General features: G+C 39.4%; 1 protein-coding gene across 1 annotated transcript; it reads left to right on the top strand.

The window, feature by feature from the left end:
• The first annotated feature begins 60,445 nt into the window (after positions 1-60,445).
• Positions 60,446-230,827, top strand: STAC (SH3 and cysteine rich domain). Its single transcript, XM_050776672.1, has 11 exons — positions 60,446-60,857; positions 125,656-125,932; positions 165,446-165,546; positions 167,746-167,827; positions 168,887-169,002; positions 175,713-175,791; positions 187,085-187,149; positions 188,410-188,498; positions 211,570-211,621; positions 211,728-211,865; positions 229,017-230,827. The coding sequence occupies exons 1-11, from the start codon at positions 60,747-60,749 to the stop codon at positions 229,113-229,115; spliced, it is 1,209 nt and encodes a 402-aa protein (XP_050632629.1). The 5' UTR covers positions 60,446-60,746; the 3' UTR covers positions 229,116-230,827.
• Positions 230,828-288,358: the final 57,531 nt, after the last annotated feature.

The raw sequence follows: 288,358 nt of genomic DNA, 5'->3' as shown, positions 1-288,358 counted from the left end.
TCAGCCACATTAGCCTCCTCACTGTTTTGCCAACAGTCTGGCAAGTTCCTACCCTAGCCAGGGCCTATGCCCTGATTGCTTCATCTACTAGGAATATTTGCCCCAGACCTCCATAAAGCTTACTCCCTTGTCCCCTTTAAGTCTTTGCTCAAGGTTTACCCTGGCCCCCAACTGTAATTACAAATCTTCCCCCTTAACCTTCTCCTTGCCCCACAGTTTTGACACCAAAAACTGTCTCTAAATATTGCCAAATGCTCCCTTTGGAGCAACATTACCTTTGTACTGCTATAGTTGGTACCAGCAACCTCAGTCTAATTCAATGACAATAATGTATCCACATTAATATCCACATTGTTCTGCCTGCAATACTATCAGCATTGCTGGCAGAGAAGGATCTTTATGAGAAAAACAAAATATTGTACTTAAGTTTAAGTGAGACAAGATCAGAGTAATAAGAACAGTCTGCTATTAGGTTATTTGTTTTCTCTTCCTCTTATAAATGATAGTGTTGGTCTGGTCCAGAAAAGGCAAGAAAAATAAAACAGAAAGTCAAATAAGTGTACGTTTATGTAAGCTAGTCTTATCTCATCCTTATTTATTTGAGGCAAGTTACAGAAATATAAACAATACGATAAAAATAAAGAATGTGGGGCAAAAGAAAAAACAGGAGAATAAAATATGGCCATGGAAAGTTTGTATTCGAATAGATGCCATAAGGTCCTGTGCTCTTGCTAGAAGTAGATGGGATGCAGATTTGGTATAGAACTTCTTAGTGCTAGAGGAAAAAAAAAATGATCAATTACAAGATCCACAGTGCTCATAAGTTCAAAGAAAGAGAAATAAAGTACCCAAGAGAGGATGATACCGAAAACAGGAAAATCTCCTTCAGGGTTCTTCCAAACAAAAACAAACCATGATCTATTAGACACTTCTTTAAACAATGCAATATTTTTATCTTTGACTTTTCTATAGCTGTATTAGGCATAATCACTTTATGTATTTATACCAAATTGGATGCACTAAATGTAAGGTAAAAATTTCCCCAGCTCATGAATAAATTGAATAATTCAATGAGTAATAAAAGCATTAATGATAAATCTTTACATTTCCATTTCATTTACATTACCATATTTAATCCTTAGAAAATCACGTGAGCATTTGATAACACTTTTATAGATAAAACTAAGACTTAGAGAGGTCAAGTAACTTGCCCAAGATCAAAAACCTAATTTGTGAAAAAAAGCAGGATTTGAATCAATGACTTTTGTCTATATGTTCATTTTTTTTTCATTATACTACCTTTCTCTTCTTTACTAATATTTTGCTTATAAATTTTACTTTAGTAAATATTTAATAGCATGTAGCTATTGATAAGGAAGGCTTCAGAAGCACATGAAAGGAATCTGCATTTGAAGTGGTTTAAACAACAGCAAATGTATCACTAAGGGGAGCCAGGTCCCTGGTATAATAAGAACATGGGCATACAATATCTTAAAGAAATGCTGATCTTTCTGCCTTTTTATTCCATTATCCAGTGTCAACTTCATTCACATCTCCATTTTCACAAGATGACTGCAGTAGTTCGAAGCAACAAGTGTAAACATGGCACCTAGTGAGAAAAGAGATCATTTCTTATTTTTAGAAACAGTTCTATTAAACTTACCTTATTGTTTTTCTTTCATGTTGTTTTATTTGTTGTTGAAAGTAGAGTATTGAAATCTCCACCACTGCTGAGTTACCGATTTGTCCCTTCGTTTCTGTCAGTTTTTGCTTCGTGTATATTGGAGCTCTGTTATTAGGTGAATATATGTTTATAACTGTTCTATCTTGCCAACGGATTGACCTTTTTGTCATTATAAAATATCCCTTTTTTGTTCTAAGGTCTACTTTGTCTGATAGTATATCAAGCTTTCTTGTAGTTATTGTTTGCATAATGTATCTTTTCCCTTTAACTTTTAATTAAATCTTTTAATATAAAGTTTTCTGTCCATTAATCACATATAGTTGGATCTTAGTGTTTTATCCAGTCTGATGATTTCTGTCTTTTTATTGGATTGTTTAATTCATTCATATTAATGTCGTTTCTGATATAGTTGGATCTATGTCTGCCATTTTACTTTTTGTCTTCTGTGTCTCATTTTTTTGTTCCTCTGCTTCTCCTTTACTGCTTTGTTTTTCATTTTATTAAATAGTACTTTAATTTCTTTAATAATTTGCAGCACTTTTTAGTTATATACTTAATGATTACTCTAGGACATACCATATACACCTTACCTTATCTCAGATTTATACTCATTTAATTCTGGTTAGATATAGAAACATTATTCCCATAAAGCTCTATTATCTTTTTCCCCTTTTTGTAGTACTATTGTTATACAAATTACATCTATAAATATTACTAACTCAATAATACATTGTTACAATTACTGCATTATATAATTTTATGATTTTTTAAAGAAGCTGAAAAAAGAGAAAGTATATGTGTGTAGCTATTGTCACGTTAATGTTCTTATTTATCCTTTCTGATTCTCTTCATTTGTGCCTGTTGATTTGTGTTACCATCTGAAGTCATTACCTTTGCCAAATACAGCTTGTTCTCACCTATTTCATTTATTCGCAAATACATTGTAATATAATATATATATATTTCTATATAATAACTTTTCAAATCAGTTTAGATAAAACAGAAAAAAGTATGCATTTATACTGACCTTTATAATTACATAACTATGTAATTATAAGCATATTTGCCAATGCTTTTTTGTTTGTTTGTTTGTTTATTCATGTGTATTTAGATTTATCATCTGGGGTCACTTGCTTTCAGCCAGAGCTTCCATCAGTCTTCCTTGTAAGGTGGGTCTACTAGAAACAAATTGGCTCAGTTTGTGTTTATCTGAATATGTCCTCATTTCACCTTCATTTATGAAAGATAACTTTGCTGGATATAAGATTCTTAGCTGACTTTTTAGTCCAGCACTTTGAGTATCTTATTCCAGTGCCTCTGGCCTCCATTTTTCTCTGCTGAGAAGACATATGCTAATATTTGGGGCTTTTCTTGTAAATGACAAGTTATTTTTCTCTTGCTGCTTTCTAGATTTTCTCCTTGTCTTTTGCTTTCAGCACTTTTGCCATCATGTATATACTTGTGGATCTTTTTGCATATTTAACCTATTTCAAGTTTATTGAGCTTCCTGGATACATAGGTTAGTGTTATTCAACAAATTTGAAAACTTTTCATCCATTATTTCTTTAATGTTTTTTCTGCTTCTTTGTACTTCCCTTCTCTTCCTGGTACTCCTGTCACATATATGTTGGTTCACTTGTGCCCCACATTTCTCTGAAGCTCTCTTCACTTTCCTTCATTTATTTTTCTTCTTCCTCTTCAGGTTGCATCATTTCTATTGTCCTATCTTAAAGTTTGTTAATTTTTTCTTTTGCTAGTTTAAATCTACTTAAGCACCTCTAGTAAATATTTTATTTTACTTATTCTACTTTTCAAATCAAAAATTTACATTTTAATTTCTAATAGGATTTCTATCTCTTTATTGGTATTTTCCATTTGATGTGACATTGTCATCACATCTTACTTTAATTCTTTGGGTGTTTTTGTTTTTGTTTTTGTTTTGAGACTGAGTCTCACTCTGTCACCCAGGCTGGAGTGCAGTGGGACGATCTCAGCTCACTGCAGCCTCCGCCTCCTGGGTTCAAGCAATTCTCCTGCCTCAGCCTCCTGAGTAGCTGAGATTACAGGTGCGTGCCACCAAGCCCAGCTAATTTTTGCATTTTCAGTAGAGACAGGGCTTCACCATGTTAGCCAGGATAGTCTCAAACTCCTGACCCAGTGATCCACTCATCTCAGCTTCCCAAAGTGTTGGGATTACAGCCATGAGCCACCGTGTCCGGCTTTACTTTAATTCTTTAATCATAGTTTTATTTCATTCATTAACACATATTTAACAGCTACTTTGAAGTCTTTTCTGGTGTATCTGACATTTTGCTTCTCTCACAGTCTGTTTCTGTTGCCTGCTTTTCTTTATGGCATATAGGTCATACATTCCCATTTATTTTCATTTCTTACAAATTTTGTTGGTAACTGGACACTTTAGGTAATATGTTATCACAACTGTATGTACTAATATGCCCCTTAAGCAAAAAAGATTGTTATTCTTGTTTATTTGTTTAGTGACTGGTTGCATTATTTTAGTGAAGTCTATCTCCCATCCTTTTTAAGCCTCTGATTTTTGTCCTCAATTGGCACAACATTGAATATGCCCACAGTCATTCCAGAATAAGAGTGGTTTTGGCTAGGCTGCCTTTGCCTGTCTCTTTCTCTCAACCATACCCATGTACCTTAAGTATGCAAAACACATTCTCATATTATGGCATTTCCCTTTGCTTCTCCCTCATCTGAAAGACTTCTCCAAGATATTATCATGACTTACTTTCTTATTTCATTGTGGTCTTTGGTCAATTACTACTTCTACAGAAAGCTCTTCTCTGCCAAATCTATCTAAAATAGCAGTCCCTCTTGGGTTTCTTTCCTGGTTTTATATTTTCCCACAACACTTATACTAATGACATAATAACATGTAATTTATTATTATTATCACCACCATTATCATTATCCATCTCATACACTAGACTGTGATTCGCAAAGCATGGGCTTTGCCTGCCACATTCACTGTTATATCATTCCTAGAGCCTAAAACAGGTCTTGGCACATACTAGGCGCTCACCAAATGTTGCTATGTAAATGAATGAAAAATGAATGAATGAATGCTGTCTTCTTATGTTAGGTATTAAAAGTGGGGGAGAGTATGCTCCGGGAAGAAGACTAAGGATAAGAAGAATATGGTATGGTGAGACACCAAAGGCAAGCTCCCCACCTTTGCCTTCTTGGGCTTATGCCTCTGTGTATCTGAGGAAGTGACTTCTACTGAAAAGGTTTATCTGCCTTATTACTTTGTTCTAAAATCTCTCAAATCCCAAGCTGCAAGGCAAGAGAGAGAAGGCACTGACTGGTATAGCAAGAGAAAGGATTTTGAGTATGTTTAAGTTTTGTAAGCATACTTATTTTCAGGGTTAGGGAAATGTGTACAAAGACAAGTGTAAAGGACCACAGCCACTCAGGAGAAAAGGTTACATGTAACTCTCAAAATATTTACCTATGACTCTCTGCAATCTCTATTCAATCTGATCACTCCTCTGCTAAAATTTCTTCAAAGTTATTTCAGGAAAAACACTCAGATACTTTACATGATTAAAAGATCCTATAGGATCTGGCTTCAGCCTTTCCCTCTAAGTGTGGATTAAGCAAACTGCTCCCCAACTTTGCTGGACTCCATTGAGTTCTTCAAATGGTTCCTCAGCACATCTATCCAAATGGCCATGTACCCTGCAAACTTTCCTCTTCAGGCATTGCTTAGACAACCTTAACTCCTGTTTTAGGTCTCAACTCAACTCTTACTTCTGTTTAGGCCTCTTCTCACTTCCCAAAACTATGTGGTCCCCTGAATTAGGATAAAGTTGCCTTCTCTAACAAATAGGCTTCAACACAAAAATGACTCAAACTATTGTGTCTCAATCATATAGCGTCCAAGGCAGGATAATTTGAGGACACCGACGATATTATCTAAGCTTTTTTAACATATGATTTCTGAGATTATCTCCATGCCAGTCAGCTGGACCAGAATAAGAGAATAGAGGAGCACATATAGGAGGTTTTATGAGCAAACCTGAAATTGGCAGATATTACATTTTCTCACATCATAATGGCTAGATGTCAGTCATATGGCCATGCCTAACTGCACAGGAGACTAGGAAATGTAGTCTAACTGCAGTCCCAGGAAAAAGCAGAGAATTTGGATTTTGGCAAAAAGGCAGTAGAATCTGCCAGAAGGCCCCCTTCCTCCTCCTCCTCCATTATATATTTTTATACCACCTGACATTTCTCTGTCACAAAGCTCAATGCACATGTTTTAGGTTAGACTTGTAAAGTCTCTGAAGGCAGGGACTGGGTGTGACTATTCCCCACTACATCCCTTGGCAAGTAGGATCTCAGTAAATACTACATTGAGCATTGTGAAACTGCTGTTTTGTTGGTCATAAAATGTCTAATATTAGCAATTTCAAAGAACAACCTTTAAGACAAATCTTTGGCAAACGAGTTGCTTAGCAGACCATCTCAGACAGGTTAGTGGAAAGCTACTACACAGAACTCAGCTGTTTTTCAACTTACTTATTTCAACTGCTCTTAAGCTTTGTTAGGTAATTTAAATCCTTGCCAGGGAAACACTTGTAGAGCAAAATGTTTTATGGACTAACTGTGAGGTCATGCAGTCGGAGGAAATTTGGAGGAGAAGAGGGCTCACACGCAGACCTCCACTTAGGCTTATGAGGAAGTTTTGTCATGCATGTTAATAAATGACAGGCCTCCAGTGCTACCCTAATTAAGCAAACATTTGTTCAGCATCTACTATGTGCCAGGCATGTGTCCAGAGCCAAGGACTCAAAGATGATTGCTTTGATTGCTTCCTTGGAGGACATCATAGACTTCTAAGGGATTCACGGTCAGTTTGTTTTGGAAATACCCCTTCGGCAGTTTTTGGAAAAATGGGCAAGACAAGAGCAAGAAAAACCATCTGGGAGTTGATTTTAGTAGTCTAGGCAAGAGATGGTGCCCTATATTTTTTCCTTCACAACTTTTTATTTCTTTCTTTCCTTGAAGGATAATAGAGGGTAGAGAGAGGAGTGGTAATGGGAAAGGTGAAGAAGCACAACTATTTAATAAAGAAACCCATGGTCCCTCACCTGCTGATAAAAAAAGTAGTTAAGGCTCAGAAAATGCCATGCTGATAAATATCAAGTGGATGAGTGTGCTGTGCCTAGAAGGCATTCACCTAAGAAGTTCCCCCACTCCTTTCTAATCCCTTTAAATAGAGAAATATGCCACTAAAATTAAGAAAAATTAGGATCTCAAGCATGTCAGGATTGAGGTTATGCAGTCTTTTCCTGGAATCTACCTTGACACTTAAGACTCTATCTTAATCCTATGAGTGTAATGTTGGCACATTGAGAAGGAAACCCCTCTCTAGGGTGTGTGCACTTCATCATTTGTCAAGCACAAGCAGTCTTTTTGCTGGGTCTTTGTTGCTCTCCGGCTCTGAGCTAAAAATAGACTTTCCAAAGAAAGTTCCCTTTAGGTGGTCTTACCAAGGCAATTTACATTATCAGCGCCAAGCTGCAATGCAAGACTAATTTGAAACACTCCTGCATTTGATATGCTCCCTGCCTTCCCCCGCCCAAAATCACTACTTTTTTCACAATAGAGCCTAAGGAATTGCTCACTACAGAGATCTCAGATCTTGAACCAGGAATTAGGATGTGACCAAGGGGGTGGGGCTAGCATGGTTTAAGTACTTGTAAGTTCCAATCAGATTATCTGCACAGCGCTATCAAACTCTTCTGCCCATTTTTTTCTCCTATGTTGAGGTTAAAAATATCTGCCTACAAATTTATACTCCTGTAAGCTTTCCACTAAACCTAGTCAACTGTGTGAGGTCACAATTCAATTCACTTTTATAATACTTGGAGGGATGAGTCAGCTGCAGAGTGCTCTTCTATTGTCACTGTTGAGGCTGAAAGGACTCCCACATCAGAGCACTAGGATCCCTGAAGCAGTGCTCAAATTGAGTAACATGTCACAGTCAGATTGTTCTGTGCAGTGTCAGATATCTTGAGCCTGAAATCTAGCTTTACCACTGCCTGCCCAGTTGTGGAAACCGGAAGCCCTGTACGTGATGTGCCTAAGCCTCATTAGTAAACAATACGTTGTCAGAGTTGTCCTTGACCAAATGCCCCCTTCAGAGGCATGACTGTATCGACAAGTCCAACTTTATTCCCAAAGGGCATGTGTAAAACCTGTCATGTTATAAAAAGAGCTTTTAAAGACAATTTTATTATTTAGTCATTTTGACAACCTCGTGGGATGACAAATTTAACAGATGAAGAAATGAAAACTCAGCAAAGTAAACTGGCTTGTTTGAGTCAAAATTTGCCCAAAATTCAAGCATCACAGTACTCGAAATAAAACTGATCATTATTTTAGTGAAACTCAACATTTATTTGGTACTATGTCTTCCCATCCATAAACAAGATACCTCTGACCATTAAAATCTCAAGGTTGTTCACCATTTACTGATGCAACAGTTACAGACTAAATGCCTAGTGTATGCATCAGGTAACTCATAACTTTTGCTGGTGTTTGGTTTTGCTTTATTTATTGTATATAAATTCCTGCACAATCTTATAAAGCCTATTTCTTAATTTTAAAAAATTATACTTATTGTGTGAATGGGGCCTTTTTGCATTGTATTTCTCATTTATTACAGGTGGAGAGGAAAGCTATTGCCATTTCTATTTTAATTTTCTAACCAACCACTCAAATGAACTCTCAAATGAGTTTGAATGGTCTTTTATGTAATCAGGTCGGTGCAAAAGTAATTACTGCTTTTGCCATTGAAAGTAAATTTCCCTATATCTCTCCCCACTACATCTTTCTCTTTTTGTCTCTCCTAACTGTCTTTCTTAAATGAACTGTCCAATGTTGCTAGGAATGGGAGTCGTTGGGATTCAGAGGAAAATTCAAGGTTTTTCATTGCCCAGGTCTATGGAGCAAGGGAGTTCTGAGAGGTACCCCAGTGAATTATTTGGGTTGCGAACATAGAGTTCACTGCTTCCCCATCCCTTGTTCAACAGCACACTTCATTTCTCCTTGTGATGAGAATTAATCACCCAGCCCTCAGGTATACTTTATGCAAATTGGTTCAATAGCATAAGGAGATCTAAAGAGTCAGATAGACCTCAGCTTCCATTTTCTCAAAACAATGACACATTCCCTAATGGAAGCATTTCTTGTTGGGTACTAGGCACTCCAAACTCACTGAACTTAAATCTACAAAAATAGTAAACAAATTTCCACAATTGGGTTATTAGGTTTGGTGATGAGAAAAGCCACTTCCACCCCTAGTTCCTGGACACGTACATTCTGCTTGTGAAAGAGATGACTCCATATTTTGGCAGTTGTTTTCCAGCATAGTTAACGTTCACCAGACAGCACCCAAACTCATGCATCGTTTTTTCCTTTGCTGATTCCTTTATTTAACTAAGCCCCTGGATGACGAAGCACATAGTAAGACCATAAACTCATTGCCTTACTTGTTTTTCCATAAAATTCATCCCTTGGTCAGGAGCAATATCATGGGGGAATACTATGGTATTGGATAAGGCATTCTGTAAGTTCACAAATGGTGGTGTTGGGAGATGAGCTTTGAGCAGAGAAGCTAAATGTATACCTAGAATTTGTGTCTATCCCTGTAGCAACCAAAAACTATCCCTAGCATGACAGGAGGGGTTCAGTGTTATCTACCTACCACCAGATAGCCAACTTCCCTCCACCAAATGTCTCAGATTTGGCCCCAACTGTTGGCTAATTGTTCACTCCCCAGTGACAGAAACCAAGTCAGCCATGGTGACAGGAAGAACATGTTGAGCTAATGAATGGCCTCCATCCCTGCTGCCATGACTGCTCTGTCCATAAGCTCTTTGAGCATGCACTAGGCAGCTAAGTAAGAGAGACTGATCAACATTCACAAGATGGGTCATCTTGTCACCTGACCCTGGTTTGAGTTGACCAGGGACACAATGTCTTTACAGTCTGTGCCCATTCTAAGAGGTCCATCCATACACCCCAACAGAACTTGTCACCGTGTATTCCAGCTTCATTCTTTGCAATTCCTACCCACCAGCCACTGTCCAGAAAACCCTTCTCACCTACAGAGAGAGAAAAGCCAGATATACTATCCAGAGTTTTCCCCCAGGAGGATTTTCCTTCACCACTATCTTTCGAGGAAGGAGGGTTGGTAACAGATTCTTATTAGATGGGAACTGGCATACTTTGCAGATTCTACATTCTTCTTCTCCATTGAGAATAAGTTTCTGGCCTTCAGAAACTCCCCATGTAGCCAGAGGTGTGGACTGAGGAAAAGTAAATGAAGGTGTTGATAGTGCTCTATTTTTAAAGCAAGTTGTTTTTACATGAGTGTTCATTATTAATATTTTCTTTTATAATTTCCATTTTATATATCTTCTTTGTATTTATTCAAAAGAAAGAAGAAGGGAAGGAAGGAAAGGAGAAAGAAAGGGAGGGAGGAAGGGAGAGAGGGAAGGAAGAAGAAAAGGAGGGAACAAAGGAGGGAGGAAAGGAAAGAAGGGAGGGAAGGAAGGAAGGAAGGAAGGAAGGAAGGAAGGAAGGAAGGAAGGAAGGAAGGAAGGAGGCAAGGAAGGAAGGAAATTATGCAAAAGATGTCCAAGAAAAAATAAAATATGACCAGTTAATTAAGCTAGTGGTGATTTTCTGTATACTTGTTAGTAATGGAAAACTGACTTACTGTTCAATATCAATTTGGAGAGCAATATTTTCATCACTCACTAAATCTCTATTTCCTAAACTTTAAAATGGAATTTGTAGTACTGGATTGCAGAATGTTAGAGAGTCTAGAAAAAAGGAATATAAAGAAACTAACATATGTTTAAGCACAGAATTATTGCTTATTAGCAATATTAAGAGAGTTTTTGGCCTGGCATGGTGGCTCATGCCTGTAATCCCAGCATTTTGGGAGGCCAAGCCAGGCAGATTAGGAGGTCAAGAGTTCAAGGCCATCCTGGCCAACATGGTGAAACCCCATCTCTACTGAAAATACAAAAGTTAGCTGGGCATGGTAGCACATGCCTGTAGTCCCAGCTACTTGGGAGGCTGAGGCAGGAGAATTGCTTTAACCCAGGAGGTGGAGGTTGCAGTGAGCCGAGATCACACCACTGCACTCAAGCATGGCTACAGAGCGAGACTCCATCTCAAAAAAAAAAAAAAAAAAAAAAAAGAGAGAGAGAGTTTTTACCTAACAATGTGTTATTATAATATGTCATGTTCTATTGTTATAACACAGTTACATCACATGTATTTTTTTTCAAATTAATAAGCTTTAAAAGTCTGATGAGTTTACTAGTAAAGTCTCTCTTGATTCCGTGGTTCTTGCAAACAAAACATAAATTCTAAAACTGTCAGTTTTCAAGGATCATAAAGTAGGACTTACAAGACCAAATGCTTGTCATCATTTTGATTTGTTTTAGAACTTCTGTCTCATTTTTAAATTTATGCTGTTTTACATATCTTCCTCTGGGCATTAGGCATTGTGTCTATAGTTTTAACAATGCTAATATTTAATTTATGTGTTCAGCAAATGAATAGCATAATTCAGGCACCCACATGGAAAAAAAGTCCAAAGAACTTCAATAGCACTTTAATACAGTTATATTAATAAGAAAATGGGCAAATAGAATATTCACATGGGATTTTTTTTGTGATGATATTATGTAATTTTTAAAACTACCAGCTAGACAATAAAGTAGCTAGTTGTGGGTGGGTGAATATATCAGTAAACAGGAATAGACTCACAGTGCAGGAAGGATGCTCTAAGAATGGTTAAAAAAAAAAAACTCTCTGAAGGCCTGATATGGCCAAAAAGGAACTAGAGACCTAGGGCAGTGAATAGATTTATTATGTTATTTTTGCCATGCCAAATTATCTTTAGTTTTATATCAGTAGCTATCACAGCTCTAAGTCTATATCTAGAACCTCTTAAATGAGGACGATGAATGCTCTGATTTGTAAAGCTTTAATAATGTTAGAGGAAAAGACTGCATGAGAAAGAAGGGTGACCTCATGATGCCTGGTCTTTCCTGGTTCACCAGGAAAAAGAAAAAGTCTTTATGGAAATGACACGAATGGAATGAACATTCATCTTACAAATGAAGGGTAGAGAACTCCTCTGACTTTCTGCTGACATGCTCTTTCTCCAGCCCTTGGTTTAGTCACTAGAGTTGGGCCTATATCGAAGACTGCTGTAAATACCTACAACAGGTGACTCCAACTGATCCTGCCAAGAAAAGACACTGTACCCAAGACATGTTGCCAAAGGAAGCGTTTAAAACATCCAAGTGAAGGAAAATGAATCAGAAAATTACACAGCAGCTCATGTGTGGCCACCTCAATGGAAATGTACGCCATGAAGGAACTGAAATCTATCGATTGTGAATCTCTGGAAGGTCAGAGTAAAGTGGAAAGAAGACTGAGCAAATATCCAGAAGATCCTGATTTTTGACTCATTTCAATATTTCATCGGATTTGTGAGACTGAGTAAGACACTTGGCTTCCCTGAGACTCAAATAGGGATAATAACGGTCAGAATAGGTTGACACACAGTAAGCTTGAAAGTATTATTTGCCATAATGAGTATTTTATTACTATAATCTTCCAAGATTATTGTGCTGAATAAAAATGCATATCTGAAAGCCCTTATAAGTTGTAAAGCATTATGTAAACATAAGGAGCCCTGTAGCTTATTGTAGATGACAATATCAGTATTCTACCTGGCTATAGTTCTCCAAGCCTTTAACATTCAGATGATTTAAATATTTTCCAGGGTACAACACTAAGTAGAAATTTTAAAGCACACGTCAAAATCCTTTCCTTCATAATGACTGCAACTAAGAAAATAACTACTTATGTATATGGACAAGGATAGGATGGAAACATGAAAAGATGAAAATAATCGGATTTGCTAATGGTAGGAGAAATGAGGGTTATTCATTTTTATGTCTATGTGTTTTAATCTGTTCCTTAAATAAAAAACAGCTTCAATGTAAAAATAATAAAACACAGAAACTTAAGCTAAGAATTGAGATTTACATTGGGTGTACACAGATGACCTACATATAGTAATAATGATAATAACAGTAGTTCAGTTTATTGAGCACTTTCTATGGATTAGGCATGGTGTTGAGTGTTTTACATACATAGATCTGTTTAATCATCACACCAACACTATGAGCACACAGGAACACACGAAGAAAATAAAACTCACCAACAAAGTCAGAGTTTCCAGTTGGCAACTGTAGAGTACAAAAGTGCTTTGTGTGTAACGGCCTATGAAAATACTGGCTCATTTAATCTGGGGAAAACAAGTGGATTAGCATTCTTCCAGCTCTTTAGTGGTTTTGGAAAAATTAAAGAAAAATATTAAGTCACTGATCTGAGTATTTTCACTTCTGTCTCATCTGCTCCTGCCCCTAGTAGGAGCTGCACCAACTTCCCATTTTCTCGTGCCTACCTGCATGCTCGCTCTGTTGCCTGTAAATTCAACGACAGAACTTGAACTTAAAAGAGCACTGAAACACAATTCAACCCTCAGCCTACAGATGAGGAGTAAGGCCTAGAGAGATATGGAGGAGTTCACCAAGTTTGGGTGGAGAAAAGAACTGAAATGGCCATGGAGGCACCTGTCATCAGTTACTGAAAAAGGAAATACAAGTAAAGCAATGGCTCTAAACACAGCCATGGGCCCCTCAGGTACCATTCCACAAAGCACAGCTAACTTTCCAGGAAAGAAGGAGGGTCCAGAAAGTACCCTTCTTAAAAAGCGCAGATAGGCAGACTGGGGAGCCTCAACCACATCCCATCTCCAACATTACTAAACTGAAAGTAAAGTCAGCTCTAAGATCCTTTCTTATTCTGTGCATCTAATTTTCTTTGTCTTCTTTCTTGTTTTTCAAACTGATGTTGCTGATATTATTGGACATATCTAAAATAACAAAGAAATGGAAAACTTTACAATTTGGAGGTCAAAAACAAAATGCCTATTATTGCTTTGTTCAAAGGATATGAGGATGTTTCACTGAAGTTGATGGTAATAAGCATTGCTAACTCTGCAGAAACCCAGCAGATTTTCAGTTGGAAAATCATCATGACCTTCTTCAACAACAATTTTTGAGCACAAACCCTATACCCCAAGCTGGGCCAAGCATCAGCACTGTAGAGAGTAATTAGACATAATCCCTGCCCTAGTATAGAGAGTAAACACTCAGTGATGATAGATGCTTCCTTATAATGTGATAAATGCCCTAGTGGATGAATGTATAGAACATGGGCACACAGAGACAGCTAATGTTTGATGGGAGTAAAAAAAAAAAAAAAAAAAAAGTGTAGCGGCTTGTGAAATAAAAAGAAAGCAAACATTCCTCCAAAAAGTGGGACAGAATTCTTGAAAACTATGAAGGGATCAGTTTTTGAGAGACACTGTAAGATCAGTTTAGGGACATAGGCTTTGGAATCAGTGTTCAGGCCTGGCTCTGGCTCTGTCTCCTGCCGATTATGGTGAATTTGAAAACAGAGCCAAAATTCTTCTACTCTTCTCTACAAGAAGACTGGAGGAAAAGAGATAAAGAAACAGACTCAAATTTTTCGTTAGAGGACTTTTCAGCCCCTCTAATCAAAAGGTCGATTTTGTTTCTTTACCTCTTGCATATAGTTTTTGCCATGTCTCTTACTTTGTGACAGAAGCAGAGGCTTGGCAAGCACTTGAGCACTAGGATTTGTCCTCTCCTTGGGTTCTTGGATCCTTGAGACCACCATGTAAACAAGCCCGAGCTAGCCTGCTGAAGGGAAAGAGGCTGTCAGGCCTGGCAGACGACTTCCAACCTGTGAGTGAGCCCACTGAGAGTAGAAATAGAACAGTCCAGCTAAGCCTGTCCTAATGGCTTACTCACAGACTACTGAGTTGAGTAAATGATTGCCATTCTAGTGTAAATTTTGAGGTGTTTTGTTATAGAACAAGAGTTAATTGGTATCCTCAGTGACTTTGCATAATTTGCTTCACCTCTTTAAACTTGGGTGTCCTCATCTATAACATGAAAATAATAGTAATTGTCTCCTAGGTTGCTGAGAATATTAACTAAAAGAATGCATATGAATTATTTAGTACAGTGCTTAGTACACAGAAAACACCAGATAAATAATGGCTAGTAGTATGATTATGTTCTTATACTCAGAATTTAATTCAGCCAGAGGTCAGTGGTGACTCTGAAGGATGCTGTATGCTGGGTAACTACTAGAGCCACACAATTGCCTGGGACTGATTTTAAAAGGAAACATTGGGGATTTTTGTTGTTTGTTTGATTTTTAAGTTTATCTCAGTGTTTCATACATTAGTTAATAGGTTTTAAAAAATTGAAAAATGTTATGTGGTGATGTGCTCTGTTTTTGTGGGGATTTTTTTCCCTAAATTCAACATTTTTTCTTTAACCATTGCTTTGACACAGCAAAGTGTGTGCAGCTGAATTTTCTACTTTCTGTTACTTCAGTGGCACGTACATGTTCCCAATTCATCTCCCATGGAGGAAGCATGGGGAAAATATTTAATTAGTTCACAGGAAGAATATGTGGGTTTGCTAATGGCCTCTGTAAAAAAAAAATTAAATGCTAAGTGGTTCGATTCTTTCTACTTGTATATCTTGAACATCAAGTCTAACAGAATTAATTTTCTAAAAATTAAACTTCTGTCCTAATGGAATACAATTAGAAAAACATTCGAACTTTCTCTTCAGTAGTGTAGCTTTAATTTATTTTAAGTAACTTCAACTAGTATCTAATAGCTATGAGTGTTTATAACCAGTTACAGTCAGAAATGGACATAAATTTAAGCTAGCAGCAAATACAGTGTAATAAAGAAATTTTTCCTTTTTAATATTAGTTATATGCTAATATTTTACAACTATCTTTGAACTGAGCGCCATCTGACCCTCAATGCTCCCCTCGGTGGTAGAAATCTTGAGATGCAAACCCTTGCTCTAGGTAACATGTTTATCCTTCATGAAAGAACTATCAAAAGAACATCCAGGAATGCATTACCAACTGTTATTTCCTGGTAGGCAAGAGCATTATTACAGCTTCAGTGTGCACTTCATCTGAACCTGAAATATAAATGCAAGAACATGTGTAAGGGCTACCAAACAGCCAACCATAAAAACAATTAATGAGGGAGATTTTAACGAGAACCTTGTTTATGTTTGTAACATCAGTTTCTCCAATTTGTTTGAATTAATTTACACCACAGAGTCTAATCATGCATGCCTCTAAATGAAAGATAAGGTGCTTAAATCACAAGAATATGTCTGCATCTCCCACTCGTATTTTGAATCCTAGCACGGTGCTCAATTTGGAGGCCATATAATGTACAATAGCATGACTCTATAATCAGAATGCCTTTGCTTCATAGCTTTGTGATTTCAGGCAGGTTGTATCACCTCTCCGAGCCACAGGATTCTCATCTGCAAAGTGAAAATAATAATATAATAATATTACCTCTTAGACTTAAGCAAGATAATGCACATAAAAGCACATAAAGCAGAGACTGTTGTCACAGGTGTGACTAGCTGGGGTTGGTGTCACAGATGGTAAGGGAATTTGCCAAGAGAGTTGTAGGTAAAGTAAGGCAGATTTATTAGAGAAAGTATGAAAAAACTGCAAGGTTACAACAGACAGTACAATAGAGAAGGGGCTGTCTGCCAAGAGATGAGGGACTGGAGGGAAGTTTTATAGGGTCATGCTGGAGGGGGCTGTGCATGGAACAAGGTCGCTGTGACCATGAGTTGTTTGTGATTAGCCATCTTTCAGAACAATTGCGTTTCTCCCCACAGGGGACCCTCCCCCACCTGGGAACCCTTCCTCAGACTCCCCTTTTCCCCCCGATAGAACAACAATGACAAGTCTTTGGCACTAGGGCAGTCGTCTTATACTCCAACTATTTCCTGCTGGCCTCGGGTGTAGAGTTGACCCTAACTATGGTTGTTGGTCTGTCAGGAGACCCTGTGGGTCATTGTCCTGGACTGTGGGACTTAGGGTATTGGATCTTGCTGGAGGAAGGGACTCATCAGAGAAGGGGAGCATGTCAAGGTGAAACTGGTGTCCAGCTGAATCCAAGGGAGATTTGTTCAGTTAGCGAGCATCACTGGGGAGAGACTGATATTCCATTTGCAGCATTATTTGAAGGTGAAACTACTGAATTCTAGAAGACACAAATTTAACAAGTAAGTTGAAGATACAAGGGCCAAAAAGAAGGAATAATAAAATACCAGTTAGTGAGCAACCACAAGGGGCAACCAGAAGAACCATCCCCAGGTGGATGTCCATGAAGACCATCCTTGTAATGACTTTTCCTCAATTTCAGTGTTTTTTGATATGGTCCCATGCTATTGCTGCTTGATTAGCATAAACACAACAATCTTCTTTAAGGGCTAAACAAATTCCCCTCTTGGGCTGTGATAAGCAGATTTAGGCCATGGTGGTTTTAAACAACGGCTACTAGGGAGTCTACCTGATTTTGGAGGACTTCCAGAGTGTCACAGATGTGTTTGAGCTCAGGGGTGAGTTTGATTGAGTGGGCATGATAAGTAGGTTCTGCAAGGCTTATACATGTTATTCTTGTACCTAATCCAGTGGCAATTCCTAGGCCAATGAGTAAGGGAATCAGATGGATTGCCCATTTTTCCATGCTAGAACTGTAAAGTGGGATTGGGAGGGATTGGTCAGAAGGAGCAATTTGGATGTCTGGAGCTAAGTAAACTAGTGTACAAGTCCCAGTCCAGTTGGCTGGAAGACAAATATATGCATTTGATCCTCAGAGGAAGAAAGCTCCCTTAGATTTGAGGGAAGATGTTAGACTTAAAGTGAGGAAACAGTGTTATTTTGGCCTTCTGACCTGAAGAAGTACTGAATAGCTAGTGCAGTAGTTGTAAGAGGCTGTGAGGCTTGAATATTAAAGTTTGTGTTTGGTGGGTTTTGTTTTCCCAGAATAAATGAAAGCATTGAGTGTCTAGAAACATCTGAGATTTGGGGCTGCTGAGCATGGGAATGTGTAGGCAATTATTTGGGGAATTTGCAACTTTGCAATTTTGCCATGGGACTGCGTCAGGACAAGTGTATGGAGAGGGGCACCTTGTACAGAAGTGAGAGTCTATGTTTTGCAGATTTGGGGAATTGAGGGCACCTGGGCCTGATATTCTAACTGGTACTGAATTGTTTTTCCTCTGATATGTTTTTCTATTGGTGATACTTATAGTTACAGTGTAGTTTTAAAGGGGGTTAGGAATATCACCCACAGGATTGGAGCAATGTTCATTATCTGTTGTTTTAAGACAAATAGGAGCTTGATGTTTGGGTTGGACTTGTTTAGAAAGGAGGCCTACTGCAGAGTTTGGAGTCTACCATTGTCTCTCGGCTTGGTGACCAGTCCTTCCAGAGGGTTGCTGTTTTTAGCTTGGTTATGTATTGGCTTAAATAGGCAGAGAATGCAGATACCATGCCTCATGTATGCTTTTTAAGGTCCCATGGGAGTTGGGGGAACAGGAATTTAGGGTACAAGGTGGTGTTAAAAATAGATCCAATCCTGAATAGAAATAGGGAATGCAGAAGCATACCTTTCAGGGGTTAGTGGTAAGCAAAGCCAAAAATCCTTTGCATACAGAGAATGTTTTTCCCTTAATAGCTTATGGGCCCCTTCAAGTAGGGTATAATCCATGAAGCTAGGCAGAGTAAGGTTCATTGTAAGTGTTAACACTAAGTGGAGAGACATCCAAATAACTGGGATGAAGCCTGCCATGTTAAAAGTAACAATATATAATGAATTCAGGGAGACAAGAGAGAAGAGCCACAAATATAAGAAAACAACTGGACAGAGTCCTAGAACTTTCACAAACCTGTGTTGTGGGGTGGAGGTGAATGACATAGCTAAGATACATACAAGGAAATTTAGTCCAGGTGGAAGTCTTGGCAATTCCCCTGAAGATAGCAATTTTGGGTGAGTTGTTCATAAAAGCATTTATAGCAGAAGACAAAGCTGACCAAGGAAAACTTGTGAGTACTGGCTTAAGGACTGTAAGAGGTTGAAGTAAGCCCTCTACGTATTAGGGTGGATATCACTGGAGTTCAGGTCCCAAATGAACAATAGACGAAAGTCTCAAACTGGTTCACAGGTTTAAGTGTTCTTTGTTGGGTGCTGGTGCCACCTTGACCCTGAAGAGGTAAATCCACAGGGAGAGGCCTTGGAGTTTTACAGTTGTTAGGGTTATAAGGAGAACTTGGTATGATCTAGTCCAAAGAGGCTCCAGTGGCTTTTTGTCCTGTGGGAGACATACCCAGTCTCCAGGCATAAGGTTAGGGTAAGTGTCTCCTGAAAAACAGGGTTTAGGTTTTGGGCTATGAAGATTCTGATAATGATTAATGGCCTTGATGGTTTGTCCCACGGACATAACATATTGCATGAGATAATGACTCTTCAGTTCTACCAAAAGATCTATTTGGAGGAAAGATCTTCCATAGAGAATCTCTTAGGGGCTAAGATGAGTTTTATATTTTGGGGTGATATGGGCTTTTCAGAGTGCAATGGGGAATAAAGTTGGCCATGACTGTTGGATTTCATGCATTAACTTCATGAGGTACCTTTTTATGGTTTGGGTGGCTCTCTCCATGTTCCCAGAAGAATTGTGATGCCAAGCCACATGCATGGTCTGGAAAGCACTGATTCCCTGCATTATCTGAGAAATAAAAGTGGGGCCATTGTCTGACTATAGGGTGGAAGGGAGTCCAAAATGAAGAGGAATGTGATCTAAAAGGGCCGAAGTGACTTCTAAGGTCCACTTGGTGTTAGTGGCAAAGGCCTCTATCCATCTAGTGAAGATGTCTACAAAAACTAACAAGTACCTGAGTCCCTTGCCTAGTGGCATGTATGTAAACTCTATTTGTCAGCCTTCTCCAGGTAAGGTCCCTCATCTCTGAATTGGTTGAAGGAGTAGGGGAGGTTTGTGGACTCCCTCTGGGTTTATTTGGCAGCAAGTGAGACAGGCCTGTGAGATGGTCCATAGTTTGGGCTACCCCCTTGCTGGTAAACAGTGGCTTTGTTACTCTCTGGAGGGCCTTAGCCCCTAAATGAATGGACTGGTGTAAGCTGTTTAGAAGCTGCCCTTGTGAGGCTCCTGGAAACAAGAGTTTCCCATCAGGACCTTTTTAGTCAGCCCTCTGAGGTGTGGGAGAAACCCCTTTCTAGAGACTTTTGGGTTTCCTCCAGTGTATAGTGTGGAGACAAGGAGGTTAGGGTGGGAACTAGGACAGCCTAAAGGGGCAGCCTGGCAGCCAGTTTTGCTTGTTTGTCAGCCTGGTTGTTCCCAATAGAGATTTCATCATTGTTCTTCTAATGGGCTTTGCAGTGAATGACAGCTAATGTGAGGGAAGCATAATTGCCTCCAACAGGGCCATTATTTCCAGAGCAAGCTTAATTCAAATATTTGGGGCCATTAAAAGTCCCTTTCCCGCCAAATGGCTGCATGAGCATGCACTACATGAAAGACACAGGACAAGTCTGTTTAAATGTTAAGCCTCATGCCTGCCCCTAATTGTAAGGCTCAGATAAGAGCAATGAGCTCAGCCTTTTGGGCTGAGGTAGTGTCTCCTGAAAGGGGTCCAGATTCTATGACTTCAGCTAAGCTAACAATAGCAGCTGTAAGCCTATTTGAGTTTGGGCTTTAAAGGTTACTGGGGCATTCTAGAGAAGGATTTGGGACTTTTACGGTGGATTTTTATAGGATCTATGAAAAATGAACAAATCCTATAAAAATCCTTCCTGAAGTAGAAATATCCCATACCTCTGAAGGAACTTATTGTAGCATAGAAGGCTTTATTATCTTTGGGCTTTTGGTGTCAGGGACTAGTAAGGATAATAATAGGCAGGGAAGCTCAGACAATTGAAGTTTCATTTGGATCTTTGTCATTATGTCCCTCCCAAGTAGCAGGATTGGGCAACTGGCAAAGCAAGGAAAGAATGAGTGAAAATATTTTTTGCAAAGGTACATACTAAAGGAAAAGTAAATTATCCCTGTTTTAGCTCGCCATCTCTGCTGATGAGGAGGATCGAGGACTGAAAAGTAGGTCCAGGAAAATTAATTAGGGCAGAGTAATCTTCTCCTGTATCAATCAATAACTCAGTTCTTCTTCCTGCCACGTCTAGGGTTACCAAAGGCTCAGCCATAGTGATGGAAAACACAGGAGCCTGAATGGCTTTTGGGACCTGTCAATCTGGGAAAGAGAGGGAATGACCCTTCCTGGGACTCATCCCTTCTTCGCTTTTGTTCCTATTGGTTTCTTCATAGTTGAGGAACAGAGTCAAGGACCCTTTGCCTTCTCTCAAGTTGGCCTGCAATTGGGCTTGCTAGTAAAGAAGTGACCCTCCTGCATGAGAGAGAGAAAGGAAGTCCCATTTCCAGTGCCCCACTTGTTTGCAGTGTGGGTAGCACTTGTTTGCAGTGTGGGTAGGGGCCAGGTGGCAGTGGGTAGGGGCCAGGTGGCAGTGGGTAGGGGCCAGGTGGCAGTGGGTAGGGGCCAGGTGGCAGTGGGTAGGGGCCAGGTGGCAGTTGCTAGGGACCAGAAAATGGCTGGAGAGAATTTTGTCAGTGTTGGCTAATATTCCCTGACTGGTTACAATGACAGCAAATGGGAGCTCCCTTATAGGCTGCTGGGCTGTATCCTGATGGCTGGTCCGGGCCTTTGAGGTAGGCAGGGAGTTAGCAACAGTAGCACCCATATAATGGGCCTGCTGCTTATCCCTTTCTCATTCCTTCCTATCCTGTTCAGTTCTTGAGGCCTTCTGTCAATTATTGAAGACCTTGAAGGTCATGTCCAGCAATGTGAAGAAAGGAGTTTGTGTTTTCTTATCTAGCTTTTGGAGTTTATGTCTAATGGCTGGGGACACCTGCCTGATGAAATGAACAGCCCAGATGGTAGGCCTTCTGGGCTCTCAGGGTTCATATAGTATATTTTTTCATAGCCTCAGCCAGCCTGAAATGGAATAGGGCTGGATTTTTATTTGATGCCTGTGTTATTTCCCTTAGTGTGACATAATTTATAGGTTTTATGGTGGCCTTCCTCATCCCCTCCATCAGGCAAGTGATCATGTGATTATGATGTTCCTTGCTGTGGTCTCCCTTCTGACATCACCACCTAGATCAGTGTCATGCACTGCGGTTCTCCCAGGGCCAGACTCCTGGGGATTTGGGGAATGCACCTCATCTGCCCATCTTTGGGCCAGAGATCAAATGCAGGATTTTTCCTTGTGGGTGTAACAAGTGGTGAAAACAATACAGACATCCTACCAAGTGAGGTTGAAGGAAACAGTAAGTTCCTTAAATTCCTTCAGGAAATGAGAAGGGTCTTGACTGAAAGAGCTGAGTTTAGTTTCTATTTGGAAAAGATCAGACGTTGGGAAAGGAACATGGACTCTGATGGTTCCTAGATCCCCATTTGCCACCTTCTGGAGTGACAGAACTTTTTCTGGGCCTGAAATGGGATCCTAGGTGGCCCCTGACTTGTATGTGAAGGGGAGAAATGTCCCTGATAAGGAAGAGGCAACAGAAAATAACATCCAAGGTTTGGGTGTCAAGGGGAAGGTTGAGGGAGAAGGAGCAGATGGAGTCAGTGTAATTGACATGAAGATGGCTTGTTAGGGGAAGAAGGTGTGACTTCAACTGATCCAGCTGAGTATGGAGAACGAGAGAGAGTAAAAGAAGGATTATCAAAATGTGAGAAGAGTCAGTGGGACCAGAGAATCCAGTTATGCACATTCGACAGGTTGGGTGGATATTAGGATCCTGAGTCATGAAAACGTGAACATTAAGAATTTCAGACTATTTAGAACAGCTGTGACAGAAAAGGTCATGCTGTAAAATGGTATTGGGAGCTATGGTCCTGCCTGGAAACCAGGAGGATTCCTGATCTGGAAGTTTATAAAGTGGCCATACTGTATTACACAAGAAAATTAGACGTTTCTTTTTAAGAGTCTGAGTGTCAAATTTATCCCAATGCTTTAAAATGCAGCACAGGGTTAAGTCTGAGGGAATGGATGGGGCTTTGTCCCATGACAGGACTGGGGGGGAAAAAAATCCCCTGGGAACATGAACTGCAATTTCTTTTGAAGCATCCTGCAAAGGAAAAGGGATCCACTCATATTTACTGAGGGACTTCAAAATGCACTTTCCAAAGAGATATTCCACCTATTGGAAAGGATCTCTCAGTGATAGGGCCTTACACTGGATGAACACTGGGTGAGAGACCCAAGGTCAGCCCAGGTACAAATTACACTGGGTGCTCAATCCAGGTATGCTAGAAAAACGTTGAGGGAAGACTCATCATCCCGGTGCTGTTTGGGATCACCTGGCTTAAGATGTCTGGAGCAGGATGGCTGGCTGTCTTCACAGGAGAGTTTAGAGTGAGAAAGAGGGAGTCTGAGTTCCCCAAAATGGGTGTAGGCTCACCCTGGTTGAACTTCTGCTGCCAATTGCACTACACGTAAGGATTGGAGTCTCTTGACCAGAAAAGATAGCAGAGAGCCTTCCTACCCTCCTGGCAAGGCAGCCAACCCTATTCACCCCTGGCCTTCCGGCTGTACCAGGGAGGCGCCGTCAATTGCCAGAGGGGTAATAGAGTTTGTCCACTGATGACTGAAAATGAAAGAACACTCTGAACTCTCACCTGATCAGGTGATGCCAGTCAGACATCTTTCCACCAGGACCTCTGGTCTGCCTGGGAGGGGCCCTGGCCAGGGTCCTTCAGTTGTCTCTGGACTTGAACACTGACCACCAAGAGTCTGGAATTGGAGGAGAGGAAAGGGATAGAGTCGTGGAGAGGTCCCCAAGAAGTCCCCATACAGGCCACCAAAATGTTACAGGTACGACTAGTTGGGGCCGGTGTCACAGATGGTAAAGGAATTTGCCAAGACAATTGTAAGTAAAGAAAGGCATATTTATTAGAGAAAGTAGGAAAATACATTGTTAGGTTGCAACAGGCAGCACAGCAGAGAAGGGGCTGTCTGCCACACGGTGGACAGGGGGCAGCTGCAGGGAAGTTTAATAGGGTTGTGCAAAGGTTGGGGGGTGCTGGAGGGAAGTTTAATAGGGTTGTGCAGAGGTTGGGGGGTGCTGGAGGGAAGTTTAATAGGGTTGTGCAAAGTTTGGGGGGTGCTGGAGGGAAGTTTAATAGGGTTGTACTGGAGGGGACTATGTGCTAAACAAGGTCATTGTGATTTCTCATTTCTCAAAACGATTGTTCATTGTTCTTCCCCTCCTGGGTCCCTCCCCAACCTGGGGTCCCTTCCTCTTCCTTGCTTACTTATCAAGACTCCACAACTGGTACATAATCACCACTCATTACATACTCACTGCTGTTGTGTAGCAAGCTTGACCCTTGCTGAATGCTTCCGATGACTAAAATGCAATGGTCCAGATCATATTTGTGGACAGCTATGACAGTCACTGCAGTGGGACCCTCATTTGTTACAAGTTGACAGTACTGAGGTATCTCATGTCTAGTTGTCGGTGACAAATGCTGTTGATGTGGTTGAAATGTTTCTCCCCTCCAAAACACATGTTGAAACTTTATCCCCAATGTGGCAGTACTGAAAGGTAGAACCTTTAAGAGGTGATTGTGTCATGAGGTATTAGCTCTCATGTACAGATTAACGGATTAAAAGTTAATGTGTTAATGGGTTATCACAGGAGTGACAGTGGCTTTGCAAAAGGAGAAAGCGAGACCTGAGCAAGTATGCTCAACCCCATCACTATATGATACTCTGCACTGCCCGGAAACTCTGCAGAGTCCCCACCAGCAAGAAGGTCTTCACTAAATGCAGCCCCTCACCTTGGACTTCTCAGCCTCCATAACTATAAAAAATAAGTTCCTTTTCTTTATAAATTGCCCAGGACCAGTTACTCAGTTATAACAAAAGAAAACAGACTGAAACAACTATTATGTGACACTATATATAGTCTTGAGCTGTGTGATGTGGAATCACGGATATGTAAGTCCCAAGAAGAAGGAATTGCTGAGGTAAAATGCAGCCTGGATTTGAGCACAATTCCCAGGGACATGTGGCTAATTCAGATGTCTGAACATGCCTGCAAAACGCAACATGCAAAGTGTCTTCTATCTAGGGGTACAAGACACTACGTATAGAAGTGGTTCCTTCGCATAGGTCAACCCCACACCTGATTACTAACAAAATGGAAGTAAAGGTGACTGATGATGAAAGGAACATTGAAGACATGGAAATTCGAGTGTGGTGGTGTCTATCGCAGAAGCAGTGTCAGGTTATTATTAGAGAAACCAAGGAAACACAGACCGTTCAAATTACTGACTACTTCTGTTTCTGCCCAATAGTCCACATTGCTTTTAGGGAGGAGAATATTGACTGGAAAATATTGATCACCAAGATGATTTATTATAAAAGATGAATGGCATTTAGAAATTATATTAGAGCATTCTGGAAAAACTCTGTAATGTGTTGTTGTGGTTGTTGTTACATGGATTTTTAAACAATGGAGTCGTGTCTTAGTTAATGCATGCTAGCTTCACAGTACTGTCATATTATAATTTCTAATGAGTGAAGTTTATAAATTATCCCACTTTTCTGAAATGCTTTGTTTTTTCTTTTACTAAATACATTTGTGGCATTAGTCAAATATTCCCTGTATGACGAGATATTCTCTCCTTTTCTTGTGCTTCATTTTCACAATTGTAATTTTTTGTGTGAGATAATGCTATTCCCTCATTGATACTTTTATTGATCCTACTTTCAAGGGTTCATTTTCCAGAAAAAAAGAGTAGTTACGTGACCATCTCATATCAGCTCCAGACAACTTTACTGGCATTTGGCCTGCTGAGGAACTACAGGCAGTTTTAATTTCCTTCTCTTAGATATTGTAATGAAAATAACTTTGAATTTCAAGGTTTGTCATTGTCCATTGTCAGTAATTCTTCTATAAATGGTCTGATTTCCCAAGTTTGTGAATTGTAATTGGTCCACAGTGAAGAGATGCTCAACAAAAAAAAACTTTAATTTTAAAACAATACAAATTTTCTTTAAAAGATTTTGTTTTTATATTATTAAAGTCCTTGAGCCTTAAAATTCTCCAGTATATATTCCTAATTATACTATAATTCCTCTTTTAGGTTCACAATTATTTTGTTACATGTCATAACAGTTGAGAATAATCCACCAAGTCATTTACATTTCCCCATAAATATACTGTGACTAGCTGAGCACTCCTAATAGCATGTCCCATGTGCATACAAAACACATGGAGAAATAGCAATGTTGCCTCTGAGTTGGTATTTTATGAAGCAAAATGCTTATGCAGTTTTTTTTTGATAAAAAGTTTTCTCCAAATAGTTACACAAAACAGAGTCTTTCTTAATTTTTCCCCCCTCTCAACAGGTGTTGTTTCATTCTTTTGTCTTTTATTTCTTCTATTTTTTACAATAGAGGCCAGGAAGGCAGAAGAATTAAAGGTTGAGTTTTGATAAGAAAATTTTTAAAAAACTAATAAAAGACAGGAGATGTCACTTGGTGGAATGACTGGGGTAACAAGGTTGGATGACCTTGAGTTGGTTACCCACCTGCTCAGCTTTCTTATTGGTGAAATAAGGAGAGTGCACTGCTTTAACTTTCCAAGATCTCTTCTCAACCCAATAGTCTGGGACTCTGTAATGTACAATCAGGGAGAAGGAAGCCCCAGGAGGAGAAAAGAAACAAAAGAAGAAAACAAAGAAAGATTATAGAAGTAGAGGAATGGCTTCTTCAGCCTCCTAAGAATTATTGGAGTAGATACAAAAGTTGAGGGTTTATTTTCAGTATTACAAGAAGGTAAAAGTATTAAAAACTGTGCATTTACTTAGGGATAAGCTACCAGTTGGATTATCTAAAAAACTAGGTTTCTTCTTTTAGTAGCTGTGAAATAACCTGAAGTAGGAAGACAAGTTGACCTAGAAGCTCTAACTGAAAGATAGCTAGGTAGTTGGAGATATAGAAGAAGAAAAAAAAAGATGCTTAAAGTAGAGATAGATGACAGAGATAGATACATGGATACATAGAGAGATAGATAGATAGATGGATGGATGGATGGATGGATGGATAGATAGATAGATAGATAGATAGATAGATAGATAGATAGATAGATAGATAGATAGATAGACAGTCAACAGTTTCTCAAGCAAGGGAATGTGACTTTTTTCATTGTCCTTATAATGATGCAGGAAAACAAACTTGAGGTGTCTCACTCATGCATCTTAGGAGTATTTAGTAAAACAGTGGAAATAAAAAGACTTTCTTGAGATTCATGATCTCTATTGATTTAAGTTTGCTGATTCTTTTTCCAGATGAGAACTACTGTTAAGACCTTTTGGTAACTTTTCATTTTGGCTATTATGCTTTTCAGTTATAGATTTCCAAGTGTTTCTTTCTTATAATTTCCTTTTATTGATATTCTCTATTTGATGTGACATGGCCATCATACCTTATTTTAATTCTTTAAACATGGTTTATTTTAGTCCTTTGAGCACATTTATAATGGCTACTTTGAAGTCTGATTCCAACATCTGGCCTCCCACAAAGACAATTTCTATTGTTTGCTTTCTTTTTCCTGTGTATGGGTCACATTTTCATGTCTCTTTGCATGTATCATAACTTTTTGCTGAACACCAAAATTTGCCTGTGGCCATATCATCCCAAACATGTGCAATCTCATCTGAAAGCCAAAAATTATAGTTAACATACTATAGTAACTCCTGATACTAATCCTCTCCTTCAAGGCTGTGGTTATTGTTTGTTTATTTGCTTGTTTATTTGTTAGTGACTTGTCTATACTAGTTCAGTGAAGTCTATTTCCCACTTACTTGAGCCTCTGACAACACTGTTCCATTTTTCCCCCTTACTTTTACCTTTAAACTTGGCTTCTTAGTGGTCAACACCATTTAGTGGTTAACCGCTGATTATTAGGGATTGTGCTTAACTCTTCTGAACCCGGAAGATTTTCACCTTTTACCTTTGGATCTATGTGTGGCTTGGGGATTACTTTCACAATTCAGGGAGTTTGAGTTTGCACAGTTTTCAGTCAAGGACTTGAAACTCAGATGCTCCCTCACCAGTCACTCTTATGGCATGAGCACAAGTGGGTGTGAGTCACTCTAGATTCTCTTTGACCATCTCTTTCTCTGATTTCTGCAGAAGCCTTCAGACTTCTTCCTCTACGGGTATTACACCCATCTGATAATCTCTATTAATTGCTACTAGACTGCTCTATCATACTCTAGAAAATCCTGGGACATAAATTGCCCAATAGTCTAATACAGATAAAGTCAGCCTCTGTGGCAAAAAAACAGTATTTTGTCAGTTTTGAGACACCCTGACCATCCCCCAGGCAGATGCTCTATGATGTGGAACAGAAGCTTGACGTGGAGGAGGAGGGCTGGATATTTTCCCAACTGAGCAGAAACTGTGGGAAAGGGTACAAGGGGAGCCATGAATTGCTGTCACTGCCCAGGTGCCACTGCCCACCCACCACCACTGCCTGGTATAACTCTTCTGCAATCCAGGCCAGGAAGGATGGGATCTGCCAATGTTCACCTGTTCACCAGCTGCTAAAAATACACAGAATAGCTCTTCCACTCCAGGAATTTAAGAGAGACGCAAGGATTCAAAAGACATCAGGATAAACAATTGAACACATTTTGCTATACCAAATATCAGGATAAAGAATATCATCAATAAAGATATTACTTTCTACCTATCAGATTAGCATAAATTAGGAAATCAAAAAGTAACAAATGTTCATAAAGAGTAGGGTAACAGGAGAGAATCCGTAGACCCTTTGAAGGAAGCAGCTTGCCTCTGTAGGCTCCATCAGACAGCTGAAAAACTCCAAAGATAAGGGACATAATCTCTTGGGAGCTCCGTGGCCCAGTCACCTGAGAAACTTGAATGCTTATCCAGGTGACCCTAAGGCAAGTGTGTATCCTCCATATACTACTGCAGCTGATGTTCTCTTGAAAGTGCTACCTCCTGGCTGGAGGGCAACCAACAAAAACCAGCACAAAATGACAACCAAAGAGCTTCACAGAGTCCACTTCACTCTCCTGCTAACGCCACTGGAGCAGGTGCTGGTATCTGTGGCTGAGAGACCTGAACACAGATCACATCACAGGACTCTTTTCAGACACTCCCCAGTACCAGTACAGAGGCCAGTAGCTCTGCTGGGTGACTAGACCCCAAAGAGAAATAACAATCACTGCAGTTTGGCTCTCAAGAAGCCCCATTCCTAGGGGAAGGTGGAGAACACTACATCAAGGGAGTACCCTGTGGGACAAAATAATCTAAACAGCAGCCCTTGAGCCCCAGATATTCCCTCTCACATTGTCTACCCAAATGAGAAGGAACCAGAAAAACAATCCCGATAATATGACAAAACAAGGTTCTCTAACACCCCCAAAAGGTACACTAGCTCACCAGCAATGGATCCAAACCAAGAAGTAATCTCTGAATTGCCAGAAAAATAATTCAGAAGGTCAATTCTTAAGCTACTCAAAGAGGCACCTGAGAATGGTGAATACCAACTTAAAGAATATAAACATTGATACAGGATATGAATGGAAAAATCTCCAGAGAAACAGATAGCATAAATATAAAACAGTCACAACTTCTGGAAATGAAGGACACATTTAAACAAATGCAAACTGGACTGGAAAGTCTCAACAACAGAATTGAACAGATAGAAGAAAGAACTTGAGGGCCCCTTCGAGAGCTTCAAGCCTTCCTTTCAAGGCTTTTGAATTAACCCAATCTGACAAAGACTCAGAAAAAAGAATCCCAAAAATGAACAAAGCCTTCAAGAAGTTTGGGATTATGTTAAACAATCAAACCTAAGAATAATTGGTGTTCCCAAAGAAGAAGGGAAATATAAAAGTTTGGAAAGCATATTTAAGGGAATAATCAAGGAAAACTTCCCTGGCCTTGCTAGATCTAGACATCAAAATATAAGCAGTTCAAAGAATACTCAGGAAATTTATCACAAAAAGATCATCACCAAGGTACATAGTCATCAGGTCATCTAAAGTCAAGACAAAGGAAAGAATCTTAAGAGCTGTAAGGTAAAAGCATCAGGCAACCTATAAATAAAAACTTATTAGATTAACCACAGATTTCTCGGCAGAAACCCTACAAACTAGAAGGGATTGGGGTCCTATTTTTAGCATCATTAGACAAAACAATTCTCAGTCAAGAATTTTGTATCCGGCTGGGTGTGGTGGCTCACGCCTGTAATCCCAGCACTATTGGAGGCCAAGGCAGGTGGATCACGAGGTCAGAAGATCGAGACCATCCTGGCTAATATGGTGAAACCCCATCTCTACTAAAAATACAAAAAAAAAATAGCCGGGCATGGTGGTGGGTGCCTGTAGTCCCAGCTACTTGGGAGGCTGAGGCAGAAGAATGGCATGAACCCAGGAGGCAGAGCTTGCAGTGAGCCAAGATTGCGCCACTCTACTCCAGCCTAGGCGACTGAGCAAGACTCTGTCTCAGGAAAAAAAAAAAAAAAGAATTTTGTATCCAGTGAAACTAAGCTTCATAAATGAAGGAAAGATACAGTCCTCTTCAGACAAACAAATGCTGAAAGAATTTGCCAATACCCAGACAGCACTCAAGAACTACTAAAAGGAGCTCTAAATCTTGAAACAAATCCTCAAAACACACCAAAATAGAAACATCCTTAAAGTATAAATCTCACAGGACCTATAAAACAATTAATGAAAAAAAAAAAAGGTATTTGGGCAACAACTAGCATGATGACTAGAACAGTACTGCACATCTCAATACTAACATGGAATGTAACCAGCCTAAATGCTCCACTTAAAAGACACAGAATGGCAGGAGGGATAAGAATCCACCAACCAGGTGGGTATGATGGCTCACACTTGTAATCCAAGTATTTGGGAGGCTGAGGTGGGCGGATCACTTGAGGTTAGGGGTTCAAGACCAGCCTGGCCAACATGGTGAGCCCCCACTCTACTAAAAATACAAAAATTAACTGGATGTGGTGGCACATGCCTGTAATCCCAGCTACTCGGGAGGCTGAGGCATGAGAATGGCTTGAATCCAAAAGGTCGTGGTTGCAGTGAGCTGAGATTGTGCCACTGCACTCCACCATCCTGGGTGATGGAATGAGACTCTGTCTCAAAAAAAAAAAAAAAAAAAAAGAATTCATTAACCAAGAATCTACTGTCCTCAAGAGGCTCACCTAACACATAAGAACTCACATAAACTTAAACTAAAGGGGTGGAAAAAGATACCCCATGCAAATGGACATCATAAGCAAGTAGGAGTAGCTATTCTTATAGCAGACAAAACAGACTTTAAAGCAACAGCATTTTAAAAAAGACAAAGAGGGACATAATAAAATGATAAAATGACTAGCCCAACAGGAAAATGTCACAGTCCTAAATGTATATGCACTTAACACTGGAACTCTCAAATCTATAAAACAATTACTACTAGACCGAAGAAATGAGATAGACGGCAGCACAATACTAGTGGGGGAATTCAATACTCCATTGGCAGCACTAGATAAGTCAACAAGACACAAAGTCAACAAAGAAACAAGGGACTTAAACTATACCCTAGAACAAATGAACTTAACAGGCAGTTATAGAACATTCCACCCAACAACTGCAGAATATTCTCTCTATTAATCACACATGGAACATTCTTCAAGATAGAATGATAGGCCACAAGACCAGTCTCAATAAATTTTGGAAAGTTGAAATTATATCAAGACCTCAGACCACAGTGGAATAAAATTGAAAATCAACTCCAAAAGGGACTCTCAAACCATGCCAATATATGGAAATTAAATAACCTCTTCCTGATTGATTGTTGGGTCAATAATGAAATTAAGATGGAAATGTAAAAATTCTTTGAACTGAACAATAACAATAACACAACATATCAAAACCTCTGGGATACAGCAAAAGTGGTGCTAAGAGGAAAGTTCATAGCATTAAATACCTACATCAAAAAGTCTGAAAGAGCAAAAATAAACAATCTAAGGTCACTCCTCAAGGAACCAGAGAAACAAGAACAAACCAAATCCACACCCAGCAGAAGAAAAGAAATAACAAAGATCCGAGCAGAACTAAATAAAATTGTAACCAAAAAATACAAAAGATAAATGAAACAAAAAGGTGCTTCTTTGAAAGGATAAATAAAATTGATAGACCTTAGTGACATTAACTAAGAAAAGAAGAGAGAAGATCCAAATAAGCTCAATTATAAACAAAACTGGAGATATTACAACTGATACCACAGAAATAAAAAAGATTGTTCAAGGGTATTATGAACACCTTTACACAAACAAACTAGAAAGCCTAGAGGAGATGGATAAGTTTCTGGAAATATACAACCCTCTAGATTAAACCGGGAAGAAACTGAAATTCTGAACAGACCAATAAAAAGCAGCAAGATTGAAATGGTAATTTTAAAAATTGCCAACAAAAAAAATCCAGGACCAGATAAATTCACAGCTGAATTCTATCAGACGTTCAAAAAAGAATTGGTACCAATCCTATTGACACTATTTCACAAGGTAGAGAAAGAAGGGATCTTCTCTAAATCATTCTATGAAGCCAGTATCACCCTAATACCAAAACCAGGGAAGGACATAACAAGAAAAGAAAACTACAGACCAATATCCCTGATGAACATAGATGCAAAAATCCTCACCAAAATACTAGCTAGCTGAATCTGACAGCATATCAAAAATATAATCCACCATGATCAAGTGGGTTTCATACCAGGGATGCAGGGACGGTTTAATTTACACAAGTGAATAAATGTAATACACCACATGTATGCGTTTTGTTTTAAACAGGATTATAAACAAAAATCACATGATCATATCAATAGATGCAGAAAAGGGATTTGACAAAATCCAGCATTCTTTATGATTAAAACCCTCAGCAAAATTGGCATAGATGGGACATAGCTTAAGGTAATAAAAGCCATCTATAACATGTATGCCATCTATGACAAACCCACAGCCAACGTCACACTGAAAAGGGAAAAGTTGAAAGTATTCCCCTTGAGAATTGCAACAAGACAAGGATGCCCAATTTCACCACTTCTATTCAATGTAGTACTGGAAGTCCTAGCCAGAGCAATCAGACAACAGAAACAAATCAAGGGCATCCAAATTGGTAAAGAGGAACTCAAACTGTCACTGTTTGCTAATAATATGACCATCTACTTAGAAAACACTAAAGATTCATCCAAAAAGCTCCTAGAACTAGTAAATGAATTCAGAAAAGTCTCAGGAAACAAAATCAATGTAGACAAATCAGTAGCACTGCTATACACCAACAACGACCAAGCTGAGAATCAAATCAAGAATTCAAACCCCTACAACAATAGCTGCATAAAATAAAATAAAATAAAATAAAATACTTAAGTATATACCCAACTAAGGAGGTTAAAGACCTCTACAAGGAAAACTACAAACATTGCTGAAAGAAATCATAAATGACACAAACAAATGGAAACACATCCCATGCTCATCGATGGGTAGAATCAATATTGTGAAAATGACCATTCTCAGCTGTAAAAAGGAATAAAATAATGGCATTTGCAGCAGCCTGGATGGAAATGGAAAACCAAGCATCACATGTTCTTACTCATTAGTGGGAGCTAAGCTATGAGGACGGAAAGACATAAGAATGATACCATATACTTTGGGGGCTGGGTCGGGGGAAGAGTGGGAGGGGATGAGGAATAAAAGGCTACAGGTTGCAGATAGTGTACACTGCTTGGGTGATGGGTGCACCAAAATCTCAGAAATCACCACTAAAGGACTTATCCATGTAACCAAACACCACCTGTTCCCCAAAAACCTATTGAAGCAAAATAAATAATAAAATAAAATAAAATGAGATGGAGACCCCCCCAAAAAGTGCTTACTCATTGTAAATAATTCTAAATATCAATGAGAAAAAGGGTTTTTTACAATAGGAAAATAGGACAACATTTATAAACAATTTGTAAACAGTCATATTTATGATATAAAATATGGAAAAATTAAAATATAAAAGCAGTTGAATGTAATAAATTATTTTAAAAGGTGACAAAATGTTCTTGTATATAAGACGCTTACAATAGTACTTTTCCAAATAGAAATCTGAAACATAAAATAAACAGATATCAGTGTTTTAATGACAAAATGCAAATATTATCATGTGTAATAAGGTTGGAATTCCAATATGGACAAGAAATTTTTCATTAAAATTAAAAAAAAAAAAGCAGAAAAGCAGGCTAACAGAAAATCTCTTGAACTGCTAATGGGAAAACAAATGGTGTAATCACTTTGGAGAGAAATCTGATTGTACTTAATCAAATTAAATATTCATGTAACAATGATTTGATCATCAATTCCTGCTAAACGCAAGAGAATATTTAAGGCCAGAAACGTTTGTGTCTCAGGAAGCCAAAATTAATTCTCAGGGCAAAGACCCTTAATGTACACCAGATCATCTATGTGACCTTCCCCCATATTTCCCAATTTCTGTCTACAAGTTCCGGCCAATACACTAGGAATGGAAATTATTTTTATCACTTCTGGATTGAGGCAACTAAGAGTCACTTTCCCTTCAGCAGTCACTGTGAGAACCACATATTTAAATTGCAGAGCTACAAAACGTAGTGCTCCTGGATTTCCAAATCAATGCCTGGTGAAAGCCTTTATCAGTCTACTTTGGATTTAAATGAAAAAGAAGTATAAGACTTTTGGGGCTAATCCACTAATGTGGAGGTTTACTAAATTGGGAGTTTATTTACTACAGTAGCAGAACCCAGCCTAACCTAAGATAGTGTCAAACCACTATGGGAAGAGGGAATATGATAAATATAAGTGGGTTCATACAATAGAATACTGTACATCAGATAGAAGTAGGTTAACTAGATGACAACCTGGACAGATATTAAAAATATAGGCTAGCCTTTGCAACCTCAGTCATGCAACACACAGTAACATCAGCTGGAAGAAATAAAGCTATCTAAGAACACTTCAAAAGAATATGGGGATAATGTTTTTCCCTGAGAATGACTAAGAAAGCTCCTTTGGGCTGAGTTCTACCTGTTTCTTTTGTAGACGGAACACACAGTGCCTTGAATATGATAATGGTGCCAACACTAAAGTGACTATATGCTGTATTATCCACACTGGAATTATTTTGAAAGTGAGTCAATTCCCAAAATAAAATATTTCATATATATCTATATATAAAATCTTATCTATGTACATCCATATATGAAATCTTTCTCATATATACCTACATATGTATATATACATATATCATATCACACATATATATATAATATCCTACTGGCTCTGTTTTTCTGAAGAACCCTGACTAATGCATGTCCTTTTCTGTCCTAGAATCTCATCTAGGACACCACATTACATTTACTTGTCACATCTCCTTAGGCTCCTCTTGGCTGTGACAGTTTCTCAGTCTTTCTTTGTTTTTGATGTCCTTGACAGTTTTGAGGAATACTGATCAGGTATATTTTGATTTTCCTTAATTTTAATCTGTCTGATATTCTTCCCATTAGACTTTGTTTATACGTTTTAGGCAGGAAGATCACAGAGGTCAAGTGCCATTTACAGAGCATTATATCAAGGACACAGGCCCTCAATGTGATTTATGACTATTAATGTTGACTTTGATCATCTGAGTAAGATAGTATTTGTCAGGTTTCTTCACTGTAAATTTATACTTTCTTCCCCCTTTCCATGCTGAACTATTTGAAAGGAAGCCACTCTGTGCAACTCACAGTGTGACTAGAGACTTATGTTCCACTTTCTTAAGGTCAGCCTATCTACAGATATTCTTTGGAGTTCTACAAGGAAAAATTGTCTCTTCTCCCAATTTAGTTATTTGTTCAATTGTTTATTTATATCATGAGTTTGAATGTATTATTTGTTTATACATTCAGTTATAATTCAATACTTCTTTATTTACTTTGTTGCTCAAATTATTTCAGCTTTGGTAAGTGAAAGCTCGTTCAGTTGGCTCCTGTGTCTCTTCGACACACACCTACCAATATATTTTCGTGTTTGTTTTTGTCTGCTGATTTGTTTTTTTGTGCACTTCCTTAACTTCTGACATTACACAATACTCCATGCTCATCTTATGTGTTTCCTGTCCCAGTCCTAGAAACAGCCATTTTTCCAAGAAACACTGGTTCCTTTTAATGAGAATGGTATTAAAAACCAAGATCTGGGTACTTGTGTCTCTTATCACAGTCTGCATCCTTTCCTGAGGTCCTCAAACTCCTAAATAATTTAAAATTTTTGCATACCTTCAGGTTCACTTTCTGTGCTGTAAAGTTCAATAGGTTTTAACAAATGCATAACCTCACATACCTATTATTACAGAATCATACAGAATAGTTTCATCACCCTAAAAATTCCCTGTGTTTTACTTACTCATTCCTCTCCCCAACTTCAAAGCCCTTGGTGAATACTAAACTTTTTACTATTCTATATTGTCTTGCATTTTCCAGAATGTTACATAATTGGAGTCATACAGTATGTGGGCTTTTAGTGTCTTCTTTCACTTAATAATATGCATTTAATGTTTCTCTACATCTTTTCATGGCCAGATAGCTCATTTTATTTTATAAATGAATAATGGGCTTTTGCATGAGTGTACCACAGTTTGTTTGTCCATTCACGCATTGAAGAGTATTTTGATTACAGATTTTAGTGATTACGAACAAAGTTGTTTTAAATATTCACATGCAGGGTTTCTCTGTGTGTGACCATATATTTTCAAATCAGTTGAGTGTGACTTCTGAATCATCTGTAAAACTATGGTTAGCTTTGTAAGAAACTGCCATGTTGTCTTCCACAGTGGCTGTACCTTTTTGCATTCACAAAACAATGAGCAAGAGTTCATGGTGCTCCACATCCTCCTCATCAACATTTGTAATTGTCAAAATTTTAGATTTCAGTTATTCTAATGAAAGTATAGCTGTATTTCTTTTTTGTTTTAATTTGCAATCCGATAATGAGAAAGGACATTGAGCATCTTTTCATATGCTTACTTTCCATGTGTATATGATTTTTGTGAGATGTCTTTTCACATTTGTCTTTTGATTTTTAATTGGTCTGTTTTCTTATTATTCAGTTTTAACAGTTTCTTAAATATTTTACATATGTCTTTTACCAACTGTCTGCAAATATCTTCTAGTCTGTGACTTGTCTTTTCATCCTTTTAACAGTGTCTTTTGCAGAGCAGAAGTTTTTAATTTTAATAAAGACAAAGTTTTCCACATTTTCTTCTATGAATCATGCTTTTGGTGTTATATCTTAAAAACTCAACACCAAATTCAAGGTCACCTAGGTTTTCTCTTACAATTTCTTCTGGAAGTCTTCTATTTTTGTGTTTTACATTTAGGTCTATGGCCCATTTTGAGTTGATTTTCATAAAAAGTGTAAGGACTTGACTAGATTTATGTTTTGCATATGAATGTCCAACTGTTTCAGTACTATTTGTTGAAAAGACAAATGTGTTTTCCATTGAACTGCCTTTGCTCCATTGTCAAAGCTAGGTTGAATATATTTGTGTGGATCTGTTTCTGGGCTCTTTATTCTTTTCCATTGTGTATGCACCTATCATTTTGCCAGTATCATGCTATTTTGATCATTTTGTCAGTATCATGCTATTTTGATCACTGTAGCTTTATTGTATATTGTAAAGTCAGGTAATGTCAGTCCTCCAACTTTGTTGTCCTTCAGTATTGAGTTGGCTATTTGGGATCTTTTGCTTTTTCCATATAAATTTTAGAATCAATTTGTCAATGTCCACAAAATAATTGGCTGAGATTTTGAAAGACATTTTATTGAATTTATAGATCAAGTTGGGAAGAACTGACATCATGACAATATTAAGTATTCCAATCCAACTAGGGGTGATGACTTCCTAGCTGTTTACATGTCAGAGTTGAAACCAGAAATCAGTTTTTTAAACCTCTGTCATGATATTTATTTTTCATAGTTCAGCATCAAGACAAGTCAATTACAGGTTGTGTAACTATAAACATGATAAAGAAAAAAATAAATGTCTCTCTTATCATTGCCCTTCTCACTTCCTTATACACTAGAGCTTTGATTTTTATGTGATTAATCTCTAGAAATAAGACTGCAGATACAACTGAATTACTCATTTGAGTAGCTATTGTAACATGTAATTTTCTAAGAGGTTGGGGTGATTAGCAAGAGAGTGTGGATTTCCTCACATTCTCCCTCTGGAGAAATGTTATTATTCTTTTATTTATATATATATATTTTTGAGACAGCATTTTGCTCTGTTCTCCAGGCTGGACTGAGGTGGCAGAATCATAGCTCACTGCAGCCTTGAACTTTGAGTTCAAGTGATCCTTCTGCCTCAGCCTTCCTAGTAGCTAGGACTACAGGGACACATGACCACACCCGGATAATTTTTTTTATTTTTTGTAGAGACAGGATCTTGCTATTTTGCCCAGGCTGGTCTTGAACTCCTGGCCACAAATGATCCTCCTTCCTCAGCCTCCCAAAATGTTGGGAGTACAGGCAAGAGCCACTGCACCTGGCCTATGATTCTTTTCTTTTACTTTTATAGAGCTAATGGGCGATAGTAGAAACATAATTTGCTTCACTTTTCATTTTTGTAACCTAAATGAACTTTGAACATAATTAAATGTTTTCTTTAACTTTTTAGGTATCCTGATTTATAAATTGGATACTCTTATTCATGTATTTTACTCACTTTTTGTGTTTTTTACTATAATTCTGATTTGGAGATATTTGCAGATTCACATACAGTTATAAGAAATAATATAGAGATCCCATGTAGTTCTCCAAAGGTAACATCTTGCAAAACCACAGTACAATATGGCAAATGGGAAATTGTCCTTGATACAGTCAAGATATAGAATGTTTTCAACACCGCAAGGATCCTGCATGTTTTCCATTTATAGCCACACCCACTTATTCCCTCCTCCTACCCCCTTCTTATCCCTAGGAGCCACTAATCAGTCTTTCATTTCTATAATTTTATGATTTTAAGAATGCTATATAAGTGGAATTATATAGTATGTAAACTTTTGAAATTGCCTTTTTTCAGTCAACGAAATTATCATCAACACTTCATTCCTTTTTATTCCTGAATCATATGCTATGGTATGGATGTTCTAGTTTATTTAAACACTCAACTGTTGAAGGATGACATGTAGATTTTGCTGAATACAGATTCTGTGTTGATAGTTCTATTCTTTTATCACTTAAAAAATATGCAACTTTACACAAGACGAGGATGCCCTCTCTCACCACTCCTATTCAACATAGATTGGAAGTCCTGGTCAAAGCAATCAGGCAAGAGAAAGCAATAAAAGGCATCCCAACAGAAAGAGAGGAAGTCAGGCTCTCCCTGTTTGCAGACAATGTGATTCTATATATACAAAACTCCACAGTCTTTGCCCAAAAGTTCCTTAAGCTGATAAACAAATTCAGCAAAGTCTCAGGATACAAAATAATGTATAAAAATCAGTAGCATTCCTGTATATCAACAACATGCATGCCAAGAGAAAAATCAGGAACACAATTCCATTTACAATTGCCACAAAAAGAATAAAATACCTAGGAATACAGCTAACCAGGGATGTTAAAGATCGCTACAATGAGAGTTACAAAACACTGCTCAAAGAAATCAGAGATGACACAAATGGAAGAATATTCCATGCTCATGGATAGGAAGAATCAATATCATTAAAATGGTCATACTACCCAAAGCAATTTACAGGTTCAATGCTATTTGTCACACTACCAAAAACATTCCCACAGAACTAGAAAAAACTATTTAAAGTTCATATGGAACCAAAAAAGAGCCCAAATAGCCAAGGCAATACTAATCAAAGAGCTGAAGGCATCATGTTACCCAACTTCAAACTATACTACAGGGCTATAGTAACCAAAACAGCATGGTACTGATACAAAAACAGACACATAGTCAAATGGAACAAATAGGGACTCCAGAAATAATGTCATACACCTATCACTAGTTGATCTTTGGCAAAACTGACAAAAATAAGCAGTAAGAAAGGACTCCTTATTCAATAAATGGTGCTTGGTTAACTGGCTAGCCATATGCAGAACATCAAAACTAGACACCTTTCTTACACTGTATACAAAAATCAACTCAAGATGGATTAAAGACTTAAATGTAAAACCCACTGGAAGAAAATCTAGGCAATATCATTCAGGATATATGCACAGGCAAAGATTTCATGACGAAGATGCCAAAAGCAGTTGCAATAAAAGCAAAAATTAACAAATGGATCTAATTAAACTAAAGAGCTTCTGCACAGCAAAGGAAACTATCAAAAGAGTAAACAGACAACCTATGGAATGGAAGAAAATTTCTGCAAACTATGCTTCTGACAAAGGTCTAACATCCAGAATCTACAAGAAACTTAAACAAATTTAGAGGCAAAAACAAAACAACCCCATTAAAAAGTGGGCAAATAATATGAACAGACTCTTTTACAAAGAAGACGTACATTAGCCAACAAGCACATTAAAAAATGTTCAGCACCACTAACCATTAGGCAAAACCACAATGAGATACCATCTTACACCCATAAGTATGGCTATTTAAAAAAAAAAAAAAAAATCAAAGAGTGACAGATGCTGGAGGTTGTAGAGAAAAGGGAATGTTTATACACTGCTGGTGGGAGTGTAACTTAGTTCAGTCATTGTGGAAAGCAGTGTGGCAATTCTGCAAAGAATGTAAAACAGAATCCCAGCAATCTCATTACTGGATATATACCCAAAGGAATATAAACCATTCTACCATAAAGACAAATACATATGTATGTTCATTGAAGCACTCTTCACAGCAGCAAAGAAATGGAATCAACATAAATGCCCATCAATGGTATACTGGATAAAGAAAATGTGGTACACATACACCATGGAATACTCTGAAGCCATAGAAAAGAATGAGATCGCAACCGGGTGCAGTGGCTCATGGCTGTAATCCCAGCACTTTGGGAGGCCGAGGCGGGCAGATTGCCTGAGGTCAGGAGTTCAAGACCAGCCTGGCCAACATGGTGAAACTCTGTCTCTACTGAAAATACAAAACTTATCTCGATGTGGTAGCAGGCACCTGTAATCCCAGCTACTCAGGAGGCTGAGGCAGGAGAATCGTTTGAACCTGGGAGACAGAGGTTGCAGTGAGCCAAGATCACTCTACAGTACTCCAGCCCGGGTGACAGAGCAAGACTCTGTCTCAAAAAAAGGGAAAGGACAGGGGAGGGGAGGGGAGGAAAAGGGAAAGGAAAGGAAAGGAAAGGAAAGGAGAGGAGAGGAGAGGAGAGGAGAGGAGAGGAGAGGAGAGGAGAGGAGAGGAGAGGAGAGGAGAGGAGAGGAGAGAAGAGGAGAGGAGAGGAGAGGAGAAATCATTGTCCTTTGCAGCAACATGGTTGGAGCTGGAGACCATTATCTTTAGCAAACTAACGCAAAAACAGAAAACCAAATAACATGTGTTCTCCCTTGTAAGTGGGAGCTAAATAACGAAAACACATGGACACAAAGAGGGGAAAAACAGACACTGGGCCCTACTTGACGGTAGAAGGTGGGAGGAGAAAGAGGACCAGGAAAAATACCTCTCTGGTACTATGCTTAGTACCTGGGTGACGAAATAATCTGTACACCAAGCCCCTGTGACACGAATGTACCTATATAACAAAACTGCATATGCACCCCTAAACCTAAAACAAAAGTTAAAGGAAAAATGAATAAACAAATAATAAAAAAGAAAAATATGTCACTTTCTTCTGGCCTCCATGGTTTCTGATGAGAAATCCTGTCATTTGAATTGTTTCTCCTTTTTTTTCCTATAGGTAAAGGTTTCCTTTGTGTCTGGCTTCTTTCAATACTTTATTTGTCTTTAGTTTTCATAAGTTTAATTATGATATATCTTGAAATGGATTTTGTTGAATTTCTTCTCGGGGTTCTCTCAGCTTCTCAAATCTGAAGGTTTACGTCTATTGATGAATTTGGTAAGTTGTCAGCCATAGTTTTCTTGAGTACTTTGCTGGCCCTATCCTATTTATCCACTCCTTGCAGGATTCTGATGATGTGAATGTTAATCTTTTGTTATAAACCCACAGGTCCCCGAGGCTCTGTCCATTTTGTTCCATCTACTTTCTCTTTTACTGTTCAGGTTGGGTAATTTCTATTATTATAACTTTCAGTTCACTGATTCTTCCCTGGCATTTTCTTTCTGCTATTTAAACCATCCATGGAGCTTTTTATTTCAGGTTTTGTATTTTTTCAGATTGTGGAAGATAAAGCAACTCTATCTTAAATGCAATCTGCCATGTTGACTTCCAATCAATCCCTATTCTGGAAATGCCCCTGAGATCTACTTTATCTAGTTGCCATAAATCCTGCCCTCACGTCAAAACAATCTTAGCAATAAATCCTGCCCTTGGGCGGATCCACATAGCACTGTTGCCTTTCCCTGGAGGTCAGCTTTAACTGTCCTACATATTCCTTCCATACAAAATACAAGCCCTAGTTCTGTGAGACAAAGGCATGTGGACCCACCACCTTTTCTCACCATTGCCCAAGGCTATGACTTCTGTTCATAAGTCCCTATCAAATGTTTCTTTCTGAAAAACTGAATTTCTCAGTCTCTCTCTTGGGCCCCTCAGCTTCCTTGGCATTTAGGGGTAGGTTTCCATAAACCTGCCCACTGCATAACATGTGGCGAGCTCGCTAGGAGCTGAGAGACCAAGAAATGGGGAAAGGAAATGAAGCATCTGTGTGGGAAATCCCAGGGTGGCCAGCCACTTCTATGTGGAGTGGTGTGACTCACCTTTTAGACACTTGTGCACGAGTACAGGATGCCCAGAAAATGCTGGCAGATTTAGAGTGATTATTAACTGATAATCATCTATCAGACATCTTATCACACTGTGGTGACCCAGGGCAGAGAGCGGCTGCTACAGCGAGTTGGCTGCTTCTGAAGGCTGCCCATTTGTTGACAAAAAACCAGAGCTAGCAGCAGAAGCAAAAGTGAAACAGCTTGAGCAGAAATTACGATTAGGAAAAATATGTTTTAAGAGCTCTGTAGTCCAAAGTTGATTTAATTAAAACTAATATTTAGGCCATATATGTATACGTATGTGTGTGTATATATATGAGAGAGTGAGGACAGAGGCCTTAAAACAAAACATATATGTCAAGTAAAACAATTCACTTGACCAAATTATGTTTCTCTATTTACTTTCGTCTGTCTCTCCTTCCTCTTGACACCCTCCATCCACATAAAAGAACCTACAAAAATTTCTAATAGCCTGGGATCCTTTAAGGAAAAGATACCACAGAATCCTCTTTTGGAAGGATTCTCTGCTTTCCCTCATGGGATCCCAAGAGTTATAAGCAAAGAGATTCCTCTCAGGTCTAAAACTCTGCTTTCTTTTGTATTGCATTACTAATCTCTTTGGCTTTTGGAGGTATTAGAGATTACTTTGTGCCGTGAGAGGACTTGACCTTGGTGTGTGCATAATGACTCATGAGTCACTGGAGAGAACTGCAGTGTTAGAGGCGGCTGATGGCAGTTGTTAATAGTAAATAGTTATTACTACGGGGGGGCTGCTCATTTATTTGCACATTTAGATGAGAAAAGTATGGTTTGAGCATCTAGAGGCTATGGAAACATGTCCCACTGAGGGATAGGAGTCCCTGGGGCTGATCACAGAGTGAGCTCACTGGTGTCAGGCTGCTCACCAGTCTCAGGTGAATGCCATTGCAGTGAGGATGCCATGGAAGCACTGCATTGCCAAGGAAGCATTTTCCTTTTGGGGAACCAAGATTCAGTGTAAAAATGGGTTCCTTGATTGAGGGGCATCTAAGTGTTCTGACATGTTTATATATGTTATATGTATGTGATATATCATTATCAAAATATGTGAAAGAGCTCTAATTAATTAGCTTATAGGAAAAGTAAATGCTTAAATCACATATTTTATCAGAAAAATAGAACCTAACTCAAATGTCTTTTAGTTCACATGCCTTTAGTAATCTTTGGTAATTAAAGATAGTTTTTAAATTATTGGTAAAATAAAATTGCAATTAATATAGGTGATTAAAACTACTAGATCTAAGAGACACCATTCTACATACAGACTCTATAAAGAAAGTAAGTTTTTTTTGGGGGTGGTGAAGAAGGTTATGAAAAAAATGAGGATGTGGTTTTGCTAAAGGAAAAGTAATTTTGTCTAGTTTACAAAAAGGTGGGGAATGAGGACCTTTGATTCTTGGGTGGCTACATAGTCACCCAAGGTATGGAGCTGCAACTGTGCTTTGCTCAGTTGCTAAAGGTAAAAGTTACCAGTGGAATTTAGAGATGGATCCAACTCTGAGGGAGTTGTTTCCCTGGATCCATAAGGAATGCAAACTAATAAGAAAAACTGAAATATTCAATCTGCTTTTTATTGTTATCTATAATAGCTAAAATGAAATTAAATGAGAGTGCTGAGTTCGACCTTGATACTAAACCAAGCTCGGATTTCAGTGAGTTTGAACTTCCTTTACTAGCCTCGAAGCTGATCCCTCAGAGCAAAATTATGTAGGAACAACAGAAAGTACCTCTGGGACCTGTGGTTACCAAGAAGGCAGCCAATGTAGGGGAAGAACAAAACCAAGTAACTATTGAAACCAGAGGGTATAATGCTAGAGCAAATGAATTGTTCCACTTTGTAGATTGGTATCATCAGCTTCCTGAATAACCTTTACTAAAATCAATTATGAGAGTAACTAATTTAGGGGTAGTATCTTTGTTTTTAAATCCTTCAGAGTGGAAGAGCATCTTTGGGTTGATGCAGGACCAGCAGCTTACTGTTGAACAATCAAAGATGGCTTAATGTGGTCCAGACACAGGAGACTATTCCCAAGGGAACAGCCAGCCTGCAGGACTGGATAAATGCCACTGTAAGGTTTACCCTGAGAAGGCGGTCTGCCTGACTCCACCTATAAACGCTAAGTGGAAGACCCCAGATAAAGTAGCTAAAACACTTCCTATGCAATTCATGTGAGACTAGCTTCATGATGACTGGGATATTTGCCTACTGGATATGCCCGTTACCCAGGTGATGGTAAATGTTATGGTTAAGGGGGCCCTACTTTCACGGGCACTTCATATAATCTTGTTGCTACAAAACCAAAAGACTATCAGAAAAGCCTTATCAATTTTTTTGTCTCGGCTTCCCCTTGTGGATGTTACAGATCCTAATAAATACATTAGGTTAATTAACAAGAGAATGAGGAAAGGCAAAAGGGAAGGTCAAATAACTCATCACAGCAAGGTGAAAATCTTTAGATGGATATTACAAAATGGAACAAATAAAATAGACATTGATGAGGTTAAAACAAAGGTCTTAATAGAGCATTATGGAAAGTTAGGTGGACCACAGGAAGCCCCTGCCCATCCCCTAACATTATGGGGTCCCAAACTAGTTTTCTGTATTTACCCCAGACTGGAGAATTAAAAAAAAAAAAAAAAAAAGAAAGAAAGAAATCAGAAGGCAAAGAACACAATGAGAAAGCTGACCAACAATTCCTTGGGGACAATGTTGAGGTGGGCTAATCAAGGCAAAAATTGACAAAAGGGCCCAGGTTCCCTGGCTGAACCACATCTGGGAACCCAAAGACTTACAAGAGCCAGTAAATGGTCTGGTAGTGAAGAAGTGAAGTTCCTAAGACTAGAACATAAAAATGTAAGAACCGATAGGTTTATGGAAGTTGGACTATTTAAGCAGGCTTTTTGTCTCTTTTATCTAAATATTTTATGAGAATGAACATTGTGTCTAACTTGGAAATATTTCTCCTACCTAGTACTGCAGAACAGAGGGCATGTAAACCCTTCCTTTGAGCAATATTAATTGGACATGCTAAATGGGAATCCATAAGATTTCCCAAGCCCACAAAGCATCGAGTAGAAGCTGAAGTGCTGGTAGGAACAAATTCTCCACCTGATAGCCTTTTGTTCTGTAATTATTGGGGTTATGAGAAAAACTTGTAAGCCCTTTTCAACCATGGCTACTGGCACTTTGGACTGGAGAATTTCCACTTGAGGGGAATTAACTGCCTTGTTATGGGATGTTAATTAAAGCTACCCCTGTGCCTGAAGATATAAAAGATCCTGACACCTGAAATACCGATGTTATCTCAGATGATGTCATAGAAACCTCTAATGGGGATAGCAGTGCCCAGAAGAGTTTCATAATAAAATGGAAATTATTTATATAGGATCATGCTGAAGAGGCTATGTTGTCTCGGGTATAAACTTGGGGTTCGTTGTTGTGCACCAGGAAAATTTAGGACACAGACACACATGAGGAGTTTAGGAGTGGAGGTTTAATAGGCAGAAGAGAAGAGAACGAGAAACAGCTCTCTCCACAGAGAGAGGGGTCTTCTAGTGGAAAAGACCGGCAGGTGGCAAATGCCTCGAATTTTATAGCCCAGTTTGAGGAGGCGGTGTCTAATTTACATAGGGCTTGTAGATTGGTTCAATCAGGTATGACGTTTACATAGCACAGTGAAGGTGGGTCGCCCTACCCTAATCTTATTACGCAAATGGACTTTCCGGTTGATTGCTGCCATGTTGTCTCTTCTTTATAGTACACATGGCTGGCAAAGAGAAGGGAAGATGGAGCCACCATCTTGAACGTGTCTAGTCTCTAGTTCCTGCTGGCATTGACCTGTGCAAGCTCTTAGCTTGCTTGTCTATGTCTGCAGCTTGACTTTACAGGCTTCTCTTTGTTAGAAAATGATTTGGGGCTGCTTTTCATTAAAAAGAAAAGCCTTACCGAGTGCTCCCACACCCTTACTATCTGCCTAAGTGATTTCTTCTTAACTCCTATATCAATGCTACCTGGCAAGTGCAAAGAAGAGATACTCACAAACAGGGAGCCTCTTTTTCTCCCTGCTTGTGTCTAGTACTTAGCAGTAGTACCACGATGAACAGACAACATCCTCTTTGGAAGGCTACTATCTGATTAAATAAGAGTCAAGAAAACCTTGTTTTCTTTTGAGCTATTTAGAGTTTACAATGACTGAGTAAAGTATACTCTTGTCAGCAAAATTTACCTTTCTCTCAACCTCAGTTCTGCAAAATTTGGAAACTATTCATGAGTATTCTTCTGTCATGGTAATATAATTTATTTACATAATTTCAGTAAGAAGCTGTTTTCTTTCATAAAAGGACACAATTAGAGACACTGGTTATTTTACAAAGGCCTTGACTGGAGTGCCATATTTTTTGATATGACTAGACTGCTTTGAGGAACTGAAGTTGACTTTATAGAGCCAATAAAAAGCCCCTTGGAAAGACTGGTCTTGCACCTTGTGACCTGTGGTAAGAAAAGAATGTGACTTTCTGATAGTCTCAGGAACCTCACGTTATTTTGGGACCTTTAGAGGAAAGGAATTCAACCATTCATACAGGTATTACAGGCACAGTCTGATGGACAATCATTGACTTGGTTAGAATCAAGGCTTGTAAAATCTAATCTGAGATTCCTTATAAAAAATTTCTAGCAAAGGCATCTTTAAAAGTGTCAATATGGCCAGCTACTATTTTTGCTGCACTTTATACAAATGATCAGGCCAAATATAATGAGACTAATATTTATTTTTCAAATAAATTGGTCCTACTATGTGAGAAATAAAAACAAAATTGTTAAGTCCCCCCAACCAACTGAACAAACCCCTTCTTGGCCAAGGGAACAACAAAGAAATCATAAAAAACTAAGTGTCTGGCCGGGCACGGTGGCTCACACCTGTAATGCCAGCACTTTGGGAGGCCAAGGTGGGTGGATTACTTGAGGTCAGGAGTTTGAGACCAGCCTGGCCAACATGGTGAAATCCATCTCTACTAAAAATACAAAAAAACTAGCCAGGCATGGTTATGTGTGTCTGTAATCCCAGCTACTCAGGAAGCTGAGACAGGAGAATCACTTGAACCTGGGAGGTGGAGGTTGCAGTGAGCCGAGATTGCACTACTGCACTCCAGCCCAGGCAACAGAGCAAAACCCTCCGTCTCAAAAAAAAAAGAAAAAAGAAAAGAAAAAAAAACTAAGTTCCCGGCCATGATGGGAAGGGAGGTCACACACACCTTATCATACACCCCTTTCCTCACTAATCTCCCTTAATATTTTTCCCCCTAAGGGGTAAACAGAAAGCAGCCCTAAAAGGTTGGGTCCACTGCTGATATCAACTAATTGCCTTATGCTGCCCCTCCCTTTTTGTGGTTTCAGTGCAACAAATGACCAGCATTCCTTCCCAATAAGAGACGGAGGACCACCAAGTGGCCCTGGCTAGTCTACAGAGGCTGTCACAAAGGGGCTTCACGTTCTCTGCTTCACATTTTGATGTAAAGGGCCTAACTGTAATACACTTAAATGTAGAGTCTCCACCCCAAGGTGAACATGGGATGCATGTTGCATACATGTTAGCCTATTATGCATGCCCATGTCACTCCTTCATGAATATTCATACCTCCTATAACCTGTTGAATATGTTATACTTGGCCACCCTGCTCAACATAAATTCTTATTCCCTCTGCCCCCACTTGAAGCATTTGCTTTTCAATTTCAGCTGCAGGCTTCACTTCCCACCTGCACATTGTGGTGGCCTCTTTTAAAAAGAAAGTCTTCCTTTCTAAATCAATAAATTTGTGACTTTTTTGGTCAACATATGATTTATCCTTGCTAGAAATGGAGCAATTGGGGAAAGAAATTATTCAGAAGAAAACTATAGTAAATCCTTCATTTGTTTCTAGCCCTAATCATTGTTTTTGACTTGTTATTATTTGCCCACAATTTGAACTGAATCCTGAATTATTTCCTGGCTCCAACAATTATCTAAATTAAGAACCAAGTTTTATTTTTCTTCACGCTCTTTTTTTTTTTTTCTGGTAATCCTTGTGTGCATGTTAATGTTATTTATCTTGTTTTTCTTCTTCTGAGAAAACCAAAATCATGGTATTCCAAAGATTAGAAGATGATTCAACAAAGCCTATGAATCTTCCTCATTTAGAATCCCACAGGGCCCAATCTGTCTTCCATTGCCAATGCACCACATTAAATGCTGTACAATATCAAGCATTCTCCCTAAAGGCTCTGGGACCATTGTGGAAGAGGAGGGTGCATGAGATTGTAAGAGCCGGATGAGGGAAATGGAGTGTGGAACATAAACTCCATTTTGGATGCCAATCTGCCACGTTGACTTCTGATTAACCCCTGTTGCAGGAGTGCCTCTAAGATTTCTCCTTTATCTACTGTTATTGTAAATGTTGTCCTTAGGCAGGTTGATATAGCACTCTTGCCTTCCTCTGGGGGTGTCAACTTTAATTGTCCTACATATGCCTTTCCTATGGTATATAAGACCTTGGTCTGGGGGTTAGTGGTGCAGGGGTCCACCATGTCATCTGGCCGCAGCCTGAGACAATGGCTTCTGTTCAGAAGTTCCTGATGAAAGTTTCTTTCTGAGAAACTGGATTTGTCAGACTTCTTGGACCTCTCAGCTTCCTTGGCCTTTGAAGGTAGTTTCGCACAGACTTGCCCACTACAGAACGCAGCTCTAAAATTTCTATTTGGTTCTTCTTTATGTCTTCTATCTGTTTTCTGAGACTTACTATTTCTATACTGAGGTTTTCTGTTTATTCATTTGTTTTAAGAATGTTTGTAATTGGTGACTGAAGCATTTTTATCATGCTGCTTTAAAAGCTTTGTCAGGTAATTCGTTTTCTGTTTGTTGGTTTGTTGGTTTGTTTTTTTGAGATGGAGTTTTGCTCTTGTTGCCCAGGCTGGAGTGCAATGGCTCGATCTTAGTTCACTGCAACCTCCACCTCCCAGGTACAAGCAATTCTCCTGTCTCAGCCTCCCAAGTAGCTCGGATTATAGGCATGAGCCACCACATCTGGCTAAAAAGCTTTGTCGGGTAATTCTAACAACTCTGTCATTTCTGTTGGTATCCATTGAGTGCTTTTTTTTTTTCATTCCATTTGCTATCTTCCAGTTTCTTTAAATAATGAGTACTTTTACTGAAACATGGACTATTTTGTATTATGTCACAAGACTCTGAGTCTTTACTTTTAGCTGGCTTTCTCTGACACTGCTCTTGCAGAGAAGTGGGGCAGGCACCACCTTGTTACAGCCAGGTGGAGGCTGAAGTCCAGATCCACTAGGGGAGGATGGTCTCTCTTACTGTTGGGTAAAGATGAAAGTCTCACTCCTCATTGGTCTCCACTGACAGTATGGGTGGGCCTTATGATAAGCTGGTGGGGATTAAAGTCCTGATTCTCTACTTTTTTTGAGGCACCTCTTTATACCCTAATGAGTGTGAAAATCTGGGTTCCCCATGTAGCCTGTACTGGGATGGGTCGGTGTAGAACCATGGTGTTTTCTGCGTGTTTGGCTGGAACAGAGCAATTGTTGTCTGTAAGTTTCAGTCTTGCTTGCTGCTCCCTTTTTTGGTCCATTGGCTAAAGAGAGCAGGCTTTTGCTAGTGCTTTTTTTGTCTGTTCCCACTGGCATTTCTGGGTTGCAAGCTTCTTCATCTCCAAGTCCGGGATATATAAGGCAAAAAGAAAATCCAGGGAACTCACCGATGTGTCATCCCTTGGGTCCTGAAAGCACATGTGAGTGCATTCTTCTCTCCGCTTTCTTCAGTCTGCCTTTTAGAGTCTTGTTAGGTCAGTTTTATACATAACATCCAGGGATTTTAATTGTCCTTAGACAACTAAAGAGCTAGGGAAAAATATGTCTACCCCTTCTACTAACAAGCAGGGGTCTACTCACTTTTATTTGGGTTATCTACATCTTATCAAATTTTTAGGTAAATGTTTAGGTTTTATTGAGATATATCTGCAGAAAAGCTCACAAATGAATTACCAGCACCAAAAGTGAAGTGATAGTAGTTTACTAGCACCCCAGAAAGCTATAGTGTTTCTTTCCAGTTATAAATTATCTCTCTCTCTTCCCCAAAGATAATCATTGTCATCACATCTAATGCTAGGGATTAGTGGGGATATTTTTGAACATTATATATATTATATAATACAATATGCGCTCTTCTCTGTTGACTTTTTTAACTTTATGTTTATGAGAGTAACTGAATGACTGATAACCACATGACAAAGCGTTAAACTTCATTAATCATCAGCAAAATGCAAATAAAGTCACAGTGATAAATTAAAAATAATGACTGTATAAGTGTCGAAGAAAACAACTGGAATCCTTAATTCACACTTACATGTTAGCATCAAAAGTCATATACAAGAATGTTCATAGCAGCACTATTCATGATAAGCTGAAAATAGAAACAATTCAGCCATTCATCAACACACAGTGGATGTAAGAAATCATGGCAGATCCAAACAATAGAATTCTATACAACAATGAAAGAGAAAACATTCAACCTCATGGGTACTCAATGATTTTTAGATACTCTTGCACAGTTTACTTTTAATGTAGTTTTAAAAATCAAACTATGTTTTCTGAAAGAGGAAATATGGGCTAGGCTCAGTGGCTTACACCTGTAATCCCAGTACTTTGGGAGGCCAAGGCGGGCAGATCACCTAAGGTCAGGAGTTCAAGATCAGACTGATCAACATGGTGAAACCTCGTCTCTACTAAAAATACAAAAATTAGCCAGGCATGATGGCGGGTGCTTATAATCTCAGTTACTCAGGAGACTGAGGCAGGAGAATCACTTGAATCTGGGAAGCAGAGGTTGCAGTGAGCCAAAATCACACCATTGCACTCCAGCCTGGGTAACAGAGCAGGCTCAAAAAAAATAAAAAATAGAAAGTGGAACTATGCCACAGTGCAATATGTTGAATGCAATTTAAAACACTTTTAACTCCACATATTTTTAAAATATGCATGCATGTCTACGATATACGTTTTTAAAACATTATAGTGAGTATCATTTGAAGGAAGGGGATTTTGAGTAAGGATTAGAGTAAATTTGGAACAGCTAATTAAATAAGTTACAAGGAGAAATGGGATTGCAAGGACTGATTTTGATAGTGCAATGAATAACTCAATTCTGTGTCCTTTCAATATCTCCAACATAATAATAATAAATATAAATAAATAGCCAACACAGCATACCACAAGAAAACATAAGCTGGATATATACCAGTCTGAAGATGCCAGGATGACCTACCTCTTCTCCTTATGAAAAACTGCCATTAACTTTCACTATTAACTTTTTTCTTTGGTAAATCCTCCCTGGACCCCTCAGTTCAATTAGCCCTTTCTTTTCCGGATTCCCACAGCTGTCTCTTCATACCTGTGATGATGATGATGATGATGATGATGATGATGATGATGATGATGATGATTTTGAGATGGAGTCTCCCTCTATCACCCACGCTGAATTGCAGTGGTATGGTCTCAGCTCACTGCAGCCTGTACCTCCCAGATTCCAGCGATTCTCCTGCCTCAGCCTCCTGGGTAGCTGGGATTACAAGCACATACCATCATGCCCAGCTAATTTTTTTTTTTTATTTTTAGTAGAGACAGGGTTTCATCATGTTGGCCAGGCTGGTCTCAAACTCCTGACCTCAGATGATCCACCCGCCTTGGCCTCCCAAAGTGCTAGGGTTACAGGCATGAACCACTGCGCCCAGCCTACCTGTGGTTATTATTTGTCCTAAATTCTGCCTTTCTAGTGAAGCTGAATTTTCCTTTGGGTCAGGGAATCTGCATGTATTTGTCTATATTCCTAGAACTAATAAAGCACCTAGTATGCAGCAGCCCTTGGCAACTTTTGATGAATAAATTGGTGAAAAAAACAAGGACTTCATTCATTAGACATCTACACCTTATTTAATAACAATCTCGAATATCTTAAGCTGAATACTAACTACTTGACCCTATGACTACACAAGAGGTAGAAACAACAGGACATGGTGACTCACTACATAAGTGGGTTGAGGAAAAGTGAATGGAAAAAATAGGGCATATTTTTTGTTTAAAATATGGGTATTTATCTCATTTCATCCATTAGCACTGTAATTGCATTCTAGGGAACTCAGTGATTCTGTGCAATACGGAGTTCATATCCAGGTTGGGCTTCCTTAGAATACTGAGCCATTTGCTTGGTAGACTTTGGCATTTTGGCAGCTTACATTTTAGGAATAAACAGGACCAAGATGCAGTAAAACCTCCTCGGAAGGTCTGCCTGGATAACATCTGCATTCATACTATCTCCCACTGTACCTTCTAACTGGTAAGCGATCATTATACACTATTGTTAACTCTTATTATTGTTTGAAGAAATAAAAATCTCCATTTTTTTGGCCAGTTCTGCAAGAACAAAGGTAGATTAAACATAGGTATGTTTCTTAAGTCCAGGCTTTATGGGTAAGTCTGCCTCAGCTATGGAGGAAAGAAACTTGGCATTTAAGGCTTAAGGCTTGAGTCATCTTTTCCAGGCCAATTGTCAAGTGCCTGATGGATGGTTCATGGCTGCCAAGGGAGCAATTGGAGAAACATAGAGGGTTATAGGAGGCAGAAAGACAAAGTAGTCATATAACCCCTATCCTGAAAAATATAGTAGAAAGAATTTTTGAGATTCATTTGCTGCCAGCATCGCTCTACAAACTTTTGGAACGTATTTCAAAGTAAATGCAAAGCATTATGGATAAACAGCATCAGCTATTATCCATTTTTGCTGGAATTCTGTTCTTTGTTTTGAAAGTCAATTCTACTGCTCACTTTTAGGAACTTCATTTAAGATACATAATGATTAAATGGGATATTCATAATCCTTTAGAGGTTGTAAATGTGCAAGCTATATGTGTGTTTAAATTTTAGGGCCCCATATACAGAACGGGCTTCTGTATCAAAAAGAACCAGAGTTCTCTGTGTCTGGTTTCCCGGAATGGAGATTCTATGTGTGTCTCTCAGAGCTCTGAATTTTGGCTCCTTTTTACTCTGTGACCCATTTAACCCCCCAGCAATCCCTATGATGCTTTTTTTCCCCTCCCTCTATTACTAGTTAAAACAGTAGCATTCTTCCCCGGCTGACTGAGATCCAAGTTTCCTCAAGGGCCATTTGTAAAAGTACTTAAAACTATTATTCAAAGCATTTTTCTGGCTCTAATCGTTCCCTTTTTTCAGGCATTGCCCATATGATCAGTAAATGTTACTCCCAAAGGAAAAAAAAAAAAAAAAAAAAAACTGTGGAACCAAAACTGAACAAAGCCTGCACATGCACACCTCCATGTTTGTACTGACACAGTGCATTTTGCTCAAGATTCTTTGCTTCTCCTTATCCTTCCAGAAAAATCACAGTCACCCTTCAACACACTGGAACCTTCTCCAGCATCCTTTCCATTTGGTGAACCTTATCCTTCCACTGCACATGCTCTCAAATCATGTTGTGCAGACTTCTTACACAACAGTGATCACACTGAGTTTTACTGTTTGCTTAGGTACTGTGAGAAGCCTGAGGTTTACAGTCTGAAGACGTGGGCCAGACTCACCACTCTGCACTTACCATATCCCATTAGGGAAGTCATAAACCCTCTCTGGCTTCTGATGACCTCATCTACAGAATGGGTCTAATAGTATTTACCTTGCCAAGTTGCTATTTAGAAAGGGACAATGAGTTTCTAATTGCTCTCTAACAGTTCCTAGAAAAAAGCATAAATGATCCCTCATAAATAAATTACTGTGCATCTATTCAGAGGAAAACACAGAGTCATTAGAAAAGGATGATGTATACTTATATTTATTGACACAGAACTATCTCTATGATATATTACTAAAGGGAAAGGATGTTACAAAAATGCTTAATGTCCTGAGATCATTTTATGTAAATACAAATAAATATAAATGTAAAATGTACCCATATACGCATGCACGTCTAGGAGGAGGTTTACCAAAATGCTAATAGTTATTACCGATCGGTGGTGGAATTTTAGAAGATTTTAAATTTCTTCAGTATTCTTGAATACTGCTTGACTAATGATAAAGCTATTTGCAAAAGAATATTTAGAGATATTATGCAAAATATCAAAATTAATTTGAAAACTTGGAAAAGAAAGTTGTGCAACTAGTAGTTTGGTCAAATATTTCAAAGCTGAATAAAACAATGACCAATGGGATTGGTGAGCAGTAAACTGACATGAGTTCATTGTGTCACATATTAATTGACTTTGGGCAAGTACTTAATCTATTTATGTTTTGATTTTACCCTCTACAAAATGGTTTTTTATTAGACCTACAAGCTCCTCTACAACACTGACATTTTGTCATTTGTCAATTCATTAATTTAACAAATATTCACTTATTATATGAGCAACTAGGCAGCAGGGATATATGGTGAAGAGTAAAGATGAGGCCTTTGACCTCATTAAGCTTACATTCTAGATGACACCAAATAAGAAAAGAAAGAAACGATGCTTTCAGATGGTGGGCACTGAGGTCCACAACATGAGGAGAGCTGGTCATAGGGAATGGTAGGGATCCCTCAGATACAGGGAACTCAAGCAATAAAACTTGGTGAGAGACCAGGCATTTTTGAGGAGCAGTAAGACCAGAGTAGGCTGGGTCATACACCTCCTAAGCTATTACCCTAAACTCATAGAATAAGAAAACATAAAGCTAAATGTTAATTACTGGTCAAAGAACCAAAATGTACAGGATGAATTTACTTTATATGCATTTCCAAGAAATTTTAGATATTTGCTGCTTCTAAATTCTAAACAAAAGCTATTACCAGTTTTAGCAATGTAGAATACATCTAATTTTGATATTGTATATGTATTTGACTATAATAAACAGTAAATCCAACTCAAATCAAATACATTTGCCCAAAATCATATGGATAATATTGATAATGATGATGATAATAATATCAGATCCTATTTTGATTAGGCATTCATTCTTACAGAAACTCTACAAAGTAGGGATCATTATCCCATTTGAGACTTAAGGAAATCGAAGCTGAGAGAGATTAAATCAATTGTCTAAGATCTCACTGCTTTTAAGTGGAAGAGCTGGGATGTTTGGATTCTAGGTTCCTGGCCTTTCCACTAAATACAGAATAAAGATTCAAGCCATCCTCTTTCTCATAGAGACTATAACCAGTTAGAAGCAGCCATACATTTTAAAGAAGAGAGATAGTCTTAAGCCAGAAGGTAAGCAGCTATATGAGGATTGGGCCTTGTTACCTTACCTTTTTCTGGGAACCTCCAGTGGACATAACTCTAATGCAGACAAACAGTGCTTTACAATGCAATCAACTATTATTGTTGTTATTATTACCAATTGGTGCTTAGAAACAAGTTAAGGATGCTTAAGCTGTATCTAATTTGCCCTCACAAAAATGAGTCTCCAAATTAAATTATTAGCTTCGACTCTGAGAAGAAACCAATCATGAGTTGCTATGAGACCATAATGAAGCCTAGCATTAGCAGCTGTTCAAAGTAAGAGGTGGTGGTGGTGGTGGTAGTGTCAGTGGTAAGACTTTGGGCAAAGCATTTGTTTCTCTAAGCTTGAAGGCAGATCATCAAGCTGGATCTAGAGGGTGACAAGTGATGCTAATAGTGGATGCCGGCCAGGCCTGGTGGCTCATGCATGTAATCTCAGCACTTTGGGAGACCAAGGCAGGCGGATCATGAGGTCAAGAGATGGAGACCATCCTGGCCAACATGGTGAAGTTCTGTCTCTACTAAAAATACCAAAATTAGCTAGTCATGGTGGCACACACCTGTAGTCCCAGCTACTCAGGAGGCTGAGGTAGGAGAATCGCTTGAACCTGGGAAGTGGAGGTTGCAGTGAGCCGAGATCATGCCGCTGCACCCCAGCCTGGGCGACAGAGTGAGACTCCATCTCAAAACAAAAACAAAAACAAAAAAACAGTGGATGCCTCATGCTTACATTTGTCTAGACTTCTTGGCTGTCATCTCCAAAGTGTAGATCTGCTCGTTATTTACTTTTAACACAGAAGAATGGAATGGGCAACTCTTCATTATTTGGGAACTTGCCCTGTGCCTTCTATTATGCCTGTGGCTCTCAATTTGCATTGCTCCTAAACTTTAAGGCCTGTTGCCTTTTCAGGACATCCGGGTTCTGCTGTTATCTAAGTGACAGCAAACCAGAGTGGCCAAAACTTGGCCCAGGAGCAGGATATAACTGAGTCCTTCCTAAACTGTAGAACCTAGGCTGATTTTCTTTATCTTGCTAAGGTTTCATAGGGATTAAATTAAAGAACAAATAAACAATGTCTATGATGTATTAGAAACCCAATACATGTTAGCTATTATTGTTATCAGCAACCTATGCCTTTCTCATATACTGTGTTATATTGTGTATCCATCATGACTCTGATGCATCAGGCATGGAGAGCCATCCCTTCCTTGAGATTCTCTTATCTTCCCTCTTCTTTTTTCTTATCGTTCTTTTCTGTACCCTTCATAAATATGCCTGTTCTATTTAAGAAGTCTTACTAGGATCTTTTTACCAAATGGCTCTAGAAGAAGCCAAGGTCCATAGGATGAAATCCAGTGTCTTTATACAAACTCAGAACAAAGAAATGACAGAAGGTTGGCAGGATTACACAGTCTTCTGCTTAACGGTGTTTACTGTAAAAGGCCCTTGGATGCAATCAGGAGGAGGCGTTTGCCCTCTTTACAAATTAATGAACAAGTAAATGAACCAGGAATGGGAGCTTCCAGTTCAAGTTTGTGCAGATGAATTTCTGTACACCTCACACTTCTGCTGGCTTGATATTTACCCAGAAACCAAAGTGAAATAGACCATAAAGGGAATCTAAAAAAATCACAAAGTCCTGCTACAGACTCGAGACTTAGAATAATTATTCACAACCTTTTCTCCTCAGGCTTTACCAGACTGCAGTTGAAATGAGAAATCTTGACAACCATAGCTAAAATGTCATAAAGCTTCTAATGCAGAATTTCCAGTCTTCTGTGAGGTCTCACCTAAGCATTCCTGGGTGACAGAGGGAGTATCTCACACATAGCCAGGAAAATGTACACTTCTGCTCAGGGATATCAATACTTCATGAGGGGCCCTCTGAGGATCACTTTGCCGGTCTACCATCTACCAACTGAAATCACTGACAAATCCCATTGTTTTACAGAAGAAATCAGTCTTTCTCCATTCAGTGTGTGGAGGACATGTGTAGTAACTAATGCCTAGACCATTTCTAGAGCTCGGGGGCTACCAGGGTAGCCTCTTTTGACCACCTTGTTAACAAGCATTATACCAGGAGCTGGAGAAACAAGATGAACGTGGCATTGTCCCTGCCCTAGCGGAGATCATAGCCCAACAGAAGAGCAGGCAACCTTGTCATTGGTTACTTAGGAAAGGAAGTCATGGGAACATGGCATTGATTTGGGAATCTAAATCAGATAAATGGGTCAAGAAAGGAGATGTCGAGACTAGTAAATACTTAGATATGTGACTTGAAGAATAAGATAAGTTAGCTAGATAACAAAAGATGGGATGGAAAATAATTTGAAACAAACACATAAACAAAGGCTTGATTTAGTTTGGGACAGCTTGGCTAATTCCTATGGTAGGTATTATTTATCAGACTAAGGATTTCTGTTGCAGGAATCAGGGTGGTGTGGAAAGGAGGGACGTACTAGCTTCTCTAAATTTCCTTCAGGGGACAACATTTAAACGTATACTATTGGCTAATACTGTTGCTAACTTGATCTAAGTACTTACTAAAAGGAAGGGTGACATCTTCGATTCTTAAAAAAAGAAAACCCGAAGATGAAAAATTTATTGTTATAAGCCATGATATGCTTGCTCACCAAGACTGGAATTACCAGTAGACCCTGGGAGTTTTGTTTCCTAAGAAAACCCTCGTCTGTCCCCATGCTAGCTCAGGCTTCATTTGTACACCCTCATCAAAGTCTTGTACTTTCCCTTATCATAGTTTTCTATTTGTTTGTTTTGTTTTGTTTTGTTTTGTTTTGTTTTACTGTGTGTGTGATTTAATTAATCACTGTCTCTCCTGCTAGACTTAAATTCCAGGAAAACAGAGTTAATCTATGTTTTCTCTCTGCTGTATCATTAGTTTTATGGCACAATTCTGATACAGAATAGATGCTTGATAAAAATGTGTTGATATGGCTGCTCCTGTCATTGCGTTTGTGACTTTGGCTACTAGAATTTTGTCTCTATCGAACAATCAGGAATTGCGTTGTGAGACGGAAAAAACTGAAGCCATTTTAGCTGGCCAATCTGGCCCAGTACTGAGGTTCACCAGAAAATTTAGAGCATTTTGAAAGCTCAATGCTGAATAAGAGGTTGACACTTAGAACAGTAGCTTTCAATTGGCATCTGGGATGGAAAGAGTAAGAGTCAGTTCATTCTAAAAGACATGAACTAGGGAATGCATGCAGGACCAGACACATAATTTGTAGGGTCAAGTACAAAATGAAAATGTGGTCTCATTAAATATTTTTAACGAATTTCAAGATGGCAGCATCCGTGCGGGGCCCTGTGTGACTGCACAGGTTGCACATCCATGAAGCTGCTCTTGCAAACGTCTACAGCTAATTTTAAAAATCTGAACAGAAGTTTGCAATTTTCTTTTAAAAAGTTGAGGGTATTTTGTATTAATGGGGAAAAAGAGGCTTTTAAATATCTAGATGTATTTCCTTTCCCCGCACACTGAGGTTGTCTTCAAAAGAAACTGGACCCTCTGTATCTTTTTTCAATGGGGCTATCCATATGTTTCCAAAAGATTAAGCAAGGCAGGTTGGTTTGCCCCTGTGTGAACAGTCCTCAACTCTTGCTAAACTGCAACATCCAATTGCTCTTCAGCCAAGACCTAGCCTAGATTTGAGGCTCCACAGTCGGAAATGCATGGATTTTGAAGCCAAAATGTGTTCAAATTCCAGTTTCGCCAATTATAGTTTAGTGACTTAAAGCAAATTACTCAGCCTTCCTACAGCCTCGATTTCCTCATCTATAAAATGGAAGTGATCATCCCTAGACGCATAGAGTAGCTGGGAGGATTAAATAAGGTAAAAAGAAAGGGTTTAGCACAGTAAGTGCATAACAAACGAGGAACAGGTGTCCATAGACACACCGCATTATCTCTCTGCTTTAGATCAAAGCTGAATGGAGGAAGCGCTGTGCCCGTGAGTCAGGGGACCCCCACTCCGATCCCTGCTCTCTGTCACTGAACCCTATAAATAGCTTAGCTAAGTCACTGTCTCTCTCAGTCACTATTCGTTCGGGTGAGGAATGAGGGAGTTGTTGCAAGCGGTCCTTTCTGGCTATATCATTCCAGAAATCAAAATAGAAAATCAAAGATTTTCTATTCTTTGGGGTTTGGGTCTGAATTTTCAGCATCCCCTCTACAGAATCACCCGCACTCTGTGCCGGCGCGCGCCCAGCCTTCCCCCAGCCCTCTCCAGGGCGCTGCCCCCTGCCTGCCCTCACTACTCCAGGCGTTGACCGCGCAGCCCCGCCCCGGAGCTGCCTCCCCGCCTCCTTCCTCCTCCTGTGGGCGAGCTGAAGCCCGCTCGCCCGCTGCCGAGTGGCAGTCACGACTGCGAGGTCGCCGGCGAGGTGGCCGCGGGCGCGGCGGGGCGGGGTGGGGCAGGGCGCACTCTCCTCCACGCCGGCGGAAGTGCCGGGGAGGTGGGCAGGGCCGGGCGGGAGAGGGGGCGAGGCTGGAGGAGGGCACGTCGGCGCCTCGGCGAGGATGGGAGTCCCCGGGACCCGGAGCTGAGCAGCCTGGCGCGCGGCGGGCAGGGCGCGCAGGAGGACAGCAGCCTCGCTGTTCCTCCGGGAGCCCAACACCGTTCCCGCGCGGCCACGATGATCCCTCCGAGCTGCCCCCGCGAGGACGACGTGGACGGGCTGCCCAAGGAGGCGGCGGGCGCCGAGCAACCGCCCTCTCCTGCATCCACCAGCAGCCAGGAATCCAAGGTACCGAGCACACTTGCCCCAAGAGAACACAAACTCACTCTCCTCTCCTCGCGGTCCAGCTTTGTCTCTCCTCCGATCTAGCACGGGCGTGGGGGTCTGAAACTTGCTAGTTCGCCCAGGGCTGGAGGACTTGAACGTCCAGCAGGACCCGCTGAGATTTGAACGTCCGGTAGGACCCGCTGCTCACGATGCTGGACCACATCCCTGTGGACCCAGCCTTCTCGCCCACACATCCACACGCGCAATTCATGGTGACTCCGGGTTCGGAGATCGATTTCTTGAGGGGTGGTGGCTTGGTTGCTTTGTGCTTTGAACCTGCTTGTGTCCAAAGCACGTGTAGGTGGGTAGTAGGTGGCTTTTGAAGCCTGAGGGATGGAGACAGCCGAGGGATACTCTTCCAGAAAAGCTTGAGTACTGGGCCAGAAAGGCATGTATGTATCCCAAGGGTCTCAGAGACCTTTTGCATAACAGGGATCACCCCTACCTTCAGATACCACTCACTAGAAAAGAAAAAGAAAGAAAAAGAAAAAGGGTTTGCCTGCGTTTGTCTGAAAGTTGATGTTCCTCTTGTGAAAGTTAATACTCTAAGAACTTACACTTGCTTTTATGAAAGTTACACTAACACGTATACACAAAACCAAACCCGCAGCACTTCTCCTGTCACTGTTACACTTCCTCTGAAACTCTCGTGGGTGCCAGGCACATGTTTGAAAATCTTGGAGGAGGATAGAGTAAAATGTGGCTGCTGGCAGTGCAATGCCAAATGGCAACTCAGCTGGTGGTGGAAATCCTAAGATGGAGTTTGTAGTTACGTGGATTCTTTTAAATGTAGAGTTCCTGGCTCTTTATTCTGATTTCATTGTGCGATCCCCAGGCATTTGGGGAATGTGAGGCAGTCCGTGTATACCAGCAAAGGAAAGGGGTTGCCAGTTTGTAGGATAGGGACAGGCCAGATGGGGCAAGGAAAAGTGCGATCCTGTCTCCCTTCACACGCATCCCTGGAAGCCATTGATACAATCAGGAGGATGAAAATCACAGCCTGAGTGGCTGTCTGGATTTGGTGTGATCCTAGGCACTGTACATTTCCCAGCCCCCTGAAGTTAACCAGCAATGATAGTAATCTAAGCCCGAAAGCTTTGCCTCTTATTTATTTTTATTTTTTTTCTGTTAATTACTGGCTGCCAGACCTGGGGTATATGTGTCAACTTTTTTAAAACTCAGTTGGAAACTAGGGAAAAAGCCCCCAGCTTCCAGAGTCATTGTGAGGAGTACATGAGATGCTCTAATGTCCACCTGGTATACTGTAAGGACTCAATCATGTTTATCCTTTTCCTTCCTGAAATAAAGAAATGGACTCCATCTCATCTCAAATGATCCATTCCAAAGCAATCTGATAACCCATACACATGCACTACCTCTCCTTAGTCAAAAAGTTTCTGGGTATCATTGCCTCCCATTGAACATCAGTCCCCAAAGTGATATAGGTTAGTGGCCATTTTAGAGGAAAGCTAGAATTCTGTAAATGAATGTAGCTAAACTCAAGAGTAAAACTAGTATTGAACTTTTTGAATTGGCCTGTTGCTCTGCAGTAGGTGTGTTCTGGAAAGGGCTTAGCATTTGGGCAAACAGTGGTATGGTTCAAATGCATTATATGGATTTGCTATTTATAGATGTCCTAATGGAAATTATTTGGCAGAGCAAAAACCACATATGTAATGCCCATAATTATCCACCAATTTATCTGGCTTACAGTTTTGTACAAATTAGTTTTTCTCAAAGTGTTCTATACACCGGATATGTGTTTCTACATTCCTAAATTTGATGTCATGGCCTCAGAAAACTTAATTAGTGGAGATGAACTATGGGGGTCCATGAACCCTAGGAAATAGAATGCAATATCGTATGCCTAAATGTGAATTTTTCTTGGCATAGCATTCATAATATTCTCAAAGAGATGCATGTCCCTTAAAAAAAAAAAAGGCTAAACTGCTAGTATGGTTGTGGTAAGGTAAGGCAGTAAGATGGCATGCAACTGGAGAAGAGGAAGGCTCAATTCATTCTATTCTAGGAAGACTTAGCTTAAAGCTTACTGGCGTTTACGAGCATCTTTGACCCAGAGCATGAGAGCTTGGTGAGGAAAATGTGAACAAGATGGTAATAAGAATTCCATCTTACTCTTCCATGAAGTCGTCTTGTTTGTAAAATATCTTGTGGGACAAACATGGTTCAGGCCCCTTTGGGCATTAAACTCTCTCAAGGAAGACTTTGAAAATTACTTTTTTAAAAGATTTAGGTTTTTTTGTCTTATTATAAGAGTAACAAATACTCTTTGTAGATATTTGAACAGTCCAGACATACATGATGAAAAGAAAAATAAATCAGCTCTTGGTTTACCATACAGAAGCATCTACTAATAATATTTTGATCTATATCTTATGTCTTTTTAAATCTGTTTATATATTTACATAGTTGAGAGAACAATAGTGAGCATCTACTGAATGTTTACTGTAAGTCAGGTACAACCTTAATCTTCACAATAGAAGATTCTGTTAATATTTCTATTTTATGGATAGGGAAGTGGAAGCCAAGAAAGGTTAGATCATTTTCATTGTGAAAATTGATTTTATTATGGAAAATTTTAATATACACAAAAGTAGAGAAAACAGTATAAAGAACTGTCATGGACCTAATCATGTGGCTTCACAATCAATTCATGGACAGTATTGTTTTATGTATTACCACCACTACCACCCCCACCACCACACACACACTGGATCATTTTAAAGCAAATTCCAGACATGAAATAATGTCACCCGTAAATATGCTATCAGGTTGCATCTCTCAAAGGTGAGGGTTATTTTTATAAATATGACTATAATCCCAATTAGCACATATTTCAGGTGTTTTAAACTAAGAGCCACTATGTTCTTTGGAAGCTCACAAATAGTCTTTGGAAAATCTGTGAATAATCTGAACCAGCGTTCAAAGTTGTTCGTGTACATGCTTATGTGCATCATCTAGGGAAAGAATTCATAGCTTCACGAAGGGTCTATAGCTTCAAAGGTTATTTTAATGTCCTTTCTCTTTTTCTTGAGGAAATTGAGGCCCAAAGAGGGGCAATGACTTGCTTGAGATCACACAGATAGTTACTGGCAATACCCTTATCTATGAACCCCATCTTGGGGTTCTGATTTCATTGTACGATCCCCAGTCCATCCCCATTGGTATCCCAGTACAGTTTCCTAGGAGCAAATTCCTGTAAGCATAAGTCATAATATAGTTTAATGTAATTGTGGGTTTTCTTCTTTATGAAATTAGTTGAGTTGAGTAAGTTTGAAAGCCACTGATATATCATACCCCTCTATCTTCCCACTAATTATTTCAGAAAGATCACAGCCTAATTATTTTCTAAGGGCTTGACAAAGACCATTGAATATAAACAAAAATTTCAAGTCCCATTATCGCTTATTTCAATGAACATCTTTTCTGCTACTGACTTATTGACAACATAGAAAGCTTGCTAGTGTCTAATGTGAAGGTTTGGTATAAATCTCTTTGTCATCACTTATATGACACAAGGTAACATTTTGATGATATTGAGGAATTATAGGCTTTGAGCTTGACACCTCTGTGAACCTGCCTATCACCTCAAAGCCTCAGCTTCCTCATCCCCCTCATTAGATGCTGATGGGGCTACTAATACCTAATTGGTGTGGTTTTTGTAAGGCCTAAGAATACGTAATACACCTAATATGTTTATTGTAAGCATACACAAACCTAAACCATTATTTATTTTCTCTATTTATTTCAAATCAGATGACTGCTACCACCAGCCACCCCAAATGTCATCATTGGAATAATTTCAATAACCACAGCTGACATTACTGTAATGTAACTGAGTTGACCTCTTTGGGCTTTTAGTTATGCTAACTGACTACAGTGAGACTTCACTTCAGCTATTTTACATCCCTAAGAAGATAAGCCATAGACTCACCAGCACGTGACTTAGATTTTGAAATGGTGATATAAGCCACCCAGTGCCCTAGTGGAGCCATGGACCAAAGTGACCCTCATTCCTGGAGGGTTCTTTCTGAACCTGTACCACAATCCAACCTGTGAAAAAGAAATCTCTAACCATGAAGACATGGCCTGAATCTCCCAGAAAGGTTTCTATGTCCATCTATCAGCAATTATTTATTGAGTGCCTGCTTTGTGGCCAGCATATCTCATACATATTTGTGAAGCTATTATTAATAAGGAATTTAACTTCTACTCAGGGAAGAAGATGAAAGAAAACAAGACCTTGGCTTTGCATTGAATCACCAAAGGAACCCAGTCCATAGGCTAGAACCACTAAGTTGAAATCTCTGAGAGAGATCTCAAGCATCAGTATTTTCTATGCAGATCCCACTGAAAACAGAATTAGAATAGTGTATGCATACATGCAAATTTTGCTTTTTCTTCCACCTAGTGTTATACGTCTTCCCATACTCTTAAATAATTACCATATAACATTCCATTGTATGAATGGAACACAATTTATTTACCTACTGTACTGATGATGGACATTTGGATTGTTTCTTGTTTCGGGCTGCCGTAAGCCATACTGCTATGAACATTCCTTATATATTCCTTGTGGCACATATGAAGCTCTTCTATTGGGTGTATACCTAGAAGTGGCATTTCTGGGTTAGAGGGTATCCACATGTTCAGCTTTAACATATTTTTCAAAATGGCTGTACCAATTCATATTCCTGCCAGCAATGTATAAGACTTCAATCCACTCTTTGTGCTACCATCGTTTCATATTGTCTTTCTTATTTTGGCCATCTAATACACAATTAATGATATTGCAGTGTGGTTTTCACTTGTATTTCCCCAATGACTGATGAGCTTAGTAGTTTTTATATGTTTATTGGCATTTGATATTTTCTTGTGTAGTTGTTCAAGTCTTTTGCCCATTTTTCTATTAGGTTATTTGTTTCTTACTAATTTGTAGGCGTTCTTCTCATATTCTGGATATGAGAAAGTTGAGAGAAAAATGTATTGCAGATATTCTCTTCTACACTGAAAAAAAAAGGCTTACCTTTTTTCTTCTTCACAGAAATTCCTAATTTAATGTAGTCTAATTTTTACATTTTCTCTCATATGGTTGTGCTTTTTTGTGTAGTGCTTATAAAATCTTGGCCTATTCCAAAGTCATATAGATATTCTCCTATTATTATTTTCTAGAATTGTTATTATTATATACCTTTCACAGGTGGATTTACAATTCATTTGGAATTGCTTTTTTTGGTATGGTGTGAGGTAGGGGTCAAGATTCATTTTGACTGTACCACTTTTGGTATCCATAAATAATTTGACTGTATATGTGGAAGTTTCTATTCTGCCCATTGGCCTCTTTGTCTATCTTTCTACCAGTACAGCACTGTCTTAAATGTAATGATTTTATTTAAAAGGTCTTGATATCTCGTAGCATAAGCCCTGGAACTTTGCTCTTCTTTTGCAAAACAGATTTGGGTTATTTTTGACTCCTTGCATTTCCACGTGTGCTTTGGAATCACCTGATCAATTTGCACAAAAACGCCTGCTGGGATTCTGAATGGAACTGCATTGAATCTATAAATCCATGTGGAGAGAATGGGCATGTTCTTACTCCAAAGTACTTGCTTTTGTCAAGTCCCCTAGGACATCATTGGCAGGAACCAAATTTTGTTACTTTTTCAGTTTGGGGTTTACCAAACCAACTTTTGTTGTCTAAATTCAAGCCTCACATCTATGCGAGGGCAGATCCATGACTAGGAATTCCAAGATGAATATTTTGTGTACTTATTCATTTTTGTCCACCTGAAGTCTAAACTAAGATTTCTTTTTCATCAACCTGAGTTGGTAAGAATTTTGTTTCTAGTTCATTTTTTCCTTCTTTCTTAGATCCCACTCCATGCAGACATCAACACCAACCTAGGTTTTTCTTGACTGTGGTAAAATATGCATAACATACAGTTTACCATTTTAACCATATTTAAGTGTACAATTCTACAGCATTAAGTACCTTCACATTGTTGTGCAGCCATAACCACTATTCATCTCCAGAGCATCTTTATCATCTCCAACTGTAACTCTGTACCCATTCAACACTAATTACTAATTCTCCATCCCCCTTTTTCACCAGTCTCTGGCAACCACCATTTTGCTTTTTGTCTATATGAATTTGACTATTCTGGGTTTACCATATAAGAGAAATCATATATTTGTCCTTTTGTGATTATTTCACTTAACATAATGTCTTCACAGCTCATCTACGTTGTGGCATGTATCAGAATTCCCTTCTTTTTTAAGGCAGAATAATATTCCATTGTATGTATATACTACATTGTGTTTAGCCACTGATACATCAGTGAATACTTGGGCTGCTTCTACCTTTTGGCTACTCTGAATAATGCTGCTGTGAAGTGGGTGTGCAAATACTTGTTGGAGTCCCCGCTTTCATTTCTTATGGGTATATAACCAGAAGTGCAGTTGCTGGATCATCTGGTGATTCTATGTTTAATTTTTTGAGAAATTGCCATCCTATTTTCCAGAGTGGTCACACAGTTTTGGATTCTGACGAGTAATGCACAAGGATTCCAGTTTCTCCACATCCTCACCAACACTTGTTATTCTCTGGGTTTTGTTGATCCTGATGGGTACAAGATGGTATCTCATGTTTAGTGATGTAGAGCATGTTTTTATGTGCTTATAGGTCATTTGCATATCTTCTTTGGAAAAATATCTAGTCAAGGCCTTCGTCCATTTTAAAATTAGATTGTTTGGTTTTTGTTGTCGGATTGTAGTATTAAAGATTTTTAACCAGCAAATTTGAATGACGCAGAATTATTGAATTTTATTATTGTTTTACTTACATTTATTCATTGAAAGGGTTATTTTTCATGCTTTTTTTTTTACTTGTCTTTTTGGTATGTGAATTATCTGTTCATGTCCTTGTCCATTTTAATACTGTTTATTCATTTCTTATTGGTTTTTAAAAAATTTTTTATAAATATTAAAATCAACCTTTCATATACATTGCTAACATTTTCCCGGATTGAAATCTGTTTTTCAATTTTATTACATTTTCAATGTAGAAGTTTCTTTTTTTATGGTTTTAAATGTCTCAAATTTACTTAGCTGTGTTTTATTCTTTTCAATTATATTTAGAAAGTACTTCCAACCTTGAGAACAGAAAAATAAAATAACCTGTATCTTTCTCTAGATCCTCAATATGTACTTTTTGCTTTTATCATTTTCATCCATCTGGAATTTATATCATTATGTAGTATGAATAAATCTATTTTTTCCAAATGATGAATCGATATTTCTAAAACCATTTGTTGAATAATGTATTCTTTTTTCACTGATTTGAAATTTTATGTTTATTATGTAATAAGTGGTAATATGTAGTAGATTCTCTTTTAGAGTTATCTGTCATATTCTAGTGTTTTGTAACTTTATTTTTGCACTTATTACTATACTGTTCTCTTGCATGACTATTACGTGTTTTAATTATTGTAGCTTAGTAATAGAGTTTGATAATTAATAATACAAGTACCCTCTTGGAAGTTTTATATTTATCTGCACTCAACTTTTCATTTTCTACCAAATTATGAAAACAATATTTTGAAAGTAATTTCAAATTACTCCTGATATTATTTCATGAAACTCCTGATATTATTTCAGTGAAATCTTTACAATAATGAGATTTCTTATCCAAAATCATAGTATATCTCTAGTTATTGAAACACCTGTCTTTTATGCCTCTCATAAATGCTTGGAATTGCCTTCAAATATTTCTTGCCCAAATTCTTTGTTAGCTATTTTCCAAGTATCTCGGTCCATTCAGGCTGCTAAAACAAAATGTCATAAACTGGGTTTATAAACAACAAAAATGTATTTGTCACAGTTCTAGAAGCTGGAAAATCCAAGACCAAGGCATCGGCAGAGGGCCTGTTTCCTGGTTTATAGATGGAATCCTGTAGCTGTGTTGTCCCATGGTGGAAGGTGCAAGGTAGTTCTCTGAGATGAGACCTCTTTATAAGGGCACTAACCCGACTCATGTAGGCTCTGCCCTCATGTCCTAATCACCTCCTAAAGGCCTCACCTTTAACACCGTCACACTGGTGGATTAAGTTTCAACAAATGAATTTCAGGGGGACACAAACATTAAGAACATAGTACACAGTATTTTATACTCTTGACTTACTATTATGAATTACCATTTTTATATTTTTTGACTGGTGATAGCTGGCACATAAGAAATTCATTCTTATATTAATTTTATAATCTAAAATCATTTATATTCCATTTCTTATCCATTAATAAAGAAATACAGTGTTGCTTACTGGTTCAGAGCATGGGCACAGACACAGTCATGTTCAAATCCCATTGTGCCACTTTGAGATGCCACTTAACAAGCTTTCCTGTCCCTCGCTTTCCAGAGATTCACTGTACTTTCCATAAAGTGAACATAATAATGTCCTCTGCAGCATTGCCATTCAAGTCAATTAGTGTATGTAAAGTGCTTAACACAGAGCCCGGCATATAGCAAGTAAATGATAGCTATTATTTTCATATTATCATAATATATGAAATAACAATTTTGCCTCTGTAACTATAATTCTCTTTCATTTAGGGGGGGAAAGGGAGTGCAGTGTGTAGGGACAGGGGTTTATTGCTGGAGAACTTCCAAAAATATGGTAAATATTAGAGAGATACTAGGCTGGCACATGACTTAACTTTAAATGCCACTAATGTTTTACTATACATGTAATATTGTACAGTATTGGGCTGACAGGTGGCCTTAGTTGTCCTATAAACACTAGCCACTCTAGAAGCCACCAAAAGTACTTATACAGCCTGAGAAAAATCATGTGGTGCCCTGCAAATTCAACTTAGAGACAAATCCATTTCCAACTAAGTCATTCCTTAAGATCCCCTTCTACACAAATTCCAGACATCCCACTCATATTCACAATTAAACTAAGGCAGTCTTTCTCATTTTAAAGATAGGTAATGTTCCTAGCTTACTAAGAATTTCCATCAGGAGTAGATGTGGAATTGTTTCAGATGACTTTTTGGCAAGTATGGAGGTAATCATGTGATTTTTCTTTTTCTTTTTCTTTTCCTTTTTTTTTTTTTTTTTTTTTTTTTTTTTTTTTTTTTGTCCTTTGGCCTCTTTATCTGATGGATTATATTAATAGATATCCTAATATTAAACTCTTATTACAATCCTGGAACAAGTCCTACTTGGCCATGGGGATTTTATTTTAACAAACTTCTGAGTTTTGATTGCCAATGCTTTATTATTTTTACCTCCACATACATAAGAGAGATTGTTCGATAACTGTCACTTTTGTGTTCTTGGTCAGATTTTATGTTTAATGCTATGCCAAGTTTCAGAAGATGAATTGGGAACATGTCCATGAATGTTTTTGTTTTGTTTTTGTATTTTTATGTGTGTAACATTTTATAGAACCCAGAAATAATATTCTCTTTGAATGTTTTTTAAAAATGCCAATAATATCTAAACCTACTACCTGTCTTAAAACAAAATTTGGAAATATTATTTTCCATTATTAAATTCCATTCTTTTTTTCCTAAATTGGCTTGAGTCAGATTTGTTAACTTGTATTTTACGAGAAAATTATCCATTTTACTTAAATCTTCATAACATCTCCAGATGGGTTATAGAGGACAGCACTGGTACCTTCCTTCAGTCTTGTCCCATCTTCCCTCTCTCTGGCAGGATTCCCATGGATTCCATCTTGTTCGTACCATCTTTTATACTTCTCTATTTCTGTCTAACACTGATTCCTTAGATCTGGATTTGAAATCAGAAGCGTTAAGCACGAGTGTTCACATCTCCACTTTACCAAAAGAAAGGATCCCTTGCTCCCTCTTTCAATCTTTCACTCATTCTTGGTTTTCCTCTTACTGCTATAGAAGTTGCTCTTTGATCCCATTGGCAATCTGTCCTCTGCCCATCTTTCAAATGCTGTTCTTCCCCAGCATTCTGTTTTTCACCCCCAGCCCTTCTCATCCTTCATAATCTCTCTGGGCTAAATCTTACTTCTTCTTATTTCATCCACCAGCTGAAAACTCCTAAATCTGCATCCAACCCAGACATCACTCTAGTGAGTGCCAGACCAATACATCCTACTGTCCTTTGGACAGTCTCTGTTGATGCCCACATCTTAAATTCAACCTGCCCTCAATGGAATTTATCATTCTTGACTCAGCTGTCACCCCTTTTCTTCTTATGTGCTCTTTTTGTTGTTAATTTGTTTTTTCTTATGTGCTCTTCTTCTGATGAGCTCCTCCATAGAGAAGCATCATCCACGGAGTCCACCAAGCCAGAAAACCAGAAGCCCTTGATGAGCCTGACGGGAGTGGCCTGAGCAGGGAGGAGGCTGTTTGGCAGCAGGTAGAGAGAAGACAAGATGTCTTGCAGCTCCCAGAGCATGCTTCATTTATCTGAAAATGAAACATGCACCTGTTGCCTGTTTCTAAGGCCCTCATAACTGAAGTTTCAGTCAGCATGTTTTCCTCAGGTCTGGAAGCAACTGTGACCACAGAATGAAGGATTGAGGTCAGACTTGAAGAAAGGAATAAAGAAGGAAGACTCAGAACACCCTGGGGCTCCCAGGAATGCCACTGCTCCCTTGCCCTCCAAACTGATACCAGGGGAGTGAAAAGCAGCACCAGAGTTCTTTATGCCTTGATAAGATCCCACATTCCCTCCCCTCCCCTCCAACACTCTGTTTTATCAGAACAAGGTGACTTGGAGACCTTGGAAAAGATTCCCATCACACTACTTTCCCAGTGATATCAATCACTAGAAGCACAAGGCTGCAAGGCGCCTTCCTCTCACAGTTTCCTCTCTGAACAGATCTGCACATCTGCTAATCCAGCCCATCGTCCAACCTCCCTAGAGGTCAATACCCTCCACTCTACTCTAGAATTCACTTTTAGCAAAATCCTCTTTATCCTCAACTTCCTCTCGGATGTGTCCTTCACTTCTTATGCTAATATCTAGTCCTTTCCTTTCTCTTTTTGAGACAGGGTCTTGTTGTGCTACCTAGGCTGGAGTGCAGTGGTACAGTTATGGCTCACTGCAGCCTCAGCCTCCCAGGCTTAAGCAATCCTCCCACTTCAGCCTCCCAAGTAGTTGGGACTATAGGCACATACAATCATGCCCAGCTAATTTTCATTTATTTATTTACTTATTTATTTACTTATGTATTTATTTATTTATTTATTTATTTGGTAGAGATGAGGTCTCCCTATGTTGCCCAGCCTAGTCTTGAACTCCTAGGCTCAAGCAATGCTCTCAGCTCAGCCTCCCAAAGTGCTGGAATTACAGTCATGAGCCCCATGCCTGGCCCCTGCAGAACTTTCAGGTGATGGTTGTTTTTTCCTTCATCACGCCTGGTGACCAGGGAGGCAGCCTTACTGCTGCTTCCTGTTTATTGTCTCTTTTCCCTTAAAACTCACAGCTTTAAAATCTATGCTGGCAGATTCTCCCATTTTCTGCTGTCATCAGCAGTCACCTCCCAACCCCAGGGAGGTCTCGTCTGCTAGAGCCAGGCCTACTCTAATTCACTCCAGCACTACTGTTGTACATAATCCTTTATGATTTTCACACACTGAAGATGACTCTTCCAAATACCCTGACCTCCTGAGTCCTTAAGCTCTTCTCCTCCTACGATCTTGTCTTCTACCCTCTTCCATATTGGCCACCCACTTCCATGAGCATTCCCAAGACTTCATTCAAACAAGCGTTACACCCTCTCTAGAATCTCCCTTTCCAGCTTGCCACTGTATGGCCACCATCTAATTCTCTTTAGCCTTTCTGTTCCAATAGTATTTCAGCCACACCAGAGCATCACATCCATTAAATCAGTGAATTTACCCTCCTTTCAGTATTCCTCACCCATTTTAGGTTCTTAGATTCTACTTTTCCTTCATTGTAATTACTTCTTTGCAAACACCCTCAACTCCCTTGCTCCTGTATCCCCAGCATCACCTAGAAAATTCAATCTACCTAAAGCTCATTTTCCACCTACTCTGAACCTGTACTTCTGGAGAAAGTAGAGAAGACAGATGATAAACAAGGTAAAAAAAAATTATTTCAGGCAGTGATAAAGCTAAATAGAATAGTACTTGTGGAATAGGGTAGCATAGGGAGCTATTTTACATAGACTGACTGCTATGGGCTGAATATGTGTGCCGTCCAACTTTATATTGAAACCCTAATCTCCAATATGATAGTATTTGGACGTCGGCCTTTGGGAGATAATTAGGTTATGATGGTGAAAGCTTCATGATGTAATTAGTGGCCTTATAAAAACAGGCAAGAGAGAGCTTCCTTCTTCTCTCTGCTCTCCCTCATGTGAGCATGTAGCAAGAAAGCAGCCATCTGTGAACCAGGAGGAAGGCCCTCAGCAGGAAATTGATCATACTGGCACCCTGATCTCAGACTTCCAGCTTCCAGAGCTGGGAGAAATAAATGTTTATTGCTTAAACCACCCAGTCTGTGGTATCCTTATTACAATAGCTCAAACTCTCTAAGACAGTGACCAGAAAAGGATTCTGTGAAAAAGTAACTTTTGTTTCGGAAATGAGAATGGAGTAAGGGCATGAGTTGTGTGAAGATCTAAAGGAAGAGAAGCCAGGGGGTGGGGAGATCTGAGCAAAGCCCCAGAGGTGGAACAAGCTTGCATTTGTGAAGAGCAGCGAGAAATCTTGGGTGCTTATTGTTGAGTAAACAACAGGAAAAATAACAGGAGGTGAGTACAGACACCTAAACTCACCTACAGAGAGGTGAGTCCAGTGGCTGGATCTTCATTGTCCAGTATGGTAGCCATTAACCACATGTGGTTAGTTAAGTTTATATTTAAATTAATTGAAATTTAAAAATCAGTTTCTCAGTAACACTAGCCATATTTCAAGCACTTGGTAAGCACATGTGGCTAGTGGCTACTGTATTAAACACCAAAGATTAGAGAACATTTTCATGATTGCACAGGCTCTAGTGGACAGTGCTGGCTTGGTCTTATGGACTTCATTGTCCATGCTAAGGAATTTAGATTTTTATCCAAGTTTGAAAGAAAACCACTGGAGAAATCCAGGGAGGAGGAGGATCTGGACAGTACATTACTCACATTTTACAAAGATTATTGTGGCTGCTGTATGCAGTGGGACTGCAGCATAGCAAGTGTAAAAGTAAGGAGGCCAGTTAGAATGCTATGGTAGTCCAGATTAGGGAGAATCTGGTAGCACATAGTGGACAATTTAAGAAGTGATATAGGCCCAGCACGGTGGCTCACACCTGTAATCCCAGCACTTTGGGAGGCTGAGGTGTGTGGATCACCTGAGGTCAGGAGTTAGAGACCAGCCTGGCCAACACGGCAAAACTCTGTATCTACTAAAAATACAAAAATTAGCCAGGTGCGGTGGTGCACCCCTGTAGTCCAAGCTACTCAGAAGGCTGAGGCAGGAGAATTGCTTGAACCCGAGAGGTGGAGGTTGCAGTGAGCTGAGATCGTGCCACTACACTCTGGCCTGGGCAACAGAGTGAAACTCTGTCAAAAAAAAAAAAAAGGAATATATTTGCATTATATTTTAGAAATAAAATCAACAAGAGTTCCTATGAATGTATACTGTGAGGTGTGAAGGAGAGAGATAACTCAGTAATGACTTTTAAAAGGTTAATAGGAGAATCCAAAGAGAGATATATATATATCAAAATATTTTATGGTCCAAGAAGCCCTGTGCAAAGGTAAGTTGGTAGCAGTCACAGTAACCTTCAAAAAGATGGGATGTGAACTTAATCTTATGGATAACCTTCCAAAGATAGAAACAATGTAATTGGCTTGACTGAAATTGCATACTGGGAAATTGCAGACAAGAAAGTTGAAGAGGTCAGATGAAGGTCTTGGAAGCTGGGCACAGGGATTTAGATTTGAAAGGTGAGGATGAGAGAAGTCACTAATGTTGTAGTGGTGAAGTGAAAGATGAACTGGCATGGAAAGCACCTAAAGCCAGGGAGGTGAGTAGTCCAGTCTTTAAAAGATGACAGAGAGCAAATAAGAAGAAAGAGAAAAGAGCAGACATGAGAGGAATTTCGATGACAGGTAGAAGTGTCTGTTTCCCCCTCAGGGAGCCATCTTCACAGAGCTTGCACAAGAGGTGGAAGTTGGGATCAGGAGAGCCCTTATCTGGCTGGAGACTACTTGGTCAGAGTGAATGACCGGAATACATGAACAGAGATTCTAAGATCAGAGCCAGAAATGTGGAGACAAGGAAAATTCCAATGGTGGGGTGAGAACCAACAGAGCAAAAGGGGCTAATGTTAGCAGTTAGAAGATAAGAAGCAGGATGGAATGAGGTGCAAACAAAGTCATCAAGAATTAAAAGTATTCGTCTCACTGCTTATGGCAGCTCTTCTCTTCTATGTTGCTTGGTCCATGTAGATTATCAGTCAACGCTCAGTCATAAGGATTGGCTGTTAGTCCCAGTAATCTACATTCAAATCTCCTCATGTAGCAAGAAGATAGCAGCAAGGGCCAGAATCATCCAACAAGAAAATACGTTGATTTTTGGCTTCTATAAGCATCTTGCCACAAAGTTTAAAAAAAAAAAAAAAAAAAGACGAGAGTCAAGTAGAAAGACACTGGATTAGAATAATTTACTTTAGTCCTAGAGTCTTTCTGGTAAATAATATTTACCTCTATGAAAGAGAGAACTCTCTGGTCATAGTTTTCATTGTATAAATTTATTTCCTCCTCCCCCAGTTAATCTTATTCTAAAAAAACAATGGGAGCCCCACCCTGAATTTCAACAAGCTTAGAGATTTTCAGATTGATTTCTTTTTTTATATTTTGTTTTAGCAGATATTGAACCAAAGTTTTATCAAGCAGAGTATACATGACTTAGATATACATATGAAAAATTAATTGTAAATTGGATCTCTGTTTATTGAACAATATTTTTCTAGTAGTTTCATTTAAAAATTTGAGATGAAGTTCCTTGGAAAAATAACATTAAAAAAATACTAAAAATCACAGGATACAAATGCAATAAATCTTTTACATCAGATTTATGGTTGAAAAATGCTAGGGATAATTTTCTAATAGCACATTATTACTGCTATACAAAGTTAGTCACTACTTTTTTCCAAGAGTTCCATATTTTAGGGGAAATTAGTGCTTTCCATCTCACAGAAGTACAGGGATACTTCATTAGAATGCTCAGCAAAGGAGTCATCCGGGAGAATCAAGCCATACTGATAATGGGGGGCATGAAAATGTTCCAAGCATTTTTCCTGTTGATAATTTTGCTTGTAAATCTTTCTGGTTCACATTTCCTTGCTTTTAAAAGCAGAATATACCAAATGTAATTTCATTCCCATGTAATAACAGCATTGCAAATGCTTTGTAAATTTCAAAGCAATTTTATTGTTTTTATAATTTCCTTTTCCTAATTACTCAGAATCACTATTCCGAATGCCAGTTATTGAATTTATTATATGTAGGGTAGTTTTTTCCTTGCACTAATGACTCTATACTGCTATTCTCTCCTAGTTCTTGTATCTGATTCTTACATTTTACTATCTCCTCCCACACAGAGATTATCCCTGTCTCTAGTCTAAGGCTTCTCATTTGCTTCTGCTAATTTGCATTTGTAGTGGAAAATAAATCATCAAACCAGTTGGAGTTTTTTGTTCCTCAAAACAAAATGGACACTGAGCCTAATGGACTATCAGAAAAGTAAACACGGTTTTGTCTTTTAGTGTTTTGTGTTTTGTTTTGTTTTTTATTTAGTGATTAATCTGGTAGTTCAGACTTTTTGTTTATATTTTCTGATTCTTGGTTATGTTTCCTATAAGTCATTTTGTCAGATACTGAGTTCCTGATAGATTTGAAATTTCTTAACTCTTGTTTAAAAGGCAAATCAAGTAAGCTAAAGTTGCTGGTACTCACTTATTTAATTAATACATTTTTGCTGAGTGAGGAAAATGTATTGATCAGTTTACTGGTAATTATTTCTGATGGATCTGACCTTCTGATTAACATTGAAGACATAAATTCTCAAATATAAGATTTCATTATTGTCAATATCTGAGTGGATCTTTTTTAACTGCTATATTGGGCATATCTCTTCTCTTCAGGTATATATCCTATAAGTGAAAATGATCAAACTAAATGTTCCATGAATATGTTGCATGAGGATAAAAAATAGCAAAAGAAGAAAAATCCAGTTTACAAAAATAAAGCATACAGTTTATGCTTCTTCCCATGAACACAAGAAAGAACATGACGTAAATTCAGGAGGCTTCATGTCAGACCACCACTCAGGCTACTGAAGCCTCCTAATCATGCAGATATTTAATCATTGTGAAAAATCTACCTTCCAGGAGGAATAACTTCAATCCGCTTCGGATCACCCAAGTGCTCTTAGAATTTCGTGGATTTTATGAGCTTGTCTGAAAAAGCAATATACGTTGTTTCGTATGTTATTTCTTTGTTCGTTCTTGTGGTTAGGATTATTTTGGCAAAGTTTCTTTCATAGATTGCAATAGGATGACTTTTGCATGCAGCAGGCAGAAAAAAAAAAAAAAAAAAAACCTAAGCTCAATTTGTAATACATTGTAGTGTTGATGATGGGAGATATTTTAAACTTGTGTATGAGGAGCCAAGAGCAAAATGCCAAGCCATCTAACTCCATGGCAGGATCTTTCCTGGCTCTTAATTGGACCTTCACTGGTAAGTTTGTCCATAGCCTGGTTGGACAGCTAAACAAAGAGCCTGAATCTAGCTCTCTGAGCCCATACATCTGGTTCCCAGACTCTAGGCAGCAGCTGTGAAACAGAAGGAGGCTCATGAGGAGAGCAGCAACTTTGACCTCATCCCCCGATGGTCAGACTAAAATGTTACCTGCCAGTTTATGAGCTTTGTAGTTAAGACTATTTTACTGCTATCTATGAAAGTATGTTTTAAAAAAAAAAGAAAGAGAAAGAAAGAGTAAAAAAGAAGAAAAAAGAAGGAAGGAAGGAAGGAAGGAAGGAAGGAAGGAAGGAAGGAAGGAAGGAAGGAAGGAAGGAAGGAAGGAAGGAAGGAAGGAAGGAAGGAAGGAAGGAAGGAAGGGAGGGAGGGAGGGAGGGAAGGAGGGAGGGAGGGAGGGAGGGAGAGAGGGAGGGAGGGAGGGAGGGAGGGAGGGAGGGAAGGAAGGGAAGAAAACAGTCACCCATCAGATCATATCATCTGACATTTAGACCTGTATTCTGGGTTGGGATGTCTTATAATGACCTTCGAGAATGCTATAGAGCAGTTGGCTGCAAACTTTAGTGCATCAGAATCACCTAGATGGCCAATTAAAACACAGTTTATTGGACCTCATCCCCAGAGTTTCTGATCTGGTAGGTACTGGGAGAGGACTGAGATTTTGCAGTTCTGACAAGTTTCTGCTGATGCTCATGCTGGTAATACAGAGACCAGACTTTGAGGACCACTGCCATAGAGGTAAATACCAACTCTGAGTGCCTGTGATATCCATCCTATTTGTTTATTGCTTTGACCATGATTACATGCACGCGTTCTCTTGATCCAGACTCGTCTGTAGATATTCCCTTCATATGAAAGGGCTTCAGTTATAGCCTCTGTCACTCCCTGGATGGCCAGAATTAATTCATGCAACAAGGAGGAAAGTGCCAGGACCACACTGGATTAGTCCAACCTTTCATACCCCATCCCTTCTTCCCCAGCTGTGGACTTGGTTAAAGAATGCAAAGGAGGTCGGCTTCATATGACTGAGACTAGCTCACTGAAACCTCCCTATAATGTTTTGTGTTTATTTTGTAACTACTCAGGAGTCAAGCCTCTAAAAATGTACTCCTACATTTTGGACTTACTTTTTTGTGGAAAAGAGTGTACATTCCTTCTGGAAATAAAGGAACAGATGGTCAGCTGGGTCATGAAAGAGGCAAAGGGAACCTCCCAGCTATGCATTTCCTTGGCAGGGATTTCACATTGAAGGACATACTCTAGTTCATCCGCAGCATGAGCCTGCCTTTTCCAGTATATTCTTAGAGGGTTTCTTATGCTCAGTAAAATGCTCATTCTTTTAAAAGTCATTAACAAAAAAGCAATGACTTGCTTTATTTCCAAAACCTTACAGAAGGCTACCTTTAGGACCTGGATAGAAAATAGCCCGTGTGTCAAATTGGAGCTATAGTTGGAAAGCTGCAGGGAACCCAAGGAAGCCTACACTGGATGCTTTAGGAACTTGGGTAGAAATGACACTGGAAGAGCTGCAGCCATAGACGGGATTCCCCAGCTGCTGCCCTTGGGCACCTGGGAACCTGCTTCCTCCCTGTCTACTAGCGAGACAGAAATATGTATTGTTTAATGAATTGAATCACAGAAGGCAGAGCCAGATATACAATTTGGGGGGCCAGTACAAAAGGGAAATCGGAGCTCCTTGTTCAAACATTTTGAATAATTTTAAGACAGCAATAGCAAAAAGCACTAAACCAAATTCGGGGTCCATCTAAGTGCAGGGCCCCATGCACCCACACACAGGTATCACCCATGAAGCAGGTCTACAGCATGATCATCATGGCACAGTTTGGCAGAACAAGAAAAAGGGAAGGGGAAAGGGGATGGATATTTCACTTGGACTTGCTGTGCAAGATGATTTAGGTACATCATTTTATTTCGTCTCATTTCACAGATCACCAAACTACAGAGGTGGAGGCTTAGAAAAGTAAAGCCTCTTGCCCATGGTCACATGACTGATGTGTGGCTACACTGAGATTCATTTCTGACTCTAAGTCTCTGTTTGTTTGTTTTTGTTTTAAACTTTTCCACATTCATATTCCTGAAGCAGTATTGGCTTGTAGGAAAAGCTCTTACATATGTTTTTAACTTCTATTCCCTTCAAAGACAAAGAAAGAATGTAATGAATAAGATAATTAGAAAATGGTCCAAATCCTGGTATAATGGAAATAATAAAAGTAGAAACACAAGACATGGAGGAGAAGAAGAAGGAAGGAAGGGAAAAGGGAAGGGAAGAGTGAGGAAGAAGATGGGGAGAAAGAGGGCGGTGAGGAAGAAGGAAGGTGAGCATGTGCTGGACAGTTACTACCTACAATCTTATATGCTTTATTCTGTTTAATTATCACAACAACCCTCTCAAAGAAGCCTTGGTTTTGTGCCCCTCTACAGATGCAGAGCTGGAAGCTTACGGCACTTAGTTAACTTGCTCAACGCTAAAGGCTCAAGGTTTTTGTCTAAACAACATCTAACATTAGCCTAGGAAGTCACCCAAAGTGGATTTAAGGTCTAGGCAAGGGAACAGAGTCCAAGATAATTCTAGACTTCAAAAGTTGTAAACTGCAAGAAAATAATAATAATTAACAGAAGACAGCTCTATGCAGGAATAATAAGAAGGAGTATAAATGAAAACATTCAAATCCCAGAGTAAAAGCCTCCATGCACTGGCATTTGTGGGAGTCTCCATCCTGCCTGTTTGATCCCACCCACGTATCCTAAAGCAAAGTCTGCCTGTCAGTCTTCCTACCTCAATGGATTCAGGGGAATTATCTACTCAGAGCCTTATCTGCAGAAGAAACTCATTCCAGCTACCCATATGATCAAACTAGTTCTTCACCCTTAAATATGAACAGATAACTAAAGCATAAACCAAAAGGACCACTGTGCACAAACCAAATAGCTAACCCAGAGAAATAAGATGTAACACAAGGATTATGGCTAGTCTTGAAAACTTTCTAATTGCTATCTTCAGAGGGATTCAAGAAGTATTGTGACCATTTCAAAGGAATTGGTTTTTATTTCCTTTAAAAAGGTACAATCAATACCTAGGAATGACTTTTTTGGGAAAATCAGATTTCTGTCTAATTTGTTGTCAGTTACAATAAGAAATTTAAAAATAATCAGTGCAACGCCTGAAAAATAGAATGAACAATTCTGAAGACTGTATCAGATAAATAAAAGATAAAGTTGGGAAATTTCCCAATACATAGAACAAATGACAGATAATTAATAAAAGGATCCTCTTGAAATATTGAAAGTTGACACAGGTCAACCAGTCAATCATTTCCACTGGGAAAAAAACGTTTGGTTTTTTTTTTAATTCTCAATTTTCTTCTATTTTTATATTTAAGTATCTCTTCACCTCCATTTTAAAGGAGAATTTTTTAATAGGAAAAAGAAAATAAAAGAAAATTCAGTAGAAAAAAAGGAGTTATGTGTTCAAATTGAAAGCCCTCAATAAGGAATGAGCAATGAAAGTAAAATAGAAGTGCCAAGCAGTAAAAGCAAAAAATGTAAAAATGATATGTGAAAAAATGAAAAATAAAATGGAAAGAGGTTTGCATACACAATTAGCAAAATCATGTGACATTTATAAACTACAAAAATAGAGAAAAATCCTTAATATTTCCAGAAATTAAGAAACAGGTGACCTTATCGTGATAAAACTCAAAGGGGCATCAAACTAAGAGTAAAAGTCAAGGGTGCCATGGTTTCAGATTCTGAGCAGAAAGTCTATTCAATCCGGAATCCAATACTGAGTCATTTGAATGACTCTGAAAAAAACAAGCCATCAACTTGTCTCCTGAAAGAGCATAGATAGAAATTAAATCCTGGATAAAGCATTAACAAAGCAACTCTGCACAGTGACTCTGACTTGAAAGGTATCTTATCTTTTATCTTGTAACACAACTCTGTATGCTATAAGCTCAAAATACAAAACACAAATTTCATTAAATTCCTTTACACCAACAATACCTATGACACACCTATGAATCTCTCTAACAAGAAATATGTAGGTCATATGTGAAAAAAACATGCAAGCATTATGGAAAGACAAATAAGGAGATCTAAACAAATGGAAAGACATGACATTTAGATGAGAAGACTCAATATTGTAAAGATGTCAGTCCACCCTAAATATATATGTAAGCTCAAGTTGATTTCAATCGTATACCAACAAGTCTTTTTTTAAAATGCAAATTGGCAAATTCATTCCACTATTCTTCTGAGAAAATTAATGGCAGGTTACTTAAACTTTCTAAGGCACATTCTCTTCCTGTGTAGTATTGGGATCATAATGAAACCTATTTCAAAGGACAATTGTGAGAATTAAATGAGATAACACATGCAAAGCACTTAGCACAATTACCAGCTGATGATAGCACCCACAAATCTTAGTTCATATCATATTATGCTCATCTATATAAATACTCATATATGTATGACAATGTTCATGGCAGCAGTATTTATAATGGCAAAAATTAGGCCTCAAATTTCTATAGGTATCATAATTATAATGATTAAGTACAATATAGTATATCCACAGCATGGAAAAATATTAAAATTTGTTATGAATATGTCTATAATCTGACATGAACAAAGAAAGTCACAAAGCAGCATGTTTACATATTCATGTAATAAGTATATAAAAATTGGTAGATAGATGATAGATGTTTTTAAATAAAAGTAAATATGTATTAGTAAATTCACAGAAATGGTTCTGGAATTATATACACCAAACTGTTACCAATTGTTTGTGTATAGAATACAAAGATTGATGATATTATAAATTATATAATATACCTCTGTTATATATTCTTTATTATAAATACATCTGTTAGGTTGGTGCAGAAGTAATTGCAGTTTTTGTCATCACTTTAAATGGCAAAACCACTGTTACTTTTGTGCCATTCTAATATATTATCTGAAAAATTTAAAATATCATACAATTCTTGTTTACTTTAAAATCTATGAAATAGGAAAGGACAGTGTTTTTAGATTGTAGTTGAGCTTCAGGAGATCCCTGTGCCAGCAGGGTCACCCTCAATGAAGAAGGAGGCTTGCACCAAGCTGCCGGCCTCGCCTCGGGGCCACCCATGCTTAAACCCAAGTACAAACCCCTCAGCCACCACTTCTCTCTTCAGCTTCATCTCCATTCCTACCTGAGCTTGCTACCGCGACTTACTGTGCCACACTCCCCAAGTGTTCCAACTCTCCACCATGTGCTCTGAAACCTTGAGGTGTGATAACCATGCTCTCTTGTATTCTGGGGGGCTTCACAGCTTCTCTATCTGATGAGTCACTGAAGCCAGGAGTTCCCCAAGACACACAGCTTCCTGCAGCCCTCTCCAGTGAAAGCTTCTCCCAGCACTGTACCTCCAATTTTATGGTAGGAAGGTGGAGAAGGATCTCCTTCACCATCTAGGGCTGTCTCTAGGCAGTTATTCCATCCCCAGATATACAACTGATCACTATTTCAAGACCCTGCATGATCTAGCCCTTGCCTCCCCCTCAGCTCCATATGTGATATAGATGAATCCCCAGCCACACATGACAGTTCAGCAACTGTGAACTATTCAATCCATCATGTGTTTCTTGCCTCCATTTCTTTTCCCTTCTAACCAGATCTCTTCTTTCTTTTTTTAGAGACAAGAGGTTTGCTCTGTCATCGAGGTTGGAGTGCGGTAGCATGATTATAGCTCACTGAGTTTGGAGAAACTCCTGGGCTCAAGCAATCACCACTTCAGCCTCCCAAGTAGCTGGGACTACAGGCGCAGGCCACCATGCCTGATTAACTGTTTTTAATTTTTATTTTGTAGAGATGGGGTCTCACTTTGTTGCCCAGGATGGTCTTGAACTCCTGGATTCAAGCAATTCTCATGCCTCAGCCTCCCAAAGTTCTGGGATTATACACATGAGCCACCACAACTAGCAGATCTCTTCCTTCTGACCAGAAGACTGTTTCCTATTTCCCCTACCTCTTGCCCCCTCTATTAGTATGGTCCCAGTAGTGCTTTAAGACACAACTTTGATCAGGAAGCCTTTCTCTTCAACCCTCAGCCCCCTCACCCCCACCCCACCCCCCACCCCCAACCACCACCACCCAGCAGCCTGGGTTAAATGGCCTGCTTAGGTCTGCTTCGCTGCACACAGACTCTGAGATGGAGAACCACATGCAGGTAGTTTCTGAGAGGCAGTTTTGGGAACAGGCCCTGGAAGACACCAGGGAAAGTGAGAAAAAGCTAAGGGAGATGTTGAGCTGCAATGCAGTTACAGCTAAGGCCTTGGTCAATTGCATGAGGGGCTCTGAAGCTGGAGTGGTCCATCAGAGTTGTTCCAAATTGGCAAAAGAGCATGGGGCCTATACTCTCACATCTACCAGTCATGCCTCCAAGGAAAGGACATGGTCTTGATTGAGGCTGCCCCCTTCACTGCGAACCTGCAGCCAACAATGCTCCAACAGCAGGGGAATAAGGCTGGTGATCTGGGCTGTGCGCCACAGCTCCCGCTGGGTGACCCTTCTCTGCGCTTACCAGCATGTGTTATAATGTGTCAGTCTTGCCTCTAGACCAGGGCTGAGCAAGCTACAGCCTGCAGGAGAAATCCAGCCCACTGCCTGTTTTGTAAATACACTTTCATTGAAACATAGCCATGTTCATTCATTCACACATTGCTTATGGTTATTTTCATATTATAATGCAGAGTTGAGTACTAGTGATAGACTATGTTGACCTCAAAGCCTGAAACAGTTACCAGCTAGCACTTTACAGAAAAAGTTTACCAACTCCTTCTCTATTATCTTATACAATATTCACTAACTAGTGCCTGGAAATTAAGTTTTAGAGGAATAACCAATGAATTAATGTATGGATGAATGAGTCACATGGACTTGGATTTGATTCTTGGCTCTGCCACTCAAAAGGTATGATCTTGGGCACACTGATTAACCTCTCTAAATTCAGGTTCCTCATCAACAAAATGAGACTTATTACTTCCTTTCTAGGGTTGTAGTAAACATTAAATGGAAAAGCATATGTAGACTAATAGCACAGTACCTGGCACATACTATATGTTCACTTAAGTGAGAGCCATTAGGTCTATTCAAAAAGTTATACCATACTTTAAGTCTGAAAAAGGCTGAATTATGTCCTTCTTCCCTATATGAGTAGGCTAGATGTTAATAGTGCTTTTCTTATCAAAACAAAACAAGAAACAAACAAACCAAAAAAAAAAAATGGATAAACCTTTAGCACCTGCCAGAAACATAAGACCGTTCCTGCTGCATAAATATGACAGACAATCCTGCTGGTTCTCAGAGGTATCATGCTATATATATCTGGCCCAGATCCTAATTAAATGGTGGAAGCCAGATCCCATAAATGAGAAGTGCCAAAATTTGAGGATGATGACTAATCTGTTGTAGCCATTCTGAATTCCATTTCATTAGCAGGTGGAGCCATGCTTTGGGCCATTCCCAGAAGATTGTCTCCAAAGCAAGATTTCCAGAGGCACCAGTCACTGCACATTTGGTGGGGCTTTTAATGCTTTTATATGAGCCACTTTGTTAATGACATTGTATTTAGTTAAGGTAACACTAGATGCTATCAACCTCCAAAGTTCAGTGGTTTAGCACAAAGAAGAAGTTTGTTTCTCATTCATCCAACAGTCCAAAGTGGGTGTATTAATTTTCTATTGCCATATAACAAAAACACCACCAATTTAGCAGCTTAAAGCAACACAAAATTGTTATCTCAGTTTTTGTTGGTTAGGAGTCTGGGTATAGGTTAGCTGGATTCTCCCTTAGTATCTTATGAGGAGGGAATTGAGGTGTCAGGATTTCAATCTCATCTGAGACTTGGGGTCCTCTTCCAAGTTCACTGCTTGTTAGAAGAATTCACTTCCTTGCAGCTGTATGTCTGAGGTCCCAGTTTTCATGTTAGCCACGGTCCAGGGATATGCTCAGTAACAAGAGGCCATTGTAGGCCCTTGCCACATGGCCCCCCTCCTCTCACAACCTAGAAGCTTACTTCTTCAAGGACAACAGGATAGTAGTGTCACTCCAGTCTGCTAGGGTGGACTCTTGTAAACAATAACATAACGTAGCAATTATTACAGCGACTATCCCATCACTTTTCCCATGCAATGTAAGCTAATCAAGGGAGTTACTATCCCGTCCTCTCCATAGGCCCTGCCCACACTTTAGGGGAGGGAACTATGTACTCCTGCTCCCTTAAGTTTTTGTCTTCTTCTTCCTCTTCTCCTTATCCCCTTCTTTCTGCTCATCTCCTCCTACTCCTACCACTAGCCCAGTTATTGTCATTCTCCACCAGGGGTCTCTGTATGTTTAGGAGACCCTATTGCTTGCCTACCCCAAAGCCACTTATTCCTCTTTTTTCCTTTCTAATAAAATGCTAATATTGCTCTGGTATCCACCCTACTCCGTATTACCATATTCTCAGTCCAAACACCAAAGACGCAAATCCTGATTGGTTTAAGCAATCATGGTTGTTACAATTCTGGCCAATAAGACCTGAAGGAAATCTAATGGTGAGGCTCCTGGAAAAGGTTTTCCAGACTGATTAGAACACATACAAGAGAAAATGCCGTCATTCTTCCGCTACTGAATAGTTAATGGGCAGCCATTGTCTGACCATGAGAGAAGCCAGCTTTAAGGCTGGAATGAGGAAGGCAAAGTAAAAGAATGGAGAGAACCTGAGTCCTCAGTGATGTCATTCTGCTGCTGAACTAACTGTCCCTAGAGTCTCCATGCATTAAGACCTCTTGTTGTGTGAAACAGTATTGTTTAGACCAGGTTGAAACTCGGTTTCATATACCTCCAATTGTAGACACCTAAATGGATGGATGGTGTATCAATTTTTAATTGTGATACCCTCCACCGAGCACAGCAAAATTATGCAAAATATTGTGGTACCCTTACTTCACATCCTATAGTGGGAAACATTAATGATGATAATGATAACATCAGCAACAAAGTAGACAGAAGCTGCCTCTGGCAAAGAATTGATGTCAAGGTCACCAACATGAAATTTGCAAAATCAATTGCCCCTGATTTTCCTGAACAGCATCTAGAAGTATATAAACATGGGTTTGACATATTTTCTATAGTCTTCCAGCTTTAGCATTATCCAGTTTGAAAACACAGAGTAAATGTGGCAGTGACAGACTTTAGAGAAGCTGTTAATGAGTTGATATTAAAAGCTTGATTGAATGCCCCTTTCCAATCCAAATCAGTGGAGCAGAGAGTCCAAATCAGAATTTTGTTGATTTATGCTTAACGAGGTTGTAAGGAGGTAAATAGGATTCATGCTCAGGCTCCATTAGCATTGGGTCAGCAGTCGATATTCCCAATATAAAAATGCATTCTCAGTGAGGTTTGCTTGTTTTCGTTGCTGTTTTATTTTTGCCATAAATATGCATCCCAGCCCTATGGATGACGTGAACTGAGTGGTTCTTGACCCAGAAGGCCAAATGAACTCTTGAGGAATCATGTCCATCAAAAGTTAGTTGGCCTGTAGTGCTGAGAGCAATGCAAATGATTCTGCACTGTGACACTGACTTGAAAGTATCTTGTATCCACTGCATCCATCCACGTGCATCTTGGGGAAAATAGAGAAGGCAAGTCATGCATTCTATTATCAAGGTAAAATATTTCAGGTTAAGTGGCTCCATAAAGCCAAACAGAATGAACATTCTTCTGGCAGTGTCTAGAGAAATCCATCAGCCTTATATTTCCATTTTATGTAAATCCAATAAACAGATGAGGGAAAGCTAGGGCATTTTGCAGACCTTGAGAGGAGATTTGTTCATGTTCATCAAGTCACATTGCTTGGAATAGGTTAGCAGTAGGTCTCTACAAGAATGGAGTTTTTCTTTTCTTTTAAAGGTGTATGGAAATAAGAATCGAAGCCAAAGATTATCTGGAGTGGCCTATTTTTAGAGAAAGTGGATTGCTGAATTTGTCATTCATCCTGCTGTGAGCCATGGCAGGCATCAGTAGTAACAGCCAGCTCTTACAAGAAAAATCTTTCCATTCTTGAAAAGCATTAAAAAGGAACATTATCAAGTACAAAGGCAGGTGAGACAGGAAGTGAGGGAATAGGAAAATGTAAGGCATTTTCTGTGTATTTGTGTACATATTACCATACATATCGATTTACTAGTGTGTGTTCACCTGCTCATATGCTTTATCAGTGCCTGGGTGTTATGTTTCGTGGGTATGTGTGTCTATATCCCATGCTCTGTGAATATAAGTAATTATAGCTAACTAATATTTATTGGGTTGATACTGTGTCCCAGACTCTGTGCTAAGAGCTTTATGGGGATTCTTTCCTTAAATCATTTCAACAGCCTACGTTTTCCATTCAACAAAGAGGCTAATAGAACTATTAAGAATCAGAACCAAAATTTGGATCCCGGGAGCTTGACCATTTTGGGCAAACAGCTCCCCAGGGCCCATTGCCATTGATTAGGTTGCTGTGCTACATGGTAACTGTGTTTATATGTGTGTTCAGATATTTTCTGTTTGTTTTGGAGAGAAGCTTAAAGGATATCAGTTCCTTTTATTGTCCATATTAAATCAGTACATTTACTCAGGCAATTAACCAAACACACACACCCATATTCTTGGTAACACATTGATGTATTCAGCAGCAAATTGAAATTGAAAAACTAACATCTGAGGGTGTTTTTAATTCCTGATTGATCTTTGCCTTTATCTTCAAATATTATATGTCTCATAATCCACTTAGTTCAATCTGGTGCCTTGCCATCTGGCCTCTGGCTCATATAATCAGTTTGTGTGATGTTTAGGACTATATATTTAGGGGATTTGAACTCTCTTTATACCACATCTTCACATGGATGTCTAATAGTCATCACAAAATTAACCCATAAAAAGCAACTGCCCAATATCCATCCCCTTCATGCATCAGACATGCTTCTTCACACTGTCTATCATCTAAGTAAATGGCCACTCCCTCCAATGGCAACTATAGAAACCAAAAAACCTGAACTCATCCTTGGCTACTCTCTTTTCCTCAAACCCCACATCAACCCACTAAGAAATCCTGTAGACTGTAACTTCAAAATATGTCCAGAACATACCACTTCTTACCATGTCCACTGCCATACCCCTGGCCTAAGCCATCTTCTGTCTATAGAAATGCTGGTTCTTTCTATAAGTCATAAATCAGTACAATCTTTTTAATAGTCATGTCCCTTAGAGTCAAGTAATGATGTTCTATAACACTGAGAATAAATCTAGAGTCCTTATCAAGAATCTGCATATGTAACTTTATCTGTATCTTCTGCCTCCTCCTCTCCCTCTCCTAGTCTGCTCTAGTTATTGAAGCTCAACTCCTTGATGTTCCTCAAACACACAGAATATATTTGCATCTCAGCTTGAGAAAATGACCAGGATCAAAGAGTGCTAGTGGGAGAAGTTCCAAAGTGACTCTTAAAAGAAGTGCCCAGGAAAGGCAGGGAGTATTTTGCCAACAAATTGCACCATAGGAAGTAAGACCATAACATCTACGCCCAGGAGAGACTGTTCTTCCATGATGAGGTCTTCAAGAGGCAATGACGAGAGGCCCCCAGGTTGTAGGTCCCCTAATGGAGATTAGGCCAACGGTTGTAGGCTGTGAAGGCAGCACAGATGCCCTGTCATGAGGCAATATGGGTGGGTCATGAGCATGGCTTTTGAGGTCTTAGGAGACCTAAATTCCTGACTCCACCACTTACTATCAGCATGTAACTGGGGGCAGTCACTTGGCCTTTCTGAGTCTCAGTCTCCTCATATTTCAAAATTTTGCGGATTTAACTTCTCACAATAATGTTTTGGATTTATCAAAAATCTACATATGCCCATGGGAGTATAGCATATATGTGCTATACCAGTTAAATATATTAACTGTACAAGTTAAAGATAATTTTGACTAAAAGTAACAGACAGAAAAACCCAACTTAAATAATTTAAGCAAATATGGATCTGTTTTTCTTACATGGAAAGAAGTGTGCAGGTGGGAAGTGGCTGGCTTAGTTCAACTACTCAGCAAAGTCATGAAGATCTTCCTTTGCTCGGCCACCTTGTCTGGTTGGTTTATGTACTCTTGTTTATTGCATTGAAATGGCAGAAGGGCTGCTGTAGCTTTTGACATTGTGCCTACGTTCTGGACAAGAAGGAAAGAAAGGGAGGGACAACCATGTCTTCTCTCTTTTATTAGCAAAGCAAAACTCTCTGGAGAAATCTACATTGGATGTACATTTCATTGGCCAAAACTGTCACATGGCCATTTCTAACTGTAAGGAAAGTTGGATACATTGCTGTTCCAAGAAAAATAGAGGGTTTTTTTTAAAAAAGGAAAGAGAACTAGGAATTGGAAATTGGGTATACAACTAAAAGAGTCTGCAGTGGGAGGAAAGAAAGTCTTTCAGGGGAAAAAAAGACTGAGAACTGTTTTGAGAAAAACACAAAGTGCCAAAGATATTCTTCAACATTGTCATTTGTTAGTTTTATTCTTTGGCATTTAGATTTTTAATTCAACTGTAAATTTTGGTGTGGCATGAGGAGACAAAGGAATCCAATTTGTCCTAAACCATTCTTATACTCACAAAATTCTACGCACACAAACCCACCTGTTTCAGGGCTCTATGTCTGATTCAATTCCATTGATATATATGGTTTTACATAAAGTACTATGTATTTTTTAAATTCCTATAGTTTTGCAGTATGTCTTAAAATCTGGTTGGGATATCACTATCCTTGCTCCTCTTTCTAAATAGGCCTAATCCAATCTACAAGGAATTTACAAATTTGGGGTGGTGAGGCACACAAAAAGAGAGTGAATTACAATATGATACAAATTGAAATAAGAACTATACTTGGAGTGCAAATTATGGGAGACGTAAAGAGCAATTTGTTGATTGGAATGATGAAGACATCCTCATTGATCCAGGCAGCAATTATCTGTTAGGCATTGCGTGTATACCAAGCATTTCAACACTAAGTGCTAGTCTCTCTACAGTGAACAAAATAGAAAACCTGCATACCCTCATGAAGTTCACATTTTAAGAGAGACATAGACAAGAAACAGATAAGTAAAGTAAGTTCCAATTATGACAAAATCTAACACAACAGGTGGCTTTCTGAGTGAGAGTGTGTTCCCAGACAGAAGAAGAGCATGAACAAAGGCTCAGAGGCAGGAAAATGGCCACTACTAGTTAACTGCAGCTGAAATACTGAATGTGAGGATGGAGGAACATGATCAGAGTAGGCTGGCAGCTAATGTCTATCTTGGTCAGAGTGACCAGGACCGACTCCTGGCTTCACCATTTACTTGCACTGTGACCTGTATCACTCGGATCCTCAGTGTCATTATCTATAAATTGGAATATAATGCTCTGTAAAGTTGTAGAGTGGGTTTAATGGGAGAGTGCACATGAAGTATGTGCCATACGGTTACTACTCCATAACTGAAATCCATTTTCAAATAATAGTGCTCTGTTCACTGTTCCTTTTCCTTTGGAAACTGCTAAATTAGTTTGCCAGCTGAGGCCATCCCTTTCTCAGTTGATAAAATATTTTCAGTTATATTTAAGGACATCAGACTGAACAATAAATGTAAAAAACTAACCACTTGCTGATTAAAAGATTCATTTGAACTAATTTACCCATTCATTCTTTCATTCAGCATCTTTCAGGACTGACAATGTGCCAATCATTGCTCTAGACAAACACTTGGTGTCCAATAAAAATACAATAACAGTTACATGTGTAATTTTAAAAATTCTAGTTGCCATATTAATAAAAGCAAAAAGAAACTAAGGAAAATAATTTTAATAAAATCAATATAAAATATTATTCAGGTATTTTAATTCCTTTTTTTTTTTTTGCATTGTCTCCCAAATCAAGTGTGTATTTTACCTGACAGCATATTTCCGTTCAGACCAGCCATGTTCTTAGTGCTCAGCAGCACATGTGGCAGATGTCTCCATATTGTCCAGCACAATGTATACAGAATATCTCCATATTCCACACTCTTGGGAAACAGTGTGGACTATCAACAAAAAAGACAAGACTCTCATCTCAAGGGCTTTACATTTTTGAAAATAAGTGAACTTGTCTCTGGATTTCTAATTAATTGGAGTGCAGGGTTTATACCTGGCTTTCGGTATGGTGACATTAAAGCCATGAGGCAAAGTGCATTTTCTTTATTTCCTATTATTTCTAGGAGTGTAACCTACTCCATTTTCATTAAAATCCTAAATATTGATCTACCATTTCACTATTAGACATTCTCTTGTACAAACAGAAATCCCCAACCTCCTGCCAGACCCCCTTCAGTTAACACCAGGTATAAGCCCTACTAACCCTCTCTCCCTTTTGATACACTAGTTGTATTGATCAGTTAAGTGCTGAAACACACCCCTCCCCCAATCTCAGTGGCTTATCACCACAAGTGTTTATTTCTTGCTCATGTCACTGATCAGTGTCAGGAACTTGCCAGAAATTCTTATTTTAATGCTGTACAATCCACTAGTGTTTTACCTCATGGCTTGCAATTACTGAGTCTATTAAAGAAATTCCTCCCTACTCAAGGTGCCAAAGATATTCTCCTACGTTTTTACTTGTTAGTTTTATTCTTTCACATTGAGATATTTAATTCAACTGTAAATTTGTGTGTGACACAAGGAGAGAAAGGAATCCAATTTGTCCTAAACCATTCTGATATTCACAAAATTCTACATGCACTCACCCACCTGTTTCAGGGTTCTACGCTTACATTCAATTCCACTGATATACATATGGTTGTATATGGTATTTTATAAATACATATTTATTAAAAAATAAGTATCATGTATTTTTAACATTCTTATGGCTTTTTAGTATGTCTTAAAATCTAGTTGGGATTTTTTTTCTTTGCTCCTCTTTCTAAATAGGACCTTGGCTCTTTATTCTGGTTCCTTTATTTTGTAATATAATTTTTACTGCAGATGTTAATTTGTTCAGTATCCTTTGGGAATTACTTTTAATTTTTATAGTAACTTGGAAAGAATTGACTTACTAAAAATGTTAGTCAGGCCAAGCATGGTGGCTCATGCCTATAATCTTAGCTACTCTAGAAGCTGGTGTGGGAGGATCACTTGAGCCCAGGCGTTCAAGACCAGCCTGGGAAACATAGTGAGACATGGTATCTACAAATTTTTTCTTAAAATTGGCCAAGCATGGTGGCACATGCCTGTAGTTCCAGCTATGGAGGCTGAGGTGGGAGGATTGCTTGAGCCCATGAGTTTGAGGCTCCAACGAGCCATGAGCATGCCACTGCACTCTGGCATATCACTCATAAACATGGTATAACTTCCTGTTATTCAGGTCTCTTTATATATACTTTAATAAAACATTGTAATCATCTGCACAAAGTTGTCCTTGCTGCTATTCATTCCTTCTCTTGGGCTCTTTATATCAAGTCTTGTATTTTTTGTGCCCATCACCTCCAGTTGGTTCCCTGTGAAAGATTGCTTATTCTTGCATCATGCCTCTGATATTGCCCCTTAATTCTTTAGGATATGTATTATGCATATATTAAGTTTATATTCTATTCTGGCCCAATCATTATCTTCTCTATGCCATGTTATTTTTTCCTGAGGGCTATATTCCCCTGGGAGTATTTGCTGCCTTGGTTGGTAATTTGTATGTGGTCGGGGAAGCAAGAGCTCAAACCATTGAGCATGTCCCTTGCTCTCATTTGAGGAGTGAGTAATCCACCAAAGAGCAGGCTTCCTCTGATAGTGTTATCTGGATTCAACCACTCCCTGTTTACAACCCCCATCACCCAACCAAGTAATGCTGCTTTTCAGGAAACTTCCCTGCACCTTCACGTTGCGCACTTTTTCTTTGGCCAAGAGCTGTCATATAGCCCACATACAGAGGGGAGGCCAGGGAAAACTTTGGGGCAGGTCTTTGGCCTACCCCTGATATATCTGCCCCCCCATGGCACCAGGCATCCAAAGATTCTCTGTGACCCCACAGCCTCCAGTGTGTCCCAAACTGGCATTGCTGCATAAATGCTCTGCATGGACAAGCGTGTGGGAGGCAATAAACTTCCTAAAGCCATGTAGGAGAGGGAAGGCCCCCCCAAAGAAATGATACCCTGTCTATGCCATGGTGCTCAGCTCTCTTCGAAGTTTAAGATGTTTTTCTCATATAAATGGAACCCAAAGGCCTAGTAGTTTCTCTCTTTTCCTGTGTCCTTGGAGCCTTCAACCTTCTTCCCGTCTATGTGGCATACCCAGGAATGGGTTCAGGGGAATCAGCATAGTTTATGTTCATTCTTCTTTCAGTCCGGTGTACTTACACACGCACAAACACTCCCACAAACACACACACATGTATATACATTTTTCTATTGTTTGCTTTACTGTTTACAGCTGGAGTTTTCAGAACAATGTAAGTAATAGTCTTTATCCCTAGAATAAACCCTATTTGACCACAGAATAGAATTGAAAAACAGATTTATTTGGTTTCTTAGTATTTTACTTGAAGTTTCTCTTTGTATTTAGAAAAGAAATTGGTTTGTAGAATGTGGATGTTTCTTTCTTTTTTTTTTTTTTTGTTTATTTTTTATTATTATTATACTTTAAGTTCTAGGGTACATGTGCATAATGTGCAGGTTTGTTACATATGTATACTTGTGCCATGTTGCTGTGCTGCACCCATCAACTCGTCAGCACCCATCAACTTGTCATTTACATCAGGTATAACTCCCAGTGCAATCCCTCCCCCCTCCACCCTCCCCATGATAGGCCCCAGTGTGTGATGTTCCCCTTCCCGAGTCCAAGTGATCTCATTGTTCAGTTCCCACCTAGGAGTGAGAACATGCGGTGTTTGGTTTTCTGTTCTTGTGATAGTTTGCTAAGAATGATGGTTTCCAGCTGCATCCATGCCCCTATAAAGGACACAAACTCATCCTTTTTTATGGCTGCATAGTATTCCATGGTGTATATGTGCCACATTTTCTTAATCCAGTCTGTCACTGATGGACATTTGGGTTGATTCCAAGTCTTTGCTATTGTGAATAGTGCAGCAATAAACATACGTGTGCATGTGTCTTTATAGCAGCATGATTTATAATTCTTTGGGTATATACCCAGTACTTGACTTCAAACTATACTACAAGGCTACAGTAACCAAAACAGCATGGTACTGGTACCAAAACAGAGATATAGACCAATGGAACAGAACAGAGTCCTCAGAAATAATACCACACATCTACAGCCATCTGATCTTTGACAAACCTGAGAGAAACAAAAAATGGGGAAAGGATTCCCTATTTAATAAATGGTGCTGGGAAAATTGGCTAGCCAGAATTAGAAAACTGAAACTGGATCCTTTCCTTACTCCTTATACGAAAATTAATTCAAGATGGATTAGAGACTTAAATGTTAGACCTAATACCATAAAGACCCTAGAAGAAAACCTAGGTAGTATCATTCAGGACATAGGCATGGGCAAAGACTTCATGTCTAAAACACCAAAAGCAACAGCAGCAAAAGCAAAAATTGACAAATGGGATCTCATTAAACTAAAGAGCTTCTGCACAGCAAAAGAAACTACTATCAGAGTGAACAGGCAACCTACAGAATGGGAGAAAATTTTTGCAATCTACTCATCTGACAAAGGGCTAATATCCAGAACCCACAAAGAACTCAAACAAATTTACAAGAAAAAAACAAACAACCCCATCGAAAGTGGGCAAAGGATATGAACAGACATTTCTCAAAAGAAGACATTCATACAGCCAACAGACACATGAAAAAATGTTCATCATCACTGGCCATCAGAGAAATGCAAATCAAAACCACAATGAGATACCATCTCACACCAGTTAGAATGGCGATCATTAAAAAGTCAGGAAACAACAGGTGCTGTAGAGGCTGTGGAGAAATAGGAACACTTTTACACTGTTGGTGGGATTGTAAACTAGTTCAACTATTATGGAAAACAGTATGGCGATTCCTCAAGGATCTAGAACTAGATGTACCATATGACCCAGCCATCCCATTACTGGGAATGTGGATGTTTCTATATTTCTGTTCACATACTCTTCACTGGGTTCCAGCAAGGGAATAGTACAGGTTTGAAAAAAAATGAATGTGAATCTATGCTATGGGACAGATTATATAGTATAGAATTTGTGTGTTCCTTAACGTTTTGGAGAAACTTGCCCCTAAAAAAACAGTCCAGCCACTCCTTTGCAGATAATTATTTAGAAATCATTTTACATATTTTCTCTGATGTTTGAGCTAATCAGCTTTTCCTTCATTTTTGAATTAATTTTAGCAATTTACATTTTCCTAGAGAGGTTATTTTTTAACGCCAAATATTCAAATATATTAGTGAAGGTTCTCAAATCACTTGTGTTTGTGGTTATATCACCTTTCTTATTTTAAATTTTGTTTTAGTGGGATATTTTCTTTTCCTGTTGATTAGACTAAGTAAATTTTTCTATTTTAACATTTTGTTGAATAAACTAGTTCTTTGATTTATCTATTTTATGATTTTTTGGTATGTCTCCTGATTTCTTCGGCCTTCCTTTGATTTTCTTTTTATAATTTTTTAGTTGTTTCTTGGTTCACCAGTATGCATTATTTCCTTTGTAACAATAAACTCTTTAATGGCTTTGAAGTTACTCTTAAATACAACTGTGATCATATCTCTTAAAGTTTTTACACTTATTATTTTCATAACTATTTTTTAATACCCTGAAACAGAAGAGGATGTGTGTGTGTATGCATACATGCTAATGAGACGTGGGGGTTAATTTCCAGTTGGTTAGGTGTTTTAATGTTTGCCTTTGAGTTGTTAAATGATTGTTCCACAGTTCTGTGCTAATATAATGTGGACTGTTTAACCATCTATTCTGAGGAACTCTTTGAGAATTCCTTTGTGGTTTCTTACAAGGTAATTTTTGGTGTAGTGTTTCATAGGCACTTGAAAACAGAATTTATTTACTGAAGTGTAAAAAACTTAATACTCTCGATTAAATCAACATTATCAGTTCAATTGTTCATATATTTTGTACTTTCTTTTACAGTGTGAGATTTATCATGGATTGAAGGATATCAAAGTATTTTACTACTGATTCACTTCTTTCTATTTCTTTTTATAGTTTAAAATATTTATCTTTGGCCTGGTGTGATGGCTCACACCTGTAATCCCAGCACTTTGGGAGGCCAATGTAGGTGGATCACCTGAGGTCAGGAGATCAAGGCCACCCTGAGCAACATGGAGAAACCCCGTCTCTACTAAAAATACAAAATTAGCCAGGCGTGGTAGCTCATGCCTGTAATCCCAGCTACCCGGGAGGCTGAGGCAGGAGAATCGCTTGAACCTGAGAGGCGGAGGTTGTGGTGAGCCCACATCACGTCATTGCACTCTAGCCTGGGCAACGAGAGTGAAACTCTGTCTCAAAAAAAAAAAAAAAACTTATCTTCAATAGTCTAAAGTCATGTTATTTGGTGCGCAATAACCTAACTGTTCAAACTTCATTTTGGATTGTACCATTCACCACTGAGTTTACTCTGTCTCACTAACTTCTTTTAACTTCAATTCAATTCTATCTAATATTAATACTGCAAAGCCCTCCTCTTTGTCAGCATTTGTCATTCTCTTTTCTAATTCTCTTATTTGATCTTTAGGAGTTATTTTGGCTTTAGTGTGGCTCTTTTAAACTACGTTGTAAATTTATTTCATTGGAACATAACCCATTAACATTTACTATGCAGGGGCAAAGGGAAAACCTCTCCTTCACCCCCTAAAGGTTCACTGAAAAATCAACACACAAAAGGCAAATTAGTAGAAAAAATGGCATACACATTTGTTAGTGTGTGTGGAGGAGAGTCACAGAGTGATTGTACCACACAGTGGGGTAAAGATGGTTATATACCCTTCTTCTTAGGAGAAAGGGAGATGAGGAAGTGCGGGTGATTTAAGCAGGCAGCACATGATTTTTAGGGGAATTCAATGGGCTTGAAGAACATACAATGGCCTGACAGAACGTTTTTTGGACCTTCAGAGCAGACAATGGTTTATGACAAAAGTCTGTTCAGGTCAGGGAAGGGACCAGAGGTAACTGTTTTCTTCTTTGGCAGGTCCAGATTTCAGGCAGATTAAGAGGACTTCAGAAAACAACCTCATCCTGTGCTTTAGAAAACACAGAGGATTGAGAGACAGGAGCAGGGGAAGGCCTGAAACACCATAAGGCTGCTTCTTCAGCTTAGCCTGTCAAAGCACCATATTTGGGGTATAGGTTTCTAGGCCCCAGCAACTGCCATATGTGTGATTTTGCCTCTGTCATTTTATATTCTATTTCTGGAGATTGTCATACTCCTTGCTATTTTTTTTTTTGTTTTCTTTTTAAATTATTCTTTGCCATATGAACTTTTTTCTTGATAAACTGAAGACAATCTAATTTATAAAATATACTGATGGCTACTTATAAAATTCTATTTAACACTATTGTAACTGTGTACCTCTATAGTATTAGTTAGCACTGAGAATAGAATAACACATCCTTTTCCTCTTCTATCCTAAGTGAGAATAATGATAGGACCTACCAGAGAGTGTGGATCAGAAGATTAAAAGAACTGTAAAGTTCTATGAACTGTATCTGGCACACAGAAAGACTCAAATGCTAGTGTAACTGATACCATTGCTGTAGTCATTGTTACTTTTTCTCCATATAAAATGAGGAAATTCACATAACCTGACTTCCTTTTTCGGTCCCTTGCTTTTCCAATAGTAAGCATTTTCACCAGGGGTCCCCAACCCCTGGGCCATGGACCAGTACTAGTCTGTGGCCTGTTAGGAACTGGGCTACACGCAAGAGGTGAGTGGCGGGCTATTGAGCATTACCCCCTGAACTCTGCCTCCTGTTAGATCAGCAGTGGCATTAGATTCTCAAAGGAGCACAAACCCTATTGTGAACTGTGCATGCGAGGGTGCTAAGTTGTGCCCTCCTTATGAAAATCTAATACCTGATGATCTGAGGTGGAACACTTTCATCCTCAAACCATCCCCCATCTACCTCAATCCATGGAAAAATTGTCTTCCATGAAACCAGTCCCTGGTGCCAAAAAGATTGGGGACTGCTTCCCTATACCACTTGTGTTTTGTTACTACAATTTTTGGTACATTGTATTATTGTTAAAACCTTTCTAAACAATGTGTCATCTGTTTCATCAAGTATTTGTGATGAGTTAATTTTCTTTGTAAAATATATCTATATTGGTCATTTTAACTCAGCCATGTTTAAATTATTCCAAGCACAAGTATTTTTGTGCCTCACATTTCCCATATTTCCCAATGTTTTTGTTTTCTCTGATCATAAATGGTTATTTGTCTGCATTAAAAATATTTAAGTTATAACTTTGTCTTACATTGCTTCATATTGTGGAAAGAAAATTTGAAGTGATCTAAGATTTCTTTCTTTGTGGTTTACCCATTTTCCTGTCTATATGCTTTGATATCCTTCCTTCCTTTTTTTCCTCTCTGATTCTGGAAATTATATCATAATTCAGTTCTACTTATTTTTAAAAAGTAGTTTTCTTATCACCTCCACAATGAGCACATTAAATCTATTTTCACATACAGAAAACTTAGATACATTCAGCTGTTTACAAGATACGCTTCCATATGTTTACATTCATGTGAAGTATATGAACTTATTTAATTGTATATATTTGTAACTCTTACATATTGTACCTTTTAAAATAACCGACATGTAATATGCTTATTTCCTAAATAATCGTCTATGATTATTTAAGGTTAGGAGAGTCTCTTGAATAATTACAATAGTTGTAGTCATACTGTGAGAATTCAGTAATTGTTGGTACCGTAACCTTCTGACAGGATACTTTAACGTGCTGGCAGGAAAAGAGTTGTCTCTTTTCACCACACTGACCTGACACATGGTGATCTCCCCACCGGCAGGTTTGGGTCTTCCTTCTTCGTTTAACCCAAAAGCTCTCTCTTACCTTGTTTTTGAACAGTGCTTATGCCAGAGTCATTCTGAAGTCTTCTTCAGGATCCAATTACTTATTTACATCTTCCTGAATTTCTTTAATGATTTTCAACTTATTGTACCTTTATTTTGCATTCCATGAGAGCTTCCCAAACATACCCACACATAAACCACCTTACCTTTCTGCAGACGGTCTTTCACCTTTTCTACTGTTTTAAACTTTACTGTGGCATTATATTACTGGTTGCTACAAATTCTTTCCTGAACTCTTCAAGACCCCTACTTTTCTAATCTAGTTTGGTCATCTCAGCTTTCATACCTTATTTTGAAGACTATGTTTATTCATATTTATTGAGAGAAAAAAAGTAGAGAATATATAAAATTTGCTTTTCATTCCAATAGTAAGCATTTTCATAGTTATGTTCCTGTTTTACTACCTGTGTGTTATAATCCTTACTTCATTTTATGTTTTAGAAGTTTTCACCGGCACTAGAGCATTGATTGCTTTTTACGTTAATTTATTTCTGAATGAAAAAAGAGTTTCCCAAGATCTACAATTTGTTCCTAAATACAGTGAGAAAAGTCTCCTATGATGACTTCAGTATTCATATGGATGTTTTAAGAATCATGTTATTCTTGATCTTACTTTCCATGTCTAGGTAAAAAAAATTTAAATCAAAATTAAAAAATAAACTTCAAAGGAGTTATATCATTTTTTAAGCCAGAAGAGATGTCAGTGTAAGTACTTATCACCAGTTAGGTGATGAAACAACCTCAGAGATCAAATGAATAAGCAAATTATAAGCCTTCAATAAATGCTGGCCATTATCAGCATTAGCAGCACCATTAATAAATATAACTTCATAAAAATTTTATTATAAACTCATCCACTAAACATATTCAATGAATAATGTCAGAGATGAATGACAAACAGAAAAATTGCCACAAAATTACAATTTTTAATAAATATATAAAACATTTACATATATAAAAAGATCTATAACCTACTGCAAAAAATGATTGTGTTTTAAGCACTAGTCTCTGCCAATAGAGGCCACGTAAACTGATTTATAAACATATAAAAAGCTATTAACCCCACTGATAAGAAATTAAAAGTTTTTTTAAGTTTCTGTGTCATTTTTACCTATGTAATCAGCAAATATTTTAAAAATTAATTGTAACAAGCACTAGTTAAGGTATATCAAAAAAGTCAATGGTATTTGTGTATGCAAATATGTAGGTACAAAATGTTCATTCCAGTATTGTTTGAAATAGAAAATATACTAGTGAGGGTAAGGATAGGCTGCTATAACAAAGCAACCAAACGAATATTCAGTGTCTCAAAAAATATAGATGTTTATTCCTCTCTCACATAGGTTTCAAGGCAAACTGTTTAGGTTAGCAGGTAGTTGTACTCCTTTTGGTTATTTGAAGACCCAGTTCCTTCCAAGATATCATTCATCTGTTCCCTGGGACATCTTCATAATCCTCATGGTTAAATGGGGTCTCCACCATATCCATAGTGCAGCCAGTGTGAAAAAGGAAGAGAGAATGAAGTAGGCATTCACACAGACTTAAGGCCTAATTTCAGAAGTAATACACAGCATTTCATTGTGTTTCATTAGTGAAGACACAGTCTTGTTTCTGCCTTTATCAGCCAGAAGGTTAGAAACATGTAATCTAACCACATACCGAAGAAACAAATTAAAATGGATCTTGGTGAAGAACTACAGGTCTCTGCCTCAAGAAAATGGCATAATTAATTATTCTGGTACCTCCATTCAATGAAATATTAGGCTTCAATAAGAAATGAGTTGGGGCGGAGCAAGATGGCCGAATAGGAACAGCTCCAGTCTCCAACTCCCAGTGCAAGCAACACAGAAGACCGGTGATTTCTGCATTTTCAACTGAGGTACTGGGTTCATCTCACTGGGGAGTGCCAGACGATCGGTGCTGGTCAGCTGCTGCAGCCTGACCAGCGAGAGCTGAAGCAGGGCGAGGCATCGCCTCACCTAGGAAGCGCAAGGGGGAAGGGAATCCCTTTTCCTAGCCAGGGGAACTGAGACACCAACACCTGGAAAATCGGGTAACTCCCACCCCAATACTGCACTTTAAGCAAACGGGCACACCAGGAGATTATATCCCACACCTGGCCGGGAGGGTCCCACGCCCACGGAGTCTTCCTCATTGCTAGCACAGCAGTCTGCGATCTAACCGCAAGGCAGCAGCGAGGCTGGGGGAGGGGTGCCCGCCATTGCTGAGGCTTAAGTAGGTAAACAAAGCCCGCTTGGAAGCTCGAACTGGGTGGAGCTCACAGCAGCTCAAGGAAACCTGCCTGTCTCTGTAGACTCCACCTCTGGGGACAGGGCACAGCTAAACAACAACAACAAACAACAACAACAACAACAAAAGCAGCAGAAACCTCTGCAGACGCAAACGACTCTGTCTGACAGCTTTGAAGAGAGCAGTGGATCTCCCAACATGGAGGTTGAGATCTGAGAAGGGACAGACTCCCTGCTCAAGTGGGTCCCTGACCCCTGAGTAGCCTAACTGGGAGACATCCTCCACTAGGGGCAGTCTGACACCCCACACCTCACAGGGTGGAATACACCCCTGAGAGGAAGCTTCCAAAGTAAGAATCAGACAGGTACACTCGCTGTTCAGCAATATTCTATCTTCTGCAGCCTCTGCTGCTGATACCCAGGCAAACAGGGTCTGGAGTGGACCTCAAGCAATCTCAAACAGACCTACAGCTGAGGGTCCTGACTGTTAGAAGGAAAACTATCAAACAGGAAGGACACCTACACCAAAACCCCATCAGTATGTCACCATCATCAAAGACCAGAGGCAGATAAAACCACAAAGATGGGGAAAAAGCAGGGCAGAAAAGCTGGAAATTCAAAAAATAAGAGCACATCTCCCCTTGCAAAGAAGCGCAGCTCATCGCCAGCAACAGATCAAAGCTGGATGGAGAATGACTTTGACAAGATGAGAGAAGAAGGCTTCAGTCCATCAAATTTCTCAGAGCTAAAGGAGGAATTACGGACCCAGTGCAAAGAAACTAAAAATCTTGAAAAAAGAGTGGAAGAATTGATAGCTAGAGTAATTAATGTAGAGAAGGTCATAAACGAAATGACAGAGATGAAAACCATGACACAAGAAATACGTGACAAATGCACAAGCTTCAGTAACCGACTCCATCAACTGGAAGAAAGAGTATCAGCGATTGAGGATCAAATGAATGAAATGAAGCGAGAAGAGAAACCAAAAGGAAAATAGAAGAAAAAGAAATGAACAAAGCCTGCAAGAAGTATGGGATTATGTAAAAAGACCAAATCTACATCTGATTGGGGTGCCTGAAAGTGAGGGGGAAAATGGAACCAAGTTGGAAAACACTCTTCAGGATATCATCCAGGAGAACTTCCCCAACCTAGTAGGGCAGGCCAACATTCAAATTCAGGAAATACAGAGAACGCCACAAAGATACTCCTCGAAAAGAGCAACTCTGAGACACATAATTGCCAGATTCACCAAAGTTGAAATGAAGGAAAAAATCTTAAGGGCAGCCACAGAGAAAGGTCGGGTTACCCACAAAGGGAAGCCCATCAGACTAACAGCAGATATCTCGGCAGAAACTCTCCAAGCCAGAAGAGAGTGGGGGCCAATATTCAGCACTCTTAAAGAAAAGAATTTTAAACCCAGAATTTCATATCCAGCCAAACTAAGTTTCATAAGTGAAGGAGAAATAAAATCCTTTACAGATAAGTAAACGCTTAGAGATTTTGTCACCACCAGGCCTGCCTTACAAGAGACACTGAAGGAAGCACTAAACATGGAAAGGAACAACCGGTACCAGCCATTGCAAAAACATGCCAAAATGTAAAGACCATCGAGGCTAGGAAGAAACTGCATCAACTAACGAGCAAAATAACCAGTTAATATCATAATGGCAGGATCAAGTTCACACATAACAATCTTAACCTTAAATGTAAATGGACTAAATGCTCCAATTAAAAGACACAGACTGGCAAACTGGATAAAGAGTCAAGACCCATCAGTCTGCTGTATTCGGGAGACCCAACTCACATGCAGAGACACACATAGGCTCAAAATAAAGGGATGGAGGAAGATCTACCAAGCAAATAGAGAACAAAAAAAAGCAGGGGTTGCAATACTAGTCTCTGATAAAACAGACTTTAAACCATCAAAGATCAAAAGAGACAAAGAAGGCCATTACATAATGGTAAAAGGATCAATTCAACAGGAAGAGCTAACTATCCTAAATATATATGCACCCAATACAGGAGCACCCAGATTCATAAAGCAAGTCCTTAGAGACTTACAAAGAGACTTAGACTCCCATACAATAATAATGGGAGACTTCAACACTCCACTGTCAACATTAGACAGATCAACGAGAGAGAAGGTTAACAAGGATATCCAGGAATTGAACTCATCTCTGCAGCAAGCAGACCTAATAGACATCTATAGAACTCTTCACCCCAAATCAACAGAATATACATTCTTCTCAGCACCACATAGCACTTATTCCAAAATTGACCACATAATTGGAAGTAAAGCACTCCTCAGCAAATGTACAAGAACAGAAATTATAACAAACTGTCTCTCAGACCACAGTGCAGTCAAACTAGAACTCAGGACTAAGAAACTCAATCAAAACCGCTCAACTACATGGAAACTGAACAACCTGCTCCTGAATGACTACTGGGTACATAACGAAATGAAGGCAGAAATAAAGATGTTCTTTGAAACCAATGAGAACAAAGAATTTGAAACCAGAATCTCTGGGACACATTTAAAGCAGTGTGTAGAGGGAAATTTTTAGCACTAAATGCCCACAAGAGAAAGCTGGAAAGATCTAAAATTGACACTCTAACATCACAATTAAAAGAACTAGAGAAGCAAGAGCAAACACATTCAAAAGCTAGCAGAAGGCAAGAAATAACTAAGATCAGAGCAGAACTGAAGGAGATAGAGACACAAAAAACCCTCCAAAAAATCAATGAATCCAGGAGTTGGTTTTGTGAAAAGATCAACAAAATTGACAGACCGCTAGCAAGACTAATAAAGAAGAAAAGAGAGAAGAATCAAATAGACGCAATAAAAAATGATAAAGGGGATATCACCACCGACCCCACAGAAATACAAACTACCATCAGAGAATACTATAAACACCTCTATGCAAATAAACTGGAAAATCTAGAAGAAATGGATAATTTCCTAGACACTTACACTCTTCCAAGACTAAACCAGGAAGAAGTTGAATCCCTGAATAGACCAATAGCAGGCTCTGAAATTGAGGCAATAATCAATAGCCTACCAACCAAAAAAAGTCCAGGACCAGATGGATTCACAGCTGAATTCTACCAGAGGTACAAGGAGGAGCTGGTACCATTCCTTCTGAAACTATTCCAATCAATAGAAAAAGAGGGAATCCTCCCTAACTCATTTTATGAGGCCAACATCATCCTGATACCAAAGCCTGGCAGAGACACAACAAAAAAAGAGAATTTTAGACCCATATCCCTGATGAACATCGATGCAAAAATCCTCAATAAAATACTGGCAAACCGGATTCAGCAACACATCAAAAAGCTTATCCACCATGATCAAGTGGGCTTCCTCCCTGGGATGCAAGGCTGGTTCAACATTCGCAAATCAATAAACGTAATCCAGCATATAAACAGAACCAAAGACAAGAACCACATGATTATCTCAATAGATGCAGAAAAGGCTTTAGACAAAATTCAACAGCCCTTCATGCTAAAAACGCTCAATAAATTTGGTATTGATGGAACGTACCTCAAAATAATAAGAGCTATTTATGACAAACCCACAGCCAATATCATACCGAATGGGCAAAAACTGGAAAAAAATTCCCTTTGAAAACTGGCACAAGGCAGGGATGCCCTCTCTCACCACTCCTATTCAACATAGTGTTGGAAGTTCTGGCTAGGGCAATCAGGAAAGAGAAAGAAATCAAGGGTATTCAGTTATGAAAAGAAGTCAAATTGTCCCTCTTTGCAGATGACATGATTGTATATTTAGAAAACCCCATTGTTTCAGCCCAAAATATCCTTAAGCTGATAAGCAACTTCAGCAAAGTCTCAGGATACAAAATTAATGTGCAAAAATCACAAGCATTCTTATATACCAGTAACAGACAAACAGAGAGCCAAGTCATGAATGAACTTCCATTCACAATTGCTTCAAAGAGAATAAAATACCTAGGAATCCAAGTTACAAGGGATGTAAAGGACCTCTTCAAGAAGAACTACAAACCACTGCTCAGTGAAATAAAAGAGGACACAAACAAATGGAAGAACATACCATGCTCATGGATAGGAAGAATCAATATCGTGAAAATGGCCATACTGCCCAAGGTAATTTATAGATTCAATGCCATCCCCATCAAGCTACCAATGAGTTTCTTCACAGAACTGGAAAAAACTGCTTTAAAGTTCATATGGAACCAAAAAAGAGCCCGCATTTGCCAAGACAATCCTAAGTCAAAAGAACAAAGCTGGAGGCATCATGCTACCTGACTTCAAACTATACTACAAGGCTACAGTAACCAAAACAGCATGGTACTGGTACCAAAACAGAGATATAGACCAATGGAACAGAACAGAGTCCTCAGAAATAATACCACACATCTACAGCCATCTGATCTTTGACAAACCTGAGAGAAACAAGAAATGGGGAAAGGATTCCCTATTTAATAAATGGTGCTGGGAAAATTGGCTAGCCAGAAGTAGAAAACTGAAACTGGATCCTTTCCTTACTCCTTATACGAAAATTAATTCAAGATGGATTAGAGACTTAAATGTTAGACCTAATACCATAAAGACCCTAGAAGAAAACCTAGGTAGTATCATTCAGGACATAGGCATGGGCAAAGACTTCATGTCTAAAACACCAAAAGCAACAGCAGCAAAAGCAAAAATTGACAAATGGGATCTCATTAAACTAAAGAGCTTCTGCACAGCAAAAGAAACTACTATCAGAGTGAACAGGCAACCTACAGAATGGGAGAAAATTTTTGCAATCTACTCATCTGACAAAGGGCTAATATCCAGAGCCTACAAATAACTCAAACAAATTTACAAAAAAAAAAAAACAAACAACCCCATTGAAAAGTGGGCAAAGGATATGAACAGACATTTCTCAAAAGAAGACATTCATACAGCCAACAGACACATGAAACAATGCTCATCATCACTGGCCATCAGAGAAATGCAAATCAAAACCACAATGAGATACCATCCCACACCAGTTAGAATGGCGATCATTAAAAAGTCAGGAAACAACAGGTGCTGGAGAGGATGTGGAGAAATAGGAACACTTTTACACTGTTGGTGGGATTGTAAACTAGTTCAACCATTATGGAAAACAGTATGGCGATTCCTCAAGGATCTAGAACTAGATGTACCATATGACCCAGCCATCCCATTACTGGGTATATACCCAAAGGATTATAAATCATGCTGCTATAAAGACACATGCACACGTATGTTTATTGCGGCACTATTCACAATAGCAAAGACTTGGAATCAACCCAAATGTCCATAAGTGACAGACTGGATTAAGAAAATGTGGCATATATACACCATGGAATACTATGCAGCCATAAAAAAGGATGAGTTTGTGTCCTTTGTAGGGACTGGATGCAGCTGGAAACCATCATTCTTAGCAAACTATCACAAGAACAGAAAACCAAACACCGCATGTTCTCACTCATAGGTGGGAACTGACCAATGAGATCACTTGGACTCGGGAAGGGGAACATCACACACCGGGGCCTATCATGGGGAGGGGGCAGCGGGGAGGGATTGCATTGGGAGTTATACCTGATGTAAATGACGAGTTGATGGGTGCTGACGAGTTGATGCGTGCAGCACACCAACATGGCACAGGTATACATATGTAACAAACCTGCACGTTATGCACATGTACCCTAGAACTTAAAGTATAATAATAATAAATAAATAAATAAATAAAAAGAAAAGAAAAAAAAAGAAATGAGTTAAATCTCCCATGCTACTAGATATATATAATAAAAACATCCCCAGTATATATTATGAAATGCAAAATCATGATACAGAAAAATACACATTGTATATTAGATGTGCGTTTTTTAAAAGAGGCAATCTATACACTTATACATAGGCATACAGACAGAACAGTGCTGGAAAAAGAAACTGTTCATAGAGGTTTTATCCTCAGTTGAACTAGAGATCTGATGTGAGAAGACTTACTTTTTTATAAGTTTCTTTTTTTGTACTATATTTTGTTCACCATGTATGTATCATTATTAATATTATAGGATGCAAGTATGTAAGTATGAGCAAATTCTTCCCTTGCTTAACACATTCAGCAATTATCTGTTGCTACAAGATGTTGTCAGGCTTATTAACACATTATCGAGCTCTTTTCCTCTTTTTTTTCTATTTCTACTAGAATGACTAATAGAAATAGAACACCACTATTAGGCCGACCACAGGTAATAAGTTTGCAGGCAAAATTCATTAATGGATGTTGAAATTAGAGGGCAAGTGTATGGTACGAACAGGACATTTGCCATCTCAAAGTCTTATAGTCACATATTGAAATGACGTCTGGGATGATTTTTTTAAAAGTCTTATAGTCACATGATATTTATTACGAAGGGGAAAGGGGTAACTTTACAGTGGAGCAACCCGGCAAATACTACTTTAACCCAGCGACAAAAATTAATCACCAGTAATGGAAGATGTTGACATCAGGTGTTTCCTAATATGATGAACTAAGAAGAGCATATTGCTTTTGTCCTAGTCTTATGAAAATACATAACCTTAATATAATAATCAGAAAACATCAGACAAACCCAACTTGAAAGACAATCTACAGAATAACTGGCCAGTAGTCTTCAAAAGGCTCAAGGTTATGAAAGACAAAGGAAGACTGACTGACTGAGGACCTGATACAGATTGAAGGAAGCTAAAGAAATAACAATTCATGGCAATATTGAATCCTGGATTGGATCCTGGACCAGAGAAAGGACAATAGTGAGACAAGTAATTCTGATAAGGCAAAATTCTACTAAGATCTGTAAATGAGTTGATAGTTTTATATCAGTGTTAATTTCCTGGTTGTAATCAATTTACTATGGTTATATAAGGTGTTAAGCAGGGGAGGCTGGATGAAAGGTGTGTATGAACTCTATCCTGCAACTTTTCTTTATGACTAATATTATTTTAAAAGAAAATGTCAGAAAAAGAAATACTCTGGGCTGGGAGTGGTGGCTCATCCCTGTAATCCCAGCACTTTGGGAAGCCAAGGCAGGGGGATGGCTTGAGCTCAGGAGTTTGAAGATAGACTGGGCAACATGGCGAGACCCTGACTCTACCAAAAATACAAAAAAGAAATGTGAGGCATGGTGATGTGTGCCTGTGGTCCCAGCCACTCAGGAAACTGAAGGGGGAGGATCACTTGAGCCCAGGGGGGCAGAGGTTACAGTGAGCTGAGATTGTATCACTGCACTCCAGCCTGAGTGACAGCAAGACCCTCTCTCTCAAAAAAAACAAAAAAACAAAACAAAACAAAAAAAGAGTATTTCAGATAATGTATTACTGGGTTGCTCTTTCATAGATAAAAGGAATCCAGAGCCCTCCTGAATTGAAAAATTCAGAATAATTCTCTGACACTTAATAGCTAATGTTTAACATCCATAGTTTTCTTTTTCTCACTTGATGTAATCTAACTCTAGGGTTTTTCTTAATTATCAGGAGGAAGCAAAGTCTCCCTTGTTCATTTGGCAAAGGAAACTGCCCTTATCTTATCTCTTGCTAGATAGATTATAAAAATCAAGGAAAGCATCAGATGAGGCTCTAAACAGAGTTGGGATTGTACTTGCTGCTGTAATTCTCCAAGCAGCCTTTAAAGCTTCAAGCTATTTAATAAAAATCCATTTACTAAGTTCCTGTAAATCTAACGTGTAGCTTTAGCAGCATACTGCAGTGGTTTGAAAATAAAAAGTCAAGGATTATACACATTGTTTGAAATACACAAAGTATTCTGCATATAAATTGTTGTCTTAATCTGTTAGCTACTTTTTTCAAGCCATAGATTTTTCTGGAGCCAATACAGTATAGAAAAGCAGAACCAGACTAGAGGAAAGGTCTCCAGATGTGACTTAGAAGCTTGGGTTCAAGTTCTAACCCCACCACTAAGTTTAAGATCAAATTATATAACATACACGAAAACAAGTTTTTAAATAAGGATAGGATCACTAGTTTATTAAGTGGGCTGAACTCAGAAGGTTACCCTCAGCTATTAGCTTTATTTTTCTCTCATCACACTCTTCTAACATGGTTGCTTGGTTGGAATTCTGTTCATCGCCTCTCGACAACATTTTGGGAAGGTCTCAGCTTTCATTGTTGGTCATAAGGGTCTCATTTTTAGGTATTAAAAATCTAATCCATCTAAAGCAAAATGTAAATGTGACAGCTAATTCATTGCCCTTGCACTCATCCCCACCAACAGCCTCCTTCCTGACCCATCCACGATCGCCCCAGCTAAGGCCTAACCCTTGGGTTGAGAACCTGTGCTGGGAAAATGAGCTGTGGTCTGTTCTTTCAGTTAGCCTCCACCTTGCTTTTCCTCTCCACCTTTCTCACTTCCAAGTCCACAGGAGATTTTGTAAACAAGAGCTCTAGGGGGTCTCAATCATGTCCCACTCTGGATAAATGATGAGCAGAGCAGAACCTCCTCCATGCTAATGTGGGGCTAATGTGACTCCATGAAGAACACTGTGAGCCTCTGAAACACCTCGACCTTCGTTCGCACCCCAATATGCATCATATATGAATTCTTGTATGTGAAATCTTTGCAAGTTCTCCTTCAACCAGGATGGCCACAGGCCCCTAATGCAGTGTCCCTTCTGGGCCAGCCTCAGAAGTAAGTGCCAAAGAGCTCTGAGCCATTTATGTGCTTTGTTCTGTCTCCCCAAGGTGTCTACAGGCTGCCTGGCATGAGCCATTTATGTGCTTTGTTCTGTCTCCCCAAGATGTCTACTGGCTGCCTGGCATGCTATTACTGCTCAACAATATGTAGGATAGGGACATTTTTCTGGAATTCTCTGGGAGATGCTGTGGTAAGCAGTTCATCTAGTAGTTAAGGATACCTGGGCTTTAGAGTCAATCACTTCTAGATTCACCTGATTCACTTCTAGATTCACTAGATTCTAGATTCAGTCTTTCAGCTAATATTTATTGAGCATCTAACATGTGCCAGGCTCAGTTGGAGATTCTGAGAGACAGGGGTTAGTAGAGCAGTGAAAATTCTCTACCCTTGTGGAAACTACTTTCTAGCTTGTGAAGCAGATATTCAACAAAGAAACAAAAAAATGAACATACCAAGAAATCATATACCTCCTGATAATGATGTACCCGGAGGGACACAGCATCATTTCTGTGATATTTCTACCAAAAATATGTGTAACCTGACAGAATTGTGAAGAAACATCAGCAAGCCCACACTGGGGAACATTCTACAAGACAATTGTTCTGTACTCTTTAAAAATGTCACAAAAAACAACGAAAAGCTGACACTATTTCAAAACAAAAGAGAATAAAAATACCTGAAAACTAAAAGAATGCATAATCCTAGATTAGATGCTGAAGCAGAGTTTTTAATGCTATGAAAGGTGTTATTAGTTCTGCTCAAGTTCTGCTCTGCTCATCGCTTGTCCAGAGTGGGCTGGGATTGAGGCCCCTTAGAGCTCTTCTTTGTAAAATTTGGGTATGAGTTGCATTCATGTATTACATTAATGTTAATTTACTATGTTGTATTTACATTAAAATGTGGTTATTCTTGAGAGAGAGAGAATGAATGAAGTTTTTGGGAATAAAAGATCCTGATGCTTGCAGTTTATTCCCAAACAGATCAGTGATGATAACAATAGCAATGACAACAACAAATCACGGTAATATCTGGATGTCAGAAAGAAAAATAAAAATCAAATAGTCCAAAATGTTGATAGTTGTTGAATCTGGGTGAAGGGTATACCAGCATTCATGGAACTATTATTGCAGATTTTCTATAAGCTTACAAGTCTTCAAAATAAAAAGTTAAGAAACAAAATCAAATAGTAATAAGTGCTCTGAAGAGGAAATGGGGATAGAGCACAGGCATCAGGGGTAGTCTCTTGTGAATGACCTTCAAGTAGAGACCTGAAGGAAATGAGAAGTAAGAAGACCCTGGGAAGGGAAGAGGATTACAGGAAGACAGAACGACAGGGGTGAAGGCCCTGACATAGCAGTTTTTCTGGTGTGTCTGTGATCAGCAAGGAGGCCAGAGGGACTGGTGCAGAGTGAGTGATGAAGGAGAATGGTAAGAATGATCAGAGGTCAGATCACGGAAAGGACGTTAGATTTTATTGTAACTACAGAGAAACTATGCTAAGGTTTTGAGCAGAGTAGTAAAATGGTCTGACTTCCATCTTAAGTAATCACCCTTGGCCACTTTGAAGGAAGTATGGAGCATGGAGACAGAAATAGAATATAGTTAATATATTCAGTCAGGGAGACCTTGAGGATGGCATTGTACAGGTGAGACCAGTTGTCAGATTGGGATGATGATAGTAGAGGTAGTGTGAAGTGGGTGGATTCTGCATATATTTTGAAAGTCCCATTGACTAATGTATTGGCCAATCGACTGACTATGAAGAGGAAGGGAGAAATTGGAGTCAAGGATGATTCCAAGGTTTGAGGTCTATTAACTAGATAAAATGCTATGCCCTTTACTAACTTAGAGTCTGTGAAATGAGAAAGTAAGCTGGAGGACTGCTTCCTAGAGGTCTTCAAGGACACACCAGTCAGGAATTCAGGAGCCTTTCTCTAGAATAATCCAACTGTTTCATTTGACCTTCCCAGGTCCCACTATGAACCTCTGGTCCTTGTGCTGCCCCAGAGAACACATGAGCGGTGCGAGAGCACAGGGAGATATTCCTTATGACTGCCAAGATTCCTGCACCCATCTAGGCCTTGTCCATTGCAGGAGGAGGCCTGGGAGTGGTGGACAACTGGTTGGAACCTGCTCAGAGCCTTCACAGTCTCTCTCTCTCTGTCCATAAGAGGTGACATATGTAACGTGGAAGATACTTCCTCCCCTTGCATGTCCTTGGGCCATCTCAAGGCTATACACTTGTTTTCTGGGTTGAACACACTCTTCGATATTGCCTGGCCACCATGGTAGCTCTTCAATCTTGAGTATGTGCCCCCACTTCTCCTTGCCTCCTTGGAATTGAGTTGTATAACTCTGCCTTTGGTTTCAGGCCACAGGGTCCATAGGAACATTGTTATCTGTTTCACTCTGCTCCAACTCCTTACACTATACTGGCTTGATACCCTCATGTACTCACCTGGTTTCTTGAATCTGGCCCCTGCCTGACCCAGGCTGCTGGAAGATAAGACTGTAAGAATATATTATAAAGGGAAGCTGGAAGTCATAATTCAGGTGAAAAGGGTTGGAGTTGGTATGTCTTGGAGAGGAGAGATGAATACAGGAGATATTTTTAAGGAAAGGGAGATTAGCCTTGGTTACTGGTAGAAAATGGGGTTCAAGATGAGAGAAAGGAGGACTCAAGGAGTCTTCTAGGCCAGAGCATTTTTCTAGGCCAGAAGATTGAAGAGATGCTTCATCTGTCATTTTCTTCCCACTAAATGTGGGAAATTCAAACATGTAAGGCAGGCAATCCATTCATTCAATTACTCACTAAACATAGAATGCCTATCCTATGCCAAAACCTGTACCTGCATGTTGGAGATCCAAGGATGAAAAGAATAGTCCTTGACCTCAGTGTATAGAATAAGAGTATGCAGAATGTCAGTTGTGGTGACGTACTGCTGCAGGTTATGGTAGAATGATAGGGCACCTGCATGCATAGAATATTGAGCTCTATGTGGAGGAGTCAGGGAGAGCCTGAAGCAGAGCATTAGAAGCAATATTGGAGCTGAGACTCAGATAATGAGCAGCAGGTCTCCAGGAACATATGTGAGAGAAGATGTCCCAGACAATACAGCATGGACAAGATAAGCTACCCAGGTTTCCATCTTTATTAACCAGTGGAGCACATGCTAGATATATTCGCCTGTGCAACAGTAGAAATACTATAGAAATATCCTCAGTGCAGCTCTTTCTTATTGCAATTGATGTTTTAGGAGCACAGTATTTGCCTCAGCGAGATTTTATGGAGTACTATATTAATTTGCTAGACCTGCCATAACAGAGTACAACAGACTGGGTGGCATAAATAACAGAAATTTATTTTCTCGCAGCTCTGGAGGCTAGAAGTCCAAGATCAAGGTATTGGTTTCTTTTGGGGCCTTTCTCCTTGCTTTGCAGATGGTCACCTTCTCACTGTGTCCTCACATGATTTTTCCTCTGTGTGTCTAAATTTCCTCTTCTTACAAGGACACCAATCAGATCGGACTAGGGCACACCCTAATGACCTCATTTTAAACTACCTCTGCAAAAGCCCTATCTCCAAATAAAGTCATATTCTGAGGTACTGGGGATTAAGGCATCAACATAAGAATTTGAGGAGGGATACAATTCAGCCAGTAGCAAATACCCACTATTTGCAAGGCATTATGAGAAGCAGTACTTGATAAATGAAACCTAGCATAGTACTGAATGTAAATCCTTTTGTTCTGCTGTCCATCACTTAATCTCTAGAACTACTTGATGTATAAATTGGAATCTAGAAAGGTCCATACTGTAAAATCCTCACAGCTCTCAACACAGTTTTTCTACCTTTTAGACAGCCAACCAGCCATCGTATTTCCATCTTCTCTGTCTTTCATTGACCTTCCTAGGGCTCAGCACTCTCTTTTTCTTGGGGGGAAACACCAGTATGGTACCTGGGGTTGTACACTTTCTCCCCACTGTCACATCACAACAGGAGCAGCAACTCGGAATGCAGAGTGGGGAGTGGCCACTGCCACCCGTGTTGGGTTTGATGGCCATGGCATCAGACAGCTTGGCGTGACTCCTGCCTGAGGAGCTGGATGGCTCAGAACCCATACTCTCAGTTGCAACCTCAATGCCACTGGGCAGGCAGGGGCTCTCTCTGACAGGATTCCAGGTCTGAGGAGCGTGCTCTGAAACTTGCCATACAATCCATTATAACGCAGGTCCTATCTCTCTGAACTCACCTCTTCATTTTCCCTGAAAAGGAAGCCTCTTGCCCAAAATATCAATGAGCAATGTACTGAATTTACTGAAGAATTTGAGGAGAAAAAGGGAGAGAGGTTTATAAAGTACACTTCCATCAGTAGTTCTCTTACTCAAAAATCTCTGCCTCCATACCAACCCAGAATTTGTTTTCTCCCTGCTCTTTCTGGCACAACTCCCTCATGGCAGCCTCCCTTCACCCCCAACTCCTTTTCTATTACTGCTTGTCATCTCATAACTCACACCTTAAATCTGCAAACTTCACTTCTTCTCAGTATTCAGTAGAACAAAGGGCTATTGTTTTTAAATTGAGATTGGTCCTTGGAACCGTCTTCCCCAGCTAGGTAGCTTCTCAAAGTATTTCTTCTGAATATATACAGTTCTGTTTCCTAAGAGGAATCTCTGAATCAGCTCTGAAGGTGATACAATCGCCCTGTATTTTTACACTGGCATCCACATGCCTTACCAGATATGGCAGAGGTGCGGTGGGGATTTTGAGAAGTCAGAGTTATGAAGTAGCCCTCAAGTGCCAGACACCTTGCCAGATACTTTAGATGCTTCATTTTATTTAATCCTCACAACAAATCTGCAGAGAACCTATTATTACTCTTATTTTATGGATGGGGAATTTGGGACTCAGAGAAGTTAAATAACTTTCTACACTCACACTGCTGGAGACCAGCAAAGCTGGAAGGGCAACAAAGCCATTCTGACCGCAAAACCTTCACTGTGTCTCTTCCTCAGGTATGAAAGGCTCCTCTATCTCTGCACACAAGGGGAGCCTTAAAACTTTTGCTTTAGGTCCGGCGTGATGGCTCACATCTGTAACCTCAGCACTTCGGGAGGCCGAGGCAGGTGGATCTCCTGAGGTCAGGAGTTCAAGACCAGCCTGGCCAACATGGTGAAACCACACCTCTACTAAAACTACAAAAATTAGCTGGGTGTGATAGTGGGTGCCTGTAATCTCAGCTACTCAGGAGGCTGAGGCAGGGAGAATTGCTTGAACCCAGGAGGCAGAGGTTGCAGTGAGCCAAGATTGTGTCACTGCACTCCAGCCTGGGTGACAGAGTGAGACTCCATCTCAAAACAAACAAACAAACAAACAAAGAAGAAAAACTGTCGCTTATTAAGCATCTCAAAGCATCTCATCTTCTATGGACCTCAGGCGTGCCACTTAACATCTTTCGGTCCCATTTTCTCAATCTATAAGATTTGGGCACATTATTTAACTTCTTTCTACCACCCTCCCCTTATCCATAAAATAGGGACAGTAATAGTACCTGCCTCATAGGGTTAGCTTGACAATCCAAAGGCAACCCATGTAAAGTCCTTAGGCTAGAGCCTGGTGTGTAATAAGAGTACAATAACTACTTGGTAGTAAATGTATATCATTACTATGTACCAGTCACTGTGCTTCCTGTTGGAAGTGGCTTCATGGTCTGCAGGAGAGCCCCAGAGCAGGAGGTAGGAAGGGTGGTAACACATCGCACATGCGGCGCACTGGGGTCATGTAGGAGGGAGCGTCCAGAACCACCTGCAAGGAGGGCCAGGCTAGACTCCACAGAGAAGTGAAAGTTAGGTGAACCAGGCATGCTTCAGATACACTGAATGAGACACAGACCTCCTAGGAAGAACAAACCAAAGCACTTAAGGTTTATGTATCACTGGAAAACTGGGGCATGCTCTTAGTGTATCTAGGTGCATGGGGTGCAGGAGGGGATGCCTGGAAATAATACTGGACAGGTGATGGCTGCAATCCAGCAGGAAGGGTCCCATATCCCACAGTAAGGAACCTGGTATAACCTAGAACTGAGGGAGGCCTTCAGAACACTTAAACAGTTGAATTACATGTTTTAACGTTGATTCATACTTCAGGGTTTGAAAGAATGCCTCTGACTATTTCAGCCTCCATTGATAGCTCCTGTTTCTGACATATTAGAGTAGGCAGTGATCAAAACACTCAGCTTCACTTATTAATGTAAATATAGGGCTGTGTCACCCTCAGAAAGTTTTATGCGTTGCTATTTTTCTCCAGAATTAGATCTTAGACTTCCTAAAACTGGAGACCATTTAAAGTCTTTTGTATTTTCTCCCCATGCTGAATTCTCAGAGCTGGAAGGGAACTTTGCAGCCACTGAGCACATCCTCTATATTTACTGTTAGAACCTAAGACAAGGAGCTTGAGAGACTTGCCCACGACCACACATTTCATCAGCGGCAGAGCATGCAGTCAATCATATCTAATAACTGTTGCTTTACCAATACAGTCACTAATAACTGGTTTTTGGAGCTGGCTATGACAGAGCCAGGTAGATGTAAGAAGAATATTTCAACTTTGAAGTCACCATCCAAACTAAAGCAAATCAGTACCTGGAATGTATTGTACTTGCGGTAAAAGAAATCAAGCTGTGAGTGGGGAAAAACTGTTGGTGAGAAATTTAATCCTCATACTAAACACTACATGTCTAAAGACCCCCAATGCTCACTGTCTGTCCATTGAGTTCACATGTAAAATGCTCGCGGTGAATGTGGAAAGTGCTTTGACAAACTACACCATTGGCCAAACTTGGGATAGATGAGGTGAATCTGCATGGCGGCTGGAGTGTGAAGGGAGCTGGCTTCGCGAGTCAATGCGCGAGGGCTATTGGGTCACAATATGACAGTTATGTGCTCAATTCTTAGATGTCATCATTTAATGGTTTAATATTTTCTCAGAAAAAATGGAAATAATGAGCATTTCAATGCTCTTTATTCATTGAACAAGACACAACTATTTTAGAAAAGTTAACAGGTTAAAAAAAAATGCCCATTTAAAAATCAAAGATATAGACCACATGTGAGCATTAAGGAGGAAGCATTTGCTTGTCAAAGGTTCCCTGATGACTTCATTTCAATCCAGAAGTAAAAGTCAGTGCATTAATGGTACAGTGTTAAATAGCCAAGGAAATGACTGTGTAGTGGCAACCGACTTTATGGTTAAATGTCAGTGGGCAGGAAACAGTTGATATGGTGACTGTGCCTCCTAATTTACTGCCTGTGTGGGCAGACTCTTTGCATCAGAACCACCCCTTTCCCATATAGCGTGGACTTTAGATCCTGGCAGAAACAATCAAGTGCACACTGGTTAATTAACTTGATGTGCCACTGCAGAACAGGCTGGTAAATCAATACACCTGCTATTGCATTCACCTTCAGGCTGCAATTCTCTGTGTTCCCAGTGCTCTCATGACTCCCAATTTTTGCATTCCCTGACTAATTGCCATAGAAGTAGTGTTGCTCAACCTGGCAACCACATGGATTATTGCTGAAATTCCGGCAGGCACCAGAAAATAAAACACACGAAGCAGAGAAATTTTGCTAAGAGCACATCAAGGGTGGGATACCTTATGAAAGTCCATTTGGCTTTAGAAGCTTTGTAGACAGACGGGTCTGTATGAGGGTCTTCATTCTGCAACTTCCTAGCCATTTAACTTTGGGCAAGTTGCCATTTTTCTGTTTTGTCATCTGTAAAATGAGGAAATAACCTAAAATGGACCCTCTGAGCTACCTTCCCATCCTGCCACTGTGCATTGCTCTAGTCCATTCACCCTCCCCTGTCTCTGAAATGGTTATTCCACATCTCCCTCTTTCAGCTTCTGACATCTCCTCCCTCCATCTCCCATTGTCTCTGACTCAGGAGACAGACACTTTTTTTCTTTATTCACTGAGAATATAGAAGCAATCAAAAGAGAAAAGCCACATCCAGCCAATACCAATTCCACCAACTCTTCTCCATCTTTCTCCTTACAGCAGCCTGCCTCACTCCAATCTAAAGGCAATCCTTCTTCTCAACTACCCAGGGACATGGCTCCAGCATGCCGCTTTCTCTCTTATGCATCATCAGATTTAACACATGCTGGAGTAAGCTCCTGTATTTAAACAAACTATGACAGAAAAACTCCCTGGATGCTACATTTCCCTTCAGATACTGCCCCTTTTCACTAATCTTCTTTATAGCAAAGCTTCTCAAACCAACTGTCCATGTTCACTACCTCTGCTCACTTTTCCCTCTGCTCACTTTTCTTCCAGCCATCCTCTCCTGAAACCTCCTCAGTTAGGTTTTCACACTCACCACTTCACTGAATCTGCTACTATTAAGGTCTTCCAAAGACATTCCCTTTACCAAATACAATAACCAATTCCTAAACCTCTCCTTACTTGACATTATTATTTAAGATTCATTTCATGCTTTTGGCTATTCTCTCTTCTTTGAATCATTTTCCTCCCTCAGCTTCTAACACACTCCTCTCTTTGGGTCTTCTCCTTCCTTACCAGCCTCTCCTTCTCAAGTTCCTTTGCTTGTCCTTACCAATCTTCTTGTCCTCTAAATACTGGAATGTCCCAGACCTCTGTCCTCAGATCACTTCTCCTTCGTGTCTGCACTCACTGCCTATGTAGTGATCTCATCTAGTCTCATGGTTTTAAATACCATCAATATGCTAATTACTCCCAAGGTATTACTCCAGCTTGGACCTTTCCCTGGAATCCCAGAATCATATATCCAGCTGCCTAACTGGCAGCCCCACTTGAATTCCAAATAAGTATTTCAAACTTATTCAAAACTCAACTCCAAATTCAGCCATATCGTACCATAACTATGCAAGGCCAAGCTAAAATTACTTCTCATCAGGATTATCGCAAGAGTCTCCTCTCCCAACTTGTCTCCCTGTTTCCATGTTGCCCTCCTACAGCCGGTATTCCACACAGCTGCTAGAGTGACCCTTTTAAATAAAAGTCAGAGCCTGTCACTCCCCTGTTCAAAACCATCACCCTTAGGATAAATTCCAAAGCCCTTGCCATGACCTACAATGTCCAGCAAGAAACTAGCCTTGGCATCTGCTCTTTCTCTCCCCCATCGTTCTTATCCAGACGCACCGACCTCCCAGTGCTTTTCAAATACCATGCCCTTGCTCTCTTGTTGGGGCCTCAGCTCTAGGTTTTCCCACTGCCCACAATGCTCTTCTCCAGCATAGCTCAAACACTCACTTCATGTCTCTGTTCCACTGTCACCGGTCAGAGAAGCCTTCCTTGTCACCTTCTAATGCCCAGCTCTGGCCTTATTTTCCTTCGTACCTCCTCTCCCTGTCCAAATTTATATTTTGGTTATCTACTTATAGTCTATCTTCACCCACTAGATCTTAAAACCTTAAAATGAAGGTTTTAATCCTGTTTTTTACTGCTGTAGCCCCCAAATCAAGGTCTATGCCTAGCTCAGAGCAGTACCCATGGTAGACATTCATTGAATTATTATTATTAATATTATTATTACTATTATATAGATGGAGTTTCACTCTTGTTGCCTAGGCTGGAGTGCAATGGCACGATCTTGGCTCACCACAACCTCCGCCTCCCGGGTTCAAGCAGTTCTCCTGCCTCGGCCTCCCGAATAGCTGGGATTACAGGCATGCACCACCACGCCTGGCTAATTTTGTATTTTTAGTAGAGACAGGGTTTCTCCATGTTAGTCAGACTGGTCTCGAACTCCTGACCTCAGGTGATGCGCCCGCTTCAGCCTCCCAAAGTGCTGGGATTGCAGGTGTGAACCACCACACCCGGCCTGAATGAATTATTGAATGAATGATTCCCTACCCATAAGGTTGCTAGAATGATTACATGAAGTAAATGATATAGAGTAGTTTCAAGCACATGGTAAGGTTCTGAAGAATATCTGTGTCTTTTATCATTATTATTATAAATAAAATGGAGCTGGGCCATGGCAGTGGTACATGGAAGCTGATCACTTTGTGACATCTGTGATGATCAGGGTTTGCTTCTATTTCTACATTTCATATGTTCTTTTCCGGCCTCTGCTCTTTTGGGCTAATTAGAGAAAGCATGTTCCTTTAAGCTCATGTCTAGGGCTTAATTTAACTTGTAGGTTTTCTTTTGAGATTCCCACTTGAATAAGTCACATTGACTTCCAAAACAGATTCTCCAGCTCTAGAGGCAGGCAGGGTCCAATGGCTTGATACAATTTCCACGCCACATCCCCCAGAGCAAGAAAAATGTGGCAGGTCTCCTGGCATCATACTTGAACATCATACATCAACTTCCAGGGGACACAGAACACCACACTGCATATGACAAAGGGTTTGAAAGGAGAAGTAAAGCACGTGAGCACAGGAGGGAGACAAGACTGGATATGTGTAAGCATCCTCCTTGTCACTTTCCCTGTCCTGCCAGCAGAGGCCATGCAGTGACATTTGATGCTCTCCTTTGATAAACAGGGCATGCTCTTTCATCATTTTTTTAGAAATTTGAAATATATAAAATGAAAGAAATAGTTCCCCAAAAAGCAGATTTGCTTTCCTGCTCCACATCCTCACTGATGGCCAGAAGCAGTATCATCTCCCTGGAGGTGGGGGGTGACTCTCCTCCACTGCTCCATCCCTCCTCTAAAGATTCAGCAGCAGTGGAAAGAGCATGGGGATGGGGACTGGAGGAAGGCAGATTCAATCTGAACCCTGGTCTTGATTCACAGAAGCTGTGTGACCTTAGGCAAGTTGCTTAACCACCCTCAGCTTCCATTTCTCCAGGGGTAAAATCGCATCATCACCAAATGGTTGGAAGGATTAAGATAGGTTGCCTGGCAAAGCACTTAGCTCAGCTCCATATTCCCAGCTCCTTGCTTCCCCCTTTTGCCCCCCATCATCCACCATCCACTTATATCCTGTGGAGTTCTCAGAGGGCTCTCCCACACATTATCCTCTGTGACTCTCACGTCAGGGTGGGTGTTATTCTGATTTTGAGACATGAGTAGTCAATTTATTGAATCATCTGAACTCAGTAGGGAGCAAACAGAAAATGATTTTTATTTTTCTATGTGATGTTGTCTACTTTGATAAACCTCTCCCTGGGTTGCATATCCCATGACAAAACCTTGGCAGATTCCTTACCTTCCTGTTCAGTTTAACGTATTAAATGTTCTTCTAAAATAAAACTTCAGTCTTACCTCCTGTGTAAGCCTCCCTTCCTCCAGCATCAGTCCAGCATCAGCCTGAAGGACTTGAAGTGAAGAGGGTCTGCACTGCTCCTTTGCAGCATCCAGGTCCTCACCTCAATGTGGCTCAATCTCAATGAATGATTCTCTCATAGGCCTCCTCACTTAGCTTTTTTTCAGAGATGGAGTGTCCTTCAAAATCAATGCTATGCTTCCAAGGACTCAGGACTCACTGCCCTGTATCCATCAGGATACACTAGCTTATGCCTCAACAATAAGCAACTCCACAATAACTCAGGGACACCTCCCTCTTCCTCCTTCTTTGGTAGCTCTGACTCCTCTGTTAGTCTGAGCTGTAGGGCAGAGGGGAAGGGACAAAAGTCTTAGCTGGTCCAGTGTTTCTGACCTTTCTGCAGGTTGTTACAGCTTCTCTGGCTAGCCTTTTCTAGCTGATCATGCCCTATTAGCAGCCCTAGTGGGGCTTTTCAGAGGGCTTTGCAGGGCCTCTCTTTTGTATGGCTCCCTGAAGTGGAGAGCTGGCTTCACACAACCACACCTGACCTCAGGAGGGCAAAGAAATACAATCCCACTACATGCATGAGGGTGGAGAGAACAGCATTGTACCGGTTATCTATTGTTGTGTACACACTATAGATATCCAATTTAATGACTTAGAACACCAGTCATCTTTGTAGTTGAAGAGTGTGTGCGTTGACAATTTGACAAGGACTCAGCTGGATAGTGCTTCTGGTCTCATCTAGACTCCCTTATTCCTGCAGGACAGCAGGGTGGCTCTGCTTCTGGACTCTATCCTAAAGTGGCAGGGAATTGACTGGACCATGTGTCTCATAATCCTTCAGGCTTCATTGGGCAGTTTGGTAGGTATCTAGAGGGTGGACAGAAGTATGCAAGGCCTCTTAAGGCCTGGGCTTGGAACTGCCTTAAAATTGCTTCTGCTACCTTCTATTGGTCAAATTTCAGAAACCAACAAGATTCAAGGAGTGGGAAACTAGACTCCACTTTTGATAGATTGAGATGCAAATTCACATTGCAAAGTGCATGGATAAGGGAAAGGGGAGAGAACTGCAGGCTTTTTGTAGTCTACCCCAAACACTAATGACCACCATATCTTCCTGGACTTCTGAAGTGGAACTTATGGGGTTAAGACAGAGGTGGTTGGGCTTGGCAAGGCCACGTAAACTTGTCTGATATATTGTGTCGGGGGAGTCTGACCAACTTATGGAGACCCTCATTAGACAAGAGTACTGAGCACCATTTGTTTATTTTTCTCTTTTTAAATTACTTTTATGATTTTATTTTTAATGACATAAAATAATTGTACCTATTTATGGAGTACATAGTGATTTTGCAATGCATATAAAGTATAGTGATCACATCAGGGTAATTAGCATATCCATAACATCAAATATTTATCATTTTTTTATGTTGGGAACATTCAGAAGTATCCTCCTTCTAACTATTTGAAACTATATAATATATTATTGTTAACTATAGTTATCCTACAGTGCTGTAGAGCACTAGAACTTATTCCTCCTATCTAGCTGTCATTTTTTTATATAAAAAATCTTTCCCTATCCTCCTTTCGCCCTGCCCTTCCCAGTCTCTAGTATCCTCTGTTCTACTTTTAACTTCTATGAGATCAACTTTTTTTAGCTTCCACATGTGAGTGAGAACAGGTAGCATTTAACTTTCTTTTCCTGGCTTATTTTATTTAACATAATGTCCTCCTGTTCCATCTTTGTCATCCACAAATGACAGAGTTTCATTCTTTATTATGGCTGAATAGTATTTCATCATGTACATGTACCATATTTCCTTTATCCATTCATTGTGTTGTTGGACCAATAGATTGACTCCATATCTTGGCTATTGTGAATAGTGCTACAATTAACATGGGGGGGGGGGCAGATGTCTCCTCAGTGTAATGATTCCCTTTCATTTAGACAAATTCCCAGCAGTGGGATTGCTGAATCACATGGTAGTTCCATTTGTAGCTTTTTGAGGAACCCCCATACTGTTCTTCATAGAGGTTGCACTAGTTTGCATTCCCACAAACAGTGTCTATGAGTTCCCTTTTCTCTGCATTTGTCATTTTTGTCTTTTTGATAATAGCCATTGTAACTGGGGTGAGATGATGCTTCACTGTGGTGTTGATTTGCATTTCCCTGATGATTAGTGATGTTGAACTTTTTAAATATATTTGTCAGCCATTTGTATGTCTTCTTTTGAGAAACGTCTGTTCAGATCATTTTCTCATTTTAAAATTGGATTGTTTGGAGGGTTGTTTTTTTTTTGCCATTGAGAGGCTTAAGTTTCTTGTATATTCTAGATATTAATCTCCTGTCTGATGCATATTGTGCAAATGCTTTTTCCCATTCTATAGGTTGTCTCTTCACTCTGTGTCAGTGGGGATTGTGCCATGCACACAGCACATCTCACCCCCGCAGCCTGGGTCTGCATGATCCATTGATCATAAGAGAGACTGGTCCATCATTGCATTGCAGCTCCAGAAACTAAAACAATCACTTTCTTTCAAGACCAAGAGTTTATGGAGCAAAAGTGCTGACAGCTTCTTCCAGTTTCCTTTGCTGTGTAGAAGCTTTTTAGTTTGATATCTGAGCATCTTTTTTCTGAAGCTTTGGGCCATACATGTTTATTCCAGGCAACAGAAAGAACTCCCATGGATATTCAATTACAAAAAGAAACCACCTTAAAGGTGAAGTGACCTGTTGCTGGGTGAAAAGAAAAACTATGTACTAAGGACTAGTGATGAGAAAGCAGAGTAAACAGGAGACACTTTTAGAAGGCCACTGTGGGGATGGACAGAGCAAGGTGCACCATGGTACAAGCTGTCATCAGGGTGCAGAATCCTCCAGTTCCTGGATCCAGAATAGAGGGGTAGATTAAACTCAAACCCAGAGCTGCCAGAATCTTGTGCTTTTCCAAACCTGTTTTGGTGCCTTTTCATAAGCCCCAGAGGCAAAGGAGAAATAGTCTAGTTTGTCATGGCCAAAGCAAGAGGGAGGGCAGCAGGAAGAGCAGAGAAAGTCAAAGGGATAATACAATATGTCCTATGTCCTACACACACACACAGGTTACTCATCCGTATGCTTCAGAACCAAGCAGACTTGAGAGTTCCTGGTTTGTGCTCTGTGGATAGTTTAGCGAGATCGATTTTGAGTCAGACAATAGACTCTTCTGCTTTGCTGTGTGCAGACAGGTGGCTGCTAAGTGATCATAAGAGAGAAAGGCCAGCTTTACACATGTAGCCTTTGAGTCCTTGAGTATGTATACTTAATATTTCCAATGATTCAAATTCAAAAGGCAAATTATGTCAAAACTCAATGTGGTGGGACACTTTGACAGCACACTGGTAGGACTTTAAGGAGACAGGTGGGGAGGAGCAGGGGCAGAAGCAAGGGCAAAATGGGACCTCTTTCTGCTCATCTGGCTTAGTGGCAGGGGCAGGGGAAATTCCCTCTTTACTAGGCACTGCCATCACCCCACCCACACAGGGACATTTATGAGCCTTCTCAAGGCTGAGGGTGTCCGTGGGGACTGTGCAGCGCACACAGCAGATCTTACCCCCACAGCCTCAGTCTGCTTGATCCATTGGTCGTAAGAGAGACTGTTCTGTCATTGCATTGCAGCTCCAGAAACTAAAACGATCACTTTCTTTCAAGACCAAGAGTTTACGGAGCAAAAGTGCTGACAACTTCTTCCAGCGAACCAACAGTGAAGACACGAAACTGCGAGCACACATGGTGGCTGAGATCAGCCCCAGCTCCAGCCCACTCCCTGCTCCAGGAAGCCTGACGTCCACACCCGCCAGGGCTGGCCTGCATCCAGGCGGCAAGGCTCATGCCTTTCAGGATCACATCTTCAAGAAGCCCACTTTCTGTGATGTCTGCAACCACATGATAGTGGGTAAGGCCTTCTCCCACCCCTTTCTCCAGATCCCAGCACCCCGGAAAGCTGAGTGAGAGTGGTGTGCCACGGGGCCAGGTACCTGCGGACAGATGCTAGGCCTCAGAGATTTACACGCGGGAAGATCATTCAGGAGTGCTTTGGGGAACAGTGTTTGTGAGAAGGTAAGGGAAGCAGCACTGGGTAGTGGGAGAAGTTGGGTTATGATACAGTTGTAATCAGGACTTCAGCTGATCCCCTGGAGATCCCTAAAGCCCTTTAGCGTGTTCTTGCATTGAAGCCCGAGGTCTGGGTCTTTGAACACCTGCATCAGCCCGTCACTGCATATAGGCAACAAGTGAGACTTGGAATCCTTGTTGCTTCCCGAAAAAAACGCCAATATCTGTCTTATGTGTATGGTCATATCAGTGACATCCAATATGGTCTGGAAGTCAGAGTTCTGCAGTTCTCCTCACCCTTTACCAAGGCTCAGTTAAGGGGTAGGATATTCAAAATGGTGGGTAATATTAACCCTTCTTACAATCACACACAAGGCTTGTTCTCATTTTCAGAAAACCTTTATGTACTCATGTTCTTATTTTCTAGTCACTCTGACTCATTTTCTCCTTTTAAATGGCGACACTTAGGAACAGTGCTTGTATCAGTCAAAGATTTCCACCAGAAAGTTGCCTAAAAGCCACCCTAAAAAGTAGTTTTAAAGTGCTGAAAAGTTTAGAAGTTCTTTAAAAATGGCCATGTTTTACCCTCACTCAGGCATCTTCAAATCAGCTGAGGTTTGGCTGATCCAGACTCAGCTTTGTTATTGCATCTTCTCTCTTCTCTTTATCTCCTGCCTTCTCCTTGAACTAGTGGGCTAGCCACATCATGCACTTCTCATGGCGAGGACAATTGGGAGCATGCAAAGCCTCTTAAGGCCGTGGGCCAGAGGTGGCACACTGACTTCTACTGGCATTTCATTAGCTGAATTAAGTTATGTGGCCAAACCCATAGTCAAGGCAGAGGCAACCCCCTAACCCCCACCTGCTGTCTCTAGTAGCAAGTACTGCAAGCCACCTGGCAAAGGGCTTGGATACAGGGAGGGGTGGAGAATGGGCTCAGTATCTCATCTACCATTTAGGATGCTCTCTGGATTACTGATCTTGTTTTGTTTGGTAGAGTCTGCCAAGTCTTGGAGCTCCCACCCTTCCACTTCACATCTCCATATGGACTTAATGCCTAGCATCTGACTGTCAGCTTGGGGCTGCTGGGCCGGGGGTGGTGGGAGGGTCTCATCATGTCTCACGCTTACAGTACTTAGACACTTCGGCCTCTAACTTAGTTTCTGTGCCTGCCTGGCTTCTGAATCTGTGTCACTTTCAATTTCCACACAAATTTCCAGTGGGCCTTTTCAAGGCAGTGTTATTCATAAATAACCCTTAAATAGGTGACGATAAGCCTCTATTTTAGATCTCATTGTGATGAGTGTGAAAAGACAGAGGATGTGTTTTTAAAAATGAGTAACAGAAATGAGTTCACCTCTGAGGAATGTCATAGTCGTTACCCTAAAGAGGATTCTAGGTACACCTCAAGTACAACAACAATTTTGAAAGCCCCTATTTTGAACATCACTAAAAAAAAGTCCTATGCTAAAGAGAATTGCACTGCACTTTTCTCTCGTCAGAAATAAATTTACATTGCAGCTGTCATTTTATCTTTATAAAGAAAGAAAAAAGAATCAACAAGTCTCACTGCTCTTTTCAAGGACAGAAACAAAATAAACCAATATTAGGCTCCCTTCAGGAAAGAACAAAGGGACTTAGCAAGGGGATATGGAGCAGAAGGAAAAGGGGGAGAAGGAAAAGGCAGAAGGAAGGAGGTGAGAAGAGGAAGAGAAATGAAGATAAGTAGGGGCTGATGTATGCTGTAACTTTCTAAAACAATACATAGAGTGTTTTAATTATCTGATAATGGAGCACAATTGATCTGCCTCTCTCTCTTTCTTGACCCTTCAGATATAGCTTTCTGTCTCCACATGGATTACCTAAAGATTTGTTTCCTTCAAGCCACAGGTTATCCTCATATTCTAGATTTTAGGGAAAGACCACCTGCTGTTATCACCTTAGAATGACATCTCAGAAAAGATATTAAAGTTGTTTGTTTTTTCCTTTCAACTGGGAACCAAAGGTTGTATAATGATAGCCAAGAAGAATCAAACCTCATCTGCGCTTTTTCCAACTGACAGATACTTCTTTAAAAATAAAATGAACCTGACATCCTTCATGTACACTCACAGTTCAGTTTACAAGGACTCACATTTGTGCCTTCCTGACAGCTGTGCCTTGAAGATGGAAAGTCCTCACCTTTGCCATAAGATCCCCGATCAATAAAAGTAGACCAAGACCCCAGCCTCATTCACTGCCCATCCATTTCTAATTTCCTTAGCTTCTTATTGCCAGCTAGGCCTTTGCCCTTGAACTTGACACCTGAAATTGCTATTTACCAGGTTCTCAGACTTGTTGTGTTTAGCAGGCACCGTGGCATGCCCTCCAGCTAATCTAACCTTGCCTTCAACACATTGATACCCTTTATGATCACCTCTTTAGCTATCCTTTCCCTGAAACTTTGGTCACATAAGCAAGCCAAAGATGATCAACCCAGCTTTTCACGAAGACATGAAATAGGCAGTTAGGTGTGTCTGTCAGCCTCAACGCTGAATGCCCGTGCCTTTGAGTCACTGGGACTCAATACTGAGTCTTAGTCTAAGAGAATTCTGAGCTGTCTGTTGTACTTGGCTAGAGGAACACACTTCTTCCACCAAGCAGATCCACTCTTAGGCCTTGACAATGATGTTAGGGGTGGGAGAACTCAGCTTCACTGTGTATCACCTAAATGTATTCCATTTATGGCATTCTATCTTACATTGAATTAACTGTCTACAATGACTCATTTCAGGAAAGCATTAAATCTGTGTGATAATCTGCATCTCATTGAAATTTCAAAGACTTCGACAAGTCAACATGTACTATTAATATAACTAACTCAATGCATGGGTCTACTTCATCAAATAAGGAGATGTTTCTGAGGGACTCCATTCTGTTTATTGCCAGATATCTTGTTTTGAAAACTATTTTTAAATTAACTAAATGTTTTTAATTCAAATTCACTTAGAAGACACAGCATATTAAACGGAGTCATATTTTCTAAACAGATATTTCGAAAAATGTATTTCATTGCCTAAAATTTCAAGTTTCTTTATACAGTTGCTGCACAAAGAATCATTCACTTTCATAACTAGCATCCATTGGGGGAAATAATAATGGCAATGGCTTAGGAAAGCATCCCTAGAAGCAGGGCCTGAGATGGGGCCTCTTACGAAAGAGATTTGTTGTGGGGAGTGCGCTCAGCAGAAGGAGAGTCAAAGAAGCAGGAGAGGCGGGGGGAGTAGCTAAGCAAGGGTGTGGTCTCACCTGGAATCTGCTTCAGACTAATTCCACCGAGTGGTCCCACCTTCAGACAAAGGACTAGGCTTTGTACATTTCTGTCCCTCAGTCACTAGCCATGCCCGCCCCCAGGAAGTAGTGAGAGTGCGGCATTCCAGGCAAGGAGCATCCCACTTGGCCAAGGACAGCCCCCTGGAAAGAAAAAGGGGGGCATCTGTGAGTCATTGGCTGCCAACACTCACAGCACTAGAATGGTAAATAAGATCAGGACAAGGCTCCACTATATCTGTAAACATACTTTGATGCTACAAGATGAAGCATAAAACACTCTCCACTAGGAACAAATTTAAATTGCAGACGAACCTTGCAATTGCTGTACCTAAAACATTATATTGCCATTATAATGAATAATATAACATGAGAAAATACTACATTACACTGAGTCCCAGGCCTTCCTGCTGTGCTGTTATTTGACAATTAAGTTGTTTTCTGACCTATTCTGACTTCATCCCATTGCTCGACAAAGCCACAAGCCATTAACCAAACCTTGAATGGAAAAAATATATATGTGTACACACCACACACACACACACACATACACACACACATATACATAAAGACATTGAACTAAAAAGACAAATCAATGTTTGCTCATCAATGAAGTTGTCTCTTGGCAAGAAAGGCCAAACAAAGATCAAGGGGAATATTAAAAAATAAATGTCAACTCGGTGAATTCTTAGAACGGAATTGCATCTCTAAGGTTCTGTCCATCACTTAATTGAAGTTGTTTTAGGAGCTGTACAGTTTGCAAATAATAAAATACAAATTCTCTCTAAAGCTTTTATTTTTAATGTTTCACATAGATACTCTCCTTTGAGCCATAGTATGTTTCCATATTAAAATGCAGCACCCAGAACTCAGTGGTTTGTCCAATGCAATTATTAATCTCGGGTGTCCAGAACTTAGCTGCTTCTTTACTACTAGAGGACAAAAAATGCGGCGTAATGTCTGGTCCAACAGATGCAAATAGTTCATTTCTCTCTTTGCACGTTCGACCCACTTGAGAGAATTCTACTGATTGTGGTCACAGATTTTTTTTTTTTTTTTTTTTTTTTTTTGAGATGGAGTCTTGCTCTGTCGCCCAGGCTAGAGTGCAATGGCACGATCTCAGCTCACCGCAACCTCCATCTCCTAGGTTCAAGCAATTCTCCTGCCTCAGCCTCCCAAGTAACTGGGATTACAGGCAAGTGCCACAGCCCCCAGCTAATTTTTGTATTTGTAGTAGAGATGGGGTTTCGCATGTTGGCCAGGCTGGTCTTGAACTCCTGACCTCAAGTGATCTGCCCACCTCGGCCTCCCAAAGTGCTTGAAATACAGGCATGAGCCACTGCACCCAGCCTGGTCATGGAATTTTAAGTGAAAATAAGTAAAGCTGGAACATAATCATGCTAAGGAGATGATGACCCAGCAGATAAGGAATGTTTGCAAGAGGTGGCAATGTTTGGCCTGGAAAAGACTTTGAAAACTATTATCTTAAAATAGTTGAAAAGATCTCATCTGGAAGAACGTTTAAACTCACTTGGAGCCTCACTTGCAAAATGACAGATGATACTGTGAGGCAGAGTTCAAGACACTAAAAAGAGCAGTTTCTTAAAGCAGTTTCAAAAGTAGCCTCCAATGGGCACAGTGGCTTGCACCTGTAATCTCAGCTACTGGGAAAGGTAAGATAAGAGGATAGCTTGAGGCTAGGAGCTTAAGACTAGCCTGGGCAAAGCAGTGAACTCCCCCACTTCTGACCCAGTCTCTAAAAAAATAAAATAAAATGAATAAAATTAAATAGAATAAAGTTGGCCAGTCATAGTAGCACACACCTGTAGTCTCAGCTACTCAGGAGGCTAAGGAAGAAGGATCACTTGAGCCCAGGAGTTTGAGGCTACAATGAGCTATGATCACATCACTGTACTCCAGCCTGGGTAACAGAGTGAGACTTCATCTCTTAAAAAAAAAAAAAGAAAGAAAGAAAGAATATTGATGTAGGCTCTGTGGATTTGAGGAGAGGATAAACCATGTGCTTGGCAAATGCTGTCTGGTGTACCCCCTTTGGATATTCACAGCACACATTAGCATTTTGAAATCCTGCCATCCTGAAAACAATCCAGGTGTTCTCAGTGGAGAACGGAGGCAGTGGGGCAAATGGATTGTAACTAAGGAGTTCTCTAGCAACAGCTACTTTTCTGTAATTCCATTTGGCTGCTATTGAACCCAGTTTGGCATGTATCTCTTTAATATACATAATTCAGAGAGAATTTCTAACTCTCGCAAGGGCAGATTCATTAAAGAGTTGTTAAGACTTCAATATAGGGTCCATCCAGTGTTCTCACAGAGATTATTAAGTATAAATGGCACACATGGATATACGGCTTGTACACAGCACCTTTCAGCTAAAAAAAGCACAATATACTTTTAAGTTAGCGTCTGCTATTATTTTTCTGAAATTTTATGCCTGCTGCCAAGTACTGTGTATTTTAAGAAATCGCTCATTGAAAATTACTTAAATGAAACACTAAACCACAATCCTTCCAGCAAAGATTGAGCAAAAATTGATGCTGGTAGACTTCAAGGAGGACATATCCTAGAGTCTTACACAGAAATGGAAGTGATACTCGTTAGGGGATACTGCTGTGCTCTGGAGCATTGCATGTCATCTTAAAAAATCCTTGAGCTGCCATCGAAAGAGAAGACAGGACAAGAGGAAGTGAGGAGGCCTGCTCTTGTGATCGTATTTCCCACTGCTCTCCCACAAATATTCACGTATCCATGGAAGGTCCTAATACTATTCTCTGGGCCCATTTTTAGTTCCCCAGCATTTGGCTCTTCCTACTGAAACACCTGAATGTCCTTCCTTCCTACTCTCTCCATCAATCCAGTCCTACATCTATCAAGACCCAATTAAAATGCTTTATCCAATTCCATGGTGATCACTTACTTTCTCTGAATTTCCATGTTATTGACAGTGTAGACTTTGGTAAGCGCCTCGAAGACACAGCCAGCTGTAATTTATGTGCCTATTCCCGTTGCAGCTATACAGCATACACCTGGCCCACAGTGAGTGCTTTTAAAACAGTTGTTAGTAAATGGGGAAAAAACAGTTTGCCTTCAAATAAAACCAACAGCAACGGAAGCAAATTTAAACAAAAATAGAACAACATGGAAAAATTTTCTGATTTTTCTAAAAGTCACTCCCAAGTATATCAAGGCTCCAGCCTGCCCAAAAGGCAGCCTGACACAGAGACCCTCTTCCCTCATCTGTCATCTTCCTCTTCATTTCTCCTTTGTGTTGCATATTTTAATGCAAAGATACTTGGTGCATGAAGGTCATAATGGGGATATCTTCACTGTGAATTATATCCATACCCAAATAAAATGGCATCCTATCCAGAGTCTCGCTCTGTCGCTCAGGCTGGAGTGCCTTGGCGCAATCTTGGCTTACTGCAACCTCCACCTCCCAGGTTCAAGCGATTCTGGCTTGTGTTTCCTTCCTTCCTGCCTCAGCCTCCTGAGCAGCTGGGATTACAGGTGCCTGCACCATGGCTGGCTAACTTTTGTATTTTTAGTAGAGATGGGGTTTCACTATGTTGACCAGGCTGGTTTTGAGCTCCTGAACTCAGGTGATCCACCTACCTTGGCCTCCCAAAGTTCTGGGATTACAGGTGTGAACCACTGCACCCGGTCAGTGGCATCCCATCCCATTTAAAGCTTCTGTCATTAATTCCACTTTAATAATATTTCCACCTTAGTTTTTTTTTATGTTTGCTTGATAGGCCTTTATCTACATTTACACTCAACCTTTTTTGTCGTGTTCTCTAAGTGCTTCTTTTGAAAATAAACGTAATTTGTTTTTAGATTTCTTTTTTGCCCAACCTGAATTTTTATTCACAAACAGAAGAAGATTTGCATTTCTCGTCATGAGTGAAATATTTGGCCTTCCCTCTGTCTTATGATTTACATGCTTTCTAGCTTGTGTTTCCTTCCATTTTGTGTATGTGTACAGTATTTCACATGTGGTTTCTATGTTCTTTCTTTTTAATAGCTACTCATCTGTTGGCAGATATATAATATGTTCTACCAATAATTACCTCTGGGATTTTCAAACACATTATTTATTCTACATTTCTCAAATTATTAAAAAGTAAAAATAAATATGGTATTTTGTTCCTCTGTGATTCCAGACAAATTTACCAAACTTTTCATCTCAACTCCCACCTCCCTAGCAACAGTATTTCTACTTCCTGTTTTTGCAAATTAATCCAGATTTTAAAAATCAATCCAGGTTTTTATTATTTCAGTGTTTTATAATTCATACTTTTGATTGAGAATAAATCTTAAGATATATACAAATTTTGTAACAAGATTTATACATCTTGTTAGATATTTCTAGCTTTAACCAGTTTCAATACTCACCACCATTCTATTCTATTACTACATAACTTCCCAGTTCTTTTTCTTCTTTTCTTTCCTTTTCATTGGTACATAATAATTACACCTATTTAGGAGTTATGTGTGTTATTTTGATGCATGCATGCGGTGTTTAATGATCAAATCAGGGTATTTAAGTTATCCATCACTTCAAACACTCATCATTTCTTTGTGTTGGGAACATTTCAAATCTTCTCTTCTAGCTATACTTAACTTCCCTTTTCTTAAGCTCTTATTTTTGTTTTGTTTCTCAGTTGCTCAAAGTTTATTTTCAGTAATATTTTTTCAAGAAGAAAATGTGAGTAGCAAATACATAAGGGAGTAAATTGCCATGGATTCCACTAGTTTAGCTAATGAGTCTCTCGCAGGTGGGGGCAGATTGGTGAGCAGAGGTCAACTCAGGGCTTTCTGGTGGCTTTACGCAGATCCGCTCTTTAGCATTGTTCCCCTGTCTGCTTTGCTCTCACTGAAGTTACTAGCACATTCTTGCCTTTTATATTAGTCTATAAAACCTAAAGACTCGGGCACTGCTGCTTTATGTTAGCAATTAAATCAGCTGCAGTATCAGGTCTGTCCTTCACTGCCTCTACGAAGGATTTGGATTGTGAAATTTTATTTTTTGCTTCCCTATACCCCACACATCATTTCAGCATATTTTTAAAATTTCTTCTTTAGATTCCTTTATCATACTATCCGATTCTCTTGTATTTTATTGCCAACCAAAAGCAGATGCTGTTTATAATTGCCTTTTGTTTAACATAGTATAACTTTTCAAGGCATATCTTTCCTTATGGCATTGTCTAAAGGGGTAAAGGAGACAGATTGTGTAATACAGTCACATAAACTGGCACATGGCAAATGTGACAACATAAATTCCAGAGGGCAGACACCATGATGTGCTGTGTTCTCTGGAGTGTCCTTAGTACTAAGCCCAGCACCTAATAGTTGGCCAACATGAATTTGTTGAGTGAGTGAATGAGTGTTCAACCAGCAAGAAATATTATCATCAGAAATACAGTTATGATCATTTTTATGATACATAAAGCAAAACGCTGAGAATTAAGAAGGTAGAATTGCAGTTAACTCCAATAATCATTTATCCATCACACATGGACTAAGCACCAACTGTGTGAGGGGCCCTATACTGATATCTGGGAACACCAAGTCTGACATCATCATAAATTCAAGTGAGAGACTGAGAGGTAACAAAGGAAAGGGGAATAGACATTACCTAGAAAGTGGCAGAAAGGAGGAGCCCCTGCCACTATAAGCCAAAGGCCTGTGGGGCCTCCTTCCATGACTGACTCTTCAGTTATAGGTGGACAAGGTGGGCTCAACAAGCCTCCTGGTGCTCTCCCTGGCCTTCCAAGGCCATCCCACCCAGACCTCTATCCAGGTGGTCAAACTGGAATGTCCTAAAGCCAAATTGCTAATGGGAGGATGTCTGAACTCTATTTTGGGTACCAGTTTGTGGAAGTTGGGAAGCCAAAGGAACTGTTAGAGTCTAGTTCATTTCAATGACTTTGGTCATAATACTGCTACATATTTCTCTAAATCTGTTTTTCTATATATGCTAATCTTAGAAAGACATGGACACTATCTCCCCTCTCCACCCCATCCTTAAACATCTCATGACTATTAAGAATGAGAAAGGGACTAAGTGGCAAGAGAACGTCTTCATATGCATACAACTTTCCAGAAAATAAAAATTTGCCAAGTTGTCAGACACTGCCTCTATCTTATCAGTGTAAGAAAAAAAATACAGACCTTCCTTCCTGTAAACTGTTTATTTTACTATTAATAGTAACTAACTGAAGTCTTAAATGATCAAATTCAGGGAGGGGGGAATATTTTTTAAGTCAGCCAAAGGAAAGAGGCTGTCTCTCTCAAATTACAGCCCATAATGTTTGCAAGTGCTTTGGTGATTTCTTGAACCACTGTGTAGAGATGATCTTTCAGGACAGTAATGTTTTTCCTGCCCCTAAAAAGAGACTTGTGTTTTAGGAGCCTTTTCAGATCATACCTTAGCAGAAAGAAGTGGTACACAGGAACATATTTTCAGTGTCTAAATAATAGACCAGAAAAGGGAGAATGTCTGATCATTTAAGGTGGTCTTTTGTTATATTTTTAGTCATTCCCTAGAGGTCACCAAATTGATACTATTCAGTAATATCACAGCACATATATTCTGAATACATATTTTCATGTTCTTCTGAGACCAGTTGTGTTTCATGTATTTTATCTCTGTTCCATTCAGGAAGAAATAAAAGTATTGCCCAGGTCAGAAGGAAAGGAGGAGAAATTATCTGAGGTGGAGTTTGAGTGAAGCTTGGGGTGGAGAGAAAGTAGACACAGCAATGAATCCTGGATGCACTTAAGAGTTTTCTTTACTTGAAGCTGCAAAGCCTTTTCCCGCCTGTGATATTGCTGATTCCTGCCTTCCTGCCTTCCTGCCTAAGTTTCAGACCAAGCCATGACAAAGTTGAGAGGCTGCCTGCCTTTTGACTCATTCTTACTTCTGTGTGTAAAGGCTAGGAATCCACAGGAATAGGACATCTGCAGCTATAAACACAAAGAAGAGGGAGGCCAGTTGGAAAATGTGCATCCTGCAGTATCATTCAGCTGCCGTAACAGGGAATGCTCCACTGACCTACTTTAGAATGGTCCTCTTGGTTGTGCAGCCACAGTGGATACCACATCGTAAAATGACAGAACTGGGCCAGTAGTATAAAATAGGGCAGTCCATTGTATATGTCTGGGACTCAGTGAAACAGGCACTCAGTGAAACAGGCAGGTGTGTGTGTGTGTGTGTGTGTGTGTGTGTGTGTGTGTGTCTACACTGTGACCCAATTATTAAGGATAGAGTGAAGAGAAATATATGGCTAAATCCTGTTAAAGTGTTTTCTCCATAGCTTATCAAACGCTGTCTGATTGTTCAACCACAGAAACAAAGCAGGTATCATTCTATCACATGTTACGCATACCTGGGGAAGAAAATGCAGAAGCGTATGGCAACCGTGCAGTCCCTGCCTCAACAACATTACGATAAATAAACATAGGAAGGCCCATACATACAATGTACACGCATGTGCATAACACTCCTGCCTCCAGTCAGGGATGTTTCTGTTGTCATAGCAAGACTATGGTTTAAAGGGCTCATATCCACTTCAGCCTATACCAGATCCTTTGCAATCTAAGATCCAGACACCATCCCCCCATTTCCAGTGTCATAAAGAGAAGTGCCAAGAATCACATATAATTAAAACTGATGAAGGACGATGAACGAACCTGACTCTGTTGACCTGAAAGAACTATATCACTGTGCCTGAGATTATCCTAATATTTATGTTTGTAAGGATATTTCAAGGAATACCTTCTGAGTATCTATTTTCTTATTTTAAAAGACACTAGGTGTGTTGTCAAGTTTAAATGAGCCAGTACTCAAATGCAGTCGTGCTCAGTTATTAGTAACTTTCAAGGCACTTTCCTTCTTCCCTGTCTTACTGCCTTGCTTCCTGCTGTATAGGGACCTTGCGAAGCTGCTGCAGGCCTCCCTGCTCTCCAGAGGTCTAGTCTATTACATCGACTGCCAAAAGTTTGCTGCCCACATGCCTTCTTGATGCCAAAATGCTAAAATACATCTACAGTGAGACAAAGCGTCTCCTCCCTCAATAAAACTTGCCACTTCGCTGGTGTTCTCTCTCCTCTGAGGGCAGATGGCACCTCATCCTCAGCTACCTGGCCCCTTTATCGAGAAATCCCTTCCATGACCACAGTGTCAGTGCTACTTTTGTGGCTTCTCTCTCATCGGCACCCACTTCTTTTCCCCACAGCTCCCACCCTGGTTCAGGCTTTAGTACATTTCATATGAATTCTTTCAAGAACTTCCTAAATTATGTCATTTCCCTCTCTCTCCATCTCCTCATCCACTTAACACACTGCCGCCATATCTCTTCTGGAAGCAAACCGGCATCACATTACTGCTTTTCTCAAGAATGCTTGCACTACCTCATTGCCCGAAGAATCATGGTCATGCTGCCTAGTTTGACTTGCTCAAACCTCCAGTAACTAACAAAGGTGAAGTAAGAACTTTGTCTCACTGGATTCATAGAAAGTAAAACTTTGTTCAGTACCCCTAACGGTCATCAACAGTGCCACAGGTGATCATCAGCAAGTGGATCATCACAAACAAACAAACTCAAAATATAGACCAGCAAGAGACAGGAGAGAGGCAGGATCATGCCAAGGAGTCAGAGGGTTGGTGGATCGAGTGATCTTGGACAACTGATTTACCTTCTCTCAATGTAAGTGTCTTTAAAATGAGTTAGAAATAACAATACCTACATCATAGAATTTACTGACAACTAAAGTGATACATGTGAAAGCACTTTGTGGACTAGAAGACTTAAAACCTGTTCACTATTATTAAAGCTATCTTTATGTGTGAAAAGCAGGTTGATATTAACCATATATCAAATTCCTAGGAAAGCAGTCTGGAAATAGGGAAAGGGGGTTGAGCATGAATTGGCCAGTCCATTCTTTGGAGACCTGAAGATCAATACAAATTATTCAGCCTTGAGCTAGAAGAGTAATTCTGAAGAAAGCACATGAAATTGTGAACACTGCAGACTTCAGAAAAGAGGAGAAGACGACAGCGTAGCAGATATTATTAATACTGGGGTCAGGGATATCAAGTTCAGATGTTTCCCAGATGGTCGTGAGAAAATGATCATCCAGGAGGATACCTCCTCCCAAAACTTTAAGCAAAACACACGAAAGAGAAGAAAAGTCTACCAGCCATGGTATTAGGATGTGAACCAGTGACCCAGAGGGCAAAGGCTGTGGACTCCAACCACAAGGCCCTCAGCCAACCTAACTCTAATTGCTATTTTTAAAGCCAAGTGCGGGTGAGGGGAGGGGGAAGTAGAGAGAGTTTTTCCACTAGTAGTCAGGAACCAAAATAGGAAAGATCAACAGAGGCATTTATAAACAATGAATGCCATTAGTTTTTTTAAAGCTAAGACAGGGTTGGAAAAGATGTAGTAGAGCAAGGAGTGGGGAACATAGGCAGGGAAAGATGGCCTTGGGGTCTTCGCATTTTTAAAGGATCCTTTCTGCTTGCTTGATGGCATTTCAAAAGTCACTGGTGAATTACTATATTATTGAATTTCCTGGAAAACTTAGAAACTATTTTGTTCAACTGAACTTGGAGTAGGGGAGAGATGGAATGGGTTATTTTTCACTGAGGCCCCATACTAGAGTTCAGCTGTACTAGAGAATGTGCTCCCTTTCTTCCCCTTAAATAGAAAATTTTGTAACTATTGAGAGATATCTAAAGTTTAGGGGCAGTTTAAGTTGTAATGCTCTAACTCCAAATATCAAGCTCTTTCTAAAACACACACTGAGAAGACAGTGACAAGTAATCTAGGTCTCCCATTGGGATGATAAGAAAGAGGTCATTTGTAAGCCCTGGTTCGAGCCATGTCTGCTTAACTTCCCAGCGTGGTGTGACAAGAAGACCATAAGACCATGAGGCTGGAGATTAGTATTTTAATTCCAGCTCTGCGTGAAGGAACAGTATGATATCTACCAAATCACTTTGCTTTTCTGAGCCTTAGTTTCTTTAAAAATGAGAGGGTTGGCTAGATCTGGGAGGGCAAACCGACTTCCAGACTAATTGATTGAAAGTGCCTCACCAAAGAAGCTTCTAAAGCTGCACCTCAATTTAGAGAAAAAATGGTGATGGATTAGTGATGTTTGCCATGTACCCCAAACGAAGGACTTCAATACATGTGTATTCGCTTTTCCTAGGCTGCTGATCTATAAGGCAAGACATCTCCGAAATTTAGTGAGTATCTAAGTCACCCAGAAGTCTTATTAGAATACACATTCTGATTTAGTGGACCCGGTTGGGCCTTGAGCATCTGCATTCCTAACAGGGTCTCAGGTAATGCTGGTGATGCTAGTCCAGGAACTACACTTTTAGTTGCAAGGCTTTAACATATCTTCCTGACAAAATTCTCTGAAACTAAAACTCAGGAAGTAACTGAAGAGTTATGTGAAAGGGGAGAGAAAAAGGAAGTACAAAAATAGTTGAGAAAAGAGCTAATTTTATTTTTTAATAATATCTTTACTTTGTTTCTTGCATATATATTCATCTTATTCTTTCTTTCTTTCCCCACAGATGCTTAATATATACAGATTATCCTGGTAAATAATTGGGGATACACATAAAAAAACCTGAACCAAAGCATATACAAAGTACTAGGGAAAGCCACGTGTAGAAACAATAGTTCTACCTCAGGAGGAAGAGGTCAGTGAAAGTTCCATAAAGAACGTAGTATTTGAGTTGGGTATTGAAGGATGAATAGGAGTTAATGACTCTCTACCAAACTATCTACAGTTCTTAGCAGCAATATCCTGTTGTGTACAAAGAACCAAAACATCTTATATTTTCTTTAAAATAAAAGCATAACAGAATCAATTTTTAATTTTCCAGAAGCTAATACATAGTCTACAGATTGCTGTAGCTTAACCATTGTCTCTCTTTTGATGAACTCCTCATTTAGGAGGCACCATATCCAAAAGGAAAATCAAATGGTTTCATGATGTGGTTTCGGTCAGAAATGGTATTTTAAAAGAGTTCTGGACCAGTTTATTCTTTTATTCCTGATTTCCAAATTAAAATAGATCAAAGAACTGGTATCTTGATACAACCAGAAAATCTAGCTAGAAGGTTTCAGGTAATCCTAGTTGATGAAAGAGGGGGAGAATAAATAAGTAAAGGACACCAGCCAGAAATGCAATGTCAGGTATGCATTAAGTCAGACTTGCTTTAGGATTCTAGCTCTATCACTTACTAACTAGTTAATCTAGTAACATTGTTTAAACTCTCTGATCCTCAATTTTCCATCTGTTAAGTGAGGAATAATAGTTACCTTCAAAGAACCATGTTAGAGAAAGTGTATGCCATCTCCACTTCTTGGCAACCCTGGGCACAGTCCCATGTCAAGTGGCCTTAGTCTTGATTATCTCTCAGTTTCAACCCTTCAGGAATAAAGATGAATAGTTCTTCTAGGCAAAGGAAGGAAGAGGGAATGTGTAATCAGGATACCTGGGTTCAGATCTCATCTCTGCACCATTCTTGCCCTATAGCCTTAGACCAAGCACTTGCCTCCCCAAGCCAGGTTCCTCAGCTATTTAAAAAAAAAAAAAAAAAAAAATAGCTGAAAATAACTATTGCTCTACATTGGTGGTTTTCAACTGGAGCAATTTGCCTCACACTTTAGCAAATAAAAAGATACAACACCCAGTTAAATTTGAAATTCAGATAAACAACAAATTTTTTTCATAGGTCACTGGCAATATTTGGGATACACTTGTCCCATGCAATATTTGGGAAACACTAACACAAAAAAAAATTTATTATATGAAATTAAAATCTAATCGAGCTTTCTGTTTTTTATCTGGCAACCCTACCCCCAAGGGACATTTGGCAATGTCTGGAGATGGTTGTTACAACTGTGGGAGAAGGGATGCTGCTGGCATTAGTGGGTAGAGGCCAGGGATGCTGCTAAATTTGCACAGGACAGGCCTGCACATATACACAGAACAAAGAATTGTCAGGCCTCAATGTCAGTAGTGCAGAGGCTGGAAAACCTTGGCCAGAAAATGTGGATTGAAAAACATGCTTTGAAGTCTATAATGAAAGCCAACTAATATGGTTAAAAGTCCATACTACCCAAAGCGATTTACAGATTCAATGCAATCCTATCAAAATTTTCAAATGTCTTTCTCATAGATGTATAAAACACAATTCTAAAATTCGTGTGAAACCACAAAAAAACCTGAATAGCCAATTCTTCAAAAATAGTATTTCCTTTTAAAAATGTGTAGTGTTTTATTTCTTAATATAAGAAAATATGCTCCTTATGGAAAATGAGGAAATACAAGTAAGCAAAAACAAAAACAAAAGGAATTATAATTCCACAATTCAGATAGCCATATTATTAACATCTTGGTGTGTGCCCTGCTAGACTTTTTTACATGTATGTATATGCATATTTTGAATGAGTTTTCTAAATATTTTTGTTTTTACCCTAATTTTGACACTTTAACATTATGTTGTGAACGTTAATTAAAACATTAGTTAAAAATTATCTCAGTGGCCGAAATATTTTGTTTATGGATGTACCACATTTTCATTAACTAATAACCTATTTTGTGATATTTTTTTGTTTTTCATTTTTTAGTATATGCCAAGCTGAAGTAAGCATCTTTGTAGTAAGATATTTGCAGATATGCTTAATTAATGTGTAAGACCCGGTTCTAATATTAAAATTGCTGCTTCAAAAAATAATGCCCATGTTTAAAGCTTTTGATGCATGTCCCCAAATTAATCTGACAACTGTGGTACCATTTTCCTCTTCCAGCACAGCGTGTGAGAGTGACCATTTGCCTGCATCCCATCAATGATGCTAACTTTTAGGGTTTTTTTCAATCTTGCAAATTTGATGGGGAAAAAAACAGATAGCTTGCTATTCTCATTTCTAGTTATTTGATTACTAATTAAGTATGTGATTTATTAGATGCTTAACTTTCCATTTTATTTCTTTTTTAAGTTGTCAGTTTATGTCCTCGAACAATATATTTTTGGCTTATTTATCCTTTTCTGTTAATTTGTAAGAACTGCTTATAAATCCTATAGAATGCTGTATAATATCCTTAATTATGTAAAGCAGTAACTTTCCTAATTTATCCGCCTTTCAGTTTTGTACTAATGATTTCATTTTTATGTGACAAAATGTACCAATCTTTTGGTATATTGCTTTCTCTCATAAAATGATGCTTAGAAAGGATTTCTCTACCCAAAAATGAATAACCTAGGACTTATGATTTCTCCAACTAATTTAGTAGTTTAAACTTTTGTTTAAATTTTTCAACCCATCCAAATTTTATTTTAGAATTAAGTATCTGGTGTTTTCCCAAAAAAATTAGCCAGGTTAACTCACCAATCTTTGCTGAATAATTCCTCCTTCCACTGCTGATTTGAAAAGTCACTTTTATCAAAAACTAAATTCTTAAAGATACTTAGGCTCTCAATTCGCTTTATTGGTTATTTTATTAGTTCCAGTAGCTCTCTAGTTTAAGTACTATTGTGGTTTACAACAAATTCTTTTTCAAAAATGTTTTGATATTTTCATGCATGTACTTTTCAATATAAATTTTAGAATCATTTTACAAAATCCCCCACCCAAATCCCATTGATATTTCAACTGGAATTCTGGTAAATCTGCAGAACCACTTGAAGAAAATTGGCATCCCTTCAAGAAATGTTTTTCTTATTTAATAAGCATGCTGAGTATTATTAATATCTGACATCTTTGCATTTTTTCAAACTTAATTAAGAATTCATTCAGCAAATACTTATGGAGTATCTCCTCTTGTGCTAAGCCCTGTTCTAAGCACTTGGGATGCATCAATGAACAAACCAGGCAAAGATCTTTGCTCTCAAATTGTTGACATTTTAATTGGGGAGATGATGGATGGATGACGGATGAATGGATGGATAAAGATGAAAAGATAGGTAAGAAAGTGATTGACAATAGGTAGATAGATAATTTTCTAAGGTGATAAAGGATATGGAAAGAAGGAAAATGTAAAACAAACAGGAAGAGAAAGATCAAAAGTGCAGAGGCAGGGGCAGGTTGCAGTATCACATGAGGTGGTCAGAATGAGAGTCATCAAGAAGATAATATGAGTAAATTTTGCAGAAAATGAAGGAACTCCTGGGAAGAAGCATTCCAAGTGAATGAAACAGCTAGAGCAAACTTCAAAGCAGAGCATACTTGGTGTCTTTAAGTAACAGCCAGAGGCCAGTGTGGGGCTAAAACAGAGCGAATAAGGAGCACAGAGTAAAGGAGCAGAGAGATCTTGTGCAACTCTGTAAGCCATTGCAAGGACGTTGGCTTTTATTCTGTAGAGTAATTACAGGACATGGATCTAATTATACTTGCAAAGTATTGGTGTTTCTGCTATGAGAAAAATAGACTTTGATGGCATGGGGGCGAGGATTGACACAAGCAGAATGGTTAGGAGGCTATTACAGTAATTCAGATAAGAGATCAAGGTACAGCAGGAAGAATAGAGATGGTGTCAGATTGTTCATATATTCTGAATGACCCTAACTGGATTGATTTTCTACATGTCGGCTGTATGGGAAAAATAGGAGATGGGGATGCTTCCAAGGTTTCTGGCCTAAGCAACTTGAAAAATGAAGTTGCCATCAACTTAGACAGGGAAACTGTCTACTATAAGTTTTGGAGTATGTGAGGTTGTCTAGATTCTGGAGTATGCGTTGGGGGAAAATTCAGTGTTAGTCAGGTTAAAATTGAAATGTTTATTTGACACCCAAGCCAAAAGAAAAAAATGTCAAGTAGTCAGGTGTATCAGTAGGTCTGGAGTTTGAGAGTCTTGTCTAGATTAGAGTTTTAATTTTGAAATCATCATCATATACATAGTATTTAAAGGCATGAGACCTTTTGATATGAGCCACAGAGTAAGTATAGACAGAGAAGAGGACCAGTGACTGAGCCCTGGAGCCCTCTCATGTGAAAAAGTTGGATAGAAGAGGAGGAACTAGCAAAGGGACTGGGAAGGAGTGACCAGTGTAGTAGGTGTAAGCCAAGAAAGTGTGTTGTCTTCGAAGCCAAAAAGGAAAATAGGTTGAGGAGAGAATGATCAGCCTTGTCAAATGCTTTTGATGGCTCAATTATGGGAAGGACTTTGACTGTGACACTTAGCCAAATGGATCATGGTGTCTGGTAACCTTGATGAGAGCAATTTTTGTGGATGGTGAGGAAGAGCTTCTAATGTTTCTGCATTACATATCATAGAAATTTATTTCACATGTGTATTCTTTATTATATTAGGGAAGTGCCCTTCTGTCCCATATTTAGTCATAGCTTAAGTCAGAATGAGAAGTCTATTTATATGATTGTTAGATTGACAACTATTTCTCATAATAAGCGATCTTTGCATTCCTGGGGAAAAAAAACCTGACAAGATCTTGTGACTCTTCTTTCTGTACAAGGTGGACTTTGTTTTGCTAACATTTGATTTAAAATTTTTAGACTTATAAGTAAGATTGATCTGTAGTTTCCCTTCTTTGCTTTGAGAAATTTTGGTTTCATTTTTAGTGCAACTTATAAATTTAATTGAGAAGCTTTTTTGTTATATTGTACAACTTAATAGAAGGGAATTCTCTCAATGATTTGATAAAAAGCTAGTCCTACAATTGTGTAGACAAGGCATCTTTTGGCAGGGGTTCCTGAAATAATTTTTCTTTCAATTTCATCCTCGGTCATTAGGCTATTAAAGTCTTCTCTCTGTCTTCCTTACACTTTTGATGGAATATATTGGAGCCAGGCTTTGAATCCAGGAATGTGTGGCTCTAAAATCAATCCAAAATCTTGAAACACAAGAAGCATACATCTGTGTCTATATCAAAATATCTCATTTTATTTTATTTTATTTTTTAATTTATTTTTTATTTCAATAGATTTTTGGGGAACAGGTGACTTTGGTTACATAATAAATTCTCTACTGAGATTTTGGTGTACCTATCACTTGAGCAGTGTACCATCCTTTATCCCTCACCCCCGCAACCCTTTTCCCCCAAGTCCCCAAAGTTCAATGTATCTTTCTTATTTCTTTGCCTTTTCAAAGCTTAGCTCTCACATGTTAGTGAGAACACATGATGTTTGGTTTTCCAATCCTGAGTTATTTCACTTAGAACAACAGTCTCCAATTCCATCCAGGTTGCTACGAATGGCGTTATTTGTTCCTTTTAATAGTTGAGCAGTATTCCATGGTGTGTATATATATGTGTTTGTATATATATATACACACACACATTTTCTTTATCCACTTCTTGATTGATGGGCATTTGGGCTGGTTCTATATTTTTGCAGTTGTGAATTGTGCTACTGTAAATATTCATGTGCACGTATCTTTTTCATATCATGACTTTTCCTCTGGGTAAATAGCCAGTAGTAGGATGCTGAATCAAACAGTACATCTACTTTTAGTTCTTTATAGAGTCTCCACACTGTTTTCCATAGTGGTTGTACTCATTTACATTCCCACCAACAGTGTAAAAGTGTTCCCTTTTCACCACATCCATACCAACATCTATTTATTTTTATTAATTTTTTATTATGGCCATTCTTGCAGGAGTGAGTTGATATCACATTGGGGTTTTGATTTGCATTTCCCTGATAATTAGTGATGTTGAGCATTTTTTCATATGCTTGTCGGCCATTTCTCTATCTTCTTTAGAGAGTTGTCTATTCATGTCCTTAACCCACTTTTTGATGAGATTTTTTTTTCTTGCTGATTTGTTTTAATTCCTTGTAGATTCTGGATATTAGTCCTTTGTCAGAGGTATACGTTGTGAAGATTTTCTTCCATTCTGCTGATTATTTTTTTTGCTGTAAAGAAGCTTTTTAGTTTAATTAAGTCCTATCTATTTATCCTTGTTTTTGCTGCATTTACTTTTGACTTCTTGGTCAAGAAGTCTTTGCTTAAGCCAAAATCTAGAAGGGTTTTTCCAATGTTATCTTCTAGGTTATTGTATTAGTCTGGGTTCTTTTAGAGGGACAGAACTAATAGTACTAAAGGGGAGTTTATTAAGTATTAACTTACATGATCACAAGGTCCTTGTCTGTAAGCTGAGGAGCAAGGAGAGCCAGTTTGAGTCCCAGAACTGAAGAACTTGGAGTCCTATGTTTGAGGGCAGGAAGCATCCAGCATGGGAGAAAGAGGTAGGCTGGGAGGCTAGGCCCATCTCTCCTTTTCACATTTTTCTGCCTGATTTATATTCACTGGAAGCTGACTAGATTGTACCCACCAGATTAAGGGTGGATCTGCCTTCCCCAACCCGGTGATTCAAATGTTAATCTCTTTTGGCAACACCCACACAGACATACCCAGGATTAATACTTTGTATCCCTCCAGCCAATCAAGTTGACACTCACCCTCAGTATTAACCATCACAAATATTTATGGTTTCAGGTCTTAGATTTAAATATTTGATCCACATTAAGTTGGTTTTTCTATAAGGTGAGAGATGAGGATCCAATTTCATTCTTCTACATGTGGCTTACCGATTATCCCAGTACCATTTGTTGAATAGGATGTCCTTTCTCCACTGTATGGTTTTTTGTTTTTGTTTTTTTTCTGTTTGTTTGTTTTGCTTTGTCACAGAGATCAACTGGCTGTAAGTATTTGGCTTTATTTCTGGGTTCCATATTCTGTTTCATTGGTCTATGTGCCTATTTTTATACCAGCACCATGCTATTTTGGTGATCATGGCTTTATAGTATAGTTTGAAGTTGGGTAATGTGATGCCTGCAGATTTGTTCTTTTTGCTTAGTCTTGCTTTGGCTACATGGGCTCTTTTTTGGTTTCATATAAATTCTAGGATTGTTTTCTCTAGTTCTGTGAAGAATGGTATTGGTATTTTAATGGGAATTGTACTGAATTTGTAGAATGCATTTGGCAATATAGTCATTTTTCCAATATTGATTATACCCATTTATGAACATGAGATGTGTTTCCATTTGTTTGTATCATCTATGATTTCTTTCAACAGTGCTTTGTAGTTTTCTTTGCAGCTATTCTGAAATGGGTTGAGTTCTTTATTTGATTCTCAGCTTGGTCACTGTTGGTATATAGCAGAGCTACTGATTTGTGTACATTAGGTTTATATCCTAAAACCTTGCTGGATTTATTTATCAATTCTAGGAGCTTTTCGGATGAGTCTGTAGGGTTTTCTAGGTATAGGATTGTATCATCAGCAAATAGGCACAGTTTGACTTCCTTTTTACCAATTGGGATGCACTTTATTTCTTTCTCTTGTCTGATTGCTCTGGCTAGGTCTTCCACTACTATGTTGAATAGAAGTGGTGAAAGTGGGCATCCTTGTCTTGTTCCAGTTCTCAGGGAGAATGCTTTCAACTTTTCCTTGTTCAGTATAATGTTGGCTATGTGTCATAGATGGCTTTTATTACCTCAGGTACGTCCCTTCTATGCTGATTTTTCTGAGGGTTTTAATCATAAAGTGATGCTGGATTTTGTCAAGTGCTTTTTCTGTGTCTATTGAGATGATCATGTAATTTTCATTTTTAATTCTGTTTATGTGGTTTATCACATTTATTGACTTACACATGTTAAACCATCCCTGCATCCCTGGTATGAAGCCTACTTCATCATGGTAAATTATCTTTTTGATATGCTGTTGGATCTGGTTCACTAGTATTTTGTTGAGGATTTTTGCATCTATGTCGTCAGGGATATTGGTCTGTAGTTTTATTTATTTGCTATGTTCTTCCCTGGTTTTGGTGTTGGGTGGGGTGATACTGAATTCATAGAATGATTTAGGGAGAATTTACTGTGTCTCCATCTTTTGGAATAGTGTCAATAGGATTGGTACTAACTCTTCTTTGAATGTCTGATAGAATTCAGCTATGAATCCATGTGGTTCTGGACTTTTTTGTTGGCAATTTTTTTTTAACCATTTCAGTCTCACTGCTTGTTATTGGTCTGTTCAGAGGTTTTATATTTTCCTGGTTTAATCTAAGAGGGTTGTATATTTCCAGAAATTTATCCATCTCCTCTAGGTTTTCTAGATTATCCACATAAAAGTGTCCATAGTAACCTTGAATAATCTTTTGTATTTCTGTGGTATCCATTGTAATGTCTCCTGTTTCATTTGCAATTGAGTTTATTTGGATCTTTTCTCTTTTCTTGGCTAATCTCGCTAATGATCTATCCATTTTATTTATTTTGTCAAATAACCAGCTTTTTGTTTCATTTAGTTTTTGTATTGTTTTGTTATTGTTGTTGTTTCAATTTCATTTAGTTCTGCTCTGATCTTTGTTATTTCTTTTCTTCTGCTGGGTTTGGGTTCAGATTATTCTCATTTCTCCAGTTCCTTGAGTTGTTACCTTAGATTGCCTATTTGAGATCCATCAGACTTTTTGATGTAAGCATTTAAATGCTATGAACTTTCCTCTTAGCACCACTTTTGCTGTATCCCAGAGGTTTTGCTAGGTTGTGTCACTATTGTCATTCAGTCAAAGAATTTTTAAATTTCCATCTTGATTTCATTGTTGACCCAACAGTCATTCAGGAGCAGATTATTTACTTTCCCTGTATTTGTATGGTTTTGAGGGTTCCTTTTGGAGTTGATTTCCAAATTCAACTGTGATGCATGGTGATCTGAGCGAGTACTTGATATAATTTTCAGTTTTCTTAAATTTACTGAGACTTGTTTTGTGGCCTATAATATGATCTGTCTTAGAGGATATTCCATGTACTGATGAACAAAATGTATATTCTGTAGTTGTTGGGTAGAATGTTCTGTAAATATCTGTTAGGTCCATTTGTCATAGGATAGAGTTTAAGTCCATTGTTTCTTTCTTTTTTTCTGTCTTAATGACCTATCTAGTGTTGTCAGTGGAGTATTAAAGTCTCCCATTATTATTGTGTTGCTGTCTATCTCATTTATTAGGTCTAGTAGCAATTGTTTTAGAAATTTGGGAGCTCCGGTGTTAGGTGTTTTATAAATTTGGGGGCTCCAGTGTTAGGTGCATATATATTTAGGATTGTGATACTTTCCTGTTGGACTAGAGTCCTTTTATCATTATATATACATATGTATTTTATATATATATAGTTAGAATATATATGTTATATATAATATATATAGTTAGAATACATATGTTATAGATTATATATATAGTTAGAATTGATATTTTCCTGTTGGACTAGTTCTTTTATCATTAGATAATGTTCCTCTTCTTCTTTTTTAACTGCATTTGCTTTAAAGTTTGTTTTGTCTGATATAAGAATAGCTACTCCGGCCGGGCGCGGTGGCTCAAGCCTGTAATCCCAGCACTTTGGGAGGCCGAGACGGGCGGATCACGAGGTCAGGAGATCGAGACCATCCTGGCTAACACAGTGAAACCCCGTCTCTATTAAGAAATACAAAAAAAACTAGCCGGGCGAGGTGGTGGGCGCCTGTAGTCCCAGCTACTCGGGAGGCTGAGGCCGGAGAATGGCGTGAACCCGGGAGGCGGAGCTTGCAGTGAGCTGAGATCCGGCCACTGCACTCCAGCCTGGGTGACAGAGCGAGAGTCCGTCTCAAAAAAAAAAAAAAAAAAAAAAAGAATAGCTACTCCTGCTCACTTTTAGTGTCCAGTTGGATGTAAAATCTTTTTCCACCCCTTTACCTTAAGTTTATGTGAGTCCTTATGTGTTAGTTGAGTTTCCTGAAGACAGCAGAAACTTGCTTGGTAAATTCTAATCCTTTCTCCCTGTATATTTTAAGTGGAGCATTTAGGTCATTTACATTCAATGTTGGTATTGAGATGTGAGGTGCTGTTCTATTCATCGTGCTATTTGTTGCCTGAATACTTTATTCATTGTGTTATTGTTATATAGGTCCTGTGAGATTTATAATGTAAGTAGGTTCTATTTTTGGTGTATTTCAAGGATTTGTTTCAGGATTTAGAGCTCCTTTTAGCAGTTCTTGTAGTGCTGGCTTGGTAGTGGCAAATTCTCAGCATTCATTTGCCTGGGAAAGACTGTATCTTTCCTTCATTTATGAAGCTTAGTTTTGCTGGATACAAAATTTTTGACTGATAATTGCTTTGTTTAAGGAGGCTACAAATTGGACCTCTAAGAGGGTTGTATATTTCCAGAAATTTATCCATCTCCTCTAGCTTATAAGAGTTTGGCTGAGATTAATAATTTAATTTCAAAAACATAGAATTGTTTTGTTTAAGGAGGCTACAAATTGGACCTCTAAGAGGGTTGTGTATTTCCAGAAATTTATCCATCCCTTCTAGCTTATAAGAGTTTGGCTGAGATTAATAATTTAATTTCAAAAACATAGAAAAGATAAAACTATCCTAGATAGCAGTTTCAAAACTTTACTTTGATTATAGGTGTCAATTGGTAAAAGTATTGGTAGAATCTGTGAATACGTAGGTTTGGTACAGGCTTAGTGACTTGATAAAAGTGTAGGTCATTTTTATAAGGTCATGAGTGATTGATTAAAGCAGGACACATTACTGGCAGCTGTTTAAGTCTGACAACACAAATTAAAACACTACTTGGTATGGTTTGGCTTTGTTTCCCCACCCAAATCCCGCCTCAAATTGTAGCCTCCATAATCCCCATGTGTCAAGGGCGGTACCAGGTGGATGTAATTTGATCATGGGAATAGTTTCACCCATGCTGTTCTCATGATAGTGAGTGAGTCTCATGAGATCTGATGGTTTTATAAGCATGTGTATTTCCCCTGCTTGTACTCACTTTGTCCTGCCACCCTGTAAAGAAGGTGCCTGCTTCTCGTTTGCTTTCTGCCATGATTGTAAGTTTCCTGAGGTCTCCTCAGCCCTGCAGAACCGTGAGTCAACTAAATCACTTTCCTTTAAAAATTATCCAGTCGGGTATTTCCTCACAGCAGTGTGAGAACAAACTAATACGCTACTATAGAAAAAGAAACATAGATCCTTTTCAAACCTGATATTATGAATTTGCTAATAATATTGTCTTTGTAATGTAATTATCTGCTTATCTGCCCTTATATTTTAAACTCTTTGTCTTTGCTTTTGTTTTTCTTTATGTGTGATTCTGAAGAGGCACAATGCAAATGTTTGTATTAATATTAATATGTGTGAGTAGTGGTGTATACACAGGTAGATAATTGACTATGTTACTTTTGCTTTACTTAATGTAAATTAGCGAAGTTTATTTTGAAAATGTTCTATTGGAAGATTTTAAGAAACAATAATTTATACCAAAAGAATTGTCCTTTGTGAAGGTTGAACTCATTCAGGAGATAACTGACTCGTCATCTAACATCTCATAAGCTCTGAATAAAAAGTAAATCAGTGTTTTTTTTAAAAAAAAAAAGAGTTTGGCTGAGAAATCTGCTGTTAATCTGATAGGTTTTCATTTATAGGTTATCTGATGCTTTTGCCTCACAGCTCTTAGGATTCTTTGCTTTGTCTTGACTCTAGATAACCTAACGACTATGTGCCTAGGCAATGATCTTTTTGTGATGAATTTCCCAGGTGTTCTTTGAGCTTCTTGTAAATGGATGTCTAGATATCTAGCAAGGCTAGGGAAGTTTTCCTCGATTATTCCCTCAAATATGTTTTCCAAACTTTTAGATTTCTCTTCTTCCCCAGGAACCCCAATTACTTTCAGGTTTGGATGTTTAACATAGTTCCAAACTTCTTGGAAGCTTTGTTCATTTTTTTAATTATTTTTTTCTTTTCCTTTGATGGATTGGGTTAATTCAAAAGCCTTGTCCTCAACCTCTGAAATTCTTTCTTGTGCTTGTTTGATTCTATTACTGAGACTTTCCAGTGGATTTTGCATTTCTCTAAGTGTGTCCTTGATTTTTCAGTTGTGATTGTTTTTCATTTATGCTATCTATTTCACTGAACAATTTTCCATTCATATCTTCTATCATGTTTTTTATTTCTTTAAGTCGGAGTTTACCTTTCTCTGGTGCATCCTTGATTAGCTTAATAATTAACCTGAATATTTTTTTCTGGCAATTCAGAGATTTTATCTTGGTTTGGATTTATTACTGGTGAGCTGGTATGATGTTTTGGAGGTGTTAAAGAACCTTGTTTTGTCATATTACCAGAATAGTTTTTCTGGTTCTTTCTCATTTGAGTAGGCTATGTCAAAGGAGAGATTTGGGATTCAAGGGCTGCTGTGAGATTCTTTTGCTCCATGGGGTGCTCCCTTGACGTGGTGTTCTCCTGTTTCCCCTAAGAATGGGGCTTCCTGAAAGCCAAACAGTAGTAATCATTTTTGCTTTTCTGGGTCTAGTCACCCAGCAGACCTACCGGGCTCCAAGCTGGTACTGGAGAATATCTGCAAAGAGTCCTGTGATGTGATACATCTTCAGGTCTTTCAGCTATGGATTCCAGCACCTGCTCCAGTGGAGGTAGCTGGGGAGTGAAGCAGACTCTGTGATTCCTTGGTTATGTTTCTGTTTACTGCACTGGTTTTGTGTTGGTTGGCCTCCAGCCAGGAGGTGGCACTTTCGAGAGCACATCAGCTGTCATCAGTTTTTCATGTCTCAGGGAGTCTGTAGCAGTGATCCAGTTTCTTCAAAAGGTCTATGGATTCTCTCGGCCTTCCTGGTATGTGCCTGTGGTAGTTCTTGGAGCAAAAGTTCATGATATGAGTCTCCACAAGCTGCTGTCTCCCCAAGTGGGATCTGCAAGCTAGTCCTGCCTCCTGTCTGCCATCTTTAAAATCTCCTATTTAAAATGCTATCAAAAATGACTGCAAATGATTTCTCCCAAGAGCCTGATCTTGCCAGATTTTGAAGTTCATGAAGTATGGCCAGAATTCTTGATTTGTTGCAAAAATTTTCACGTTACCTACTTTTATGTTTAAAGTGAACTTTTATAAAGCAAGGATCAACTTAATTGCTTATAAATTAAGATATAAGGAAGGAATTTGGAAGCTGTTTATAATGGAGAGTAGAGTGCTGTATATAGACCTGTTGTATTAGTCCATTTTCACGCTGCTGATAAAGACATACCAGAAACTGAGAACAAAAAGAGGTTTAATTGGACTTACAGTTCCACTTGGCTGGGGAGGCCTCAGAATCATGGCAGGAGGCAAAAGGCACTTCTTACATGGCAGCAACAAGAGAGCATGAGGAGGAAACAAAAGCAGAAACCCCTGATAAACCCATCAGTTCTCGTGAGACTTATTCACTGTCACAAGAATAGCATGGGAAAGACCAGCCCCTGTATTTCAATTACCTCCCACTTGGTCCCTCCCACAACACATGGGAATTCTGGGAGATACAATTCAAGTTGAGATTTGGATGTGAGCACAGCCAAACCATATCATTCCACCCTTAACCCCTCCCAAATCTCATGTCCTCACATTTCAAAACCAATCATGCCTTCCCAACAGTCCCCCAAAGTCTTCATTCATTTCAGCATTAACCCAAAAGTCCACAGTTCAAAGTCTCATCTGAGCCAAGGCAAGTCCCTTCCACCTATGAGCCTGTAAAACTAAAAGCAAGCTAGTTACTTCCTGTAATGGGGGTACAGGTATTAGGTAAATACAGCTGTTCCAAATGGGAGAAATTGGCCAAAACAAAGGAGCTAAGGACCCATGCAAGTCCAAAATTCAGTGGGGCTGTCAAATTTTAAAGCTCCAAAATGATCTCCTTTGACTCCAGGTCTCATATCCAGGCCATGCTGATGCAAGAGGTGGGCTCCCATGGTCTTGGGCAGCTCTGCCCCTGTGGGTGTGCAGAGTACAGCCTCCCTCCCAGCTGCTTTCACAGGCTAGCGTTCAGTGTCTGCTGCTTTTCCAGGCACACTGTGCAAGCTGTCAGTGGATCTACCAATCTGGGGTCTGGAAGATGGTGGCCCTCTTCTCACAGCTCCACTAGGCAGTGCCCCAGTAGGGACTTTGTGTGGGACTCTGTGTGGAGGCTCCCACCCCACATTTCCCTTCTGCATTGCCCTAGCCAAGGGCCTCGCCCCTGCAGCAAACTTTTGCCTACACATCCAGGCGTTTCCCTACATCTTCTGAAATCTAGGTGGAGGTTCCTAAACCTCAGTTCTTGACTTCTGTGCACCCACAGGCTCAACACCACATAGAAGCTGCCAAGGCTTGGGGCTTCCACCTTCTGAAGCCACAGCCCAAGCTCTACATTGGCCCCTTGCAGCCAGGCTGGAGTGACTGGGACATAGGGCACCAAGTCCCTAGCACAGGGGCCCTGGGCCCGGCCCACGAAACCACTTCTTCTTCCTGTGCCTCCAGGCCTATGATGGGAGGGGCTACCATGAAGACCTCTGATATGCCCTGGAGACATTTTCCCCTTGGTCTTGGGGATTAACATTAGGCTCCTTGCTACTTAAGCAAATTTCAGCAACCAGCTTGAATTTCTCCCCAGAAAATGGGTTTTTCTTTTCTATAGCATAGTGGGGCTGCACATTTTCTGAACTTTGATGCTGTTTCCCTTTTAAAACTGCGTGCCTTTAACAGCACCCAAGTCACCTATTGAATGCTTTGCTGCTTAGAAACTTCTTCCGCCAGATACCCTAAATCATCTTTCTCAAGTTCAAAGTTCCACAGATCTCTAGGATGGAGGCAAAATGCCACTCAGTCACTTTGCTAAAATGTAACAAGAGTCACCTTTGCTCTAGTTCCCAACAAGTTCCTCATCTCCACCGGAGACCACCTCAGCCTGGATCTTATTATCCATATCAGCATTTTGGGCAAAGCCATTCAACAAGTCTTTAGGAAGTTCCAAACTTTCCCACCTTTTCTTGTCTTCTTCTGAGCCTTCCAAACTGTTCCAGCCTCTGCATATTATGCAGTTCCAAAGTCAGTTTCCACATCTTCAGGTATCTTTTCAACAATGCCCCACTCTACTGGTACCAATTTACTGTATTAGTCTGTTTTCATGCTGCTGATAAAGACGTACCTGAAACTGGAAACAAAAAGATGTTTAATTGGGCTTACAGTTCCACATGGCTCAGGAAGCTTCAGAATCATGGCCGGAGGCAAAAGGCACTTCTTACATGGCAGCGGCAAAAGAAAATGAGGAGGAAGCAAAAGCAGAAACCCCTGATTAACCATCAGATCTCATGACACTTCTTCACTATCACAAGAATATCACAGAAAAGACCGGCCGTGTGATTCAGTTACCTCCCCCTGGGTCCCTCCCACGACACATGGGAATTCTGGGAGATACAATTCAAGTTGAGATTTGAGTGGGGGCACAGCCAAACCATATAACCTGTGCTTTATCTGAGGTCACGCCTGATCACAGGTGACATTCCTGCATTAGCTATGTGCAGTTCAGCCTAAAGAATCTGGAAATCATGACCTCAGGAAAATCACTATGGGGAATTGCAGATGATACACCCTCTAGCCATCACACCACTTACTTTTGCAGGGAGATGTATGTTTTCCAAAGAGAGGGCCCCTTCATTTTCCCATTTTGTGCTCATGACAGCCTTTTTCAGATCTGCAGACTGAGACTCAGAGATCAAGTGCCTGGTTCAAAGTCTCAGAGCTGAATACTATTACCTAAGTTTTTTGATGCCTTAGGCATGACTTCTCCCACTCTGCCATGGTGTCTTTATAAGCTATATATGTATGTACATACACATACATATTCATATATGAACACCCAAATATAATGTAATTTATACATAAAGGCTTTAAAAATTTGTAAAACTGCTATCCTACTTTTTTTACTTCTGTATTCCTACATTTGAACTTCGCCACCCTGGTTTCACTCTTTGAAGCTTTTAAAAGAATTAAACAAGCTGAGAACATTGCTTTTATTAAATAAAGACTATTCATCAATATCATTTTAAAAAACAAAAATAAGCCCCTGAATAGGTAGGTGTGTGACAAAACTAGAAACAGCAGCATACACTTACATGAGCTACTGCATCTGCACCCTTAACTTCTAATGTGTTAGTGATACAGCATGTAATCACCAGCTTGGAGGGCTTGGCAATAGTGTGTGCAGTGGGAGGAGCTCTATTTCCACACTTTCATGCTACATATTTTCAAAGGCCTATACTGGGCTGTAGCATATATACTGAGCTGTAAACCCTTATAGGAATCTATTATGGGTACCCACACCTACAGCAGCTGGCCACTCTGAAAATTCCTGTTCACATTTGTCAACTATGAGAGCCCATATATAACCCACCACAAATGTGATGAGAATCACATTTCTCTTCCAAAGAGGCAAATGTCTCTTCCAAAGAGGGTTTTGGGCCAGGATAGTTGCAGCCCCAGAATCTTCCAAGGAAAACTTTTGGCACCTGCAAACTCTTGCTACTTCTCTTTCAACCTCGTCCTCATTGACCATGGTTACATATACATATTTTAATTTTATCATTATCACAGACAGTGTTGAGAGAGCCACAGATGCCCTTTCACTTTCAGTGGAAGAAATATAGACCAGATCAGAGTAGAGATCTGTCAGCATGCAGATGGCTGGCAGAGGCAGCAAGGAGAAGGGAAGTGAGCCGGGCTTCAGAGTTGTGTAGACCCGGACCCTCGTCCTATTCCTGTCCTCACTAGCTGCATATTGTTGGGCCTTCATACGCAACCTGCAAAACTAAAGCAATGGAAATGCCACACAGACTGCTGAGATCATAAGAGGAGAGAAAATTTTCAATATTGAGCTGCACAGTCAGTGAATTATATACCCATCCCAACTCAACATTTATTCATTCTTTCCAATGAAGTTACCTATTATCCCTACTTCCCCTGTTATAATATTTTTATATAAAAAGTAATGTTCTTTTATTAATAAAGTGAGGAAGCATCCAGGAAATTGCCTAATGGTGCATAAGAGTTCAATCATTTTTAATTCCTTCCTACCTTTTCTCCTTCCTATTCAAATGTAAGAATACGAAGTAAAAAAGTAGAATCAGGATAAAAACTCAAGTTTCTGACTTCTCATACAATGGCTTTTCTCGTGTGTGTGTGTGTGTGTGTGTACGTGTGTTTGTATATTCACTGACAAACTCTTTGAAACTTAGTTTGATGTTTTCCTCAATTCATTTTTTTCTTTCAAATTACCCTTTGTCTATATGAGAAGGGGAAAACTCATGTTCAGTGGCTCCATTTGGTTTAGCTAGCTTTACGTGACTTCAGAATCTTAGAAATTGTCCCCACATCATTACTTCACATCAAAGAGAAGTAGCATGTGAAAGTAATGAAAATACGTCACGTTATGTTTTTTTTTAATTCTGCTATGGAGCATTGACTTCTTCAAATCATCATGATTTCTTAGATTTTGAAGCCACAGGTTTCAATAATGGCACTAAGGATGTACAATTTATGCATTCCTTTGATTGTGGAACTCAATATTCCAAACATGTGATCATTCAGGCCATTATTTATGTGTTTAGTCAGTTGCCTTTGCATTGAATCACTACATAAAACTATGGCTAAATTGTTATGCTTCCACACTCCTATTATTACACGTGTCTAGGTATATGATGGCAGGCACTTCTGGGTCATACATGTGAGGTAAAAGCAGTAATAGAAGTCTGAAGCATCTGTCAGGATAACTAAGTGTTCACAGAGGCTGTCGTGGGTCACCCAGGGAGGCGAAAACTCATTCTATAAGGAGGAGGCAGAGGCCAACGCAAGCTATTAACAGGGAGAAGTCCACAAGCAAAATTAGAAAGGTCAAGAGGCACAGCTAACTTAGTTCTTGTCCAGATGGTTTTCAACATCTACTTTGAGGAGAGTAGGAGGATATGAAGAGCCAATAGCAGAGACAGAAAGAGTGATTCCCAGAATCAGCTTTCAGCCAGCCTCCTAGGTCAGGTAGGAGTCTGATGAAACAGTATCTGGCCTGCATTGCAAGGTGACCTGGGAGGTTGGAGAGTTCTGGAGGCAGTCATATTAGAACATTGGAATAAAAAGCAAGGCTAGCCAGCTGGGAGCCCATACATAAAGATCTGTAGGCAGACTCGAACCTGGTGATCATGCAGACCTCCAGGAGTCAGGGGCCACGTAAAAAAGTCCAGCTCTTTCAATAGAATTAAAGGGGTGAAGCCCCAGTATCCTGTTAGCCTGGACATTTGTCCTGCCCAGGCCTGGGTAGACTAATCTTTCCTGATGGACAGTGATGTACTTTGTACCAAGCACTTCACTGACCACAGGGACCCAGAGGTAAAGAATCCACCATTTCATGTCACGTCCCACATAACAGAAGAGGAGATGTCCTGTTGTTACAGGTGCTCTGAGACCCATGAGGGGACAGAGGAGAGTGGCGGGTTCTGCGGTTGTGGAGGGAGGGAGGATGTGTGTGCAGGAGGCTTTGGAAAGTACTTAGAGGTGGTTCATAGAAAGTAAGACTGTTTACCAGTCAAACGAGAAAGGCAGGGAAGGCAGCATGAGCAGGCTTCAAGAGTCATGACACAGCCACCCTTACCAGGAACCATAAATGATCTGATAAATCAAAGGAGGAACCCAAAGTGTCATGTTGAAAATGAAGCAAGGAAAGTAGGGAGGGGTTGCATGGTGGAGAGCTGCTTTAGTGATCTCCATGAGATTCTATTTCTTCCTTGTGTTAGTGTATATTCAAGGGCAAACTGCTGATGAATAGAGCTAGCTGCATTATTAGGCCTGTTTTTACTGTCTAGCACCAGTTTTGTTACAGCCTTCAGTTTAAAAGTACTGACTCTGTCGTCATTATTACTGTTTGCATCATCCTTAGCCCTTAAATTCCTCTTGTCTGCCTTGGCACTGAAAATTACCCATTGCTTTTGCTGTCCTCTCTCCAGCTTTAAGACCCTCTTCTGTGACATGATCATTTGACCTTCTCTGGGCTCTGCACAACTCTTGATGCAGGTATCCCTCACAGGCTCCTCTCCCGGCCATGCCCCTGTACTGGTGGACATTGAGAGGAGTCCAATAGCTAAACCTGGAAAAGCAGAGGCCTAGAAAGTCTTTGGACTATCTTGCCTGTATTTACCTTAGAATCACTTATGGATATTTTATATAATCTAAGCAATATTTATGGACATTTCTATATGTGTAGTTACAGATTTTTTAAATTATTTTTCTTAAATCATGGTAAAGAGTCTTTTTTGTCTAATTTGTACTAATTTCATCAAATAATTTACAGGAGTAATTCTATACTTGTATAATCTGGAAGCAGACTAATTATTAACAAGAATTATAACTGTTGTTCATTGTTGATTTAAGTACTGTACTGATTACATTTCTTTTCTTATACAAGTTTATGTGTACTCATTCTCCAAATTATTTTTGTAGTTAAGTAATCTCAGTTGTAAATCACCATTTTATCCTGTTTTATCTTTAACTCTGACATTATATGAAATTGGATTGAGGATTAAGCAATGCCTCAATGGCAAAATCTTACCAAAATGAGTCCAGTCAATTATTTTACAGCTATATGTAATTAATTTCATTTTTTAAAAAAAGTAGATGCATGTCATTTAGTGTAGTAGGTTCAGCCACCAGCATTGAGAAAAGCTTTTCAATATTTTCTTCCAACATTTATGTACAGATGTCTTTGCGCTCCAATATTTGGCTCTCTGTGGACAGCTCACTTAAGCACAGTGGTAAATGATACCACGCTCATAAAACAGCGCACTGCCTATCTCCTAATCAGTGTTGTATTGGCTTGCATTGATCCATTCCAAACTCCATTTGAACATCATAACTAACATTTTTAATAATTTTCAGCTGTAACTTATAAAACCGTCTTAATTTAGCCCAGAACTTCAAATGCCCAGGGAAGAACTGATGACTTAGGTGATGAGCTAGCCCCATATTTTCCCAACATCTCCGTATCCCAAGAGCCACATCATTCTGAGGGATGACTTGACCCTGTTTCCAGAGACTTCATTTTTTTTACCTGCTTTTTGTTACAGTAGTTCATGAGAATAGTTTAAAGGCAGATGGTACTGAAAGTTCTACAACAGAAACTGTCTCATCCCAGATTCGCGTCTGAAAGGCAATCACTTTTGTCCTCTTTCATTGTTTCTTCTGTCATTTACTTCAGCACTTCTAAATGCTGTGCTTCTGCTGCTGTTTATTGACTTTGTTGACTTCCTGCTGCAGAAGATGAGGGCTCAGCTCTCACATCTCCAGCAACACCCCTTGTTTCTTTCTTCCTTGCTGTCACCTTCTACAGAGTCATATCACAGTCTTTGCTCCCTTACTTCCATCTTCCCAAGTAGTTTTATCACAATTTTGTGATACATGGCCAATTTATGCCCTATTGTGGCTATTGTTCACTTCTGATTCAAGTACTGTACATTTCTTACAATCTTACACAGATTTTATTTTTCCTCAAATTAAAAATTGCCTTTTTTACTTCCTGAACGTTTCATGTATCTATAATTATTTTTTTTCAAATGCCTTCACAGATTTATCAAATGCCATATCTATTACAGTATCAAAACCTCAAAGGTATCAATAAACTTTTTATTTTTTTTTTTATTGAGACAGAATCTCACTCTGTCACCTAGGCAGGAGAGCAGTGGTGCAGTCTCGGCTCACTCCAGCCTCTGTCTCCTGGGTTCAAGCGATTCTCATGCCTCGGTCTCCTGAATGCCTGGGACTACAGGCAGGCGTAAACATGCCTGGCTAATTTTTGAATTTTTAGTAGAGATGGGTTTTTACCATGTTGGCCAGGCTGGTTTCAAACTTCTGACCTCAAATGATCTGCCCACCTCAGCTTCCCAAAGTGCTGGGATTACAGGCATGAACCACCACACCCGGCTAGTTTTTGAATTTGTTTTAGAGATGGAGTTTCACCATGTTGCCCAGGCTGGTCTCGAACTCTTGGCCTCAAACTCCTGGCCTCCACCCACCTTGGCCTCCCAAAGTATTGGGATTATATGCATGCACCACTGCATCTGGCTATCAATAAACTTTAAAGTGCTATTTTTTTCCAGGTCTGCTGGCTTACTTCTTCTTGACCCTCCAGTGTACGGGCACTGCAGAGTTATCATAGTGGAATACCGCTTACCTCTCCTCGGTGTCGGTTGTCAGTTCTTCTGTTATGTACTGGATCTGATATTTTCCTCTTTCTTGATTTAGTCCCTCATTTTTCTGAGTCATATTCTCTAGCAGTTTTCTAAGAAAACGTATGTGTAAAGTAAATATTCTGAATCCCTGAAGATAGGAAAATATCTTTATTCTACCTTCATACATGTTAATAATTTGGCTGGGCATAAAATTCTGGGTTGCAAATCTTTTTTTTCTCAGAAAATTTTAACAGCTTTTGAAATTTCATCTTCTTCTAGTTTCCAAGTTGTTACTGAGACATTCAGTCTCCCTATCATCTACTAAGTTGCTTACCATATCTCCACTTGCCTTTTATCTTCCAAATATGTTAAACTCTCATCTATTCTTGCTATTTCTTCCAATAACCTTGTTCTGTGTAGCATATGCTTTGTTTTTAAATTCCTGGACTATAATTTTAGTAGGGTGTTGGTAGGACTAAGTGGGAAATTTATATGATTGGTCCACCATTGTTTATCCAAAGTTCAGTGGCATCTTTGCTTCCAGGTATTTAAACCCACGCAATCCTTTTGCATACATTGTGATACTACTCTATTAAAAACTCTGAGAGTAGATAGTACTAGTCCCATTTAATGATGTAGCTGAGGTTCCAGAAATACTAGTAGTTTCCTTAAATTTAGAGAGCCAGACTGAGACAGATTCAAATTTAAAACTATGTTTTTCCTACTCTATTCACGCATAAGGGTCACTTGCAGCAATGACTTTGTGATGGTGGTCACTAGTGATAAAACAGGGCAGACCATGGCTTCTCCATATCTTGCTACAGTAAACTAATGCCACTGCTGTGATGTGAATTATTCCTTTGAACTATCCTCTGAGCTGCAGAATGAAAGCTTTCCTCTTCAGTCATTCCTGTTATCCCAGAATGGACATTGGAACATCAGAAACCAAATAATTGCTGGTGGTCTGGTTCATACAAAACAGTGTACTGTATAAGAACAGACATGGAAAACTGAAATCATGGTGTTTGGGCCTGAGTAAAATACGTATATTTTAACATATAATGATACTATTGCAGAGTCCAGCACACAATGAAATAACTTCCTCTTTGAAGCTTTTACTTAAATTCCCACATAGAGCACAAATAGCATTCTCTAATTTGAAAACGAAAAGTAAGTAATTACTTTCAAAGTCCAGTCTTTTGAAAGCACAGCAGTCTTTCAGCTAAGTAGTTATTCTCCAAAAGGAAAAGGGACTTTTCAGTGAGTGTTTATAAACAAGCATACATGCCCAATAATTTAGAGTGTGTTCATGTGTCACTTCAGCTTTCTGTGAAGTGACTATGACAGCAGACACACATCACATGAAATGATGCCGCCCTGAAGAAAGTTTTCAGGTAATTTACCTCCTGAAGGGTTTCTAACTCTTTTCTCATTCAGGGGTTTGCCTGTTGCTTTTCCAGGTTGCATGCCAGGTTCTCACCCACGCTTACGTTATCATCCAGTTAGCCCCAACCTCATCTTCATGTAGGTTAAACAACCCAAAAAAAAGGAGGAAATATTTAGGACAAGCAATGAAAGAGTGAAACCAGGCAGGACCTTCTCCAACTTGGGGCAAATCTTATACCACTTGGACCCTTAGGCATTTCATCTTTGAAATGAAATAATACAAATAGATCTTCAAGTTCCCCCTCTCAGCTCTTGAACACTATGTATGCATCGTTGATTAATCAGCTTCCACGAATTATCTCAAACCAGCCACCATTGCTTCAGTTCATGAGTGACCATGAAAAAAATGTGTTCATTAATTTATTTAATGTATATTTATCAGGCGTCATGCTCAAGAGCTGGGAATATCGAGGCAAATTAACAGACACAGTCCTTAGCCTCATTGAGTTCATGGTCCAGAGGGAAAGGCAGACTAAAACAAACTTTCAAATAAATAATAATCATGATAAACGATGTGAAAGATAACCACAGAGTGTTGGGAGAAAAAGTAAGAGGAAAAGGATAATTTAGACAGGGGTGGGAAATGTTTTCAAGAAAGCTTCATTGAAATGCCAAGAGATCCACAGACTGAGGGGTTGCTAGCCAACTGAAGAGTGATGGAAACCGCATGCCAAGCATATGAAGCAGCATGTGTAGAGAGCTGAGGAATTAAAGAACTCGAGTATTCAAGGAACTATAAGAAGACCACATGGCTAAAGCATGGTGAGCAAGAGGGATTGGCCTGAGATCAAGTTAAAGGTGGGCTCCCAAAGCATGCAGAGCCTTGCCAGTAGGATGAGCACCTTATAATACAAGAAAGGCAGACAGAACCTGCTGAAAGATGTTTAAGCAAGAAATAGAGATGATTTGATTACATTTTAAAACATTAGCCCAGCACTGCACACACATTGGGTTGGAGGAGGACAAAAACAGATGAAGCAGTGAGAGTGGCTAGATGGTGAGGCAATTGTGGAGAAGAGGGTGGATTTTGTAATCTTAGGACATCTTCACTTTGGGACCCTCACACAGATCTCACTTTGGGTCTGTGGTCAGCTGTGTTGTACAGAAGGGTATCTTGACTTCATGTCTCGCACTACATGGATGTATTCATTCCTGTATCTCCCCTCTAAAGAGATTTACTTTGTTGAAATCCTGTTGTCTCTCCAGGTTGTCATCTTGGATAGCATTCGACATAATCCATATCTGATCCATGAGAATGACATATTTGTTGGACTCACCACCCCTTCTCCTAACAAGCTTTTGGAGTGCAGGCCCTGTTCATACAACTGTCTCCTCAGTAGACTGACAGGACCCCTGGCCACCTATGTCTCTTATTTTTAGGTTTTTTCAAGAATGGGTGTGGCCACAGCCGTATGTCCCACAGACTCACACAGGTCAAGCTGTTAAAATAGTCCCTTGAGACCCTCTCAGGACTGAGGAGAAAACAGAGAACCCCCCATCCTTCTCATCATGGTAAAGGAGGAGGGATAAGACTGATAGTGTCTCAACAACTCTGCAAGGAAATCCTCTCTGCACTACCTCACCTTTCTTCCTCTTTTCTAATACATGAGGTGCTTGGTCATCTAAGAGTGGCAACAATTCATTTGGGCACCTCTTTGAGACCTGCCTGGGAACCTACCCTCTTACTTTGGGATATCAGAGCAGATGGCACCTCTTGTCTTGCATTCTCTTGTCTTGGACTAGATGAAGGGAGAACACACCCATTTTAACATCCTGTCTTAACCTTTATCCAGCCACTTTCTGAAATAATGAACACCGGTGTGCAGCACCTGCCATCTTCCTGAAGCTCCCACACCCTGCCCTCTTCCTGGGCCTCCCAGTTCCTCTCCAGTGCTCCTGCCTTGGGCCTTTGTGCATGTAGCTACCAGGATGGCTCTCTGCCTTTTCTTCTCCGCCTTCTTTCTTCTCACTCCATGATAGCACCCTGTCCCAAGAAGCTAAGTGACTCACCTCAGCCACAATTTCATTATCATTCACATCCTCTTCCTCTTTCCCCAGGCTGGGGTTGGCATCTGATTAAGTCCTGTCTCCCCTTTTTAGAAGACTCTCGGCCCCACTCTCACACAGACCTGCCCTTCCCCCGAATCAATCATTTCCCTGAGAGTTTGTCCAACAGCTCAGATCTGGTGACAGAAAGAAGAAAATACGTGAAAGTTCAGGACTTGCACTACTCAGTAAGACACAGAAAAGTAGAACTGAGTAATCTACATGAAAAGCAAAGAAAATGGAATTTACTAGCTTGAATTGAGGGAACAAAGGACATGGAGGAGGCTTAGAGTTGCTGGAGTAGTGAATAGGAAAGATGGGGAGAAACCAGATGTAGGAGAAAGCAAAAGAGTCTACCATATATATTTTTTTTTCCATTTTTAAAGCTTCATGAAAAAGTTGTAGGAAAGAATTACCTGGTTATAGAGGGAACCTTGTTTTCTGTGATTTTAGACTAATCAGCAGGAAAGGGCAGGTTGTATCCTAACCAAAGTTTGCCATGTGCCTGACAGGAACAAATGCTAAGCATGGACTGCGCTGCAAAGCCTGTAAGATGAGCATCCACCACAAGTGCACAGATGGCCTGGCATCCCAGCGGTGCATGGGCAAGCTGGTAAGGGCTTGTGCCAGGAGTGAGGCCCACACCTCCCTGCTAGGGCACTTGCCTGCTGCAGTCCTTCCCTGAAACCCTGAGCAAAGCACCCCAGAACTGGCTGCCAGCTTGGTTTCCTAATTGGCATCATCAGAAAACAAGGACAAGGAACTTTGTCAACCTAATCAACAGTGCCCCACCTTGAAAGGGAGTCACGGTCATTAATAGAGTGACCAACTTCTCCCAGGTTGGCACTTTCTCAGTTTTAATACTGAAAGTCCCACATCCTGGGACTGTTCAGGTTTTAAAAGTGAAAGTCGTGCATCTCAGGAACCCCCTAAGCCCCAGGCTAACTAATGGTTGGTCACCCTAGTGCTTTCCTGGTTGTCAGCTCAGTGGGTAGCAAGAGAGGATAAGAGCTAAGCCCACACAAAAGAGGAGAGAGTAATAAATATCAGCACCAATTTAACAGAATCATGTTGGCCAAACCAAGGGAGATTGAATGGCCCTTGAGATGGCTGATCATACCATCTCAGGAGGATGGGCTTCAGTCCTGGTGCCACATACTGATTAAGAAGCAATTCAAGTCTGGCACAATGGCTCACGCCTATAATCCCAGCACTTGGGATACCAAGGTGGGTCGATCGCTTAAGCCCAGGAGTTCGAGACCAGCCTGGGCAACATGGTGAGACCCCCGTCTCTACAAAAATTTAAAAATTAGGCCGGGTGCGGTGGCTCACACCTGTAATCCCAGCACTTTGGGAGGCCAAGGTGGGTGGATCACGAGGTCAGGAGATCGAGACCATCCTGGCTAACATGGTGAAACCCCGTCTCTACTGAAAATACAAAAAAAAAAAAAAAATAGCGGGACATGGTGGTGGGCACCTGTAGTCCCAGCTACTCAGGAGGCTGAGGCAGGAGAATGGCATGAACCCAGGAGGTGGAGGTTGCAGTGAGCCAAGATCGTGCCACTGCACTCTAGCTTGGGCGACAGAGCGAAACTCTGTCTCAAAAAAAAAAAAAAAAAAATTTTAAAAATTAGCTGGGTGTGTTGGTGTGTGCCTGTAGTTTCAGTTACTCAGGAGGCTGAGATTAGAGGATCGCTTGAGCCCGGAAGGCAGAGGTTTCAGTAAGCCAGAATGCACAACTACACTCTAGCTTGAGTGACAGAGCTAGAACCTATCTCAAAAATTTTTTTTCAAAAAGCAATCCAGAGCACAAATTTGAGGGTATTTGAAACTAGGATGGCCAAAGGATTGTAAAAAGTACCAAGAATGTCTACCCTAGAGAATAATTAGACAGGACATCAACAGCTGTCTTCAAAAAATTTTAGGCCTAAAGTTTAGAAGAGTAACTCTATTGTCCTTTGAGGCTCCTGGGGAAAGGCCTAACATCAGTGGATACTAAGTCTTAGCGATAAAAGATAATGTCTTGCCTCTAAGGTTAGTGAATGCTCCTTCACCCTCTACCATCAGTGACAGTGTACTGACAAGGGACACCACTTTCCAGGAACATTACAGAGGATTCTGGAATTCTAGCAGGGACTGGGCCACCAAGTTCCCATCCAGTGGTGGCGTATAGTGAGTCCAGGTTCTTAGTTTATCTATTTACTCTGATTCGCAATGTCTCTTTTCTCAAACTTCTGCCTCCCCTGCTTCCCCTTCTCCTTCTCCAGTGGTGATTCCCATAAGCCAAGACAGACCATGAAGGAGAGGTCGGAAAAAGAGAGAACAGAATCCAGAACACAGAGCAAATGATTCTGGGTAAAGCTCTTCAGATATACAAGAGCTTTTAGGCCTCCCTCTGAGGTCTACTTACCCATGCCCAGGCCTTTCTTTTATTTATATTATTTTAACAAACCACAATAACAAACTGTGGTGAAATAATATGTGGCAGTCCACTTGTAATCCAGGAGGCAATGAGGATCTGGGATACAAAGGAGGCTGCAGTGCCCTGCAGAAGGAGGACAGGCAGGACTGGGGAGGTCAGGGCCAGGACCTTGTTTTCTGGATAGAATGTAACTTGCTTGTTGCCACTATTCCTCCCTGCCTCTGTGTCCCTGCTGGGGTTAAATTGTGGAATTATAGGATAAATCAGCATGTTAATGGGAGACAGGAGGGTGCTCCTGGAGAAACCAATTGGTTTTATTTAGGGAGCTCTTGTATGATTTTCTCCATCTCCCTTGACATTAACCCCTTGCCTTCCTCATTCTCTCTCCAGCCAAAGGGGTTTCGGCGTTACTACAGCTCCCCCTTGCTCATTCATGAACAGTTTGGCTGCATTAAAGAAGTTATGCCCATTGGTGAGTCGGGACATTGATGGGTTGAGTTGAGTTTGAAGCAGCAAAGTTAGTAATGGCTTCCTCCCAGGGCTGCAAAACCCGTGGGGTATCTGTGTACTTGTTTGGTGGCTGTTTGGGGTATGACTGTGTGTTCTGCTGGAAGGGAAACATAAAGTGGACCAAATTCTCCAGGAATTTTCATCCTTTCCCTGATGAAGCTCAGAAAACACCTAAGTCCCAAAGGCTTAGTAATCCCACCGTCAGCAACATGGTGAAGTGGAAAGAACACAGAGCATGGCATCCCCCAGACCAGACTCAAAGCCCAGCTCCCTATTGACAACTGCGTGTCTTTGAACAAGTTACTTGACCTGTCAACCCCCACAAAATGAGAACAGCAATTGCTGCGTTTCATAATTGCTATAAAAAATAAATATAGGTTATACACCAATGCTTAGTAGGAGCTCAGTGAATACATTATTCTCTAATGAAGATCAAAAGATACCCTATATTTATTGATAGCTTTGGCTTGGATTTCTTCTCTAACAATATTTTTCAGTTTACTTCTATTATTTTTTTTCTCTCTCTGAAAATCTCGACATCTATTTTTGTTTTTTCAGGGGGGCAAGTTTTAAACTAGAAATTTGTAAATTAGAAAGCTTTCAATTAGAAATTAATGAGGCTCAGTAGTGACAAGTTATTTCTAAAACAGTTGCCTCCTACTGCAAACTTTGTGTCTCAAGGCTTTGTACCTTGGTGAGCACAGCCTCCCAGTAGAGGAAATAAAGCTGGTCCCTGTAAGAACCTGGAAATTAGAGAGGAGTAATGAAAGAGGAAATCCAATCAGGAAGAATTTGGGAGCAGAGTACTAGTTGGTACATGGCAGGACCTGCAAACGGGAGCATGCTGCATGGGGGCGCATCTGTGAGGAACACTTGGCCGTGAAAGCCCCGTCTACACAGAGGCTGAGGTCCTCTGCACAGAGCCTGCTTCTCAGGTGCTGTTCACCCAGGAGATGTGGTAAGCAGTTGGCTGGGTCCTCTCAGATGAGCTTCCTCAGATGAACTTTCTCTTCTGTTGCAGCCTGTGGCAATAAGGTGGACCCTGTCTACGAGACCCTCCGCTTCGGCACCTCCCTGGCCCAGAGGACAAAGAAGGGCAGCTCCGGCAGTGGCTCTGACTCACCTCACAGAACCTCTGTAATTATCCTCTTCCTTCCTCAGTTTGTCTATGGCGGTCCTGGGCAGAGTGGGCCTCAGGACTCCAGTATGGGGGATTCCACCTAACTGCCTCATGAGCACAGGTCTGCAGGGAGTCAGGCACCTGCCAAAGAGAAACCCAAAGTGTTTTGAGCCATTAAGGATTAACTTCCTGTTGTCAACACCCAGGGATTATTTTACTCTCCTGCCCAAAGACCATCCCCTTGGCCTCATGTTTCTTGACCCTTCCCGTGGACCCTCTCTCCTTTACCTTCCCACCAATATTAGATAACATATGAGTCAACACACATAAATGTTTGGCTCAAACAATGGTCAGGAACTTGGAAGTCCTGGCTATTTCCAGTTTTCCTTTTAGCTACATTCCAATTCAAAGACACAGCTATTTCTCACATCTTTTGTCTTTTCTCTGTAAGAGAGGGCACGCCTCTTGATTGCACACAAAACCTGCCCTCTCAACGGTACCTGAACTATGACTCTGTGGGACACTCACCCTTCCACGCACCTCTCCTAAGTTTCATCTGACTTACACTGACTGTCGCATGCATCTCTGTGACCTGTTATCATCATCTCGTCTCTGGTTGTTTCGACCAGAATTTCCATAAATACTCCAAGATGCCATATAACTCTGCAGCCCAGGCTGAAAGCCACCATTCCTCCAGCAAAGAGGCAAGGACCTTCCAGTTCACATGGCCACTTAGGATAGCCAGCACCTAGTTACCAGTTCCATTGTTGCAGCCTCTGCTGGACTGGAAGCTTCCAGGCAAGACACAGATGAGCCTTCAAATGGTCTGCCCCACTGAGTCCTCTCAATATCAAGTGATTAGGTGGATTGTGGGAAGAGGGGCAGGGCACACGCCTGGGAGGGGTTCTCAGAGACCGAGTTGAAGCAGCTTCCTCATTGGGTGCAGGTGAAGCCACAAGATTGCAGGCAGGTGAATAGGAATGTAGGTCGGTAGGCAAGTAGGTAGGTTTATAGGTCCTCCGCCTGATGCCACTGAAAATAATTTTTACTCTTTTTCCTTACTGTGCGTAAAATTGATGTCAGATAGTTCTTTCTTCTACTCAGCTGGCAGACATGAATGAAGGGCCTACAGTTTACTAGCACTGTAGGGGACCCAAAAGAAGAGGAAGACATAGCTTTGTACCCTTCGAATTCACAACTTATTTCTGAAGAAGAAATTTCAACAGCCAAGAAATTTGACAATGGTGGCCTTGTTTACCATTTTTTTAAAAATACACTTTTATATGTCTTATCCCATTTTATTAAGATTGAGAACGTAACATACATGTGTTAAGGATATTATAGTGACTGTGTCATATGAGTATTGAAGCATTTCATAGTAAAGATGAAAAATGTTTTGCTTCAGTAGACATTACCTCAAAGCAGTGAGGGGATAATGTGTGTCATTTTAAGATACCTGATTACCTCCTTAGGGAGGAGATCATTGTCATTTGGCATCCAAAAGATAACGCTAATTCTTTTACTGAAAGAAGGATAAAAATGGTGCTAATGTGATGAAAGTATACAAAGCATCCGTGGGTAGGATTTATATATAAATAAAGGCTGCTTAGGTTGGGTAACAATAATACACATAAAGTGTTTAGCACAGGGCCTGACATAATTGACACTCAATGAATGGCAATTGTTACTGTTCTTTATTTTAATTCACTCAAAAAAATTTTTTAGAGATGAAGTCTTGCTGTGTTGCCCAGGCTGGCCTCAAACTCCTGGAGTCAAACGATCCTCCTGCCTGAGTGTACTGAGTAGCTGGGATTACAGGTGCATGCCACTGAACCCAGCTGTTTCATTTTCATTACTCATCCAGGCCTTAACAGTGTTTTCTTTCAACCTGAGTTATTGTGAAGTTAAACAGGATGTAGTCCATTAACAAACAAGTATGTTACCTGAGAAGGGCATTTCCCAGAGCCACTCATGCTTGGGCAGTGTTAGAAACCCCTGACTTACTCAAGGGTAACTTCCCTGTTCTGCTCAGCCCATCTCCTTCTCCGACGTGTCCTCCTGTAACTCCATAAGTTGGAGTGTTCCCAGGGGTCTGCTTTTCTTGGTCTTCTTATTCTACTTTCTTTTTGGTTGACCTCTGTCACATTCCTTTAGTTCAAGCACCACCTCTACACTGATGACTCCCTTAGATATTTCCTCTTGCCCAAGCACCGAACCAGTCCTACAGATATTGCAAAATCAGCAGATTCAGACTAAACTCATATTCCATTAGGGATTAGGTCCTATAATTCAAACCTCAGAAATAATATCAAAGATACCCTTAGTATTTATCACCAGTACTAGAGGTTTGAACCTCATAATCTCTCACTCAGATTATTATAAAGAAATAACTGTGCTACCCTTTTGAGCCTACCCTTAACAGTGCCCCCTGATTTATCAACCCTTAAAGAAAGGCTTTGCACAACTTCCCTAATTAAAATCCTCTATTAAGTTGCTTATGTCAGAACAACAATGCCCAAACTCTTAGGCATGGCATATGAGTCCTGTCATTACCCTAAAAACCCACTTTCCCCTGCACGCCCCAAGCCCTATAACATATCTATGACTCAGAACATGTTGCTCCACCGAGCTGAAATTTTTTAAGACCCACTCTATTTTTACACCAACAATGAACAGTTCCCAGACTGCCCCAAGCATGGTGAGTTGCTCCTCCCACAAGCCTTCAAGAATTCCTTTCTTAAGGAATATACATGATTGCATTGTACTCATCTGCTATTGTGTCGATTCCCTGAATAAATGCTGAGTATCTGGTGAGTATCTAGGTCCCGTTCCTTATTCATCTAATTACACCAGGGACTGACAGAGTGCCTGGCACATAGTGAATACTCAAGAAATGTGTGAAGAATGAGGAAGAATTAACAAGGAACTTTTGAAGACTGATCTCAGAATCCTCCGGGATCCACACAACACTTCCTTTCTCACACCCTAAGCTCTGGGCACAGTTTTCCATTTTCTGCATAGTCATGCTCTGTTCAGACATTCAAACTATCTCCACCTCTCTCAGACAACATCTCTCCAAGCTTCTGGGTCTGGTTGGGCACCTGCCTCTTCCCTGGTCCCCCGGAGCATCCAGTTCATTAATCCATTGGTTATCTATTGCTTGGTAATTTTCACTTTCCTGTTTGATTTTTCTCTCAATTTCCCAGTCCTCTCCTCAATTAGACTAACCTGCTTAAATGCAAGGACTCTTTTATTCACAGCTTTGTGTTTTCATTACTTTATACCAGTGATTCTCAAATGCTGGGGCATATCAGAATCCACTGGAGAACTTTGTAACAATATAAAGGCCCAGGTTCTGCCGGCCCTTCATAGAGTCAATACATATGTGATAAGTGCACGAATCAATGAATGAATGAGCACCCTCCTCAGTCAAAACTGCCTCAACTTCTATAATAGAAGGCTGGCAATGAGCTAAATCAGTGGTTCTCAGTGTGTGGTCTCTGGATCTACAGCATCAGCATCACCTGAAACTTGTTAGAAATGCAAATTTGGGTTTCTCTCTAGGAGCTGCAAAATCGGAAAATCTGATTTGGGGAGCCCAACAATTTCCATTTTTAAAAACCCTCCAGGTGATTCTGATGCACATTGAAGTTGGAGAATTACTGAGTTAAATTAAAAACTAAAGTTTGCTTCCAAATAAACCAGCCTCTGTCTCTCTCCTCTTCACCCTTGCTCTAACTCCCTCTCTGTGTGAACAGCATTTGAGTGACACACTTACAGTGGCCACAAGCCTGGATCTGAAGTTTGAAACAGAGATCCAAGAACGCTACTCATCTCCCTAATCCCACCTACCACATCGCATCTCCTTTCTCAGGGGAGTGAGGAGGGCCATTGCTGTCAATGAGTTGCTTCCCCAAAACCACACAGAGCTCACTCTCAGCCTGTAACGATCTCCCCTTACAAGGCAAGACTGTTTGTAGATGCCATCCAGCAGTCAAAGGAAAAGCACAAACACAACTGGTCAGAGTAGAGAGATCTCTGTCCCCTTTGACCAGCATTCTGAACAAGCCTTTCTCAAATCTTTGGTGAGAGCCGGGAGGTCATCTCACTTCAGTGCAAGCCTCTCCATGCTTGTGTGAGGCCGGCATTGATGGAAGGGCAACTGAAAAGTCAGCACATAGAGGCAATTGCGGAGAGACGGTTCCCCAGAGATGGCTCTGATCTATCTCCATGAGCAGTAGATGGCTGCTCCTGTGGTTCTGAGCTTTGCTGGACTATGACAAACAGACCTCCCTGGAAACATTCCATAGTAGGCAATGAACATGTCAGCCTCCTCATTTGGGGCTGATGCTGAGAAGTAGTAAGACCACCAGAAGGACAATTGGGGATGTCCAGTTTGCTTTCATCTCTAATATAGCTTTGTCTTTAGCAACATCTGGACCCTACAGACTGGTTTTAGGAGAAAAAAGCATAGTTTTCTGAATGTCAAAGGGATGTCCATTTATTTCCGTCCACTTATACTGGCACTGGTTCCACCAGTAGATATTTGTTGGAGTTTAGCTCTGTGAAGGCATTGTTCTGACAGCTGCAGGGAGACAAAGACAAACCAAATTGTACTTAAAGATCTGTCACTTCACTCTTTCCCCAAAGTCCAACTATCCTCAAAGGAAGAAAACAGAGACACAGATTGATTGGTACTTTAAAGTGATTTTGTTTCCTGCCTGCAGGTCAGTGATAATGAACTTCAGCATCCTGCATTTTTTAATTTTTTTTATTTTATTTTTAGTATTTTTATGTCCTAAAGTTAACATATTCCTGCATAGCAAAGCTTTGTTCCACAGGTTTATTTTCTTACAGGGTTGCAGAGGCATTTGTCTTACATTGTTGAGAAGTCACTGCTTGGCTGTTTCCAAATTGTTATGTTTTTCTCAATGTACTTTCAAATGTTCTAAAGTATAAAAGGCTTGATGGCTTTGGGAAGGCTAGAAGAAACCAAATTCAAACAACATTCTGGGAGTTAGTTGGCTAGTTTATGAGTAATCTTCAGTTTCGTAAGATTAAATTAACATAAGTGAAATTATCTACAAACCAACCTCTGTATAGAAATTGTGAGCTTCAAAAGGAGCAGGGCATGAGTGACTTAGAGACTCTGTGACTTTTTTTTTTCTTCTTTCTGCTATGTCATGAAAGTCACAGTGTTTGAAAAAAAATCTTAAAGCTAAATTGTAACAAAAATCAGTCTCTGGAGGGTGGTGCTAAAGAGCTCTAGAGCTGGCTAGGAGAGCTAAGAAGATAACTTGTTCCTCTCCCATAAGATATAAATAAATAGTTTTTAAAAATATGACTGTCAATCAGGCCAGGCACGGTGGCTCATGCCTATAATCCCAGCACTTTGGGAGGCTGAAGCAGGCAGATCACCTGAGGTCAGGAGTTCGAGATGAGCCTGGCCAACACGGTGAAATCCCGTCTCTACCAAAAATACAAAAATTAGCCAGGCATGGGGGTGCATACCTGTAATCCCAGCTACTTGAGAGGCTGAGGCACAAGAATCTCTTGAACCCAGGAAATGGAGCCGAGATCACACCACTGCACGCCAGCCTGGGCGACAGAGCAAGACTCCATCTCAAAAAAAAAAAAAAAAAACATAGATATGACTGTCCACAGAGGCCCCCTAAATTCCTCTTTTGAAGAGGATAGAGCCAGTTAGACAGAAACTGGGTCACGTGGCCCTTTGAAAGAGGCACTCAGTGGTATGCTAATAAACGTTTAACCACCAGGTCAGAGCTGGACCCTGATTTGTAGCGTTTGCCAATTCCATGGAGTAAAACTCCTGTGGTGATCCATTTCATGCCACCAGTGTGATAACCATGAGACTCTCACCAGCCCACGGAGATGCTTTAGCACACCAATGGATAAAGCACAATGCTTAAGAGCACGAGCTCTGGAGGCAACACCTGTGAGCCACAGCCCCAGCTCCACCATGTATTAACTGTGGGGCCTCAAATAGAGGTACCGATTCTCTCTGGGCTTCAGAGTCCTCTCTGAAAAATTGGTCCACCATAGGATTAACTTGGGGAATAAATGAGATGGTATCTATAAAGTCCTTAAAAACAGTACGTGGTAAATGATCAGGAACCATTAGCTATTTAGAGAGCTGTTATTGTTATTATTGTTGTTTTTGTTCTTGTTATTTCTGTAACCTAAGTGGAAGAACGATTGTGACTTACTTTAAAAAGAGAGTCAGGATACATATTATAACAACAATTAATTTTGCAGCAGTGGAAACAGTATTTAACTTGTACCTAAGTAGTGCATCTCTCCATAGTGCATCCCATTCTCTAAAACTATTATTTAAAACACCTGTAGAAAGAGCTAGCGTTTTATTGAAAATTTTAAGTGACAGGATATGGACAGGAATTCTGATTTCTCTCTGTTACCTATTCCTGTGAAGAAGCCTGGCTGTGGCCTGTGCTTCTAGACATTCATTCAACACTCACTGGGTACCTACCATCACCAAGCCTGAGCCTGCCATAGACACCCGAAGGGAGGTACAGTGCCCCCTAGTGGACAGAGCTTCTCCGAAGTTAGCCAAACAGCCACAACAGCAATCATTGGGTCCTTAGGTGTCATGCAAATTCTACCTAAGCTCTCTTACACCAAAATCTCTGCTCAATTGACCCACAGATATAACATTGCTCATCCCATGCTCTTTCCTCTTTCCTGCAAGACTTCAGATCTCGTGGAGGTTCCTGAGGAAGCCAATGGGCCAGGAGGCGGGTATGACCTAAGGAAACGCAGCAACAGCGGTGAGTGAGGGAGCTGGCACAGCACAAATGTGATCACATGAGTCAGGGTCAGTGGGCAGGTCAAGTTGATTTCCAGTCCCCTTGCTTTCTCTTCTCGCTTTGGAATTTAATCAGGGCAAGTGTTCAATGTTCTGGAGAGAAGGTGAGCATTGTTTCTGGTGGATTTCAGTGATTTGCTCTAATATCTTCCTGAGTTCTATATCCTGAATTCTCATGCTTTATGAGAGTATATATACTCATATATATCATATATGTATATCATATATATGATATACATATATATCATATATGCTATATAGCATATATATAATATCATATATATGATATATATGTATATAATGAGCTGTATTGGGGTTGAAGAGTCGCTTCCAGAACTTTTTGTGAATATGTCATTTCCTCCACTGAGCTAGATCCCATTAGCAAACCATACACAGAGAAGTTAATTTGTGCTACACCTTAGGTACCTGAAATCAAGTGGTGGTGGGGCCCAGGAGGGAAGTGTGGGTCTCACATTTGGCTCCTTCCCCAGCAGAGACAACTAAGAAGCTCAAAAAATTGATATGTACAATCCAACCAAACATTCTATATTAAAATTATTTAATCTAATAATTTAAGCCTTTGTTATAATAATTTCTAAAATCTTTATTAAATGCTAACTTCATACTTCCACTTGCTGACATTAAGAAAGAGCTGCCTCGTAATCCAGAGCTTAAAGACAGGTGACCAGACCCTTATGGATGCATTCTTGCTGGGCCTTTTTGACATCAATAACTACTTAACCTCCACTCATTTATCAAAAAATATTTATGAAGCATTTACTGTGATTAGCAAAAGTGTGTCAGTCAAAGTCCTGCAGGAACTGAGTTGCATTGTTAACTTGAGCTGAATGTATTCTCATGGCAGAAGTTATCCTTCCAAACTCCAATCCCAGCCCTGCCTTTTCCAGCCTGTATGCAGAAATTCCTCATTCAATACCACTGAGCTGTTTTGTCAACAGCTGTCTGATGAGGTATCACTTTTACTTCCTTCACTCTGGGAATTCATTTATGTCTCTTCTCTAGTTAGGACTGTGCCTGTAATTCCCACAAGGCACCACGTGCTCAGCTGCCCTATGATTTTCCTTCCTAAATAAGTGCCAGTGTTCACCATGCCCCCCCTTACCAGGCCCACACACATCTGCTAAAGCTCACCGCTGGGGTAAGGACTATGGCATCACATCGGGAAAACTGTACTTTTAGATAATGCAAACAATCACTGAGCACTTAGCAGTGCCATTAGAGAGACAAATTAGAGGGTGTTGGCTTCAAGGGGAACCTCATAGTGGGTCAGCATCACAGCAGGGCCATCCCAGCCCAACTGTCTGGCATTGCAGGACCAGCAATCGAACTTAAACAGCAACGCTAGAGTTTCTCAGTATCTAAGGATCTGACTCACCAGAGACTTGCATGTTAATGCTTTAAGTGTGATCAGCTGCTCAGTCCTGAGTCTGACTACTGCCTTCCCCCTTCCCCTGACGCTCTTCTCACCAACGTCACTGCTGGCCTCCTCCTCACTAACGGCGCTGGAAACATTTGGTCCTTGGCCCATCTTTGCTCTGGAGGCAAAATGCTAGACGTCACTTAATGATCATGTGATCCCGAAGCAGTGACCTAGCCTCTCTCTGCTTCCATCACCTCATCTCTAAAATGAAGATAATAACACCAAATCCATAGAGTTCTTATGATCTTCGGATGAGATAATGAATGTAAATACTATCCATTCATTGTTGACTCAAACTTCATCTTCAGTATTAGGATTCTTTGCTGCCTCCAGATGCCTATCACCTATTGGACATTGCCATCTGAATGCAGAATTGTCGTCTTAAAGTTAACATACCCAAACTTTACTCTTGATCCCCTCACCCAGCCACACATTCAGACTGGCTCTTCCCACAATTTTCTCTGCTCAGTAAATAGGAACTCTATTCAACCAGTTGATTAGGCCAAAGTCTTTGAAATCAGCCCTGACTACCTCTTCCTCTCACACCTCAGATGTAATCCATCAGCAAACTCTGTTTGCTGCTTCTCAAAATTATGCCCAGCATGTGCTCACTGCTTAACTCTCTGCCTCAGACATCCTGGTCTGGCTCTGTCTATGCTGTTGCTCACCAATTCCTTGAGGAGTTAGAACACAATTTACACTGAGGGTTTCTTCTCTTAAAAGGTGGTCTTAATAGGATTTTACAATAGGAAGAGCTATATTTAGCAATCATTGATTTGTAGCATCGCTGCTATTAACAAAGCCATCATACAGTCATAAAGTGTCAGAGATGCAGGTAGAGCCTCACTACTCTAAATGTGGCCCATGGACAACTCACATGAGCATCAGTTGAAAGCCTGTTAGAAATACCAAGTTTCAGGCCATTCCACACCTGCTGAATCAGGATCTGCATATGAATCTGTGGTTCGTAGTCTCATTCAAGTTTAAGAGGTAGGACTAGAGGTCACTTAGTCCAATTCCCTCCCCTCCAATATGCACACATGCACACCACAGTACCCCGGTATAGATAAGGAAACTAAGTCACAGAGTAGTACACACAAAGACACCAAGTTGACAATTTTCCATTTCTTCTATGTTAAGGGGCATTTTCACAGCCTTTTTCAAAGAGATCTGGTGAAAGAGCTTAGCAAGCAATAAACTCCAAAAAAGTGTTGGAGATGTATTAACAATTCTTTTGATCAGCAATAGCTTTCTCTACAAAGCACCCTGAGAAGCTAGGAGGATTAATTATGCAGCAGTTTGCTTCAAAACACTTTCCTTTGATTGACTTTAATGTCCTGTCCATGCAGTTTGTTCTCAAACATGGAGAAAACACCCTACATATGTGGTCCAAGTTCCCACAGATCTTCTCAGTCATGCAAGGAGGGTATTGCTGCTCAGAAGCAGTGTCTGGGATTACAGTCACAACCAGTTCTGCATTACACGTTTCATTTATGTCTTAAAAAATATGCAGTGCATACAGGTGTCATTTCTTCCAACCAGCTATTATGTCAAATTCCTTGAGGAATATCTCCAAAGCCACCTGGGAAGGAAGTGCAATTCGTACTAATTTCTTTACTGCTAAGAGTACAGTCTCTGCTTTCTCTCTTATAAACAATCCTTGGCACATCTGAGTGTTTCTGGTTGTTGTTTTGAACGCTATTCCTGGATGCATCATAAATATACATGGAGGAAATTGTTGGTCTTCACCTTTGGCTTAACTGCTAGAAACTTCACTCATAACAAAGTAACAAGCAGACAGAGAAGTAAAATCTCGCCTGAAGTAAAATCTGGCCTGCCTATTTCAGCTCCAAATGCCAAATAATAACGTTCTTGGCTGCCTTCAGCAATTGCATTTCAGAATGACTGTATGTGATCATAATTTTCCCGGAAGAGAAACAGACAGTAGAGGACATAAGCAATACAAATTCCTAGAATTTTCTTCAAAAAGGCCTGGGTTAATCACAGCCACTTAAGGATATTACAAAATCCTTTACACTAAAGCAAAGAAATTTTATCCTGAAAAAAAAAAAGGCAAGCTCAGATCTGGAAAATGAATCCTAGCCTTCAGCATGTACTAATTCAATATCTCAAATTTTAAGGTGTCAAAAAAAAAAGAGCAGATATTTTCAAGGTTAAATTGGCAGATGCCCCTGGGTTTGGTACCACTCCAGTGTATAATTTCTAAATTACAGATGCAAATATTTGTGGTATGTTTCTGCAACACATGCTTTGTTTCAAGTTCAGGTAAAGATATTTTTAAACTTGAACAGAAGATTCCCTTTCCAGCAATGTGGAGAACTGGCCATTCAGAGGAATTTTTCCCAGTTTAGCACTCCTAAAACTGTTAAGAGAAAGAATTGTTTTTAAAAAAAATCTAGTTAATGCATGGCTGAGCTGGCAGCAAAATAAGGCAATTCCTTAGCATATAGGAATGACAGTAAAACATGAATTCAGAGATATAAGCAGGTAAAGGCCAATGTTTACTGTGCACATCCTAGAGCCTTAGCTTGGGAAATAATAGGCCCCATTTATGAACAATAGACAATAAAATGGGAAGTGGCCAGAGTATTAGGTTGGATGAGAGGCCCTTTTGAAAAATATTAATACCCCAAAAGGTACCCTTAGGATCACTGGACAGAGAGAATTCCCTGCAGAGGAATATGCTATATCAGCCTTAACTCAAGTGGAAAAGAAAGGAAACAAAAAAGTGGGGAGGAGAGAGAAAGAAAGAAAGACAGGCAGAGAAAAAGAAGGGAGGGAGGGAAGAAAGGAAAGAAAGGAGGAACGAAAGAACCAGTCTGCTTACTTGGATTTTAGGGCCTGAATTCATACTACCTGTATGGGCAAATAATATAATAATATGATATTTTAGTTTAATTTAGTTTTAAGTGGCCCAAGTAGAGTAAGATCACCAGGCATTTGGCAGAAACAAATGTAAACCCTCTCTAGAGGAAGAAAATTTTAAACTAGACCTCAAAAACTTCCCACAAATGAACATTCAAAGAACACAAGCTAACAATCAAAATTCACCAAACACATGAGAAAATGAGCCGTGATGAGTAAGCATGAGCAGAAACAACCAATTTTATGGTCAGATTTTCAAGACTGTACATGTTAGAATTATCAAATGAAGAAATATATAACTATATAGTTGTATACATTTAAAATGTTAAAATGGACCATAAAACATAACAAAGGAAAAAGAGACTATCAAAAGTAAAGAAGCAAACTTGAGGAAAGTCAAAAAGAACTTCAAGAATTATTTTTAAAGTAGAAATTTGATTGATAGATTTAACAACATATTAGGCATAAAGAGGGAATTCGTTCCCTAAAATATAGAACCAAATAAATGTTCAGGTACAGTTAGGAAGACAAAGCAGTGGAATTTGTGAGAGTAAAAGTGACATGGAAGATGAGTAAGTCCAACATGCATGTAACTGACAATTTAGGAGTACATAAAGAGAGAATGGGACCCCAGCCACAGTGGCTTACGCCTGTAATCTCACCACTTTGGGAGGCCGAGGTAGGAGAATTGCTTGAGCCCAGGAGTTTGAGACCAGCTTGGGAAACATGGTGAAACCCCAGCTTTACAAAAAATACAAAATTAGCCAGGCCTAGTGGTGCCTGTCTGTAATCCCAGCTAACTGGGAGGCTGAGGTAGGAGAAATGTTTGAACCTGGGAGGTTGAGGCTGCAGTGAGCCATGATTTTGCCACTATACTCCAGCCTGGGAGAGAGCGCACCAGACCTGTCTCAAAAAGAGAGGGAGAGGAGGGCCGGGCGCGGTGGCTCAAGCCTGTAATCCCAGCACTTTGGGAGGCCGAGACGGGCGGATCACGAGGTCAGGAGATCGAGACCATCCTGGCTAATACGGTGAAACCCCGTCTCTACTAAAAATACAAAAAACTAGCCGGGCGAGGTGGCGGGCGCCTGTAGTCCCAGCTACTCGGGAGGCTGAGGCAGGAGAATGGCGGGAACCCGGGAGGCGGAGCTTGCAGTGAGCTGAGGTCCGGCCACTGCACTCCAGCCCGGCGACAGAGCAAGACTCCGTCTCAAAAAAAAAAAAAAAAAAAAAAAAAAAAAAGAGAGAGGGAGAGAAAGAGAGAATGTGAAAGAGACAATATTTAAGAACACACTTGTGGAGAATTTTCCAGAATTGATTAAAGACGCCATTACTCAAATTTAGAAATCTATACCTAGACATAGGTTACTGAAACTGCAGAATTTCAAAGATAAAAGAAAACATAAAATGCAGTACAAAGAACAGATTACCTACAAAGAAATGAAAATTAGACTGTTAATTCTTACAAATTACAGTGTAAGTGAAATAACAGTAGAATGCTATCTTCAGTTTACTGAAAGAAAAGTGATCCTTAACCTAGAAGTGTAAATGAAGCAAAACTATCTTTCCATAATATATTTTTCAGACAAAAACTGTATTTACAGTTCAATTAAGAAAGACCTATATTCGAAACATTTCAAAAAGATGTACTTCAAAGAGAAAAATATGACCTCAATGGAAAGACTGAAAAGTAAGAAGAAATAAAGAGCAAAGAAAGTGGTAAACATGTGGTTAAATCTAAGCAAACACTGGATACATTTTTTTAAATAATGATTTTTAAAGTTTTTAATAAAACGTTAGCTGAAATACTGACTTTATGTGGGAAATGGGCATTCAGAGATTCATGTATTGCTTTGGAGGAGATTAAATATACTATTTCACTTTCTATTTTGTTAAAACATATCTCATAGAATTTCTAAGATGACTGCTAAAGGAATAAAAAATAGATTCAACCTTCCAAACCAGAAAGGGAACCAAACTGAATGATGAGAAGGAGAAAAAAATCAATCAATTCAAAAGAAAGAAGGGATGGAAAGTGGCAGAATAGAAGAAAAAGCATAGAAAATTTGGGATAAATACAAAATAAAATGTTAGGAAGAAATCCCAATTTATCAGTAATCAAAATAAATGTAAACCGATTTAAGCACTCTAGATAAAAGATAAAGTGTTTCAGACTAGATTTTTAAAATGACCTATATACTGCTTATAAATACCTAAAACATAAGGATGTAGAAAGTTAAAAGACAAAGGTTTTTTTTGTCTTGTTTTTTTTTTTTTTTTTTTTTACTTTCTGCAGGGAGAAGAAGGAAAAACATAGGCAAAATAAATAATTTATCAGATATAGAAACCAAGGGGCAACCACAGGCAAATATTAAGCAAAAAAAAATTATATAGCTGTATCAATGTGCGAAAAATTGACCTTAAGACCAAGAAAACATTACTAGAATTTAAAAGTGTTATCTACATGGTCATACCCACTTCATCTGAAGATATAAATTCTAAACTTGCATATACCTAATACAGGCTATATAGATAGCCTGAAAAATGATAGAAACTCAAGGAGAAATTGACAAAATTATTCCAAACTATTGAGTGATTTTAAGATGCCTCGCTGTTATTGGCAAATCAGATAGACAAAAAGATTCTGCACAGATCTAGAGGATTTGATGACACATTTGACAATCCTAATCTAATTTACCTAAAAAGGACACTCCCTGTAACAAGTAGAAGATTCAAATTCCTTTTAAGAACACATGTGGTACATATACACCATGGAATACTATGCAGCCATAAAAGTAAATGAGATTGTGTCCTTTGCAGGAACATGGATGGAGCTAGAAGCCATTATCCTCAACAAACCAACGCAGAAAGAGAAAACCAAACACTGCATGTTCTCACTTATAAGTAGGAGCTGAACAATGAGAACACATGGACCCAGGGAGGGGAACAACACACACTGGGGCTTGTCAGGGGAATGGGGCAAGGGGAGGGAGAGTATTAGGAAAAATAACTAATGCGTGCTGGGCTTAATGCCTAGGTGATGGATTGATGGATAGATAGATACAGCAAACCACCATGGCACATGTTTACATGTGTAACAAACCTGCACATGTACCCCAGAATTAAAATTAAAATTAATTTTAAAAAGAACACATAGAATGATTTAAAATACTGATCACCCACTAGGCCAAAAGCAAATTTCATGAATTTCAAATAATTATTATTATATAGAATACATCTTTCTGACCGCAAATAAGATAGAAATCAATAGTCAAAAGATAACTAGGAAAACCAATAACTTGTGAAATAAAAACACTTCTAAAATTTTTATAACTTGGCTGCGCATGGTGGCTCATACCTGTAATCCTAGCACTTAGGGAGGCCAAGGTTGGAGGATCATTTGATGCCTGGAGTTCAAGACCAGCCTAGGCAGCTTAGGGAGACTCTGTCTCTACACAGAATTTTAAAACATTAGCTGGGCAGGGTGGCACATGTCTATAGTCTAGCTACTCTGGAAGCTTAGGGGGAAGGATCACTTGAGCCCAGAAGGTTGAGGCTGCAGTGAGCTGTAATTGTGCCACTGCTCTCCAGCCTGGGCGACAGAGCAAGACCTTATCTCAAAAACAAAGCAAAAAACAAAAAACAAAAACACAAAAACAAAAACACATAAAGGGATTCATAATAAAGACTGGAATATATTTAAAGCTAAATGAGAATGAAAACATATCAAAACAACACATATCCAAACTGCTAAAGTTGAGATTTGAGTATTTAGCTTTAAATTGAGTGTTAAAAAATAAGAAAATCTGAAAAGTAATAATCTAAGCACTATACTTAAGAAGTCAGAAAATAAAATAGAATAAACTCAAAAAAGCAGAAGGCAATAATAAAGACAGAAATTATTAAATTACAGAGATGAATCAATAAATCTTGAGTGTTTTTTAAACAAAATTGCAATCTCTAATGATTTTTAAGATAAAAGAGATGAAACAAAAATCAATACAAAAAAGAGCAACATAACAGAGATTGTAAAGAAAACTGAAGAATTTTATAACCAATTTCATGCCAATGTATTTTAAAACATTTTTAAATGGGCAGATATAAAGATAGATATCAACAATTAAAGCCTGACTCAAGAAGAAATAGAAATCGCAAATATGAATTTTCTTATAATATTTATAGAAGCTGAATCAATGTTTTCAATTTTACACAATGACAATACTAGGCCTGAACAACTTTATGAGTAAATTCTATGAAACATTTAAGGAAGAAAAAATTTTCAGATTACATAAGCTCTTTCAGAGAAACAAGAAGCAGCAACGAGGAAGGACAGCAGCATTGTCCAACTCAGTTTATGAGGCTAGGATTATACTGACTTTAAACCCAAACAAGGATGACACGAAAAAGGAAAATCACCGGCCAGTCTTTCTCTTGAATAGATGCAGAAATCTCAAGCAAAATCTCAGTAAAGTGAACCCATAAAGTATTTTTAAAAGACATTGTATAATTACCCAGTTGAACTTATTCCAGGGATGCAAATTTTGGTTCACATCAGATAATCCAGTAATGTAACTTGCAGCTTTACTAGGTTAAAAAGTTAATAATCTAACTAAAAAACACGGTGGTCCTGGGCCTCACAGGTCTGCAAGGTAAAAAGCAAAAGACAGTATATAGGATAGGAGAAGAACAAAGTTCTTTGGGGATGTGATAAGAACTAAAGAACTAAAGGTTCATTTTGCTTCTGTAACATTAGAAACTATGCCTACGTAATAGACATATTCTTTGAATACTTGTTATGGGTGAAATAAACAACCAAATTATTTTTCATGAAATAATTTAAAGCACCAAAAAATAAAAGGCATATGATATGTTTTTGGTAGTTACCTTTCTTTTCTCCCCTTCCATTAAATCAAAGTCTTAGAAATGGTTGGAATAGGTTTTAAAAATTATTTTTGCAACCTTCGATTTCTGTTTGCAGCCATACATGAAAACATATATAAGGTCACTTCAAATATTTTTCAGCAAAGTTTACAAAGATGATATACATTTTGAGCCAGAGGGTCAGAGGGAGATTCAATGCAAAAATTAAAACAATGTGAAATTATAAAATTGTAAAACCAATCAACACTGGACATTGTAGACGCCCTTTTGGTTCAAATCAAGAATTTTCTAGGAAGATTCTCTTTACATTTCCATTCAAATATTTAATATTCTTTTAGAGGTGTCCGGTTTTATACTTAGGGAATCAAGTGTTTACAGCAGGATTTCAGACAGTCACACAATACCAGAAAAAGGTTTTGCTAATCTCTACTCTTTTTAGACTGGTAAACATCAAGTTAAGTGGCCAAATATTGAGGCAGACAAGATTCATAGAATCGGACCTTCGTTTTCTAGTTACTTACAAACCAGAGCCCCACCAGTGACTGCATATTGGCTTCCTAGGGATAATGGAATTGCCTCCATAAACTCTGGAACTATAAGCCAAGAAGAATAGATATTTGATAAGCATCAGTACATTTACAGAGGCTCTTGTTCTGAAGCACTTTTTCTGTATCACTGTTGTTGAGGCTATTTTAAGAACAGTGAAGAATGTCAGTGCACTAATGTAATAGGTTATAGAGCTTTCTGTGGTGTTCCCCTCCCTCTACGGACATTTCCTTGATAATCTGAAGGGAAATCAAAGAGAAGAATAAAGCAGCAATGTATAATCTTAAAATTTCAAGTCATCAAAATGGTAGAGTAATTTAAACAACAGAGCTTTATTATATAAACTTGGAAATATTTACCACATTTTTGTTTAAGGAAAATACATATGATGAGAATGATAAAGTTATGACATTAGTCATGGATGTAGGTTAGGCTGACCAAACTAGATAAGGCAGAAGTCCCATTATCCATCAGGGACATCCCACAGCTGGGTATGTGAACAATGAAAACTCATGCTCATTTTGTTTTTTGTTTTTTGTTTTTTGTTTTTGTTTTTGTTTTTTTGATGGAGTCTCACTCTGTCACCCAGGCTGGAGTGCAGTGGTGCGATCTCGGCTCACTGCAATCTCCACCTCCCACCAGGCTTAAGTGATTCTCCTGCCTCAGCCTCCCAAGTAGCTGGGATTACAGGCATGTGCCACCATGCTCAGCTAATTTTTGTATTTTAGTAGGGATGGGGTTTCACCAAGTTGGCCAAGCTGGTCTTGAACTCCTGACCTGAAGTGATCCACCTGCCTCGGCCTCCCAAAGTGCTGGGATTACAAGTGTGAGCCACCATGCCCAGGCTTCCTGCCCATTTTGTTAAGGTTGTCCACTATCAAAGGCTACAGAATGGATACTTAAATACAAAAGGAAGAAAATTATACTTCCCAATAATAAACTAAAAGAAAAAACAAATAGTAGCCCCAATGTGTTGACAATAAGAAATCAAGGAAATATTTTGAAGTTTAAAACTAAAGCTTTAATCTTCAAAATACAATGTAGATATCTTCAAGAAACTAGAATCGAGATATTGAATATAGATTAAAGAATCATACTTAGAAGAGGCAGCTCAAATACAACTAAAGTGGATATACCTCACCCACCACCCCATTAACAAGCAGTTTGATGCATTCAACAAGGACAAATGCTCCTGAGAGGTACACTATCCAATGAGATCAAATATGAACACACTATTGCCAATCATTATATGAGGCAAGTACTAGTCAGGCATGTACAAAAGTTGTGGGAACACAGAGAAGGTGGTACAGAATACTGCATGGGGAGGCAGGAGAAAAGTCACGTGGAAGATGACCTGAACACTGGGTCACAGAGAGTGAGAAAAATGCAATAAGTAGTAAAGTAGAAGCTATAGTACTTAGAATAAATAAAGCCATCTTTCAGGCATATTTTTTTAAATGGTTACTAGATTCATAAAGCACCTGCTTTCTCTTGTCTCCTTCAGTGTTTACATATCCAGAAAATGGCACTGATGATTTCAGAGATCCGGCGAAGAACATAAGCCACCAGGTATTTATGGATGTCACAGAAGACAAGTCAGACAGGAGTGCTTAGATAGACCTACAGGTCGCCATCCAAGTGGGTCATGAAATCAATTTAGTGGGTCCAGACCAGCATCTTTCGAGAATAGAATAATATAACACAATGTACCATAGCATGTAATAAACAGAACTATCTCATTGCATAAAAGGTAAAAAGAGTAAGCATTGCACTGTGCACCTTTTGTTTCTGTTATATAATGTGTAGATTATAGAATTATATAGTATATTATCACTTTATTTTATAGCACATATGTCATATTTTATATGTTCATTTACATATGTAAAATTAAGACAGACTACAATAATATTATATAACGTACCTGAGCTTTGAAGAGCAGAGTGAATTATAGATAAAAAGATATATAGTTGTGTACAGTTTTTGTGTATGTTTTCTATAAATTTATAGCATGTATTTATTATATTAGTATATAGTTAGATATATGATGCAACTATATATGACATAATATATAATTTTAACTTGTTTATTATAAAGCATAAATGTTTTTATAGCATTAACATTTATTTGGTTAGTAATAATAGCTAATATTTATATGACACTTACAAGAGTCTTTTATCATCTGTAAATTGGGGACAACAATAGAATCTCCCTAACAGAGTTGTTGGTAAGTTGAAGTATGCTAATGCATGTAACATAATGCCTGGCACACAACAAACTATGAAAACAGCAGCTTATATTGTCATTATTGCAAGGTTTCGTTGCCAATAGATGGTAGTAAACTGAATCAGTCTGATGCCAAAACCTATGCTTTTTTCTCAACATAAATGAACTAATTGCCAGCTGAATATACCTGGTTCCCTTTGATACACTAGATACCAACTTTACATCTAACTGATAAACAGTTAATTTTAGGAAGTGAGAGTTATGCACTACTATTCATGTGTCCCTCTTTCTTTAGAGAGAATATTCCCATTTCTGAAGTCTAACTTGTATCATTTTTCATGAACAACTATATTATCAAAGAAAATTGCAATATTTCTGACAAAGAGTTCCAAATAATTGTTTTCAAATTGTTTATAGTGAAACCAACCTTGGTTAAGAAATTAAAAATTAATGCAAAGTTGAAATAAAATCTTTAATAATGGTTAGATATTTTAACACTTACGATCCATACACTGATATTACATTGCAATAATTTCTCCATTTCCTCTTTCTTTCCTCTCTCAATTTCTTTCACCTTTCTTATCTCATTTTTATTTTCTCTTTCAGGGATCTCTTTCCAAAGATCTATTACAGATGAACACCTATGTTGCCTTGTACAAATTTGTACCACAGGAGAATGAAGATTTGGAAATGAGGTAAAAACCTTTTGTAAAGAAAAAAAAAGAGTAAAATTTTAAAGTCAATGTTTCTCCATGTGAAAAAGTAATTCCATCTATGCCCCTCGTAATGCTTTATAGCAGTGATTCTCAAACTTTAGCATGTATCTAATGACCAGCAAAGCTGGTTAACACACAGGCCCTGTCCCCAGAGTTTTGGATTCATCAGATCTGAGGCAGGGCCCAAGAAGCTGCATTCCTAAGGAGTCTGCAGGTGGTACTGATGATGCTGGCCAAGGTCTACACTTTGGGAAGCACCACTTTATTACATGCTCAACAGAACTGCTAATTGGAGTTTTCATGAAGGTTGAACATTAAATGCACTTGGCATCAGGTGGGGTCTAATAGGGAATCAAAAATATATTTAATCAAAGATCAGATGGTTGCTGATGTGTGGTGTTATTTCTGAGGCTTCTGTTCTGTACCATTGGTCTATATGTTTTGGTACCAGTACCATGCTGTTTTGGTTACTGTAACCTTGTAGTATAGTTTGAAGTCAGGTAGTGTGATGCCTCCAGCTTTGTTCTTTTGGCTTAGGATTGTCTTGTCTATACAGGCTCTTTTTGGTTCCATATGAACTTTAAAGTAGTTTTTTCTAATTCTGTAAAGAAAGTCAGTGGTAGCTTGATGGGGATAGCATTGAATCTATAAATTACTTTGGGCATTATGGCCATTTTCACGATACTGATTATTCCTATCCATGAGCATGGAATGTTCTTCCATTTGTTTGTGTCCTCTCTTGTTTCCTTGAGTATTGGTTTGTAGTTCTCCTTGAAGACATCCTTCACATCTCTTGTAAGTTGTATTCCTAGGTATTTTATTCTCTTTATAGCAATTGTGAATGGGAGTTTATTCATGATTTGGCTCTCTGTTTGTCTATTGGTGTATAGGAATGCTTGTGATTTTTGCACATTGATTTTGTATCCTGAGATTTTGCTGAAGTAGAATATCAGCTTAAGGAGATTTGGGGCTGAGATGATGGGTTTTCTGAATATACAATCATGTCATCTGCAAACAGAGACAATTTGACTTCCTCTCTTCCTACTTAAATACCCTTTATTTCTTTCTCTTGCCTGACCCTGGCCAGAACTTCCAATACTATGTTGAATAGGAGTGGTGAGAGAGGGCATCCTTGTCTTGTGCTGGTTTTCAAAGGGAATGCTTCCAGTTTTTGCCCATTCGGTGTGATATTGGCTGTGGGTTTGTCATAAATAGCTCTTATTATTTTGAGATACCTTCCATCGATACTTAGTTTATTGAGAGTTTTTAGCATGAAGGGGTGTTGAATTTTACCGAAGGCTTTTTCTGCATCTATTGAGATAATCATATGGTTATTGTCATTGGTTCCATTTATGTGATGGATTATGTTTATTGATTTGCATATATTGAAACAGCCTTGCATCCCCAGATGAAGCCCACTTGATCGTGTTGGCTAGGCTTTTTGTTCTGCTGCTGGATTCGGTTTGCCAGTATTTTATTAGGGATTTTCGCCTCAATGTTCATCAGGGATATTGGCATGAAATTTTCGTTTTTGTTGCATCTCTGCCAGGTTTTGGTATCAGGATGATGCTGGCCTCATAAAATGAGTTAGGGAGGAGTCCCTCTTTTTCTAATGTTTGGAATAGTTTCAAAAGGAATAGTACCAGCTACTCTTTTTACCTCTGGTAGAATTCAGCTGTGATTCCATCTGGTCCTGGGCTTTTTTTGATTCATAGGCTATTAATTACTGCCTCAATTTCAGAACTTGTTATTGGTCTCTTCAGGGATTCGACTTCTGTCTGGTTTAGTCTTAGGAGAGTGTATGTGTCCAGGAATTTATCCATTTCTTCTAGATTTTCTAGTTTATTTGCATAGAGGTATGTATAGTATTCTCTGATGGTAGTTTATATTTCTGTGGGATCAGTGGTGATATCCCCTTTATCATTTTTTATTGTGTCTATTTGATTCTTCTCTCTTTTCTTCTTTGTTAGTCTGGCTAGTGGTCTATCTATTTTGTTAATCTTTTCAAAAAAACAGCTCCTGGATTCATTGGTTTTTTGAAGGGTTTTTCATGTCTCTATCTCCTTCAGTTCTGCTCTGATCTTAGTTATTTCTGGTCTTCTGCTAGCTTTTGAGTTTGTTTGCTCTTGCTTCTCTAGTTCTTTTAATTGTGGTGTTAGGGTGTTGATTTTAGATCTTTCCCACTTTCTCCTGTGGGCATTTAGTGCTATAATTTTCCCTCTAAACACTGCTTTAACTCTGTCCCAGAGATTCTGGTACATTGTGTCTTTGTTCTCATTGCTTTCAAAGAACTTATTTATTCCTGCCTTAATGTCATTATTTACCCAGTAGTCATTCAGGAGCAGGTTGTTCAGTTTCCATGTAGTTGTGTGGTTTTGAGTGAGTTTCATAATCCTAAGTTCTAATTTGATTGCACTGTGGTCTGAGATTGTTATGATTTCTGTTCTTTTGCATTTGCTAGGGAGTGTTTTACTTCCAATTGCGTGGTCAATTTTAGAATAAGTGTGATGTGATGCTGAGAAGAATGTGTATTCTGTTGATTGGGGGTGGAGAGTTCTGTAGATGTTTATTCGGTCTGCTTGGTCCAGAGCTGAGTTCAAGTCCTGAATATCCTTGTTAATTTTCTGTCTCATTGATCTGTCTAATATTGACAGTGGGGTGTTAAAGTCTCCCACTATTATTGTATGGGAGTCTAAGTCTCTCCTTAGGTCTCTAAGAACTTGCTTTATGAATCTGGGTGCTTTATGTATTGGGTGCGTATATATTTAGGATAGCTCTTCTGGTGGCATTAACCCCTTTACTGTTATGTGATGGTCTTCCTTGTCTTTTTTGATCTTTGTTGATTTAAGGTCTGTTTTATCAGAAACTAGGATTGCAACCCTGCTTTTCTTTACTTTCCATTTTCTTGGTAAATGTTCCTCCATCCTTTTATTTTGAGCCTCTGTGTGTCTTTGCACATGAGATGGGTCTCCTGAATAAAGCATACTGATGGGCCTTGACTCTTTATCCAATTTGCCATTCTGTGTCTTTTAACTGGGGCATTTAGCCCATTTACATTTAAGGTTAATATTCTTATGTGTGAATTTGATCCTGTCATTACGATGCTAGCTGGCTATTTTGCCTGTTAGTTAATGAGTTTCTTCATAGTGTCAATGGTCTTTACAATTTGGTATGTTTCTGCAGTGGCTAGTACCAGTTGTTCCTTTCCATATTTAGTGCTTCCTTCAGGAGCTCTTATAAGGCGGGCCTGGTGGTGACAAAATCTCTCAGTATTTGCTTGTCTGTAAAGGATTTTATTTCTCCTTCACTTATGAAGCTTAGTTTGGCTGGATATAAAATTCTGGGTTGAAAAATCTTTTCTTTAAGAATGTTGAATATTGTCCCCCACTCTCTTCTGGCTCATAGGGTTTCTGCAGAGACATCTGCTGTTAGTCTGATGTGCTTCCCTCTGTAGGTAACCCGACCTTTCTCTCTGGCTGCCCTTAACATTTTTTCCTTCATTTCAACCTTCATGAATCTGACAATTATGTGTCTTGGGGCTGCTCTTCTCGAGAAGTATCTTTGTGGTGTTCTCTGCATTTCCTGAATTTGAATTTTGGCTTGTCTTGCTAGTTTGGGGAAGTTCTCCTGGATAATATCCTGAAGAGTGTTTTCCAACTTGGTTCCATTCTCCCCATCATTTTCAGGTAAACCAATCAAATGTAGGTTTGGTCTTTTCACATAGTCCCATATTTCTTGGATTCCTTTTCATTCTTTTTTCTCTAATCTTGTCTTCATGCTTTATTTCATTAAGTTGATCTTCAATCTCTGGTATTCTTTCTTCTGCTTGACTGACAAAAACAAGCGATGGGGAAAGGATTTCCTATTTAATAAATTGCATTGGGAAAACTTGCTAGCCATATGCAGAAAACTGAAACTGTATGCCTGCCTTACACCTTATACAAAAATTAACTCAAGACGGATTAAAGACTTAAACATAAGACTCAAAACTGTAAAAATCCTAGAAGAAAACCTAGGCAATACCATTCAGGACATAGGCATGGGCAAAGTCTTCACGACTAAAACACCAATAGTAATGGTGACAAGAGTCAAAATTGACCAGTGGGATCTAATTAAACTAAAGAGCTTCTGTACAGCAAAATAAACTATCATCAGAGTGAACAGGCAACCTACAGAATGGAAGAAAATTTTTGCAATCTATCCCTCTGTCAAAGGGCTAATATACAGAATCTTCAAGGAACTTAAACAAATTTACAAGAAAAAAACAACCCCATCAAAAAGTGGGCAAATGATATGAACAGACACTTCTCAAAAGAAGACATTTATGCAACCAACAAGCATATGAAAAACAGATCTTCATCACTGGTCATTAAAGAAAAGCAAATCAAAACCACAATGAGATACCATCGCATGCCAGTTAGAATGGTGATTATTAAAAAGTCAGGAAACAACAGATGCTGGAGAGGATGTGGAGAAATAGGAATACTTTTACACTGTTTATGGGGGTGTAAATTAGTTCAACCATTGTGGGAAATAGTGTGGTGATTCCTCAAGGATCTAGAATCAGAACTACTACCTTTTGACCCAGCAATCCCATTACTGGGTATATACCCAAAGGATTATAAATCATTCTACTATAAAGACACATGTGCACATATGTTTATTGTGGCACTCTTCACAATAGCAAAGACTTGGAACCAACCCAAATGCCCATCAATGATAGATTGAATAAAGAAAATGTGGCACATATACACCATGGAATACTATGCAGCTATAAAAAATGATGAGTTCATGCCCTTTGCAGGGACATGGATGAAGCTAGAAACCATCATTCTCAGCAAACCAATACAGGAACAGAAAATCAAACACCGCATGCTCTCACTCATAAATGGGAGTTGAACAATGAGAACACATGGACACAGGGAGGGGAACATCATACAATGGGGCCTGTTGGAGGGTGCGGGGCTAAGGAAGGTGTAGCATTAGGAGAAATACCTAATGTAGATAATGGGTTGATGGATGCAGCAAACCACCATGGCACGTGTATACCTATGTAACAAACCTGCACGTTCTGCACATGTATCCCAGAACTTAAAGTATAATTAATATATATAGTATATATAATACACACACTATATATATGTGTGTGTGTATATATATACACTATATATGTGTATATATATTTAATCTCCAAATTAATATTGATAGAAAAAATCAAACTAAAACTATCAGAGTCAACTAGGAGCTATCCACTTCATGGTAACTGAAATACTAGATAGAATAGGTAAGTCTTGTGGCCTTCTCAAAATCTAAATCATTCTCTTACTTGAGGTTCCTCATGTTTCAGGGGTTGTTAAGCTAGAGTCAATTCTGGGTTTACATCCTACTTGTTGTGTGACCTTAAGCAATTTATAAACATCTCATTACTCTGATTTCCTTATGTATAAAGAATAATAATGATCTCTTCCCCCTTAAGGTATTTGGTGAGACTAAAATGATAGAAAGGAAATTAAACATATCGGTGCCTATAATCATAAACACTCAGTAACGAGTGCTTATCACAGTTTTTATAATGTGGTGTTCACTGGCCTATCTCAAGGAAAAGACTTCTGCTTCTATGCATTCATGACCCCAAAACATGAGTAATCTCATGATAGGGCTCTCTGTGTTTTCCCATCCTAGAGCAGAATAGAAAAGGCTACTTTTCCAGTCAAATGGTCCCTTGGAGATTCGTTCTTTCTTCTTCTAAAAAATTGCGGAGATAAGTTAGCACTCAAAACTATTTAATTGCCAGAGCATTGGGAAAATAGCCACCATCTGAAGGTAGACGCCGCTTGTCTGAATGCTGTGCCAGCCAAATTGTCAATCACCAGTTACTCTCTTCACATGGCTTCTAGAGAGCCTGCCTCTCCACGCTGGAGCTACCTGGGCTTTCCCAAATCTTCAGGTTTGGGTCATTTCCCACCCACGGTCCACCACCTCAGTGAAATTACCCTTCGGTTTCACCTACCCAAACTCCTATAAACGGTGAGAGCCACTGAAGTGCTTCAGTTAGACCCTGTTTCCCAGGTTTTATATGCTATCAGGATCAGTTCCAGCAGCTCCGCCAAATTTCATGGTGGATATAATATCCAGCAAGACATCACAGCAGATTTATTTACCCTGCTGGAGTCTCACAGCTCTCCCTGGCTCACACCCTGAGGTCAGCTTTGTTTCAGAATCAGTTTGAGATCTGCTGCCAGGTGGCTCTCAGGTCTCTCCAGAGCAAAGTTTGGGGCCTGAGTCCCGGCTCCTTAGATTTGTAGAGACAATTAAGCTTTTGTCCATCTGAGTTTTCTCTATTGCTGAGTAAAATCGTCATGCCGAACTCACTGGCTGAAATTGTAAATATTACCTGAACAGTCCGGCATAATCGGTGGGAGAGGAGGAGATGGCCTTTATCAAGTGAAGCCCTGTTCCGTTAGAGATATGACAAGCCCTGCGAGCCAGAGCAGAGCCCGCCTAGAATTCATTGCTGGGATGAAGCCACGCCTTCAGCAGACAATCCACAGTTAACTATCTGCTGACGGAGACAAGGGTGGCATATATTTACTTTACAATAAGTACACCATATTGGGTCCTTTTGAGATTGTCATTTGGGTGTGTAACATTTAAGATTTAACAGCTTTCTATTATGGAGATCCTATAGTTTTATATTAGAAGATTATTCTGAAGTCATAACATTTTTTTTTTAAAAAGTCATTTCAGAAGAATACACAATGTCACTGGGATAATGAGGAATGATGTCCAGCTGCCTGGTGGTGGTCGTCACCCTGTGTGCTTATTTTACTTGGTTGCAGGCCATTAGAAGTCAAGTTGTCTGGTCACGAATGACACGTTTACAGTCTGCTTCGAGGCAATCAGGACTATCCATTCCCAGGAGTGAAATGTCTGCATTACAGAGACTGCAAGATTGGAGTGATAAATCACACTTACTTTTTTTTTTTTTTTTTTTTTTGCCAAGAGATTATAGGTTCCCATTTTAAAAGCCAGGCACTTGATTTAGAATGTTTAAGGCAATGCTTTAGGAATGCGTTGGGGATTCAGCATAACACCTTGAATGAACTGGAGCTTTGTGAATTATCTTTTTCTCCTCAGATCATAAGGTAGAAAAAAATTCCTTTTAACAAAATAGCATTCTTATCCACCCACCTTCTGATCCAGGGCAGTATGCTGGGTATTGACCTCGGGAAAGAGAACAAGGGAGTGAGGGTACAGGAAATGTTAGGAGTGTGAGCTTGAGGACAAAGATGACCCAACTGGCAAAGCCAGCAGTTGTCAATCAGAGCAGATGAATTATCACATCAGGAAATATTCATTATATATCTGCTCAACAGTAAGAAAAGCTTCTGCCAAAGGCCAATGCTCCAGACCTCCCCCCGAACCTCCAGATTCACTTACCCACCTGCCTACCCCAGCAATGTACAGAGCAGGGCAGCTCTGCCCTCTCTTCCACAAACCTGCCTCTTAGGCTGAAAGATGTCAACCTCTGCCCAGGCCTCAAGTCAGCCAGGGAGAGGCCTCGCTCTACTTTTGCCCAAAATGTATTTGACGCTCAATTCCTACTCTTCTCTTTGCCTAAAATCAACTGTATCTCTCCCCGCCTTCATCTCTCACCTGGACTGTTGTAAAAGAGCTTCCTGCTCTCTGTTTTCAGTCTTCCTCTCCCTTCCTATCCACTATGGGTGATGGTGCACCAAGGCAACAGTACAGTGTTCTGGGCTTCATCTCATCTTTGAAGTAATACAGAATGATTCACATCCCTTCTCTACTTTCTAACAATAGGGCTTACTAACTAACTTTCTGAACCTGTTTTCTCATCTTGAAAACAGGAATAATATGGTCTGCCCTTACTGCCCTTAGATCTAGGATCGATGTGATTAAATGAGATAGCAATATCTGGTACATGGTAGGACCTTAATAATATTAACTCCAGTCAGTTCTTTTTTATATTTCAAAAGTAGGTGCTTCCTTTCCAGAATTAAGGAGGGAGAGAGGGAGCAAAAGGGGGGGAGGGGAGAAGAGAGAGAAAGAGAATATATGAGCATTCACTGAATGTTTAAGAATAAAAAGTGCGGGCATCAGTTGACCTGGGTTTAAGTCCTAGCCAAGCCACTATCTAGCTGTGTAACCCCCATGGATCCTGAAAAAGTTACCCTAACCATCTCAGCCTCTGCTTCCTGACTTGTAGAAGGAGATAATCACTTTGCCTGCCTTCCCAAGTCTGCTCGAAGCACACATATTTGCTCAAAACTGTCCAATGTCCTCCCATTGCCCTGGGGTAAAATCTAGAATATTTATGGGGACTCCAGGACCCACAGTCTTATCCATGGTGACCTCTCTGATCCATCTACACTGGCCTTCTTTTTTTTCACAAAAGGACCACACACCACCCACTTGTCAAAGGATTTTTCTCCCTGCAGAGTCTGCTTCTCCCTCCATCCTCCTACCCACCACCATCAAACACACACATTCACACACACACAGGCAAACTCTTCCAGTTGACTATGATTCATCCACTAGATCTCAGGTCAAATTTCATTTCCTTGTTGTAGCCTTTCCTGTTACCCCACTTTGGATTACATTCTTCTATTATATTCTTTCATGACGCCATTGTTCTCTCAAACACTTATCTCTACTTGTATTTATATATTTCTGGAATTATTTGGTTAATCTCTATCTCTCCTGTAAACTCCATGAGAACAAGTCTGTAATTACTAGCCCTCATATCCCTAGAGCATGAGTTCATTCTTGAAACATAGTAGATGTATAGTAGATAATAATTATTTGACGAATGAATGAGTATTATGGAAATTAACTGAACTAATGCTATGCCTGGCATATACACTTAGTGGGCAAATCAAGTCTACGATAATACAATGGAAACTATAGGCCAGGCATGGTGGCTCACGCCTGTAATCCCAGCACTTTGGGAGGCTGAGGCGGGCGTATTGCCTGAAGTCGGGAGTTCAAGACCAGTCTGGCCAACACGGTGACACCCCGTCTCTATTAAGAACACAAAAAAATTAGCCGGGCATGGTGGTGTGTGCCTGTAATTCCAGCTACTCGGGAGGCTGAGGCAGGGGAATTGCTTGAACCAGGGAAGTGGAGATTGCAGTGAGCCAAGATCACACCACTGCCCTCCAGCCTGGGCAACAGAGCAAGACTCTGTCTTAATAATAATAATCATCATCATCATCATCCAATGGAAACTATAAATAAGGAAGCAAACCAAGCTGAGAGTGGTTAGTCAGGGACCTGTTTCCTGGAAAAGATGAGCCTGAGCCCAGGATAAATGTTATTCATCAAGAAGAAATTATAAAGGGGGAGACCAAAAGTAGCCTGTGGTTCCATTCACAAATAACGACAGGCTTAAGACAACTTGGAAGTAGCCCTGCCAAGCCTTTACTGAAGCACTCACAGCTGAGAGGAGGTGGGGACCTCAGAGACTATAAACCATAAACTGTTTGAGACAGTTCTCAGTCAATTTAAAGGTTTATTTTGCCAAGGTTGAGAATGTGCCTGGGAAAAAGAGATGCAAGCTACAGTAGGATAAGTGGTTTGTGCTTTTTCCAAAAAGGGTTTTGAGGACTTCAATATTGGAAGGGGAAAGGGCATCAGGAAGGTAAGGAGGAAAGAAAAAAAGCAGGGAGGGTAGGTAGTGAGATACGTGATCACATTCTTGTGAGGCTTTGATTAATGCTCACTGAATCCACATGTTACAAGTGAAAGGGATGTAGAGGAACAGTCAATTATGCATCTGTCTGATGTTCAGTAAATAAGATATCAATAAACACAGAGTAGAGGAAGCGGTCACATTTGTCTCAGGTAGGTGGAGGGATGCTTTCTAGTCTTGTCTTTGCCCTGTTCCTGTGAAGAAAAGCTGGTAATTTATACTGTCTGGGTGAGATTCAACAGAACTCTGTTTTAGGGTAAAGAGTGTGGGGTCCACAAGGAATTTCCTTGTGAGCAGTTTCAGGAAGCCCACCTGGGGAGATATGTGGCCTTCCATCTTTGCAACTATCAGTTTAGGAGCAAAAAGGAAGGCAGTTGTTGTGTGACTCAGATCCCAAGCTTAACATTTTTTTCCCTTTGACATAGTGAGTTTAGAGTCCTGAGATTTTATTTTCCTTTCACAAGAGGAAGAGCTGGTTGCTGCCCTCTTGTTCTTAGGAGAGTGAACACTTTTCCTAGAAGTGCAATGGTCCCATCATTAGTCTCCAAATCGCATATAAAGGCAGAGACTTTATACAGTCTGCTTTGCTACAGTTCCAGTGCAAAATAAACTTCCTTTATTTATTTTTTTCGCACTGCCATGAAAAAGTAGAAATAAACTTCCTTTATAAATTAATTTGCTGTTTCCCACCTAAACCTCTGGAGGTAATGTAGACCATGATAATTCTCTACCTTTCCACCATCAAGGGCAGAGAGCAGGAGAGCAAGCTGGCAAGGCAGAAAAGAGAAATTTCTGGCAGTCAGAGAGGACTAGGTCTAGTTTCCAACTCTGACACTATCTGTGTCAATTTTAGCAAACAGTTTAATTTTTTAGAGACTCAGTTTTCTCCTTCCTAGGAAGACTGAACATTATACAAAGTAATATAAATAAAATGTGGAATTTCATGCCCAGTACGAAGTGAGGTCACAGTAGATTTTAGATACCTTCTCTTCATAATTACATCTTTTCACAGTGTATTTTCTCTCCTAGTCTTCAGAACAACCTCATTAACACCACCCTAAGGATATACAGTAGAGAAAACAGTTAAAGGCTCTCCCTTTGAGCGGACCCAGTAAGACCTTGTCCAACTGGTCCAGCAAAAAGGAGCTGTGATATCCAATACTTATCTTGGGAGCAGGTTTTTCAGTTGCTGACATGATGAGCTATAATATGAAATTTTATCACTGATACCCAAGATGTGATGCCATCATGCATGGGGTCTCAAACATTGCTGACAATTTGAGGCCTGATAACATTAAAGAGCTACCCAGATTCTTCTATCAGGGTATAGCAGGGTGGTACAGTAGATAATCTCCTGAAATTAAGAGTCTTGGACAGATTCCACCAATTACCCTTATTATCAAGTTTTTTGAAGAGTCCTGAAAATTACACTTTATGGACTGCCAGTTTAATTCATGAACAAAGCTCTTAAACGCTGCTAAAAATACATGACCAAGTGCAGTGGCTTATGCCTGTAATCTCGGCATTTTGGGAGGCCAAGGCAGGACGATTGCTTGAGTCCAGGAGTTCAAAACCAGCCTGGGCAACAAAGCAAGACACCATCTCTACAAAAATAGAAATAAAAAATTAACCAAGCATGGTGGTGCATACCTGTAGCCCTAGCTCTTCAGGAAGCTGAAACAGAAGAATCACTTGAGCCCAAGAGGTTGAAGCTGTAGTGAGCTATAAACACACCACTGCACTCCAGCCTGAATGACAGAGCTAGACCCTTTCTATCTATCTAAATTAATTAATGAAAATAGAATGTAAACTGGAGAACCCTATTATAATCAGCACTGTTGTCATAATTATCGTATACTGCTCTGTGAATTAACATAGACCATGTGTCACATCATCCTTCTGGCCAAGTGGCTATGTATGTGTGTGTGATACACTTATACATACAAATAACCTCCCACACACACTCACAGTCACACACACACACACATGCACATACACACACACTTATACACATTCAAGTACACATTCATTCACACACACGCAAGCATGCACACATTGTTAGCCAAAGCTTGATAACCCACACTTAGTTTTGATGAAATTAAATCCTACCATCAACACTTACAATGTAACCAGTCCCATTATCCTCACTGCTATTGGGCTCAGCAATCTGCAAGAGTCTTGGAGTTATCACTTAGTATTCACACCAAGGCACCTTTTTTAAGCTCATAAAAACTTTTCAGTCAACAATGACTTTCATGACTTTGCTGAGTTGATATTTTATGTAAATAATCAGCAGATACAAATGACTTCAAGTAAACATAAACTCCTAAAACATCGTAGGGACACATAAACAAAGGATTGAGAGTAAATAAAAGATTTAAAGGTTTAAATGCATATTTTGGCAATCATACAATGCCCGTTCCAAAGAATTCGTTTTGACTTCCCACATCTATGTCATTTTCATTTTTATTAGTTCTCCTCAAACAGATTTATATGATAATGGCCATTTTTCATGAGAGTGGGAAAAAGAAGGAAAAAAAAAAAAAGACTACAAGCCAAGAGAGGAAAAGAGGGAACTGCTCTTTCAATATTGTTAAATCCTAAAAGAAATGCAAATTAATTACTACTTCAATGTATGTTAGAACACCTAAATTTGAGGGGCTTCAAAGAAAAACCTATCTCCTTTTGTAACTCCAAGTGCAAATTTAGATTCATGAATGGCCACTCCTGGAAGCAGCAAGTCTCAGATTCTCCATGGGCAAGTCTAAATGAAAGCAAGCAACCATTTCTCTCATTAGTTAGTATTTGCCAGGATCTCTGGAGATGGGATGGCCTGAATTCATCTCTTTGGAGTATTTTCAAAGCACTACTTTAAAAAGAGTTAAAAGTGATTTTAACTCTTGCATGCTATTTCCAGGATTTACTTCATCTATTCACGTCTCATCACACGGTAAGCAAGCATCTGCTTTTTTCTGGGAGAACTATTCACAGGCCCCGTTCTCAAAGAGCTCAGACAGTCATGGGCCAGGGGGCCAACAGAAGAGTAGACCATAAGTTACAATCCAGTGTGCAGGGCTGTGGGTGTGAGGTAGTCCAGGTGACTTACAGCAGCCTCAAAAGGATATGAAAGAAGCTGGGCTTCCAGAAGGAAGAGGGGTCATGGGTGGCTGGGAAGCCTGGTTAGTGAGCAGTCACTCTCTCTCCAGTGAGGAATGCATAAGGGAATAATGGGATTAAACTTCAGAACCAGGTAATTATTTTAAGAGGTGCCAAATCAGGGGCACAGGCAAGCCCCATTGCAAAAAGAGGTGGTGAAAATTCATGGCAGAGGCAGGAGCATATTTAGATAACTACATTAATTCCAGTCTTGATTCTGAAAGACTGCCTTAAAACTTGGTAATGCTTAGTGAATGGACACTTGGCTGTTTAGTTCATACTCCAGTGAGACAATGTATGGTTCTTTTTTCTCTTTCTGGAGGTGAGGTAGGAGAACCAAGCACAATAATTCACAAGTAGAAAATGGGAGCTTAGGATTAGAACCCTTGGAGGTTGACTCCCAGTCCACTGATCTTTCTCCTCCACCACACTTTCCATCCTAGGTTCATTGTCCTAAGTTTTCTCTCTGATAAAGCTGACAATTCTATTTTAATCAGCAAGGGTAGACAACATTTTACTTTATCCCTTTTTGGCCACTCACATCAATTCCTTCTAGTGCATTAGGTTTGTTAAGTATGGTTGCTAAGACCAGGAAGTTTGTGATCCATAGAGCATGTTACTGAGAAGTCACTTCTGTTAAAAGATTTTTTTTTCATTTGAGATAAAAACGGCCGGGCGCGGTGGCTCAAGCCTGTAATCCCAGCACTTTGGGAGGCCGAGACGGGTGGATCATGAGGTCAGGAGATCGAGACCATCCTGGCTAACACGGTGAAACCCCGTCTCTACTAAAAATACAAAAAACTAGCCGGGCGAGGTGGCGGGCGCCTGTAGTCCCAGCTACTCGGGAGGCTGAGGCAGGAGAATGGCGTAAACCCGGGAGGTGGAGCTTGCAGTGAGCTGAGATCCGGCCACTGCACCCCAGCCTGGGCGACAGAGCAAGACTCCGTCTCAAAAAAAAAAAAAAAAAAGAGAAAAAAACATGACTCTCATGCAATATAAATTGAACACATGTCAGAATTTTTACATGGCTCATTAATTAATGAGAGAACCAGTAAAATGTTCCACCTGATTGAAAGGAGAACTCAATACATCACATGTACATAGGCAATGAGGAATGCTGACGGGAATTTATAAATAGGTGCAAAACCATTCAGTATTCACAGGATAAAGGGTAATAACTGACTATATTCCACCAGGCAAAATTCACTTGCATTTCTGTGGACAAAAATAACTTGTATGAATGTCAGTTTTCTACAACTTGCTTGAGATGTAAAATAGCTCAAAGGCATCGACAAAGGGGAGGTAATCTGAAAGGATGTGCCAGACAGGACTCCCAGATCAGTCATGTTTTTTGCCCATTTCAAAGTCTTTCATAATTTTTCCTAGCATCCTCTTGAGTTCTTTTAATAAATCTCAGAGGTTACCCAAGCAAGTAGTATTTCACAAAAGGAGAAAACTTGAGTTAGAATGGTTAAGTCATTTATTATAAGCCATAGAATCTCCTAAAAAGTAGTATTAAAATAGAGATTCCTGGGCTTCACCTTAGCCTAGAGAGTCAAATCCTACTTGGAAATCTGTATGGGTAAATGTCCTCCTGGATTCTGATTATCTGAGAACAACTGTGACTTATCCAAAGATATGCAGTGGGCCAGTAGCAGACTCAAAAACCAGAACAGAGGTTTCCCGATTCTGTCAATGCTCCGTACACAGATCTGCATTGGCTTTCTGACCTGTGACTTGTGTACGTTCTAATGTCCTTCACCCTGCAAGGTTTCAAGACCGAGTAAGACAGAATAAGACTCCCTTGGTGTCTCGTTTCTATTCTCTAAGTACATTACTGCTTGGCAAATGCATCAACTTAATTAAAACTAAATGTAATTCTAATGCACCAATTTGATTTAAAAATAATCTTCACAGTCACCAGGACATCAAAATGCAATTAAAGCTATTTGAGGAAAGTCTCTGATGCATATTATGCTCTGATGCTGCACTATGTCAAGAAACCCAGATGTTCCCAAATGTCACTAATGTGTTTAGCAGCCTCCCTCTCACTCAAATGCCTCTCTCAATTAGGTTCTGGAGAGTGTGATCCATGACAGTTCAAGAACATTTACCAAATTCCTTCCAAATTGCCCTTTAGTTGAATGCTTTTCTCTGAGCTGGTCTATGGACTTGGGAAAGTACAGGCAGTCTTGTGAATATCAGGCTTAAGACAAAATCAAAATGCAAATTCAGGAGTTACTTATTACATACCCATGTGCCAAGACTGTAAAAGATTCTGGACCAAGATAATGTAAATTGGGAAATAAGTCTGGTGAAAAATTAAGTCATAGATCTCAGATTAATGGAGCCATTTGGCTGGCTCCTTTTTCTGCCCCCTTCAGCTTGGTTTTTCAAGGGTATCTAGTTTTGCTGAGTGACTGGTTGCTATAAACTTGATTTAAGGTTCTTTTTCCCTAATGAATGAGAAAGGGTAGGAAATATTAAAGAGGCTCAAAATAACTATATAGTAAAGTGAGCAGTTCTGATGAGTTTTGACATGGCATGGGTGGTGCAAGAGACTGCTTGATTTAGTGGAGTTAGTCATAGATTCAAACCCTGCCTGTAAATGGTGAAATCTCTCTTAGCCTGCCTACTTGTATGAAAATGCAACTGTTCATGACAACAGTTAGTGAACATTGCCATCGCCCTCTAGGCTCAACCCTGCCAACATCTCCATTACAATCAGCCACCTGGGTAATAGAATACTAGATCCAGCCCCTGGGCCCTGATACACCTTTGTGGTCACTTCGTGGAGTAGACAAGGAAGGGGAAGAGGGACAGTATGAAAAGAGGGAGAAGGTTTTCCATTGCTCCGAATCACACCAAATGTTAGTGTCTGAAGCTACTGAAGTCAAAGGCTATTTCATTAACCAACCACCTCTGCCAAAAACCTAATGAGATATAAACGTAAAACGCAATGATTAGAATAAATCTTCTAATTTACAAGTGAAAAAATACAGGTTTACATGAAAATTAGCAATTTTAAGCCTTACTGTATATCAACCACAGTGATAAAGACTTAACTTTGAGGCCAGGCATGGTGGCTCATGTCTGTAAGCCCAACATTTTGGGATGCTGAGGCAGGAGGATCATTTGAGGCCGAGAGTTAGACACCAGCCTGGGCAACATCGTAAGACCCTATAAAAAATTTTAAAAGTTAGCTGGGAGTGGTGTCATGTACCTGTAGTCCCAGAGACTTGGGAGGCTGAGGCAGGAGGATTGCTCAAGCCCAGGAGGTAGAGCTGCAGTGACCCATGATTGCACCATTGCACTCCAACCTGGACAACAGAGTGAGACTGTCTCAAAAAAAGAAAAAAAAGATTTAACTTTGCAAAGTAAATATAGCTCACAATAATTTATCATGCATAATATATAAGTAAATAAATATAATTGAGATAGCCAATCCTCAAAGAGACATGTGTTTGGGATTTTTGTTTGGGATCAATTCTATGCTTATTTGTCATCTCCCCACCACCCTAGCATCTGCTTCTCCCTCAGGAACGACCCTTACCTTAAACAGTTTACTGTCTTTATCCTTTGAAATTACCGACATCTTGAGGGCAGTAACTATTTTACAATGATAGCCACCATCTAATGGGGGCTTATCTAAATATGCATTACAAGCATTATGTCATTTAGTCCTCAAAAAATATTGATGGAGTAAGTGCTATTATCCTAACCTTACAGATAAGAAAACCCCAGCTTAGATAATTTTTTTTCATTTTTGTATCCCCCTATGCACACCCAGTAACTGAAATTTTATAAATATTTAGAAAATACTTGAAAGTCATATAGTTTTCCTAGGATAAATGTGCAGAAATGGAGGAGTGAGACAAGACTCATTTTCTTTGAATTTTAAAACATTCAGAAAACAAAGGCCCTAGGCCATTCCGCTTTGACCATGTGCTTCCCACAGTAAGACCAATCTGAGCTCTCAGGTTGTCTCAGATAGTGGAGAAAGTGTTTCTCTCGGAAGCAGCGTCCTCATCTGGAGGGTGTTATGTCTCCTCTCGTAGGAATTTGTGCTCTACTTGGGGATTGGAGAGAGGCTGGGCTGGGCAGGGTGTGCCTCAGGACACCTCACACTCCTCCCTCCAAGAGCCCACCCTGGAAGATCTTGCAGAATAGTTCCACGTAGCTGGCCAAGCTCAGTTTTTATCATTCATACCCTCTGTGTACACTGAGTCCCTGCAGACAGTTTACCTGGTGGTGGAAAAGATGGTTCCAATGCCCACATGAAAAATCGAGAAATAAGAGAGACAGAAAGACTGCTGAGAATGAACCCAGAAAGCAACCATTAGTTCTCACACACATGCGTGCAAGTACACACACACTTGAAATTAAACCCTGTCCTGCTCACTGTAATTCTGTAGTTACTTTTGTTATTTTATTCTAATTCTTGCAAGCCTGCCGCCCTTTCACCATTTCAAGAGTTCCTATAAATCATTATATAACCAACTTGAAAATCTTCCTCTGGGCCTATGGCAAATTTTACTGAGCAAACAAAAGCAAAAGGCCAGCTGTGGTGTTCTGACTTCTTTTCACTAAAGGAAACTGATGCTTCAATTGTTTATGAATTGCATTATACTTTACATCGTGGTATACAATTGTGGATTACAATGTAAGCAAAACCTGTACCTGAATGTACAATGCTCTGACTGAATTAAGCAAAGGAACCTTTTAAGTAATTGGGGGCCCATCAAATTGGTCCCAAGAATTTGGAAATAAAGAGTTAAATTGTAAAATCTAGATGTAATGGATCAAGAACATAAAGTCTCCTAAAAGCAAGAGAATAACTATTAGGCCAGAGAAGGACTTTTCTCAAATGTGCCTGTAGTGTGATAACCCGAATGAAGAAAGAAATTATTCCATGGAAAGGACCTGACAGCCACAGAAACATGAAACAACTGAGGGCAGAGTCATGGATTAGCCAGTGTCTAACCTGGGGAAAGGACAAATTTAAGCATTAGGCCACCATTCCTCTGGGACCAATGGCAAGGCTCTCCCTAAATTGAGCCAGTTGGCGGAATGTTTTCATTTGTTTCTTTGATGGCATCGCACAACACACCAACACCATGGCAAGAGAAGAGAACTGAACTAAGAAAGGGTTCAGAAGAAAACTCACAGTTGAGAGTGAAGGGCTGCCACTAAGGGCAACACAGAAGGTTGCCCTGGAAGTCAGGGTAACAGCAAGCTGGAGCTACAGTAGGCGGATTATGTATGTATGGCAGGCAGCGGGGTAGTCTAGGTTTCCAGGGGCTCCCTGTATATTGATTAATTTGAATAATTTTCACAGGTTCTAGGGCACAGAGGATGCCCCTCATTATCTAGTACCTGGCTCTAGAGTGGGACATTAGGGGTGGTACATAGTGGCCCAGAGTATAAGAGCCCTCATCAGGGAGTTGTTGTGGTGGGGACTTAATCAGCTGCTTAAGAAGGGGAACTGACCAGCCTCTAGCTAGAGCCTCAAAACTGCGTCAACACTCATTTTTAAAAAGTAATAATAAATGGGCCAGGCGCAGTGGCTCATGCCTGAAATCCCAGCACTTTGGGAGGCTGAGGCAGGCGGATCATGAGGTCAGGAGTTCGAGACCAGTCTGGCCAATATGGTGAAACCCTGTCTCTACCAAAAATACAAAAAATCAGCCAGGCCTGATGGCGGGCACCTGTAATCCCAGCTACTCAGGAGGCTGAGGCAAGAGAATTGCTTGAACCTGGGAGGCAGATGTTGCAGTGAGTCCAGATAGCGCCACTGTACTCCAGCCTGGGTGACAGAGTAAAGCTCTGTCTCAAAAAAAAATAAAATAAAATAAGAAGAAGAAGAAGAAGCTATGTGACACAGAGTGGTATCTTGCATGCCTACTCAGATCCACCACCTAGAGCCCAGTGTTGAAAAGGATTCTAAATCAGAGTGCAGGCTCTGTGGGAAAGAGTGCTGAGATTGTCGGGTAATGCCTGGAAGGGTAAGGAGGCAGTAAAAAATCCCACAAGCCACAGATTTGCTGGCCTAGATGTTAGAGAGTTACTATCTTGGGTTCAAGGGCTCCCCTAGAGCAAGATCCTCTCTATATTGAAATAGAGGCATTAGCTATCTCTGCCAGGTGCTTAGAGTATTTGACTAATCTCAAGAGGAGTCTACTGGTCCTTTTTGGCTACACCTTCTAATTTCCCTCGTAGTCCTTAAGCCAATTTACAACTATATACTTATTAATTATACATATATGATATATCTATTATTTATCTATTTATTAAATGTTTTATTATCTATTTACTTGTTTATTATCTATCTTTCTCACTAGGCTATTAGTTCTAGTGAGGATTTTATTCACCAAAGTAAACCCAGTGCCTAGTAAGATGACACTCTTTCAGAGCCCACATTCTATAAATATTTGTTGAATGAGTGGGTAAACAAAAACAAAGGAAATAATAAATGGATAAATAAATCACTCACCAGGCAATTTTCTGATCCTGGTGGAGCTCTTTTTTAGGAAAAGACAGAACACTCATCACACTTCAAGAAGTATGTCTGGTATTTCTCAGAAGATTATAGCCTGTTATCCCAGTGAGTGCCTTATTCTAATATGTAATTTAGTTAACGAGGGTCAAGTGCTGGGGACTGTCCACCTGTGAGCACAGTCAAGCGTGAGCCTCTGAGTAGACTATAAAATAGAGGTCGGATTCAGGCAGCATCCTCTTTCACCCTTAGGGAAAGGTACCTCCCAGTCTCCCTCTTTCACTCTTAGGGAAAGGTACCTCCCCCAACTTTATTCCCTATTTACAGCTTCTGCCAGAGCAGCAGCACAGTCATTGTATTTGATACTAACTCGTGGTTTCTTAGGTTACTAGTTTAAATAAAATCTGCTGGGGCTTAGAAGATTTTTCTACATTGACTTTCATACTTGCCGCTTAATTAAATCCCTGACCTGAGAAAGAGTGATTTTCAGCCATCTCACTTTCTGTGGCATCAGCATGAAACTATGACTGTTGAAATACCAAAATGCCAGTTGTGCTTAATGCTCCAGGGGTGACAAGCCTGTTATATTTGGAATCCCTGATGAAGATAGATATTAACTGAGAATTGAAAATGACAGCGAAGGAGATTGAATCAGAATAGCAAAATGAATACGCAAATCTACTTTTGCTCCAATTCCTAAACGTGTCAGAAAATATTTTTTTTTAACACATCTGTAACAGTACTAGAAAACAAGAATGCATGCTAAGAGAGAACCAGAAATCTTGGGAATTTCCTCGCAGACTACAGCAAATGCAGTTGAGTTGTGAACAATGAAGATGACCAGAGACCAAAGAATACTCAGGACAAAACAGCTATAGAAGGGGGAGCACATTTAAAGAGACACAGAATGCTCCGGACTTCACTGAAGAGTGTGAAGAGTCTGCAGTGGATTGATTGCATTAATGGCCCTAATTATTCATCCCTCCCTATATTCATGCCCGTGTCATGGGACTTTGCAGTTCCTCTCAAAACAGAGGTGGAGCCTGTTACCCTATCCCTTGAGTCTGAACTGGCCTTGAGACTTGCTTTGGCCAATGAAATGAAGCAAAGTGACAATGTGTCAGTTCTGGATCTAAGCCTTAGAGACTTCATGTGCTTTGCATGTCTCCATGCGCTGCTCCTGAACCTTGACCATTGCTATGAAACTGACCTTCCAAGGAATGGGAAATGTGGACTAGGGCAAAATCACCCCAGTCGCCTCAGCAAAAGCGAACACCCAGGCCTGTGAGGGAACCATGGGGATTTTGTGGCTGTTTATCACACAGCGTTACTGTGACAATACATAACTGACACAGTCTCAACTGTATTCATAGCACCACATTACTACTTATAATGAACAATTGGCAGCAATGATGTTGGACTCCAGAATTAAGCCAACACCTGTACTCTAAAGGAAAAGAACCCACGCCTAAGGAGGGCTCTAATGTGAGCACAGAAGCCTGGGAAAGAACTGTGTTGAGATAACTCTGGACCTTCAGACCTTCTAGAGGGCATGGGAAAAAGGAAAAGGCAGCTCTACTTAGGAGAAAAATAAACTGACCTATTCTCTCCCCAAGGGTAAGAAAATCCTCCTTGCTATAGCTATTAGGACAGGAGGAGGAGGCGGCACCATACTGCTTACCTGCTATACATTCAAGTATGTAAAAGGGAGATGCACCAATTGGCACACGCTGCTCCTTTAAACAGAGCCTGTAAATAGCCCTTGCACTTGAGAGAGAGACCCATGGCAGATCACAGATATCGAATAGTGGAGAAGCCTGTCCACATCCACCTACCTCCATTTTCAGTCTTTCATAAAAAGAGACGACCAAGAAACATTAGATTTTAGAAAAAATACTTGATATGAAAAAGAAGTAATAAGATAAAGGATAGGCCAACTAAATTCAGAGGAAACAAATGTTCAGTAAAAGAAAGAAGCTGGGCATGGTGGCTCATGCCTGTAATCCCAGCACTTTGGGAGGCCGAGGTGGGTGGATCACGAGGTCAGGAGATCAAGACCATCCTGGCTAACAAGGTGAAACCCTGTCTCTACTAAAAATACAAAAATTAGCCGGACGTGATGGCAGGCGCCTGTACTCCCAGCTACTCGGGAGGTTGAGGCAGGAGAATGGCATGAACCCAGGAGGCAGAGTTTGCAGTGAGCTGAGATTGTGCCACTGCGCTCCAGCCTGGGCAACAGAGCAAGACTGCATCTCAAAAAAAAAGAAATATTGTTTTGAAAATATAATAATCTCTGTACAATCCATTATAACATTGCATCCATGATGGAAAGCCACTTTCAGAACTCTTTCAGAAAAGAATAAGGAAATAATGAGAAATTAGAAAAAAAGAAAACTTTCAGAAATAATAAAGAACCCTTAGAAACTATTTTTTTCTAAAAATATTTTCTGAAAACTTTTTCTGAAACAATTCTCAGTATTATAATAAATAATAGAAAAGCCCAAATACAAAATAAATGATCAGGAAAATATAATTGAGAAAAAAATTTAAGAACATAGAGGAAAATAAGACTGTAGGTGTGTAAGAAAGACAAAATATGTGAGGATGGATTCAGAAGGTCCAGCATGTGTTGACTAGAACTTCCAGAAGGAAAGAAGAGAGAACATCATAAATGGGAGAAAAACATGAAAGAAATAGTAGAGAAAATTTTCCCAGTGTGAAAAATAGCAGTCTTCCGATTGTTACAGCTGTGTTGAATAGAAACAATAACAACAAAAACACATTAGTCTTCAGCCAAACCCAAGTAATTATTGATGAATGATCTAGACACACACACCCACATGCACACATACACAAATCTAGTACAAAACTCCAATTACACCAGCATAAAAGGTGGCAGGCGGGAAAAATGGAGCTAAGCAAAAGTGTGCTAGGTTTTGAGAAGGTATTGGGAAGGTATAGATAATGATAAAGATAATGACCAATTCTACATGTACACATCTATTTATAAATGTAGGTGCGTGGGAAGGAGTCTAGAAGGACACACAGGGAATGGGAGGTAGATCATGGGGCTGAGAAGAAGGGAGATTTGTATCTTGAAATGTATCAACTTCTAAATTTTGGAGCTTTATGATCATTTATGTATCAAACTATAGGTAACAGTTATTTTTGGCCAGGCACGATGACTCATGCCTGTAATCCCAACCCTTTGGGAAGCCGAGGCAGATGGATTACAAGGTCAGGGGATTGAGACCATCCTGGTCAACATGGTGAAACCACCTCTCTACTAAAAATACAAAACCTAGCTGGGCATGGCAGTGGGTGCCTGTAATCCCAGGTACTCGGGAGGCTGAAGCAGGAGAATGGCTGAACCAGCGAGTCAGAGGTTGCTGTGAGCTGAGATCGCGCCACTGCACTCCAGCCTGGCAACAGAGCAAGACTCTATCCAAAAAAAAAAAAAAAAAAAAAAGGGTTATTTTTAAAATACAGCATAAAATCATGTTTGCCTTCAATGTGTAATAAAGCTATTTTCTTGGGTAGGAAGAACTTATAAAAGTTATATTTACTTTACTTCTATTTCTTTTAAGACTATTTGTGTAAATGAGAAATGATTACTCCTGACTTTAAAGTATCTTATTTTTCTTTTTTTTACCTTTACCCAACTCATTCATTCTTCATTTTAGGCCAGGAGACATAATTACTCTTTTAGAGGATTCCAATGAAGACTGGTGGAAAGTAAGTGTTCCTCTTTCTTTAGAAAAAAAAAAAGAGAAAATCAGTTGATAACTATAATTACAATACATGCTACAATTGTGGATGCATGCCTCCTTTTTCCTTTCAGGGGAAAATTCAAGACAGAATTGGCTTCTTTCCTGCCAACTTTGTTCAGAGACTACAACAAAATGAGAAGATTTTTAGATGTGTTAGAACCTTCATTGGGTGTAAGGAACAGGGGCAGATAACACTGAAAGAGAATCAGGTGAGTAAATCACACAAACACATTCCAGATATGAGCCAAATAGGGTGTCATTTTAATAAACATAATAATATGTATAAATCTGAATGAGTGGGGTCACATTCAAAGTATGTACTTTGAGAAAGGATATACTTACTCCAATGATATCAGTGTTGTAGGAGCAAAACATGCGAACTAAAATTTTAGGAATCTCACTTGGTGATACCTGTTCATAAAGGAAACATCATAGCAGCAGGTGAGGACATCTCGTCCCCCATGCTCTTCTCTGAGGACCACTGGTCTCTGATGTGGGCAGCTTCTCTCATTCAGGCTCTGAGTTAGTGTCCACCAATGGTGTGGTTAATTTTTCAATGCTCTCTAATGAATACTTTGTCATTAGTTGTTGCTGATAGGAACCTCTTGGGCTTTCTTATCTGGACTCCAAGCCTCCACCTGTTCACTGAAGCCCATAACAGCTTCATATCACTGCAAACGACAATAGACTAAACTTAGATAACCAGATACTATCTCAGGCTCATAAATGAACGTCTCTGTACGTATAATCTAGGGGTGCCTGTCACCGTCTTGCTCCAGGGCCAAGTTGAATGTAGAGTTCTCTTTGATGCTGTCAATTTTCCTGAGAAGTAAAATGTGAACCCCTACATTTTTATGTCTTTAAGCTCCACCATCTCACGGCTGGAATGTTGATAGAGACAAACAGCATTCTCACACCTTAACTCTCTGGCCTACTCTTCCTCTCCTTGTCTTCCAGCAGAGAGAGGCCTTCCTGCCCTCCCTTCTTTTCTGACTGCAGCTCCCCTCAGGTCATATCCTGTGTCCTCACTACAGAGTGAAATAAAATGCTCAGACTTATGGCCGGGCTCAGTGGCTCACGCCTGTAATCCCAGCACTTTGGGAGGCCGAGGAAGGTCCATCATGAGGTCAAGGGATGGAGACCATCCTGGCCAACATGGTGAAAACCCGTCTCTACTAAAAATACAAAAGTTAACTGGGCATGGTAGCACACGTCTGTCATCCCAGCTACTTAGGAGGCTCAGGCAGGAGAATCGCTTGAACCAGGGAGGTGGAGGCTGCAGTGATCTGAGATCGCACCACTGCACTCCAGCCTGGTTTGTTCTTGATATATTAGTGGAGGATTTGGAGAATTAAAAATTTATTTTCTCTCCCAATAAAGTCTCACAGGGGACTTTACTTTTCAACTTCGGAAGTCAAAATCTTTCCTCTGTTTCTTTCTGCATTCTTGGTATAAGAATTTTGTTATTTCCCAAGGTAATAAATGCCTGAAGTTGAAATTGATAAGGCTCGCCCTCCAAGGTAGTTCAAAATGAAACAGGCATTGATAATTTTCATACATCTCTGTTCAATAGAGTTGCGGAAAACACATCTTGAATGTCTTTTTTAGGATTGCCTCGAAGACAGTTTCTCAGTCACACAAGAAAATTAGTCATTACCTTGAAATTATAGCTGATTTGTCGTTTTAAAAATTGTTTTGCCCCACTTAATCAGCCATTGTATATTCCACATGGAGCTTTAACTGACTTTACCATTTTCAAACTAACAAATATATCCTCAAAGAATAATAATTTACCTTTTCTTTTTTTTTTTTTTCTTTTCTTTTTTTTTTTTTTTTTTTTTTTTTTTTTTTGAGATGGAGTTTCACGCTTGTTGCCCAGGCTGGAGTGCAATGGCGCCATCTCGGCTCACAGCGACCTCCACCTCCCGGGTTCAAGGCATTCTCCTGCCTCAGCCTCCAGAGTAGCTGGGATTACAGGCATGAGCTACCGCACCTTGCTAATGTTTTTTCTATTTTTAGTAGAGACGGGGGTTTCTCCATGTTGGTCAGGCTGGTCTTGAATTCCAGACCTTAGGTGATCCACCCTACTTGGCCTCCCAAAGTGCTGGAATTACAGGTGTGAGCCACTCATGCCCAGCTGATTTACCTTTTCTTTATGGCTATTCAAAAGAATCTTTAAAAGAAAAATCTAAAGAAAAATGATACCCTGGAGTACAGCTTTTTTAAAAAAAATATAACTCACCCTCCCTTTATATTCAAGTAAGTGAAAATCATTGAAAACAAGAGACCGATAATTCTGAGTATTACTTTCCCTATATATTTTAACAAAGGTGGGGATGGAGTCATTGAAACTGGCACTTTCATAAATGCTAGGGGACATTAGTCCACTCATTTGGATACTGATTTGGTACCATGTGCTTAGAGCCATGAAATTGCTCAACTTCATGAATACAGTAATTCCATTTTCTATAATGTATCCAAGAAAATAACCTAAAGTAAACAGGGAGAGACTTTATGCAAAACGACAGTCATCAGAGTGATGTTCATGATGGTGACAATTAGGAACAATTGCACAGACAACGGACATGATTAATTCAATGACAATATTTTCATTAATGGACAATGTTAGGAACCTAAGCAATTGTGATGGTGTTATGATAATATTATGGAATTGGAATAGTGGAATCCGAACCCAGATCCCAGTCACTGTTCTCCCAAGGTAAACACAAAGGGAGAGATGCAGATGGGGCCTGAAGCCCTGTTTTCATTCATGGAACCATAGTAAACCAGACAGAGTACCAGATGTGATCTAGAGACCTAAGAGGCCTCACCACAGCCCACCCACCTTACCACCACCGCCATGGGCTGGTCTGAATCTGAGGATCTAATGGTACCAGATGCCCCATGGGAGAAAAGGAGCAGAAAGGACTGTGGCAAAACTGGCGTAAGATGGCCCAATTCCTTCCCAGAAGGAACAAGAGAGAAGGAAGCTTTAAGAGACAGTGAGAAACCCCCGGCACCTGTGATACAATCAGATCTTCTGTCTTTGGAGAAGTGAGGAGGGACCTAGGAGAGAGGGCAAATATCTTCAGATATTGTGTCACCATCTTAAATGATGGCTTCCTAAACCATGAACAAATAAATATTAATGATACAATAGTAGTATAAAATTTTACAGCTTTTTTCTCTTCCATTTAGATTACTTTCATGGTATATATTTACAAAAATAAAATTTAAACAGTAGCACAATTTAAAATACTCAATCTTGTCTTTTGAATCTGATAACATAAAGGTGCACAGTGTTGCTGTGATTTTCCTGGGCCTCAACTTTGCACATGTGTACACAAATGCACACACACAACACACACATCACCATATCCAACAATTGCTATATCGAATTGCATTATCTGCTGCTGCTTGTATAGATGCAACAACCTCAAGAGGTGTAATGCCATCTAACGATTTTTGGTTGTTAAAATCTTTAATATCCTTAGGAAATTGGGTCACTGGACTCTATGGTTTCACCCTGGTTTTACAGTTTGACTTGAAATTGACATCCTTCCCTTTTATAAAAATTGCTTATATGACACTTAGGACACATTGCATTTTGTAAATTGCATAAGCTCTCTTTTACCCGGTTGCTTGTAGACAGAATATGTGTTTAAATAGATCAAAAGTCATCAATGTGCTGACATGAAATATACCTCACTTAAGAGCACTTGATCCTTCATTTTCTGCCGAAAGTTGTCTGTTCCCCCTGGGGCTGTTATTTGCCAACCTATCACTTGCCTGCACACTCCCCAAAGAGGTAACAGCAGAAGCCAGCATCTGCCTATGAAGAGCAGTGGCATCCGAAGATTCCCCATAATGACAATACCCCTGGAAACCTACTACCCTTACCCCTGGAAGAACTGCACTGACCACTCTGTCTCCCATAAAAGTATATGCGAACCCCACATGACTATTCCTTTTTGGATGTGATGACCTGTTTTGGGGTCTGCTTTTTGAAAAAGAACCTTTTATCTCTAGTCCCTGGCTCACAGAAAAGGAAAGAACAAATTAATACTGTCTTAAACATTGTCACAATAATAATTCTTATAAGAATCGTAATTATTAGTCATTATTTAATGTCATACAGACACATTGTATAAATAAAGTTTATACACATACGTGTGAATTTTATGGATTCATTATTTCTATTTTATAAATGAGAAAACAAACACTCAGAGAGGTTATGTGCCTTGCTTAAGGGGCAAAAACCTAGTGAGTGTCCAGGCTGGAACATAAACACAGGTCTGCAAACTCCAAGTCAAGGCTTTCCACTAGCCATGTGCCCTGAACAACGTGGAAATCACTCTGAACAGTAAAGAGCAGCTTCGTTCCTAAGGATGGCGAGTGTCATAAAGGCAGCTGTCTTGGGACCAAAGGACTCCTTGAAAACAAGTTCTTGCTCATGTGGGCTCCCTATTGAGTCATTCTTGATTCCAGGCAAAGGCATCCTCATCCGACTGACACCCCATCTCTGATGCGATACACAACTCACAAAGCAAATGGGCACTTTTCCCAGCTTGATTCCATGCCAACACTTCAACCTTCCCCAAGTTTACCCAACTGTATCCTTCCTGATTCAAAAATTTGGGAAGTCTTTTGAATAAAATAAATTTGGGAAGAATGTTCATCTTTATTGGCAAAGTGTTGTTCAATAATCTTGCTAGCATTTTTTTTTCAGAATAATCTTATGCTTTCCCATTTGAGGTCAAACATTGTTTTTATGCTATTAAAATACAATCAGTGAAACCAAAAGGCAAATTAAAATTTGCTCAAGTTGATCAATTGCTACAAGCAGAACATCTGTTCAGTGACTCCCACCAATTCCTTGGCATATTCTTCACAATTTTTTTTCTGGAAATGGGCCTCATACCTGCGTTCTCTGCCCTCATGGTTAAACTGAATCTGTTAGGGGTTGGGGTGTGGAGGAGGTAAGGCAAACAATTCAGCCTCTTCAGCTAGACATGTTCAAAATGCAACAGAGCATTTCAGCCTGAACCTGGAACCAAATGGATCTGCTCATAATTATTGTCTTCTTTTATTTTAGGTTCAGGGGTACAACATGTGCAGGTTTCTTATATAGGTAAATTGCATGTCACGGGGGTTTGGTATACAGATTATTTCACCACTCAGGTAATAAACATAGTACCAATTTTTTAAATACATCAGTCATTTCAAAGAAAAAAATGTCTTTTAAAAATCCAGTTTAGAAACAAACTTCAAAATTTGTCTTCACTTTAGTGTCCTAAGTTATTTTAGGTAGAAGATTTCAAAATATGTTTGTTAATTGCAGGGAGTATGTAATAGAAAGAGCACAGATACTAGTGTCATAAAGAAATGGATCTATATCCTGTGTGATTTTGACAAAGTAGCCTTTGAATGTCAACCTTCTCATCAGCACATAGCATCTCCCTCTTGAATTTGATGTGAGGGTTAAATGTGCTCACCTAGGTAAAGCCTTAGCACAGTGCCTGGCCACCACAGATGCATAGCAGAAGTCATTTTGCTGGCTACCATGATCCCTAACGAGTAAAGCCTAAATGAGGAATTAATCTGCAGTGGTTAATGCCACGTACACTTACCCAGTAAGCACCAGAAAATAGCCAACATGGTATTTATAACCCTACAAACATAAAGAGACAAATGGTCATTAACAAAAAAAATAAAAGAAATTTGATTCTAAAGATAAATGCAATGCACATCTTTGATTAAATCACATTTTCTACCTCTGTGGTTAATCTGCCTCATAATTATTGCATTTTTTTTTTTTTTTTGCAGAGCTCTTGCTTCCAAATACAGTTAAGTTATTCATTTGTTATGAACACAGAGTTTGCATTGACACAAGTACATTTTCTATTTCCTCCTCCTCCTCCTCCTCCTCCTCCTCCTCCTCTTCCTCCTCCTCCTCCTTCTTCGTCTTCTTTTTGTGAGGCAGGGTCTCACTCCCTAGGCTCAGGTAATCCTCCCACCTAAGCCTCCCAGTCAGCTGGGACCACAGGTGTGCACCACCATGCCCAGATAATTTTTGTATTTAATGTAGTGATGGGGTTTTGACATGTTGCTAAGGCTGGTCTCGAAGTCCTAGACTCATGTGATCCCCAGTCTCCCAAAGTACTAGGATTACAGGCATAAGCCACTTCACCTGGCCTCTTCATTTTTAAATTTTAAAATGTATCCTTATTAAATCAACATTAAAATACTATAAAAACATTTCTTTAATGGGAATCACATTGAATCTATAAATTGCTTTGAGCAGGATGGCCATTTTCACGATACTTTTTTTCTATCCATGAGCATGGAATGCTTTTCCATTTGTTTGTGTCCTCTCTTATTTCCTTGAGCAGTGTTCTGTAGTTCTCCTTGAAAAGGTCCTTCACTCCCCTTGTTAGCTGTATTCTAGGTATTTTAGTCTCTTTGTACTAATTGTGAATGGGAGTTCATTCATGATGTGGCTCTTTGCTTGTCTGTTGTTGGTATATAGTAATGCTTGTGATTATTGAACATTGATTTTGTATCCTGAGACTTTGCCAAAGCTGTGAATCAGCTTAAGAAGCTTGGGCTGAGATGATGGAGTTTACTCGATATAGGATGATGACATCTGCAAACAAGACAGTTTGACTTCCTCTCTTCCTATCTGAACACCTGTTATTTCTTTCTCTTGCCTAATTGCCCTGGCCAGAATTTCCAATACTATGTTGAATAGGAGTAGTGAGAGGGGGCATACTTGTTGTGCCAGTTTTCAAGGAGAATGCTTCCAGCTTTTGCCCATTCAGTATAATATTGGCTGTGGGTTTGCAATAAATGGCTCTTATTCTTCTGAGGTATGTTCCTTCTATACCTAGTTTATTGAGAGTTTCTAAAATGAATGGACATTGAATTTTATTGGAGGCCTTTTCTGCATCTATTGAGATAATCATGTGGTTTTTGTCTTTAGTTCTGTTTATGTGTGAATTACATGTATTGAACCAGACTTGCATCCCGAGAATGAAGCCAACTTGATCATGGTGAATCAGCTTTTTGATGTGCTGCTGGATTCAGTTTGCCGGTAGTTTATCAAGGATTTTTGCATCAATATTCATCAGGGATATTGGCCTGAAATTTTCTTTTTTTGTTGTATCTCTGCCAGGTTTTAGTATCAGGATGATGCTGGCCTCATAAAATGAATTAGGGCGGGGTCCCTCCTTTTCAATTGTGTGGAATAGTTTCAGAAGAAATGGTACCAGCTCCTCTTTGTACCTCTGGTAGAATTCAGCTGTAAATCCATCTGGTCCTGGGCTTTTTTTGGTTGGTAGGCTATTTGTTACTGCCTCAATTTCAGAACCTGTGATTGGTCTATTCAGGGATTCAACTTCTTCCCAGTTCAGTCTTGGGAGGGTGTATGGCCATTGACATTCTTCACAGGATTAGAAAAAAAAAAACTACTTTAAAATTTGTATGAAACCCAAAAGGAGCCTGTATAGACAAGGCAACCCTAAGCAAAAAGAACAAAGTTGGAGGCATCCTGCTACCTGGCTTCAAACTATACTACAAGGCTAAAATAACCAAAACAGCATGGTACTGGTACAAAAACAGACACATAGGCCAATGGAAAAGTATAGAGATCTCAGAAATAAGACCACACATCTACAACCATCTAATCTTTGACAAACCTGACAAAAACAAGCAATGGGGAAAGGAGTCCCTATTTAATAAGTGGTACTGTGGAAATGGGCTAGACATATGCAGAAGATTGAAGCTGGACCCCTTTCTTATACCTTATACAAAAATTAACTCAACCATTCAGGACATAGGCACAAGCAAAGATTTCCTGATGAAAACATCAAAAGCAATTGCAACAAAAGCAAAAATTGACAAATGGAATCTAATTAAACTGAAGAGCTTCTGCAAAGCAAAAGAAACTATCAGAGTGAACAGACAGCCTACAGAATGGGAGAAAATTATTGCAATCTGCCCATCTGACAAACGTCTAATATCCAAAATCTACAAGGAACTTAAACAAATTTACAAAAAAAAAAAAAAACAAACAAACAACCCCAGTAAAAAGTGGGCAAAGGACATGAACAGACACTTCTCAAAAGAAGATATTTATGTGGCCAGCAAATATATGAAAAAAAGCTCAACATCACTAATCATTAGAGAAATGCAAATCAAAACCACCAAGAGATACTATCTCACTCCAGTCAGAATGGTGATTATTAAAAAGTCAAGACAACAGATGCTGGTGAGGCTGTGGAGAAATAGAAATGCTTTTACACTGTTGGTGGGACTGTAAATTAGTTCAACCATTGTGGAAGATAGTGTGGCAGTTTCTCAGAAACCTAGAACCAGAAATACCATTTGACCCAGCAATCCTATTACTGGATATATACACAAAGGAATATAAATCACTTTATTATAAAGATAAATGCATGCATATGTTCATTGCAGCACTATTCGCAATAACAAAGACATGGAATCAACCCAAATGTCTATCAATGAAAGACTGAATAAAGAAAATATGGTACACATATACCACAGAATACTATGCAGCCATAAAAGGAACAAGATCATGTCCTTTGCAGGGACACGGATGGAGCTGGAAGCCATTATCCTCAGCAAACTATTGCAGGAACAGAAAACCAAACACTGCATATTCTCAGTCCTAAATGGGAGCTGAACAATGAGAACACATGGAAAAAAGGGAGGGAACAACACACACTAGAGCCTGTCGGGGCAGGGGTGTGATGGAGTAGTGAGAGGGAGAGTATCAGGATAAAATAATAATGCACATGGACTTAATACCTAGGTGATGGGTTGATAGGTGCAGCAAAGCACTATGGCACACGTTTACCTATCTAACAAACCTGCACATCCTGCACATATATCCTGGAACATAAAATAAAATAAAATTTTTAAAAAAGAAAGCAAAAAATACTGATCTAAAAAGTGGACTTTAAAATACTTAGGAAAATTAATTAAGTCCATAAATTGAACATTTATGTGGAATTTAGTCTATTTTACTCTAGTTGATTGAACATTAAATATCCTCCTGAAAAAAAAAATCTTTAAATTCATGCATAGTTTTATTGCACCTATAGAACCATTTTCATGTATTGTGTTCTATCAAAGCTTTAAAAAAAACAGAAAAAAAAATTTTATATTACAAAACCAAAAGGCATTTATTTTGGAGAAATTTTGAGGGAAAATATTTTTAAGAGATATAAAAGATAAAATAGAGACCATAAGCAATTCAACAAATAAATTATTACCAACATAAATACTTTGGCATATTTCTTGACAAACTTTTAATTCACATTTTGATATCATATCCTCTTTAGTTTCCTAACGTTTAAAAAATGTAGTCATTAAATGTTTACCAAAACACAGGTTTTAAGAAAGTTTTATTGGAACATAGCTAAATTTATTCCTATATATATGGTCTGCGGCTGCTTTCATGCTACAACTGAACAGCTGAGTTGAGTCATTGCAATAGAGACCAGATGGCCTGCAAAGCCTACAATATTTAGTATTTGGCCCTTTCTAGAAAAAGTTTGCCAATCCTTAGTCTAGATGTACAGGAATGTGTTTAAGTTTCTCCTATTATTGGATATTCAGAGTTTTTATTTTTTAAACTGTTATTGATAACTGCAATGAACATCTTTGAAGCTAAATATTTGTCTCTAACTCTGATTGTTTTCTTAGGGTATACTTTAGAATTTAGAGGAAAACAGATCAAGACTTGTACAATTCTTGATGCATACTGCCAAATTGCATTCAGAAAGGTCTTGCCAACTTACGCTCACGCCAGCTGTTCATGAGCATATCCAGATCATCACATGCTTGCAAGAATTGAACATTATGATAGATTAACAATATTTCATGCTAATCTGCATTTTCTGGATGGTTAAAGAGGCTTACATTTTATCTCATATATATAGGGCATTTATTTTTTCTAATAATCTGTTTATGTACTTTGCTCATTTTCTTACATTATTTAAAAAGTTTTCTACCTTTGAAGAATATTTATATCTGGTGTACCACATGTGACCAATATTTTCTCTAGTTTATCATCTGTCCTTTGCTCTCAATGCCTCTTTCTCCAGGAGCTTAATCATTCCTTGGTTGGATCATTTCTAGTTTACCATACTTCCTTTATAGTTTGAATGTCTTTATTATTTTACACTTCTTTATCTCTCTCTAATTCCTCCTGAGACTGTTTCAAGATAGTTCTCACTTCACTTTGATTTTCTGAAGTTTCAATTCAGTCTTTCATTGTTTCTAATACATGTTAATTTAGTATTTATTTCTTTGTAGACTTTTCTTCTCAGTCAGCCCCTTTCTTCTACAGCATATTTTCTTTTCTTTTCTTTAACTTTTAAGTTCAGGGGTACAGTGCAGGTTTATAATACAGGTAAACTTGTGTCCTGGGGATTTGTTGTACAGATTATTTCCTCACCTAGATATTAAGCCTAGCACCCATCAGTTATTTTTTCTGATCCCCTCCATCCTCCCACCCTTCACCCCCCAAAAGGTCCCAGTGTGTGTTATTCCCCTATGTGTGTCCATGTGTCCTCATCATTTAGCTCCAACTTACAAGTGAGAACATGCGGTATTTGGTTTTCTGTTCCTGTGTTAGTTTGCTAAGGATAATGGCCTCCAGCTCCATCCACATCCCTGCAAAGAATATGATCTTGTTGTTTTATGGCTGCTTAGTATTCCATGGTGTATATGTACCCCAAATTTGGGGTACATATATTTTGTTTATCCATATGTACCCCAAATTTGGGGTACATATATTTTGTTTATCCAGTCTACCATTGATGGGCATTTAGGATGAATCTATGTCTTTGCTATACAGCATGTTTTCTTTGCATCTCATTGCATCATCTCTTTACCTCAAGATATTTTCTCCTTATAACACTGAGGCCAAGTCTTCCTTCAACATACTGCATTCAGTATGTCTGAAAGGATAACTTTGAGACATATGTGCATATTTTCTGCAATTTTTAAAATGTTTTATTGTAATAGTCTTGGTCCTTTTATCCTGTGGTAGGTAGGATAACCCAAAGATGCCCAGGTCCTAATCTCCAAAACTTTGAATATGTTACTTTACATGACTAAAGGAACTTTGTAGATGTGATTAAGTCAAAGATTTTGTGACCAGTAGATTATCTGGATTAACAGGGTGAGCCCGCTATAATCACAGAGCTCCTTAGAAGAGGGAGACAAGAGGGCTAGAGTCAGATAAGGAGATGTGATGATGGAAGCTGAGGTCAGAGAGAGAGAGATTTGAAGATACTATGTTCCTGGCCTTGAAGGTGAAGGAAGGAGCCATGAGCCAAGGAATATAGGTGATGACTTCTAGAGCTGGAAAAGACAGGGAAACAGATTCTCTCTTGGAGCTTCTAGAAAGAATGCAGCCCTGCCAGCACCTTGTTCTTAGGACTTCTGAACTCTAGAATTGTAAGATAATAAATGTGTGTTGTTATAAGCCACAAAATTTGGGGTAATTTATTGTAGCAGCAATAGGAAACAAATCCAGCTTTTACACAAAGGGGCTTTGCAGATGTGATGAAGGTTATGGGCCCTGAGATGGGGAGATATCCTAGATTGCCTAGGTCGGCCTAATCTAATCACTTGAGCCCTTAAGAACAGAGAAATGTATCTGGAGAGCGTCAGGGAGATGCAACAGAAGAGGACAGATGAGAAATGAAGTAAAAGTGTAAGTCAAAGAGAGATAAAGTACGAGAAAGACTCAGCCTACTATTATCGGATATGAAGATGGAGAAAGGGGACCACAAGCCAGAGGATGAGGGTGGCCTCTAGAAGCTGGAAACAGGCATCTCAGTCCTCCAGCCACAGGGAGCTGAACTCAGCATCAACCTAAATAAGCCTAAAATTAAATACTCCCCTAGAGAAAAAGCAAAGAAAGAATGGAATAGAGCCCTTTTGACTCCTTGATTTTGGCCTTATAAAACCCAAACCAGAGAAAACTAGCCAAGTCCACTAGACCTACAGAACTGTGATACAAATAAATGGTGTTGTTTAGGCTTCTCTAAGTTTGTGGTGATTTGTTACAACAGTAATAGCAAATGAATAAACATCTCAAGTTACAAAACTCAAACTCAACCTCGAAGGGTCTATTTTACTCCTATAATAAAGAGTCTGATAGAGGTCAGTTCTTGGGTTGATAATTCAGTGGCTTGATCCCCTGATCAGAGAACCAAATTCTTCCACATTTCTGCTAAGCCATCCTTGAAATGGTGACTACGCCCCCTAGTGGTCACAGATGGCTGCAGCCACTCCAGGAATCCTTCCAGACAAAAATTTTCCTCCTAAGGCGTCTCTTTTAATAGGTGGGAGTGGGGGGACCTTTCCCAGAACTTCCCTAGCAGATATTTCATCTTGCTTCATTGGCTACAACTAAGTTCTACGTAAACCACTAAGAATCACTAACAAGGAGGATAACAACAGGACTTGGATCAATTAAATTTACCTAAGTTACATAGCATAGGGATGGGCAATAGAATGAAAGGCAGGACTCTGCCTCGTGGAAAAACGACAGAAATGACCATAAGTACCAATCATCAGTGCTTGCCTCAAGGTTTTAGTTATCCTAGAACAGTGAGTGATTGATGCAGAACTAAGGCTGCCCAGCTGAAACGATGAGTGAATTAGTCTGAGTCCAGCTCAGTTTCCACCATGCAAAAACCAAAGTAGAGAACATGGATACGTGATCAGAAGTCTAAAATGTCAAATATTGAACACTGAATGTTAACATTTAACTCCAAATCAAGGACCTGCAAGCCATTAAAGCATCTAGGCTCTGGAGAATGAGATTGGGAAGAAATTGAGTAAGTCATTCAAATCCAGAAGACCATAAATTGCCTGTGTCCCATACTAGGAAAGCAATGTTTCTGAGAGATGCTGAGGAGCTGGCCATAGCCTGGCCTACATGGTTAGGTATTAGTGCTAGGCTGGCTGGAGATGGATTGCTGTGTATGTGGGGTGCCTCTGCTCTGTATATGCTGTGCCTGCCTTGGTGTTGGGACATCAAGCTTACCACTGCTGCATACACGATGCTCATGTCAGTAAGCTGACTGGTCAGGTCAGGATTTATCACTATGGGAAGAAAATTTGTCCAGCTTTCAGGAAGTCTCTTTAGGTTAGAGAGAGGGAGGAAGGATGGAGAGAGAATGGGTGGCAAGAGAAAAAAAAAGAAAGAGGACAGATGAAGATAGGAAGGGAAAGGAGGAAAGTCAAGGGGAGGGGAGAGGAGAAGAGGGAAAGGGAAGGGAAGAGAGAGGAGGGGAAAGGAAAACAGAAATAATTGTTTTAAATAAATCTGACCACCTCATTCCTCCAATTAAAACTTTTTAACACCCTTGTGGTTAATACCAACAGTCATGTTTGCCCTTTTCCCATGCTGCAGAGCCCTGCGTTTTGTTCTGTTGACCACCTATATCTTAAATGACTCAGGCAATGCTGACTGAATTGATCCCATTCTCCTTGTTGGTGATGATTTCTGGTTTACCTGTGGCCCAATTCTAGTCCATGAGATAGGTCAGAAGGTCAGCCAAAGGCCTTAGCAGAGTTTAGCATGGCTTCCATTTCCTGCACACTTTAGGCTCTGACAGATTTTGTGGCTTCATCTTACACCCGTTATTCCCTCCATCTCTCTGTTCTGGTCCACTGAATTTTTTCCATTACTTCAAAGTGTCACAATCTCTTGATGCTGGAATTTGTTCTTATTCTAGTCTTGTTTTCCTCCTTCCCACACCTTTTTCTTTTTTCTTTAAATGTCACTTTTTCAAGAAGGTATTTCTTACCCCATTGGCTAGATCAGGTTTCCATAAGTATTTCCATTAGTACTTTTTTCTTCATTCATTAGGTTGTGCAAAAAAAAATTATGTTTTATGTTGTCAGTCAGATTACTAAATGTTGCCCACAGGACAATCAGCCATCAAAACAGCCACAGCCCTTGCACTTACCACGTTTTTGATGTCTCAATAAATTTCAGCTGGGACAGCTGTACCCAGAAAGCTCTGTCAGGGATCTGTCTGTCTTGTATTGCACTAGTTCCCAGCATTTGTAATGGTATCTAACACGTAGTAGGTACTCAATAAAGAGTTGTTGAATGAGTGAATAAATAAGAAAAGCAGGGAACTAAGGATCCTTAGGCAACAAAAATATCTCTAACTGGACCTGGTGAGTAAAACATTTCTACTGGGGAGATCAACTGTTCAATTACAGTTTGGAATTGAAGGGTTTTGGAGGACTTGGGACTTTCAGTGCTAAAATTAAGAAAGTCTGGAGGAAACCAAGACTAGTTGGTCACCCTCTATTTATGGCCCTGCAAACCAAAAGAGTTCCTCTGTCCTCACTTTCCACTCTTCCACCCATAACTAATCTCCTGGGAAGATATTTCCATTCTGCCTCTAAATGAATGGAAACGTTTCAGGCTCTGCCATTGTTTCCTAAAATGGTAGATCCTCAAGGCTGAGAGGTTATGTATTTTACCATCAGAATTTTAAACTCTGGATCCCTCATTTCTGGATAGAGTCAAAGCTACTGAAGCCTGTGTTCAGTCGTTTCTACTCATCATCTTCAAAATTTCTCATCCTTATAAAGGTCTCCCAAAATCAAAGCACTTTAGGGATGCCAAACTGAAAGGTTGAAAATAAGCCAGTGCATTCAACAAAGCATGAACCATCGTGCTTCTTGGCTTCCTATTTCAGAGACACTTCCGAACAACTCTTCTACAGCTTCTATCAAGCAATGTTTCCCTTCTACATAAAAACCTTGAAAGAGAAGAGAAAAAAGCAAAAGTCTATCTTATATACAGGCACACATTTGAATCTCGGTGGTTTTTTTGCTCCAAGAACTGAAATTTACTCTTCACAGAGATGATGAAATTCTCTGAAAATGACCCAAAAGACATTTTTTGGGTCAGTCGGTTTTTGTTTGTTCCAAGGCATGGAGTAATGGTGTAAGGCTCTTAGCTCTGGCCAGAATTTCAATGTTCTGACTCCTTGCCCAGTGTTCTCACTCTTCCACTTCACCACAATACAGCATCCTTGTGTGTATATGTCAATAAATTGTTTTCAAGTTTGATTTTTTAATTTCAGTATTTAAATTCAACATGTTTTCATGGTTCATGTTTCACCTAGAACCAGCCTACTCAAAGGGCAGGTGTTTATATTTTTATCGATGCTGACTGGTAGGACTTATATTAAGGGTTGTTGAGTTTTGACACATAGAAATAGGTGAGAAAACACACTCTTTGGCAAATTGTAAAGGTAAATCCTCCTCTCAAGGCATTTTTGTGTGTTCTTTCAAGACATACTGCCTGCTCATCACTGGAGCCTGCCCCCTTCAGTATTACTGGCATGGGCAATGGCAGGTCTCAGCTTTGCCACCCAGGCTGGAGTACAGTGGCGTGATCTCGGCTCACTGCAACTCTGCCTCCAAGGTTCAAGCGATTCTCCTGCCTTGGCCTCCTGAGTAGCTGGGATTACAGGCATGCACCACCACGCCCAGCTAATTTTTGTATTTTCAGTAGAGACAGGGCCAGGCTGGTCATGAACTCCTGACTTCAAGTGATCCGCCCGTCTCAGCCTCCCAAAGTGCTGGGATTAGAGACATGAGCCACTGTGCCCAGCCAGGTGTCAGCATTTTTTTTTTTTTATGGAGGTACAATTTTCCATTCTGATTAGACCCTATTATTCTGAGGGCAAAAACCATGTTTTGTGCTCCTTTTGTATCACCTAGGGCACCTGGTACTATGTTGGGCATGTATTTATTTATTTATTTTATACTCTAAGTTCTGGGATACATGTGCAGAAAGTACAGACTTGTTACCAAACATATGACAAAAAAACCTACACATCTCAGCTTTTGAAAATCAAGTAGTCCATCCCTTTTGAAGTCATGTCAAGGGACCTAACATAACCCATCAGCTACTTCTCTCACAGTGGCCCACATCTGGTCTTCATGAAACAGTCAACACATCCTCTACTCTTACAGATTATCTCCTCTTCACTTCACTGTCTGAGCCTCTTTCTAGTCAAGTTTCTCACACAGTAGATTTCTGAAGTATGAGTCAGATACCTGTCCATTGTATGTCCCAAGCTCCAGGAGTCACAAATCAAGCTCTTTGAGTGTCCTATTCAAGTCCCTTCTTCTACATGATGGAAGAGCCCACTGTGGTGGCTTCTGTTGGAGCCTTGCTCACATCCCTTTCACCAGGTGGGTGCACTCATCTCCCAGTTGCTATGTTGGCCACCAACAACTCACAGCTGCCTTCTCAGGGAGGGCCTTTTGAGACAGCAGGACCCTCTATCCTGGAAGGTTATGCCCCTCAGGCTACAGGCCAGCCAATGGCCAATGACTGACTGACATAGGGTCCAAAAGTCTGAAACCCTAGCTTCAAAGTGACACAATTCTGTGATGCAATTCATGCTCCAGAGCTCCCAGGGGAACCAAGCTAGACTGCTTTCCAGCTGAAAACCTCTCGTTGCTGGGCTCCTTCCCCTGCCCCCATCCTGCATCCTTCACCTCCCACCCGCCGAGAGCACCCTCTCAATAAGCCACTTGCACAAGGATCCCTGTGTCAGGCACTGTTTCTAGGGAATCCAACCTAAGACAAGGTGAGGCAGGAGAAACTCACAACACAACAATAGTTCTGTTCATAAACCTCTTCTAATTTTCATCTGGCACATCCACCCTTCTATGCCCTTCAGTGGCCAATAGGTGGTGAGCGGCAAGAGTATCCAAATGAATGTTTATCAACTCCTTTTTAAAAGTCTAGCATAGGTGGCCTTACTTTGGAATATGGGAATTGTTAGCATCTATTTGCTTGAGGCCAGGAGTGAAATAGTTCCCTTTGGCTTCCTGATGTTATATGAGACGCATATAAAATTCTGAGCACATGACGGGAGTCTGCTGAATGATAGCTATTATTTTGGTCCTTTAAATAATATCTTGAGCACTCATTGCATGCCATATGCTAGGCTCCGTGACAAACATTCTTATCTCATTCTGTCCTCACAGTGACTCTTCAGAGGGTCACAGTACTATTAATCCTCATTTTATTGATCCTCATTCATAAAGCTAAATTTCAGAAAACATTGAATGCCTGGGCCTCATTCCAAAGCTAGGTTTTTGCCTAATTTTATATCAAATTCTCACTGTGCTCATTTCCCACCCTGAAACTACTCTCCCTTTTCCAGTTTGTTGCTCCTGCAATCTCAGTCAGCAGGGATTCAAGCTGCAGGTTCTAACTTCTTTCTTGCTGACAGTAAAGTCTTTTTTTTTTCTTCCTTGGCATTCAGATCTGCGTGAGTTCTGAAGAAGAGCAAGATGGCTTTATCAGAGTCCTCAGTGGAAAAAAGAAAGGCCTCATCCCCCTTGATGTCCTAGAAAACATCTGATTGCTGGCTCCTCCTCCGTTTGCAGTAGGCAAGCTCTGCTGTGATGCCTCTGCCTCATCTCACACTGCGTCAACCCAGAGGAGCTGCCGCACTGACCCAGCCCCCCAGGAAACAGCGAGACAAGAATCAAGTATCTGAGACTGTGGAGTAACAGCCACAAAACAGAGGGCCCACTGCACACCATATCCAGGCCTCCCCAGATGGGGACGAGGCTGAGAGAGTCAGCAGGCAGAGCCAGATGCCATGCTTGGCAGCAGCAGTAGGATTATAAACCACAGCTGTCCCCCAGGATCCCACTCCTTTCCTGTCTGTGTGGTGTAAGTTAACACACTGGAGTGTGCTCCAGTTTGCAGGGTAGCCCAGTGCAAGATTCAGATCCATGTAGCCAAGTATTATTCTGGTTCCAGACCTATGTCACCAGTACCGGTCAGTCAGTGTCATCACATTTCAGGCCCCAAGCAATCTCTGTGCAAAGCATCAGAAAGGCCTGCTTCCCAGCCCCCAGCATTCCAGTGCTCCCCAGGCTCCCTCTCTTTGTGATTGTGCTATCCAGAGTGTCCAGCTTGTTCTTTCTTTCTCTTCAGTCCTCTGAGTACATCTGGTGGTGTGCATTAGATGTGAGGGCTATGTTGACATGGCATCACCTCCAAAGACCTGACCTGCCTAAAGACTGATGACAAGCCATCCTTCCTGTTGTTCTAGGTACTGGCCTGGGTAACAGAGCAGGACACAAGACATAGATACAGTGGGGAGGAGAAGTGGGGAAAGGTGGGGCAGAGAGTTCTTACTTACTGAAGATTATACAGCCCTTTGAGTTATGAAATCCCAGCTTGAGGGCGATGGACCTAGGGAAGAGACTATAACAAAAAGTCTACACTTTCATTTTACATCCTTTCTATTGGAGGCAGCATTTTTCCTTCATGCTGTCCTATAGGACTCCACTTTGGAGGTTGAACCTACTTTGCGGGAACTAGGAACTTGAAGGGGAATCAACAACAGCATCTTAGAAAAAATGTAGCCAAATTGGAATCCATTCTTCTTTAGGGCAGTATGTTATACCCTAGCAGATGTAAAATGGAAAATAATCCTAATGCTTCATCCTTCTGAAAGTAGAGGAACTAGGGGCCCAATTAGCATCATCTAGGGGAATCTCTATTACTCTGTACTTGTACTAATGTTTACAAGAATGCAATATACTGTGATGCCTTCCTACTCAAGCCTGCTAGCACTCAAACTTGCATCCTATTAGTCATTAATATGGTTAAACTTCAATTCACAATCACCTTGGAATCAATGTCAGTTTGATTCATTTTGTTACAGAGCAATAAAATCATTAGAACAATGGTTTTTAAAAGACTTAAGTGGATGCATCCTATGCATGTAAGCATTATTTCCCAAACCAAAGTGTCATTAGTCTCCATTTATTTATTTTGTTCCTGCTCAGTGTGAAGTTGGGAACTGAGAGGGGATGGCTGCTGGTTTCACAGAAGTTTGGATGCCTTACTCTTATCTTAAAGCCAGCATCCAGAATTTCCTCCCTCTCTGATGCCACATGCAAAACCAGGTATACAATGGCAAGATGGATCCTTTGAGAGCCAGGGTAGATCATATGACCGCCTTTCTGTAAAATTGGATGCCTAGTACAAATGCTCTTTGCCTCTAATTCAGTATCCCATTTAATAAAACAACACAGTGGAAAGGAGCATCAGAAACCTGTGTCTTGATCTCTTCTTTCTGCTGTGATACCCACTGACTTTTTGGCACAATGATGTCATATCATATGCATGTTTAATTAAGATGAATCTTAAAAATCAGTTTGCCTTTTACAGTTGAATAGAAAGAAGATGTGGGCCGGGCGCGGTGGCTCAAGCCTGTAATCCCAGCACTTTGGGAGGCCGAGGCGGGCGGATCACGAGGTCAGGAGATCGAGACCATGCTGGCTAACATGGTGAAACCCCGTCTCTACTAAAAAAAACAAAAAATTAGCCGGGCGAGGTGGCGGGCACCTGTAGTCCCAGCTACTCGGGAGGGTGAGGCAGGAGAATGGCGTGAACCTGGGAGGCGGAGCTTGCAGTGAGCTGAGATCCGGCCACTGCACTCCAGCCTGGGCGACAGAGCGAGACTCCATCTCAAAAAAAAAGAAAGAAAGAAAGAAGATGTGGTATCTAGCCTCCAAGGTAGTCTCCCAAAGATCCTACCTCCTCATATTCTTTCCTTTGTGTAGTCCCTTCCCACACTGAATCAGGTCTGATCTTATGTGGCCAATAGAATACAGCAGAAGTAGTACTACAAAGCTGCCTTACTCTATTTTCTGTTTCTGTAACAGAATATCTAAGATTGGTTAATTTATCAAGAAAAGAGATTTATTTAGCTGACAATTCTAGAGGCTAGGAAGTCCAAGAAGCATAGTGCTGGCATTTACTTGGCTTCTGACGATGGCCATATGCTGTATCATAGTATGGCAGAGAAGCAGAATAGAAAGCAGGCATATAGAGAGAGACCAAACACAAGGAGCAGCTTTGATTTTTAACAACTCACTCTTGAAATAACAAACCCAGTCCCAAGAGAGCAAGAACTCACTCACACCCGTGGGATAGCATTATCTATTCATGACGGATTCTCCCCATGACCCAAACACCTCCCATTCAGCCCCACCTCCCAATATAGCCACAATGGCAATCAAATTTCAACATGAGTTTCAGAGGGGACAAACCATATTCAAAACATAGTAATGACCCCATTACTATGATTGCATCTGAGGTTAACTTTTAAAAGCAACTTTAGCCTTGATCTCTTGCAACATTCTCTGTTGGAACCTTCAGATACCATAAGAATTTCAACTACCCTGAGGCCACCATGCAGGAAAGACCCAGTGGAAAGACTACATATTTTATCACCGGAGGTGGCAGACATCACAGAGCAGAGATGAGTCATCCCTGCTGAGCCCTGCCCAAGTTACAGATTTATAAGCAAGATAACTACGTGGGGACTTTTTAAGTCACTAAGTTTTGGAGTGATTTGTTATACAGAAACAGATAACAGAAGCAGGGGTTTTGTAATTTGAGTCAAATTACAAAATTTGAGTTTGTTAGAAGAGAAAAATGCTCTCTCTGCACAATGAGGCCCAGAAGTGTTGCAAACATCAAGTGCTAGCAGGCAATTACCCCTCCAAATACAAGATATCTAGTATTCCCTAAAGATCTGGAGTCATCCAGACATAAGGGAAAAAGCAAGATGTTTCTCATAATATAGATTTTCATGAATGCTTACATAAACACAGATTTTAGGAGCCACAACTTTTCTTCTCCCGCCTGTCTGCAGAAATTACAAGCACAAGGATAGCTATGGCCTGCCAAAGTCTTAAAGGTTTGCAAGACTCAGAAAATGGCTAAAAGAAGGACCACAGTTTTTGAGTGAAGAAGAGATGAAGACCTCAGGAGATACTCTGGTGAGGAGACAGGGAAGGAGGGGAAGTGTCCATATGAAGAATAAAAAGGGAAACTGAGGGATATGCTTTGTAGTGTACGAAAACAGCCTTGTACCCCCTTACCTCCTGCCCTTGCCTATAGCCAAGGGATGGTACATACCTACCTGCACCAGGGAAGATATGCCCTATACTTCATCACCAGTGCTGTAAGATTTTACTTCTATTATAGTACATTTGAAATGAAGAACTGAGTGAGCCTTCCTCAGGGCTCCAGAAAGTGGAGAATAGAACTCCCTTTACCTCCCATCACTAGCAGACATCTACAGCACCTTTCCCGTGGGCAGCAGGGCTACAAAGAGAGTCCATGTGTAGATATCCAGATGGCTAGATTTCACAGACAGTTAGAAGTCCAGATGGCTAGATTTCACAGATGGTTGATTTCACAGACCACTTTTCCTTCCTAACTACACAACACACACCACCACCACCATGACCACCCATACACACATTCTCATTCACTCCCATTAAGAGGAAGAGTCCAGCATTTGGGTTGCATATTTAGAGTAGGTAGTGGAGTAGAACATGGTAGGATCTATTAGAGTTAGTCTTCTTTGCTGCTAAAGAGAGAAAAATAAAACCAGTGGGAAGATCACAACACCTTGGTGTCAAGTACTGTTAAAAGGCAAAAGAGCCAGTTGTCCAGGAAACTGGCTACTCCAAGGAGGAGAGAGCCAAGAAGGAAATCTACTGGCCAGCCTCAGCCTACAGCCAGGTCCAGTCAGAGATGCAGCTGTGAAAAAGTGGTGTGTGGGAGAAAAAAGCTGAGATTTAAATAAAGTGAACCTGACTTCTTTACTCAGGACTTCTCAGAACTTTTAATTTGCTAATTCTCACGGTAAATCTCCAAAAAGGAAATTTAACACTGTGGATCACCTATTAGCCTCTCCTAAAATAACATTCCAAGGAACATAGTTTGGGAAATTCTGCAGTAAAGAATTCTCGTATCAGATCACCTAAAAGCCCCTATGCTTCTACTATCCCCTGTCTTCCTACATCTCACTGAAATACTTACAAAGAGCAAAAGCACACAATCATAATGATAAGAACGAAGACGATCTACTCTGGGATCTGAGTTGGTAGGAGAATAAACTAAAGTGGGAACCTGTATACTCCAAGAGTGAAAAACTCCAGAGAAAGTAGCTTTATCGCACTGATAGCTGTAGCAAATACCAGCAGGGAGTAGGCTGTATAAATCTGGGAATAAAAGAAAATTCATCATTGCCCAAAATAGCATCCCCAGGAAACTGAGTGAGCAGGTGTGCTCCACAGATTTATCACAAAACAGAAACTCTTAAAAATAACTAGGACAGAGCCGGGCACGGTGGCTCAGGCTTGTAATCCCAGCACTTTGGGAGGCCGAGATGGGTGGATCACGAGGTCAGGAGATTGGGACCATCCTGGCTAACACGGTGAAACCCCGTCTCTACTAAAAATGCAAAAAACTAGCCGGGCGAGGTGGCGGGCGCCTGTAGTCCCAGCTACTCGGGAGGCTGAGGCAGGAGAATGGCGTGAACCCGGGAGGCGGAGCTTGCAGTGAGCCGAGATCCGGCCACTGCACTCCAGCCTGGGCGACTGAGCCGAGACTACGTCTCAAAAAAAATAAAAAACTCGGACAGAAAATTAAAACTAGTTTAATGACATCCTGTAACTATCTCGTAGGTTTTACTAAGTTGCCACTCTGTTTTGTGTTTCATACCACACCTGGTATTTTGACCCTTAGAACATGTTTTTTGTTAGATTCCAATGAGAAGTTTTAAATAGTCTTTAATCTTCCTGTGGATAATACAAATTTATCAATACTTTGAAATTTTAACAAGATAATAGCCATTTATTTTAACAGTCCCCTTTTGCAAATGAAAAGATGGCAGGGTTTTTTATCAGCTCATTGTCAAGCTTACACAAATATTGAACATCCTCCGTGTCTTCATGGAAGTCAGGACATACTAAAGTCCTGGAAACACAGCCAGGAAAAACACAAGACCTGTTTCCAAGATCGTGGATCATCTTTCGAATTCCTCCCCTGGCATTATTTACTCAGGTTTTCAAGTTATTGCCTGAATCCATCTTTTTCTATACATGGTAAAATTTTTGTCTATCTTTGTTTTTATCAGCTGTTTGAAAATTATGTGCTTAGTTTATTTACTTTTACTCTTTATTTGGGTAATAAAAATCATCCAAGGTTATAAATTTTCCTCTGAGTTCAGCTTTGACCACATTAGTTAGCTGCTTCTATTTTCATTCACTTATAAATTATCTTTAGTTACAGTTTTTAATTTTTATTTGATTTTTAGTGTGTGTTAATTAAACCATTGTACACTATAGTCAGAAAATATGGTACATATGATTTCTGCTTTGAAGACCTAATTGGCATGTTGTTTTGTACTCTATTATTCATCTTTATAAATGTTCAGTGGATGCTGGGGGAAAAGTCATGTCTTTAGTATACAAAGTTCAACGTGTATCTATTAAACAAATCCTTTAAGCATCCATATCTTTTTTTTTTTTTTTTTTTTTTTTCTCTTTTGAAACAGTTTCACTCTGTCACCTAGGCTGGAGTGCAATGGTGTGATCTCATCTCACTGCAACCTCTGCCTCCCGGGTTCAAGCAATTCTCCGCCTCAGCCTCCTGAGTAATTGGCATTACAGACGCCTGCCACCACACCTGGCTAACTTTTTTTAGTAGAGACAGGGTTTCACCCAGTTAGTCAGGCTGGTCTTGAACTCCTGACCTCAGGTGATCCACCCGCCTCAGCCTCCCAAAGTGCTGGGATTACAGGTGTGAGCCACTGCACCCTGCCTAAATATCTATATTCTTATTTATTTTTACTCATGTGCTCCATCAAAGACAAGGCCAAGCAACAGTGTGGTTGAAATAAAAGATATTCTACAAGGACCTCCAATCACTTCCTTAGAGCCAGCCGTGGAGGGAGGAAATAGCAGCCAGTTCTTTCTGCCACAGTCTCCCTTTCTGTAATAAATATAGGATGAATCACTCGGGTCATTTCCTAAGTAAACATTCTCTTTAGGTCCCCGGAGCAAACTGTAAAGGAACCACTTTTAAATGAAGATGTTCCAAAGATATTCTTAGAAAACTTCAATTTCAAATGCAGAGTATTTGGGTCATGGAATCTTGACAGAAAGATAAATTACAATGAAACCCACAGTCACTGTTGAAAAACTGTTAAGGGTTTTTCTGATAAACTCAAAGAAACTTACAAGTTCCTAATTTTAAGGCAGTGGAGTCCTTTTCTTTCCTTCATGTTAGGCGTATAAGAAATGAAATACTGAAATATATCTTCTACTGGAGTGGTATTCCTAGAAGCACATAAAGAGTGCATAACGTGGGTTTGGGATAATCAATCTTATCCTGATATAAATACTTGCTGCATGGTAAGAATTCATTTATTCCTGACAATAATCCTGACAGCTGAGTCTTATTGTCTCCATTTTTCAGATGGAGAAACTGAGACTCATAAATGTTAGATCACTTGCCCAAGGTAACACAACTGGTAAAAGTTGGAATGAGGTTTTGCACCTAAAACAGCATACCTAGTGCTCCTAAGTGGCTGGCTAGTGAGAGCATTTGGTTGCAAAATTAAATGTTGGAGTTGCAGAATAACACACAGGCAATAATTATTATTGGTGTCATGCCTTACTATATAGTTTATTGTAATTATTTCCTTGATGATAATAATAGTTTCAAGTTAAGGATTTATAGGTGATTATAGCAAAAAGCATACAATGATATAGAGGTGGTGCCAGAAGAACTTATGACTTTCCAAGGATCCGTGAGACACACCCTCAGCCTTGCAGACTGAGGAATCTGACGTGTTGGTGCATGGAGGAGAACTTCACTTCTCAGAGTAGGACTTACATTTACCAACCTCAAAAAGTCACATAAGCCCAAAAATAATAATTTATGAGCTCACATTGAAAATAATATAGTCATTATGTTGAGGGACAAACTTTACTGGCGTATCTATCCTACTTGGTCTCCCTGAGGGCAACTGCATTAAATCTCTCCCGTACTTGGAAGGGCACCAAATGACTATGGAGGTTAGAGATGTGTTTGGTAGCATCCAACTCACATAACCTGAAAGAGCCACATGCACAATAAGATTGATCTTGACAGTGGTACCCACCATATTGGATAGTTGTTGGATAAGATTTCCTCTCTTCATCCAGTGCTTCAAATGGCCAGTGCTCACTTTTGCATTAGTGATCTCACTTTGTCTATGTTTTCATAGTATAGAAATATGTCCCCTTCTCAGAGGCACATTTCTTACTTTCAGGTAAGTCTTGCCCTAACCAGGGAGTGCCTGTTTTCAAAAAGAGTTTTAATCTCTCCAATTTTATCTAGAGTGTGCTTAACTTTCTGAAATTTCAACTTTCAAAAAGCAAATATGCCCTTATTTCCAAGTTCTCAAAGATTGAGTCTTTGGATGGGGTTCGTATCACAGCTCCAAGGCATGCCACCTACAAGACTGATAAGGGTGACAATCACATAATGAACTGATTAAATATATTCATACCTAAGAGTATCTAAATTTGGGCATGGTGAATCACAAGCTGCTGGTTTCAAGACACCGAGTTTTCTTTGGTCATGACAATGTATTATGGTTTGAATGTGTCTTCCAAAGTTCAAATGTTGGAAACTTGATCCCCAATGCAGTAGCGTTGGGAGGCAGGGCCTAATAGGAAGTGTTTGGGTCATGGGGTCACTGCCTTCATGAATGGGTTAATGTCTTTATCTTGGAAGTGGATTCATTCTCTCTTGTGCCCTCTCTTTGCCCTTCTGCCTCTGCCTCAATATTTGGACTTTCCAGCCTCCAGGATTGTAAGCCAATAAATTTCTGTTTATTATAAATTATCCAGTCTGTGATATTCTCTTATAGCAACACAAAATGAACTAAGACACAATGGTTGTTCTTTTTGCGGTAAAATCAACAGGTATTTGTTATAGTTTACTGGGAAAGATGGTAATCAAACAAGTAATACTAAAAATGTGTGATTAGTGCTACAATAGAGAAAGTACAGTGAACCATAAGAGCATGCTGGGACTTTACTGGTTTCATTAGGCGTAGGACCTACAAAGCTCAAAGCTCTCATGCTAAAAATGTTCTCACTTTCCAAAAAGGCAATTTTATATTGGAAGTATGGTAAGGCAGCCTTCTTTCCGCTCTTTCTCATATAATTTCCCAATACCTGAAGCACTTTAGTTTCACTAGAACTTACGGATGATGAGGGAGGGTATTTTGTGGAGATTGGGCAGAGTTAGATTTTGTGGACTAAAGGTTTTTTTGTGGGTTTTTTTTTTTAACTTTTTAGCACAAATGTTTCCAATTGTGTGGGCCCTTCATGTTGGAGTGTTGACTATTTGAGCAATATTAGCAGTATTAGTAGAAGATTGGGTGAGGGATAGAGAGGCTGGTGAGGAAGAGGGGATGGGGTTAGGTGGAGGCATGATGGTGGCCATAGGAGAAACAGGCTGCTGACTTATGCAACATATCATTCCAAAGAGGGTTTAGGTTCATATCTCATCTCTAGAGAAATGTCCTAAAAAGAATAATCCATCCAGGTAAGTCCCCATCCTTCCCACATCTGTCCCGATGTTTAGGACCCCGGAAGAAAATTATTTACAGAATAATAAGGGTTAAAGCATCATCAAAATGGAAACAAATATATAGGCTTCTTCACAACTAAAGGAACCAGATTTTTTTTTAAATCACAAGCATCTTGTGATTTGGGCCAAATTCCTGTCATTCATGATGGATCTCACAAGAGCCTTCGTAGTATAGAGAGATCCCAAACATGAAACTGCTCACCCCTAATGCTGCCAAAGTTGCTTTTCTCCCTTTCAATCACAGGCAGCTGGGGGGTGGGGGGAGAGTCGAAACATTAAATACTAAGAAATTAGTTTACATCTTTTGCAGATGTGATATTAAAAACATAAAATTCAATGCAATGAAGCAGTGCAGGGCAAATCATATTGATCTAGTGCTGGGAATAAATCTGTGAGCTTTCAGGACCAAGAAACATCTACTGCACTCACAAGAGAATCAGCCATCTGAGAAGTATCACATACTCTGCAGAAAAAGAGTGGAACAAGGAGGTTAGGCCGGGCATGATGGCATGCACCTATAGTCCTAGCCACTTGGGAGGCTGAGGCAGGAGGGTCACTTGAGCCCAGGAGTTTGAGGCTGCAATGAGTTACGATTGGTCCACTGCATTCCAGCCTAGACAACATAATGAGACTTTGCCTCTAAAGTAAAATAAAAAGAATGGGACAATGAGGGTCTATGGACTCAGCCAAGAGGGCAGTAGCAGGACTCAGATGAGGTTCCAGATACAGCAAGCTGTCGGATGGGGATGGGGCAGCACCAGGCAATGAAGAATCACCAACAGTGTAGCAAGACTGAGCAGGTTGTACTCAGCTCTGTGTCTACTGAAGGAAGAAATCTTAAAGAGCCCTTGGTTTGAAGTGTGAGACCCTCAACACACCAGCTGAAATAACAGAAGATTGATGCTAACGTGACTTCTAGAAAGGGTAGTTGCTGTTACCTGCAGGGCTTTGGTTTTGCTGAGGAGCCTGCAAGCTGGACCATGGCTGAACTTTCTTGAACCCTTGAAGAAAGCCCCCATACCCCTAGTCCAATGAGACTCATTAAGGACCTCTGATCTCCATAGTTCTAAGATAATACACTTGGATTGTTTAAGCCACTAAGTTTGTAGTCATTTGTTACAGCACCAATAGGAAACATGCAGCATTGCACTGCCACTTGGAAAGGTGGAGAGATAACAGGAGAAATTTAACTGAACCCCATTGGTATGCCTAAAGAATACTGAGTTCCCAAAACTCAGAAAAAGCCAACTAAGGAGAATGGGAAAAATCTAATAGCATGGTGCTAATGTGTAACCAGTATAGGAAAGTTATTATCTCCTTTGCCAAGCTAGCCTCTGAGGATGAGAAAAGTGGGGAAAGATTCCTCAGTTTGGCCACTAGGATTATATCCAAGGGCACACTGTCCCTGCCACCTTGGGGCCTACATTGAGGATGCTACTGCAGTGCATGTTCTAATTAGAAGGCAAGGAATTCCAGAATGTGTGTATACACACATACATGCACACATGCATACATGCACACACACACACACACACACACACACTCAGATGGAATTTATACTGCACTCCGGTAAAGATTTAAGCAGTTATTTCTTCTTTGAGTCAGTTGATTGATTTCAAAGCCAGTCTCTCCCTGTTTTTTACACAAGAAGCAGCCTCAGTGCTTAGGCCTCTCTTTTCTTGCATCTCTCTTTCACCCTTTCCTCCTCCACTGTCCCCACTACCACCACCATCCAGAGACTACCACACTCAGAAATATTCCATCACCTTGAGGAAATGATACCTTTCTTATATCTTGTAAATTTCGTAGCCTTCAGAGAAGAATGTTAAAAATCTGTTTTCCTCCTTCCAGTTTTTATTTTTCTCAGCAGGGAAGGGTACATTTTGGTCGCAGTGACCTCTGGCTTTGTGTGACCTGGGAAACAAAACAGAATCAAAGATAAGCTCTGGTCTGATGATAAGGAGATAATGAGATATAAGCATTTCCACCTTAGCCTGCAATTTATTTCTCAAATACATTCTATATTTATGTCTCAACACAGATCAATCATTACCAGCAATGAGTAACTGATAAAGCACGAGAGAAAGAGGTATGTAAGCAAGAGAAGATTCTGGGAAACAAGAATATAACATGCTTGGGGTAATATAGGCAGGTGAAGGAACCCAAGAAAAGGTTTATGGGGCATCATGAAGTATAGGTGAAAATGACATTCAGTAAGGGTTCTAACTGGTGTTGGGGTGAAGACAGACTTGGTATTGGGAGAGCTGAAACAGAAGGGAAGACACATTAAGAGCAAGAGAAGAGCAGGCTAGCAACGAGGGAGGCCGTGACTGAGTGGCAGTCTGCAGCCATATAGGGCAACAACAAGAGACCCATGGCAGGACAGCAAGGTCAGGCAGCCTGTTTGGCAGCAACCTGCTGGCACCGTGTGCTCACAGCTCCTCCACCATTGCAATGCCTTTTTTGGTGTGGTTCTTCCCCAGAGCCAACCTTAAAGCCAGAATCATCCTCCTAAAGTATCATTTTGATCCTGTTGCCACCCTGTTAAAAACCCTCAAAGGGCTTCCCCAGGGATACAGAAGCAAGTTCAGCCTCTGCAGTGGAGGTTTCTTCAGAGGCCTCAGACCAAACTCAGCTCTTCTGAAACTGCATAGCCCTGCCCTGAATTTCTCAAGTGGCGTCTATCACTTCCTGTTTGACTAGTGTTAATTTTAAAAATTGATTTCAGTGAATGGACTTTTTGAAGGCAGAATGCTAGGCTTGATTGCCTTGCAGATGGTAGTCAAGGGAAACTATCTCTGTGATCATTTCAGAATGCCATGGAGTATTGACATCATCAGAAAAATCACTGTTACCAGCACACTCTCTCACCTCTTACGTATCCAGGTCACGGTACTAGATGACCATGAGTTTTGTCTATAGGAGGTTAGATCAGTCAACAAAGCCCACTAAGATAGAGATTAAATCCAAGATCTGAACTAGAGATTTGATTATATTCTATTCCTTGGCAAGAAACTCCAGCTTCAGCCCCAGTCACAAGGTGTGGGTGTGATGTTGCAGATCCATTGCCACCTCCACAAAAGCAACTTAAAGAACACTCGCTGACAGGCTGCTCCACAAGGCCCCCTTGTGCATCCACCCCTCCAATCTCTAGTGCTCTTAGAGCAGCTCAGCTCAGGTGGGGATTGGGGGAAAAGGATAGGAATTATTTGCATGTTATGATTTTTAAGTCTCAAATTACAAGTAATCTTAAAAGTAAAGATCATTGAGTAAATCTGTGTCTTAGATTAACTATAGGACTTGTGAGCACCCAGAAGGAGGAACTGCAAACTGTTTCTGAGCTGCACTAGCTCAAGCTGGAAGCAAAATTCAGTCTCCTCACCATTGTTTACGAGAAATCCACTCCCATAAATCATGTGTTGAGTTTAGTAGACTCAACCTGATGCTATCAACAAAGAGTCTCAGAAGGAGTCCTGGCACTTGGTTTTTCACTATCTCCCTGCCCTTCTTTCCTGATCCCTTTTGATTCCTCCCACCTTGCTCCCAGGAGCTCCAAATTCCTCTCACTCTTTTAAACAGTGTGTTTCTCTCCAGCTCCTTCCTTCCCTTTGCACAACCAAACACACTAAAGTGCTCAACAGGACTAGAAATCTCCCTTTTAACAAGACTTACTATCTGCACAAGAACTTAGATTACAGTTAAAATTATACAAATACCATGTTTAATTACCAAGGAAAGCCTCCACTTAAAACAGTGACCTAGAGGAGCTCCAAGGGTTTCTCCCCTCCAGACCCTTTCCCTGGTTCCTGCCCAAGAGGACACATCTCCACGCCAAGCATCTCACTATACTTCTTCATACACTATCAATCTGTGCGACATGGCAAGGCAACTGGGATTGTCTTTCTCTGTATTCATGTCATGTTTCTGACACCTACTTCTGAAAGTTTCACTATTTCAACTGAGCTGACTCTCTGCTCATGTGAATACAATGTGTACTTATTTATTTATGCCTTTCCTTTATGCTGAACACAAAATGATTTTTATTGGGCTTATGGTTTGAGATTTGGATAATTAAAGCAAACATATTTCTTTTGGAAAGTCACTTTTCCAACATACCACATACAAGAAACAATGAGGGATTCTTAGTGATGGTTCACTCTTGGAAAAATAGAAATCATAGCCCACACCAAACAGCAGAAACAGAATGACCCAAAATGCCATGACTTTACTGCAGTAGTTTTCTAATAATACTTCTGCTTTCTCTTAAACATTCGCCTTCTTCGGTTCTCTAGAGCTTCCCAGCACTGAATGCATTTGGCCTTCCCGTCACATGAATAGAGTTGTTATTTGTTTCCCGCTTACACAACCATTCTTTGAAGGAGCCTAATCTGTTTCCTAAGTGCACAAGAACAGTAACAACATTACTTGCTCTTGTATAAGTTTAGATATATTACAAATGTAATTATGTGCTCTAAAATATAATAGCTATAGTCTTTACAAGTTTATTTTATATTTATTTTATTTATATTACCACTGCATCACAAGAAAGGACATAAATAGTAAACCTTAAATAATAGAGCTGTTAAGCTAGAAAGCAACTATTAGCGTTTGATAAGATTGTGAGATGAGCATAGTTTTTTGTTTTTTTTTTTAATACAAGCAACCTAATTTAGTTCCTTACTGGCTGGTAGCCTTGGACAAATTATTTAACTTTTCTGATCCTCAGAGATAATCATATCCAACCGAAAAGATGTTGAGCGAATTAAAGGAAATATTTATGTGAAAGGGTACATTGCAGTGGCACAGAGAAGGGTCACTTTTCTTGTTTTACTATTTTTGTCCCCCAAGAGTGGTACTATCCTAGTAAGAGGCAGTTGCACTGTAGTAATTTTTTGAATATAAAAATTCTTACTGCACAAATAAGTAGTTTTTTAATAGTGACTTAGTCTCATGTGGTAAATATTTTCAGAGTATCTTTTGTTCAGTATGTGAATAGTTGATAGTTAATAAACCAGCATAGTACATGCTGGTCACTCCGATTCCCCCACTTAACTTGCCTGAGCACAGTGCAAAGCAGGGTAAACCAATGATTGAGCCATGCCTCTGCTGACTGACTGCCATGTCCTTCAAGAGCTATGGGCAAAATTCTTTATGCTTATATGGTCCCTATGTCTGAAACACTCAAAGCATTTTTCCAGAGGTTAAACTGGGGCTTTCATATGACCTGGTTAATAAATGTCAAGTCTTCAGTGTGAAGCCTCAGAATGTCCTTTTGAGGAAGGTGGCTGACAACCTTATCTTCCATACAAACAAACTGAGGCATGGAGAAGATAAATCAGAGGACTTGTTATGGATTCTTCATTCCTTATGCGTACACTTGTAGTTTATCTATGAAGACCAGTGTTTCACGGGGGTGCACAGAAAGCCAGCAGGAATCCCCAGAGATCATGGCTGTGGTTTCTTGGAGAAGGCAGCCCACCATTCTAATGTGGTTGAGAGGATTACGGTACTGGGGTCGAGGGGTGCTGAGGCAGGGTCTGTCTGAACTGGGTAAACAGTCTGAGTCAGTGAGGTTAGGAAAAGCAGGTAAGCTGGAACTCCAAAGGCGTGCAGTGTGATACCTCTCATAGGAAACAAAAAGTTCCCGTTTTGGACCAAGTTTCCATGGCTACAGTAAACCTCTTCTCAGGAGGAAAGAACAGCTCCAGCAGGGCCTAAGAAGAAGGGCCTTTGTGCATGGAGAGGACTGGAGTGCTCTGATCAGCAGCTGTGAGAGGACAGAGCTCCAACCTGCCAGCTTGAAACACTGGCAGTAACCATGACAGGAAGAAGCAGAAAGACTTCCAACTCATGGCAACCACCTCCACCACAAACACAGTGGGTCTTGGGGACCATCCCTCCTTTACACCTTGACAACACAGCGAAGCTCAAAACAGTTTTCCCAGAATTCCCATCCCCGAATGATTCCATGTCAGTGAAGGTCACAAGATAAATACTGCATGAGGCCGGGCGCGGTGGCTCACGCCTGTAATCCCTGCACTTTGGGAGGCCGAGACGGGCGGATCACGAGGTCAGGAGATCGAGACCATCCTGGCTAACCCGGTGAAACCCTGTCTCTACTAAAATACAAAAAATTAGCCGGGCGCGGTGGCGGGCGCCTGTAGTCCCAGCTACTCCGGAGGCTGAGGCAGGAGAATGGCGTGAACCCGGGAGGCGGAGCTTGCAGTGAGCCGAGATGGTGCCACTGCACTCCAGCCTGGGTGACAGAGTGAAGACTCCGCCTCAAAAAAAAAAAAAAAAAAAAAAAAGATAAATACTGCATGAGATTTAAAAAGCAGAAATGAAGCCACAGCCATGTTTTTGATGCTCTGAAGGTCAATAGGAGGCACGAGGCACTTTGGCAGTTCACTCACATTGTCACTGGCTGTTCTTCCAATTCCTGCTTTATCTTCTCCTTCAGCTTCTTCACACACGTACACAGCATCTTACCAAGGGGTGCAGCTGCTCCCGCATGTTAGTCATGGCATCGAGTTTGCTGGTGGGAAGAGACAGACTTGAGTTCCAATTCCTCCTCATGGGGTCCAGCTTGTCTTTGCTTTTGCTCACATCCACCTTTCTTATCTAGCTGCCGGCCTGGGTACCCTCATGCTACTTTAGGCCCAACACTAGATGAAGAGATACACAGTCTGGCATAGGCTCCTCCCCCAGGTCTCTACAAAATCACATCCTTATAATAAATTTTGTTTTCTTTATTACTTAGAGTAGTCTTACTTTTCTGATGGAACTCCAAGTGATACACATGTACTGTCTTATTTAATCCTCACAACAGTCCTAGAAGGCAGGCACTATCATTATCCTCGTTTTACAGGTGAAGAACTTGAGAAACAAGAAGATTATTCTATATCAATTAGCTGGTATGTGGTGATGCTGGGATTTACACCCAGGCAGTCAGATTCCAGAGCCTGAGTTTTGGCTTTTTGCTGATTTCTTCCTTAATTCCATGAAGTCTAGCTTCTGTTCTCACCAGTTTTGTTAAGAAAAGAATGCTCTTAATACTTTAAAAAATTATTCTCAGAAAACTTTCTTCCATTCTTCTTCTAGACCTCCCTAAAGCCCCTGATATGTTTCCTTATTCCTTTCCTTTAGCTGTGCTGAAGTTTCTTTTCTGTTTTATTTCCCAGCTTTTCTGCTTTCCATTGTCTGCCATGCACACATGCACACATACATGCATACATGTACACACATACACACACACATGCACACACGGGTTTGACCATGCCATTCTAGCTCCAAATTGCATGCTCATTCTTTAGACCACACTGCCTGCCCGACAGTGATTCATCATCAGTCTCCTTTGCTAACCCAGATCTCTGCCATCTCCCACTGGGGGCTGCCAGGGCTCTATGCCTGCTACCCTTTAATAGTACAATAAAAGTGATCAAACTGATCAAGTGTAAAGCACACAGAAGAACACAGGCCAGATGGGAAAGAAATAGGACAAGGGAGGGAAGCTGAGGAAACAAGCCAAAGTACGGTTAACTGAGGAGCAAGGCAGAACCCAGTGAAAGCTTATAAGGCAGAAATAAACTCCCACAGGGGGAAAAATGCTTTTGTGACTTTTATACAGAGAGAAGAGAAAGGGCCTGGTCATAAAATAGAGAGATAAGAGAGGAAAAAAATATGGATTTTCTAGAGAAGAGGAACCAGAGGACCAGAGCTGAATTATTCGTGGAGTCAACTGAGCAGAAAAAACTGTTCCAATGCAAAGCTAATCAGCAGACATAGGACCAAGAGAGAAGTCCTTATACTTCCTGAAACCAGGATCTGAGGCTGAGGGCAGCCAGAAGCCCAAGAGATAGACCTAGTGTCAGGATCTGCAAACTCAAGAGAATTGGCCAGCCAAGAAGGAACTGTTATGTTTTTTGAAATGTTTCTAAATTAAGAAGCAAGAATTGTGTGTATGAATGACCTTACACTCCTGACTTCTCCCCTCGCAGAGCACAGTCCAGGATGACTGACCCAAGGATCTGCCTTTTATTAGAGAATCTCCTGAGAATGAGAAATTACAATTTTCCAAGAATGAGACAGTGTGTTGTCCCTGTTTTTCCACATACATACTAACATGAGAATCATGAACACCAAGAAGTAAAATAAAACTCAAACCAGATCCAGAAATAAAATTTGGCATTTTGAACTCAGTAAATTTGGTAAACCTTTGCAGAGGAAAACTTAGCTGACAAACACATGAAGGCATCCAAAAAAAGAGACAAGAGTTTTAAAAATGAGACTTGAAGGCCTTTTACCCAGTGGTCTTGGGCCCAGGAATTAATTATATTTCTGAATCTCATAATTAGAAAAATGCTAAACTGAGAAACAGCTTTTTACCTAAAGTTTAACTAAGTGCTACTTATAATAGCATAAAATTAGAAACAGTCTATATATGGGGCAAAAGGGAATGGTTCTATAGTAACATAAATAATCTGTGCAATACATCTCTACTATGGATATAATAGAAGCATTTCTTTAAAATGAAGCATGTGTGTCTGTGTGTGTAGAGACAGAGAGGCAGTGACAGAGAACAATAGAAATAATGATAAGTGAAAAGAGAAAGTTGTTCAATGTTATGTAGAGCATGCACTCATTTTGGTGAGTCTCCCTGTGGGGGTTCTTTATCTGTGATTACATGTGTAGATGCCTAGGAAAAGTCTGAAAAGAAATACTGCAAACCCTAGCAGTGGCGACCTCTGGGAGTAGGGAGAATGGAACAGGAAAGCCAGGGCATTTGTTTTCTTCTTTTTTATTCTTTCAAATTGCTTGAATTTTTTTTGGATTTCAAGCAGAAACCTGTCCATTAAAATCTGTTCTCCCTGTTCATGGTTGTATCTCAGAAGCTGCTTTTTTGACAGGGACTACATTCCCCAGTTTTCCTTGGAGCTAGATGTGGCCATATTTGCGACAGAATGTGAGCAGAAATATGAACCACTTTCAGGTCAAGGTTTTGCACACACAGAGGGCCAATTCACTCTTGTACTTTCTCCTTCTACCAGTGGGACTGTGGATATGACATTGGAGCCTCAATCATTAAGATGCTAGTGGATGTTGGAATCACACCTTTATCTCTGAATTACCACATGGGGAAGAACCCACTGCTTCCCTTGAACGCTTACCTGGGATAGTTACATTAACAAGAAATTAACCTTGATGTCTTTAAGACATTACATTTAGGTCTGTATCCTTTCACTTTAGGTTAACCTAGTGAAAATTACATTATTGCTTTTTCTTAAGGGATTTTTAAAACTATATTTATTTTGAGAAAATTATAGATTTACAAGCAGCTATAAGGAATCGTAGAAAGAAATCACACATACTCTTTACCCAGTTTCCCCCAGTGGTAACGTCTTGCAAAACCGCAGCACAATATCACAACAGAATGTTGATATGGAGTCAAAATAAAAAGCATTTCCATCACAACAAGCATCTCTCTTATTCCCCTTTGTAGCCACACCCAATTCCCTTCAGCCCAAATCCCCACCTTAACTCCTAGCAATCACTAATCCATTTCTAGAATTTGTCATCTAGGAAATGTTGTATAAAAGAAGTAATATAGTATGTAGCCTTTTAGGGTTGGTGTTCTTTCACTCAGCATAATCCTTTGGAGATTCATACAGGTTGTGGCATGGATCAACAGTTGGTTCCTTTTTATTACTGAGTGATATTTTATGGTCTGGATGTACCACAGTTTGTTTCACCATTCATCCATTGAAAGACGTTTGGTTTGTTTCCAGTTTTTTATTATTGCGAATAACACCTCTATAAACATTCATGTAAAAGCTTTCATGCAACCATAAGGTTTTATTTCTCTTGGATAGATGCCTAAGAGCATGATTACTGAATCATACGGTAGTTGTATTTTTTAGTTTTTTAAGCAACTGATAAATTGTTTTTCACACTGATGGTACCATGTTACATTCCCACTAGTAATGAATAAGTGATGGGATTTCTCTGCATTTTTGTCAGTGTTTGGTGTGAGCATTGCTTTCCATTTTACCCATTTTTATAGATGTCTAGTGATTTTCTTTTATATCTGCCTTTTTTGATATATTTTATTTGTACATATTTTTGGAGTACATGTGAAATTTCATTGCATGCATAGAATGTAAAATGTTATATACTCAATGTGACATTTCATTGTGGCTTTTATTGGCGTTTCCCCAATAGCTAATGATACTGAATATGTTTCATATGTTTGCCATCTGTGTATACTCGGATGAAATGTCTCTTCATGTCTTTTGCACATGTTCTCACTGGATTGTTTGTTTTTTCATTGTTTGTTTGGTTTTGAGAGTTCTTTAAATATTTTAGATACTAGTCCTTTGTTGGATTTGTGATTTGCAAATATTCTGTGATTTGCTTGTCTTTTTATCCGCTTAACAGGGTCTTTCTCAGAGCAGAAGATTTTAAATTGTAGTAATGTCCAATTTGTCAACTTTTCCTTTTCCGGATCATATCAAATCAAGAACTCTTTGCCCAGCCTCAGATCTCAAAGATTTTCTCTTGTGTTTTTCTAAACATCTTATAGTTTAACATTTTACATTTAAGTTCATGCTCCTTTTTCAGTCAATTTTTGTATAAGATGTGAGATTTACATTTTAAGGTTTTTTTTTTTAACTTATGGATGTCTAAATGCTCCAGCACCATTTGTTGAAAAGGCTCTCTTTCTTCCATTAAATTTTGTGCCTTTTATACCTTTGTGAAAAAAACACTTGGGCATAATTTTAGATTATTTTTGTGGGTTCTTTATTTTGTTAATTGATCTATGTGTCTACGCTTCTACCAATACTGCAGTGCCTTGATTACTACAACTATATAATAAGTCTTACAATTGAGCAGACCAAGCTCTCTCATTTTATTCTGCTTTTTCAAAATCATTTTGGATACTTTAGCTTTATCTCATATAAATTTTAGAATAATCTTGTCTATATATATTTGTAAAAATCTTTCTGGTGTTCTGATAAGAGTAGCATTCAGCCTTTATATCAATTTGGGGAGGATTGACACCTTTACCATGTTGAGTTTTCCAAACCATAAACACAGTCTGGCTTTTCATTTATTAGATCTTATTTGATTTCTTTAATCAATGTTGTATCTGATCCAAAAAATTTACATGTTTTGTGAGATTTCCACTAAGTATTTTATTTGAAGAGGTTTTAAATAGTATTATATTTTTTAATTTTGGTGTCTTTGTGTTTATTGCTAGTATGTAGAAATACAAATGGTTTTTATATGTTTATCTCAAATCCTGTGACCTTGTTGAACTTGTTTAATATTAGAATCCATGGGGTTTTCTATGTAGAAAATCATGTCATTTACAAATATGGAGAGTTTTATTTTTTCCTTTATGATCTATATGCCTTGGTTTTCATTTGTTACCATATTTTACTGGCAAGAACTTCCAGCTCTGCGTTGAATAAGAGTACTGAGAGTAGATATCATTGCCTAGATAGAAAGCATTCAGTTTTTCACCATTAAGTATAAAGTTAGGTGTTTTTTGTGAATATTTCTTTATCATGTAGCAAGTTCCCCTCTATTTCTACTATTCTGAGAGATTTTGTCATGAATGGACGTTGAATTTTTTCAAGTGCTTTTTCTGCATCAATTGATATTAGCATGTAAATATGGTGGATTATATTGATTGGTTTTAATGTATTTTAAATATTGAACCATCCTTGTATCCTTTGGATAACACTACTTGGACATAGTGTATAATTATTTCACATATTGCTGAATCCTATTGATTTATCTAAAGATTTTTGTAAAGATTTTTGCATCTATATTCACAAGGTGTATTGGTCCATAGTCTTCTTTCTTTGTACTACCCTCGTTTAGTTTTGGTATCAGGATAAGACTGGCTTCATAAAACTGCATTTGTTATTTTATTTTCTTTATTTTAGACATGGGATCTCACTCTGCCACTCAACTTTTCTCTATCAGTCTTTCCAGAAGTTTGTCAATTTTATTGATCTTTTCAAAAAATCAACTCTTTATTTTATTTATTTTCTTTATTATTATTATACTTTAAGTTCTGGGGTACATGTGCAGAATGAGCAGGTTTGTTACATAGGTATACATCTGCCATGGTGGTTTGCTACACCCATCAACCCATCATCTACATTAGGTATTTCTCATAATGCTATCCCTCCCCCAGCCCGCCAGCCCCTGACAGGCCCCGGTGTGTGATGTTCCCCTCCCTGTATGCATGTGTTCTCATTGTTCAACTCCCACTTATGAGTAAGAACATGCAATGTTTGGTTTTCTGTTCTTGTGTTAGTTTGCTCAGAATGATGGTTTCCAGCTTCATCCATGTCCCTGAAAAGGACATGAACTCATCCTTTTTTATGGCTGCATAGTGTTCCATGGTGTATATGTGCCACATTTTCTTTATCCAGTCTATCATTGATGGGCATTTGGGTTACTTCCAAGTCTTTGATATTGTGAACAATGCCACAATAAACATAAGTGTGCATGTGTGTTTATAGTAGCATGATTTATAATCCTTTGGGTATATACCCAGTAATGGGATCACTGGGTCAAATGGTATTTCTAGTTCTAGATCCTTGAGGAATTGCCACACTGTCTTCCACAGTGATTGAACTAATTTACACTCCCACCAACAGTATAAAAGTGTTCCTATTTCTCCACATCCTCTCCAGCATCTGTTGTTTCCTGACTTTTTAATGATTGCCATTCTGACTGGCATGAGACGGTATCTCATTGCAGTTTTGATTTGCATTTCTCTGATGACCAGTGATGATGAGCATTTTTTCATATCTCTGTTGGCTGCATAAATGTCTTCTTTTGAGAACTGTCTGTTCACCCACTTTTTGATGAGCTTGTTTGTTTTTTTTCTTGTAAATTTGTTTAAGTTCTTTGTAGATTCTGGGTATTAGCCCTTTGTCAGATGGGGAGATTGCAAAAATTTTCTCCCATTCTGTAGGTTGCCTGTTCACTCTAATGATAGTTTCTTTTGCTGTGCAGAAGCTCTTTAGTTTAATTAGATTCCATTTGTTAATTTTGGTTTTCATTGCCATTGCTTTTGGTGTTTTAGTCCTGAAGTCTTTGCCCATACCTATGTCCTGAATGGTATTGCCTAGGTTTTCTTCTAGGGTTTTTACAGTTTTAGGTCTTATGTTTAAGTTTTTAATCCATCTTGAGTTAATTTTTGTATAAGGTGTAAGGAAGCGATCCTGAAAGTGATGAGGAGAATGGAACCAAGTTGGAAAACACTCTTCAGGATATTATCAAGGACAACTTCCCCAACCTAGCAAGGCAGGCCAATATTAAAATTCAGGAAATGCAGAGAACACCACAAAGATACTCCTCGAGAAGAGCAACCCCGAGACACATAATCAGCAGATTCACCAAGGTTGAAATGAAGGAAAAAATGTTAAGAGTATCCAGAGAGAAAGGTTGGGTTAACCACGAAGGGAAGCCCATCAGACTAATAGCAGTTCTCTCTGCAGAAACCCTACAAGCCAGAAGAGAATGGGGGCCAATATTCAACATTCTTAAAGAAAAGAATTTTCAACCCAGAATTTCATATCCAGCCAAACTAAGCTTCATAAGTGAAGGAGAAATAAAATCCTTTACAGACAAGCAAATGCTGAGAGATTTTGTCACCACCAGGCCTGCCTTACAAGAGCTCCTGAAAGAAGCACTAAACATGGAAAGGAACAACCAGTACCAGTCACTGCAAAAACACACCAAATTGTAAAGAACATCGAAGCTATGAAGAAACTGCATCAACTAACGGGCAAAATAACCAGCTAGCATCATAATGACAGGATCAAATTCACACATAACAATATTAACCTTAAATGTAAATGGGCTAAATGCCCTAATTAAAAGACACAGACTGGAAAGTTGGATAAAGAGTCAAGACCCATCAGCGTGCTGTATTCAGAAGACCATCTCACATGCAAAGACACATATAGGCTCAAAATAAAGGGATGGAGGAAGATCTTTATTTTTATGGAGGAAGATCTTTATTTCCAAGCAAATGGAAAGCAAAAAAAAAAAGCAGGGGCTGCAACCCTAGTCTCCGATAAAACAGACTTTACACCAACAATGATCAAAAGAGACAAAGAATGGCATTACATAATGCTAAAGAGATCAATGCAATGAGAAGGGCTAACTATCCTAAATATATATGCACCCAATACAGGAGCACCCAGATTGATAAAGCAAGTTCTTAGAGACCTACAAAGAGACTTAGACTCTCACACAATAATACTGGGAGACTTTAACACCCCACTGTCAATCTGTCAATATTAGACAGATCAACAAGACAGAAATTTAACAAGAATATTCACGACTTGAACTCAGCTCTGAACCAAGCAGACCTATTAGACATCTGCAGAACTCTCCACCCCAAGTCAACAGAATATACACTCTTCTCAGTACCACATCACACCTATTCAAAAATTAATCACATAATTGGAGGTAAAACACTCCTCAGCAAATGCAAAAGAATGGAAATGATTTTCCTTAATGTGTTTCTATTTTCAGTTTCATGAGTTTCTGCTGTTATCTTTATTATTTCTTTCCTTTTATTTGGGTTTATTTTTCTCTTCATTCTTTAGATTCTTGAGGTGAGAATTGGATTATTGACTTGAGATTTCCTTTTTTTTTTTTTTCTTTGGGACGGAGTCTCACTCCGTCACCAGGCTGGAGTAAAGTGGCACGATCTCTGCTCACTGCAACCTCTGCCTCCCAGGTTCAAGCAATTCTCCTGCCTCAGCTTCGCAAGTAGGTGGGACCACAGGTGAGCACCACCACGCCCAGCTAATTTTTGTATTTTTAGTAGAGACAGGGTTTCACCATGTTGGCCAGGATGGTCTCAATCTCTTGACCTCGTGATCCACCCCCACCTCAGCCTCTCAAAGTGCTGAGATTATAGGTATGAACCACTGCACCTGGCCCCTCACTTTTTTTAAAAATAAATTATGTATTTAGTGCCATAAATTTCCATCTGTCATTGCTTTAGCTGTGTCCCACATTTGTTGCTGCATTGTATTTTCATTTTCATTAAGTTCAATGTATCATTTTTTGTTTTCTTGAGACTTCTTTGGCCCATGGATGATTTAGAAATGTGCTGTTTAGTTTTCAAGTAATAGAAAATTTTCCTGTAATCTTACAGTGATTAATTTCTAGTTTGATTCCATTATAGCTAGAGAACACATGATTTTAATTATTTTTAATTTGTTGAGGTTTGTTTTATAGTCTAGGTATGGCCTATCTTGGTATATGTTGTATGGGCACTTGAAAAGAATGTTTACTCTGGTATCGTTGGATGGAGTACTCTATAAATACCCATTTGATTCTCTTGGTTGATAATGATGTTGAGTTATTCTCTATTCTTGGTGAGTTTCTGTATGTTTGTCCTATCAATTGTTGAGAGAGAAATTTGAAGTCCACAACTGTAATTATATATATTTGATAGAGATAGATGGATAGAGGTAGAAACAGAGATATGTATATAATTTATACATTTAGTTAATATGCATTTGGGATTGCTGTATCTTCTTGATGGATTGATCATTTTATCATTGTATAATGTCCTTCTCTATTTCTGGTAATTTTCTTTGTTCTACAGTCTACTTTGTCCTGTACTAATATAATCCAACTTTCCTTTGAATAATGTTTGCATGATATATCTTTTTCCATTCTTTTACTTTCAACTTCCCTGTATCATTATATTTGAAGTGAGTTTCTTGTAGACAACATATAGTTGGGTGATATCTTCTATTTTTGAGGTTTTTTCACTTCTTTGCTGAGTCTAATTTTTGACTTGTTCCAATCATAATTGCTCATTGAAGAATTTTATCATGGCTGTTTTAAAATATTTCTCAGATAACTCTAACATCTGTTTTCTTTGTGTTGGCATCTATTCATTGTCTTTTTTATTCAGTTTGAGATATTCCTGATTCTTGGTATGACAAATTATTTTCAGTTGAAACCTGGACATTTTCGTATTGTGTTATGAGACTCTAGATTTTATTTAAACCTCTGTTTTAGCCGGTTTTTTCTGACACTGACAGGGGAAAATAGAGTCTCACCTCATTGCTGACAAGTAAAAGTAGAAAGCTAGGTTCCCCACTCAGCTTCCATTGGCTCCTTGTTATTTCCTGGCAAGGCTAAGATTTCCAACTCCCCACTTGATCCACTGACAACACAGTGCTTGTTGTCTCTATTTATGGGTGACAGTTAAAGTCCTGACTCTTCACTAGGCTTCCTCTAACACCATCCCAGCAGGGAAAGGAAAAGACAAATCATCATGGTCAGGTTAGGGTGGAAGTCCAGGATCCTCAATTAATCTTAACTGATATTGTGATTGAAGGAGTGGGCCTCATTACAGGCTGGAAGGAATGAAAGTTCCACCTCCATACTTGGTCTTCTCTGACACTACCCAGACAGGGGTACTGGAGTGCTTTATTACAGCCTCATGTGTGGAAAAGTATAGGCTACCCACTCCGCCTTTGCTGGTGAAAATGGAGGTTGAGCCACAGTTTTTTCTGTGAAATTTGTCTGGAGTATAACAGTTATTATCTAAAAAGTGCTCTGTCTTGCTGGGATGCCTCTTATCTTTTGGATATAGAGAGAAGACATTCATCTGGGTAAATATGAACCCATTGGTGCTTCCAGGTTGCCAGCTTCTTCATCTCCAAGTTATAGATAGGTGAGGCAAAAATGAGACCCAAAGAACTTACTACAATGTTGTTTCTCAGGTGATGAGGTCTCTAGCTATTCTACCTTCTCCTGTCCATTTTCCAGTACCTTCTTATGTTTATTTTATATAAGTGTGCAGTGTTTTATTTGTACTTGATGACAAGAATAGAGAGAAGTATGTGTACTTCACCTTCCTAGAAGCATAAATCTAGGGATTTTCATGGTATTATTACCATAATATCAATTTTTTTTAAAGACCAATAAAAACATTTTTCACTTTGAGAGTATCTGATCCCCTACTTCATCTCAATCTTTTTTTGAATTTTTTTTAGTGTCTTAGTCCATTTGGGCTGCCATAACAAAATACTTTAGACTACGTAATTTAAAAGCAACAGGATTTGTTGCTCACAGTTCTGAAGGCTGAGAAATCCAAGATTGACGCACAAGTAGGTTCAGTATCTAGTGAAGGCCTGTTTCTTGTTGTGTCTTCACATGGTGGAGAAAGCAAATAGGCTCTCTCAAGTCTCTTTTATGAAATCAGTAATCCCATTTATGAGGACTCCACCCTCATGACCTAATTTCCTCCTTTTAACAGTTCTACCTCTTAATACTATTGAACTGTGAATCAGGTATCAAAGTATAAATTTGTTTGGGGGGCACAAACATTCAGACCATAAATTTATGTACTTTTTCACATGCAAAATACATCTATTCCATCCTAATAGTTCCAAAAGTCTTAACTCACTCCAGCACCAACTCAAAAGTTTAAAGTCGAGTCTCATTTAAATATTATCTAAATCTGATATGAGTGAGACTCAAGGGTGTGATTCACCCTAAAGCAAATTCCACTACAGCTATGAGCCTGTGAAATCAAACAAGTTATGTCCTTCCAAAATACAATGGTGGGGCAGGCATAGGTTAGACATTCTCATTCCAAAATGGAGAAACAGGAAAGAAGAGTGGAATACCAAGTATGGAGGTAGGACTTGCGTTCCCTTCAACCTGTAATGAGGCCTACCGCTCCAACAACTGTGTCAGTTAACTTGTGCCAGAACTTGGACTCTACCCACTACCTGACCAAATCTAAAACCCACTAGGGAAAACATTTAATCTTAACATTTGACAATAATCTTCTTTAATTCCATATTCTTCCTTCAGGACACAATAAAGAAAGGAGTGGGCTCCTGTGAACTATACATGATCCCACTACCATGGTTTTGCCAGGTGACATCCACACTGCACCTATCACAGGTTGAAGTCAAGTACTGTATTTATCTGTTCTCATGCTGCTAATAAAGACATACCTAAGACTGGGTAATTTATAAAGGAATGAAGTTTAATTGACTCACAGTTTCACATGGCTGGGGAGGCCTCACAAACATGACAGAAGGTGAATGAGGAGCAAAGTCACATTTTACATGGTGGCAGGCAAGAGAGCTTGTGCAGGGGAACTCCCATTTATAAAACCATCAGATTTCACGAGACATTCTCTACCACAAGAACAGTATGGGATAACCTGCCTCCATTATTTAATTATCTCCACCTGGCCGCACCCTTGACATGTGGGGATTATTAGAATTCAAGGTGAGATTTGGGTAGGGACACAGCCAAACCGTATCAAGTACCCATGATTCTCCCAGGCTGGAATCACACTTCACTTGTTCTAACAGTCTGAGATATTGAAAGCTGCCCTACCCTGAGAGCTCCACAAGGCATTGCCCTAGTGGGAGTTTTCTTCAGTTGCCCCACCCTCATGTTCCAATAGGTATTGTTCCAGGGGTGCAACGGTGTGGTGGCCCCATCCCAGCCGCAGTTCTCTGCCTGGTCCAGAGCACTCTTCGAAATCTAGGTGGAGGAAGCCATGACCCCAGAGCTCATGCACTCTGCACACTTATGGAGATGGCACTGCTTAGATATCTATGGTAGACTTAGGTTTGCCACCTATGCCCTCCAGAGGGGTAATCTGAGCCATATCTGGACCTGCTTGAGCCACATCTGGGGTGGTCAGAGTGCTGTACCAAAATGTGGGGAACAGAGACTTGAGGCTGCATAGGGCAACAAGCTATGAGGTGCCTTGGACACCTGAGATACCTCTTTTAGCATCATTCTATCCCCCAGGTTTTGGTAATCTGGGCCTGTGATGGGAGTAACAGGCCTGATGATCTTTGAAATGTCTTCATGACCATAATTCCATTGAATAGATGAATAATATCTGACTTCCTTCTATTCATACTAATTTTAGCAAACGGTGGCTTGGCCACATCCTTGGTGTTCTCTCCCAAGCATGTTTTTTATTCTTTAAAACATGGCCAGGCTAAAAAATTTCTAAATCTTTAAGTTCTACTTCCCTTAATTTTAAGTTCTGTCTTTAACTTGTTTCTCTCTTCTTGCATTTTACTCTAAGCAGTCAAGAAAAGCCATGCCACACCCTCCACACTTAGTTTAGCCATTTCTTCCACCAAATATCTTATTTTATTGCTCTAAAGTACTACCTTCCACAAAACACTAGGACATGAGTACAGTTCAGCCAAGTTTTTTGCCACTTTATGACAAAGCTCACCTTTCCTTCATTATCCAGTAACACATTCCCCATTTTTATCTGAGACTTCATTGAAATGGACTCTGTGTCCATATTTCTATGAACACTCTGTTCACAACATCTTAGGTAACCTCTAAGAAGCTTAAGGCTTTCTCCGCAGCTCTCCTCTCTTCTGAGCCCTCACCAGAATGGTTCTTCATGATCCATTCACAGGAATACAGGCTTTTTCTAGCATGCATCTCAGAACTCTTCCAGCATCTATCCATTAACTATTTCCAAATCTGCTTCCACATTTTTAGGTATTTGTTACAGGAGCACGTCACTCCTCAGCATCAATTTCTGTATTAGAGTGTTCAGGCTGCTATAACAAAATGCCTTAGACTGGATAATTTATAAACAATGGAATTTATTGCTCATAGTTCTAGAGGCTGTGCAGCCTAAAACCAAAGCACCACTAGACTCAGTGGCTGGTAATGGGCCCATTCCTCACAGATAGCACCTTTTTGCTGTGTCCTTATATGGTGGAAAGGGTAAACAGTCTCCCTCAAGTCTCTTTTATAAGGACACTAATTCCATTCATAAGGAAGATCCCTCATGACCTAATTGCCTCGTAAAGGCCTCACCTGTTAATACTAGTGCATTGTGGATTAGGTATCAACATATGAATTTGGAGAAGATACAAACATTCAGACCGTAGCCTTGAGTTTCCAATCTATTCATAGGCACAGATAGCTCGGTAATTACAAGGCTGAAGGTCAGGCTGAGGAACTCATCTCTTTTATGCCGTGTTAGACATCCTCTGAAGAATGATGTCAGCATGAAGGAGTGACTGTGAAGGGGCTATGGCTAATGAGAGAAAAAGCTCCAGGGCAGGCCCGCTGGATGTTGCTCAGGAGGACTAGGCAATGCTTACAAGTGTTGGCAGGAGTCCTTACCCACCACCCAACACCATTAGCCTCATACAGCTTTTTCCAGAAGGGAGGACTGCCAGGAGGCTAGGGCTCTGCCAGCACCCTTTCTGATCCTGGCAATGAAAACCCCAGAAATAAGCCTTTTGGATGCTGCGTTCTTAAATATAAAAAATCAGATCAGAACCAAGAAGGGAATATTGATGCAATGGGAAGAAGCTCTTTGTTCTCATTCACACATTTAATGACTCCAAGGTGAAATGGGGACATCAAAAATACCTTTCTTATAAGGTTGATATGGGATAAATTAGGGCTATGATATGAATGTGTCCACCAAGATTTTTATGTTGAAACTTAAGTGTCAATGTGATAATATTAACGAATAGGCCTTTGAGAGCTGAATAAGCCATGAGGATAGAGCCCCCATTAATGGGATTAATGACCTTATAAAATGGCTGAAGGGAATTAGTATTGGTCCTCTTGCCTTCTGCCTTCTGCCATGTAAGGACACAGCATTTGTTCCCTCCAAAGGATGTAACAACAAGGCACCATCTTGGAGGCAAAGAGATCAGGCCCTCACCGAACACTGAATCTTCTGGTGCCATAATCTTGGACTTCCCAGCTCCTAAACCGTAAGAAAATAAATTTCTGTTCTTTATAAATTACTCAGTCTCCAATCTATGGTATTTTATCATAGCAGCACAAATGTACTAGAACAACTAGTATAACATACATTAAGTGCTTGACATAATACTAGTACAATGGCAGGCTTCCTATAAATGGTGACTGCTAAATTTAATATTATTTATATTCACAGGTAGATACATCTTACCACACAGGCAAATTTGCATGGCAATATAAATTTAAACCAATAAGATTGTATAATACAAAAAAAAGCAGGGAAAATAGAAATTTGGAACCAATCCCAATGCCTGATGCTCACATCTCTAAGAGCAGCAGGGCAGCCAAGCAGACTAGAACACTTGTGCTTAGACAAATCTTCCTCTCAGAACCCCCTTTTCAGACCTTGCAGATGCTCTCTAGATTTCTGATTGCCTCTTTAGTTGTGTTAATACTAGAAGACAGGCCAATGTTTAAGCTGATTTTTATAGAGAGTTCATTTCATTCATGCCCTTTAGATTTACTCTAATCCATCAGAGCATCCTAGTATTCAAGGGTCGTGAAGACTCCTCACTGATCTCCCAATACTGAGTCACCACAGTTTAGGGGTTATTTTTGTCCATAGCCGTGTCCTCACTTCTCTGTCTGATCAACCCACAATTTCATTAAAAATTAATCATCTTCCTGAAAAATTAATGTATAATAAAAACAGGGGTTTTATAACTCATCCTCTGGTCTAAAGGAATACATCAGTTTACATTTGTACCGTGAATGATTTTATAGCGTAATGGAAGTATGAAGGTTTGCTTGCTCAGTAATGAAGATGAAAATTCAAGAGGCTTGGAATTATTCTTTTCTTTCCTCTCTACATTTCTGAAATATTCTTAACTATTCTTGGAAACAACTGATTACCTACTCCTTTGATGAGTAATAATATAAATTAGACGCTTAGAAAACCAGGATGATTTCCTTTATTTCATAACTAATGTAGCTAGCGAAAGAAAAGTGAATTTGTAAAATGAGAAAGAACATTTACAATAAAACCTAACTATTTGGAATCTCCCAAGAAAGCCTCTAAAACATGAAAGATATAGTACAAGCTCAATAATTATAAACTATTACAATTATTACTCTTTAAAAATGAGTCTTCTATAAGCATTTTGACAGGAATTAATACACAAAATTGCAAATATTCAGAATAAGTAAACTTTTAAGTCTTTATCTTTACAGGATATTTTTCAAATAAAACTTTATGACAATTTTCAGCAATTCAGATAGAGCTCACCCACACTTATAGTACAATATATTTGTTCCAAAATGCATAATTATATGATAACCTGAGTAGCAAATGCAGAGAAAGGTCTGCCTTCTCAACACATTTTTGATTTATGACATTTTCAACTTAACATTGGTTTTTAGAAGTTTATTTTTCCAGAACAGTTTCAAGCTATATGGAAATTGAGACCAGTAAACAGATCACATTTCTGTTTTCTTTCCTAAAAGTTGTAATACACAATTTAAGAACATTTTATATGTCATAACTGATGATTTCTGTCTTCTTGCCTTTCAAAAAGGCTGTTTCTATAGATGTGAAATCACTCTTATGTTCCCATTTATATCTATTTGCCTTCAAACTGACTTCTTGAAATAGAAGTTACTTCTGTTTCTATATTTCTATAAACAGAAATTTAGTATCATGTTTAACTTTGCTTCAACTTTGAACTAAAGTGATAAAACATCCATGCTAGAAGAGAAAACACTCTGGGCTGTGAAAAAGAAGGAGGTGACTGAGGAGAAAAGGCAAAAAGGTGGAATTCTCTCTCCAGTTCCACCATTAACAAATGGACTCTCATTTACCCATACAGGCTGTCCCCAACTTATGATGACTCAACTATGCAACTTTACAATGACATGAAAGTGATACACATTCAGCAGAACCTGAACATTGAATTTGGAATTTTGCTGTTTTCCCAGGCTGTAGTATAATATTCTCTGGTAATGTGGGGCAGCACCACTGACCCTAGTTAACCATGCTAAGGATGTAATGTTCTGAGCACATTTAAGGTAGGCTGCACTGAGCTATGCTATTCAGTATGTTAGGTATACTAAATACATTTTTGGCTTATGATATTTTCAGCTTATAAACTTATTGGGTTTATAAGGACATAATCCCATCGTGAGCCAAGGAGCATCTGTACATAAATAAGGTTTACTAGGGTTGCTTTTAACTCATTCTAATGGTCTATGATTCTAAATTATTTCTTGAGGAGGTTCATACAAAACTGAGACCCTTGCCACAGCATGCTTTAGAACAATCAAGACCACAAAAGAAAAAAAGTTGTGATTTTCCCATAAACTGCATTTTTAGTGTAAGTCAGTTTTCTAGAAATTTCTACTTTCATTTGAGAGTTTACGATACTGGGAACCCTAGTCTGAAAGGCATAATGCCTGTCATTTAGTCCTTCTACACCAAGAGCCTTTTATTATGGGTAAATTCTATTTCATTCCTATTCATGATGTACCATAATACCAAAAGCATTGTCCTGAATGTTTACTTTGTGTTTCATGTGTGAGTTCATCTCACGTTGTAAAACAATCAAGTCATTATTGAAGTTTAGTAGTTTTCTAGAATTAAAGGAATGGTAGGGTTTCCTGTGATACCATATTAAAAATCTGTGTCATATTTCTGTTCCACTTTAGCTCCCAAGTTGTCCTTCATTGAAGGAAGTGAGATTGAATTGGGGATACCAGGAACCTCGCTTTGTTCTGGACGATTTTTAGTAAGTTATTTCTGTTGAAGAAACTTCTTCAATAAGAAAATACAAACTACATAAGTGTCCATGATTTTCTAATTAAGTAAGTTCTGCTATTACTATAGGACCACTGATGACTAACAATCTCATTCAGTCGCTGGAGCCCACAACTATTCTGCTACTTCAACAACTAGAAGGAAAACCCATAACCTATGGACATGTGAATGCCAATTCTTCTCTTTAAAAATAGGGCCTTTCTCTAGGTTTAGGAAGTTCTCCCCTGAAGGGAAATAGCCTCAAAAGGGCAAATCTAAGAGTTATTGGCCTTAAAGTGGAGGCAGAGAAAGAGATAGGGGTAGAAAGCTTATTTGAAGGGATAATAAAAGAGAACTTCCTAAACCTAGAGACAGATATCAGTATTTGAGTTCAAGAAGGTTACAGAATACCAAGCAGATTTAACCCAAAGAAGACTACCTCAAGGTTTTTAATGATCAAACTCCCAAAGGTTAAAGATAAAGAAGGGATCTTAAAAGCACCAAGAGAAATAAAACAAATAACGTAAAATGGAACTCTAATACATCTGGAAGCAGACTTTCAGTGGAAACATTACAGGCCAAGAGAGTGGCATGACATATTTAAAGTGCTGAAGGAAAAAAATTTTACACTGGAATACTATATCCAGCAAAAATATTCTTCAAGCATGAAGAAGAAATAAAAACTTTCCCAGACAAATAAAAGCTGAGGGATTTCATTAACACCAGAACTATCCTACACAAGAAGTGTTGAAGGAGTTCTTCAACCAGAAAGAAAAAGACGTTAATGAGTAGTAAGAAATAAGGTGAAGGCACAAAACTCACTGGTAATAGCAAGTACACAGAAAACACAGAATATTATAACACTGTGACTGTGGTGTATAAGCCACTCTTAAGTAGGAAGACTAAATGATGAACCAATGAAAAATAATGACTACAACAACTTTTTAAGACAAAGAGAGTACAATGAGTGGCTAGGCATGGTGGCTCACACCTGTAATCCCGGCACTTTGGTAGGCTGAGTCAGGTGGCTCATGTGAGCCCAGAAGTTCAAGACTAACCTGGGCAACATGGAGAAACCCTGTCTATACCAAAAATACAAAAATTAGCCAGTCTCATAACACGATCTCCAAATAAATAAAAATAAATACATTAAAATTTTAAAGTAAAATTTTTTAAATTCCCTGTCTACCAAAAATACAAAAATCAGCCAGTCTCATAACACAATCTCCAAATAAATAAATATATAAATAGATTAACATTTTAAAGTAAAACTTTAAAAATCAGTAAACAAAGAGTACAATGAGATATAAATTTAAAAATAAAATTTAAAAATAAGGGGGATAAAGTGTAGAATTTTTATCAGTTATCTTTTTGCTTGCTTATTTATACAATGAGTATTAAGTCTTCATTAATTTAAAAAAATGGGTTATATGATAGTATTTGCAAGCCTCATGGTAACCTCAAATTTTAAAACATACAATGGATACATAAAAATGGTAACAAAAAATTAAATCATAACACCAGAGAAAGTCACTTTCACTAAAAAGAAGACAGGGGCCAGGAACAGTGGCTCATGCCTGTAATCTCAGCACTTTGGGAGGCCGAGGCGGGTGAGATTACCTGAGGTCAGGAGTTCAAGACCAGCCTGGTCAATATGGTGAAACCCCGTCTTTACTAAAAATACAAAAATTAGCTGGGCATAGTGGTGGGCATCTGTAATCTCAGCTATTGGGGAGACGGAGGCAGGAGAATCACTTGAACCTGGGAGATGGAGGTTGCAGTAAGCCAAGATCGCGCCACTGAACTCCAGCCTGGGCACAAAAAAAAAAGATAGGAAGGGAAGAAATAAGGAAGAGAAGACCACAAACCAACCAGAAAACAAATAACAAAATGGTAGACGTCCTTTCTTATCAATAGTATCATTAAATGTCAAATGGACTAAACTCTCCAACCAATCAAAAGATATAGAGTGGCTGAATGGATAAAATAATAAACAAAACCCAATGATTATTAAAAACACACTTCATTTATAAAGATACACACAGACTGAAAATAAAGGGATGGAATTGAAACAAAAAAAAAAGCAGGAATAGCTATATTTATATCAGACAAAATACATTTCAAGATAAGAACTATAAGAAGAGACAAAGAAGGTTGCTATATAATGATAAAGGAGTCAATCCAGCAAGAGGATATAACAATTTTAAATATATATGCCCTTAATACTATGGCACTCAGATATGTAAAGCAATATTATCAGAGCTAAAGAGAGAGATATATCCCAATACAGTAATAACTGGAGACTTCAACACCCCACTTTCAGCATTAAACAGATCTTCCAGACAGTAAATCAAAAAAGAAACCTCAAACTTAATCTGCACTATAGACCAAATGGATCTAATAGCTATCTACAGAACATCTTATTCAGCTGCTTCAGAATACACATTCTTTTTCTCAGCACGTGGATCATTCTCAAGGACAGACTATATATTAGGTCGCAAAACAAGTTTTAAAGTATTAAAAAAAAAAAATACCAATCATCTTCTCCAACCACAAAGAAATAAACCTAGAAACAAATAACAATATGCATTTTGGAAACTATACAAGTAATCAAAATTTAACAATATGCTCCTGAATGACCAGTAGGTCAATAAAGAAATTAATGAGAAAATGGAAAAATTTCTTGAAACAAATGATAATGGAAACACAACATATCAACACCTATGGTATGCTGTGTTTATGTATGTTGAACCATCCTTGCATCCCAGGGATAAATTTATCCCAAGGATAGACACTCCTTTGCCAGTACTAAGAGGCAAATTTATAGCCATAAATATCCACATCAGAAAAGAAGGAAAACTTCAAATAAACAACCTAACAATGCATCTTAAAAAATTAGAAAAGCAAGAGCAAGCCAAACACAAAATTGAAGAAAACAAATAATAAAGATCAGAGCAGAAATAAATGAAATTGAAATGAAGAAAACAATACAAAAGATCAATGAAACAAAAAGTTGGTATTTTGAAAAGTTAAACAAAATTGACAAACTTTTAGCCAGACTAAGAAAAAAAGGGAGAAGATACAAATAAAGAAAATTAGAGATGACAAAGGAGACATTACAACTGATACTGCAAAATTTCAAAGGATCATTAGTGGCTACAATGAGCAACTATATGCCAATAAATTGGAAAATCTAGAGGAAATGGACAAACTCCTAGAAACATACAACCTAACAAAATTGAACCAGGAAGAAATAAAAAATCCGAACAGATCAATAACAAATAATGAGATTAAAGCTGCAATAAAAAGTCCTTCAGTAAACAAAAGCCTGGGACCTGATGGCTTCACTGCTGAAGCCTACAAAACAATTAAAGAAGTACTAAAACCAATCCTACTCAAACTATTCAGAAAAATAGCATGAGGAAGGAATACTTCCAAATTTATCCTTCAAGACCAGTATTACCCTGCTATCAGAACCAGACAAAGACCCACTGAAAAAAGAAAACCACATTCCAATACCCCTGATGAATGTTGGTGCAAAAATCCTCCACAAAATACTCACAAACCAAATTCAACAATACATTTAAAAAATCATTCATCATGACCAAGTGAAAATTTATCCCTGGGGTGCAAGGATGGTTCAACATACACAAATCAATTAATGTGATACATCATATCAACAGAATGAAAGACCAAAAGAAATGATTATCTCAATTGATGCTGAGAAAACATTTGATAATATTCAACATCCCTTCATGATAAAACCCTCAAAACCTGAGTATAGAAGGAATATACCTCAACACAATAAAAGCTAGATATGACCTACTCACAGCTAGTATCATACTAAATGGGAGAAAAGCTGAAAGCCTTTCCTCTAAGATCTGGAGCACGACAAGGATGCCCATTTTCACCATTGTTATTCAATATAGTACTTGAAGTCCTAGCTAGAGCAATCAGAAAAGATAAAGATAGAGCATCCAAACTGGGAAAGAAGAAGTCAAATTATCCTTGTTTGCAGATGATATAATCCTATATTTGGGAAAACCTAAAGACTCCACACAAAAAACTGTTAGAACTGATAAATTCAGTCAAGTTGCAGGATACAAAATCAACATACCAAAATCAGCAGCATTTCTATATGCTGATAGTGAACAATCTGAAAAACAAATCCAAGAAGTAATACCATAAGCAATAGCCACAAACTAGGAATTAACCAAAAGAGTGAAAAATCTCTATAATGAAAACTATAAAACACTGACAAAAAAATGAAGAGGACACCAAAAATGGAAAAATATTCCATGATCATGGAATAGAAAAATCAATATTGTTAAAATCTCCATACTACCCAAAGCGATCTACAAATTCAATGAAATCCCTATCAAAATACTAATGACATTCTTCACAGAAATAGAAAAATACAATTCTGGGGGGTGCGGAGCAAGATGGCCGAATAGGAGCAGCTCCAGTCTCCAACTCCCAGCGCCAGCGACACAGAAGACCGGTGATTTCTGCATTTTCAACTGAGGTACTGGGTTCATCTCACTGGGGAGTGCCGGACGATCGGTGCTGGTCAGCTGCTGCAGCCCGACCAGCGAGAGCTGAAGCAGGGCGAGGCATTGCCTCACCTGGGAAGCGCAAGGGGGAAGGGAGTCCCTTTTCCTAGCCAGGGGAACTGAGACACACAACACCTGGAAAATCGGGTAACTCCCACCCCAATACTGAGCTTTAAGCAAACAGGCACACCAGGAGATCATATCCCACACCTGGCTGGGAGGGTCCCACACCCACAGAGCCTCCCTCATTGCTAGCGCAGCAGTCTGTGATCTACCGGCAAGGCAGCAGCGAGGCTGGGGGAGGGGCGCCCGCCATTGCTGAGGCTTAAGTAGGTAAACAAAGCTGCTGGGAAGCTCGAACTGGGTGGAGCTCACAGCAGCTCAAGGAAACCTGCCTGTCTCTGTAGACTCCACCTCTGGGGACAAGGCACAGTAAACTAAACAAACGCAGCAGACACCTCTGCAGATGCAAACGACTCTGTCTGACAGCTTTGAAGAGAGCAGTGGATCTCCCAACACGGAGGTTGAGATCTGAGAAGGGACAGACTCCCTGCTCAAGTGGGTCCCTGACCCCTGAGTAGCCTAACTGGGAGACATCCCCCACTAGGGGCAGTCTGACACCCCACACCTCACAGGGAGGAGTACACCCCTGAGAGGAAGCTTCCAAACCAAGAATCAGACAGGTACACTCGCTGTTCAGAAATATTCTATCTTCTGCAGCCTCTGCTGCTGATACCCAGGCAAACAGGGTCTGGAGTGGACCTCAAGCAATCTCCAACAGACCTACAGCTGAGGGTCCTGACTGTTAGAAGGAAAACTATCAAACAGGAAGGACACCTACACCAAAACCCCATCAGTACATCACTATCATCAAAGACCAGAGGCAGATAAAACCACAAAGATGGGGAAAAAGCAGGGCAGAAAAGCTGGAAATTCAAAAAATAAGAGCGCATCTCCCCCGGCAAAGGAGCACAGCTCATCGCCAGCAACGGATCAAAGCTGGACGGAGAATGACTTTGATGAGATGAGAGAAGAAGGCTTCAGTCCATCAAATTTCTCAGAGCTAAAGGAGGAATTACGTACCCAGCACAAAGAAACTAAAAATCTTGAAAAAAAAGTGGAAGAATTGATGGCTAGAGTAATTAATGCAGAGAAGGTCCTAAACGAAATGAAAGAGATGAAAACCATGACACGAGAAATACGTGACAAATGCACAAGCTTCAGTAACCGACTCGATCAACTGGAAGAAAGAGTATCAGCGATTGAGGATCAAATGAATGAAATGAAGCGAGAAGAGAAACCAAAAGAAAAAAGAAGAAAAAGAAATGAACAAAGCCTGCAAGAAGTATGGGATTATGTAAAAAGACCAAATCTACGTCTGATTGGGGTGCCTGAAAGTGAGGGGGAAAATGGAACCAAGTTGGAAAACACTCTTCAGGATATCATCCAGGAGAACTTCCCCAACCTAGTAGGGCAGGCCAACATTAAAATCCAGGAAATACAGAGAACGCCACAAAGATACTCCTCGAGAAGAGCAACTCCAAGACACATAATTGCCAGATTCACCAAAGTTGAAATGAAGGAAAAAATCTTAAGGGCAGCCAGAGAGAAAGGTTGGGTTACCCACAAAGGGAAGCCCATCAGACTAACAGCAGATCTCTCAGCAGAAACTCTACAAGCCAGAAGAGAGTGGGGGCCAATATTCAACATTCTTAAAGAAAAGAATTTTAAACCCAGAATTTCATATCCAGCCAAACTAAGTTTCATAAGTGAAGGAGAAATAAAATCCTTTACAGATACGCAAATGCTTAGAGATTTTGTCACCACTAGGCCTGCCTTACAAGAGACCCTGAAGGAAGCACTAAACATGGAAAGGAACAACCGGTACCAGCCATTGCAAAAACATGCCAAAATGTAAAGACCATCGAGGCTAGGAAGAAACTGCATCAACCAACGAGCAAAATAACCAGTTAATATCATAATGGCAGGATCAAGTTCACACATAACAATATTAACCTTAAATGTAAATGGACTAAATGCTCCAATTAAAAGACACAGACTGGCAAACTGGATAAAGAGTCAAGACCCATCAGTCTGCTGTATTCAGGAGACCCATCTCACACGCAGAGACATACATAGGCTCAAAATAAAGGGATGGAGGAAGATTTACCAAGCAAATGGAGAACAAAAAAAAGCAGGGGTTGCAATACTAGTCTCTGATAAAACAGACTTTAAACCATCAAAGATCAAAAGAGACAAAGAAGGCCATTACATAATGGTAAAGGGATCAATTCAACAGGAAGAGCTAACTATCCTAAATATATATGCACCCAATACAGGAGCACCCAGATTCATAAAGCAAGTCCTTAGAGACTTACAAAGAGACTTAGACTCCCATACAATAATAATGGGAGACTTCAACACTCCACTGTCAACATTAGACAGATCAACGAGACAGAAAGTTAACAAGGATATCCAGGAATTGAACTCATCTCTGCAGCAAGCAGACCTAATAGACATCTATAGAACTTTCCACCCCAAATCAACAGAATATACATTCTTCTCAGCACCACATCATACTTACTCCAAAATTGACCACGTAATTGGAAGTAAAGCACTCCTCAGCAAATGTACAAGAACAGAAATTATAACAAACTGTCTCTCAGACCACAGTGCAATCAAACTAGAACTCAGGACTAAGAAACTCAATCAAAACCGCTCAACTACATGGAAACTGAACAACCTGCTCCTGAATGACTACTGGGTACATAACGAAATGAAGGCAGAAATAAAGATGCTCTTTGAAACCAATGAGAACAAAGATACAACATACCAGAATCTCTGGGACACATTTAAAGCAGTGTGTAGAGGGAAATTTATAGCACTAAATGCCCACAAGAGAAAGCAGGAAAGATCTAAAATTGACACTCTAACATCGCAATTAAAAGAACTAGAGAAGCAAGAGCAAACACATTCGAAAGCTAGCAGAAGGCAAGAAATAACTAAGATCAGAGCAGAACTGAAGGAGATAGAGACACAAAAAACCCTCCAAAAAATCAATGAATCCAGGAGTTGGTTTTTTGAAAAGATCAACAAAATTGACAGACCACTAGCCAGACTAATAAAGAAGAAAAGAGAGAAGAATCAAATTGACGCAATTAAAAATGATAAAGGGGATATCACCACCGACCCCACAGAAATACAAACTACCATCAAAGAATACTATAAACACCTCTACACAAATAAACTGGAAAATCTAGAAGAAATGGATAATTTCCTGGACACTTACACTCTTCCAAGACTAAACCAGGAAGAAGTTGAATCCCTGAATAGACCAATAGCAGGCTCTGAAATTGAGGCAACAATTAATAGCCTACCAACCAAAAAAAGTCCAGGACCAGATGGATTCACAGCTGAATTCTACCAGAGGTACAAGGAGGAGTTGGTACCATTCCTTCTGAAACTATTCCAATCAATAGAAAAAGAAGGAATCCTCCCTAACTCATTTTATGAGGCCAACATCATCCTGATACCAAAGCCTGGCAGAGACACAACAAAAAAAGAGAATTTTAGACCAATATCCCTGATGAACATCGATGCAAAAATCCTCAATAAAATACTGGCAAACCGGATTCAGCAACACATCAAAAAGCTTATCCACCATTGGGATGCAAGGCTGGTTCAACATTCGCAAATCAATAAACATAATCCAGCATATAAACAGAACCAAAGACAAGAACCACATGATTATCTCAATAGATGCAGAAAAGGCTTTTGACAAAATTCAACAGCCCTTCATGCTAAAAACGCTCAATAAATTCGGTATTGATGGAACGTACCTCAAAATAATAAGAGCTATTTATGACAAACCCACAGCCAATATCATACTGAATGGGCAAAAACTGGAAAAATTCCCTTTGAAAACTGGCACAAGACAGGGATGCCCTCTCTCACCACTCCTATTCAACATAGTGTTGGAAGTTCTGGCTAGGGCAATCAGGCAAGAGAAAGAAATCAAGGGTATTCAGTTAGGAAAAGAAGAAGTCAAATTGTCCCTGTTTGCAGATGACATGATTGTATATTTAGAAAACCCCATTGTCTCAGCCCAAAATCTCCTTGAGCTGATAAGCAACTTCAGCAAAGTCTCAGGATACAAAATTAATGTGCAAAAATCACAAGCATTCTTATACACCAGTAACAGACAAACAGAGAGCCAAATCAGGAATGAACTTCCATTCACAATTGCTTCAAAGAGAATCAAATACCTAGGAATCCAACTTACAAGGGATGTAAAGGACCTCTTCAAGGAGAACTACAAACCACTGCTCAGTGAAATCAAAGAGGACACAAACAAATGGAAGAACATACCATGCTCATGGATAGGAAGAATCAATATCGTGAAAATGGCCATACTGCCCAAGGTAATTTATAGATTCAATGCCATCCCCATCAAGCTACCAATGAGTTTCTTCACAGAATTGGAAAAAACTGCTTTAAAGTTCATATGGAACCAAAAAAGAGCCCGCATCTCCAAGACAATCCTAAGTCAAAAGAACAAAGCTGGAGGCATCACGCTACCTGACTTCAAACTATACTACAAGGCTACAGTAACCAAAACAGCATGGTACTGGTACCAAAACAGAGATATAGACCAATGGAACAGAACAGAGTCCTCAGAAATAATACCACACATCTACAGCCATTTGATCTTTGACAAACCTGAGAGAAACAAGAAATGGGGAAAGGATTCCCTATTTAATAAATGGTGCTGGGAAAATTGGCTAGCCATAAGTAGAAAGCTGAAACTGGATCCTTTCCTTACTCCTTATACGAAAATTAATTCAAGATGGATTAGAGACTTAAATGTTAGACCTAATACCATAAAAATCCTAGAGGAAAACCTAGGTAGTACCATTCAGGACATAGGCATGGGCAAAGACTTCATGTCTAAAACACCAAAAGCAACGGCAGCAAAAGCCAAAATTGACAAATGGGATCTCATTAAACTAAAGAGCTTCTGCACAGCAAAAGAAACTACCATCAGAGTGAACAGGCAACCTACAAAATGGGTGAAAATTTTTGCAATCTACTCATCTGACAAAGGGCTAATATCCAGAACCTACAAAGAACTCAAACAAATTTACAAGAAAAAAACAAACAACCCCATCAAAAAGTGGGCAAAGGATATGAACAGACATTTCTCAAAAGAAGACATTCATACAGCCAACAGACACATGAAAAAATGCTCATCATCACTGGCCATCAGAGAAATGCAAATCAAAACCACAATGAGATACCATCCCACACCAGTTAGAATGGCGATCATTAAAAAGTCAGGAAACAACAGGTGCTGGAGAGGATGTGGAGAAATAGGAACACTTTTACACTGTTGGTGGGATTGTAAACTAGTTCAACCATTATGGAAAACAGTATGGCGATTCCTCAAGGATCTAGAACTAGATGTACCATATGACCCAGCCATCCCATTACTGGGGATATACCCAAAGGATTATAAATTATGCTGCTATAAAGACACATGCACACGTATGTTTATTGCAGCACTATTCACAATAGCAAAGACTTGGAATCAACCCAAATGTCCATCAGTGACAGATTGGATTAAGAAAATGTGGCACATATACACCATGGAATACTATGCAGCCATCAAAAAGGATGAGTTTGAGTCCTTTGTAGGGACTTGGATGCAGCTGGAATCCATCATTCTTAGCAAACTATCACAAGAACAGAAAACCAAACACCACATGTTCTCACTCATAGATGGGAACTGAACAATGAGATCACTCGGACTCAGGAAGGGGAACATCACACACCGGGGCCTATCATGGGGAGGGGGGAGGGGAGAGGGATTGCATTGGGAGTTATACCTGATGTAAATGACGAGTTGATGGGTGCAGCACAGCAACATGGCACAAGTATATATATGTAACAAACCTGCACGTTATGCACATGTACCCTACAACTTGAAGTATAATAATAATAAATAAATTAAAAAAAAAAAAAGAAAAATACAATTCTGAAATTTATATAGAACCATAAAGGCTCAGGATAGACAAAACTATCCCAAGCAAAAAGAATAAAACTGGATGAATCACTTTACCTGACTTCAAATTATACTACAAAGATATGGTAAACAAAACAGCATGATACTGGCATAAAAACAGACACATGGACCAATGCAACAGAATAGAGAACCCAGAAACAAATCCACACACCTAAAATGAACTCATTTTTGACAAAGGTGCCAAGAACATACACTGGGAAAAAGACAGTCTCTTTAATATATGTTGCTTGGAAAACTGGATATCCATATGCAGAAGAAAGAAACTAGACCCCTATGTCTCACCATATACAAAAAATCAAACCTTATGGATTAAGGACTTAAATATAAAACCTCAAACTATGAAGTTACTTCAGGAAAACATTGGGGAAAATCACCAGGACATTGGTCTGGGCAAAGATTTCTTGAGTAATACCCCATAAACACAAGCAATCAAAGAAAAATGGACACATGTGATCACACCAAGTTAAAAAGTTCCTGCACAGCAAAGGAAACAATCAATAGAATAAGGAGACAAAACATTTCTCCCATTCAGGGAGAAAATATTCGCAAACTGCATATCTGACAAGGGATTAATAACGAGACTACTATAATGAGCTCAAACAACTCTATATGAAAATATCTGATAATCCAATTTAAACAATGGACAAAAGATTTGAACAGATATTTCTCAAAAGAATATATACCAATGGCAAAGAGACATATGAAAAGGTGCTCAACATCATTGATCATCACGGAAATGCAAATCAAAACTACAATGAGATATCATTTCGCCCCAGTTAAAATGGCTTATATCCAAAAGACAGGCGATTACAAATGCTGACGAGGACGTGAAGGAAAGAGAACCCTAGTACACTGCTGGAAATGTAAATTTAATTATAACCACTAGGGAGAACAGTTTGGAGGTTTCTCAAAAAACTAAAAATAGAGCTACCATATGATGACCCAGAAATTTCCCTGCTAGGTATATACCCAAAAGAAAGGAAATCAGTGTATCGAAGATATATCTGCACTCCCATGTTTGTTGCAGCTCTGTCCACAATAACTAAGTTTTGGAAGCAACCTGAGTGTCCATCAATAGATGAATGGATAAAGAAAATGTGGTACATATACACAATGGACTACTATTCAGCCATTAAAAAGAATGAGATTCAGTCATTTGCAACAACATGGGTGGAACTGGGGGTCATTATGTTACGTGAAATAGGTCAGACACAGAAAGACAAATATCACATGGTCTTATTTATTTGTGGGATCTAAAAATCAAAACAATTGAACTCATGGAGCTAGAGAGTAGAAGCGGAGTTATCAGATACTGGGAAGGGTAGTGGGGGTGTTGGTGGACAGATGGGGATGGTTAAAGGGTACAACAAAGAGAATTGATGAGTAAGGTCCAGTATTTGATAGAACAGCAGCATAACAATAGTCATTATAACTTAATTGTACATTTTAAAATAACTGAGAATACAATTGGATTGTTTGTGACATAAGGATAAATGCTTAAAGGGATGGATATCCTATTTTCCACGATGTGATTATTATACATTACATGCCTGTATCAAAACATCTCATGCACCCCATAAATACACACACTTACTGTGTAAGCATAAAAATAAAAATTTGAAAATAACAATATATTTTTTAAAGTTAGACATAAACACATACATTAGCCTAGGCCTACACAGCGTCAGGATTATCAATATCATTGTCTTCTACCCCCATTCTTATTTCACCCTGAAATATGGTCTTCTGCGGCAATAACGTGCATGGAGCCATCATTCCCTTGGATAACAATGCCTTCTTCTGGAATACTTCTGAAGGACCTACCTGAGGCTGTTTTATAGTTTTTTTGTTTTGTTTTGTTTTGTTTTGTTTTTTGGTAAGTAGAAAAAGCACTCAATAATAATAATAAAATATATAGTATAGTAAATATAGAAACCAGTAACATAGTCATTTATTATAATTATCGGTTATTATGTACTGTATATAATTGTGTGTGCCATACCTTTATATGACTGCTAGCATGGTAGGTATGTTTATACCAGCATCACCACAAACATGTAAGTAATGTGTTGCTCTATGATGTTACAAGGGCTATGATGTGGCTATGCAGTGAAAATTTTTCAGCTTCATTATAATCTTATGAGACCACCATCATATATTTGGTTAGACAGAGAGAGAGGGAGAGAGAGAGATCCTGTTGGTTTGGTTTCTCTGACTAATATATTCTCCCTTTATCAAGAAAGGCTTCTATCCCACATCGTGTAGTCTTTTATCTCCCAACAATGGGCAGATTCCCACCTAAGTCTTACACAAGCAGCTTCTGTTTCTCTCCTAATTGTCTTTAGATCTATTTCATCTCACCTATTTCATATAACAGCATTTGAAGTCAACATCATTAGATTATAGATAATGAAGCTGAGGCTCAGAAAAGGTCAGTAACCTCCCCAGGCTTCAACAATTAGTTATACCGCCAGATGTGAATCTGTAATTATGAAGTACCAGACCCATACTCTTTCTAATTACTTTGGAACTACTCATTTTTGTAAGTATGCAATGTGTGACACAATGCCTGACACCTATTGGACACTTAATATGTGTACCTTTTGGCTTTTGATTACAATAAAAATTGTATTGTTAACTCCTTCACCGGAAGGTGTCATTCTAAAAACTTGTCTTTATGGTTTCTTGGGCTTCTCAATCTGCTGAATGAGTCTGAAAATTACCCTCAGGTAATTTCTGTACTTTCTACTAGTGATCACATGCTTATTGCTGTCACACAATTTTCTGACTTTTTTATTATAAATAAACCAAGTGTTGAGGTCCAGAACTTGGTAATAACTATTCCATTTATTCACCTCCAAAGAAACTGACATCCATATGGTACATCAGAAACTTCAAAAATGTTTTGAAAGTTAAACAAATAGATTGTTCATATATTGACCCTTGTTGTAAGTTGTTCAATGAGTTTGAACTTTGAATATATGCTCGTTTTCTTTCCTTAATGATGCAAACTCTTCTAGGATTTAGTTTTAGTGGGGAAATATGTTCCCAATCTGGAAAGTTTTGCGTGTTTGTGTATATATATTTAATAAAAATATAATTCATAATCAGTTTTCCATGAAAGGATCCAACTTAAGTTTTAAGTCCACTTTAATTAGCGGTTTTCTTTTGAAAATCATTGTTTGCAATGGAAATTTTTAAAAAACAGAAATTCCCACAGGCAAATGAATGTTTGCTTTTAGTGTTTCTAAGTCAAATGGAGTTTCACCTTCTTTCTTTCAATTTTAATTATGAAACCATGTTTCATGCCTGTGATTCTTTGAATTGTACATTTCTGCCTGGTTGTAGGTTAAGCACTCAAGAGAAGCTCCGAGAGGAGTTCTTATCTATCTAAAGAACAATGAAGTTGTAGGAGCCTATAGATATTATCTATGTGGTACAAGTCATTAATGGTTCATTATGATAAATACCTTCTGTGTCAGAAGCTAAGCTCTGTGGCTATAGAGAAGTAGATGGTCCACTTGATCAGTGAGTATGCAATCCAGCTAAAGAGATAGATTACGTTTCTAAACAATAACTTTAAAAATTGTTATATGAATGGTATAAAGCAAGTATGTCAAACATAGGGCCATTCCAACCATTGATATCTATGGGAGACATTCCCAGTGAATCATATTTTCTGTCTTAGTTCAGACTGCTGTACAGAAATACCATAGACTGGGCAGCTTAAACAACAGACATTTATTTCTTGTAGTTCTGGAGTCTGGGAAGTCCAAGATCGAAGTGCCAGCACATCCAGTGTCTCGGAAGGGTCACTTCCTGGCTTGTAAACATCCACCTTCTCACTGTATCCTCACAAGGCCAAGAAAGAGAGAGAAAGAGATCATCTCTCCCCTCTCTTTTTTTATAAGGGCTCTAATCCCTTATGGTCTAATTACCTCCCCCAAAAGCCCGCTTCCTAACATCATCACACTGGGGATTAGGCTTCAACATACGAATTTGAGGTAGTCACAAGCATTTAGTTTATAGCACTTCCTTTTCCCAGTGAGCATGGATAGAGCCTGAGTTTAATATCTTCTCAACACAATATAGTTGGTAGCCACCAGGAGTCAGAGTATGCATATGCAATGACATCTATTTGCCATTCATGACAAGTAATGCTGTAGGAGTTCAAAAGACAATAAGGTCATGTAAGAATGGGACAGTACAGTTAAAAAAGACTTTTTAAGGACAGTGGGACATGATCTTGAAACACAAATGAAATGTAGCTTAGTAGAAAGGAGAGCTGAAAGCATTCAAGCAGAGGGAATGGTGTGAGCAAAGACATGTCAGTGAGTACTGGTTCACTGGGTTTGGCATGGTGAAGAGACCTTGCAAATAAGAAGTTTCCCAACCTATTGCCTAACTCAGTAATTGCTTTCCTATATCAAAACAAAAGATACAACAAATAGTAGTTTCTGAATCTACTCTTTTTCCCCTCCTTGAAGCATTTTAAGGCCCACTTTGTAAAACTCAGAACAATACATTCAGAAGGAAAACTGACTTAAAAACCTTTATAGGCAACATTATCGAAACCTATAAACTTCAAAGAATATATGTCAGACTAAATCATTCACTCACAGTATATTGGGCATGAAGTAACTCAACAGTTAGAGCCTCTAATCGGCAACAAGAGTGGATGTTTGGTGAGGTTACAGAGGAATTGTCGTGGTGCTCTGATTCATCCCCAAAAGGGATTTGTTTTCAGCTCAGACACTGATCAGAATCATTTCAGGAAAAAGGCAGGGTACAATGAAGAGCAAAATAACAGAGCTGCAGCACACGGATGCAGGCCCTAGGCAGACTGCAAAAGACCTCAAAACAAAGAAGCATTTCCACAACATTAAAAGTTTAGCACTTAGCACTTAACAATATTTAAAATAAGCCTCAAACAAGTATGTAAGGAGAGACTGAGACCCAGCATTCTGACATGAAAACCCTGCTTTCCTTGCATGCCAGCAAAAAATAAAAATAGTGTGAAACAAGAGTAGCAATTTATTCACAGCAGAACACAGACAAATGGAAGAAAAGAAAGTGCAAACTGGATGACAAGAGAGAATAAGTCCTTGGGGAAAATCTATCTGGTCAAGGGGGAAAATATCAGAAATTAGTACATGGATCCATTACATAGTATCCATAGTTGTTGGATTACTTATGTTTGAGACAACTTTCTTGAAAAGTCTATATAGTTTTTATTTTATAAGTGAGTTCGGTTGTTTTCAAATAACTCCTTTGAATATAGTTAGGAATAGCTGTTGGAAATAAAATAGATCTTGCTCAGCTATCAAATTCAAGATTCTGTGCTGAGAGTAGACCAGACTGATATCAGCAGCCTATTTTAGGTCAACATCTCTAGAAGCAGAGCCTGAGATGAGAATCAAGTACATGTGGTTTTCTGGGAAAGCACTCTCATGAGAAACCTGTGAAGGAAGGATGGTAGGCAGAGCAAGAGGAAGATGCTGAGCAAGAATGTGGTCTCAAGTATAGTCTGGTCTAGCCCTGATAAGTAGAGGGGTCTGGAGAGAAATCCACACCTCAGAGGCATCCTTCTGAAGGAAAATAAGCTGATACGCCATAACTTTGCAAGTCAGATAGTTTCCCTCATTCCAGGATAATTTTCCAGAAAAGATGGGTGTCTGTGAAACATGAGCAGCTGACATTCACAGAAGCTGAGAAGATGGGTGCACAACACAGGGGAACTGTGGGAGATTCTGCAGTGTCTACTACACAGTCTCTTCACAGAGTATTGTCTTACTTGGCCTCATTTTTGTCTAGCAAAATTGTGTAAGAACCAATGCTAGAGAAATCTTATTCCAGCACCCCCAGACCCTTGAGAGGCTCTTTGGGAATAGCTCCTCTACATGGAACTAACCTCCAAAACCCAATTTCAGAAATGCAGTCTAAAAAAGAAACAACAGCAGCAATGTAACATTATAAACAAATGTGGTCAGATCTGGGTTTGACATAATGGAGAATCACATAGGGCCTATCACTGAATGGGGACAAGGGAAAATGAACTAAAAGAAAAATAGGACATGAAAAAAAAAAAACCTTGGAAATTTCATAATGAGGCAGGCTAGCCTTCTGATGTTATCAGAAAGATCACGTGTTCCAGAGTCAGACATATCCAATTGCATTCCCAGGCCTGGGAATTTACTGGTACATTCAGATCCACGATCTTCTCATTGGTTAAAATGGAGTAATAATATGCATCTTGTGTATTTTTTGGAGGAGAAAATGTTTGAAGAGTCCCTTAATGCAGTGTTTGGCTCATTGTGTGCACAGCTCAAAAAACAGTATGCTATTGCAGTGGCATATATTTCTAAGAATTAATCTATGCTCCCTACTTGCAGCCACTGAACTTCATCCCCCAAGTCCAAACGACTGCATTGGGCCTATGCACTACAGAACCCCCCCCAAAAAAACTATAAATACTCACATGTTAGCCAAAAAATGCATGAATCAGAGCACACGTCAGAAAAGTGGGGTTGCATTCTTATAGAGGGCAACATTCTCTGCCTAAAAGACAGTTTTAAAAGACACACAGCATTGGGGAAAGGAGGAGGAAGAAAACTTTTGGAATAGAGAGGATAAAATGGAGAATTTGCAAACCACAGCAAGCTATTGCTTGCATGACCAGCAAAGAAGAGCTTTGAGTAAACCAAGATGGTGCTAAGTTGTTATCCTTCCCATTGCCTTCTGATAAGGACCACGAATTACTGACAGCCAATCCACTACTCTTCATCATCTGTGTGGAGTAATACTTGTCAGATCTTGGAAATTCTCTCCAGCCCCCATCCGAACAATTCTATGTGGACTACCACAATCTGATAGCCTGGGTTCCTTATAAGTCTTTTTCACCCCTGTCTCCATCATGGATGATAGGGATGAATATTGGGGACCATGGCGACATGAGTGGAAGGTATGAAATATACTCCCCCCACATGTTCTTCTGTCTTGCCTATGATCAGCCCATTTGAATACTACATTTACACAACAAGACTCCAAGAAACACTAGATGCTGTTTAGGACTGCACAAGTCCACCACCCAGAGGGAACTTAGCCAATGTGCCCACTCTACTCTACCCACAGAGTTGTTTAGGAGACGAGCAGTGGGATGTAACAATTTATACTTGAATTTTTCTTTGTTTGTTTAGAATGTGGTGTCCCCTTCCCTTTCTCCTTCTCCTTTCACCCCAGCTCCAATTAGAAATTTTGTTGTACAAAATTCCACTCCACGGGAATCTAGTTCAAATTTAGGAAGCCACTGGTGTGTAAAGAACACTTATTTTAAGAGGGCAGGACAGAATGTGCCATGTAATCAAGGGCAATCAAAGACATTCATGCAATTGTGAATATACATCCTCTGCATATACAATTATGGAGAATTGTTCAAAAAGCTTACACACTGTGGCGCTGGATGGTTTTCAAAAGGCATTTAAGGCACAAGAGTCACTTATTTGGGGCTTGCAAACATGAGTTTTGTTTGTGTTCTTATGCATGTTTGGCAAATACAATGCAAGCTCTGCTTTCAGAACATTTGGCCCTAAATAAAAAGAAATGTGTCAGCAAATCTACCAAGGAGTACAGGAAACCCAAAACTTCTTCTATTGGATCCAGAGAGAGACCGAGGTAAATTTTGTTTGTTTTCTAGCTAAAAGCAACATCTGGATGCAATCGCCAGGAGTTCTGGCTGTTTTGGCCACATCTAGCCAAGATGCAGAAAATCCTACCAAAGGTCCAGGGTATTCATTGCAACATTTGTAGCACACCCAAAGCACAGGTTGGAGGCAAATGTTTCTGTGAGCTGACTGATCAATGACATCAAACATTTACTATCTGCTCCAGTGCATGCAAGCTACCACCTACATGCCTATTGGATTTATCGGAGGTACAGAGGGTAGTGGGAGTGGGGGAAAGGGATGTTTCTATCACCTTTATCTAGTAAATAACAAACAAATCAAGACTTACAGTCCATCAACTAGACTTAAATACCAATTTTGTCACTCACTCGCTCTAAGACTAAGCAAGTTATATATTATCAGCCTCATTATCCTCATTGCTAACATAGAAATAATGACAGGACATGCCTCATGAAGTTCTTGAAGACTGTTGACAAATCTAAAGTAGCCACACAGAGTAATCTCTCAATGAATGTAGGCTAAAAGTATTAAGTTATTATATTCTCTCTTGTAGCTTCTCTTGCATTTCTGTGCAGAAAATTCTCCACTGGGGGAAAGATATGCCACTTTGATCTACCACCCTTACAATTTACCACAACTCCATTTCCTTAAGTGCCAAGTTATTTTAAAGTCTTCATGTGTTATCCTGCCCTTACTCCCATTAACTCACACCTCCTGCTCCCTCTCCTATAATGAATAATGAGGATCACTCATCAACAACCTTTGCCACGTGATGTTGAGTGCTCCCAAGTTGGCAGGATACCCTTCTTTACTCTACTTGCAGTAGTAAAGTAGAGTACTACTTACTACTTACCCCTCCGCTCATGTTAGCCACATGACTGCAGTGGGACAATGGAATGTGGACAAACATGAGATTTGCCACATGTGAGCAGAAACTTTAAATGTGCTTTTTCAGTCAGATTAGCCTATTGCATTTTTGCCTTTTTCTACAAGAGCAGTACAAAAAATAGAGGCTACTCCTTTAGCCTGAGTGCTGGGATGAGAAGATGCCTGGAAGCCAGGAAAGCTCTCCACAATCACAGCCAATTTGTGGATTTCATGTAATGTCAGAAAGAAATAAGTGTTTGGTTTTATTCTGTTGAGAATTTAGTTGTTTGTTACTGCAGCAAAAGATAACTAATACCTAGCACCTGTTTTCCTGCCCATCTAAAAGTTTATCACTATAATGATCAATAAGGGATGATCTGCCAAGGACCATCCCCCTTCTTCACAGAACTTCCCCTTCTCCATCTCTCACGTATGTGATTCCAACAGGTATTGCCATATTTGAAACTGTCAGCTTCCCTGACCACCAACTATTCGCTCATAGGTGGATATCTAACCCAGTCTGCCATGGGAAAAAAAAGCATGAAGTGATCATACACAAAGTAGCAGGCATGAAAGGGAGGACCCAAGGGAACTGGAGCCCCTGGTTAAGGTTGTTCTATTTCTATAGCTGAATGTTTATGCCTAGGTCAGAGTTCCCAGCTAAGAGGGGAAGGGCCAGGATGACCACAAGTGGACAGAAAGGCAAGAGGTCCTCTGTTCAGACAGGAGGGTCTTCCTACAAGTCATATTGTGGCTGGGGGGCAGCAGCTTGAAGGGACAAATCCAGGCCGAACAGGTCAGTGTTAAAGTGGTTTAAGGTAAGTTCAGACATGGTCTGGATCAAAAACTTGAGGCACTATCCAAATTCCTCCATGTGTGACGTTTTATCTAAAGGAAGAATAAATAAAGGGCTGTAGCAAAGCTGATCAAACGATGGCACTGGGAAGAGGATCACCAGGCGGACCTGAGCCGCTACAGGAGGGATTACATCATCAGTGTTCTGACAAGTCATCCCAGGAGGGTGACTAAGAGACCTTTTCAACCCAAACAGCACCTTGTTAAAGCCAGCCCGGGTCAGCCCTCCATTTGTTTCCAGTGTAGCAAGCCTGTCACAATTAGAATTGCTGAGCCCCAACCCCAGACCCCCCAACTCTGATATTGGGGTTTCACAAGAAGAGATTCCAGAACAAACACAGGAGTGTTCTGGGCTTTAAAGGTAAAATGGCCTTTCACTCCACACCCCAATTATGTTTTTTCAGTTGTGGCGAAAAAGAGAACTCTGCAGCAGTGACAAAAAGTATTCACAAACACACCGTACTTCTCCTTTTACAAAGAAAGAGAGGCTAATGCAAGCAAGGCACCCACCTGATACTTATCCTCCCAGGGTATCAGTTCAGAAACCTGTAGGTTGGTGGGTTGGGAACTGGAAAAATCATGACAGGGAACTGACTGGGGAGTTCTGTTGGCTCAGTCCCTGTGGACTCTTGTGAGGCTGAGGTATGTCCCGTAACAGTCACAACTTCCCCACATCTCCCTCTTCAGGCCTCTGAAGATGTTGGACTTAATTGGACTTACACAGGACAAGGCTAAATATGGCACAGAAGATGGCCTTGTGGGAGAGAGGGCCGCTGCAGCTGACCTACTGCTGAAGAACCAGGTGAATCAAGAGAATAATGAGCACAGCCAGGTAGGATTACAAGTTACTAAGTGTGGCAATAAAATAATAATCACCAACACCTTCTGAGTGATAAATACGTGCTAGGCAGGGATCTAAACACACACACAGAATACTTACTTTAATCTTCATATCAGCTCTCCGAGAGAGATGCTATTAAAAGTCCCGTTTTACAGTTGAGAAAACTGAAGAATGAGAAAGTTTAACTAATTTCCCGAAGATTTATCCTAAAGATATTGTTAAGTATGTATGTAAAGATCGAGCAACAGGAACGTTTATTACAGCACCATTTTTAACACTGGTAAGATTTTAATAGTCAGAATGCAGATAAATATTCAACAATATGAAATGAATTAAATAAATTACATCTAAACAACAATTTAAAATAATCTACTGGGTGTATGATTTTGAAATAAAAATCTGTCTATCATATATTATTCAGTGAAAAACCAGGGCACAAAATAAAGTATAATCTCATATTTTGGTAATTATAAATATATATGTTTTTTAAATTTCTGAAAGAATATGCATCAAAGTGTTAATGGTGGTCTACAAATGTAAGGTTATAGGTTCTTTTGACTACCCTTTCATTTATGCAAATTGGAAAATAAAAATGAATTGCTTTTCCATGAAAGAAAAGCTATATTATTTTGTAAATAATGAAGTAGATGGAGGATTATCTACACATTGAGATCCTGCTTCTGGAGGGCTCTTAATTCCATGTACATAAAAGCAAGTGGAATTAGTGTAACCCAGCATTTCCCAAAAGTGTATTGCTAGGAAAAAGCACATTTCATAGTCAAATAAATTGGGACATTCTGCAGGCTCCTCTTGAAGATTCGCAAGGCACGAATTCTGTTTAAAAAGAAAAAACAGTGTAATGGGTTTAACCCAGCATTTTCCAATCTTATTTAAATGAAGCTCCTTTATTTATACTTACAAAGAATAAATAAATACTTATTTACAGTTCAAGAAATGCTAACACATTTTGGAAATGATAGTTCGATTCATCACTCATTCCTCTATCAAGCATACAACTCTTATAGAGCAATGTATTTTATATATATAAACTCTCATAGAACATTATATATAATGCTCTATATAATTACAGATATATAATTATAGATATATAAATTATATATTATATAATTAATGATATATAAATTATATATTATATAATCAATATATATAATCATAGGTCTTTTTTATATAAATATATATATAATCCTTATAGAGCATGTGTGTGTGTGTGTATGTGTATATATATATGATGGGATTTGGAAATATCACAGATTTTGAATCTTTCTTGCTCCAGTATTCACTGACTGTGTGACCCTTAAGCAACCTCCTTTTTAAAATGGAGCTCCCACTAATTGTATTTCAAGCTCTGTAATAGAGTCTGAGTCCATTTTTGGTGTTTGACTACTGACTTCTTGTTAAGTTTCACTCACTCCTCCTTTGGCCCCACATATGGTCAAGCGGGTAAGAAAGCACCTGCACGCAACTCCTCCTATAGCTTTGGCAGAACATTTTCCCCAGTCCCACCTGCTAGCCACTATAATGGTCCAATCCACTCCTACTTTTCCTGAGCCTGCCCAGACCTGCTTGTGCCTTTGAAGTTTCCTCTAGGAGTCCCCTGTTTGAACAATAAGCTTTCTCTCAAGTTTTCTTGGTATTCAGTGTCATCAGCCTCAATATTCAAACCAAATTCCAGGTGAGAATTTATTCTGATTCTGCAAGGTGAACACAAAACAGACTCCTTATGAGAATCAAGTTAATTGTGTTTACCACATAATTGGTGCTCAATAAATTTTGTTATTTTCTTTCTCTAAAATTGTACTATCCTAGAAGACTAGCCGCTAATTGGACACAGGAAATGAGACAAATACCTCTGACTGCGGCTGTTAGAAGAATGCTAATTTCAGAGTTTGTTTTCTAGTTGAGCTGCTAAAAAAAAAATTAAAAATTTTTAAGCATAATAAGTTTTTGAAAGTACCCTTTTGCTTCAACTAACAACAGGGACTTCCGAAAACATAAGCCATTCTGGTCCAAGTAAAAGCTAACTTCTCAGCCCAAAGTTTAAAATTTCAAAACTTTCCAAACATTACAACAACAATCAGGAATGTTTTTGAGCTAATGATGATGTTATTAATGGAGTAGGAAAGTGATGTGTGAGTGGAGATCACATGACCTCAATTCTATAAAAAGAAAGAAGAGTCCCAAAAAGTTTCTCTAAGCATCATGCCACCCACTGGTCAGTCTAGAATATGAATCGAACACCTGAATACAGAGCAGTAAGACATATTAAATTGTTGGGTGGTGCTAAAATTTACCTACCACATTGACCTACTCAATTCTCATTGGTGTGACAGCAAGCAAGAAAAAAAGAAGAGAAACTTGCTGATTACACCACTGCAGATAAGTCCTCCATTGTTTTAGTTCTGATTAAACAAGAACTTTGACGTCCCTTCCTGTCTTGATGGAATACTTTCAACTATGCACTATAAATTGCTTATATAATCTGTATAAGCAGATTTATTTTGGTAGACTGTAGAGGATTCTGTGGTACATGTCAAGATCTTCCCTGTAGAACCGAGGTACATTCTCCACTCCCAATCCAACTGTTAGGAGTGTTGGCTGTTGACAGCTCATTTACATCCCTTGAGAGGAATTGCCCTCAGCCACAGGGAATGACCATTCCCAAAGTTGTGGCAAAGTTCTTCTTTCCAAGAGAACCACCAGAAAACCTCTGGCATTCAAATTAACATCTCAGAGTCCATTCCAGACAGTGACATTTTAAAAAACTAAATAAAAAGAAGCAAATACACATAAAGCAAGTTAGAAAAAACAAGACTCATGCTTATTTATTATTCTCATGTTCTAGAAAAATCAAACTTTAGAAATTAATGTTTTTCCTTCTTTTTAGCAAGATAGAAGCTAGTTTCAAAATCTCATGATGGGAAACACCACAAAATGATTACAAAACTGCATCAGGACCTATTTTCTTAAGCAATCTTCAGTTTTCCCACAGCTGAAACTTTAGGTGACCTTATTAGGGTTCAGTTTACTTTCTGTATTTGTCATATTTGTGGATTTCCAGAATCTTTTGAATACCCATCCTGTATTTTGGTAATTCTTCAGACTGTGAGACCCCCCTGTGCAAGATAGAAACCAGAGAACTTGCTTCCCCCACCTCCCTTACAATCAGGGCACAAGGAGGCAAAACAGACACAGATTTCAAGGAAGAAAACAAGACAAGAAAAGATGCAGCACTGATTCCATCTTATTGGAAAGGGAGAGGGAGCTTGGAAGAGAAAAAATAAGCTTTCAGCATCTGGAATGTTAGGGGATTTCGAAGCCATGTAGGTCTCTGTCCTCTGTGAAAACTGTGGGGCATGTGCCTATCATCACAGAAATGTGCCTGAATGTGTCCTAGAAAATACCATTTTGGTTTTTCTTCCTATTAATCCCCCAAGCCTGATTCTCTGCGTGTTCAATAACTTTCTTTTCTCTAAACTAGCTTAAAAGGGTGAGCCATACATTGTTCAAGAAGTAGAAGATGTTTAGACACAATATAAAATCTTTTAAATCCTTATTGCAACTGCTGTACCCTTCAGTCCAAAAACATGATGCTGCCTATTCTCACAGAACGAACAACGAATTCTGGAGATAAGACAGGTTAATTTTTTTCCTGATATTCCAACATTAACTAGAAGGCTATTCACTTTATTCCAGCAAGCTTATGTTCAATTTTATATGTGGCTCAGTGAATTTGACTTACTCTGGCAAATCTATATTGTCTAAATGGCTAATTTAATGGTACACCTAAATGAATAAAAGTAGCCTTAACAGAAACCTATTATAGAATCTTTTTTCAGATTCCTTGAATCTTTGGTGAATCCTTTCTTGGATTCTGTAATATATCATCTCCTCATTTTCTTCGTACATTATTGGCTCCTTCTCTGCTTCTTTGCACACCCTTCCCCTTCTACCCTAAATCTAAATATTGGCCTTCCTCAGGACCAGATCCTTACTTCTCTCTGTATACCCTCCCCGATAAACTCAAGTATTGTTGTTTCTAATAGGACCTACATATAGGTGACAACTACATTTACATCTCCAGCTTTGAACTCTCTTATGAGCTTTAAACGTTAGATGGCACCAGAGGATTATCTAGGAGATACCAGGAATTTAACATGTCCAAAATGGAATGTTCTAATGGCAAAAGAGTCCACCAGATTCCCCCCACCAAATACCTAGGAGCTATCTTTCATTCATCTTTTCCTCTATTACCTGCATGATTCAGAAGCATAGCAAACATTTGGAAGAAGCTGATAAAAAACATTAAAAAAAAAACTATTTGTATAAGTCTGATTTGTGCTTTCTTTAAAATATAAGAATTATCAACTTTGTTTTAAAAGTGCAAAATCAAATTGAAAATTAATAGGCTAAAATATGGGCTGGAATTAAAAGCTTACTGGAAAAATGAAGAAGCCATTGTTTCATGTGAGAAAATAGGCCAAGGAACCAAAAACACAAAGTCAGAGTTGATTTCTGTTTTGATGTTTATAAAGAACAGGATCAAATCTATAGACAGTGTAATATTAAAACATGATTAAACAATACTAATAGTCTGATTTATAATCCCAAATTAGAGTGTCAAAAATCAGGAAATGGTATGATAAATGAGATAAATATACGCAATTTTAATTCTAAGAATAACTTAGGAAAGACATGATCATTTAATTGATCTTAAATTTTAAAGAACAAATGGAGATTAATGTGTCTTAGTAAAGTTGAACTACAAAAGCAAAACTGAAAGCTGACATAACAAGTGATGGGGGAAATTAAAAGTAAAGAAAGTATGTAGACGAACAAGCAGATAAGAAAGCTGTTAAAAGACTAAATACTTCAATTAGAACAAAAATGGCCTGAGCTATCTTCTTCAACAAAAGTTCCAAGAACATGCACTGGGGCATGGACAGTCTCTTCAATCAGTGGTGCTGGGAAAGCTGTATATCCATATGCAGAAGAATGAAACTAGACCCCTATCTCTTGCCATATACAAAAATGAAAGAAAATTTGATTAAAGACTTAAATCTAAGACCTCAAACTATGAATCTACAAAAAGAAAACATTGGTGAAACTCTTCAGGACATTGGTCTAGGCAAAGATTTCTTGAGTAATACCCCACAAGCATAGGCAACCAAAGCAAAATGTTTATGTGGGATCATATCAAGTTAAACAGTGTCTGTTCAGCAAAATCAGCAAACGGAAGAGACAATCCACAGAATGGGAGAAAATATTTGCAAACTACCCATCTGATAAGTGATTAATAATCAGAATATATAAGGAGCTCAAACAACTCAATGGGAAAAGAAGAATCATCTGATTTTAAAATGAGTACAAAATTTGAATAGACATTTCTCAAAAGAAGACATACAAATTGCAAACAAGCATATAAAAGGTGTGCAACATCACTGATCATCAGTGAAGTGCAGACTAAAACTACAATGAGATATTATCTTATCCCAATTAAAATGACTTTTATCCAAAATGACTTTCATCCAGCAATAACAAATGCTGTCAAGGATGTAGAGAAAAGAGATTCTTCATACACTGTTGGTGGGAGTGTAAATTAGTACGCCCACTATGAAGAACAGTTTGGAGGTTGCTCAAAATACTAAAAATGG

The sequence above is a fragment of the Macaca thibetana genome, chromosome 2, assembly GCF_024542745.1.
Source record: "Macaca thibetana thibetana isolate TM-01 chromosome 2, ASM2454274v1, whole genome shotgun sequence".
Classification (NCBI taxonomy): domain Eukaryota; kingdom Metazoa; phylum Chordata; class Mammalia; order Primates; family Cercopithecidae; genus Macaca; species Macaca thibetana.
This window is presented reverse-complemented; position numbering and strand designations above follow the sequence as displayed.

Excerpts from the sequence above, each read along its gene's own strand:
- STAC (XM_050776672.1), top strand. The coding sequence starts at position 60,747 with ATGATCCCTCCGAGCTGCCCCCGCGAGGACGACGTGGACGGGCTGCCC. Across the intron at positions 165,547-167,745 it reads AGCGGTGCATGGGCAAGCTG|CCAAAGGGGTTTCGGCGTTA; the intron begins GTAAGGGCTTGT and ends TTCTCTCTCCAG. Across the intron at positions 169,003-175,712 it reads ACTCACCTCACAGAACCTCT|ACTTCAGATCTCGTGGAGGT; the intron begins GTAATTATCCTC and ends CTTTCCTGCAAG.